The 288,358-nt window shown below is 40.7% G+C and overlaps 5 protein-coding genes and 2 long non-coding RNA genes across 20 annotated transcripts; 3 read left to right on the forward strand and 4 right to left on the reverse strand.

The window, feature by feature from the left end:
* The first annotated feature begins 14,812 nt into the window (after window positions 1-14,812).
* SEMA4D (semaphorin 4D) lies at window positions 14,813-114,382 on the forward strand. 7 transcript variants are annotated; one of them, XM_052778873.1, is made up of 20 exons: window positions 15,052-15,164; window positions 70,702-70,765; window positions 77,407-77,802; window positions 80,116-80,261; window positions 81,473-81,535; window positions 84,008-84,106; window positions 85,312-85,405; window positions 86,335-86,448; window positions 87,381-87,532; window positions 89,264-89,439; window positions 89,551-89,707; window positions 90,504-90,726; window positions 91,175-91,290; window positions 95,540-95,712; window positions 95,942-95,985; window positions 97,121-97,447; window positions 99,981-100,187; window positions 111,236-111,445; window positions 112,840-112,937; window positions 113,505-114,382. In XM_052778873.1, the coding sequence occupies exons 3-20, from the start codon at window positions 77,709-77,711 to the stop codon at window positions 113,532-113,534; spliced, it is 2,523 nt and encodes an 840-aa protein (XP_052634833.1). In that variant the 5' UTR covers window positions 15,052-15,164; window positions 70,702-70,765; window positions 77,407-77,708; the 3' UTR covers window positions 113,535-114,382. The 7 variants fall into 7 exon arrangements, with proteins under 7 accessions (XP_052634832.1, XP_052634833.1, XP_052634834.1 ...); XM_052778874.1 differs by lacking the exon at window positions 99,981-100,187; XM_052778875.1 differs by lacking the exon at window positions 97,121-97,447.
* On the reverse strand, window positions 100,907-104,709 carry LOC128137728 (uncharacterized). Its single transcript, XR_008233810.1, has 2 exons — window positions 104,661-104,709; window positions 100,907-104,478 (listed from the first exon to the last, which is right to left on the reverse strand). It is a non-coding gene; the product is annotated as an uncharacterized LOC128137728 (long non-coding RNA).
* Window positions 114,383-115,611: 1,229 nt separating the features above from the next.
* On the reverse strand, window positions 115,612-144,957 carry SECISBP2 (SECIS binding protein 2). Its single transcript, XM_052778868.1, is given in 20 exon segments — window positions 115,612-117,132; window positions 117,948-118,149; window positions 118,581-118,735; window positions 119,471-119,691; window positions 121,472-121,601; window positions 122,056-122,194; window positions 123,744-123,913; window positions 126,303-126,323; window positions 126,326-126,457; window positions 126,565-126,697; window positions 127,884-128,006; window positions 130,183-130,284; window positions 133,203-133,361; window positions 133,921-134,069; window positions 137,030-137,117; window positions 138,199-138,422; window positions 138,840-138,969; window positions 140,974-141,235; window positions 143,037-143,182; window positions 144,873-144,957. Coding segments are annotated over 20 exon segments (2,838 nt in total). The 5' UTR covers window positions 144,915-144,957; the 3' UTR covers window positions 115,612-117,022.
* A 2,469-nt stretch (window positions 144,958-147,426) lies between these two features.
* CKS2 (CDC28 protein kinase regulatory subunit 2) lies at window positions 147,427-150,974 on the reverse strand. The gene is made up of 3 exons (XM_052778860.1): window positions 150,823-150,974; window positions 149,119-149,246; window positions 147,427-147,890 (listed from the first exon to the last, which is right to left on the reverse strand). The coding sequence occupies exons 1-3, from the start codon at window positions 150,879-150,881 to the stop codon at window positions 147,838-147,840; spliced, it is 240 nt and encodes a 79-aa protein (XP_052634820.1). The 5' UTR covers window positions 150,882-150,974; the 3' UTR covers window positions 147,427-147,837.
* A 29,725-nt stretch (window positions 150,975-180,699) lies between these two features.
* On the forward strand, window positions 180,700-245,076 carry SHC3 (SHC adaptor protein 3). 2 transcript variants are annotated; one of them, XM_052778224.1, is made up of 14 exons: window positions 180,700-181,049; window positions 181,502-181,696; window positions 182,948-183,112; window positions 203,316-203,386; window positions 215,722-215,785; window positions 218,450-218,569; window positions 221,709-221,762; window positions 226,043-226,094; window positions 230,211-230,337; window positions 231,475-231,628; window positions 232,618-232,714; window positions 233,639-233,833; window positions 236,058-236,353; window positions 238,977-245,076. In XM_052778224.1, exons 3-14 carry the CDS (start codon window positions 182,963-182,965, stop codon window positions 239,103-239,105), a joined length of 1,509 nt encoding a protein of 502 aa, XP_052634184.1. In that variant the 5' UTR covers window positions 180,700-181,049; window positions 181,502-181,696; window positions 182,948-182,962; the 3' UTR covers window positions 239,106-245,076. The 2 variants fall into 2 exon arrangements, with proteins under 2 accessions (XP_052634184.1, XP_052634183.1); XM_052778223.1 differs by lacking the exons at window positions 180,700-181,049; window positions 181,502-181,696 and having other exon boundaries at window positions 182,133-183,112.
* Window positions 207,518-211,057, forward strand: LOC128137362 (uncharacterized). The gene is made up of 2 exons (XR_008233675.1): window positions 207,518-208,199; window positions 210,495-211,057. It is a non-coding gene; the product is annotated as an uncharacterized LOC128137362 (long non-coding RNA).
* A 1,419-nt stretch (window positions 245,077-246,495) lies between the features above and the next one.
* Window positions 246,496-256,694, reverse strand: S1PR3 (sphingosine-1-phosphate receptor 3). 7 transcript variants are annotated; one of them, XM_052778504.1, is made up of 4 exons: window positions 256,562-256,694; window positions 248,450-251,258; window positions 248,329-248,412; window positions 246,496-248,284 (listed from the first exon to the last, which is right to left on the reverse strand). In XM_052778504.1, exon 2 carries the CDS (start codon window positions 251,078-251,080, stop codon window positions 249,935-249,937), a length of 1,146 nt encoding a protein of 381 aa, XP_052634464.1. In that variant the 5' UTR covers window positions 251,081-251,258; window positions 256,562-256,694; the 3' UTR covers window positions 246,496-248,284; window positions 248,329-248,412; window positions 248,450-249,934. The 7 variants fall into 7 exon arrangements, with proteins under 7 accessions (XP_052634464.1, XP_052634465.1, XP_052634463.1 ...); XM_052778505.1 differs by lacking the exon at window positions 248,329-248,412; XM_052778503.1 differs by lacking the exon at window positions 248,329-248,412 and having other exon boundaries at window positions 246,496-248,327.
* Between the last annotated feature and the right edge of the window lie 31,664 nt (window positions 256,695-288,358).

The raw sequence follows: 288,358 nt of genomic DNA on the forward strand, positions 1-288,358 counted from the left end.
GGCTGCTATGTAAAAATAAATTACAGGCAGGCACGGCTCGAATATAGAAACGGCTCCCACCCCCCTCGCCCCGGCTCTGCTGTCGCTCACCCGACCGACACCCCCCCCCCCCCCGCCCCGCCGCACCCCCGCGGGCTCCGGCCGGCGGGGGCGGTTAGGGGCGGCACGGCGGGCCGGGGGCAGCGGGGGAGAGGGCGGCAGGGAAAAGAGAGGAAGGAGCTTTCCCCCACCTGCCCGCGGACTGCGGGCAAGGGGTTATCCCCCTCCTCCACGGCGACGTGCTCTGGGAGTTCGGGCCGCCGTACCGGAAAATTTGGGGTGAATTGGTGCCTGGTTTCAAAGGAAGGAATTTGGTGCAGAATATGCATAACCATTAACCTGAAGTGCCAGGGCGAGCTGCCTTTTCACATGCAAGCAGACAGGTAACACACAGCTCCAGATACATGCCAATGCCCTCCGGGGGGGGGGGGGGGATGTCACTGTTAACAGCCTCTCCTTTCCTACTATTCTTTTTTATAGCTGAAAGTTAAGATCTGATGCTTACACAAGCCACAGCCGCGGACCATTTTTGGCCATCGGTTCCCTCATAGCATTGTTGTCTAGTCTAAAAGCTTCATTAAAATTCGGACTTTCAGTTCTACCTGATTATTCCAGCAGCAAGCAGCGGGAGGTGTAACCAGAGCCGGGCAGGTGATAATCCCCGCCGCTGGCAGGTAACACATTTGTGTTTCCACGCTGCCTTTTTGGAAAGTGGCCAAGACGAGAACCCGAAGCACCGCAATCCAGACAATGGCTAACTGTAACAAAAGATATTTGGGGGGGGGGGGAAGCAGAAGCGCCAACCTTCAGACAATGCAGAAGCTCACAAAAGCAATTCTGAGGGGCCTTCTGGGCAATCCACAAGCTGGAAGTGCCGCAAATCTCCTTTGTCGCTGCAGCTTGATCTCTTGCAGAGATTAAGTTCTTGGAGGGAAAAAGGAAATCTTCCTACCCTTCTACGCAGACTACATATACGTCTGCATGGCAGCCAGACCAACAACAGCACCACGTAGTGCACATCTGTCTTGGAGATGTTTCTTTCTCATTTTGGCTAAAAAGGAAACGTGTTTCACAAATAACAGGGCACTTCACCAGGCTGACAGAGCATCTCTGTGGAAATTCAAAGTTTCTGTGTTGAACCCTTGTTCCAAAAAGAAAACCCCCAAAACCAAAATGTTATACTTTTTAAATGGTAGGAAAAGCTACTTTCTGCCACATCCTTCCTTCATGAAAATGGCAAAGCTAAGAGCAGCATTTTCTGTGTGCTGCAGTGCCTCCTTAACAGTCTAAGCTTCATGTAAAAACCATTTTCCTCCTTTGTAACTGAAACTAGACTCATCAAGCATGTAACAAATCCAAAATACAATTATTTATTAATGAATAATCATATTCATAAGGAACGCAGTTATGGACCTCCTCTGCAAGGGTTAAAGCACTTTTTGGCTGCTTACCATTTACTAGCAATTTGCGTAGTTAACACAGTGGGGACTGAGGAGTCAGGCTGGAGTTGCTCTATGTTTGCAGTGCACATGTGGGATGGAAGCCTGACATTGTATAAAGTAAATGAAGATGGAGTAATGCAGAACGCTTACTTTAAGTAAGAACTTTATCCCTTTTGAGCAAAAAGGATCATGAATGTTTATAAATAAACTAGGAGAGCAAGTATTTTAGACTGGACCACAAAAGACTAGCAATAAACAGAGATTTCTGTAATGTTAATTCTGCTTCAAGCAGTAATCGTACACATATGCATGCTGAGGACAATTAAATTACACCAAAATACTTTGTGCGGGGACAAGTCATTTGTACCATTTTATGGTGCTGCATAAATAGTAAGTAATATCATAACATAACTGCTTTCTGCAAAACCTGATCACACATAATTTCCCCCAATTTATCATTGTGCTGGTTCATACCAACAAGTTCCCAAAGGAGCAGCGTAGTTATTAGCAGGCATTGATTTCTGCGCTCAGTCTGCATCTTCCTACTATAACATTTCACTTGAGAAATTAGAATGTTTCTGAAAGCTGGCAGTGGGGCAACACACCAGCTTCCTGGGAAGGAAACATTATAAGGCATTTACTGCTGTCAGCGCCAATTCCATTTAGAAGGCTGTAGCGCATGGGAAACTTTTCTGCATTACTAATGAATAACAACTTCTGAAAGATGGGAAATTAGTTTGATAAGAAGCCACCCAAGCCCTTGCAGAGCAGGATGAAGGCACCCAGGAATGCATAAACAGGATGGCTGAGTCGGCAAGGTGAAGCAGGAGGGCTGTCAGAGGAACATAGTCTCACAGGAGCAGACTTTGACTTCCCAAGAAGCTCCTCATGGAGCAGCTTTCCTGGGCCCTGAATGCCACAACATCAGCAGGGCACTGATTTCACACCCAGCTTCACCTTCTGGTCTTCTCCGTATGGCCCTGCTCACATCCCTACAGCAGCAGTACGTCTGGCAAGAGCTAGGAAGGTACTAAGAGCTTCAGACCTCCCTAATTAACTCCTTAGTCATCACAGCCCTTGATCTTTCTAGTATGGCCTGTCTTCCTTGTACTAATCCATGAAATCAAGGGAAGTGCTGACAAAAGTATAATTACTTGGGCTGTCATTTTCATTTCATGATATAGAGCACTTGGTGGCAATATTGCCCGAAGGTGTTCCTGTTCCCCTCGCCTGCCCACTGCTTGCTGCTGGTGGGGAGACCACTCCAGCAGCCTTGTTGCAAGCTGCCTGAAAAAACGCCCCAGCTCCAAAAAAATGGAAAACCTGTAAAAAAACAGACACCACACCTAGAAGAGAGCATGGTGCGTGGGAGAAACGGGGAGTGAACAGCTGATTTCAGGGGAGAGACCCAGGAGCAGAGCTGCGTCAAGCTTGGATTGTCACCAAACACTTGGTAGCCTTATACACATGAATGTTCAGGGAGGTTTCTCCTTCAGGAGGAACTCACTGTATTTTGTGTGCCAGGAGACAGCCAGTGTGGCTAGCAATAAAACAGCTAGCAAGTGTGATAATATTTCCATTAGGGAAGATGCGTTTGCATCTGGGTTCAGCAAGGGACCGGGTGCCTATGATTGCTTCATGCCTAAAGAGTTATCAGTGCTCCTTCCTTATTATTCTGCACTCTCAAGTCTGATGGGTATTTTTGTCCATGAGGTCAGAGCCAAACTTATTGTTCATTCTAATACCATTAAAGCATTGGCATTTTGGCTTTGTGAGATACTTTATTTAATGAAAAAGGAAAATAAGGGGGTTTATTTTTACAAGGACTAGCAGGAGGTAAGAGCTGGTATTACCAATCTTTGAGAACAGTTGCTTTCAGGAAAATTATTCTCCAAATGGAGGCTGAGGGCCCTGACAACGATGAACTGAAGTGCGACATGTAATTTCATTACTTTGGGCTAAGCTGCCTAAGCTTATTGGTACCTTCAGCAACAGAGCACATTGGCTTGCAGTATTGCGGTTCTGCAGTGGAGGGATGTGAATGAAATGCTGTGAGGTTGCTACAATTTTCTCAAGTGCCATAAAAAAGTGGCCAGTTGGTCATTAGCTGATCACCCCGCAGTTTAAACAGATGACATGCTACTGAGATCTTGAAAATACGCTGGTTAGCACTTAGGGCAGCACTGCCATTAGACGAGCTCTTGCAGAATTACCATGCATATAGGAAATCTGTTTAATTCCCACATGTGTTTGGTTTTCAGACTTACAGGCTCCATGGCAGGGTAGGGGGAAAACCAACAATCAAACCATCATTCCCTTGAGCTCTGTGCTGCATTATTTTACTGTATGCAATCCTTTTTTTTAATGAGGCTACATACACCAGTACAGCATTTCTTATCCTTTCTGATGCTTTGAAAGTAAGAGAGTAAGATGAATAACGATCTTGCACAGTGGGTATGTATATCTGTCTGTATACATTTATATGCGACTTTCATGTCTGTGAATTGTGCTGGACAGATAATCATGAAAACTTGACAGCCTCTCCTTCAAAGCAGTACTGTGAGAAGCAATTACATGCACTTTGAATACCAGCTAGACAAGCTTCCCACACCATAAAACACAGTATCTGGAGGCAAGAGTCACATCCTGCCATCCTTACTCTGTCTTGAAATAAGATTACCTGTACTGTGCTCCAGGAAAGAATCATGCTGCTTATCATTTGCACTAGCTGCAGGAAACCCTGGCTGAAATTCGCTGACCTCTGTGATACAAACAGTGGGACTGAATGATCAACCATCTTTAATCCTTAAAACCTGTGAACAGAAAGAGGGAAATGAGCAGCTCACTGTGATACGTGCTGGTCTGTTATCTATGGCACAAGCCCTAGTACATAAGGCTCTGCGCTTCCTAAACTGCCTCATAAAATCCTGCATTTATAATGGGTGTCAGGACTGGGTGTAACTAAACCAGCATGGAGAGTGGTTTAACAACATGTATAAACAAGACCAAGCAATGCAAATCACAGTTCCTGCAACTCCTTTTGAGCTGTTCTTAGAACAAGGAGTGATGTGCAATAAAGGGTGAGAAATCATGTTGGTTTTCCCCTTCTCTAGCTTTTGCTTCTCATTAATTAATTCATACTGTGAATTAGTTCTGGTTGGTGGATACATTTAGGTGTTTTGTGAGTCTGAGAGCATGTCCTACCTCCATTCAGATTATGAAACAAGCACAACAAACATGCCTATTGACTGGGTATCTGTATTGCATTTGGTCATTTGAGAAATTTGGCCCCATAAAGGTCAAATGGATGTCTGAGGACAGCAGGAAGGTGGAAGTATAGAGGCCCATACATTACACAAGGGTTGTCAGGGGACAGGAGGTGTGGACAGGCTGATTTGGCTCTCCTGTCAATCTACTACTCCATACATTGGTGACAGCAATGTATTTACTTTTTTTTAAATCAAGGAATATACCTGAGCTCAGTCAGATTCAAAGTATCATTAATCAGCGCTCCAAAACTACCTACTACTGCACTACTTACAGTAAGTCACTCACCAGGACTGACTGCAGAACACAGGAAAAACTTTTTGTGTGATTTGTTAATTTAATTTCCTTGGTCTGAAACATCAAAAAAGAGTGTTAATTATGTGGACAAAAATCCTATTCTGATTTTTCAGGATTTTAATACATGTTTTTAAATTGCTATTTGTCTTTTTCCCTAAGCAGATTTCTAGCTAGCCATTAGAAGATCAATCCCTGCTGAAGTCCCAGCTGCACCTGTTTGTCACAAAGCAGCTGGCAACTGGCCAATAATTGTCAGTAAAGCCCAGAAAAGGACAGAGGAGGAATTGGCAAAATTGAGGAAAAAACTGTGAACCTTTTAAATAATGGCATTGTCCTGTGACATTTCCTTCCATGCGAAACCTTGGTGAAGAAGGCTGTCCTTGCAGGGATTTTCACAAATCCTGCTGAGAAGGGAGGGGTCACCCAGGAGGAAGAGGTTGTCCTCCACATCTGTCATTTTTGCCAGAGATGAAGCAATCTGCCCTGAGACTTTTTTCCCTCAGTATCAGGTCAGGATTTTGCTCAGCTTGCTCTGGTGCAGAGCCAAGCTGGCAGCATGCTGCTGATGTCCTGGGAAAAGGGGAGAGGGGCTGTGATGCCCTGAAACCCTGGGAAAAGGGGAGAGGGGTGACGACACCGGGGGCAGGAGGGGTCTCCTTCGCACCTGCAAGGCTCAGCACAGCAGGGCCAGGTTGTCTTGCACCACCCCCTGATCAAATTCAGTTGATGCTCAGAGAGCTGGGAGTAGATGACGGCATCCTACAGAAATTGTTGGCCAGGCTAATGCATGAAGACCATGAAGAGCACGGTCTTTCCCTTCCGAAGACATCAGCAAATGCCATTACAAAGCCCAGAAAAGGGCCTCGTATAATACCACTACTATTTGCCTTCTCCATTTCATTGAAAACAAAATAATTGGGCAAGACTTAGTAAGGCCACAAGACAGTAATGCCCCCCCCAACCAGGACATGGTACTGATAGGCTTAAAATCCCTTGGAAGAGCAGTTAGTTATGCCGTTTTTTTAATCTGTTAAATAATTAGATTGCATGAAGCTTTAATGATACATGGTACAAGTGCATATTATGCCACCAGTCCATTGCATTGAGGTTGGAGGTAATGTAGCTCCTCATCTTGGTCTACTGTATTACTGTGACTCTTTTCCTGACCTCCTACCAATGGTAGTTTACTGCACAAACAGGCAATCCAAGCCTGCTTTTTGGATTTGTATTTAGTCTTTGGAAGATCTATCACAACATTTGTGAAAGTATCCGTTATTCTTGAAAAAACAGCAGGCAACTTAAACCGTTTGGATTTGGGCTTGGCTTATTTTTTTCTTTGCTTCACACAGAGAATCATGAGCAGCTCTCTTGACACTGTTGGCTTTTTCATCGTTCCATACTATCTAGTAATTTCATACTACCAGACTTCCTTGGCTGTTACACATAAAATGATTTCCACGTGACTAACTTGCAGAGAAACAAATGAGGTTGGGCTCTGGACCAGGTAAGGGAGCACCAGCTGGGCAGCCCAGCTCCGCATGCATCTTGCCTCAAAACAATGAGATTTTGTGCGGAAAGAAGGCAGGAGGATCTGTACGAAGTGTGACAGTGACTGGAAGGGACCGATATGATACTGATCCCTAAAATCCATTCAGACTGTCTTTGACTGAGCTGTTTGTTCAGCTGCAAGGTCATAGGAGAAGTGGGCATGGAAAGCAATAAATACCATTTTCTTATCCTTTGTTGTAGAGTCATGTACTTTTTTCCAATAAAGGAGTGTACACAGTAGACATAGACTGAATACACAATGCAAGCAGACTACCGGTGACTCTAAAAAGCATTGCTTTAAAATGGCTGCCCCTAGGCATATCACACAAAAAATCCCAGAAGGTGGAGACTCCAGGCCTGCCCTAACATTGAAGACAGATATAATAACCAGAAACAACAGGCCTTGAAAGCAACTTCAAAACCCCAGGAAGTCTGGGAGTGAATTTTCTTTATTGCTCCTAATTACAGAATATTCCTTATCTTTCTCTTTATCTCAGTGCAAAAATGTATTTTATATGTGAGAAACATATAAATTACAGGCCCAGCTGAGTCATTATATTTTTCTAACATTCTTCAGTGATCTTTATTTCTCCACCTCTTTTTTTCTTTTTCTTGGCTATTTCTTGGTAAAGATGCTTGCTCCCTACTAGACTTTTCTTTCTCTACCTATTTTCATTCCTAAAGCCGAAACAAACAACAGTGATTATCAGCTGATAATGTCCTTCATGATTCCTTTGTTGACATTTTTCTTAGCCTATTTCTTATCTCTGTTATCCTACAATAATTACAAATTTAAAACATTAATCAAATAAAAAGAAAGAGTAAATATTATGTCACCCCTCCTTCTGGGTTAGTCCTGAGGTGGCTATAGCTAAGAGCACCTGATGATTGAATTTAAAAGTCAGGGTGCCTCAGCAACGATATTTAAGGCAGCAGTTCCACTTTTGTCCAGCAAATAAGTGCAAAGGTGCAGTACAGCTCTCCCATGCTCCTTCCTGCATCCTCCTTCATGCCAGCAACAAGAATGCAGCAGCTCTACAGCACGCTGGGTAATGGGACTGGTCCAATTGGAAACCCACTTTTTCAGCCAAGGAGGTTTTCAGCCAGATCAGTTCCCTGATCTGAGCTGCCATACAACCTCCCAGGTGTTAATGCCGGCACGCAAGAGGTTTCGGGAGAAAGCTGCAGAGGGAAGAGAGAACTAGCTGTTTGGGTAACAGACCACTTTAATGTCATATAAAAGGGGTGGAGAATGTTGAACCAAAATCAGAGCTATCAGATTTTACCTAACAGTTTTGCCAGCCTCAGCACAGGTATATTAGTTTCCATGGTCCAGCTGATGGATGGCAATGTGCTAAGTGACCATACTCTGCATCTCTAATGTAATTTGCCATGTAGTTGTGTCACACTGTCATGAAATCACGAGACATAAATGTCAGTGACCAAGAGACTTTTGTTATCTGCTATCTATCATGTTGTATTACGCAGAAGACTACTACGAATTTTGGACACCTCCTTTCTTGCTCTAGAAAAGTTCCCTTGATTTTAAAGTGTTACCAACTCAAAACCAAAAAATCATTATAGAAATTGTTCCCAGACAAATGGTTAATCAAATTACTTCATTTGTAATTGAGGATTTTTTCTAGTGTTAACTAACAAAAATAAAACGTTTCAAAATAAGAAATCCTTCAGGATAAAAGCTTTTGGCTAAGGATGTCTTGATAATTTTAAGCACAAAATAAATATTTAATCACAATAACTGAAACTGTTTCCTTGTAAATGGTTTTGATGTGAACCAATGGAGAATTTCCTGGATTATATAAAAAAAATCCCAACTTGCTCTACAATAAAACTTTTGCTTCCTCTTCTTCTGTGATTTTTTTTTTTTTGTAACTTCTCTGTATGATCCAGCAGTTCTGCAGAAATATGAATAAAGAACTTCTAAGTGGGGCGATGTTTTAGACGGCTAAAAGATATATTTTGCAGATAGCCAGACCGCTCAGTGCACATTAAATGCAGTAACCCTAAGTCTTTGCATTTGTTGTCTTTCTGGGGAGACAGAAAGTTACAGATGTGAATTTTGGTATTGTGCACTTCTACTCACTTAGATTGTTATGCAAGGCATAGAAAAGCTATAAAATGTTCCCAATTTCTGCATGCCTAAAGTGATCTTTTATATCTTTGTAAGTCTCTTGTCAAAGACTATCCTTGGTCCCTTCCACCCTATCTTTTATTTGCCTTTTTGTTATTCTCTGCAACAGAGAGCTGTGTTCCCAAGGGGGTTTTGTTAGTTACAAATTGCTCATATCAGCTTAGAAAATCCCATCCTTTCCTATACTGTGTGTCCTTTTATTTAATGTATAATAGTGAAGCAATTGGATCCTTTGCTTTTGTTCTCTATACGAAATTAACAGAAACCTAATAGGACCAACCAGTGGAAAGGAAAACCTTACTGTAGGGCAGGAGAGAAATGTCCCTGTAACATCACACTGGGAAATCATGACCTGGTTTAGCTTCAGCAAAGGGGTTGTTATTAGGGCAACTTAGTTCAAGCAGCAAGTTACATCAGGTTTTTGCATTCTTTTGGAGTGAGAAGGTCAAGGGATGCCAGCACAAAAAAACACTGAAAAAAACAGAAGAGGGCACACAAGGAGAGGAGTCTGCTTCACCTTTTATTCATGGTGTATTTCCATTGCTGACTTCTCATTTTGCATGTTCGTGGTTGTCTGAGTGTTGACGGGAATTAATTGGCTTGTGCATTAGTTGAGGCAGATGCCCAGTACAAGAACGGCGGCAAGTACGAGATATATTTTTCAAAGTTTATCTTTTCTTATTAAGGTTCGGACTTGGAGTCTACAGGTTTTAGCTGGGTAATTCAGCTGAAGGTACAGGCATTGGTACAAGTCAAAGAATCTCACCAGCCTTGTGACCCTCTCTGAGTAAACCGGCATGTGTGGAAAGAAATTGGATTAAGATGCTATGCTGAATGATAAAAAGGCAAACTCTTCACTCACTACATAAAGGACACGGGTCTGTGGCTATTAACTCTTACAATCAAGTTTGTCACCAGATAAATTCCTTATAATTCCATTTCTTAATTTGTATTTGTGAAGTGTGATGTGAAATTACTAGTCTACAAACACTAGTCTACAAAAATATGAAAAAGTCATAAGGTATTGTAATAGTGCAGGCAATAAAAATGTAGGGTTCATATAGGAAGACTGCAAGCTTAGTATAAAGTTTACAAATGTCTCGATCCATTACTGTCAAACCCTATATTTGCTTTTCCTGTGTTAACAACAGAATGGCTTTGTTACCTTTCTGGTTTCATACTTGCCCCACATCAGTAGTTCGATATTGACTTGCGTGAAAAACATGTAATCAGAAATAATTCCTGTGATTGGTGATGACTCCATTTAAAAATTTTCATTAACTTTGATCTTTTTGGCAATGTAATTGCATTTTCAAAGGAGATGAAAAACAATATATTGCGTTTTAGTTTCTTCATTATTCTTCATGTACTACATTATTAATGTTGCCTCATTGACCTTGTCCCTTGAGGCAGGCACTGCTGACACCTTTATTATTTTTCTCATTAATAAACATGTTGTGCCTCCTCCGCTAGCCCACGCACTTCTACTATGTAGAGTGGATAAAATGTCTTTTATCATTCGTCATCCAATGACTGTTGATCCTATGTCTTTCCATGTCAGCTTGCTATGAAAAGACCACTTGAGTGGTTAGATTCTTCATTTTGTACCCATGCATGTAACTTTGCTGTTTGAATAAGAATTATAGGCTCCAAGTTTGGACACTAATAAGTGAAAATTATTAACACAAAATATTTGTTTGAGTTGTTGCTATTTTGTCTAGGGGCAAAGCATGTCAGTAATGTAATTTACTAGTGAGTTCTCATTGTAAAATACGAATGCTTACACGGAACCAGAATGAGGGGAATTCCTACCACTTTTGCCATCCTTCCCTAAATTCACCCTGTCCCTCATTCCTTTAGCAAAGTTCTTAGCAGGCTTTGCAGTGAGATTTAATGGAGACTGGACAACAGATAACTCTTTTGTCCATTGGTTGGACACTAACCTACAGTGTAGCTCCAGTAAATCTGTTATTCTGGATTATGAAGTAAAAAGAAAATAAAAGGAAAATATTCTCTGTGGCCTTTATGGGGTTCTTGGCCACTAGAGCCATCAAAAGATGAAAAAGAGACCCTCCTCTCCCATGTCATCCAGCAATGCACTTCTGTGCACTACATAATCTAAATCCAGATGCCTGTGCAGCACCTACTTAGCTCCCTCTCCTTCTGTCTTATACATACAGACACATGGTAAATACAGGGACAGTTCTAAAGTCTTAGAGTGTATCCTCAACATAATTGCCATGTTTATCCATAATGACATAGGAAGTCTTCAGACCAAAAAAAAAACCCCACAGGGTTAGGAGATAACGCCCCTTAACTATTATAATTTAGTTCCATTGCCTCTGTAATTGCAAAAGTGAAGGCAATGCATTTTCTCTGCCTGATGGGGAAGATACAGAACTAAAAGGGCAAGGTTTTATCTGTCTGTAGTTCTGCCGCTGACCTACTGTATAATCTTGCACAAACCACTTTGAGCTGTTGTGTATCATGTTGCTAGCTAGGATAAAGAGTTAATGGTGTTTTCCTACTCTGCAAATAATTTTAGCTCTATGTCAATTTTAGTAGTTTCATAATGTTAATCAACATTAATTTACCGGACAGTGCTTTTAAATGCCTTTTGTGTGCTTATTTTTCTATATTAAGGTTTCCAAAACTGTTTTTATTGTCATGGCTGTAAAATGCATTTAAAATCTGTATTTTTATCATGCTATTTTCTCAAGATTGTTAGTTGAAAAGGGTTTTTTTTTCAGGAATGCTTGTTGTTTTCCTCTAGCACTGATTGAGATGAGTGGCAAATGATCTAAAAAGTCATGCCATCATAGCAATATAGCAACAAAACAGTATAGCTTGAAACTTTGACTTTGGTTAGAATTGTTCACATAGTCACATTCATTCAACACAACTATTTATTCTTTTATCCTCTCATCCATTCATTCTCTCACGTACTCTGCTACTGACCTATTCATTGCATTATATATTGGTCTGCAAACCTCCGGGCACGTTCACTGCCCTTTTCACTGACTTACTAAATACCTACCACCTGTTCACTCACTCACTCTTGGACTGATCTGCCCCCAGCCTCAGACCTGGCTTCCAGGCCAGCTTTGGTGTTCCTCTCATTCCCTACTCTCCTCTGGTATCTTCTACCCTGCAGCTTATTTCTTCCTTAGTTTAATTAAGGAGTTCAGGTTTAAGAGCACAGTCAGTTGTTACAGCTTTAACTTTTTCTTGCTTAATTGCTGCTTTTTTTTTTTCCTGGCACAGATTTGATACAGCTTGCCTAGGCTTTAAATACCCATGTGTATATTCATCCCTCAACATGATTTCTAAACTAGGTATATTATGACTGAAGCAGTCTTTACATATTATTACTTCACAGCATGCATTATGTGTACTTTCAAAGATTATACTTTATTATGCTTATAATGGAGGTTTTTAAAAGTATGTTTCATGCTTATCTTTGGAATACCCATTATGGCGTTGCTGTGGACATGTATTAATAGCTGTTCATTATATGATCTCATTTGCCGCAGCATGTAATATTTGAAAGATGACAATCTTTTTTAGCAAAACAAATTCAGTTATAATTACTGCGAGGACCAGTGTTTTTAGCCCTACACCACTACTTCACATACAATCCACACTAATGTTACATACCTTTGGAAAACCTCCCAAATTTGTGTCCATCACGTCTCGGAGGCCATTTGTTTTTAAATCCTGTGAAAGATCTTACTTATAACGGGAACTGATAGGAATTTTCAGTGGTGCAATTTATGCTACCTGCTACATGTTCCCAACACTTATTGTTAGGGCATTTCCTTTTTTCTCAACAAATATCTGTTGGTGATGACGCATTTTACTTTGAAAGAAGATCCTGAATGTGACTGAGAATCTGGTATTTGACAAGGTCCAAATATCAATTCCTTGTTTTATCTCTGACCTTTCAGTCTGTGATACTCCACAGGTTGTACTGGGAATAGAGATTGAAAACTATGCTGTAAAATGAACAATATAATTCTTAAAGTTTGCAAAATCTAACCTGGGAAGAGACAGCAGAAGTAATGGAACTTTTGGCTTGGTGTTAGCCTTTGTTCCAGTTCCTTTCTGCCACTCGGGGGTTTTGGAAGCTGGTGCAGACCGTAAGCTCCCTGGGGAAACCTGACAAAACCCCTGTGATTTTCCAACTCTATGCTAAGAACTGCCCTAGCCTAGAATTTGTGCAATGCAAAAGAGATTGAAAAAGCACCTTTGTTTCTTCCCTTGGAATATCATTTCACAGCTGTATCCCTCAGGAGATGCTTAAAGTCTTGTCTACGCTAGGAAGGTTTTGCTGGTACATTAATACCAGCAGCCAGTCCCAGAGGAGTTGCAGCTTACTCTTCTGCTGGTATAAACTACAGCAATTATCCAAATAAAATATGATAAGGATTTTTTTATCCTGCTACTGTATTTGCACTAGGGATTCCAGCATGGCTTCAGCATTTGATCCTTTTTCACGCTCCTGGCAGACGCGGGTAAATTGTTGGCAGTGATTCTCCCCCTTCCCTGGAGTCCTGGGCTCCTCCTGCTCCCCGTTGCTGTTGCCTCCCAGACCTGGGTGTGACTACTTGCTTTGCCCTGCCTCCGATCTTATGTTTTGGTGGTGCGTGTGACCCTGTTGGATGTTAATGGTGTGATGGATGCTGGTGGCCCAACGTTAAGCCAGCGAAAGTTAAATCACCACCGTGAAAATGTAATGAGGGGAAGTGGATTCCCCAGTGTTTTCCACACAACAACAAACTGTTCACTGGCTGTGCGCTAATATCCTCCTTCAAACCCTACGGTTTCAAATACCCTGAAATATCAAGGTGGCCAGGTCTTGCCTTTCATGTAAACTTTCTTCTTCTGAGGTTATCATCATGACTCTATGTCTTTAAGAGGCTCTATCTCCTCAATAATTTCATTTTGACAGTATTTCTCAGCTATAGCTAATGGGAATTATAGAGACTAGAAACTGACTGTCGTGTTATTGTAACAATGCATACATATTGTGTAGTGCTGGAATTAGAAGGTCAGCCAGTAAAGCAAATGCCAACATCCGATATTTTGTTCAGCCTTGCTTAAACGATGCCTGTTAACCGACTTGTCGCAATCAAATGACATTGAATATCACCTGTTCCACAGCAATAAAAAGCCCCCATCATCCATGTGTTGGTTCATGTCATTCATCAGAAGAGTCACCACAGGCACGCATGGACATGACGCTAATCAATAACTCATCAGTGACTCAGCAGAAGCATCCTGGCTGAGATCTGTGCCGTCACTGACCTATTTCCTTTTTTGTGCCAAGCTGCTCCTCCTTTAACATTACTAAGCAGTCACCTATGCGGGTCTATGCTTTAAGGTACAGTAATTTCAGTAACGTTTGCTTTCAGTATAAATCATTTGTATTTCCGTGGTGCTGAGAGGCTGCATCCTGGATGCGATTTGCGCTGCGGTCTGCAGCGAGTGGATCCATCCTGCCCGAGACCAGATGGGGCAGGAGCAGGAGCAGGGGAATGGGAATGGGAATGGGACGAGCAGCACTAGGTGCGATGAGGCGAGGCGGCTCTTGCACGGCCCGATTAAATTGCGGGGGCATCGCATCTGCTTTCGGCAGAGATGCCTCAAAACCTTTTCAAGCCACGTAGCCCTAAATCACGAGGGAGGAGCGGATGTGCTGGTAACTTTTTACTAGGGGTGTCCTCGAGTGGGCATCATCAAACTCTTGCCCTCTCCGGCCGGCGCCTCCTGGCATGCTGCCGTCCATGGGGGATGCGCTGGGCTGGGGGGGGGGGGGGGGGGAAGAAATAACAGAATTTATTGAAAAGAGGGCGGCGCAGGCCCCCCCCCGACCCCAGCCGAGCCCCGGCGGTGAGGGGTCAGCCCCCCGCGGGCGAGCGAGGGCCGGGTCCGCCCTCCGGGCGCCGCGCGGCTGCGGCCCCGCTCCGGGCGGGCACCGCGGTCCTGCCCGCCCGCCCCTTGCCGCCATACTGCGGGGCAACCCAAACTTGTTACACAGGGGCACCAACTCCTCCTCCTCCTCCCGCCGCCGCCCTGCCCCCGCCGGCGCGGGGAGGAGGGGGCTGCGCCGGCCCAGCCTACCGCGGGGAAGGCGCCGAGGCGGGCGGGGGCCGGGGCGAGGGGAGCGCCGGCAGACTCCCCGCAGGTAGGAGAGCCCGGCGGGCGGGCTGCGCGCTGCTCGGGGCCGGGGCAGGGAGGGGGGGCGGCGGTGGAGGAGGAGGAGGCGGCGGCGGCGGCGGAGGAGGAGGAGGAGGAGGAGGAGGCGGCGGCGGCGGCGGCGGCGGTGGAGGAGGAGGAGGCGGAGGCAGAGGCAGAAGCGGGGCGGTCGCCGCTGGGGCGAGCGTCTGGCCGTGCCCGCCGTGCCTCCTCCCGCCGAGGTGGGTGCGGGGGCTGCCGGGGCGGCGGGCGGGCTCTCGGGGCGGGGGGGGGGGCAGCAGCAGCGGGGCTCGGGTCTGCGCGGCGGCGAGGGGCCGGGCGAGCGGGCGGTGCCGGCACACCTGCGGAGCGGGGCCTCCCGCCGGCGGGGCCGAGCCCGCCGCCGGCTCTGGGGAGGGGGCGCGGGCGGCGGCGAGGTGGGACGCTGCGCGGGCGCTGGCAGCCCCCGCCGGCGGCGCGGCCGGAGCGGGGCGGAGAGGAGGAGCCTCCCGCAGCAAATGAGCGAGGGCTGGCAGGTTTATAAATGTGCTTTTTCTCCCACCAGCAGCAAGCCCCGCTAACTCCGGCGGCAGCTCCTTCCCTGCCCGCCCGCCTGCTAGCCGCCGCCGACTCCCCCAGGTGCGTCCCGGGGCGGCGGGCCAGTGCCCGGGCCCCCGCTGCCGGGCCCGGCTGCACCTGCCGCGGCGCCGGGGCAGGGCGGGGGCCGGGGGTTCTTCCTGAGGGGGGTGGATACGGATACCAGGCGTTTTCTCCCGGCCGGGAAGCGGCCCGGTCGTCTCCGAGTAGCCAGCGCAGGTTGCCGTTGATGTGCCCGGGCAGCTGAGGGGAGGCTGCTGTCCGCCGCGAACCGCCGTCCCTCGCTGGGCGGGTGGCCGGGCGCTGTACTGGGTGCTTGCCGTTGGGAAGCCGGCTGCGTATGTGCTGAAGAGCTGTTATCCGCTGTTCTATTTTTCAGCCGTCAGGAGAGTTTACATCAGGTCTGCACAGAGATGCAGAGTTTGCAAGGGGTGGGTAAAGTGACATAGGAGTTTCCTGCCTGTTCGTATTTGCCCTCCAGCTAATTATAAGGGGGTGTCTTTACTGCTTCGTGGAGGTGTGGGCTGTTGGCGGTGTTTTCTGTGTCTACGAAGCCACGCAGCATCGGTGTTCAAGGGAGAAGGAGTGAGTGGATGAATGCAGTGTTTGTAACTTCAGTGTTGCGGCTCGTTTCTATTATGTGACTGCCATTAGCAGGGAGGGGAACATGAGCTGGTTCCTGCCCTGGTGTGGGAGGGAACCTGATGCATCCACAGGTTGAAGGGCTTTTTCATGTCTGCTCTCTGGTTTCATGCTGAAACATTTTCCTGCCTTCCTCTTAACCTCCTGTCTTTATTATCACGTACCTCCTGCAAGGAGATGCTTCAGCTGAAAAATGTGAAACATCAACTTTAAGTCTATGCTGCCCAAATATTTCCAGTAGGCTCTGGAAATCAATGCAGTAGTAAAGCTTGGGGGGGTTTTTTGTTTGGTTTTTTGTTTTTTTTTTTTTTTTTAATTAAAATTCCTACAGTAATTAGTGGTAGGCTTTTGACTTCTTTATGACCATCAGGCTCAGAAATAGCTACTGATCTCATACTCTTTTTTGGATACCTATACAGAGGTTTTGTTAGAGAACTGTTTAATGACTTCTTTTATTAGAAGGAGTGCGAGCTTAGGCAGTTATGCAAGTGCATCTAAAGGAAGCTGTGCTGCCTGTGCGGATGGCGTATGCGGAGGCCATGCCGGAGTGGGAGTATCATTTACAAACTGGGTTAGAAAGGGGCATTGTAAGAGAGAGAACCAGTAGCTTGCGTAGTGGGGCGAAACACTGCACATACCATGTTCCTGCTGTGCAGGGACATGTACAAGTACAGCGTGCTGTCTGGGATGAGCAGGCTGTGGATGGGCACTCCTAATTCTTTCAGGTAGCTGAGGTGCAGGCGGCTCTTTTCCACTGAAAGCAAGTGAGTGGCAAGGGAATAGGTTTCTGCAGGTATGTTCAACAAGGAAAAAAAAAAGCTTTGTAAATGTGGAGCTGGATTGACAGATGAAGTCTGAGATTTCTTGGCCTAGAAAGGAGGTAATTCAGCTCCCCCCCGCCCCCCAGCAGTTACTCTGTGTACCCTTTGTGATGGTCAGGGATTGCTACAGAGTCTGCTGACAAAAGCTGCTTGCATACATACCTACCAAAATAGGTCTATATCTGTTTTTGTGTTGGGTTTTTTTTTGTTGTTGTTGTTGTTGTTTGGGTTTTTTTCGAAACAAAAGCTATTGTAGCTGGTGGGGGTGGTGGTAGCTCCTTCCACAGTGAATGAAGCGTTTGATGTAAGTGGATTTCTTTGAAAACTGTAAGACTGATTTCTAGACTTTCCTGGACACTAAGTACAGGTGTGCCTGGAGATTTAGCTTAATGTGCGGTATTGCCTTCTCTTTGCTGGTGTTATGATTCAGTCCCCTCTCCTCCCCCAGTATAAACAGCTATTACATTAAACATTTGATAACCTTTTGTTAACTTGCTCGCATGGATACAGCTGTGCCCTGCCAGAAGTGTGTGGCTTTATACCATTTAGAGGTCCTGCAAGGAGGAGAGGTGGTCTGGATGCTCTGGTGCTTTCCTTGCTGGCCTGCCTCCTGAGCAGCTGAGCTTCAGTGTTACCCACTTCGCCCAGCCTCTTACTGGGGAGGAGCTGGAGACCTCTCGAGAGGATCTGTAATCTGCCCAGGGCCACTTGGCTGGAGTTGGAGACTGCACTGTTCTCACTCTGCTGCAGGCTCGCGTGGTCTCTCCCAGACATCTTAGGAGGTGCATGTTGAGTAAACATTTTGATGTTAAAATATGTTGTCTTACATGTTTTCTTGCAGTGAAGTAAGTGGAGGTCTCTTTCAGTCATGCCAAAATTAATTCTTGATCTGGGCTACTAGCATTAGCTCTAATACTTGCATGTGCCCACCTAGTTTGCAAAAGGTGTTTGGTAAATTGGTAGATGGTTGTGCCTGACTGATTCTAAGGATGACTTTCTGAAGTGGACCTCTTATTTAAATCAGTGGAAATAACAATGACAGAAACGCTCCAAGATTTTATGTTATCTCTGAACTACTCAACGTGTTTTGTTTTAGTTTTTGTTTTCTCCAGGGAAAATGGAATCTCAAGCCACAGTTTTTGCAATAGGGATTTTGTAGATCAGAAGAAAATAAAGTATTTCCCCTGAATGCTCAGGGATGAGGTTATTTATCCCAGTTTTTGCTCTGCAAAGGTAACTTGAAATGAGTAGTGACAGGGGAGGAAAGATGTAATTGCCAAGGTTGACTAACATTTCTTGTAAGCCTTTAGTGTTTCTGAGTGTTGGATCTTGTAAATATTCATGTTACTCAGTGATTTAAATGAGTTGAAAAGTAGTTTCTGAAGGTGCATGACCATGAAAGCGTTATTCATGAATAGACGCTGATCTACTATGCTTCCCACTAAACCGAGGTTTAATTACTTGTAGACATGATTGAGAGAATTTTTCACAATGTTTTACTTTTAGAAAAATGCATGAAACAGTCATGTATTCCAGGTAGCATGTGACAGTAAGGATGGAGACTTAAAGGTGACAACAAAAAGAAGCAAAGCAGGTCATAATTTCCCTGAGTTACCCTTTAAAGGTTCCTTTTTTCACACCCGTATATAAATTACTGTGTTGGAAGTTTAAAATGAGAATTCAGATTTTCATTATTGTGGTAATATTAAACAGTTTTGGGTTGTTCTTTGTTGTGCCTAGTACTCAGCTGGTGTATGCCATGTTTAGTTAGCTGAAGAAAGGTGTGCCCAATTGGGAGGTTGTATAATAAACAAGGAGCTGGGAAGCGCTTTTGGCTGGTTTACTTGATTTTTCTTTCCCTGAAGCTTTCCCCCTTTTCCTGTCTAACTGGTCATTTCTCTGATGATAAAGTAGCATTTTATAAGGTCGTCTTCATCTGGCTTTGCATAGTCCTGTGCTTGAGTGTCTAAGTACATAGGTGGAAGTTTATCAAAAAGAATGAGGAAGGTCCCACTTATTTTACTGGGGGTTTGAGTTTTGGGAAGGTGAAGTGGTTGCAGTGTAGCATACAACTGGAGCATACAGGAGGAGCCTGTGAATGCCAAAAGAATGCTGCTGCAGCTGCCATTTGGAGAGTTAACTCACCTGTGCATTGATGCAGCTGTACAGGTGAGGTGGAAGCTGTTTTAATTGGTTTTCTTCTGATACAAGAGTTTTGTCTTTGTTTCTTGGATCAGTTAATGAAAGGAAAGAAAATGACTTTTTCTGTTCCCACAACTGTTCAGTTACAAGGCAAGAAGTAGCACCTCATATTTCAGGGTAATGTGTGCCATCATCTTGGATGGGGAAGTCACAGGTCTTGCTGTCCAGAACTGGATTGACGAAGTCTTGCATTTAATTGTGTTCTGGCCAAAAAGCTTTTGTAATCTGTCTTTTATCTACCTCTAAAGTTCAGGAATGCAAAGGGCTTCTCAGCTTTCTGGAGGTACTGCTGCAGCCAGCCTTTGCTGTGAGGAAGGTTAGTGCCTGTAGTAAGAAGGGTGTTGTGGTCCACTTCTGCTAACCTAGGGTGTCCAGGGGAGCTGCTGCTCTGTCCCCTCCTGCTCCCTCCCGCACCAAGGTGTGCTGCAGCAAGCTTCTGGGTGCGTGGACATGTTTCTGAAAATGGCAGGAGTAAATAAGAAAAAACTTTTTTTTGGTACTGTTAGTATTTTTTTTTATGATGGGATGGAGGAGAAAAAAAAAAGGGCTTTTTTCAATGAGGAGGCATGCATGTTGTTTGTAGTACTGTGACTCTGAGATTTTTGACGAGTGTTTTTAAAGCACCAAACAGCAGCCTTTACTTCAAGAGTATGTTCTTACAGTGCCTGAGGGGAAGACAGAACAGATGGCAAATTAATAAAAACTTGGGCTATAGATGTGAGCAGATAAGGAATTTTTCTAAGGACTACAAATAAAGTTAACTGAAGCCCATGTATCAAGTTTAGAACAAGTTTGTTGGTAATATAGAAATAATACCCATTTTACTGTCTTTTCCTCCTCTTCCACATATTTCTTTTTCTCTCTGTTCATGTACAGCAGTGAACTCATAATCCACCACGCATTTTCTGCATTGATCCTCTTAAAAAACTAGTATTAGCCTATATATGAGGCAGGCCAAAGAGGATTGAACACTGTGCTGCAAAATTAGTACCTGTTGGCCTCATTGCAAGGACAGGCGGGTTCCTTCTCTCCAAAGAGTGCTTTTGGTGCTGTGGTACAGCGTGGGCTTGAGAGGAGGACGGGTGATGGTGCATTGCGAGGAGCTTGATTTGTGTGTTCCTGTGCGGGGTTGTGCGTGCCGAGCAAACGTCCAGGTGATGGAGCACTGATAGAAAAGTGAGTAGGGAATGTATGGCGTTAGCAGACTGGGAAATTGTGACGTCCTTAGTGCATCTGATTACTCAACAGAGCTGGGAGACGGAAGAGGGTATGCAAAGCAGGGGAAAGTTTATGGAGGCGGGCATTTCTGCAGGGAAAGCAGGCAGGGGAGTAGAAACTTCTGCACACCTTGTTAGTTCTTTGCTGGTATGCAACAGAGAGACCAACTGGTGTCTGGAAGCTAAAGCAGGTCTGACACGACCGCAGTGAGGTGAGACAGAGCGGGGAGGCTGCTGTTCCAGTGTGCTTGAATATGGCCTGCCAGGTCTGGACAGATTTGCATGCGCTGCAAATGGGAGAGCTGGAGGAAAAGAGGGAAAAATGCATGAAACGTGATTATAGTTCTTGCTTTGTTCAAGAGTAGTTTTCAAGGGCAGGCTTTAACCATGTTTCTGCTGAGTTTTTCCTCCTTCCCCCAATATAAAGGAGGTATTCTTCTTGCCCCAGATAATTGGTTTTTATATGTATATGCTCAGTTGTGCTTGATTTTTTTTTTTTTAATAAACAAATGATACTCTATGAACTTTGTCATTGTATATACAAAGAGAGGCATAGAAAAGTGGAGGCTTTTTTTTTTTTTAAAAGAATGTTTTTGTTCTCATTTCCACTGAAACAGATAATGTGTTATGGTTGGTTGTTACTGGAAAAACAATGCAGCATGTAGGGAAGAGACCTAGAAATGTGAAAGTTCTTGGATTTGTATTCGAATTCTCTTTCAGTGTAAATTTGATGCATTCTGGGGACAACGGAACAATATAGACTTTTTTTTTTAAAAACAAGGTGCGCTATGAATTTGTGTCTTAAATCAGGTCACTGAGGTTGTGCTTGGCTTTGCTTAGGTTTGTTGTAGTTAAACTTCCAAGTTTGAAATGCTTCAGAAGGAGCTAGCTGTCTTTTGCATTGTTTAGCATAAAATAGGCTGGTCAGAGTTTGTGTGAGGACACATTAAATTTGGTAAATTTTGAATTGTAAAATGCATTATTGTACCTTCCTGGTTTGCAAGTCACATCTTGTGACAGTAGCAAAGAATAAACAGGCTATGCCTTGTGGTGTTTGGGACTGTCATATGTGCGTGGGTAGCACTGGTTTGTTTGCCAGAGTTATAGTAACTTGTAAGAATGTATATAGATATATTTTAGACATAGCCTTCTCTGTGCTTTTACCTCATCCAGTAATGCTTGAATTTATTCAGAAGACATTTATTAAATCACATTTAAGAAATAAAATCCCAATTGTTAATGCAAGCAGAACGCTTGCCTGTTCAGTGAAACCAGATGTCTGAAGATTCCTCTTGCTCACTCGAGGATATAAGGAAGACAGAGTTTGTGGGAAGAGGCTATACTGTTCATTGGACCAACTGATATATTTGGGAAAGCGATGGGAATATAGACAGGCTTTTGGACATCAGTCTTTTCCCAATCTATTAAAATATTTATCATCCTTCTCTGTAAGCCCTATCTTGGATGTTCTTGCTAGGCTGTGTAATCCTTGCCAGACATTGTAGCGTGGGCCGTGAGATATTTCTTTGTGTAAATTTGTACTTAATTTGAGTATGATAAGAATTGTCTGCAAAGCATTTGAAAACAGAGGAGCATTCTGCACACAGTAGTTAAAATAATCAGGGCCCTGACCTTGCTAGCAGCTTTCTGTGGAGGGAGCGTAGCTGAGGTTGGGGGTATGCATGCAGAGTTTTACCTGTAGGACAGGGGCCCTGCGCAAACACACTGTCCTGACCTCTCAAAAAACCTCAAACAAAATAAATTGCAGTAGTAACAGGGCCGTAATACTTTAGTTGGTCATTTTGTATATAAAAGTCTGCTGGAGCAATGCTGTGCTCAAAGCTTTTTTTTTTTGCTCTTCCACATCTGTTGTTTCTTTTAACAAAAAGCGTGTAAAACGGCCAGAGGCAAGAAATTATGCATTCCTGTTTCCACTCAGCAATTGCATAATTACTAAGGATTTGCTAGAGATGCATTTTTATGCGCACACAGGTCCCCTTCCGTGTTTGGCTGTAGATGTACCCTACCTGAAGGTCCATTTGTCAGAAAATTAGTCATCCATCAGAACTGTAGTTGTAAAGAAAATAACTTTGATAGAACTAATATCCCCCCCGGACCCCACCAAGAACCCAAAACAAAACAAAAAAAACCCCAACCCTGCAAAGCCACTAAGAAGTATCTGTCTTTTGCTAAGGAGTAAGGGTTAATTCCCCCCCCGTTAAAATCTAGTGTTACTTAGATGAGAGAATGGCTGCCTCTTCTTGAAATTATTGGGATTGTTAAAAATCTGCAGTTACATGTTCAGATGCTTGGCCTTATTGAAGTAAGCTTACTATTCAATTGAATCTGACTAGGTTTTTACTCAGTACCAGTGAAATTGATAAACTGCCTTGAAAGGTCATCCTGATTATCTGCTAGGTAAGTGAGACATAGAATGGCCTTTTCATTTCACTTTTGCACAGGAATTAGTTGTGAGGGATTATATGATAAATATGTAAGATGGACCTTTTCATAGACTTAAGAGCTTTCCTCTCTGTGCAATTCTATCTCCCCAAAGAATCTAAAAAAACCCCAAACCAACCGATATGTGTACATTCACAGCATATTAATTGTTTAAAATATTTGACTAGCTATTTTCAGTGAGGGTGGATACTACTGAAATAGTTTTGTCTTCAAATATGCAAATAAGTAATTCTAAGTGTATCTTGAATCTCATATTTTATGTGTCTAAGGGATTTATTATTACAATGGCAGAGGGAGTGTGACATAAATCTCTATTTCATACAAACACATATGGCTGCATGAATTAAATGTGTGTATTTGTATTTGCTTGCAGAATTAAGATGCTGATAAGAAGACATTCTCAAATGGTTGAATTTCCCTGTTTGGAATTGATTTTTTTTTTTTTGAAAAAAAAAAAAAAAAGGATCTGCTTGCATCTGCCCTGAAATGGGCCTCCTATGTGCATAAATTGATTGTGCATCAAATGGTACATGCTGATATTCAGGAATTCCACTGAGGTTTTTAAGAACTTCTTTTTCTTGCTTTAGTACTGACAGCCACCAGGGAAAAAAGTAACCATTATTCAGAGCCTGTCTTCTGTTCTCTAATTTAATTGTTGGCTTTTATGAGAGTTCAGTTCCTGTTGCTGCATGTCTGCCTCTGTTTTTCTTCGTAGCTATCCCTTCATCTTCTGGAATAGGATGCAGATTTATTATATGTCAATTGCTTTGGAAAAAAATTTCTCAACAGATTATGAAACGATGCTTTTGATCAGGTGAAGCATCTGATGGCCTTTGCACTCTCTGGTTTCTGCTTTGTGTTTGCTGAGAAGACTGTACGCATTGAAGATCGATTTGCCGCTGTATGAAGGATGGTGCCGAAATAGGGCTGGGAGCGTGTCTGGGAGAAGGGGCGAGTGCAGCAGAAAATACGTTGAGCAGGAGTGGTTAATGTTTGTCTGTGGAAGGCAAATTGAGACAGCTGTGCTAATTTCTATGCAATAAATGGGCTTTGGGAGTCAAAGGTGTTAATGTGACCCTGTCATTACATGGCGCTCAGTAGTGAAGGGAGCTTTGAGGTTCCCATAGAGGGATCTTGGGCTGCATATTTCCATGGCAACCGCCATCACTTACACTTTTACAACCTTTGATTAAAGATACAAAAAGGAGGGGAAAACCTTTTAAACATTACAAATGTAAAGCTTTAAGTAGATCTTTCATTTTAACAATATCCCTTATTTACATTCCTTGGAGTGTGGAGGTTTCATAAGGAACGCAGCTGTCCTTTCCCCATTTGGTAGACTTTGAGATGACATTTCGAGGCAAATGTGATGTTCTGGAGATAGCTATCTGACTTTGATCATAGCTGCGCTGACATCACTCCACCAATTTACTTTCTGTTTATTTACGTTAGTGTATTTTGTACCAAAATCATACTTGAAGTCTATTACGCAGGGAGATTTGTGTGTCTGATAAAAGAGTTTGTGGAAAAAACCTAATTCTCTGTTGAATAAAACTTATTTTTAAAGGGGAGGAACATGAGACATACCCTAAATGATAGTCTCTTAAGCAGTACAATGGCAAAGCCTTATGCTTGTGGGGAGAGCAAGCTGTTCCTGCAGAAACTGAGGCTCGCTGTTGGCTTGCAAACTGTGTGGAAGGGCATGTTTATGCTTGGTGCATCTTCCCATCTCTCCCTCCTCTACCCCACCTGTGTGTTCTTGAAAGTATTTTACTTCATGTTATGGTGGCCAGGTAGCAGTGCTGTGAAAGGAGTGCTCTCCGTTCAGGTTGGGTATTTTTGTGTCTAATGCTCATGTGCAGCATGTTGCACTTTCTGGGAATTTCTCACTGCTGGAAAGCAATGGTGTTTTGGAAGCAAATTGACTAATTTTCCATTATATTTTTTTGTTGTGGCTTTTTTTTTTTTTTTTTGGCCACCTGCCACTATTTTTGAATCATCGTTGGGGAGATGGAGGAAATAATGAATTTGCTAGTGGATTTCATGGTTATGCTACCAAAAGTTGAGCTGTAATGTCAGGACTAGCACAGTGGGAGCTCTGAAGAGGGATGAAATAAAGCTGTATTTCTTCTGTGCCTTTACTTTGGGCAGCTGAAATCTGGTTTTGGTTTGGACTAATCAGTACTGACTGTAGGTGAGGGCAGAAGTGGCTGGCCATGACTGACTCAGTGAGAGAACATGACAATGTAAAGGGCTGTTTTGCTAGGACTGTATGCTGAATTTCTCCAGCATTTCACCATCACGTCTTTTCTTTCAGAAGGAAGAAATGTATACATACTGCTAAGCCTAATGTCTGGTGATTGGTAGTTTAAATGGACAGGGCTGGTTACGGTTGCCAAAACAGGGAGTTTTACTGCTACAGATGTATTGTTCCATCTGAATTTCTAAGGCTGAGCACACTGTATGGTTATTAGTAGCCTCATGTGCTGCTTCTGCTGGGACTGTGAAGGGCCCTTCATGCTGCTCTTGTACAAACCCTTAACATTCCTTGAGAAAGTTTTTTAGTACTGAAAGACCTGGTTGGTTACTGTGCAAAGTTTGTAACAACTATGCAAATGTGACTGGAAAGTTCATGATACTGGGATATGTATAAGGATGTCCTCCATTATAAAAGAGAAGGGGGGGGGGAAGGAAGAAAACTTGGAGGAAAAATTAAAAGGAATTGTGAAATACTTTTTTTTCATCCAGGCTCACTGTGGATATTGATGCTGTTATTAATCCACACAATTTGGGGTTGGGAATGGTTTTCAGTAGCTGTTGTGATATGAGTAAGTACTTCTGGCTGCCCTGTGAAATAAGAGAAGAAACTGCTGCCTGCTTGGGATCTAAATATGCTTTTGAAAAGCAGCACCATACGGAGGTCAGCCTGATGTCAGGACTGTATGTCAGAGGGACTTCTTGGCATAGTTACATCATTTCCCACCATTTTCATGAATCAGAAAGGTGGGGTTTGGGATTAGTCATTGGGGGTTTTTTTGGTTTTGGGGTTTTTGTTTGTTTGTTTGGGTTTTTTAATAGTCAGAGGATGAGGCATTGTTTGGCAACTTTTGTTTTTAACCAGAGTTGAACAACTGCATTTTAAGGATGAAGCAACTATTGGATCAAGTTGCCTTACCACCTGAATACAGGACATGATGTGAGTGAAGAGGGTAGTCATTTGTCTTCTCATGGAACAATGCTTTCAGTGAAATGCCAAAGTCACAAACCCCCTTTCTAAGGTGGTTTTGTTCTCCTGGTTACTCGCCCGTGAGGTTTTTGTCAGCTCCTGCGATGGGGCAGGAGAGCACTCCCATACCTGTTGTACGGTGCAGAGAGTGGATTGTGTCAGCGCTTGAGGAAAGGAAACCTTATTTATTATTTATTAGCTTGCTTCTGTAGCATTTAAAACTAAGATTTTAACTGCTATTTTAGGGTCCTGAAGACTTGTTTAGGAGCTTTGTGAGGGTTTATGTCCTGTTTCATCACTGAGAGAATAACAAGAAGCAAGCTCCAGATACATAATACTATTTGCGACTTCCTAAAAGGCAGATGGAGATGTGTAGAGGTGCGGAACCGAGTTGTCAAAAATTAAGGATCTCGAAAGTGCATGTTGAATTTGGGAGATGGGCATGTAAAAAGTGGGATGGACCCTGATGATCTGAGCATGTGCCTCCATTTGGAAAGGTGCTGCAGCAGCTCTGAACTTGTGCGTTCAGAGTGATGTCCGGGGAGTTTTGGTGATCAGTTCGTCCAGATCCTGAAGTGTCTGTCTGGATAAAGCTGAGCTGGCATAGGTATGTATGTAGGAGACAATATTGTAGCCTTTGTTGTAGAATTTGCATGTTTTTATGTTGGCTTCTGAAAAATGTTTTAATGGTTTCACTAAAAAGAGCAGTGTGGATTTTTAATGTAGTACTTTCATTACAGCCACTAGCACCGTGAAAATGTTTGTTTAGATGCCCTGTAGGGTTGTGATTGCTGAGGTGGCTTCAAAAGCTCTTCACATGACTTTAGTAGGCTTTTTTGAGACCCTTCCTGTGGTGTTGAAAGTCCTTTGTGATTACATGAGTTCAAGATGTTCAAGCCTTGACTTTTAAGACTTCATACACTTTAAAATTGTGAATGTGGTATTAATACTGAGATGCTATATTTAGCTATCCAGGCAAGATGCTGTATTTAGCTATCCAGGCAATATGCTGTAACTTTTTTTCTTTACACATTGCCACCTGTGAGTGTGCCTTCCCTTCACAGACAGAGGAACCTTTGGTTAGGGTTAAAATTAATCAAATATTGACAGTAAAGCCATAAGCATTTTGTAGGCCATGCCATCTAATAATGGCATACATTAAGATTCTTGTGGGAAGCAAGAAAAAAAAAGTTTTATTGCTGAGGTAGTGACAATAATGATGCCTATCGATTTCAGCATGCAAAGAAGAAAAATACAGAGTTTTGAGCCACTGTGTTCATTTCAGCAAGTCATTTTTTGAAAATGTATTGGTGGAACTATTTGTACTGTTGTGAGCCAGAACGCTGTCAGGTGGGTACTGCCTGTACTGGAACAAGCAACTTTATTGTTTCTTGAATCACCCTGAGTATAGGAATGTGAAGGCCCAAACTGTAGTAAAACTGGATGATTATTTCTTTTCACTCAAAGTGAAAAGCTGTAGCTAAAATTAAATGTAGTTTTAATTCTTGATGTTTCATTTCCTTTACTTCAAAGCAGTTGATAAAACCATAGTTGATACATTGCTTTTAAAGACAAGTATATTCCGTGGGACTTAGAATTCAGGCTTTATTAAGATTAAAATCACTTTAGTCTAAATTTTAATATGAAGCAGCTTAGATATGTACATGGGTAGAGCAAAGCTGGTATTTTAGTTAATTTTTAGTGACTAGTATATGTAGGTTATGTAAATCAGTTTAGATGTGTAGCATTTCTAACACATAGGACAAAGAAGAATTGTACATAAGGTTTGCTTTTTGGCTGCCTAAAATTCCCAATGCTGTCACGTACAACAAATGTACACATAGCCGTCTGTTCTTTTTGCAAATGATGTGCTACAGATAGCCACATTGGCACAGATTTTCCAGACTCATCATGCTGAACCAACAGTGAGATGCGTGCCAAAGGGTTAAGTGTGTAGAATAAGAGACAGGGCAATGCGATATCCAGCACAGCACCAGCGGTGTAATGATCGTCTTTTCGGGGACTCTGTTGTGATTTGTAAAGCTTGTGCAATAATCTTTTGAAACCTTGTATTTATATTCCTACTTTCAGTGCCTGGGTTTGCGGCAGAGGCAGGGAGTGGGAAGGTGAAAGCTGTTCGCTTTTGTAAAATGCACAGCAAAATGCAAAGTTCAGCAGAGGCTCTGACTTGTTAGCCCAGCTGTCAGCCAGTGGGCTACTCATATGAGTAAAATACTCGTGCTTGTTTCGGGATCCGGCTCTGTGGCAGGTGGAAATTGGAGTTCATGGAAACAGCCGAGTGTTTGCTGCAGCAGTTGTGGCATGCTTCTGGACTTTGGCTGTAACCCCCTGCTCAGCTCTTTGGCAGGAGGACAGAGCAATGTGGTCTAGAGCCTGAGGTCAGCTACTCAGGCTTTTACATCTCTGAGGTGCGTGCGGAACAGCCTAGCTCTGAAATTGGTAAAGGGGAAGAAGCTGTGACAGCAGTGAAGACCAGTAATGAAGCTTTCCGCTTCTTGTTGTGGCCATCTGTGGAGTTGAAAACGTGTCTGTGAGCTTTAATCTGTGCTGTGTAATGGCTGTCTTGGTACACAGGGGTCATGTAGGCGTGCGTCAAACAGGAATACATTGATTAATTAAGAAAGCGTTCCAGTGCGAACAGGAAACTGTTAAAAACGTGGGCTTTTCAGCAGCGCTTCTCTCAGCTCTGTCGACTGAAATAATGCAGTTTATTTGCTTCTTGACTTGAATGTTGTAAACACTCGGGAAAACTTGCATGTAGTAAAGATTTCTGTATCTACTTACATTGCTGCTGTGTTTTTCCACTTCTTAAGTTTCTTAATGTGCCTATGATCGTTTTAAGGTTATAAAGCACTTCTTATTTGGGATATCCCAAAGCAAGAATTGCTTTCTCCATTTTCAAAACTCCTTGCTTTACTTTTAATACCTAATTATATTTGTTTTTCAAAGTTTGTGTGAAGAGATTCAAAGGTTTTTGTGTGACTGTGGTGTGGGATGGACCAAAGGCAGTTTAATCTTCTATGGTTGATGAAGACGTGAGCTTTTAAAAATGTTTGGGAAGCAGAGAAGAAAGCAAACTGAGATTTAACTGAATTTTTGAGAGGTTGTGGAGGAGACTATGAAGGCTCCTGAAACATCGATCCCAACAATAAAGCACTGTCTAATATAACCAAATTCAGTAGTTGCCTTTGTGTGGAGAGGAGGGACTTGAGGGTTGGGAAAGGACAGTGTTTGTCACTTTCTCAATTAATGATTTCCATTTCCTGCAAAAATCGGAAAGACTCAAGTGTAATTGATGGTTTTATAGTACTACCAGGGCTGTTGTGTTCTGGAGGCATTCGAGGGCACCAAGCAGAGCTTTGGTGTGTTAAGAGTTTATGGTATATAAACACCTGTGGGAGACACAGTCCCTCCCTCGAGAAGTTTACAGCCTAGTTTGAAACAAGGAGAAAGTGAGCCTCAGGGAAGGGTCGAGAAGCAGAATTTGGAAGAGCTGGTTAAAGGTAACTTGTGTGGTCCTGCTGCATCCAGTCACTGAGCTGTGCCTTTGGCTGTTGTAACTGAAAGTGATTTCCTGTAAGTCTTGCTGCAGATGTGGATCACAAATGCGTGGGGGAGAGAAAGAGGGCAGTAGCTGTTAGTTTATTGAATGAGCTGCAAAACGAAATGGGTGCGGGGCAGGGAATATGAGTGTCAGCCACAGGTCTGAGCTGTGTGGCTCGGTGTCAGACTTCAGGAGTGGGTATCTAGCAAGGGGGCAGAGTTGGGAAGGATGGAAAACTGGATAAAAAGAAACAATCACGGGATTTAAGTGTCCTCACAGAAAAGATGATTTTGGTGGCTCTTTGAGAATGAGGATAGTGAGGATCATGTCTAGATTTTCTTTTTCAAGTAAATGTGTGATGTGGGGAAGAGAAGGTGACTCGTTTTGAAGAAATACACCTGTGCAATTTGTAGATGCTGAGGTTCTGTTCTGGAGTGAAACTACAGCATGTGTTACTGATCTGATGAAAGCTGAACTTTGTATTATTCTGATTCACACATTTCCTTCTTGGTATACGCACTGCAAGTGTGTTAGCAAAGCCCACGAGCATGTTTTTTCTCTCCATCTCTCCAATTTATTGGGAAATAGGTATCTAGTTTTATTTTCGAAGGTATTTCCACAGAGAGGTAAATTTGTCCCATTTTGTAAACCTAGGGAAATTTACTGGTATCCTTCTTCTGCCAGGGCACAAAAACTTGCAAATCTACTGCTGCTTATTATCAAGTTCACAATGTGATAAAAATTTAAAGATAACACAATTGATTATTGCTTGTGTATATGTATCTAGGCATAGCAAATGTGTTGAGTTCATTTCTACAAATGGATTTTCCCTGAGGTTTGTATGCAGTCTGTGCTGATTGATCGTCAGTGATAGCAGTATCGATAAGCTAAGTCCTAATAGGCAGCTGGTATAATAGTGTGAAGTGGGTTTTTGGAGGGCAGCCTTATTGGAATATGACTCTCATTAGAGGAGGGCACCACATTTAAAGTCATTTTAGTTATTGATGTAGCAGTAGTGCCTTGTGGAGACAGTGCGATTACTCCAGGGAGAAGGTGGAAATGGCTCACATCACTCAGCTGTCCTCCTGCTGATTAAGGAGTGACACTGTCCAAGATGCCTTTCAGAGGTAGGCAATTATTTTCAGCCGGAGAGATGTTAACCGAGAACTGAAGCCTTAGGGGAGGAAAGGGTGAACAGGGCTGGAGAGGGATGGGGGCACTCACAAAACATGTAGCATTTATTCTGCTGCTTCTGAGTATTGGTCTCTCTTTAGAAAGCTTTCACCATTTGCATGGTGAAGCATTTCTTGCTTGTGGCTGACTGCGCAGAGCTAAGTGTTCCGTTTCATATTCTTATTTTTACACTTGCTTAAATATAAAACAACTTAGTGCTAACTTGCATCCTGCTGTATACTTAGTGAGACCAGCACAGATGCTTTTTATTCTTGCTACTCTTTTCAGATAGTATTGGGGTTTTTGTTTTGTTTTTGTTTTAATATTGATCCAAAATCTAGTTTTAAGCAGCAAAGGGATTTATATCCAGCAGGCTGCTGCCATGCAGTCATTATTTTTGCGGCAGACTCATTAGTTGATAACAAAATTCAGGCCATTGCCAACTGCTCAAGGCAACCTTTTGCTACAGTCTTTGTAAGAGAGCTGTGAGAACAGCCATGCATCTTGGGTTGCAGGTAAGAAATTAATTTTTTAGATATTTTGTAAGGCAGTATAAATTGAAAGCTCATTTAAAGATTGTTTATCAAGTAAATTAGTTGTCATAATAGAGAAAAATTTAGTAGCAGCAGAAAATAATTGTCTTAACTTGTAAAATGCTGTAATCTAGGCTCCAAATGAGAGAGGTTTATATAGTGTTGTCACTGTTGACTGACCGATTTCATTACATCATAACTAACAGTGGAGCTGTTTGAATTACTCAGGAGACTGAGATTTCTTAAACTGACTGTGAGTCATATTGCCTATGTGGAGATTAACTGTAAATGATTTTATGTTTATGTGTACATTGGAAAGGGATCTCTTTCTCTGACTAGTCGTCTTAATTTCTGTAATGGCCTTGGTCCAGCCTCAGAGTACTCAGGTACACACAGGTAGGTGTAGTCCCTGCAAACAGCAATGCCTGAGTGAGTGCCTCAGTGGTGTTGTGAAAAGACCTGTTGGGAAGCTGTCATCTTTTGTTGGTACGTTGTATATAGATACTGTATGTTTTTGATTGCCATACAGCTTAAATATGATGAATGAATTTAAAAACCTTTTTGATGTGTGTATTATTTAAATTGTAGCTGAGCAGGCGGCTGCTTTGTTTACACTTGGAGCGTGCAAAACTGTAGTTTGAATCTTGAGATCTATTTTGAAGACATCGGATTTCGGAGACATCAGACTTTGAAGTGATCTGTGTTAGTGTATACAGAATAATCTGTGTTTATATATGTAACTAGCAGTTGAATGTCAGTATTTTTTTCCCAAAGAACAGCCATATTGAAGTTAGAAGAATAAATGGGGCAGATGATGGGGACAGGGACAGACCTCAGTAGTGGTTGTGCTCTAGAATGTAATACTGGGTTTTCTGGTTATTGCTATTAAATCATGCTGATGCTTTTGTTTTAATAAAAAACTTAGGGTATGTACTGCATAATTAGTATATGCTTTTTCTGGTTTTGCACATTTAAAATTTAACTGTACCTTGATTATTAGCATCACTGAAGCTCACTTGAATAAGCAAACAGAACTCACTCCACACAAATCCAAAATCAGTAGGGTGTTGTTTGCAAATATGTGCAAAACAAAAGGCAAACCAAGAATAAAATCTGCCTTTTAGGAAACATCAGAATAATCTTTTATGCTTCTGAAAGTTCTCTTTTCCTTAATAACAAGAATCTATTAAATACTGAAAGGATGCTGTTATATTTTAATGATATTGATGCTTTGTCTAATAAGCAGAGAAAACAAGGGGATGGGAATCTGTGAGCATTTTGAGAAGCTAAGAATTTAAGTAGAAACTTGCCTTATGTTCAATTAAGAGGGTTTTTTTTTTAATCTGTTGGAATGTTTCATTACCTTGATCAAGGTCTAAGTGAACCTATTAATTCTTAATTATTTTTTTTTGTTGAATTTGGTTAGGAAAGGAAAATCGAAACTGTTGCACTAAGAAAAAGAGTGGAGCGAGAGAAATGAACCTTTGTCACTTTGGGTTGGTTTGTGGTGGCTGGGCATGTACTGCTGTCTGAGGCTTGAATGTCTTGAAATGACTTCTCCCCTCCTATAAAAAAAAATGTGTATATATATTTATATCTGGGGAGATGAGCAGATAGCAGACAAAATAAGAGCTGAGGATGTAGAGTGCAGAATGGGGAAAGCTTTTATAGTGAGAGCATGGCACAAGAGTTGGATACCTCTCTTGAGGAGGTCCACTTCTGTTGAGATGGGATTTTTTCCTGAGAAATGTTGTGACTGAGTAGGCGGTGGCCATGGGTCAGGGTGCAGCGAGCACAGGACGGGTGCAGGCAGGAGAGCAGCGTTTGACCTGGAGGTTGTAGGTCCTTCAGAAAGAGTTTGCCGTGTCAGGCTTTTCTTGGTTTTGGTTTGGCTTTCAGGGCTGCTGGGAGATGCAGTTTGTTTTCATGGGTGCAGGTGGCTTTTCTCTGTGCTCGAAGCAATTTGAGAGGGCGGTCCCATCTGTTGGTGGGAGATGTGCGAATGGCTGAAAACTGACACATGGCGTAATTTTGGGGAATGGCAAGCTGATACTTCTGATCTGGAGTAGCTGTCTTTGGTGCCTCACTCTGCGGTTGGTGGTGGTTACCCCATTTTCTGTCTGGGTATGTAGCTGTGTCTGCTTTTTTTTTTTTTTTTTTTTTTTAAGCTAATCAGATACCATGTGATTGGTGTCTTGTGTAACTCACTCTTTCTAGCACCTGGTTTATTAATGCACTTCAGTACAGAGTATTCTGCCTTTGCTTTTGTACCTGTCCATTACATTGTAATTAGTTTTCCCCTGAGCTTTGCAGGTGCTGGAAGCCAGGGGCAAAGGTACCAGCGCTGCAGAGTGGCTCAGCAGGTCCTCTGCTGACCTGGTGGCAGTGGCTGCTGCTGTGGGAGCCTTGCCAGGGCTCCTGCCTGCTGCCCACTGCCTCTTCTCCCAGCCTGCCTCCGGACTGCCCACCTGGTGAATACAGACACCGTGACTGGGCTGTTACAGAGGCTTCGCAAAGGGGCCCGCTGGGCCGCCCAGGGTGTCAAGGAGTAAGCCGCAATGAGAGGTAGCAAGGAGAAACAAGTGTTCCTCACGTTAAAGTTGTGTCACCTTCCACTGCTTCTATCTTTTTACACAAAGCACATTTTGCTGGAGCATGCATTTATTTATTTAAACCCACAAACCCTTGTATTTGCAAAGTATTTTTCATGATGCAATTTTTATTTATGTACAGAGAATTACTGCTTTTTAGTGGCAGACTTGTGCTGTAAGTGAAAGCTGAAGAAGTGTAGTTGCAGATTTGGAGTGGACAGTGTTCATATTTCCTTTTTTCATTATTCTGTCAAGAGCTAAATGGTTAGAACAATGAAGAGAGGTTTCCGGTTACTATATTTGTGTTAGTTGACTGCATGTTTTTCTTATTAATGAAATGTGGCTAACCAAGTAGTTGGCATCTGCTATGAGAGAAGGTGAATGGGATAGGGAAGTATCAGTTTTATGACTTTGTAGTGCAGTAAAACTTAGCAATTTCAGCAATTCAGAACGATCCTGGCAGTTTCACATTGTTTTACTGCGTGAACAAAGTAGCTATTGTTCTTCTGGTTGTTGCTGTTTGCCTTCATCAGTGTAAAATAAGGTCCACAAAAACTGCTGTGAAACTAAAGATCTCCTTTGAAAGAATTACAAACGTTTGGGATTAGTCTGGCACTGCTTCCGCAGTGTGAACAAGGACCAGATGGGAGTGTGTAGCACAGCGTGCCAGAGCAGGAGCCAGGGGTGCATGCTGGCTTTTGGAGTTAAAATGGCTTGTAAAAACAATGCTGACAAAGTCGCCCCATTGCACTAGCTTCCAGAGATGCAAACAATCAAAGAGGCTTGGGGAGGGCTGCAGTGGCTGAAGTGCCACATCTCGTTCCACCCCTGGGAAAGCCACAGTATAACCAAATACAAAGTGAAGAAGTTTGTTTTTAAAAGTTTTGTGGGACTTTGGGTGATAGCCTCGTGATCGTGAAATTATGTGGACAACACAAATCTGCAGTTTGAATCTTACAACTGGAGGGAAAATTTTCCAAAGGCTTAATAAAGTAAGATGCTTAAATTTGCCTGAAAGACCGAAGTAAAATAAGTGCATAACCTGACTTTCATGCCTGTTACATTTTCTCCTTTTATATTAAATATTGCTTTAAACTTTAAAGGCATTGGTCAATTAAAAAAGTTTGTACCTTTCTAAAATGTTTTTTTAATAAATATAACTAATTATATTATTAATATACATTATAGTGCCTAACATATACTATATACTAATATGTATTATTGTAAGTAATTATAGTAATTACATTATTAATAATGTAAATACAAATTTTCTTGTCTGGAAGTCTAGTGGAGGACAGGATCCTGAAGGGCCCTATTTGCTTGAAGTTCAGATGTTATTCTGAGGACGCATGAGGAACTTGGAGAAGAAGTAACAAGTTATACCTGTTTCTTTGATTTGAGAAGCTACTAGTTACAAGCTCAGGAATCTTACAGCTCTTATTATAGGATCTGCTTTCTTGCTTTGGATTTGTGGGTGGCAGAAGCAGACGAAATATTTCAGGAAGTAGTCAAGAATGGAGAAGGGAGGCTGCTTGAGCTCAGTGCCAACTGATCAGGTTTTGTCCATGTTTCTAGGTGATGGAGATTATTTCCTGAGGGGACCGCCCATGCCTTCAGAGGCTTGAGGCTTGCAGGGCTCCTGTGGAGTATGTTTAACTGCATGTTAAGAGTAGCACTTCCACACCAGGCACTAGATCAGTGGTCCTGCTCTGCTTGAGAATTTGCCGTCTTCTGGAGGGAAAGACTGGCAGGGGAAGAAAGATCCTTACGTTGTGCTGGCACATGCTGTTGGCTTCAGTCTGGTGGATGATTTCCAGAGCGATGGCTTCTGCTAGTGTATTTTCAGTAACCCTTCAGCCCATGTGTCTTCATCAGAGTAGTAGTAGCAGTGAGAGCACAAATGCTTTGCTTGAATGATAATTTGAGCAGAGATGTGTGGTACCAAGAGAGATGAGACAGTTCCTCCAAACCATGTTGCTACCATAGGCAAAACACCACATACTGCTGCTCTCCTTTTGCTCCAGACTGTCCCAGATGGCTTCATCCTTTGTCAAGTTTTAAGAGAAAGTTTTCTGAGGTCTGGCATGCATGCAGAACACACAATGTTTCGAGGCTGAAATTTACCTTCCCATTAATTTGATTTTACAGTCTATCACTTTCCTGGCCTACGATGCGATTTTTCTCCACATGGGATTTCTCATGAAGGCTCTTAATTATCATGTGCAATTTGGGGAGTTCCCTTTGCATTACCTTCAGCTGATGTTCTGTCAGTGTACTTGGGTTGTGATTTATATTGTGTTATAATTGCTGTTTATGAATTACACCTGCACTATGCTAGAGTTTGTCTAGAAATTGAGAAGTAAATGGCATAGCACAATGTAAGCATAACATACAAAATAAATGTGTACTGAAACACTTCCTTTGCATTAGTATGAAATGTCTCTCAGTTAAATATGCAAAAATATGCAGAGAGAACACTTGCAATTATGCCATGGAAGGTTGAAGGAGTTAATATGGAGAACTTGTATTGAAATGATTCATGGCAAATAAGAGCAGACTTAGAGGAGTGTGGCTTTGTGAAGGAGACTTTTTAAAATCTACGTGGGATTTTTCAAAGCTGTTTATACAGCCAAAGAGAAATTTAAGAAGTTTTTTCAAAATAATTTTCAGATAGTCGACTAAGTAGAGCTTTGCTCTGTAATGACTAGATGTTATGTTTCCAAAGCATGTATGTACTGATGCTTGGGTTTAGCTTCCAACTTGATAATGGATTGGGCAGTCATACAGAGAAAAATCTGTGCTGTAATGAGGAAGTTTTTTGGGGTTTTTTTTGTTTGTTTGGTTTTTGGTTTTTTTTTTGGAAAAACAGAGAAATGTATTCAAAACAGCCAGAAGACTGATGGCTGCCTTGATCTTTGTTGTCTTTCTCAGAGGTATATGCATGAAGTCTTTCTGAGTCCTGCATGGGATCGTGAGGTTTTCTCTTTCTAAGGGAAGAGCACTCAGACTTGTGGTCAGTTGAGCGGTGTGCTGCCCTGAAAAGGGGTTACGCTGCAGAGCCATGCATACTACTGCTACAGCTGTGCTGCAGCTTTCCTTGCTTCAGGAGCTTGTAGCTACAGTTGTCTTGTAAAAATACTCAGCAAAAATGTAAAAGTTAGGAAGAATCTTGATAAAGCCAGGCAAACATCTTGGGAAAACAGTTGTCTTGTATCACACCAGAATTACAGCAGCTAGTATCCTGCCTGCCTCTTCAGTGCCTCCTCTTTTGCCTGAGACAAGAGGGTGGTGAGGTGGGGTGGTGAGCTTCAGCTTGTCTGAAGTGAAAAGATAATGTGATGAAAAAAGTAACCCAGTACTTCCCTGAAGAAAAGCAAATTAAAGGTGTTACCTTAGCCCCTTGAGTAACATGGACCTCTGGAATGACTGGGTGAAATTCTGTATGGAGCCCTCGAGTTTGTCCACTACTCTCATTTTCCTCATCCAGAAAATGAATCTCTCCTCATTTTGTTAGTAATGATTGCAAATCCTGCACGTCACCTTATTTCCAATGGTTAATTACTCTCCGCCTTGAGAGTCTGCACATTTTATTGTTGATCTTCAGTTTCTAGCTGCTGAATCTTTTCTCTGAGCTCTATGTTGCTTGCATATTGCTTAGACTGTAATTTAAAGTGGGTTTTTTTCTGAAGCAAATGGTTTACTGTTGAAAGTGTGATCTCTGTGTTCGGAGAGGTGTATAAATGTCTGTTGTTGATAGTGTTAAAATTCCAGAATACAGTGTCTCAAAGCTGGAAGTCTTCAAATACTGTAAAATGAGATTATAGGAAAGAATAAGTGACAGAGCAAAATCAGTAATAAGCCCTGGTTGGTTTTTTTTCTGTTGACTTATTAAATGTTTTAAGTACAATGCTAAGTAGCTCACCGCCTAAAAGCACAGTTCTAGAACAATAAAACTGATTATTTGGTTTTAAGTAAATTATTAATTTTGCTGCTTTTACCTTTCTCTGAGAGAGTTGGTGGGAAGGATGGATGATCGTGTTACTGAGTGGACTAGTTAAATAACCTAGGCTATTTATACTGTAACTAATATTAGTGCCAAATAACTGGGAATTAATTTGTTTTTATTTAGTGTCAGTAGAGAGCTATAGCAGTTGCATGCTATATTAAACATGAAAACAGTGTTTAAATACAGGTGGAGTAGGAATTTCTGAACCAGCAAGTGCAGCAAAACTTGAATTAAACTTCTTGTTCAATTAATTGTGTGTTGGTAAGTGTATACTAACCTGTGAGCTGGAAGCTGTGTGGTGTGCTGGCTCTGCTCCCTGTAAAAATATAAGAAACGTGTGCCTTCAGCAAACTTGGCCCATGTCTGCTTTAAGTCGTACTTTTGCTAGCTAGGGGGAGCAGGGTGTTTTAAAGAAAAAGCAAGCCCCAAGGGGAACAGCAGTTGACCTGTGATGGGCAGCAGAGGCTTGAGGCAGCACGCTGCAGTTGACGGTGCCTGTGGTGGATTTGTGTCCCCAGAGAAGTAAGGTGGGGCAAAAGCTGCTTGGTGCATTGCCTATAGGTATGCTTTGGCGATGAAGTAGACCCAGCAGCCGAAGTCCTAATTCTGGAGCAATAACCTCTTACTCAGTTTTTCTGTAGTATTTATTTTAGTATAGGGAACAGTTGCTCTGCTCCTGATTGTATTTTGTTTTTTTAAATTGATCTTATCTTGAAGCATGTTTCTGAACCTGGGACCAGCCTTGGTTAGTTCTTGAAATGCTTTGCAAAGAAATACGTATAAAATCAATGTAGGAGGAGGAAGCCATTGCTAGCAGTTGTGTGAAACTGTTCATGCAGATGATGCTGACTTGCAATGAAAACATGGACTCCTGTATTTATACCCTTAACTTCATGATGCTGATGTGCTTAAGTGGTGATTCTCAGGAGATGCAGTCTCAAGTGTCCCCCTTCACAGTAGCTTTTTGTGACATATAGTCTGTTTTGCAGTGCAATTTGCCTTGACGTTTACTCATTTACTCGAGTAGGGTTTTCTGTTGAAAAGGGTATTTCAGCTATCTTATCTTAAGGTTTACAAAAGAATTGCCTTTAATTGCTCACACTGAAGTGCTCACCCCTCCCCACTTGCACACACTCTGCCCATGAAACGTGTTAATCCCCTCCCGCCCTCCCCCCATTGAAGAAGCCTGGTACATTTCCTTTTGCATTAGTTAGGCCTTCTGGGAAATACATGCAGAAATAAAAGGCTTTTCTATAGCCCTTTCTCCCTCAGGAATGCATAGAAACCAGCTCCTTGGATCTGGTCCACAAACTTGAAACTTGATTTTAGAAAAAAAATAAATCTATAATCCTGTGCACATGTTACTGAGCGAGTCCTAATTACAAATTGAGATAGAGGTATAGGATCTCGTAAGATCTCATGGTACTTTAAAAAAAAAAATAAAAATCATGTTCCTTATTTGCAATCTCTGAGTTGTGCTGAGGTTTGTTTCCAAAGCAGTTACTTAAAACTCTCTTAGCTTTGTGACTTTTGTTTGTCCCTCATCTTTAGTAGCAGTGTGTACACAGGCGGTCTACATAGGAGAGGCTTATTTTGTTTACCAAGATTACTCAAGTATGGTGGTGGTTTCTCAACTACCGGTAGTACTCAGACAATTTACCCTTAACTCTAGCAAGAATTGTGCCCTTTGCCTTGGGATAACTGTGTGTGCATACTAGTTACACATGCATGAAAACTCATGAGAAGAGGTACTGCAGGTTTTTACAGTGATATTGCTATATTGATAATTAATATCGGTACTGTACCACAGGCAGAAAGGCCAGGCTGAGCCTGGTGTAGCCTCTACCCCTCTGTGCACTGGGACCTGTAGGAATGCCTGCAGCTTGGGGTGGTTGACCATCATGTTATGAATGACCCTGAGCTTTGAGCTACCTGTGTGTCTCAGTGGCTCTGGGGGCACACAGGTGCTGCACCGTGTGAAGAAAGACCTCGTGAGGAGCTAACTTGGGGTTAGCCACGGTGGCATAGTGGTGCTGCCCAGGCAGGGAGGATACACAGTGGTGTGATGGCTTGGGCACACGGCCTGGCCTGTCCATGTCGTTGGGCATATGCTGGTGTCTGTGCACTCCTCCTCCTGCTTAAAACAGATGTCAGAGTGGCTTGAGGCATGTGAAGCATGTATACAAGCCCTTATTGGCAGGACAGCGTGGTTGTTCGCAGTGTGTGCTTGCCTGTGGCTTCATCTTTACCATGGGCAAAACCAGAGCTGCCTTTTTCTCCACCATGATTGTATGTGTTATTTGAATGTAGCTTGAAAATTGCACAGTAAAACTGTTTTTTTGTGAATACATATGCAAATAGCCAGTGTCACTGCTTGCTCGTTAGACTAACTCGAGAGCAGCAGTGGTGGTGTTCTGCATGGTTCAGGTGGTCATCGCATTCGTGGAGGCTTGTGCTTCTCAATGTTGGTGCACCGCTGCTGTTACATGTGCCAGAAAAGCCAGCCTAAACTTCTTTTGCCAATTCCCACTCCTCCTCCTTGCTCCCATGCAGCCTTTTCAGAAGTGGTGGTACAGTTGCTTGGAGGCCTGATGCTGCGCCACATCAGTGCTGCTTGCTGATGGTACAGCCCCACCAGCAACGAAGCAGCTCTGCTGCGGGGGCAGGAGCTGCTTCAGCTGGTTTTGCCAGCAAAGAGGGGTGTCAGTGAAACCACGGTGTGATCCGTGCTGTGGTGAGCTGGAGCATGAAAATGGGCATCTGCAAATTAGGGGTGAATCTGACTTGACTGAAGTGACAGTTTCTTTCAGCTGATAAATATATTTCATAAATACTGGCTTTCTTTCAGTTGTTATCTAGTGTGGAATTTTAGGTCATGTTCCTTGGCAGCCACCAAAGGAGAAAATTATTTTAACTCCACGCCTCTCCCCGAAGCGAGAGATGATAATCTCTGTGATGACAGGTTGTCAGGTTATCTCTTCTATTCCCCCCCCCCAAGTTTTAGGATGGAATTGCAGAGGATGGGGTGTAGGATACCTGTTGTACAATATCCCCCTCTTTTTGATGCCAACATCTTTGCCTCACGGCTCGGTGATCTCTGCTCCTTGGCTTCCATTACAGCTCAGTTTAATAACAGCATCCGGCACCCTAATGTCTTCTGCTGACAGTTTCTTAGAGTGGGCTGTGTATTTCGTGTTCTTTCTGATTTTAATTTCAGGTTAGCAATTAATCTTGTTTGTTCAGGCACTGGTTTTTGCCCTCTTGTTTTCTCTCAGTAGGTGGCATTTTGTTCTGCAGGCTGTCTTGGTTTAAAAACAGGCCTTCATTGCAGAGGAGGGCTCTCCGTAAGGTGACCAAAGGTGGTGTAATCTGCTCTGTAGGCTTTTGGGTACGCTTTCCAACACTGACCTACTTGCTGCGATTAACGGCTTTGCTACCAATGAATTGGGGGATGTTTTCTGTATTTGTGTTATTGTCGGTGCGTGGTGCTTTTTCGCAGCTCACATTCTGCTGCTTAAGTAGTTTCCCCAAGATATAATATGCTGCTTCCAACCTATATTTTTTAATTATGTTGAGCAAGTTGCTGAGTTTAATAGGGAATAGTCATTCAGTAATGAGTTTGCGGCAGTAGGTGGTGGTTTGCTACAAAACTATGTTGCTTTAGCTCACCCTTATATGACAGTTGCCATGAAGTTTGTTGGTCCCGTTGACGCAATGCCGGACTACGTCCTAGGTAAGAAGGCTGAAAGCAGAAGTTTTTGTTTTAATTTGAAAACTGCTAACTTTCTGTGGATTGATATACTTTTCATAGAACCACATAGTATATAAATATAGCATGTGGTTAATCTTATTTGGGAGCATTGTTTCCTTTCGAATGGTGGAAAAAATCTAAGAAAAATGTGTTGGAAATCACAGCTGTTTAATGATGGGGGTCTTAATTTACTCCTTGATTTGAGGTTTTTATTTTTAGGTGTACAGGAACCTTTCTGTATCAAAACTTGCATCATAATTGGTGTGCAGCTTCTTCTCTTCAGTCATCTTCCTGAAGGAAAGAATGCTATAGGCATGATGAGTCTTGAATCTATTTGTTGAAGAGTGCCTGGAGAATAAAATGTTCTTAATCAAGCTGAGTATGTTTATTTAGCACTTTAAACTCCTAATTTGCTGGGTTTGTATTCTTTAGACTGGTTTTAATTCAAATAATGTTTGTCTGTGGAACAGCTTTTGGGAATGCGGAATGTACCTCTTCCTTTTACAAGGGATACAGAGTTGTTTTGCATTCATGGGTTAGAAGAATGTGTAGATCAGCTGGGTTTCTTCAAAGCTAGAACTGGGTAACAGTTAGGGTTTTTTTTTAGTTTAGTTTTGCTTTGTTTTGTTTTGTTTTTTTTTTTAATTCTAATTAGAAAGCATTTGTCAGCCAGGTTCTAGGTGAAAAACTTAGGCAAGGGTTTGAAGGTGTAAAATGTGAACTGGTAAAAGCTGTCTTTGTGTGCCCTAGGGAAAAGAGTGTTAAACCTCAATGTGAAACAAACTGATCAGTTAACGTATTCAGCATGGATAAGATGCCTTTTAAGGGTCCGATAAATGAGTTGTGTGGTTTAACATTGAATAAAGACCTTTTTTAAAATAATAAAAGTGTCTGATAAGTGTCTGATACTGTGCTTCAAATTATTACTGGTAGATGATGGCTGTAGACCTCCTTCCTTCTTCTGCAAGGTATTTTAATGTCTGTTGTGTGGGAACCCTGGCTGTTGCAGCAGTCTTAGCCAGCCAGCAGCTGGTGGCTTGGTGTGGCCAGAGTCCTCTGGGACAGCCAGAGGGTGATCGGGGATGTGAGTTGTGGTGAGGATCTGGGGAGACTTTGATCCAAACTCTCTACCAAACTGAAACACAGCAGGGCATCCATTAAAGAGGGAATAACTCCTGCTGTGATGGCAGGGTCTTCCAGTTTGTATAATCTGAGGATTTTTTTGAAGAGTGTGGATTTAATTTTCTTTCTAAATTAGGTGTGGAGTTATTTACCGTTCTTGTGTTTGACAGGGACTCTTCTTTTTAATCTCTTGATGCTGATTTTTTTTATCCCCCTTTGTAAGTATGAGGAGTCTGACGTAGCAACGTCAGCCCGGTGGCGGTAGGGCCGGCCTCTGTGGCATTTAGGCCCTTCTTGCAGGCATTGAGGGACGGGGAGGAACAGCCACTATCCCTTCCCTGCTTGTGGCTGGTGTGACAGGGGAGCTGTGCCCCTGCGGTGCCGTCTCCCTGAAATGCCGGCCTTTGTGAAGGGCTGCTGGAGCTGAACGGGGCCAGGACGCACCAGCTCTGACTGACGGGCAGGAAGCACGTTGTTTTTCTTCCCCCTTGGTTAACGATTGAGAGAGGTGCAATGCTGCTGTTTATAGTAATTTATGCCTCTCACCACGTTTTTTCACATCACGGTGTTTTCTGTCCTGAGCACCATCTCGATGAGTTTCCTGCCCTGCTGGGCCCCTGTGCGCCTGTCTGCTCCCTCCCAGGTTCCCGCTGCCTGCTGGAGGGAGCAGGCCCTCAGCCTCTGGGAAGAGTGAACTCCATTTTTTGCCCTCCCTGTGGTTTGGGGGGGAACGGTATTGCATGGCGCAGTTTGGCATGTGTGGCAAACGGCTGAAATGATGGTTTGTGGGTGTACGGGTCCAGGCTGGCCTTCCATCCAGTGCAGGGGAAGGAGAGCAAACCGAACCCTCTGGCACAGGGCTTGTTCCCGCTGGCCCGGGCAGGTGAGACTGTGTCCCTCACAGCAGCATCAGTGGCCTGTGTCCCCCTTCTCATGTCGGTGAAGAGCTGTGAATCGCCTCTTTGTGTCTGTAGAAATCAGATTCATCAAAAATGGCATAAAAAAGCAGGTTAATGACTGAGATGCCTTCTTGGAGGATTCATATTTGGTACCAGGTGACGACAAGGCCTGTTGTGAGAGCTGGGCTCTGTCGCGTTTGGGTAACAGTGCTGTCAATAAGGTTTGCTTCTGTGTCATCTGGGAGTATTCTTTGTCCAAACTGACGTGTTTTTCTTGAATGCTAAGTTGTGTTATCTGGGCCATCAGGTTTCTGCGATTTACTGGGCTCACGAGACAAAATTGCATTGGATTTTATTTCTGCTTTTCCCATTTTGGTGTTGCTGAGCTCTTTCTTGAAATCCTTTGGGTTCTGTAGCCTATTTTTTAAGTAGGTGTTTTTACCTGTACTATTGAGGAGCTTTCTAGAGCAGACACAGTAGTCACTACCTTAAATCCCTGTGGCCTCTGCTTTCCTGATGCACTGGAGAACTGAACCGAGATGATGTCAGTTACTTCTTAAATAAGTCAAATTCTAAACAAAAATGCTTCCCCAAACCAGAAAGCCGACTGGTGGAAAACACAACGCCTTTTCTCTTCCCTTGTTGTCTCTGCTCTGTTTTCCTCTCTGTGGTCAACAGAGAGCTCGTGTCTGGGAGGACAGGGGCTGGGTGCAGCGGTGGCTGGGCTGGCTGCGGGACAGGGGGGCAGATGGGGCTGTGTCGGGGGGCACGTTGCAGCACTGGGCAGCGTGGCGTGGGGAGACTCCAGCCCCTCTGGTGTTGTGCCCTGGGCAGCCCTCCCCTCACCTTCCTGCCTGTTCATACCCACCCTGAAATTTTAATTTACTTCTGTCCATGTAATGTTTTGAAGGTCAGTAGAGAAGAAAGTGTTGGGATTCTCACTGCCTGAAGAAGGTAAGTGCAGGTGGTAGTTAATCAGAGTGATTTCTGCCAGGTGATGAAGACAAGAGGTTTGCTGGCTTGTAATGGATGAAAGGGGAAGAAGGAAATGTGTCAGAAGGTGTAATTTCATTTTTAGTTATCCCATTTGCTTCCCTGCCTCTTGGAAACATTTATGTATGTTTTATTTAGCTGATGGGAATAAGAGGATGAAGGGGTTTTTGTCTGTCTTTTAGCAATACAAGAATTGGACTCAGGTTGAAGAGAGGTACATATATTCATGGTGTGGTCAAAGTTGCAGCATGAGAAAAATCTGTTGTAACTGTCTCAGTAACTTGTCCTTACTTAGGCAGAAGGATTTCTGCTTCTTGACTCAGAACCCGTGTGAATTGGTATACTAGACTGAAAAAAAGAATGCATAAGTGCTCTAAAGCTTACTTTTATGCTTCTCCACTCTAGGAGTGCTCCTTCTGTGCTGATCTGATTGAAGTTCCATCACTTAATGAAAGATATTGGTGTATGGAAATAATAGCTAATTAAAAAAAAAAAATCAAAAAACCCCAAGATATGGCCTTACCTATGCCCCTTGTGTTGTAAAACAAGAGTATCTCTGTATTACAGATTCTGGAGAGTAAATGCTTGCTGGACAGGTCTTCCTCTCAGTAACTCTAGAGCTACCTAAATTGACTTGACATCAGAGGACCCCAGTGCTGACAGTCCCCAGAGGCTGCTGGTCTGAGTTACGACTTTTCATTCTGAACCTGGTTCCTTTGGGAAGATGAGGTTTTGGACAGCCATTGGCTGAACATCTCAAAAAACAGATTTAAAAGCCGCTGCCAAGGACACATTTGAAAGTTTGGGGGTTTTTTAGTGTCTTAGCCATTGTGGACTGGCTCTATGTACCTTTTTAATCTGTGGTGCTTGTAATGCATATCAGTTTAGCTAAGCTCACAAAAAAGCTGGGTTTAGTCTCCTTCCTTTGTCTTGTTTGCCTGCGGACAAGTATAGGATATTACCAGAGTCCTGGATGGTTGATAAGTGCTAGAAAATATGCTTATAGCGGGACAAATTCAAGAAGCACTACCTGTATAACTTACCAAAGAAAAGGTAATGGGCATAAATTGATAAATACAAATGGGGGGGGGGGCAGGAGGAGTGGAGGAGGGAGGGCGGGCGAAGGGGAGGTTGGAATTTAGCTCACTCCTCAGGGTGAGGTATGTAGGACCCTGATATTTAGAAGCTGAAGGCAGGCATTTCAGACCAGTAATAAAGCACACTTATGTAACAGAAAATCGGTGACAGATTCTACCTCTGCAAGAGCCTATATGTTGGGGACTGTCTCCTTTTCTAAGAGCAGAGTCCACTTCAGCTGACTCATGGGGGGTTTTAGCAGCCTCTGTCACCTAGGAGGGCAAACCAATTTTCAGTGACAGTGTTTGGCTTTGTAGCTGCATGTTTTTTTCTGTCTGTATTTTCCCTCCTGTAAATGCTTAACCTGTATTAATTGTTCTTTGTGGTTTTGTTTCGTTGCTTACAGGTTTCTCCCCCTCTTAATTCATAGCTGTTGTATTACGTACCTCTGCATTTCAGCTTTATGCATCATTTCATCTGTACCCTAATTTGGAAGCAGAGATACTTGAAAGTAAGAGAAATGCTGGTACTTGGGCAGAATTCCAGCTTACATCTACTCTTCTAATTTCTTTTGGTTTATTTTGAAGATAGCGGTAAGGCATGCCTTCATAAACTTAGGGTCATAAAAAGTAATGAATTTTAAGCCATTATTTAAAGTCTTTGTCTGTCATTTTCATGAGATTATCACTTACAAGCACTTGATATCAGCCAAAGATCCATATTGCTAATTGAAAAACATTTTCTCCCTACGTGAATTCCTAAATCATGTGGGCTCATTACATAACCTGACACTAACAGACTCTGATAGAATAAATCACTACTATTAGAGACCCTTAACTTGTCTTACCCTGTTATTTCTTTTTGTTCAGGGATTTCTTTCTTTGCTCATTTCTGAAGCTTTGGACATTCCTTCATCTGTTTTCCTCTTCTCAGGAAAATTGGGATCAAAGTATTTATTTTGCTCTTTTTAGTTGGTCCTCACATTATGCCAGCTGTGATTGCTGTTTGGAGTTAGTGCAGTTGATAAAACATCACAGTTAGAAACAATGTTGATATGAGTATGAATCAATTTTTGTTTTTAAATGTGTTGCACAAATCCATGGAACACCACCACAAGTTCAAAATCCCCCTTATGTTCCTTTTATACAAGGAACCTTCTCCTTACCTTCTTCTGGTAAGTGTTTTGCAACTTCTTGTTATGTCTATTTTTTATTGAAGAATAACTCTGTTGTATCACAAATGTTTTGGAACAAGTGGATATCTCATTTTTTGAGGCATTGGTCTCATTCAAATGTCAAAATGTCATATTTTATTCATAAGTTTGAAAACTTGCAAAAGAGCACTAAATGTGACAACTTGGGAGGAGTATAAACTGTCCTCCCTTGGGAGGCATTTTGTGCTATCTTTTCTAGCTAATGGTAGTGGCTAAGTGGTATGATGTTGAACTTAAAAAACTGACGGTGCTTATGAAAGGGTGCTGTTCAGTGAAAAATTGTAATAGAGAGCTTTTAAGGTGTTTTTTTTTTTTTTTACTAACTTTTCACCTCTTTTTTCAGTGCAAGTTCTTTTTTGCTGTTGTGTTTGTCGTTGAGAAGCAATGCTACCTGCAGAAGTTCAAGTTCTTGTTGACTGTACAACCGTCACCTTTTGTTCTGCAGTTGAATATGTAAAGAAAAGACTAACAATGGTTTCATTGTGTGATGGCTCCTGAATGCACTGTTGCCTGATGGGCAAAGAAGCATCAGCTTTAATTAATGGACAGTCTGTTAGTATGGTTTGTTTGAACTGTGCTAGCAGGCCCATTGCTCAGTGATACACTAACCTACAGGAATATTTAGTCCTCTGCCTTGGAAATCTTTCAGACTGGTGTATGAATTGCGGCATCAGAAATCCGCTGGTAGAAAAGTTAGACTTGTGCCAGTAGCTGTGAATTATGATTTATCTGCTCTGAAGCTCCACTTTTGAGTGACAGGCTTAGCATCCAGCTTTTCTGACAGGGAAGTAAATGGGTACCATCCACCCTTAAGTAGGGTTTTAATCACAGACCTCCTGTTTCTACTTCTCAAGATGGTAGTACCCACCTAAATTGATTTAGCAGCTATAGTGCTTTCTCTTTGGGACCCCCTCCCTGATGGTGTACATTTATAGTGAGGTAGACATACCTTTTAAAACAAAGTAGCACATATCCATTACTCAGGGGTGCACAGCATGAAAAGCAAAGGTTAATGAAATGCCCCTGTGTGTGAAGGTCTTAGTTGTATGTTAACTTTTTGCTTTGGCAGCTCTAAGCTTTCCTGACTGTAGCTGTGGAAGAAAGCAGTGTTTTCTGTCTGCTGCAGCCCTGCTGGCTATACTATGTGTCTTGGTCAGTCCGTCACTGTTCATTGATCTGGAGAGGGCAGCCATTAATTACTCATTTCACTCCCTGTTTCTCTAGCAGTTTTGTATTTAGGATTTTCTGATGAAAATAACCAGTCTAACTTTGATAGAGTGAGATGGAAGTATTTGATTAAGCATTAGTTCATTTCAAATCAGTTTATTTAAAATTATTTCTTAAAGAACCATGTCTTTCAGATTGATTTTTTTTTTTTTTTTTTTTTTTGTTCTTGCACTCTTTGCTTGCTGCCTGAAGTTGAATCAAGCTGAAGGCTCAGACTTGTGTAACTATAATGCAGATAGTTTGCATGCCTGCTGTACCAATTGCCTTGGTTTGTAAATGATCCTTTATGGTATATTTGCAGTCTTCAACATGTGGCAGGTAAAGTTTAAACATGCAAACAGTTCTTGTTCATACTTTTTTGTGATACCGAAGTAGTGAAACCAACTTGTGGTAGAAATTGTACTTGCTAAACTTGTGGTTCAGGGGTTTATCTGCTCTATCTCACAGCACTCAAATGGCTTTTAACATTCTGAAGTCAGTGAAGTTGGAAGGCAAATAAAAGTAAACAGGCTTCAGCACAGGTGACTTGTCCCGTTCTCTTCCTCCTCAGTGGTCCTTTTTGGGTCCTGCTGCTGTCCATTTTGAAGCACTATGTCCCTGCCACAGGCTGCTAGCTTTCATCAGCATGGAAAATGAAGAGGGCTGTGGGAGAGCTGCTGTTCAGTGATTTTGTAATCCTCTGTGAGCAGCTCAAGTCAAGGCTGGGGGTGGGAATGGACTAAGAGAGGCCAAGCATCCCCTGTGCGCTGCCACAGAGACAGTCTTTGGAGGCAGCTGAAGCCTGCACTGTCTGTCCTTGTTTCAGTCCTTTAAGTGGACTTATCTGCGTTAAGTCCTGCTGTTCTGAACTCCAGATCTTCTGCTTTTTAGTACATCTGTGTTACAGGCTTTGATGTGTTGTTGATACTGTTGTAGATAGAAGCCTTTAGCTGTGTGTGGTGAGTGTTTTTCAATGATGCTCAGGTTGGTGTTTTTGAAGTGGACTCCTACCCATGTGTCACAGAAGCACAGCTTGTGCATTTGCACTCGTGTTTATTCAGTCCTCTGGCATCAACATGGGGCTTTCAGAGCCTGCGTGGTCCAGCCTTTCTGTATGCTTCTCACCTTCACTGGAGCTCTAACACAAGTTTACACAGAGTTCAAGTAAAATAGGTTGGTGTTTGGCAGCGTTTTCTCAGTTGGTTAGCAAGAGCGCCCTAGGAGCTGATTAACTCTGTGTGTGCTGTGAGCCGAAGAGGCGTGCTTCAGGGTTCACATCAAGTCTCTGGTGCAAGTGCCAGAAGGAAAATTATATACAACAGACTCAAAAGATACCCTAATGCAAGTACAAATTAAGGAGACAAGTTGGATCAGTGGAAAGCCCAACTTGTGAGGAACGCATTAAAGATGGTTTGTTCCATGGCAGCAACCGGTCTGGTAGCTTCCAATCTATTTTCTCTGGTTGGCAGAATTTCAGTCAAAACCTTAATGCTTTCCAAAACTGCAGTTCTGCACAGTGAAAGAGAACAAGCATATTTTTCTTGCAAATCTGCAGTTAAATGAGCTCTTACTTGTTTCCCTGCACTAGTATTAAAACTTGTCTGGCTGTGCAGTGAGCAACATTCAGAAACAGATCTGGCTGCAAAGTGGCATGTCACAACCTCCATTTCTCCCCATAAAAGCAAATGGCTTAGTTTTTCAGCTGGATAAGTTTCTTGAACCAACAAAAACTTTATTTTTTATTTATCTCTAAGAACAAGGGAAGAAAACCTGTGCATACCTAGCTTTCCGCATCTCTCGTACTACCATATGAGTTACATATTTTCTGCTGTTCAGGTGTCATTCCAGGCGCTATCAGCCTGGTGGCTGTATAAAGTCTCCTGTGAATTTTTCTGCTGGTGTGCTTGGTCCTGTTCTTCTGGTCCCTTGGGTGATGATATTCTGTCCCTGGTTGTGGAGGTGGAGAGATCGTGTCTGCTGCTCGCAAGTCTCTGCATCTCCATTAATGCTCTGCTAATATTTGTTCAAATTCTCTTCCCTGTCTTGTCTGACACGCTTCAAACGAGTGAGCTTTGGGGCTTTTCCAACTGAGCAAACTTCAAGTAGTTGGTACTTTACAACCTCTTTAATCCTTGATAGATAATGCTACTCAGACACCAGACAACAAGGGGAAGAAAAAATTTGCATATGCAGATGTGATTCTAACACTAGCCTGGAAAGTAAGTTTTTGCTTAAATTGTTTTTATATATCTCAGAAATATATTCTCCAGAACATGTCAGGTCTGAGAAGTACTAAAACAAGTAGCAGTATGGGTTCCTGCCATAATCCTTTTAGCTAGGATCCCTGGTTAAAAAGGAAGTGTGTTTGTGGGAGTACTGTTTCTCTTTTTGAGGTGTTGGTAGGGAAAGGCAGCTGTCTCCCCATGTAGTCTAGGCTGGTACAGTATGCAGCAGGGGATGATGCTGGGAATTTCCCTTGTGTGTTAGAAGAGGAAGAGGAGTTGGATGAAGGTGCTGTTTGAGCAGCAATTTGCTAAGTAGCCACTGACTAACAAGCACAGATTCCTGTGCCACCTTTGATGGGAAGATCTTTTGCTTCCCTTTTGCACAGTGATAAGTGGTTTTGGCTGCCTGTTTTCTGGCCTGAAACCAGGAGTGTTTAGGGACTGTTTCATGGAAATGCAGGGCACAGTGTCACGGATGCATTTGCAGTGCTGGTGTCCAGATGATTTGCAGCAAGGCCCATCCTGCTATCTGTCTGCCAGATGTGCCTTACCACACAGAGGGTGGGGCTGAAGTGGGTCAGTTAGTAAAGCTTTTGCCGTCAGGGCACAATTTCACAGGCCAGTGCAGAGGAGGAGGGGGGTGTGTGTTCATCTGTTTTAAATCAGTGAGTGTAGCAAACACCCTCCTTAGACCATTTCCCTCTGAATTACAGGGTGGTTTTGCATCTTAGAACAGGAGATGCTGCATGTCTTCAACACTCATGGCATCCTGTTCCTGTTGGTGCTTTCTGCTTTGATTTTCATGAACCTCATGTTTCAGTCACCCAACACATGCAGAATGAAGAAATGACACCATTTGCAATGGGAGAACTGGTTTCTCATAGAAGTTGAGTTTGGGGCTTATGAAGTCCTTTGGTAGCTTTGGCCTAGTTTGGGAGCGGTCTCTGTCAGCCATGTATTATTTCAGATGAGTTAGCTGTGCCTGTGACAGTAGCAGCATGCTTGCTTTTGGACAATCCAAGCACTGGAAAAAAAAATTATGTCTTAGTCACTGCAGTACCATTTCTACTTCTGCATTTCCCTGCTATGAAATCCAAAAATTACAGCCTTGTTTTTGTTGCTCTATGAAGGTGAAAAGGCCAGATTTGGAAGGCACACTTTTTTAATAAATACAAGTCAAGGACTGGTTTTTATTACAGAGAAATCTGGGAGAAAAAAATCAAGATGATAATTTTTTTTCTTCATGCTACAAGAGGCTTGGCTCTGTGAAGAAGCAGCTATTTGACAAAATGTTCTGAAGTATGAGTGCAGAACTGGGATTTTGTTACTCCATGCTGCAAGAGCAGAGCAACTGTTCACACTCAAGTTTTGGTGTGGAATTTTGCTGAATTTTTTATAGCAGTTTTACTCTGATTTTTGCCTGTCCTGTGCTAGTGCTGTAACTCTCCTGGGCACCAGATGATTACTGAAATTTTGAATATGCAGTCTTACTATGTTAGATATGACTCCCACTGAGAAACTATACCTCTTGAAAACTGCTATAAAAAAACATTTGGAAGAGGGATTCTTCTCCCTTTCTTGTCCCCTGCCTCCCAGAAAGTCTTGCTGTGGAAACAATGAAACCCAAAACATGAATGTTGTGTACTCAGGCTCTTGCTCTTGGTTGGAGCCTGTAGGCTCTGCTCCCCTACAAATAAAGTTCTGTGTTTTTTATTACGCTGCTTTATAGTTTTTTGCTGGTTTTTTGGTGATGATGTTTTGTTTGTAACTGAACACAATGATTAATTGTGTTTGAAAGTGATACAGAAGCACAAGGCAAAATTGAAGGCTTCATTGTGCTTGGTACCATGATGAATGTATTTTCTGTTCCTAGATGACTTGCAGCACTATTAATTTCAGAGTTGTCTTGGAAGCACAATGAAGCAGGTTATTACCTTTTTGAACTTGCATTGTGAGTAAAGGGTATATTTTTCAGTTGGAAAAGTACACTTAGGCTTATTTACACTGCCAGGTGCAGCAGAACTTAATCCTGTGCTGCAGTGTATCTCCTTGAAAAATCATGTTTTAAGTCTACTGCCAGAGGGGTGCTAACAGACGGGAAATTGGAGAAATGTACCTCTAAGTATGGAGGTGTTAAAAGTCAATATATTGTGTATCTCTATTCTGTGTAAAAGCAGTAACTTCATGTAGGAGACCTACCTGTGCTCAGGGTTCGTTCTTGCCTGGTTGTGCCTCTTCCAGTACTCTTAGCCCCTACATCCCTGAAGGATACGCAGCATCTTGACAGCTGAAACTGGCCACTGCAGGTGTGTGGCAGTTAAGTCGCATGACAGCCCTTTCTTATAGTCTGTATAGCAGTTGTTTTGAATCTGTATCTCCTGGTTGGTGTTTCACAGATGGGTTGGATAGAGTTTTTGGAAACTAAATGAACATAAGCTCTTCATTTCTTGGTTATGCTTATATGAGGCTGTAGCACTGAGGTATTTTAAAATTGTGGATCAGATAGTTGGCTTCCGTGGTTTGACATTTGTTGACTTTACAAAATAACATATTCAAATACTTAAAAACAAGCATTGCAAGATTCAATTTTATATGCGCATTGCAATTTACTATTATATTGCTTTTCTTTAAAATACAAATATTGCCAAAAATGTTGTCAAGAATATGATATCTGCATATGATATATGCAGTTACTGAAGTATTTTAAAGTACATAGGACCAACATGTTTTCAGTAATGCTTCTTTCTGCTTCTTGCTTTGCTTTTTGCAAAGGTTGTAGCCTTGGGATGCTAGCCAGGCTTTGAACTGTAAAAAGGAGCATAAAGAATGCAGGATGTTTTTAGAATACTCAATCACAAGCAGATGGCTGCGTTAAATTCTCTTTAGGAGCAAGGAGAGCAGTTGCTGCTTTTGGAAGAAAATTGGCTAGAGCAACTGCTTTTACATTGCCATTCCAAGTGTGTGGCAGGTAACAAGAATATTCGTACAACAATTTTATGTAGAGCAATTGGTCCATATACCTTCCAACAATAGGTGCAGGAGTGTGGTGCCTCTATTCTGTAAACTGATAGGTACAAATTAGAACAAAAGATTGAATATTTCATCATTAAACTTCCTGTGCATGTTTTAAATTTTGGGCAGGGGAAGCTCTGCTAGTTGCTTTGCTTTTTACTGCTCAGTCCCAAACATTTCATGTAGTTCTGTTCTTTGCCACAAAATCTTCTGTTTGTTTTACTTTTTTGCCTTCTTTACTGGAGAACACTGAGGAAAACTACATTTATAACTAAGTGTAGTTATAAATGACTCGTGAAGGAGAGTGGTACACAAAAGGTAGTTTTCTTCCTGTAGAATACAAAGACTTCTGGCAGAAGCGTATCAAGAGTCTGGTTGCTCAGGGTTTCAGGGTTCTTGTGTGGATCAAAGTTAAGCATGGACAATGTGAGCAAATTTTTGCTTTGCTTGGACCTAAACTGTAATTAGGTACTTCATGCTCAATTTCCTCCCTACCCTTTCGCCCTCAAAGTTAAAACCAAAACTTCTGAGGTTTGGGTCAAGGCAAATACTCTCAAGTTGCGATATCTTTTTTTTGAGGCTGAATAGCCTGCTAAAAGCATAAAAATGTCTATTGGACTTTGAAGATGGGGATGGATTTGAGGAGAAGAATTTGAAGCTGACTTTTCTTCTTGCAGATGAGAAGTCAGAGTTGTTGAAAAATGTTGTACCTGTTAAGCCCTTTCAGAGTCATGTGTTTCCTTTAATTTGTTGTTTTTAAAATTAAATTTGGAGGCAATAGACCTGGGAAGCAGGGAAGACAGTGTCCTGCTGTAATGGTAGATTTTATCGGTATTGATTATTGCATATTCATGCTTTTGCCTGTGAAATGCGTCGTTATTACAAATTAGATATTAGCCTGTCTTAGTAGCAGAGGAGGACTGGTGGGTCTGCTGCTGGTAGGTCTGAACTCCTGTGTTGAGGCTTGTCTGTTGGTATATGGTATATTCTGGGGAAGATTTGGGCTCTAATCAAGCTGCTTGACTGGTTTCAGCTCTATGGTCTGTTAAGATGGTAATCTGTGACGGTGACATTGAGATGCATTTAGTGTTTGAGATCACTGAGAGGGGAATGCCTTCTTCTATCAAAGTGGTTGTGGATCAGTTTGTTTCATCATATTGAACAAATACTTCTGTGTAATAGTTGTGCAAGATTTGTACATGCATATTTAGACATTTGTATAATATAGCAAGTCCATGTTTTTTTTCCCCAAGCTGCTTTTTAAGGGTAAGTTTGTAATGTACAATGTGTTGCAGAAACTGTCTGAACCAGACATCATATTAACCACTATTGCTGCAGGAAAATTTGTGCTTAATTAGAATCAATACATTTCACAATGAGAGGAGAAAATGACCTTGTATTTGGCAGGGTGAGTTATTGGTGTGTTATTGGCCTTGTTCTGAGGTTTTCCCTGTGTTTTTCTCACCCTGAATTCTTCTGTTAAGTTTTGTACGTCTGTGATACTTGCTTTTAAAATACTATCTTTTGTGTGTGTTCTCCAGAACCGTGTGGTACTAAGAGGAGCTGGATAGTACTATTATTTTGATAGAATTATGTGAGCGGATAGACTGTAAATAAAATTATGGCCCTAGTTATCTCATACCTGCCACTATCTGTAAGACAGACTTTCCAGACTTACCCTGGTACACCTTTATCAAACCTGAGGGTCTGTATCAAGGCTGTAAGTGGAACATTTCCCCCCCACCCCATGGTGTATCAGGTATTTTCCAAGATGCTCAGGATTGGCAGCATTTTTCACGTCTCATTTCTCTGCTTCACCTCCTTGTTGCTGATGGGTGCAGTAGTGCTGCATAGGGGCAAGGGGACCCTAATGGGCAGGTCTTTTACAGCCTAGATTTTATCCCATTTTCACCTTTCGTTGAACAAGAACTGAATGTTGCATAACTGTAGTTGTGGTACATCAGTGAGTTTTAGCAATATGTGCTACCAAAAATAGTCTTGTTAAACTCCAGGCCTTGCATGTCCTCTGGACAGGATTTCAGTCATGTATTTGTGTCTGTCTTTCTTTTTTTGATGTTTTGCAAACATCTCACAACAAAGGCTGCTAAGCCATTCGGACATCTGGGCTGAATCACATCTAACCAGCTTATGTGAGGAAATGTTTCTACCCATTCACATAGAGAAATGTTAGCTGCAAAGCCTGGGACGTTCTGTCACAGAGATGAATGGCTTAATGTGGTTATGATTAACTAAATTCACTCAGCTTATTCTGACTCTGGCTTTTTCCTGTGGAGGCAGAAATGATTGCCACTTTGCAGTATAGGTTTCTTTGATTTTTAGACCTGTGGCAATACTCTACTTTTGCACTTCCTCTGTTTAGCTTTTGCCAGTCGTAGAACCTTTATAAGTGGAAGAAAAGGCAAGACTGCAGACCTATCACAGAACAGGTGCTTCTTGTGTCTGGTCAGCCTTGGTTTGGACCAAATAACACACAACATCTGAAAACATCTTTTGTTGTTGATGATGATGATGATGATGTTTTCCTGTGCTGGTGGAGTGAGTCAGTTACCAGCTTCCTTGAAACTGGAGCCGTAATAGTGGCCTGTATGTTAAAAAGATAAAATGTCCACTAAGACCAGAGTATAAGTAATCCTCGGTTGGAGTTACAGTCTGCCTTGTTTCCAGAGCTTTCCTAATGTGCCGCAAAGGAAAATGGACTGGAGCTCTCATATTCGCTCCTGCAGCTCGGAGCTGGTTGTCAGCGCTGGAGGTCGTAGGTAGGAACAGCCTCACACTGCTCTGAGCCGCTGCAGGAAGCAGCCCAGGAGCGGGACAGAAGGAAGGCCAGTCCTTCAAGGATACAGTCTTAACTCATGGCTTCAGGTTATGCTTAATTAAGTAACTGCAATTGCCAGTTCCTTGTCGTGTTTTTGCCCTCCCCAACCTCCTGTGCCACTGCTGCTTCCCTTCAATGAGATCTTAATGATGATGGGACTGTAGGGTGTCCTGGTTAAATGTATTCTTTGCCTTGTTCCCCTGAAGTAGCTTTCCACTGAAATAGCTTTCTGATTTTTTTTTATTATTATTTTATTTTACTTTTTATGCCCACCATACCCTGTGGCCATTGCTGCATGGTGTGTTACTTGCTGAAGCAAGCCGTGCTTATTCTGTTCTTGCATTGCAGTGTTCTCTTCAGTGCTGAATGCAAATCCTGCTAATCAGCAAGGAGTTGTTTACTGTCCAGGTAAAAAAAATTGAGGCAGTTTTACACTAGCTTCCTCAAGTCCTGGTTGACAGGCAGAATCCACTGTGTAGGCTGAGAGTCTGAACTGAGGCCTATGCTCCCTGTCCTGGGTGCTGTTTAAACCCTGGCCTGACTATAGTCTTGTCTGCGAGAGTTGACTGATACTTAGCTTTCGGGCCTGTAGACTTGCCTTATCCTCCCTCTGCTGGTGATCAGCCTTCTGCAGTCTCATGGATATAATTGTCACAGCTGGGCTTTTCTAAAAGTGACGTGTCACCCTTACTAATCCAATAGAGTTTAATCTTTTGGACTACGAGCGATTGATGTTATTGAAATGGGGTTTGGCAATAATACATGTTCTCTAAGCATTTTTATTTTCTTTTTACCGTTTAAATTCAGCAAACCAACAGCAGAAACAACCCCATGCTCTTCTGCGGTACTCTGCAGCTCTGAAGACCTCTTCGTTTGAGAAACAGGATTTGTGTTTTGGTCACATCTTCCAGCTTGCTGCAGCAACACATTGAAGTGTTTGCTTCGTCTGCTTTAATAGATCACTTTAAGATCGTGTAATCTTATTTGTCTCAATTTCACAGCTATTGAGGGCAAGGAGTGGAGGACTGCAGGAGTTTTATTTTATGAGCCTTTCATCTGGGAAATGTCATCCACCTCTAGATTTTGTAGTACCTTTGTCCCGCTCGGGCAGTGAGGTGATTCAAATGATCATGTGTTTATTTCTTGAATGTGTCTTTGCCTGTTCATGACAGCAGGTGTCCCAGAATAGGCCGTGCACTTTGCTGTCTGAGAGACAGTGCATCTTGTTGCTTGTCAGTCTTAAAATTTTTCACCTATCCAGGAGGCAAAATGATGAAATGGGACCCTGCGTAGCAGTGGGAAGAGTTGCCCACCTGGCCCTTGGCTCTTCTGGCAGCATGGGAGGCGGTGTAGGGGCTGGCGTGGGGCCCTTGCTTGCACCTGTGTCTCTCACTTATCAGAAGTGTCTAGAGATGGGTTTATTTAGGGCACAGTGGAAGTCTGAGGATGCCATTTTAGCCACAGCTCCTTGGGAAGCAGATACCCTGCCACTTCAGCCGCTCCTCTTAATGTCTGTTATACTGATGAGTTGAGAAGAAGGTAGATGAAACCTGCTCTTCGAAGTTGGTGACAGAATTTGGTTGTTGCTGCTGGGATACCTTTGCACGCAGTGCAGTGTTAGTCTGCTTGATTTCCATGTGCAAGCTGTTGAAGACCAGATAGGGTGAAACAGTGAGAAGAGGCACTTTTTCAAACCTGCCTGTATTCATATGCATAAGACTGAGACTTAATGTCTCTGTTGATGGTGTTTTCTGATTTTGCTTGTAAGTACTGAAAGTATGATGACACAGCCCCATGGGAGGTGTGGGTCATTGGGTGCAGTTGGAAGAGCCCCGTGGTGGCGAAGGAGTGGCTGCTAGGATGAGACGGCTCCAGGAGACATGGAGGAGGACAGCGAGTGGCTGGGAGATCCTTGCAGAGGAGGATGGTGAGCAGTGGGAGATTCTTGCAGGCTGTGCTGCCAACTTCTCAGCTCCTTAAAGAGCCAGAAAAATAATGTGTATTAAACTTGTTTTCCCCCATGAAAACTTACGAAGTGGCTTAGATGTAGGAGAAAACTATTTGGTGAGTGACATAAGCATTAAGATGTTTAAGCTGAAAGTGGTGCAAACTGTGTGGTGCAGACTTTCACTGAAAGGTGCAAATTGTAATTTTTACAAGTGACACGACAATCCTCGTTACCGTGCTGTGGATCTCAGTAGGCAGTCCGCTCACCTTCTTTCTACTGGAGTTGAAGACTTTTCTAGTCTTCCTGGTACGTAAAATTCTTCGTGTTTGAACTGTTGCTCCTGTGCTCTACCAAGACAAGCCTTTCCTTGAGTTGATCATGACACTTCTTTTGGCTTCTTGAGCCTGGCTTTCACCGGGAGCCTTTGCGCACCACAGGAGCCTTTGTGCACTGCAGGAGCTGGTGGGGCTCTCTGCTGAGCAGCTGTTTTCCCATGCATGGTCACCTTCTCCTGGTTTTGCAGTTACCATGTCCTTCGGAGGTGAAGCAGTTGATCCCAGGCTTTTAAAAGCACTCTTTCTTAGGTGTGGAACTGACAACTGCACTGGCACGTGTCAGGGAAGGTTAAACCTAACACATGTCTGTGAGAGCTGGAAATGTAGCAAAGCATTGGGCAGGAAATACATGCAATTGAGAAGTTCTAGACCTTGGATGGAAAGACCCATCACCCCTGGAGTGGTTTGAGAGACTGTTAGTCAGCAGCTAATCTTGGCCAGGATCTGACCAGATTGTCTTTAGGACATGATTTCTCAGGAGGTGTCCTGTGAAGCCTCACTCATGTCAGACAGGAAGGACTTCTGTAGAAGATCCTGTAAAAAATCCTGTAGTAGGGAGAATGAAGCAACCTGTTTTCATACCCTGAGAAGCTGCAGGCGATAGGAGTTGTTTGGTTCCCTGTGCTTCAGGCGTGGTGTGGTGAACCTAGGTGAACATAAACAAGATGAAGCATCTCACGTACGTTACAGCAGTGATATAAATCTAATTTTTTAGCTTTCCACTAGTATGTCATTGTCTTGCAGAAGGTTAATTTCGAGCAGTACTTTCAAATGTTAACGTTTAAATTCCTCATTTCATGCTAACAAAAAGATAAGTAAGCAAGGGCTTTTTTCCTGCTGAAGAGTGATGTCAGTTCGTATCATCCACGACTACCCGCAGCATGACAGTGTTTTGCTAGAAGTCTTGAGGGAGGGGTCAGCTGTAGTGAAATTGCATAATCATTTGCGGTCGCTTAAACGTTGGATGTGTCTCTTAAATGTTGTATGTGAAGATACAGTCTTTCAAAGCATGTTAGAATTTAAAAAACTTTAACCTATTCAGATATTTTTTTAAGTGCCATGGCTTAAAAGAGCTAACAGTAAAATGCACAGTACCCACCGTGTTAGAAAGATAGAGAAGCTGTCCGAGCATAGATGCTCGGTTACCTATGTTTTTTCTACAGAATGACTGTTAGTTTTGGGCTTTCTCAGAGAGGAATCATGGAAGTTTTGGGGTCAATAAGGAGCAGCTTGTGTTGTGCCTTGAGGTGTGCAGTTGGCTGACCTTCCTAGTGGACTTCTCAGACCATTACATGCAAACCGGAGTGCAGTTTCTTGGATGTCACTGAACAGCGAATCTGTTAAAGACAATAAGCGTTTTTGCCAAGCAGAAATACGTCTGCAGCCTTTAAGAACAAGGAAGCTTAAATGAAGCTTGCTATTTAAAATCTGCTGTAATAAGTGAGGACCATCAGCAAACAGTCTGACAGGAGACAGGTTTCTTAGCAACAGAAATAATGAAAACTGTCATTCGGTCTTTAATTGTGGAAGAGCAGTAGCAAAACAGCTAATAAATGGTTGTTAATCTGGAGTACCGATATTCAGCTTGTAGTCTATGTACTCCTGGGTACCATGGATGATTTCTAAGAGATCTGCAAAAGCTACTTAAGAAAAGCAAGCTGATTGTTAGTAGACTTAAATTCTCAATGCAAGTCTGCACATCCTGTAGGAAACTTGAAGATGAGTGTTTTTCAATTTCTAAGAAAAAATTTTCCAGACTTAAGTCTAAATAATAGTTTGCTGGAAAGAAGACTGTATATGAGATGTTCCTCTGTTAATAAATAAATAACATTACCTAGCTAAGCTCATATTTCAATACTGGGGCATTGTTTTGCTCTGCTGTTACATACTTTTGCAGTAGTTTAAAGCTAATATTCCAATGAGAGAAAACTGGGGGAAGCATCAAGGGAGAGTGAGAAGGAAACTAATGCTTAGTAAGAATCATTGTTTTGTTTACTGTATTAAATCTGCCCTTACTAAAAAAAAAAACCAAAACACGCAAACGCGCACGCGCGCAAACACGCACACGCATGCAAACACGCACACACACAAAACCAACCAACCAACCAAAGGAAAACAGCAAACTTTCAGCAAATGAGCTGTGTAACAGTTGAAATTTAAACTTAGGAAATAACTATATGCACAGAGAACTTTGAATTAAACTTAAAAGTTTAATTGACTTGAATTAATATGGAATGATGATTTTGGTTTTTTTTAATAGAAATGGCCCGTTTATTTTTACAGGCTGTATACGGACTTTGGTTTGTTTCTTGCTCTGTTAAGTATGCTTTGGAAGAGAAGGGTATTTTGCAGTGCAGAATGACACTTGGAGTATAGACAATGACTGTATCTTCTTGAGTCCTGTCTTTGCCTCTTCTTGGTCATGCAGCAGGAAAAGAGGATCTAGCTGTCTCAAGGTTGTTCTCCTTTTTCTTTGTATATCTTTTGGTGATGTGATACCTGTAGCTGCCAACCTCAGAAGGTTATAAAGGGATACAGGGAAGCAGCTAACAGCTTGAGCACCTCTACAGAATGGTTCACAATTAACATTAATTGTCATCGAATTCTCTGACATATCTCTCTAGGCTGGGATTAATTTTTGCACATGGCTGAGCTTCACCTAATTTTTCCACTGTGACATTTGAAATATGAAAGCTGTGAGTGGCCTGGGGTTGGGATCTCTGGTTTGAGGTAAGACGTGGGTGACTGCTGCTGCATGTGGAGGTCAGCTTTGCTGAGGAAGGCTTTGTGTTTCACTGTTGAGCTCTAAACCTTGAAGGAAACATATAAATCTTGTCTTGCCTCTAATGCTTTCATAAAATTTTACAGTTCTTTTCTGTAATACTAAAAATTTAGCACTCAAGGGCTGGAAACTTGCAGTAATTACCTGTCTTACCAAGAAACTTTGAGGCAGAACCTCTATAGTCTGCAGCTCTCACATCTATCTTTCCCCTTCATACTGTCCTTAATGATTGTGCAAACAAGATTCTTGAAAGTTAATCATCAAGAGAAATAACGACTCTCTCTGCTACATTTCATTTGGCATAAGAAAAAGCTCATTTTAGGCTTGGCAGGAGTTAAAATCCCAGTAATGCTCATGAGAATGTTCTGCAAGCAAAGCTTCTGTTAATCCCGTTCCTGACATGCTCACACATAATTTGATGTGAAATCTGAAGCACTTATACTGAAAGATCTGCACCTGTGTTTCTGAACGTAGAGAAAGCAGTAATATGGGCACAAACCAATACCCAGTTACTAGCTAAAGGTCAGAATGACCTTTGGATTGTTAATATCAGTGCAAGGGTTGTATTGAGGCAGGAGCAGATATGATTGATGCTCTACAACCTCATTGAGTGGATGTAGCAACACATGATAAATCACTGCATTTGTGTAAGTTCAGAGTTGTTTTTTCAAACTCCAGAGTTAGTCATAGCTAACTGAGTTGTTGCTAACCAAATTCTGCAGTGAAACGCCTATGTTTGTGCAGAACAAAACTTCTTAAACTTTCTTGTAGTTGCTGGTATGTATAATTTCTTTGTATATCTTAGAAGTGTGCAGACCCCTGGCTGTACACAGTTTAAAAAATAGCAAAGGTTAGTGAGTGACAGTATAATAATCCAATGATGATTAGTAAAATCCGTGCCCGTGCTACTTGTGAAAAGCACTAGTAGCTTTTTTCAAAAGTATGGTTGTGTTACTTTTCAGCATTAAAAATGCCAGGGTTGTAGAGGTTTTAGCATGGAAAAAAAGGCGAACTCTTTTCTGAGCTAGCATAACCTTAAACACAGCAAAACCCCAAACGTTTTAAAATGCTTGCCACTGAAGCTGTTTGCATTAGGTATTTTTGTTATGGTGAAATTATGATTTCTTAAATTTTCATGCTATTTTACTGCATTTCCATGGTGCTTGCCAAGAAAACAAGCTATTGGAGATTACGCCTGTCAAGATCTTGAGTATTTAAAATGACCTTTGCAGTGTGGTGTGAATTCTGGATTTTGACCCTAAACCTAGTATATCCTGATATGCATGGTGTTGGCTGGGACATGCAGTTGTCCCATGGTGCGTGCTCTTTGCCAGTCCTTCAGAGGCAGACGAATATCTTGAAGATGCGAGTAAATGTAAGGGTAACACCCTTGTGGCCAGGGTTTAGCTGATGAGAAGGAACTGTAGTTTGTTACTTACCACTGGCAGAATGAAGTAAATTGTTTTCATAATGATGCTGCAGCAGGAAAAGAGCAGTGTTTACCATTGGGGATGTAGCCCTACCCTGGGGTAGTTCTGACTTTAGTCTTTCAAGATCTCTTCCAGCAAGCAGTCCTGCAGAAAGGTCAGTCACCTTGGTGGGTGCTGTGCAGCATCAGAGGGGAGAACTGCATCATGTCCATCATGGGCCTAATCCTGGACAGCCCTCACTCAGCCCTTCAGGGTTTACTTTTTCAGGCCAGGATCCCTCAACTCTTCCTTGCTTTTTCTTATTTTGGTTCTGAGGTGAGGCTGTGAGGATGCAGAGTGAGTGTAACACTCACTGGGCTTCCCACTCCATTTTTTTTCCCCAAGGAAGGCTCAGACTTCATGTCTCCAAAGGTGTTGCACATACATTGCATCTGACACAAGCTAGCACTGCTACTGAAAGAGGGATTGTGGATGGATTTAAACTACCCTGACCTTTCCCCTCCGCCCAAAGTAGGTTTTAACCCATGGAAGTTGATCAGTTGACTCCCCTAACTGTTTGCACAGAGGCACAAATTTGGGCTGGGTGTGGGCATGGATTGAGACCAGGGGACACAAGTGGCCAGAGGTAGCAGGTAGGCAGGACAACTTAAGTAAGCAGGCTGGACCCTTCATAACTGTAAGGGGGAAGAGCAGTTATCTAGCTTGTTTCCTCCAGCCCTGTTTTGGGGATCCAGGGGTTAATTTTTAAGCCATTCACCCTGGCACACTGCTACATTTCTGATGTGTGTCTTAAAACTAAGATGTTTGCATAATTCCTTATCAGTGTACAGTTGCTGTCTAGGACCTATAAAGCCTAAATGTGCTGTAATTAAAAAAGAGTATGGATAGAAGAGCGGGTTACCACGTACTACAAGTGGAATGCTGCAGGGGAAAGAGGAAGACAGCAGTGACCTGGTGATAGGCCAGGTGTGAGAGCTAAGCATGTCAAACTCTTCTCATGTCAGTACAGTGAAAACTGCATTGCTGCTTGGTGCTGTTGGTGCTGTGGCTGAAAATAAAACTTGATGTTTGTTGTCCGAGGGCCAGATACCAAAGGATGGGAATGAAAGGTAAAAATGTTTCTACATTTGTTTCATTAATATGGGGATGACCTGAGGGGAAATTACCAGTTTTAGTGGGGACTTTTTTGTTGTTAATCTTCAGCCTGTAACAGGTTCTCAGTGGAAATAAATTTAGAAACTCAACTGGTTTTAGTTTGAGAAGGTTCCCTGTGCAACTTCCATCCCACAACTGGTTGATGGGGGAGAAGGAATTGATGTGCTGTGAAACTCAAAATGCCTGTCTCATACGGAAACATGAGTGTTGAAACTTGCTGCAGAAAAAGCAGCTTACAAAAACAGCACCACCTGCATGGAGGCACTGGCTTCAGCTGGGTATTTAGGAAAGAGAATTGACAGCACTTGATGGTGACTCTTCAAGTAGCTGCCGTACAAATACAATATATTTTTTTATTAATCAAGAAAAAACCTGGCATTTCAAAAGAGGGCTTTACTACACCACCTTCAACAAATGTACATGCCTGATGTAGGAAAAATTGCACGCTTTTACTGTTCAGCCAGCATGATGCATGTTAAATGCAAAGCTAGTTGTATGTAGTGGGCAGCAAAAGCAGCTCCATGGACTGACAGGTGAAGCACTGGGAGCAGCAACGCTGCCATCTCCTTGCTGCATCCAAAACTGAAAACTCAAAATTACTATCGCAGGTCCATTTGTCAGTTGGATATTGTAGTTCTTTGTCACAAATTAAACTGGGAATGTGATACAGGAGGATTCAGGAATGTATGAATTTCCTGCAGTATGTTCTGGTTGTTTTGCTGTCCAGTGGGCATGTTTTTAACATGATACGAAGTATCACCCTAACCAGTCTAATGACATTCTCGTTCTGTTATGACTTTGTGCAATTGGACAAGAGAGAGAGGAAGATAATTTTAAAGGGGTGTGTGTGATAAGGGAGTTCTAATGCATGATCAGTAAGATAAAGATATTCAGAAGCAGAACAAATTTTACCTGTGTTCATAAGTCAGAGATGTCCTTACATAATTTGTAAAGCTTGAGGAAATCCCTTTTTATAGCTTTTTGGGGTTTTTTTTGGACATGAACAGTTTTGTTTTGTTTTTACAAAAAAATGGGTAAATCCCACCTGTGAATTTTAATTCTTTTTTAATAGTAAATACTGCTGCAAGGTTCAACTTCTGAATTTCATATAGCCAAATACAGCAAAGTTTTGTTTTTGTTATTTCTCCACTGTTTTGAATAACTTGGTTCAAATCCCCTACTTCAGCAACCTTGCACAGCTCCCTCGGGGAGGCTGTGCTGTGACTTACACAACCAGGGAGCTGACTCTCTGGCTCCTTGAACTGAAGTTGCCTGTTTTCTCAGCGCAGAAGCCTTTACTCAGGACGGTAACCTCTACCAAGGTTTCTCTTTAGTAAGTTGCAAAATGTCTTGCTGTGCAGGTTGGAGAAGTGCTGTTTTTTAATCTTGTGTGCTGAGATGAAAATTACTCTTCCTTTTCCTTGTCCTCCGCCTAATGTTAATTCGTTGGTGGTGGTGGTAAGAAAAGGGCAGTGATTCTGACGTGCTTTTAAAGGTTGTTTAAGAGCTGTCTTTGCATTTTGCTTTCTTGGTGTAGGTGCCCCTGCGCAGTGCATGCTGTTCACAGTGTGTATGGGTATGTACAACTTAATAAGCTGGGTATTTTCAGTGGGCAAACTGGCTGAGGTTGTTTTGGTACTGAAAACCTTTGCTGTGTGGACAAGGTGGCTTTTGTATTTGCGTCCTTTGAGAGTCAAGAAACTTCAGGGTCTGGCACCTGTCAGTAACTGGCATAATTTGTTACACTGTTTTGAAAGCCTGAATATGTTACTGAATAACAGGGTTTTTCTATGCTATCATGATGGTAAAATACTCTGTTCTTTATGCCTTAAAGACTTGCTTCCATGTCTTCTCATTGCCTGCATTTTTTGGAAGAGGCCATGCATCTTCTCAAGGCAAGAGAGAAAGAAAAATGTCCAGACAACATTGAAAAATGCTAAATACAGAACACTGTGAAGTAACACCTGGCTGTTTTGTAATCTCAAGTTCAGATAATTCTCTGGAATATATTTAGACTATCACCTGTAAACAGTGGTAAGTGCAATTCGTTGAAAAGCAACAAAAGGTGTTATGTGAAAGTGACAAAAGGTGATCTAAGCTCTTAAGTTAGTTGGTATAATACAGCATGTTGATTTTAGCTTTAGTTTTTCTGGGTTGCTGTATTGTCATAGTGAATATGGAAACACATGACATTCATTCACTTCTCTTTTTAATATTATGAGGTGTTTCCACATAATCCACATAGTCTTTTGGGGAAGACATATCTGTGAAGCAAAGCTTGTAGTACAGAATTCCTGGTTGTTGGTGTGGTTTTTGGTTTTGGGCTTTTTTTGGTTTTTTGTTTTTTTTTTTAACCTCTTGATTTTCTTGTAGTGTGCTTCATTCATTCTGTTAAAGAACATTAGCCAAAAGTACAGGCAGAATTTAAACTTTGTTTTCTGTTATTTTTCTTTGAATACTTAGAGTAAGATTTGGAGGCTCCTCTGCTGTTTCTCCTTGCCAGGTTTTAGCACCAGCAAATAATTTTCTGGATTACTCCTTTTGCGATAGGAGAAGGAGACCTTGTAGGAAAATAAGGGATGATGCTTGTATGGTGAGAGGAGAGGTAATTGTCTCCTTCATACTGACCTTGTTGAAGTAAAAATGTGTTGAATATGGGGATGCTCCCAGTGACTTCTGCTCTTCAAAGACTGTTGTTTGTTGACCACATAAAATATTCTAATGCTGCCTCTGAAAGAACATTTGCTTCCCTAAGCAAATGCACCCTGTTGAGAGTACATGTAAATTTTACATGTCCCTAAAGTGGTGGTTTAAAAAGTTCAACCTGAAGCCAAAGTACTGGTATTTCCTATTTTCTGTCTACAGTTGTGCATCCTCATTTCCTTTCTCTAGTGCTCTGTGGCTCTTGGTCTTACACAGTTGTAGTGCTGGTGCCCTCTGTCTTTATTGGAATTTGAGTCAGAACCACTATCATGTTTTTGATTAAAATTTTATTAAAATAATCTTTTGTTGATATTTGCATAATATTGTAACTGAGATATGAGGAGTGTCAGGGTGACAGTGGAATTGAAAGCTGAAGATCCCAGTCCAGTTTGGGCTAAATTAAAATGACTGTTTGAGACCAAAGAGGGCTTTTCTGCTTTGTTGCTCCAAAACCTGGTTTAGCACAGGCTCTGCTGCAGGTTAAAGCTGATGCACATGAAGTCAGGCCTGAGGCAAACCTATCTTTCCTTTAACATAATGTTTAGAAAAAGTTGGGGGATGTTGATAGGCCAGTAAATGGTTCTGCGAAATAAAGATGTTTTTATGAGAAGTGAAGCTTCACAGGTGGGAAAGGGGAAAAACATTTGCGGCTTTGCTCTGTAAATCCAGTAGCGTATTTGTTACTTGACTTTCTTCCCCACAGTGTCTTGCACAGGTGATTAGCGGGTATCATCACCAGTCCCACTGAGAGAGGGTGGAAGCTGTGGAAAAAACCACTCAGCATTCACAGGAATGTTTTTAGTGTGCTGTCTGTGGGCAGTGTGTGCAGCCTTAGTTATTCGTAGCTATATGTTGGCTTTACCTGTGGCTTCTGTACGAGCATTTAAAATAGTTTTTCTAAAAAAGCTAACACATAGAGATTGTGGCTGACTTCAGATATGGGTAGCAAATATACCTCTAGTTGCAATCATCAAGGTATTGATCTGGAAATTGTATTTCGGTAAGGTTGGTGCATAGTGCTGTAATACTACGTTCTCTAACTGAAAATTTGCCTTCATGGTCTCCCAAAGACTTCTCTGAGTAATGAAAATTCGCTTATAAGCTAGTATTCTTCTGTGTTTTCTTTCTCCTTCTTCTTATTTAGAAACCCTAGGACCTGGTTACAGCAGGCATATGCTTGAATAGAGGATTAAAAGAAATGTTTCTCATCTGGATGGTAATTGATATGTAGAAGGAAGTAGTACAAGTTATATGGTGGTGGTGGTGGGTTTTTTTGGTTGTTTTTTTTTTAAATACAAGTGGGCTGTGGCAGCCACAAGTACCTTGTAATAGATTTATATGCTTTTGAATTTGACAGATCAGAAGAAAGTCCTCAAATAAATAAATTAAATATATGCAAACACACATATATGAAGGATTGTGGCTCTTTTATGAAAAATTTCCTTAAGGTGACTATCATGTTATTCTACATAATGTATTCCAGGCTGTCTTTTATTTATAATCCGGTAGGTGTTTTCTTTAATCTTTGAGGACTTAGTCACAGTTGTCAAAATAATGAGCTTTTCGTGGTATAATTTTTTGTTGTTCCTGTACCCTCCCCCCCAAGCTTAAGTAATTGTTACCAGAAGAAACAGGGTTTTTTTCCCTTAAGTTTACACTGAAATATGGTTATCCCTCTTAAAACCCGACAGCATATAATGTTTGTTAGGGAGCTCCGGCAGTGCCCACTTTAAAGGATCACCTGGGAGGCTTGGGTCAAACAAGAGGACCTGAAGGGTGCCTGCAAACCTGCAGTGCTTACACTGATGTTAATTTCATACTCAAGTCCTGGTTGGATTAAAGGGTTTAATTATGTCATACCTTTTGGCAAGCTATGAGTTGTTACTCATGTGCGTAGCGTGACTACAGGTGTTGTCCAGACAGGCAGCCAGTAGCGGCATGATCAAAGGAGAAGAATCAGCCACTACTTGCAAACCACCCTTCACCTGAGCCCAGCCGCCCTCACACCCAACCCCATGTCTGTGGGCTTCTCTGCCAGAAACACCGATGGTTAGCGGCCCATTCCCAAGAGACAGACCGAGGAGGGATGCATTGTTCTTGGGAGCTGAGTTCTTGAGCTGAGGTGCCACAACTTCAAAGTCCTTGCAGCTCTTCTGCCTCTCCCCACCTCTGCAGAGATCCAGGGGCTGGCGGAGAACTGGCCTGGGCTCCAGCCACCTGCCTATCTGGCTTTTGGGTCCCCAGTGGCCTCAGACCCTAGCTCAGAAACCTGGAGCCACTTGTGAAGACAGGAAATCTCCACGACAGGCTGTTTCTAGAGCTAGTGAAGTCTGCAGGTCAGCTAATGTGCTGCAATGGTTTCTGTGGGAAGTTGGACCCTACTCTAGCGGTTTATTTAGATGCAAGTCCTTAGTTATAATGAAAGTCCTTGTACAAGCCATAGGCTGCTAGAAGTCCTTTCTCAGCAGAGGCAGAAGAGCATTTTCCCCTTAAGGTACCTACAGCTAAAGTGGATGATTATACCTTTGTTTGCTCTGAAAGCAGTAAGCCATAAGGAAGTACACTGGGATCTGAAAACTCCTGTTAGTGACTGTGGCGATCAATGGCCTCTTGTGGCAAGCAGCAATTTTTGTAAATTTTTAACTCTCCACTTAAATATTGAGTAGCTACAACCATAGAGATGACTGGTGTAAGCTGGTTCATGGAGAGCTTCATAATTGGTTGGATGATTCACAGTTTGCCTGCTCTGTTTTCTCCAGCAGAATGAAAGGTAGATTTTTTTACAGCAAAAATAAGTCAGTTATATCCTGCTAGGGCTTGTGAAAAATACCCAGTGGATAATAGCATAGATGGGCAACGGATTTCCATGGGGTGTCTTGCTGAAAAGGCATTGTGGGGAGAGTCAGAGTAGATTCCCCTATGTATAATGCAGAAGATCCAAAAGATTTTGAAAAGATTTTTTTGTAGGCAAAAGTGGGTGTAATGTACCTGTTTGATACCTGCTACCATACTGGCAGCCACAAAACATGCACTATACGTTGTGCCTTTGAAAAAAAACCTGTATAGGCTCTTGCTTTCTGTGCAGACATGCAATATTGATGTGTTTCTCTTGTCTGTCCTGCTTCTTTTGGGGCCTTCTGTCTTGTGAGCCTTTCATGATAATCTTCTGGATCAAGAATGAAGTCTTCAGATGTGCAGTGGAGATTTTTTTTTTTTAGGTGTACCCTCTTTCCATTTGGATCTGTGGGAACCCTCTTACTGTTGACTTACTGAAATCCAGCTCAGATCCGTGGTGACTTGCATTTAAAAGACACTATCCCTTCAGGTAGCCCACACCCTTCTAAAAGCAGTTGGGTGAACAGTTTGAAGTATATATGCTAAATACAAGCTGATGTAACAGTATTATAAGTCTGCATATTTAGAAGTATGTTACCTAGAATCGTGTTGGGATAAATGCGTCTGCCCCATTGTGATTGGTGTTCTCTTTTGATTACACCAAAATAAATATGAATGCATGAGGTTTCATCGTAAATATCCAGATATTGTTGTTCTAAGCTTGTGCATAATGCAGTCATTCAGTAACGCGGGAGAGTGGTGGAAGTGCTCTATATTAATTTAGTAAAGATAATTTGTGGGGCTGGCTGGTGTCTGACCTTTCTGAGCTTTCTTTGTACGTCCCGTACCAGCATAAGAGGGGTCGCAGACTCTTACCAGAATCAATAACTGCTACTCTAATGCAAATGCTGAATAATTTTGTACTGAGTAGTTGCCGGCTAGCTTGGAATAGAGGGAATTAATTGAGTTTGAAAAGGGCTGGTGTGCATGCTTTTTATCAGGATGGCTTGATAGTTTTTTGTCTTAAGTGGTGCATCAGGATCTTGGCTTGTTGGATGCAAATGTATTGGTTCTGGTTTCTGTCAGAAATGGTCTGCCCTGGTAATCTGGGAAATAAAAGCCAAACTTTTGTGGGAGGATTTATTATAATTCCCATATCAAAACTTGCCCTTTGGGTTTATGTGGTAATGATGTCAAACCCTGTTTCTTATCTCTTTGCAGAAAGGACGTGTTTCTGACAGCTCCCCAGCTCCAGGGGTGTGTGGGAGGCTCCAAGGGGTGGCAGGTACGTACCATGAAACTAGGTGTACCACCACCCCTGCCCCCCCCTCCCCCCTGCAGCAAGGGGTCTGTGGTGGATTCGTGGTGGCTGTATTACAGGTGTCTTTGTTAGTAGAACAAATAAATACGCTGCAGGAACACTAGGGACTTAATTCATATGGAAAAACATAAAATAAGGATTTAATGATAAGCTCAATTTATTACTTTCTTTTGCTTCAAGACAAGAGTACTTCTTAAGAAACATCAGAAAAGGGACTTTTTTCCACTCAGAACATACTGTATGTTTACCTGTGCTGTAGTTACCACTGAAAGGTCCTGTTCAGGATTGCAGCTCTCCTGTGTTACACAGTTTATGTGTGTGAGGGTGTACTGGGCTTGCTTTCAGAGGTGTTTGAATCTTCAAAAGTATTGCAAGGCACCTAGGATAGTTTTTTTTTTTTTTTTAAAAGCATACGTGCCTGTTAATTTAGGCATGGAGGTACTTTCATGAGTGCTGTTAGTTGGCAGTAGGCATCTTGAAGTAACTTTGATGACTGACTCAGTCCTATGAGCCGGAGAAGAAATGAGGAAGAAGCTGAGCAATATTTTTTTATTGTGAGAGTATGTTTAAGAGTTAGGGGAAGATGGACTTGGAATTTCAGGGACTTTATTTATTGCTTATTTGAACAGTTACTACTGCAGCACTGACACTGTCACAGCCCGGGTTCAATATCTGGGAGAACCCAGTGAGGCAGAAAAGGATTGTAAAACTTCTGTCCCCTGGGCAGCTCTTGAATACTGGATTTGGGATAGCTCAACATTCAAGTTAGCAGAAGGTACTGGTACTGCAGCTGTGGTTGAGTCCCACTGATCATCCATGTAGTTTTACATTAATGATTTCTGTTCAGCTTGCTTCTGTTCAGCCAGGCTGAGGACCCACAACAGTGCCTACAACCTCTGAGAGCTCAGAAGTTGACTCGTCCAAGGCCAGAGTTCGCTTTCTTTTTGTTAAAGAAAGACAAAGTAAGCAGAAGCAAACCCATTTACTCTTTCCTTTTGCTCTTTGGAATTGAAGGCTAACATGATATTTCTAACAATCCATCCCCAATAATCTGAAAAATAAGAATATTAATCTTCTATTTGTCATCTTGTAATCTTTGCTTTTGGGGGGGGAGGGGGCGTAATATTTTGTCATCTTGTAATTTTTGCCCCCGAAAAAAGTGCATAGTAGTAAATAGGAATGTGAGTTTAAAAAAAAAAAGGATTTCTTCAAGTATTCCACAGAAGATTATAAATATTCTCTGCTTTAAGCTCAAGCATTAGTTTCCTGAGCACTACTTGATGGCATATTTATCATGCAGAATTAGGAAAATATTGAATTTCGGTCTTCACATAAGGTTTCAGCCTAAAACTGGGAATTTCAATTTCCTCAGAATTTTTATCCTCTTTTAGCACTAGTGCACCTCCTCCAGCAAGCTCTGTGGTGGAGGTAAAGACCACATGAAATTATCCTAAAAAGGTTCATCTAATTTGTAAGCACCTAGCAACTACAAAGTATTTTGGTTACAGTTTGAAATGTAAATAATCCCATGCTCTACATGTATGTTAGTCATAAAGGGCTACTAGTCTGCTAGTTAGTTTCTGCCTCAGCAGAAAATTAGTCCATACATATTGTATAATAAGAACAAGATTGTAAAAATGATGTTTTTCATGAGATGGTCTAAAAATGGCACTGAGCTTGAGGTTTTGAAAGGGTGAGAACTAAAGCAAAGGATATATCTAGCCTGTCCTCACTGGTCTAAAATAAATGAGCTATGTAAATAAAACTCAGCTGTCAGAGGTAAGCTGTACACTTCTTACTGTGTAATTCTGATTACTTAGAATACAAGCATTGCTAACTTCTATTTTTGGAAACAAAACTTTGGGCAAATTGAAAAAAATCAGGTTTAAGCAAAATCTCACAGTTGGAGTTATGTGGGGTTTTTTATGTATGAAGCCTTAAAATCTTTGTTATCAAATAGGCATCAGTAAACACTGAAGCAGGTCTGTATTCTGCTAAAGCTTTCAAAAGCCTTTGAAGAAAGTTATTTTGAGAGAAATTGTAATTTATGCCCTCTGACAGATGAATCCTTTAACCCACCCCTTTTCTGCTGGAGGAAGCAAATTGCTTGTAAATTTGCCTGTCTCCACATATTGCGCTTCATATCCCTCATCATAGTAACTTAGAAGTTTTCCAAATGCTGCTTTTTTTTTTTTTTTTTTTTTAAATCTAAAAATACCGGAGTAGGCTGCCTGGGAAACCTGCCATGGTTTTTTGCTCCTTGTGGCAGGAAAAGGAGGGTGCCTTGCCATCAGTTATTGCTTCCTGTGAGGCCCTCATTTGCTGTGCCTGGACAGCAAGTGGTGTGAAAGTGATTTCATGGAGTGGTAGGGAAGTATATATGTTAGAAGGTCTTCCTTCTAGCCCAAGGGAAGGTGGTTGTTAGTCTGGCAGACTTACCAGGGCTTGCATCACCTGTGGTCATGTAGTTGTGCACTGCTTGTGTTGTGGAGGAGGACGTGGCAATACCACGGATGGGAGCATAAGCACAGAGTGGGTGGGGGATTGCAAGAAAAAATAACCCCCAGGAGAATAAAGTGCAATACAAAATGGGAGGAAAACAATGTGGACACTTGGTGTGCTTGGGGAGTCATGAAGAGAGTGACAGGATTAGGCCAGGAGGGCCAGTGCCTGTTTGGCTTTCTGCAGGGAGAGGCTAGATACTTTGTGATGCTAATGATCATTTCTTGGGAATCACAAGGATCCTAGCCATAATGCTGACTGCTGTGTGTGTTTGTCAGTAAATTCTCATATGGTTTAAACCTTCATAGAGAAGATAGATAGATACATTTAGCAATTTGTGTAATACTGAGCAGAATTCAGAAGTTGCACAATGCAACTAAGTATTTATTAGAAAAAAAATATATTTCAAAGCCAGGGTTGCAAAATTGGGCATTTCCTAACTTTGAAATTCCAGAATTTAGATAGCTTGTGCAAGTATTGTGCGTACAAGATGCACACTTGAATCCAGCTTGACCATGCTGACTGGGGAAGAAGACACTGACCTCTGGGTTTTTGATGTTGCGTTTTATTAGTTATATATATATATATAAAAAAATTTGTACTGTTAAGGGTTGCTGAATTGACATGGTGAAAGACGAAATTTCATGTTCATAAGAACCTTTGTGCTTACTTTGCCTCTGTGTCCTGGAGGATCAGAAGGATGGCAATCTTCTTCCCATTGTTGGTTTTTCAGCTTCTCCCATTGCAGGGCTAGCATTCTGCATTTTTTTAGAAGGTGGACTGGAGCACTGTTTCTTTGATGCCCACTGACACAGGCAATGTGAGAGCCAGATGTTTTTGGACCTTGGTAACGGTCAAGATATGCCATCGCAATGCCCTGCTTTCATAATTTGTGCTAGTATTCCCTATTAGCACTTAGGCAGCTTGAAATTTTTCTTTCTAACAGTTTTGATTTTCTGTCCTTTGAGAGAGCAGAAACTTGTCTCTTCCCGTTTCTCTGCCTGTACACTAAAACTGTGCATGTCAATGGGAATGTTCACAGCTCTGAACTTCCAGCTGTGCTCTGTCAAACTGACAGGAGCTCTGTTGATTGTTTCTTCTTCTATAGTTGCCCTGGTTTTGGTCACCATAAATACAAGCATTATGGAAAACTTGCATATGCAAGTAGTGTATGTATTATTTTGCTCCAGTTCAGCATTATACATGGATTTAAAATAATCATCATCAGACTGCGTAAATTAAAATTACTCATTTAAATGTACCTCACAAAATTTCCAGCAGTTTTAGAGAACAGAAGAGTAGACCTGTGGTCACTTTAATTAGAGTTTAGTTATGTAACCAATCATTTCAAGTTCCTATCTGCTTTACTTCTTAAAGGTTCATATTTTCAAGCAAATTGTCGTTCATTTTTAGGAGTAAAACCTAAAGCATTAGGAGACCTAACTTTTCAGAAGGCAAAGCACTCAAATCTAATGAAAGCCAGTGAACAGCGATGGAACTGAGCTAATTTGGAAAATTAGGCCGTTGTCTGGGCCTTTTTTGTTGTTTTTTTTTCCTTCTACGCCTTGTGTTATATAAAACCAGGTTCATATTAGATTATGGATGACTTCCCAGTGGATGTCAGTGAAGGAGTTATTCCAGATAATTTTGAGCACGGGGCAGGGAGGAGGAATGTAATTAAATTGAAGGCTAAACTAAAGGACAAGGTCCCGAGTGCATTTTCATCTCTATTTAAACTTACAGGAATGAGAACAAAGTGGATCTTGCATGATTGGGCACATAACGTTCACTGTAGTCTGTCTCACTCCCTTTTTTAGCATGCAAAATTTTACCTTCGATCAACAAATAATGTCCCACAAGTCAAACTTACTAATGTGAAAAAGGGCCTGTCTGTATACCTATATATAGGTATAAACCCATACAGTGGGAATGAAATGACAGATTTCTGCTTTGTGCGTCCAGAGAATTGCACACAGCAAACCAGGCACTAACTAACCCAACCAGACCTTTTGTCTGCTTCAGAAGGTAGTGTAATTTGTTTCAGATTTTGTTGTCATTTTGCATTTTCTGAGGTAGGTGAGCTAGGCTAGGAGTGCAACCATGGCTGTAGGGAGATTCAGGATTTTCCCTTACAAGGGCATAGATTTGCTAATCCTGTTTTAAAGTCCAGAAAATTAAGAGGACTTCAGAAGTTTTCTCTGGAGACATTTCTACTGCATGGTATTGTACATAAATAATTGCTTATTGCTGGGACTAGTACTGAATAATGATATTCTGGCTGTCTCTTTTTTAAAAAAATCAAGAGTTAATGGGGAATTGATTATTATGTGGAGTCTTTTCAGTAAAAAAAGGTGGCATGAAAAAAATAAATTAGAACTGTGTAGAAATAATGGCTCGAAGATCTTTACTCAAACTGCTGTTCTCCCCCTTGCATTTCCATTAAAATAACATCTCTAAACTGCCTTGAACTTAATCATTGAACTACTGTTCACTCTCTGTAAAGCTGTTTGCCTCAGAATATATTTGTGTGATACCTTGCAACTCTGAGTGGGCACTTTTTAATGTGTTGGAGAGCAAAACATGGAATTGCTTATACATGATGATAAACAGGAAGGCTGCAAGACAGACAAACAAGCTTAGCAAGCTTAACTGTGAAAATATGATGCCTTAAAAACCAAAATGATTTATATGATCCATTACAAACAGTTGGATCTGATCCAAAGTGCTTACCAAAACTAAAAAGAAAAAAAAAAAACCAAAAAAACCCCCCCAAAATTATTTAACTCACAGTTTCAGGAAGTTGTGGTTTTGTGAGGGTTTTTTCTTAGTAAATAAAAGATTTGTAGGAATAAAAGAGTTTTTAATTTTTTTTTAACCTTGCCTGTGATCATTTAGTAAAGCAGGTGTAAAAGCTTTTGATGTCTTTGTCCATCTTTTATTCAACCACGTTACTTCTGTGTTCATAGCGGATCTGCTGGCTGTACTTCCCAGTGGTTCCTTGCCTTTGCCTGCTTAAACCCAGGGCCTCTCCCTCCCAAAGAGGCTATCAGCATCACACTTGTCATTAGAGATGTTCTGGCTGCAGCTTCGCATTAGTTTTTTGTTTCTGTCCTTCTCAAGAAAGGATTGTGGTGTGTTTCTTTGTAGGGTCACACTAGTGTCTCAGGCTATGGCACGGTGTAAATCTAGCACCTTCTGTGCCCTGCTGCAATGGACAACATACTTTTCTTACACTCCCTTCCCCCTTGACTGTACAGCCCTCAATTTATCCATATGCAGTAATCTAGTCATTGATAAATGCACTTGCTTCTCCTGGTAAATACTTAAATGAGTCTTGACCTAGGAGTGGTTGTAGGAAGATGGGAGCAGTGGAGACTTGTGGAAGATGGTGTAGAAAGCAGTGAATGGTTTTGTTGATTGCTGAGGACAGAGCCCTTTCTGGACCTGAAGAGTAATGGGTGGCTCAGAGACAGAGTGACTTTCATAGGACTATCTATCGTTTTAGTATTTAAGCGTTTTCTCCCTTTATTTTTGTATGCAGTGCTTTCGCTCTTTGTTTCTGTAGCTGTGTTTCTTTCTACCCCAGCACATCTTGAGTGCATTAGTAGCGTGAAAAGACTTTGCTAAAAATGACACTTCTGTTTGTAAGATCCCAAGGATGGGAGGTGCAGCAGGTTTGTGTAACCGATGCTTAAGATTAATGCAGCACTTCTCATGTCCTTTGCTCTCTGAACTTAGTCATAGTGATTTTTGTTATCTTTCTCATTTATCAGAGAGGTGCTATTTTCTTCAACTCACTGTTAAAAGTAAGAAAATATGTAAACTAGAGTCAAAGTTTGTGCATTAAACGTAAGTGACAATTCAAAATATTTATATGTGGCATTCTAGATTGAAATGATTGCTTTCAGTTATTGCCTGTTTGCCATGTAATGTGCCGCTGGTTTTTAAGAATCGTATTTTCACCAATTAATGTGCTCTTTATCCAAATGAAGCTGCGCAGACAGCTGTAGAAGCATTGCAAGATCAGTGCATATGATATGCTATTTTTGGCAGTACTTGGTTTGCTTTCTTTTCTACTTCTTGCTCCCCTCCTCTCTACACAGCATCATTTATTTCTGCAACGAAACAGAAGAATGCGCTCAGTTGCACTTCTCAGCAGCTCTGCAGCCTGTGGAGAGTGTGGGCAGTCCGTGTATGCAGCATCCTGGAAAATGTGCATTCCCTTGAAGAAGTGATCTGCTGAAAAGCACGTACTTGTACAGTTGTTCCAGCCTGCCTTGTTGCACTGCTCTCAAGGTCTGAAATGCCTGGTCTCTAATACTCCCTGGGATTTGCATTTCTTCTGCTGAAGAAAAGCTAACTGCTGCAGTTATCCAAGGAGCCCTGAAGAGCAAGGACACTGAAGATGGCTCTGTGTGCTTTTTATGCAGTTTGGGGTTTGTTACTGAAAGTGACAGTAGCATTTGGCCCAGTACCAAGGATCACTTGGGAACACAGAGGTAAGAAGAGAAACTTAAGTAGTGTAATATGGGACACTGCCACAACCTCATGGTTTCTGTGGGATCTGAAACCCGTTGAGACTGTATATTCTTCCAGCCTACTTGCTGTGAGTTTGGTCAGGTGTTGCTGGCTTTGCTCAGCTTATGAAGTGCTTAAGACCAGGACATTTGAAAGTGACTCAGGCAACTGGGTTAACTGATTTCATATCCTTCAAGCAGTTCTGAAAACATAGCTTTTTAAAATTGGAATTTTGAATTTGGCTTTCTCAGCTGAAGGATCTTGCAGCTGAAGCTTGCTTCAAGAGAAGAACCCAATAGATGTATTTTGTTTTAAACAAATTATTTTTACTTTGAGTCTGAACATATTAGCAAAATGCACCTTTCCAGCTAATAATCTTTTGTATGCTTTTTCAGACTGAGATGTATTTTGACACTAAGCCATCCTGTGCACTAAATAAATCACCAGGTGAAGGAAAGATAAGCATTTGGCCCTTTTCTGACAGCATTATATGGTGTCTATGGTTGAAAAAAATCTTTCCCAGAACACCACTTTCCCTGTATTTGAAGCTGCAGCAAATAATCACAATCTGCCAATATAATTAGCAGAAGTCAGCAAATGCGATGCAAAGAGGAGTAATAGGGAGCAAGGACTAGAGAGTAGTTATTTGCTGCTGTTTGTGAATATATACACCCCCACCCCCACCACACACCCCCACCCCCCCCCCACCCCCACCATGGGGCATGGATGCTTTGGTTTTACAAGGTTTTGTGTTTGGGTCCTCCTTTACTACTAGTTAGTTAGCAACAATTACTTACCGAGTGTGCTGTACCAAACAAAACCAAACAAGTATATGGGCAGTATGAAGAAGCAGCCTTAAATAAGGATGTTAAATACTGAGCAGTCATAGTGTAGGAAAAGACAGATGGAGATTAAGAATGTAGTAACAATAAGCTGATTTGAGATGACTGTAGGAGGTGTTTTTCCTGTTCATTGGTATAGCAATTAGTGAGTTGCTGATGTAGCTTTTCGGAAAGAATGATCTACACAAGGCTTGTAGTTCCTGCTTAGACTCCTTGATGCTCCTATCTTGTATAATAGTTAAAATTTAGCAAGTTGCTGTTTAATGGTATTATGGTAATGCACTGCAGACCCACATCCAAAATACTCATAATAAATGGGATTTCTTTTCATTCCTACTATTTCTCCCTGTCTCTGTCTGCTGAAGATTATTGCATTTAAATCTGGGAAGCCTACTTTGAATAGGAGGGGGAATTTAGTTCAGTGGAGGAATGAACATGTGGAGTTGTATGAACTAGTTCATCCATTTGGGGAAAATTTTCCTGCCAAGTAAAAGATTTTAAAATGACATCCTTGAGAATCTAGTTTAAAATTAATGTTTCCAGAGTATTATAGTTGAAAATGTGCAATTTCTAATGTTAGAACTGGGAGCAATAATACATTGTTTTCTGCCTGTATCTTAAAAAGCCACGCTTAATCAATCTTGTGGTAGTCTTTCACACAAATATGGTCTCCCAAGCGTTCAGTCATTTTTCCATTATGGTTGTACATGCAGAAAAAATATTCTTGTATATTAGTCATTTTGTGTCATCTTTCTCCACGCCATTCTGTTCCAGTCTGCATGCTTCCTCATTCCACTGCTTTACCCCCGTGTCTCCCTCTTTCACTCATGTTCTTCCTTTTCATCTTGATTTTCCCTCATGTTATTTCTTTCTATCATGTGCTTTTCAATCTCTGGTCTCCACTTCAAAATTGGCTTATTGACCCTCTGTAAATGGTTCTTTTTTAGCTTGTCTTCTTTCTGCTATAGTAATATGCTGAAGTGTCATCTTTCAAGGTGCAGGATTTTTTATGAGATTTGTTTGGGGCAGTTGCAAGGGATGTGGTGACTGAACTGATTTTCCATAGCAGGTGGGTATGTGGAAAGGAAAAGATGAGAAAGGACCTGACAGTGGATGTGTAAAAAGGAAGGTTAGAAAAAAGGGAAATAACAGGTGGAAAAAAAGGAAGGAAGATATGAGTTATGGGGATCACTACAAGAGGAGTTATTTAGGCATTTGAAATTGGACAAGAGAGCAGGGACCAGTGATTTTGACGTTAATGATGGGAGCTGCTGTTTCTGCTGAACCAAGCTTCTGAGGGGTCTCTCATCTGTTACGTGGGTTGTCCGAACTAACCTTTGTTGTTTTCAAGATACACAACAGCTGTTAGACAACCTAGAAAAATGACCCATAAACTTGACCCGAAGTGATTGTGTTTCTTCATGTGGTGCTATTTTTCTCTCATTTCAACAGAGGTCCAGCTAATACATTTTCATGAATCAGAAGTGTCAAACTATTCAACCTTCCTGTTAAGTGAAGACAAAGATGTTCTATATGTAGGAGCCAGAGAAGTGATCTTTGCATTAAACGCAGTGAATATTGCTGAAAAACAGCATGAGGTATGCATTTTAATACATGATCCTCCATGTAAAAATCATATTCCAAAGTTGCCTTCATTTCCTGATATCAGTAGCACGGCACTTTAGGTGGTAGGTACCTAAAAGAGAAAATACTTTGTGTGGGCTGCTCCTGTGTTATTTCTGGAAGATACTATAGAGTAAAACATGCCATCAGATGAGAGGAAGAAAGGAGAAGTTGAGTATAAACAAGTAGTTAGAAAATACTCCTTAGGTATTTTCTTCTTGGGGACAGGATGCTGGACTGGAGGGACTTTGGGTATCATCTGTAATGGTGGTTCTTACACATTTTTATTATCAGGAGTGGGCCATCTCCTGTTAATCTGAATGGGAAGGAAAGTTGGAGCTTCCTCAGGAGTGGCAGGCTGGAGACGTGCTTCAAACGAAATGAAGGCCCTGTGCTTTTGGTTTCAGCTTCTGTTTTGTGTCTCTGGGTGCATCTGCACAGCAAGCAGTGGTGCAGACAGGTCTGATCCAGCTTGCTCAGAGAAGTATTATGGATACGCTGACGCTGATTTCTCGAAGTAGATTAGCCCATACAGAAGTCTGCTAACACTGTATTGCTCCCAGTTCTTCCTGGGCTCCTGCTTCTCATCCCATCAGCAGCGCAGGCTGACACTTAGAGATGCAGCATAGAGTCCCACCCAGGATGTTTTGGAAGATGTTTATATGATTTTTAATCTGAGCAAAATGTTCACAGGTGGTGGTGGGCAATTTCACCAGCATACAAAACTTGTTTTATGAGTGCATGTAACTGTCAAAGTTGTACTTCTCTGTATAGTGTAAATTGGTCCAATAAGTTTTCTTTGATTCCCTCCCCCCTGCCCTGAAATGTTTTTCATGCAAGTGTGAATGAAATTGAGAAGTACTTAAAATTGAGAAGTACTTACAGTTGCATTTCCGTAATGCATATGGTAGTGGAACTTAATTAAGCAATTTGAGGGGAAACATCACGATGAACCCAAAAGATAATAGCAGTGGTTTAGCCCTGCTTTAAGGCACGTGCATTTGGAAGTGTCACCTCCCCAGGAAAGAATGGCTTTGAACCTTTGAAAGCTGCTAGCAAAATGGCTTGCATTTACTGCAAGTAGTCTTAGGATTGCCTTTTTTGTATTTTACTGCAAGATTTTCAGACCTTGCATTGAATTAAAGTGCTTTGAATGTGCCTTTTTTTTGCTTGTTTTTTCACTTAGTTACACTGGAAGGTCACAGAAGATAAAAGGACTAAATGTGCAGTCAAGGGCAAATCAGAACAGGTATGTACTTGTATTGAACTTTGAGAAAGATGTTATATGTTTCACTTCAAGAGGAGTGATGTTAAAAGAAGAAAGGCTCCAACTGTTTGAAATTAAAATTCCAAATAATCACATAAATTCTTTAATTAACTTGAGCCCTAGAAACTGCAGCATGCTTAGTTGTCTTTTTTTTTTTTTTTTTTTTAAATTCTTGGTTCATTTCTTGCTGGTGAATATTATTTGAATGTTTGAAAATCTGAACACACCGTGATGTTTGCTTAATGTTACAAGTTTTTCCATTAAAATGATAGATCAGTATTACTTTCACTGAGGTAATTGGTAACAACTGTTGTGTTTTGTTATTGCAATAGTTCCTCCCCAGCATTTGATTTTACAAAATGACTGATAATTTTGTTTGCTTTGCTTTAGGGCATAGGGTTTGTTTACTAGGCCAGCGCTGTTCCACCAGTGTATTTTTCACTAACTACAGACACCCTTATTGTGGTGCTCAGCGGATGTGCCCCTTGCGGCAGCACCTTGCTGGTGTGACTGCTCAGACAGCTCCCCGGCACCTGAGCAGCCTGATCTCCTGCCTGCTCGGCAGTGCAGGCAGCTCAGCCCCCGGGGATCCCTCGGTGTTTCTGGGAACCGCAGACTCCTCATGACTGCCAGCATGCAGGCTGGCTTGCTTATTTTGCCTTTCTGTGGAGACTGTTTACTTGAGGTGGTTGTATGTGGATGTACCTTTCCCCTTGTGTAGTGCCACTTCATTTAGTGATACGATAAAGTGAGGGTTTGCTGGGGAAGACTGATGGTCAGGCTTTCAGCACAGGTTTGAAAGTGGAAGTCTGCAAGCCCTGTGAATACAAAAAGCAGTCCTACTGTATGCTTGTAGGGATTTGACATTGGCCTCCCTGAACCAGCAGTCTGTTTCATTCACGCTATTATAAAACCCCATGTGTGGCATCCAGGGCTGATAGACATCCTGGATTCATGGGGCTCCTCGAGGTGGGAGTGGGCTCTCTCTGCCTTGGCTTGATTTACTGCCTTTCCTTCCACTGACAACCATCAGTATATTATCCTAAGAAGAGGTGTGGTGGGTATTTAAGGGCCATTTCCTCCTTGTCTGCTTTGTCAGGATGCACTCAGAGAGTGTTATTTGTGTTCTCCAGGTTCAGTTTTGGTTACTGGCAATAATATTCACACACAGCCACAATGAATACGAGAGATGTGAATTTCTTGCATGTGCATACAGTTTAGTGGACAGTGTGTCCATCTCCACCAGTCCTCTGCAGAGATTATTGGTGTTAATTAGAAGGGATGTTAGACCCCATAAATAGGTACTTTGCTAGAGCTCCAAACTTCTCTTCCTTTTTTTTTTTTCCTGCCCTCAGTTTAGCAAGTCACACTTAACTGCCAGCCATGCTTTTTTCTCACTCTACTCATAACCTTTTACTAGCCTCATTTATGTTGTAGCTGTGATGTTTTGCATAGTGCAACAGTTTCAGAAGGGTCAAGGTATTAAGCCACTACTGCTATTTCTTACGCTAAAATGGGCAGTCCTCTCCCCCACCCATCACCACTACGCTGTTTAGTGCCAGCAAAAAGCATTTATGCAGCTGTTCAAGGACCTAATCTGGCAGAAAACTGGTTTTGCTCCCACCCCCAGTTTTTGCCATACTGAATTCACCATGCAGTCGCAGAAATATGTGGTTTGGCTCATAAGAAGGAAGAGTAAGTACAGTGCTTATACTTGCTTAAGTGGTTTATGGAACTACAGTACAGTAGTGGTATCTGGCTGTGTACCAGCAAGAATTAAGGGGTGTTGTTGATACTGGGTTTTTTCCTCTACGTGGGTGTTTAGAGTTGTTTTTCTTGGTTATTATTTTGAAACTTTATGGTATCCTTTATTCAAGGCTTTGCTCAAACTCCTTGTTCTATTTCAGAATGAAAGGAATTAAGAGGTTTCCTTGGATGAAAGAGAAATTGATATCAAGGACTGAAAAAAAAAAGACAGATATAAGTGACAAAGCTTTGTAGCTAATTTAATGGTATTAGAGGTTTCTCTCTTAAACTACCTTGACCATCACTTACTGTTTTTGACCTAGGCTTACAAGGGATGATAAAGTCTGAAACTTACTCCATGTTTAACTAGTTGTTCTGATGGATTGGATGTGGCTTTGGAGCTTGTGCTTTCATGAAATAACTTGAGATGCACCCTGCTGAGCGTATGGTACTTGGTTATGCTACCCTGATAGGTATGCTGAGGCAGCTGCGCACTACTGGCTGTAGGAAGCCAGATGCTGCAGGACTAGAGCTCCTGGAAATTGTAGGGAGGTGGTATTCTAGTGGTGACTGTATCACCCAGCCTTACTGGTGTGGCATAAGTAGTGGCAACAGATGAGCTGATAGCGTAACTTTAATTGTTTGTGTATGTTGGAATGTGGAAGCTGTGGTTTATCAGACTGGTCCTTTCCTCATCCTCTATTACAGACAGAGTGTCGTAATTATGTGCGTGTCTTGCAACAGCTGAATGATACTTTCCTCTATGTGTGTGGAACTAATGCGTTTCAGCCAACATGTGATTACCTGGTAAGAATGTACATATGTTTCGACCAAATAACAACTGTAACTTAAAAGCAGCTCATGTAAATGATGAGTTAATCTCCATTCCCAAAGACTGTTGCAATTTCAGTGCAAGTCCTCTATTTATTACGCTGTCCCACAGTAAGGATGGAGTATGGAAATAAACCATACTGTTCCTTTTTGAAAGCGCTTGCTGAATTACTGATTCATCTTGTTTAACTGTGGATTTACTTTTTCTTAGCTTTCATAATTCTTTGTGTATTAGCGTGTATGTGCGTTAGCATAAAAACGATTTCTGAAACTGAAATTGCACTGTTTGCAACTTCCATCCATTACCAAATCTCCCTGAAATTTCTCAGATTCCTGTCTCTGCTTGTCTTGTCTCCTGGCTATGCCACAGCTTCATAGTGCTGAACGCTTCAGAGTGAAGTCTTGGCGCAAAATCAAAACTTGCTGCTGACTCTTGTATTGTTCTCCTTATTGTGGCTCTTAACAGTACTGAAATTGAGAAATCTTGTAATTGTTTCTTCTTTTTTGAGTCCTGTGTCTGCAAGTCTGCTTGCCATCATCTCTGGAACATTGACAGAAGTCATTGCCCTTAACCTCCAATGTCATTACACAGTATAACCGATCACTTCCCCAGTACTGTGGCTACAGTTCTCCATCGTCTTCCTGATCCTTATTCCCTTGGTTTTTAAGGGATTTATAAAGTAGCAGCCAAAGTACTCTGATGCTTTTTAAAATTTAGTTGGATTATGCCCCATCTCATGAATTTAACATAATCTCAAAAATTGATAAATCCAGTTCGGAAAGCTTTCCTTATTTCTAAAACTCCCCATTTTTTGTGCAGGCTAATTCAATAATTGCCAGCTCTTTCCATATATCAGTTAACTTCTCTGCCTTTCCTGCTGTCTGGCTTTTTTGGGTGCTCTTTCTTGAGGTCCGTCTGGATTTAACTTTGTCGTCTGTTCTTTTCTGCTCCCGCCCTCACAAATCATAGGATTACATTTCCTCTCTTGTCTGCTGGACTCTTAAGATTTTCTGAAAATGCATATGCCTTTTATAATCTTACAAAAAAATGCTTCTGATGCTGGAAGTTGATGATGTAGTCCATTATTTATTGTTACTTTTCCAGTTACCTTTGCATGAGTCAAGTGGCTGAAAGAAGTGCTAACAGTTGTTTTTGTGGTTTTCAACTTAATTTTTTTCAGAATTTAATTTCATTTGAACTTGGAGGTAAAAATGAAGATGGTAAGGGCAGATGTCCATTTGATCCTGCACAAAGCTACACATCTGTTATGGTTGGTAAGTTCAGACTTTGCATACCTCATTGTTATGTATAAAAACATTTGATCTTTTCCGCTGTCATTCTCCAGTCTCTCAATATCAAAATAGCAGATTGCATCCATATTTTTACATCTTTACTGTGTATCTAGACAGACATTAAAATACTTACGTTAACATATTTTTTAAAAGGAGAACTTAAAACTCTAGGTTGTTTCGGAAGCAACTTTTAAAATACTATTTTTGTACTATATTTGCAGGTGTTTAACATATTTAATCCAGGTAGTCTAGACGTGCTTTGACTGCCTTTGTAGTATCAATTACTGTAATTTCAGTAAGTTTAACAAGTAGAATTTTGTAGCTGTCCTGAAGACACATCTGTGAGACAGAATAAGGAAGTAAGATATTTATTGCGAGTATATACTGCATGGTTAGACACCACTGAATCTTGATTTGGTGAAACCAGAGTTCATGGCTGTACCCTGGTGTGGCAAATTCATAAAACAGAAGCTCAAAGTAACACGAAACAGGAAATGAGGAAAAAAAAGAACACACTCCCTGCATTGTTGCCTAAATTTGTAAAAGTTGAGTTTGAATACTGGTGGCATAGAGAGTAAAATAATTACTTCCAAAATTTGTGGCATTTCTTAAGTAAATTTGCATGTTTGTACGTAAACTGTAGGTTTATACGTAAGTACTACAAAACCAATGCTGACTTTTGCCAGTTGCTTGTGTTAGAGCGATAAGAAACCCAGCTGTTGAAGTGTTAGCCTTGAGAATGGTCAGCAGAATTGTAAACATAGAAGACATGTCTGGGGCAATTTAGAGGAAATCCTTGTTTATCTTTTCTTGTGGGAAGTTTAAGTTTACATAGTCTCCCAAAATACTTATGTACCCTTTTTGGTATCCAGTGCATAAGACAGTCTAAAATACTTGGTTTTGTGTTAAAGATGAGGAGCTTTATTCTGGGACGTCTTACAATTTCTTGGGAAGTGAACCTATCATTTCACGGCACTCTCATCAGAGCCCTCTGAGAACAGAGTATGCAATACCTTGGCTTAATGGTAAGTGGGCATGAGAACTGGCCCAACCAAATTGTTTTTCCTTCTTCAATGTCACACTTACAGAGTTTAAGTGTCTTACCTGGGGTAAGGAGCAATTGTCTAATATCTCAAAAAGAATGGCTTTTGTTATACTGGCACACACTGACATGTGAGTGTGTGCCCTCACATGTGTCATCAAGAGATTTTATTTTGAAATTTCAGTTATTTTTATCAGCATTAACAATGAAAACAGCTTCAAGACATACAAGCTTCAACTTGACATTGAAGTACTACATTTCATTTTGTATCTACTTGTTCATCCTTGCAATAATGCAGCAAAGTTATGATATAGTAAGGAAGAGAATGGTTTTGGTCTGTAACGAGTTTTCAAATTGAGCTGGTCATGGTTCCTGATGATTTCAGTTCCTGAATTCCAAAATCCACCAAGTTTTGTGAATGCTCAGAGGCTTGTGGCTTTCTGCCCAAAAGGACCAAAATCATGAAGTTAGCAAATTCCAAAAGATGCATTATGTCCAAAAAGTACAGGATACTGAGTTTTGTAATACATGTTGTAACGATACTGTCATTTTTAGTGTTTCAGCTAACAGCTGAAGTAGAGGAGAGGCAGGCAAGGGTGGGTACCTTTCCAGGCCCCTTAGAAAACCACGCTTGAATGTAGACTGAAGAACGTTGAAATAATGGGGTATCAGACCATAGAGATATATCAGGTATCTTAGTGCTTTCACATAGGGTTTATAGTTTTGATTTTTTTCTGTTTTTTTTTTTTTTTAAATGCTGTTCATGTTATGAACAGCACACTGTAGGCAAGTCAGTGACTGGAGAGCAGGTAAATGCAGTGTGAGGTTTGGGTGAAAGAGGACTCCTAGAGGGTCTTTGAGGAAATCAAGTTAGTAGTCTCATGTAATACACAATTCTTCTCTTTGTGTCTGTAGAGCCCAATTTTGTTTTTGCTGATGTGATAAGAGCAGATCAAAACAGCACAGATGGAGAAGATGACAAGATATACTTCTTTTTCACTGAAGTGTCTGTGGAGTATGAATTTGTTGGAAAACTGATGATTCCAAGAATAGCTAGAGTGTGCAAGGTGGGCCGTAGTTCAATTTACTTTTACTAATTCAACTAGAATTTTGTGTGTGTGTGTTAAAAAGCATTTATTATTGTGGACTTATTGCCAGTTAAATGGAAGTGGTCGAACTTAGTGAATCTTAGTGAATCAGCAGTTTCAGTCAATTCTTCAGAACTCAGAAAGCCTAATTGTTGCTTTGGGAACAAATACTTAATTTAGTTTTGCACAACACTGAAATTTCAGTACATCTGAGGGTTCTGCCCACCCCTGGGGGGAAAAAACCAACCATCACAAAACCCAGCAACAGAAAAAGCCTCTCCCCTGGCTTTCCCTTTTTATTTTTTTTAAACAACTTTCAAGTTTTTGAGTACAGCTCCCTGGGAAGAACTGACTTTGGTTGGAGCTGAGTGGATAGGATGTTTGTCAAGTTACTTTCAAGTAGCTGTATACAAACAAAACTGTAGCTGTGTCCACAGCAGAATAGCTCTTGACTGCAGTGTAGCAGATGGGACTTCCATGAAGCTGTTAGAGCGGCCAGAGCCTCAAGGAAAATGGTCACCAGCAGCCTAATTCTGTCACGCTTGCTGTGTTTAAACCTCATAGGCTGGTTCACGTACATAGTCAGGAGTATTGGTTAAAAACCTTGCTGATGAACGAGGCTTTTTCCAGTAGAAAACGCTGATTTAACAAAAACTTTTTGAAGTGGAATGTATCAATTTCCTCAGGATTTTTTTTTTCAACAGGAAATTTCTCTAGCTGTTTCATTTTGATGAGGTTGAAATGTTTTATTTTTACTTTACTGTTTTATATTTAAACATGGAAGTCGAAACATCAATAACAAGTTAGTGCCCTTGAGATTTCCATTAAACAAGCAGCTGGAGGCAGGTTTACATGGGGCTTATTATTATGGCCCTCTGCCCACTGACAGCTTGTGTGTGCTTTAAAAGGGGAGTATTGCAGAAATGAGAGTTTTATTGCTGCTGGCTGTTTGAAATAGGAATCAATGGCAGGTTGCAAATCTATAAGCATTTATACTTAATTGTTTTTATAAATTGTGCAGATTTCTTTAATACTTTGCATAACAGCATTGGATAATGAATGGGAAATACTAATAATGTTCAAATATGCCCTGCTTTTGAAGAGAAGTAACACAGCTACAGCTTGAGTATCAAATATTTTGAAACATTTCTAGTCAATGTATCTTTACTTCTTTAAGCCTTGGTACTGCAAATCCTTAATAAAGGTGGTAACTGTTTGCAGTATCAAGCCATTGCTGCATTTCTTCTAATGAAATATTAATGTCAGGCAAGTTTAAGTGCATATTGGAACATTAGAATTTAAATCACAGTTTAGATGTCACAGAACAAATTCAGTGTTGCTTATTTCTCTGAAGGGACAGTATAACAGTTCCATTTACTTGTTCTAATAAGCGTTTTTTTTCCTAAGGGCACACTGCTCAATTTTTCAAGTGTTGCTGAAGTATGGTTCTTTTATAAGTATCGTATCTCGCCTTACCTCTATGTGTTGATAGAAACCATTCTGCATTTTTTTTTTGTTGAATCAACTGATTTTCCTGTGGCTTCCTTACTTTTCTGTTTGTTAATGTGTTAACATTTATTGATGTTGCTATAGATGAAATGTTAGCAAATAACAGGGCTCAGTAATTTCATGCTGTATAGCATGGTTCTTAAATGCAAAAATGCTGCTAATTCTCCTCACAAACATGTTTTTATTTTTTAATATCAAAAGAGGGACCAAGGAGGATTAAGGACCTTGCAGAAAAAATGGACTTCCTTTCTCAAGGCCAGATTGATTTGTACCATCCCTGATAAGAATTTAATTTTCAATATCATCAATGATGTTTTTATTCTCAAGTCTCCAACTTTGAAGGAACCAGTGATATATGGAGTCTTCACCCCACAGCTGTAAGTGTTGTAGAGCCTTTTCCTAGAGAAGTATTTTTAATCTCGGTTGGTTACCACAAAAAGTAATAATTACTCCTATGATTTTTTTTTTCTTTCATCCTGAACTTTTAGGAATAATGTGGGGCTGTCAGCAGTGTGTGCATACAATCTGTCTACTGTAGAAGAGGTTTTCTCGAAAGGAAAATATATGCAGAGTGCTACAGTAGAACAGTCTCATACAAAGTGGGTACGATACAATGGGGAAATTCCTAATCCTCGACCTGGTGCAGTAAGTTTCTGTAATCTTGGAGCTGATGATTAGTCTTTTTTTTAATGCTCAGGAGCAAAGAAAATAGAAAATATTAGGTAATCTACTAAAGCTTAATTTTAATTCGCCCTGATCTGGATACTTTTTGTTGTAAAGACTTTGTAGAAAAACACTCGATTTATTCTGAACTTTGTATCTGGGAATCAAAGTAGGGTTTTTAAATTTGTAATTGAGTTATTTGCTGGTTTTGTGTTTTCATCATTTTGTCCTAATTTTCTAGTGGTGAAAAAGATAGCAGTATACACTAGGCAACATCAAGTAACTTTTTAATTCAGATGAACTGAACTGTAGCAATTGTTGCATTGTCTCCGCAGGTTCAGCAAGTTTGTCCAATGCAGTGCCTTGCTCTGCAAACTAAAATGTTCTTAGTGCTGGGTGTCTTTCACACTTTTCTAACTTTCTCATGTTCCTTGCAGTCATCTTGTTGCTATTGCTGAATGAGGGGACAGTTAAAAGCAGTTAAGAAGCATGAGACTCCAGAAAGAATATTTTCCTAAAATGCATTTTGGGCCTAAACAAAAATGTAGTCTGAAGCTTGGTGATTAGTACATCACAGAAGCCAAAGTGCTATGAGACCTGAGGACCTTCCTCGGTAGAATGAATATAATGTAAAGGTGTGCTTACTGGCCAAAATAATGCAGAGAAGAAAACGCATATACCTGCTGTTAATTGTCTCTATTTTGTCCAAGTAAATGATGTAATTTAATTGTCTCTTTTTTTTGGTTTGTTTCTTCCTCCTCCCTCACACCCCTGCTAGTGTATAAACAATGAAGCCAGAGCGTCAAACTACATGAGTTCTCTGAATTTACCAGACAAAACATTGCAGTTTGTTAAAGATCATCCTCTAATGGATGACTCAGTGACTCCAATGGGAGACAGACCTCGACTAGTAAAACGAGATGTGAAGTATACCCAGATTGTAGTAGACAGAGTCAGAGCGCTTAATGGCACCATGTATGATGTTATGTTCATCAGTACAGGTGAGTTCTGCAAAACACTTTTTTTGATGATGCACTGATTCTTTAGGCTGAAGTAAGTTCTAAGAGAAACTCTTGAGATTGCCATATTTACAGTGCTTTTACACCAGCTGGTGTTTTCATTAACAAGTAAGGGGCCGTGGTGAGTAAGTGGAGAATCTTGTGTGCTTTGACAAAGCATTGCAGGAAAAGAACTGCAGAACTGCAATGAGTGCAGCAAAAGCATGTGTAAGATAGGACCTAACTGGTCATTCTTTGTCCCTAAATTGCTCAGAGTTTCTTATGATGGCAAATTTAATGGTTGGCATTCGCACAGAGTTGTGTGAAGTCTTCAGCTGAACAGCAAGCAGGTTACTGAGACAACTTACAGCAATAGTGTGATTCCACCCCCCCTCCCCCCACCCTTTTTATTTTAACAATCTTTCTTAAATACATTGTTCTGTTGTTTCAGATCGAGGAGCCCTGCACAAAGCTATCAGCTATGAAAATGGAATGCATATTATTGAAGAAACACAGCTTTTTCCAAACTTTGAGCCAGTCCAAACTCTCTTGCTTTCATCCAAAAAAGTAAGTGCTATAAGCATCACGGCTCATTTTGCTCTTCCACAAAACTTTTTATTACTACCTTGTAACCTGGTTGTGACGGAAGATGACCATCACTGTACGCAGAGCAAAAGGCTGCATCTGTAACTCCTCACTCTGCAGCAATATCACGTATTGCCTGCTGCATTTCAGTGTGTTTGGTAGGTGACAAGTTTCTGAAGGTCTGTAGATACGGGGAAAGTGGTGGGGTGGGGGCACAGGTGTGCAGGTCTTCACTTGCATTCCATATGTAGAGACTGAAAGCCATAACATGTTTCAAGGTGCCAGTTTTCAGATCAGTAGTAACGTAAAATTCTGACCCCTTGTGGCCATTGCTAATGTGTGAGGAAAAATCCTCGGGGCTTTAGCAGAGGAGTGGTACATCTTTCTGAGGAAATAAACCTGAGAGAACAGTCCTGCCTAGCAGAGAGACTCATAATTGTGTAACTAATTGGTTTCTGCTGTCCCAAATCCCACAGGTTCCTGCATGCTAAATGTATCGTGAGAGCCATCACGTTGGTGTGGCTGGGGGTGTGGACCTCTGGTTGAGGTCTTGTCTGCCCAGCAGGGCACCAGCTGCAACTCCAGCTAGGGGACACAAGCCTTGCCGTGGGCTCCAAACCCAGTGGTTGTTCTGTGCTATTATCAGTCATTTGGTTTAATCCTCGAGTAGTTTTGTGACAGTGGGAGGATAATCACTGTGTGTACTTCGTACACAAGTTAGGCTTCTGGCCCTAGTTACCTGCAAATTTGTGAGTATCTATGAAATTATTACCTTAAGCAGTGGCTTGTAGCATCAGACCCCTCAACTGGCAAAATTTTGGGGTTGAATTTTTCTGAAGGAAAGAATAATTCTTTTGAAGTGTCCGATACTAATACTAGCATTTAGTAGCTACCTGGTGATTGATAAATGCTCTGCAGCTAGGGATTTAGGAATACTGCCAAGATATCTTAGAAACATCTTTAATTTTTGTGTGATATTTAATAGAACTTTGCATGCCAACATGATCAGCTCAGTCGAAGAGAACTTTATGCCATAATTCTTTCAAGCTCATCTTGCACACTTATTTGTCATTTCATGCTTGTAATAAAAGTCTTGAGGACAGAGTATACTTTTGATAGGCAAATGAATTCAGTGATTAAAACTTTGGTGCTCATAGATTTCAGTAAATAAGTTTGTATTATTTTTGTATGATGCATCACACTGGCAACTTTATATATGTGTATATATATGTGTGGGTATATATATGTGTGGGTATATATATGTGTGGGTATATATATGTGTGGGTATATATATATCTAAAAAAATAAAAATATGTTTGTTGGTTTCTTCTGCTCTATCTGCAAAGCCTCAAATGTTTTGATTTGACAGGAGGTTTCAGCGTTTGCCCTGTGATAGAAGATAATGATAGATAACTATTCTAATAAATATGCTAATGCCCATTCTTCTAATCGTGGGTAAATTTGGGGATCATTCATACACTGGCTTAATTCTGATTCCCCCATTTTTGGGGAGTGGAAGGGAAGGGTTAGGCGTTACAGCCTGATACCAAAGACACATGATCTTGCAGTTTCAGCACACTCTTGGTAGCCAAGGTTAGTGTAGAAATGATGGCACTGAATTCACTCTGAATCCAGGTGACACATTCTCAGTTCTTCAAGAATATCCTGAAAGGGTGCAGTGTGAGACATGGCATAGGGGCTGTACAGGAAACATGCTGTCTTTTCACAGAGAAACTTCTCTCAAAGGTTAGGATTGAAACAAAACGCTGCTTCCTGCATGGCACTGTGGAGAGTAACATCTTATATCTTCTGCAAGGGAAAATTTCCATCTTGCTAGAGCTTTCGACACATAAAACTAACACCCAAAACCGAAGCAGTGCTGCCCAGTACATTCCCATAAAAGCAGTGGCCCTTTTCAGCAGTGAGGAGTTAGAGGTTGGTCAGGTGTCAGAGTCATGAAAGCTGTATAGTTGTGGTACCACCCAAGCAGCTTCTTGGGATTACTTCTGCTCCCCAGCATGAAAACACAAGTTTCTACCTCCTTGGACATCACAGTAGCAATCACAGTCAGTAGCTACTGAAGTCCTTCATAGAGCTGGTATTGTGATATGTGTAGTGGCATCCCGTAGTAGTGGATTAACCACAAGAGGGTAATAGTTGTTAAGCCTGATGGTGGGCTTCAGATCCCTCTGGAGTCAGAGTCCTTTCTGTACACTTTGTTGCAGTATCCCCCAGGCCCTTCCCATATACTCCACCTTGTTTGGAGGGTGGTGGGCAGAGTCAGATGAGCCCACAGTAGATCCTCATAACTCCTGCTTGACTGAAAGATATGTCAGGATCTTTTAAAATGGTCTGCTGATGAGTCCTCTGAACTCATGGAAATACCAGCTGGGAACCACACTGAGACACTACAACCCATATGCGGTGTTGCGCTGTTGGCTTGGATGTTAGCTAGCAGAGCATTACAGAGGTGAGCAGTGCTCAGTGCATTGGGGGAGCTTTCCAGCAGAGTGGGAAGCTTTTCCTAGAAAGTTGTATGTCTCCAACACTGCAGACTTCCTTCTGTGGGCGCTGCAGCGTAGTCCAACACTAACCTAAGTTAAATTCCAGCATGAAAGACTGCATTTGAATGTATGTTGCTGAAGTTTGTTTCTCTTTCTAAGTCTTATCTTCCAGCAGTGCAAGCAGATTCTTTTTTGATCCAGTTTTGTCTTTCAACTTACAGTATCAAGAGTTTTCTTGAAAGCTGTCTGCCTACTTCATATATGAGATGGATCCAAACTGATTTGTGCTTGGTCTGCAGCTTCCTCTAGAGACTGCTGTTAAGTCAGAATGCATTGTTCTTTAGCTTAATTTTAAGACAGACTTCCCCATGATCATTGCATTAGACTAACCTGTTCCGAGTTCTCATGGCAAAACCTCCTTACAACTTCAGTGAAAGAGTGCCAGGGAGCCCCAAAACCTAAATTTGGCCCCAAGATGTCCTGTTAGTTGTTTTCTTGAGGCTGTTGCTGGTGTCAAGACCAAAAGTCTGCACCACAACCATGAGGTTTTTGAAGAAATCTCTACTAGAAATCTTTCTTGGATGTCTGCCCATCACTTTGTGACTATATTCATCCTGCAGGAGTCAAGAAGGCTCACTGCAGACATGACCCCTGAGTACATTTCTACATACTGAGAGCCGTATGGCTGCAGTACAGGAAAAGCCACTCTGTGCTTGGATCTGGCTCATTTGCCATGACAACTGTGGTAGGGTGCTGATAAATCCACTCGGTATTCTGCTCAGGATGAAGCCAACCCACTGCCAAGGTGGGGTGTGCTGTTCAGCTTTGTACGCACAGCCTCTCAAAAGGACTGGACAGTTGGTCACTGGTGGTTTTGGGTTGCAGCACAGGCCCCTTGAGGCTTTGCATAATTTTATGTAAATTCACGGTGTACCTTTAGCCATTAGTTTCCTTGAGCTTTGAAACAGATGAGTGAAATAAGGCAGCTGCCTGGCTTTCATGAGAAGGATGTTTGGAATTAGTGTGGTCTTTTCCTGCTGTGCTCAGAGTGAGACTTTTTGGGGTTCCCCAGCAACAGTGGGTCAAACAGGCGTTCTGTTTATATCCCCCTTTTCCTAGGTGTCAGGCCAGTGCTGTTTCCTTTGGATACTATCCAGTGTTCCTCCTTGAGTAGCAAGTAGGCAGCTGCATTTGACTCTTACAAGGCTGATGCTGATGTGGCTGCAGGTAGACCCGACTGGTAGAAGAGCTGAAGGCAGTAGGGCTGCTTTGGGTTAACAGGAGCAGGAGCAGGTCCTACATACAGCAAGCCTTGCCTGTTAAGGCTAGTGTGTGCCTACTGCAGCCTTATCATGAGCACAGGCTTGCCTTGCTTCATAGGAGCATTGTTGGTGCATATGTATTTGTGGAAAAACTGTGTGATAAAGCCATGGTTAGACATGGTTACTTTTCCATTCTCATAAACTGTAGCTATTTCAGGTTTTTGTTCTTTTTGTCTTTTTGCACTTCCAGCATTGCTGAATATTTTCAAGATAAGTTTCCTTTCCTTTCTAGAAAAAAAAGCTAATCAAAATGCTTATTCCTCTCATGCTCCAGTTTTTACAAACATGGTTGCGTGTATGCAACTCTTTACTTCTAACATTTAAACTGGTTCATGAATTGGATTGTTCAGCTTTGTGAAAGTGATTGGCTGTGGTTTTTTTGTTGTGCTTTGGTTTTTTTTTTAGGGCAGAAGATACCTCTATGCTGGTTCAAATTCTGGTGTGGTTCAGTCGCCAGTGGCATTCTGTGACAAGTACACCACTTGTGTTGACTGTGTTTTAGCAAGGGATCCTTACTGTGCTTGGAAACCCCTTGAAGCTTCCTGCACTGATATTTTTAAAGAAAGTGAAATTGAAAGGTAATGGTAGTCTTTGATTACTTTACAGTTACAATCTGTGTTGCATCAGTCTTGCCCCTTACGGATAACAGGCTTTTTTTTAAGTGAACGTTTTCAAATACAGACTTTTTCCTATCTATCCGTGTCTGCTTGTGCTATTTTGATAAGATGAATTGTACTTAGTATGAGAGGATGGGTAGGCTGTAGGAAAAGAGATTTGAAGTTGTAATACTTGGACTTACTTTTACAGGAACTGGATTCAGAACATAGGTGGAGATGCATCATCTTGTTCTGGTGAGTTAAGTCTTTGAAGAGCTTTTTCACATGTCTAGGTGGAGTAGTGAAAGAGTTGTGTTTAGTTCAGCTTGGTGTTTGTGATTATCTGGACATTAATTTCTATTTTAATAGGTATGATATTCTGCTTTTGAATATTTGAGCATCTGTACAGCCTGCATGTTGTCTTAAAATGTCTGCGTTTGTATACAATTTCAGTGTGCAGTGCACAAACCCCTGAAAATGAATAGGGGCACCTCAACAGCAACTTGTGAATGAAAGCCATATTTACTATAAATACTTCTAGTGCAGAGGCCTCTGTCTCTGTGATACAGCATTTGACATTCTACTGTGAGCCTTGATAAATGCTTGGTTATTGCTGCTGGATCAGATGAAATGATCCTGAAAAAAGCTGATTTTATGGTGAGAGGGGAGGGGGAGTCAGAACATGACACAGAGCAGCTGAAGTATCCTCCATAGTGCTTTAAGGCAAGTAACCACAGGTCCTTTCTTTATAGTGTGTGCTGCTGCCACTAGATCAAGGAGATCTTGAAGAGTAGTAGTATTAGAGATTTGTACTGCAGTAAACAAAGCTCTTAAGAGTTTGATTTACTCTGTTTCTATTTCTAATCCAAGCAGAGCATGGACCTCCACGAGAGTTCTGCTTGGGTTTTTTTTGTTAATTTATGGTGCTGCATTGTGGGTGTGCCATAAGTGCTGATATTTTTTTAGAAGAGAGTTTGACTAACAGCACTTTGTTCAATTTCTTCTTGCATATTTTGTAGCTGCTGATTTACTTAAAATGCACTAAGTGCATATAAAGTGATACCAAGTTCAGCATCTTGTCTCAAACAATGACTCATCTCAGATGCATGCTCTGTTGTGGATCAACAAGGTCTCATCTTTATCTAGAAGTGGAGGCTGTCTTAGAGTTTGAGGTGTCCTGTCTCTTAGTCTGGCTTGATGTCTCGCACGCAGCTGTAGCTTGGTATTTCACTGAGATTCTTGCATGCTGTCATCTTGATCTTGTGAGGTAATTTGAATGCCGTAATCTCTACGTTTCCGTTAAGGCTATAGCGCAGTCTTGTGAAACTGTACAGATGAGGGCAAACGGGAATCATTCCTGATACTCTGCACATTTATTTTGATGTTCCAGATAAAGTAAGAGAGAATTCCCTACAGCATACATTCAAGCATGGGAGCACAGCAGAACTCAAGTGTTCTCAAAAGTCCAATCTGGCACAGGTAGTTTGGAAGTTCAAAGACGATGTGCTGAGAGTGGAGAGTCCCAAGTACCGTCTGCTGGAAAAGGCACTACTTATCTTCAATTTATCGGAAGGAGACAGCGGTGTTTACCAGTGTTTGTCAGAAGAAAAGGTGAAGAATAAGAAATTTTCTCAAGTGCTGGCTAAGCATGTTTTGGAACTGAAAAAGATCCAGCATACCACGGTGGGCCCTACCACAGCAGCTGCACCAACAGAAGGTAATAGCGATGTGCCAAAAGTGTCAGCTGTATCAACTGAGGGGTCTACTGCTCACACCTTGACCGCTCATATGGTACCAGTAACGACAGCAAGGATAGTAACAAAGCCCATTGGCCCTGTCCTAACAAGTGCAGCCTCCAACACAGAGCTCTTCAATTCAATTCCTGACGCAGTCCCGGAAAAGACGATGTTCCTCAAGTCAAATGATAACTTCCTGTTGATGTTCCTCTTCCTCTTCTTTTTTATTCTTTTCTTGTGCCTGCTCTCCTACAACTGTTACAAAGGGTACTTGCCAGGGCAGTGCTTGAAATTCCGCTCTGTCATGCTGCTTGGTAAGAAGAAGACAAAGTCAGATTTTTCTGATTGTGAGCAAAGTGTGAAGGAGACGCTGGTGGAACAAGGCAGTGTCAGCCACCAGAGTGGGGAGCAGCCAAAGCCGGCGCATGACACCGGCTACGAGACTGAGCCCGACTGTGGGAACGGCCAGCTTCAGCCTGGGGATTCGCAGGCATCCCGAGAGGCCAAGGACAAGCCCTTTGATGTCAAGTGTGAACTCAAGTATGCCGACTCGGACGCAGAGGGGGACTGAAGGACGCAATCGTCCATTTCAGTGGTGGAAATGAGCTGTGGTCCTGCAGCTAGGTATTTGAGCACAGAGAGTGTGGGTGTGACAGCTGAGCCATAGCGGGGATACATGCTTAAGCTGTACAGCAAGCCAATTTGCTTTCAGATCTCGCCAGATTAGAGAAGTGGTGTTCTTGTCTGCAGACCATAGCATCTTGTGTTGTATTGTCTTTTTTTTTTTTTTTCAAATGGCCAGTTTCAGATCACCATTTGTTTGTTCCCAGTTTTTCCCCCACTGAGCGCTTTGCTCTAGTGAACAGTTACTTGCTTGTTCTTCAGCCTTGTTCTTCATAGGATAAAAGTAACCTTCTAATTCAGTTGGCTTTAAAAAAGTACTTCAGTCTACACATTTTAGCTGCCATTAAAAAAAGACCTAGTTTCATTTTAATTCCAAATTGGAAATTAAGTTTAATTTATCAGATTGGTAAATTATAGACTTTTGTCCAGATTGGGACATTTTTTTTCTTTGCTTCTAGTGATTATTTTTAGTTTTATGCTTTGTGTTTTGGCACACTAGGTCTCTTTAGTTGGTTAAAGTTAATTTTTTTAACTGCTTTTTAAGTATCTTAAATTTTAAGGTATAATGGGGATAGCGTTGGCTCAATTTGTGTAAGACTCTCAGGGATAATCTTGTTTAAAGGCTTTTTTCTTTGCTGCTTTCGAGAAATTTAGGTACAACAGTATCAATACAAAACATGGAGTAAGTGGGGGATGGGAGGGAGGAAATAATAGATTTAGGAATGCTTTTTCTTTCCTTTTTTTTTTCTTCCCCCTTAACCAGCAAGCTGGACATAGTCACATTCTATTTTCTATACAAAACTGGATTTTTTTGCTGGTTTTGGGGGTTTTGTTTGTTTGTTTTTTTTAATAAAACAGTGCAGGCAAGCAGCTGTCAGCAGTAACACAGAGAGAGGTTTTTTGCACTGTGGAAGCAAAACAGGAATCGAGAAGAATTAACTACAATAATTCGCCTAGTGACTCGCTGGAATGGACTGTTAGGATACAGCCTGATGAGAAAACATTGCCGATTTTTTTTCTTTTTTTCAGATTCAGAAATAACTCAGCTTTTTTTTGTGACAAATCTTTGCAGCGTCACGCTTTCTGGATGACACCTTCCAATCTCCTATGCAACTGGAGACTGAAACTGGAGCTGCTCAAACAATCGGTCGTTTGAACTGTTTATGTGAATCATGCCTGCAAACGTGAAAGTGTGCATTTGTTCTCAGCCTGGTTCACAGCAGCACTGTTTGTCTGTAAAAGCATTTTGTGCGGTACAGTCCTGAAGATTTGTTCCTCTCACTGCATCTTTCTGTAAATATTGCTAGAAGTAGAATACATTTTAACAGTAAATAGCAGTATGCCTGGGCTGCTTTTCTATGTTGAACTTTCATGTGAACATAATTTAGACCATCTTAGTGTAAACAGTTTATATTTTATAAGATTCAGTTTGGTTTTATTTTTCTATTTTTAATTATGTACATATAACAGAATAAATATTAAAATAAATTGTATTATATCTTGACTTTTGTGAAACTTGACACAATGACACTGCTTTCCATATTGCAAGTACTAAGGTTCCTTGTGGTTTCCGTTAAGGGGAAGAAGTGAAAACTTTTGTAGTTGATTTGAAGCAGACTCTCTTCTCAGCTTTAGTTGAATGGCTTATAACACGGGGGGGGGGGGGGGGGGGGGAGCGGGGAGGGATTGGAAGGTTGGAAAAAGAAACGTGAGTGAAGGAGGAAAGCGCTCTTCTCTAGGCACCTAGGGACACTTCCTCTTACCCTTATAAAGTTCATTTGTCTTTTTGCATTATTTCTTCAGTGTGTGATGTATTTCTTATAACTTTTTTCCTTAGTACCCTCTTTTTTTTTTTTTTTTTTTTCTTTTCTGTCCTCTTCTGTCACACAGCCTCATCTCCTATACCTTTCCCTCCTACTGGTACCTCCTTTTTGTCCTGTGTGGGAAGTGATTCACCTCCTTCACCCACCAGTGCCCAGCCTGATGTTTGGTCTAGCACAGACCCTGTAAAGGTCATGTTGTTGCCACCTTTCCTAAGTGACCAGGCACAGCATGTTAGTATCCGGGGACCCTTTCGCCTCTTCTGCCAAGCCACAGGTAAGTTGGAGGACCCCTGTATAAACCAGCATTTTCTACATGAAAGATTTAGATATGTCACCATGTACTGTGTATGTTTTACTTTTTTGATGTCTAAAAAAGAAAGAAAAAGACCATTTCAGGATGTATTGTCAACATGCTGTTACCAAGAATCTGGCACTGTGAATACTGTGCTGTAAAATGCGGGCTCTGATTTAGCAGCCTACTTTAGTATAGTAATAGTCAGTTGATTTTAATAGGCTCATTTGCATGCTGAAGGAGTTCACTGAATCATGATTGCATATGGATGTTTAACAGGTCAAGTATTTTCACTGTCAGTATGTATGCCGTTTAAAAAGTACACTTCTTTTGGATTTGAATTTAGCGTATTTTTCTGGACTAGGTCAGTTATACCTTTTTAGTCTTAACTTACTTCAAATGGTAAAGTACTTCCAGTAATGACAACATGCATTTTACAAAGAATATATTATCTGAGGTATACAGGAGAAGGACAAAGCTATTTTTTCTATAGAAATTTAACCATTTGTCTTTCAGCTTTTGTTTGGATAGTAGTTGCCTGTTTAAGCTAAGTGAGATCTAATGGATCTAAACAGGTCTTAAAATGTAACCTTATTCCTTAAAAGAAGAAATTATAGATAAAGATTAATTTTTTAAAAATAGCATTGTTTCATATTGTTCTGTCTGTTAGTCAGAGTATGTTAGTGTGACATGGAATCAGATCAAAATGCGTAAATCTTTATTAGAGTAGGTCTTAACAAAGGCGTGGTTTGAATTTCCATGGCTAAAAAGAACCAACAGCAGGATCAGTGTTCTTTCATAGAATAGAATCATAGAGTCATTTAGGTTGGAAAAGACCTTTCAGCAATAATTTGTTCATTGTTGCTATCGGCAATTCAGAAACTTCTTGTTGTCTGTCATGAAAAAAATTGTAGTAATAGCATAAATAGCACAAAGCATTTAAACAGTTTGATAATCGTGCTACAGATCTCAGATTTGTTTTAAAATTACTTTTTTCATCCAGCAATGTCTGTTTTAACATGATACTCATGTGCTGCTTTTATGAAATTGTCAGTAATTGTAATTGCCTTGGCAGTGAACTTAAGAAAGAAGGAGCAGTGTCCTAAAGTCAGTATGCGGAATTCACTCCTGAGGAGGTAGGGATGAATAGTGGAAGAAACCGTAACAGGAATCAGACATCCAAGAGGTGCAGTGATGGTGCAGGCAGGGGTGAGATGAGCCAGCTGTGGAAATGTTTCCAACTTCTCTCAGAAAGCAGTGAAGGACTGGACTTTGCGTTACAGATGTGGATTTTACTCCCTTTGGGAAACAAGACATTTGGCTGATACATCACACGCTTCTCTTACCCAGAATTACAATTTTATTCTGTTGATTTAAAAAACCCCAACCAACAAATGCAAACCAGCACACCAAACTGATCTAGATCTTTTGTATCTTTCTGGGACCTGTACGTGAGAATGTATAAATTTATCCTGGGTGGGGGGTGGCTAAGCAAATGCTTTTACTAGGAAGCTCTCTACTTGGATTTATTCATGTTCCTTCAGTGCCTGTTGATGTTTCTGTATATAAGCATAGCTGCAATGGAACTTTATTTCCCTTAGCTATGAATATAAGGTAAAATATAAGGTATTCACAAGGAGCGGGAGGGTTAATGAGACTGGCAGAAGTAAATGTCATACCTGGTCTGCCTAAAGGATATGGTATCAGCAAATATATGATGCAAATACATAGATTGCCACATCATCCAGTCAAAAACCTGAAGCTTATTCTTAATTAAGTTTCTAATGTTATTTTTATGAGAACTACTGAATCTCTTCCTTTTTTAAATTGTAAATGCCTGTTTCAAGCTCTCTGGAAACTCAGCACAAGTCGGTGAGTTCTCTTGCTCATCTCTTACTCATCCCACATGTTTTAACCTGAAAGCTTGCCTAAGGATAATATTTTACAACCTTGTAACTGGCTGATTTCAACAATGTTAAGTTAAAGTGGATACAGCATAAACAGCCATTTGTCACATACAGGTGTGTTGGTTTTTTTTTTTCTGGAAAATGAGTTTTTTCAAGAATGGAGTACTCCAGCTGTTCCTGAAAAGGAAGGCATACATCTCCTTTCACAAAGTTCCTCCCTGTTTCTCTCTACTCCCCTGAAGAGCCTCACATCTTCACATTTCTCAAAAAAACTGTCTGCTAGATAATGCACTGGCAGACTTCAGGTTTCCTATATGCTTTTTCTAATAGAACTTTTCTCTCCCATTACAGAATTTTTAAACCCTTTAAAGGCATTTGAAGCAGGCTTCAAATAAGTTGAACAAAACACTATACCATCTGGTGCAGGGGAAAGGCAGTGAGTTGATGATGTATACGCCTGCTTTATAGTTTCTCTGGTGTGCTCTGTTGAACTTAAGTATGGTAGAAACAGGCTCTTTCTAACAGTTTTAGTTCTGCTTAAAGATGTTTTACTGACACCTCCTCCCCCAGCTGTAGAGTAGTATATCCTTGACCTTAACTTCACCGACGAATGACATACTAGAATATTCTGAGTGCTGAGCAACAATTTAAATGCATTTATAATCAGAAACAGTGCAAAACATTACACTTTATTTGTATTTCTGGTTTGCAGATTCAGACTCTCAATGTCCATGATGTCAGAAGTCTTACCTGCTCCCTTAGTTTGTCTGAAGCTGGAGTTTTTCCATAATGGTTTCTTAACTTTTTAGTCTCATTAAAATAACCCCTGGAGTGTGAACATAAAAATTCTGCAAACTCTGCAATATACTTTAAAGTAGTTACTATTTCATGGAGATACTGAGATGGGTATCTGATAACACCCATGTACAATGCCTGTTCCCTGTGGACATGCTATTTTAAAGGGAATGCAAGAAAGCTTCCCACATCCATGCGGGAACGCAGGAAAAGATCTGTAACTCGCAAGAATCAGAATCGCAAGTGATTCACTACAGTTTTTGTCTCTTTGGTGAAGCTTGGAGTTGCACTGATAGGCGTGCAGAAGGGTGGGGAAAATGTGACGCACTGCACTTCACACAGCGCTGCTGCAGACTGAGTAAAACTAGACAAAGTGCCTGCAGAGTGAGTCTGAGGCAGACTTTGCCCAGGGCTGTGTCTGGGGGCTGGCTGTACTGGTGTATCCAAGTGCTTGTGCAACATGGGTCGCAGCAGGAGGGCTCCAAAGTCCCTACACCCCAAGGTGTGCCCAACTTCCTCCTGGGAGAAGGTGCTCATCTGTCAGAGATTGACCTATGCACTGAAGTGAGTCAGCTTTCTCTCTGGAAGTGGCTTCATAAGTAATTTCTGTGTGAGGTTTTTTAGATTAATTGCATCACCCGTGGTGCCCTGGGGTGCTCTGGTTGGTTGACCTGGTGCAGTGCATTAAGAGCTCAGTCAGGAGAGGCATGGGCGTATGCAGCACCCAGAGCAGAATGAGCCTGCATAGGAAAAGTACTTTGTGCCAGACAACGAAATGTTTGTCTAGGACTACAAATTACAGCATTTAAATGTGTCTTAAAAGGGAGTTTACTTTGGTTGTTAACTTTATTCTACTTTTACAAGAACACAAATACCAAATAGCAATTTTCCATGGACATACACTTGTGTCTTATCATCAGTTGCAGTTTTCCAGCTTTTTTTTCTTTCTGTGAACTGTTGTATAAAATAATGCCCAGAACATCTCCTCTTCCTGCCTTCATCAGTGTTTCTTAATAATTATGCCTGTGAACAGATACATCATTAGTTTTTGAAACTTGAAAGTGGTTTAACTAGTAGCCTAGAAAGGAGAAGCTCTGCATCTCCCAGGACAATTCAATCCACTGCACAAATATTTTAAAACTTTCTAAAATAATTTTTAAATTTTTACGCAGTATATTTGGAGATTTCAATGGTGATGCTTTGTTGAAGCAATACTCTTGACTTTAATCTGTATGGTTGCTTAGTAATGTGTGGTTGGCTTATCTTTATCCTCATGAAAATGCTAAATTTGTACCTTGTTAAACAGTTCCATATCCCGCTTTATGAATTGGCTTCTCCACAGACCTTTGGAGTTTTATCCCATGCTGTCTGCCTATGACTCAGTTTCAGCCTCTTTGGCTACAGTAATCTGATAGTAGCTGTAAACATTTAATTTTGTAGTTTGTACCACTTCTTTCAGTGATTTCTGCACTGACTGAACATTCATCAGTTAAAGGCATCTTAGTATGATAAAACCATTCCTTCGTGCAGATCTCTGACATGCCACCTGTTTTTTATTATTTGAGATGCATCTAGAAGATAAGTTGAAAAAATAAGATTGTTCCTTTAATACATTAACAGAAAAGGACTTAGAAGACTTAAGATTATAAAATAAAGTAAGTATTGCAGACCATTTTGCATAAAAATCACAGACATTAGAAGTATCCTTCTTGTTATTTTAGATTGCAGTATCTTAGGGCTGCAGTTATCTTACCTGAACGTTGGCACTTCTTTTTTCAGACATCAGGGCTTGCTGTGGCACTAAACACCTTTGTTAAGTTTTGGTGTTACCCTGGCTCTGGTGGCTTTCTCCACAGTAACATTTGTAAGACAACTGAAAATTAATTCCTGTAAGGATTATGGGGTGGATGATGCATTCTTAAATTCTGGCATCAACAGCAGATTTAAAAAAACTTCTGTAGAAATTTCTTTTGCTGTGCAGTTCTATATGTAAAGGTTACGGTCAAGCTAAGAAATTCATGGAAAGGTGTGCAGGAAGAACCCCCCCCCCCCCCCCCAAATATTATTTTCTTGTAAGGACTAGAATAAGATCAATGTAAACATAATTTGAACATAAGGCACATCAAGTTAAAAAAGGGGAGATTAAGGAGGAGAAGTAGAACCAAGAGTGTCTTATTAATTCTTCCTCAAGATTTCCTTCATTTTTTTTCTGCTGAATAGAATGTTACCTTGCACAGTGTCATACACTGAACATTATACATACATTATATATATACATTATAAAAGGAGAAGTTTGCTTCACATCAGAGTCTTTTGAGATCGAAATGTAATTTCTCAATTACTTCTGGCATGTATCTTCTCTCAGGAGAGAGATTCACTTTGGTGTTACTTGCTTCTGTGTACCATTTGCTTACAAGGTTTTACTTGACCTCCCAGCTTAGCTTTTTTCCTTCTGAATTCAACATAGATATTTAAACTGTTTTTCTCCTGGCTAATATGCAACTATGATTCAGTAATGTCTCAGCTTGGAGCAGTACACTGGTACTAACTCCTAAACCCTGGCTGTGATTGAGAAGCTGGATTTCCCAGTGCTGCCTAGTGAGATGTGATGGGTTTGGGCTGGTGTTGGAGTCTCTGGAACATAACTGTGTGATTTTATGCCTTTTCCTCAGAATTTCCTGTTACCCCCACCAGCCCAGTTTGCAAACTGACTACCTGTACACTTTCGTCTTCCACACAAGAGCTACAACCTGTAGACTTGTAATAATTAATCCCTCAGTGTCATGGCTGATAAACTGGGTACTGATTTGGAACATAGTTCTCACCTTTTTTTAACTGTTTCAGCAGAATTTGCATAGCAGAGCTGCTTCAGTGTGACATATGCATTGTTCCCTCAGTGGCGATGAAAATCTCATTTCCATCTCTTCAGTCATCTTCCTGCTAGATCTGTCTGGCAAGCAAAGGAGCAAAAGCCTTAGCTTACGCTCTCTTTAGAGCAGGAGTGATTTCTGGAGAGCACGTTACTCCCTAAAATGTGTTCTCCAATTTTCTTCACTTTATTTTAAAACTTAATGTAGTAGCCTTGTTAGCCAATACGAGGGCCCAAAATAACTAGTCCCTAGTTCTAGCTTGCTAGTGCTTCATTTAATTATTCTTCACAGGCAATTATCTGGGTTCCAACTGCAAAACCTTTTCTGGGACCCACTTGGAGAATATCTAAATAAATGCTGTTCATGCTGGGAAGCGTGGGCAGTTATGAATTGCATCTTCATCTCATAGGCGAGTCAGCCATTTTCCCAGTCTGCTTTTAAATTCCATTCTGAGAAGGCAGATGCCATGTCCTACTTTCATGTGCATGCACTGTGCATTGCCTCTGCTGGTGACTGGCTACTTCTTCCAGCTTTTATGTGGTTTGCATTTCACAGGAAGCACTTCCTGCTTTTAATCTGCCTTAATAAGGCTGCATCAACTTGTGGTGTTGATGTTACACAAATGGACTAGTAATTTAACAAAGGCACCAGGTTTTTGAAGGAGTGTGTCATGTTCTTCAGTATGAATGATTTGGTGTTTGAAGTAGTATTCTTTGTTGGCATTTCAGAGGGGTCTGTTTTCCTTGGCTTAAGTGGTTTTTCTTCCCCATTGCTGTCAAGCCATTTCCAGTTTATTTTCTAGAATGTATTGTGCCTGCTTTAAAAAAAAAAACAACCAAAAGCAACCACCAAAGTGCACAAAACTACAAAAAAACCCCAGTTATCTGAGATACAGGCTACCTACCTTGTGCACTATTTTCAGAAAACTACAAAGATGCTTTCTCAATTTAAAGGTTCTTTCTTTCCCCACTTTTCCAATCTGTTACCCTCCTGATTGCTTAATTTACTATTTTTCTATTATTTTGCGAGCTTGTCAGCAATTATGACTCGGGCTCCTACCACTCAAGAAACTGTGACCAGCCTTAAATCTTAACTTTCATTCATGTACTGGGTAGTGCTGGTGGTTGTTTTCCGCATTAATTACTCACTGACCTTCTCCTGGGCTAACTGATCTCTTTCTGCACCCAGATGATAGTGTCTTTTTAAAACTTAATCCCTGCTCTGGATGAGAGCTTCCTATATGAGCTTGGTTTTCTGAAATCTGGGATGTTTAGTTCAGTAGCATTCAGTACAAGCCAAAGCTGCAAGCTAGAGAGCAAGCATTAAATCCAGATGCTAATTTTTTTTTTTTTTTTTTTAAGATTAACTTTTTTTAAATCTGCTGCATGTGTGAGCTTTGGAAGGGGTTTTGGTGTGTATTGGGGAATACAGGGGATTTTCCCCCCAAACCTAAACTTCCTGTCACTGCAGCTGGCCTCTGGTAGCAGTTCTGTGTCTAGATGATAAGATTTTGTGAGAAAGACTTTTTGTTACCCTGCTAGAATTTCTCTGTGGGATACCTGTCAGTTACCTTCACTGGATTTCAGTTTGCTGTCAACTTTCAGAGATTAGTTTAGCTGGTCAAAGCTTTAAGACATTTAGCCTTGCTGATCTTGTTTTACCCAACTTGCCTCCCTCTGTCTTGAAGTGTTTCTCTGAATAATTTATAGGGAAGCCTTGTTTTAATGTTACCCTTCAAGAACCATGTTAAAAATGAGGAAATGGTGTGCTAAACCAACACCAGTGGGGTAGCACTTCTGAGTGTTTCACTATACGGCTTCATTGGGTGGCTTTTGAAATGTCTACACAGCTCTCCAAGTTGCAGCATTTGGCAAAAGGAGCTAGCCTGGCCAGTACTCCCTCTTGCTCCCCCACCCCAGCCTTACGTCAGTGAGCTCTACTTAATTCCTAATCTCTTGTTTCTAAATTAGTACCTCCAAGCTTTCTTGAAAGCCGTATGTCTATTAGGATTTGATGCATATATGGCAAATGCTTGATTTGGTACAGTTTAGGAGGGCACTCTGAATCTGTAGCTGTATACTTCAATTCTTTAAATCTGGATTTATTTATTTACTGATTTATTTTAACCTAAGATGGAATTTACACCAATAATTCAGTGAATACAGTTAGACTGTGGGTAGAAGTTTTCAAGTAGCTGCAGTGGTTTAGGTTTTTAATGCTATCTATGGCTGCTGAAATTTTTCCTTGTGGAAAATCTTCAGGCAAAATCATCTGGTTATTAAATACATGGTTTGTGCAAACCTGCCTGACTTGATGTAGGTCAGAGAACCCATTTTGCCAGTGGAAACTACCTGGGCAGTACCTGGGCTGTTACTATCCAGGCAGTACCATTTCACTCAAAATGCTGGAAGCAGAGGTGTAGAAAATGAAACCTATATGGAAAAGTAGCAAACGCTTCCACAGACACTGGAAATTATGAAGGGCTTATGCAGAGGAAAGGGGTAGTTCAGACAGTGCAGCAAGGCTTTTTGTTTGATAATTATTAACCTTTCCCCTTCTAAAATCATTAAGGTGGTGAAGTTGATTATTAATAATGTATTTACTGAGATTGAAGCAATGTTTTCAAAGTTAACTGTTTGAAGTATCTTTCACTGTTGCTTAAACATAGCTACTTACATACCTAGACTGATGTGCTGTTTAATTATCTGCTTGAATATTGTTTTAATAAGATGACTTTTTTAAATCTTTCAAGCATTCTTAAAACGGATGGCAAAGTAAGTAGATCAAATGTTTTAGAAATTTGTATTTTAAAGTTTGCACTAGACATGTAATTAACTTGTATTATAGCAACAGTAGCAGATGCAGAGTATATGTTCATATTAATTTCCTTTACCTTCAGAAAGTACTTCTGTATCCATTACATCAGAGTCTGAATTTATCTCACTCTAGAGTTGTAGAAAATTTGCATTTAACCAATGTGATTCAAAGTTTTTGCAGATGAAACAGTTTCACGGTGTCCTTTTTCTATTGCTTAATCCTGATAAGGAAATCAAAGTAGAGAAAGTAATAGCACAGTCCCTGAAAATCAGGAATAAACTGCAATGAAACACGAAGATCAGTAAAAACCCCGATGACTGGTGCTTGAACCTAGATTTTGCTGTTGACTAACTTGTATGAGTGGGGATGAGTGTGTCTCTAGGGATTTCCAGTGCTTCTGACTGCACAGAAAAAAAAGGTAGGGTAAAATTGCCCAGTTGCAACTTCTTAAGGGGCTGACCTGAAACAACACAGCTTGCAAAATTTCCCATATAAGGAAAATAGTTGGATTTTAGTCTTTCGGTAAAATGTCTGTCTAAACTGAGCTTTTGGCAGATTTCAGGAACAATTGTGATCTTTAGCACCAGAAAATTGAGACGGTTCTCTGGTGTGAATAGTAACATCTGAAATAAGTCTAGGGAAGCGTCCTGTACTGAACATGCCACTTCCTCACATGGACCTAAAATGACATTTTTCAGCCTAATGATTTTAGGTAATGGCCCTATTCCCATGGGTCAGGGCTTGAACTACGGCAAATAAGACTTAGGAGCTTGTGGCTTTACTTGAGCACCTGGCTTTTAGCTTTACAATGCTACAGCAGTAACTCTTCTATGCTTGGAAAAGTTCATCCTGAGGTTTGTGCCACAGCATTCCTTCCTCTTGTTGATCTCCACTGTGATCAAGCTGGTCTTAAATTCTCCAAGTCAGCTTGACCGCTGTGAAGACTATCGCTTAATTTTGTTTCTGTATGAATGCTGTCAGATTTATTGTGGCATCTGTTAGAAACTATAATCCAGAGTGTTTTTTTAAGGTAGGTTTCTACTCTTCAAAGCCCTTTTTTTTTTTTTTTTTCACTTAAAGATTTCTATCTTTCTGCTGTGCTTGTGTTTAATTACTATTCCTCCCATTTGTCCAAATTCCAACTTCAGCATTAGTTTACTGAAATAATTTGTCCCTGGTTCCAGACTTCCCATGATTTTAGTGATGTGTAACCCATCTACTGTTAATTGTAGAATAAGTACAATCATCCATAAAACACTGATTTTGTTTTTTTTTTTAATGTGTGCTAGGCTAGCTGTTTTCACTTCAGCATATGCTTGCCCCTTCCACTTTGTCAGAGCTGTTGTCAGTCTTTCTCAAGAGATAGTGCCACTTCTCCCCTGCTTCTTTCCCTCAGAGATAAACACTACCAGGCTTTAACTAGATCATGTTCTCTATCATTCACCCTTACTTATACTACTAATTTATGACTCCATATTTGTAGTATCTTGGTTTATTTCCAAACAAGTTAAGAATTTAACATGATATGCTGAGAAAGTGCACAGATACAAAGACTACCTTGTTTGGTTTTTTGTTTTTCTCTGCCTGCATGACTGTCTAAAATTTAATTAGTTTTCAGGACGCTAACCTAGAATCAAATCTTTTTCTAGAGAAAAATGCCACATTGATTTGCAATCTGAAACGCTCATAGTAAAAGCTGACTTATGTAGTAGATTACATGTTCTCTCAAGACATACCTGCAAAAAGTTTTTCTTTTTATCCCAAGTTTCCCTTTATCTCTTCTCTTGCTAAGGCTAGTCTGGATCCTAGGCCCCAAGGGAGAAATAGGCATGTTTTAAACATCGGTATTACTACAAAGTTCTTAACTTGGCCTAGATGTCTTCCTTTTTAATGAAAAGGCTCTGATACTGCCAAGTACACTTCAGCCAACCTTGCTAAGTTTCTGGGAACAGCTGTTCTGTCCTCTGGGCTACTGTCAATCTCTTGATTTATTCAAATTCTGTCCTTGCAGGTTAAGACAAATAATAGCAATGAGGCTAAAAGATTAGATTGCTCTTTGTTGTTGATCCAAGCTTCTTCCAAGTTCTGTCTTGCCTAATTGCCTACCGTGACTAATGGTTCTGTGCTTTTTCCAATTCTGCTTCTTTCATTATTAGTTCCAGCATCTTTGATGCACTGAGTTCTTGAACTTCTTCCTCTCCTGGCCTTTTTTTCAGATTTTGCAAGGCATGTCTCAGATGGTTTCTGCTTTGTACCAGAAGCTAGCTTGATCAGCAGTAGGTAGCGTGGCCTAGCTCTACAGGAAATCATATCAACAGATAGTGCTGATGTTCCTCATCTCCTCTATCATGTTTGTGGTTTAAGTTCCCCCTTCTGAGAATCCAGACAGAATTCCTTTATACATATGAACTCACAACTTTGGTTTGAACATAAATTACCAGTGCTAGATCCTTTTTATCCCAGATTTTTTGGTACCCAAAATTTCCGCTAAAGAAACCTAAAAACCATTACCATCAATCATTTATGCTTTTGAGCCTAATCATGAGGTCTTAGGCTCTTGGGGTTTTTTTGTTTGTTTGTTTGGTTTTTTTTCAAAGTCTCATCTTGTATTTTCTTACAAAATAAGCTTACATTTTTACAGGTCCAGATGACTCCTATTTTGTCTGGAAGAAGAATGGACAGAAGATGAAGGCATGCATCACTGAGCAATCTCATATGCTGTTTGATGGCAGAGTGCATGTCCTGAGTTGGGTGAAAGATTCAGTATCAGAAAATACAGAATACAAATGTTCATTTATCTCAAAAGTTGGGAACACAACATCAGAAGTGTTTATCACAGTGGAAGATAAAGGTAGGCTGGTTTTGAATGTATGCCATGTTTGGCCTGACCCCGATACAAACAAAGCTTTGTAATTTTCACCCATAAAATGTGCGTATCTGAAGATGGTAACTCTTGCTTACTGTATTAGTATCCACATCAATTGTTTATGAAAAGGTTTTAGAGCCATAAAATTTCCTTCTTCCACCCCCTCCCACAAAGGACTAACCTGCAAATTAGCAGTTATGATCCAGAAATGAAACCAAAACTGCTAAACTAAAGGACACAAATTGGAAGTCGGATGAGTACTAGGAGAGTTAAAAATAGGTACTCTGCCAGAACTCTACAGGGTAATGTAGAAAAATTCTTTAATGCCAAGGAAGTGAGATGGTAAAGAGAAATGCCCACCACCCAGGATTTTTAAAAATCAGATGATTTGTAAAGCACCTGTAGTTGGGTGAGGTCAGTTCACTAACTTCAGCAAGCTGTGCAAGATCTTTGGGTACCCACAACTGACTGCTGCAACTTGAGCATCATTTGCAACTAGCTTTTGAGAACTTATCCAGGTCTGAAGAAGGTCTGAGTAGTCTTTAAAAAGACAGCTGGAGCAATGAAGATTATATAGTATGGATTTTCTTGCCAGGGTGAAGGAAAAATTAATTAGCTGGCTAATAACAAACACAAATTTGTCAAGAACAGCTCAACCCTTCTTTTTTCAGTGACAGAAAAAAGCAGCAGGAGTTGCACAAGTTGTCTTGCCATCACTCCAGTAACTTTGAAGTGTGTCTTGGAAGCAGAATGAAGAGCATCTCAATGAAACTATCATAAATGAAAACAGAGGGGCCTTCACTATGTTCCAAACGCATTATATATACTGTTGCTAGTGTCCCGACAGATAAATAGAAAATACATCGATGTATATCAACACCAGTGTTACATTCTGCAAGTAAAACTGGCAGACAGAATTTTATCAAGATGCAGTAAAATAGCCCTTCTTAAGCTCTCGATGGAAAGAATAACTAACTACGTATCATTACCAAAAAATGGGGAAATTACAAACCAGACATAGTCAGCTGTATCATATCATTCTTTGCCACAGGCTTGGTATGATCTAACTGGAGCATTTGTGTGCTTCTTAAAGAGTTCAAACCCATCTAACTTGTAGGTCATATTTTCTAGACCTTGAATCACAGAACCTGTTTACTCTGGAGGCTATTAAGTTAAGTTTGCTACAGAGGGGAAGAGACATGAGCATCTGAGTAGTACTGCTTCCAAATAACATGAGAGAAGGTAGAGCAAAATGAAGGACAAGGTGGTGGCTTTTGTTCCTTCTAGCCCAATCCTCCACAGGAAGTACTGCAACTGAACAGGTATCAACTTACTTTATCATTACATAGTTATGTAATCATCCCATGTACAATTCTCAGATGGTGCTGGTCAAGATGGATGGGCCAAAGAATTTAATATCTGGAGAAGTGCCATCAGTGAACATGACAAGATGATGCAAAACTGGAGGAAAACATGGGTAAGAATTTATGGAAAAGATATCTCCTACAGTGCTTTCTACATGATGCACTACAGTCCCAATTTTATAAATAGCCTGTGATGCTTCTGCAACTGAATTTATTTATATAACAAAGTGAGTGGTGTTCCTGTACTCATCATCATTCCTGACACTCAGCAGTAAAATCTGCTCGATCCATGACATACATTAGTTATGTCAGCTTGCTCCTTCAGTCCACTAGCCAAGTGCTAATCAGTCAGTAGTTCTCATCCTGCCCAAAACAGTTAAGTCTGTGTATACTGAATATAGTAGATTAGTTTCGCCATGTCTGTAGACTAATTGGATTGCAGAGACTACTGGACTTCATAAATGGTACTGTCCATCAAAGCTGGCCTTCCTTTAAAAGAAGGAGTCCATACTTAGCTTTTAATGTTTTTCTCCAACAGTTAGAACAAAGATTACTTTTGGTAACTTTGGGATACAATACATGCTTGTTGCATGTGGAACAGTTAGTATAGGCAAGCTTTAAACCCTATTTTAATTTTTAAACCAATATTAACACATCGTTCTGAACTTTTTCTTCTTCAGGAGAGCTGCAAGAAGAAAAACAGCCTCTAATGGACAAAGAAACGAACAGGCTAGGAGGAGAAATGTATGTAAGTTAGAGTACCCAGTCCTCTTGTTATCACAGCATTCAAAGAGGTATTTGTGAGTACCAGTGCTGGCATTAACACTGATATTCAGGAGAATCACCTGAAGCTTGAGGTGGAAGAGGATATCCTTACTGCACCAAAGAATAACTAAGTTACATGCTATAAGAGAGGCCACCCATCCCATGCTGGAACTATCTCTCTCATTTTCTGATGCCAGTTATTTCACCATAATGAAGAACAAAAGTGGTCTCAGTAAGACTTGTGCTGCTGAAACAATGTAATATGATGTATGGCTTCTGTTTTGAGTTCATTAAGCAAAGCAGTTAATTTTGGGCTTGAGGATCTTGGCATATGATTTAGAGATTAATAATAAGATGTGAATCATGTTTATTTAAAGGCACTTCAACTCACCCATTTATTTTCTTTTATTGTGTTTACCCTTATACTCTGTTCCCAGAGTTTTGAAAAGCATTCCTTTCTGGTGTCAGCAAGTTCATTTGTTCAAATGTATTTCCTTTGGTAATGAAGTTTCTGTACCATATAAAGAACTTCTGACTAATGCTCAAAATACAGATAGATTACAAAACACCCAAGTTAAAGCAGACTCTTCAGTTTTTGCAAATTATTCTTCTATATTTGAGATAATTGCGGTAGCTTTAAAAAATTCTATGTTGAATGAATTCTAAGACTATTCCTAGTGAACAACTGCAGATTGAAAATGTAAGGACTTGCTTAATCTGCAGTGAAATTGTTTTACTGCATTGCTGTTCAGAGTTTTGACCTGCATCTAATAAAGAAAAGGCTGAGGCATAATTCAAGTTTTCTGTCTTATCTTCTCAATGGTTTTCAACAATCTGGAAGCATGTAAGATTCCACCTAAGAATCACTATATCTTGAGTCCATGGTGACAGCTGCTCCCAGCAATACCAGAAAGCTTCATACTTGTCCCTAAATTATCCCTTAACGGGTAAGATTTAAATTAAATCATTTCCCACATAGAGTAAGGAGAATGCTTTCTTCAAAGACTTTCCTGAGTGACCAGCCCTTTATTTTTTCCAATACCAGACCACCTTGTGGTCACACATGCAGGGAGAGAATTCTTACACACAAAACCATTTTCCCTACTTTCCACATTGGTAATCATAAATTTAATGCTGATGCAGACTTCTGACACCAATGTTCAGAGGGAATTTTTTCCCCATTATGTTTCTCTTATGGCTAAGGGACAACTATAAAAAGACTTTTCTTGAATTGTCCCTCCTCTATTTATTCAATAGATTTGGAGCAGACTTAAGTTTAGTTCTGTAGTGCTGAGTGGGAAGGTAAGGCTTTGTAAGATTGAGGTCAGAGTTTAAGAAAGATGAGCATAGCTGAGCTTTTGCCTTGCCTCTACAGCAAAGTACTGCAAGCAGTAAAAAAAAGATTGCCAGATCTCTTGTTTAGCTCAGCTTTGTGAAAAAACATCTATGTAACAGAATTAGTGAACACAGCTGTGACGCCTTACAGTGAATTCTTCTGCTACATTCTAAGAACAGGAGGTAACTCACTAAGATTTTGAACAACCTATAATGTTTCCAAAGTAATTTTTCATGCTCTTCTACAGTAAAACAAAATAGAAAATATAGTAATAAAATAAAAAGCTGTTAATGTGATCTTCACCAACTGGTCCCCATTCCATGCAGTGACTTGGTTTAGCAGTTGCAGAGTTTTAGATATGTATCAAAGTGGCTCAAGTACAAATAAATCACAGCTTACCTCTGGATAATGTTATCTGCTGGCCAAAACCATCTTTCATCACTGGGATCCTTCACCCTCAATTTCCACTTAAGATCAGAAGAAACTAATACAAAAACATCATCATCATAAGTAGTGACCAACTGTGCATTTCAGCTTAAGGTTGGCTTCCCTCACCAATTTTCTTCCTCAAAACTGACATTTCAATCATCATTAAATGCCCACCAGAAGAGTTTACTTAAGTCACAACCATACTTTATAGAATTAATATATTGTAACAGATTTTATACAATTTACATTCTACAAAATTGTTTGAATTTCAAAATTATTTAATTATTTATCACTTCTAACTTCAGAAGGCAGCTACTTTCCAAAGTATTGCACTACAAATGTTCAATGTGGTGAAGCACTTACAGACATGCTTCAGTGATGCTGGCAGCAGCACATGGCATCTGTATCATCTTCCAGAACAGGTGACAGAGGTTACATGTGCATCCTCCAATTACTGTCTTTATGCTTGCCCTCTTATGTCTGCAACTTGTAAATAATGGTATTTGTACAGGACATTCCCACTAAGGTGCTCCACCACCATTATAAGCACATTTTGTTTTTAAAATTTTATTTGCTGTAAGATACAATTTTTATTTCCTATAAGATACAATTTTTATTTCCTGTAAGATAAAAATTTTGTTTCCTGTAAGATACAAATTTTCCCTACCTTAGATACAAACTGAGATTGATCAAAAATTCTTACACATACATACCAACACAACCCCAAACTGAAGGAATGAGGAGTCTGTTCGCATGGAGAAGGTACAGATAGGATAGCAGGCTGGCATATTTGCTGTCCTTCAATGTCTTCTAACTTCAAAGCAAGACCTATGATAAACTAGGCTCAGTAGCATCAGAAACATCGAAGCAGGACCTATGATAAATTAGTCTCAGTAGCAGCAGAAACATCATCATTATACACTCAATCAACTTTATAATATTTCTAAACAGAGCATTTTCACTGCAGAAATTTCAGACCTTTGTAGTCCATGCTCTCTCCTTTACACCTGCCGTATGATCCCAGAAGAACAAAATATCACACAGAAGAGCTAACTGGGAACTTTGTCATCATGGCCTTCCTTAATTAGTTTCAATCAAGCTGCCTGCCGAAAATTAATTTCTTGTTGACTGGAAGAAAATTACTTTGATGCCAGCCTGCCCACCTGAGGAGGTTTATTTAGAAGAAACAAAACCAAACCCACTAGCAAAAACCAGTTAAAGTTCTTTAAACGAGTTAAAAATAAAAAGCAAACCCCTGCAAGCCCCAATGTTCTGGCTCACAGAATCTCTTCCCAAATAAAATTATCATTCTAGCAAGTTCTAACACTAACTAAGTTAGTGTTAGCAAATTCTAATCACTAACAAATCAATGCTAGTCCATAAAACCACTGAAGTATGCCAACCACTGCAGTATGCCAGGCTCGTTCAAGTGGTTCGGGGCTAAGACAATTTGCTGTTGTCATCTGCTATAGTGTTCAGCCAAATACATAAAATGTAAAAGCATTAGCCAGTGCCTCATGTGCTGCAGTGTGTATTTTGATTAAATGGATTCAGAACAGTTTACTTGGCTGACTTCAGATACTTCTGAAAATTATTTTATTTTGCTACCCTCTTCCTAGGGGTCTAAAAAAAAAAATATTAAAAGCCCCAATAGAATTGGATCTGGATTTACTGATGCTCTTCTGAATTCACTATCACCATGTCAGCAGCTGCACTCTTTTCCAGTTCCAGTGCATACGGGTTATACTCTTCTTCAAGTTTTCTCTTCCAGATTTTAACTAGGGAATGTTAGAATAAAAAGAAAAAACAAACAAACAAAACAACAAACCGGTTACTGTATAGTACTTGAGGAAAAACTTTAAAATGAAAAGTCACACTGATTCTCTACCTCCTCCTCCAAGTAAGTGCTGAGATAAGTAAGCACATGGGCATATTGGCATGTACTCCACGTGACATCGGCTGACGCATGAAAGAATACTTTAGGAGTGATGGGATCCATTGAGGTCCTTGTGTCCAGCCCCCTACTCAAGCAAGGCTAACTCTGAAGGTGGATCAAACTTTAAAAAAACTCAGAAGTTTTCAAAACTTTCAAAGAAGTTTTAAGTTGCCTAGTATCAGTGATAACTGTTGCTGTCTGGTGACTGTACAAGCAGAGCTGGAGGAACGTGTTTCTAGAAGTGGAAGGCCTTTACAAAACATGAACACTTTTGGACAAGAAGATGCATCTTAAACAGGCTTTACTACCAAACTTAAGTCCACCATGGCTATAGAGTATGCACTTCTAGAAAAAAACTTGGAGGATTTTTTAACAAATAGAAATAATAAGGAGCTCTGTTAAACCTCCTTGGACAAAGCAATGAGTACCACCTGCCATCAGTGGATTTCAGAGAGGAATTTTCTCTAAGACTTCCTTAGCAAGAGCTGACCTCAGGTTTTTAAAATTACAGGGTCAGGGGGAAATCACAGAAAAGCAGAATTTCCCTCCTTACTAACCACTAAAGTGTCAGGTGTCATTTGTTTCAGTGAAAATCATAGAATTGAAGAGCACTTTTTGAATGAAAACTGAACCAAAACAAAGCCAGTAAATACTCACTATAATGTGGTACATCCTCATCAGAGTCCTTGGAAGATGTTTTAACAGTTTCTGATAAGCCATTTTTTTCATAATCAGTGGTCAAGATGCTGGGTTGGGTTTCTCTTAGTCCTCCTTCAGCTTCTTCCTCTAAAGCTGCTATCATATCTTTGTAGGCCTTCCTGGCCTCTGTTGTCAGTTGTACCATTCTATGAAAATGGTCCTGTGGAAATATAAAATATTAGGAGAACTTAGAAGATATATTAAGTTGCAACATCTCCACGAAAATCTGTAATGAATATTCCTTATTCAGAACATATATGTTCATATATAAAAGTTGAGCAGCTAAGTATGTATAAAGACATGAAAACTAAACCATTTATAAGCATTTATAAAAACACCAAATTCTCTTGGAAAAAAAATTTGGAAAGAGATTGAGATGGAGAGGATGTCAGGAAGAGATGCCCAAACTACTGTTTTGAACAGTGCTGAGTGGCTGTACTTCTAAAGCCACAATTTTTTGTATAAGTCACTGACCTGAGATAAAGAGTATTAAGTGTGCAAAAACAAAACAAACAAAATCTTAAAAGTTCCCCCCCTTACAGCTAAAAAGTAAAGCTGGACAAAAACATGAAGCTATGTATTTCAGCTTACCTGAGCCCCATCATAGCTAAAAATTCCCACCACGCTCACAGGCACTGCTTTGTTTACACAGCGGCCCAGAGCCTTGCGATTAAGGGCAAAAACAAATGGGATATTCTGTTCACAGGCACAGTCAATAATGTTGTGTAGAGTCTCATCCAAACCACCTGGAGCAGACAACAGAATTACCAAAGAATGATACTATTCAAGCTGATTCTAACTAAAGGACAGTACTGTTAAAAGACAGCAAAAAATACCCTAAGATTAAGATTGCGTTTTGAAATTACAAGAGTTCATAGGAAAAAATACATGGATCTCAGTAATAGCATTAGATCTCCATTTTTAAAGGAGAATTTGACATTTTTTTTTTTCAATTCTTAATTAGCAGTATCGTTAGACTGCTACTATTCCATATTTTATGTGTAGTATAGTCTAATCTAGTATTAAAAAAAAGACTCAGCTGCTAAGAAATTATTTAAAAGTTAATAGAAAGTAATGACAATAATGACAACAAATTTGAAACAAACTATCACTGACAACTTATTGTCAATCTGTGGCCTAAGAGACTGACACAGCAGGACTTCTTGTGGTGGCACAGCTGGCACTAGTAACCTTTGTCTCTTCTCAGCTGTGCCAGGGCAATCTTTTGTGCAGCTGCACTGCAAATTGATAACTAAACAGATGCTCATTTCAGGTAACTTCCCCCACCCCAGATAGTCTTGACTCAGCTCACACTTCAGCTGTACAGCAGTAAACAATCTGAAGAAAGATGGCATCTTTCTATGACTGCATTTCAAAGGCTACTCAAATAAGTTCCTCCAATAATAATACTGCTGCCAGCATACTGAGTCTGCTTTTTTACATTTCTTTTATTAAACCAACATGTTTTTTTTAAAACTTACCCTTTGACTGAATCTTTTCACAGTTAGGAGAGATGATGACACACTTCAGTTTTTTCAGCTTCAGATGTTTCAAAACTTCTCTAAGACCCATAACAAGCCTGCGTTTTATCTTGGCCTTTACTGGGTCTTTCTGATACAAGCGATCTTGGAAACGAACCAGTTCTTTTAAGAGATCTGTCACACAACTGTCAACTTCTTTACTAAGTACCTGGCTGCAATAACTGGAAGAAAGAATCAATTAAATATTAAAACCCCTAAAATTACAAATATGTAACACATAAATATGTAATATGTAAAATAGAAACAGTTTACATTCTACGCTATGTCTTTGTCTTTTTTCTGTTTCCACTCCAAACACACTTGTTATACACATGAGAAGAAAAATTTACTTAAGAATTTTCTCAGTGGCTGAGAGCTTACAGAAAGTTTTGTTAACTTGTGGTATCTGACTCCCCTATCAAACTATACTCAGAATACATACACATGTACAAGAAGCCTATATATATATATATATTTTATACCAATAAATATGTATGTACATGTTTTTCTGTTGAAGCATTTTTCTGAGGGCATTTATTTTGACCTATATAAATCAAAGTACAGCAACCAGAGTATAAAATTCTAAGTTATTTCTACAAATACAAGTCTACTTATAACAAAGATGGAAATCTGGATCAAATTCCTCCTCCCCAGGTTCCTATTTTTTTGTCCATCATCCTATTTCACTTATCAAACCACAGCCTTGTGGTGTTCATAAGGAAAGGATAAAACCAGATCTACTTCATCCTTCTAGTATTCCCTGGGAAAGATCACTGTTCCAAATTATTTTTTCCCCCCATCTTTTACACAAAGAATTGTTCAGTAAAGAAGGGTCTCAAAGAGAAAAACTAAAGATACCTCAACTGCACAGTCAACAGAAAGATGCCAAGTGGCAAATTCACGTAAGATTATGAGAAGAGATTGCAAGATCTATCCTGGATCTTAGGGATACAATTACCTCAAAATTTTATTGAAGTTACAAGAGTTTTTATTTACTATTTCCAGTTGATTTCACCAAGTCTCAAAGACAAGTCTACTAAAACACTGAAAACCTAATCTAAAGACACAAAATATTCGAAGCTTTGCTGAATGCTCTACATCCTATAATAGGTAGGACTGAGTTGCCTGGTAGATACTCAACCCACACTGTTTACTTTCAGTAAAACAGTGTTGCATAGACACAAATTAAGTAATTTTTAATGCAATGAAAAGTTAAATTAGAGCTAACACATGGCATCAGGAAGATAAAGAATGGCTGTATCAATATTAACCATTACTACAACATGAACTGCAAAAAGGCTGGTGGTGCCTTTATGGGAGGAAAACTTAAAGTTAACACACTGCTTACCTAAAGTAACTGTTATAAACTGTCATGACTGGATCTCTGACCTCTTCACATAGAGTAATGACTATTACTTCTTTTATAATGAAACATCTGTACACATCTGTTTAAACAAAACTAAAAGTGTTTGCACATAATAACCCATAAATCTTCCCTTTATTTCTCTCCCTAGCCACAACAGGAAAATGTCATCTGGCTAGTCACATTCTTTACATCTTTCCCCTCTGGTCTGGCAGCAGAAAACCAAAGTACACACTAAAAGTAAGTAAGGTGTACTACTCTTTGTCTTAAATCTTAAGGTGGAACTCCATTTATTTAAAATAAGGTACTTATACTTTAACAGCAGCTCCTTTTCCTTCCTTAGCCTCTAATGAATTTCTGATCATCTTTTTTCCTTCAAGGAACACGCATTTTGAAGTGAGAATTACAACAGTGTACAGACTATTTCTCTGGATATCATGTCTTTATGTGTCAGCTTACAGAAAAACTAAAAAAAAAATTAGAACCTTCAGTCTAAACTCCAATTATTGTTGCACAGAATGCAATTAATGTATCTTGTTTGAAAAATGCTGTATTGGTGGTACTGTGGAAAACCAGATATCAATACAATCAATACTTACTCTCTAAAATTCCTACTATGGATTTTTGGAAGACTAAAGGTTAGCTGCTTTGAAGTCATAGAACTTTCTGTTGAGTCCTTGATCCCTGTGTTCTCCAGAAACCCTTCAGCAACTTGTGCTGCAGGAACAGCTATCATGTAAATAAAGATATTTCAATGAAAAGACAGACCAAAAAGCACTGTGAAGAGACTAACTTGTCTCTGCAAGAGGTACTTGACATTACTTCAGTATTACAACAGTCTGTGGTAGTAGGGGAACAGGTCATACATTTTTTTTTAACTCATTTTTATTATTGTACCTCTTTTTAAATAGATTCACAGAGAGATGTAGGGACTCTTATAACAACATATAATAAATCCAACAGGCATAAAAGTGTGGAACAGTAATCAGAATCCCAATTACTCAACTGCATTGACTACAAGCTTTGGCACACTAAACTCTAGGTAAGCCCAAGCTGAATCTTAGAAAATTCTGAAGTTAGTTTTCATTTGGCAGTATCTGGTACACATTTTCGAAAGTACTAAGTGAGCTCACTCTCAAATCTCCATCTACATATGGTATTATAGCTTTCTCTTCAAAGATACCTGCTTGACTATCCTGTAGAAGCGTTTCATCTTCAGTAATATTTTCTGTGGACTGACAAATATTATCTTCATCTTTTGGTACTGCTGTCTGTTCTAACAGGTGTTGCTGTTTTCGTTGTTCTCTTTCTTTCAGAATAATCTAGAAAATATATAAATAAAACCCAAATCAATTCAATGTCATATAGATAACAAAGCAGTTTCTCTTACCAAGTGTTTACATACAGACCATTCATAAAGAAGTTTGGCACTATCATTCAAAGTTTACAACATCTGGGGTTTTTTTATTTGCACATAAAAGGAAGGAAAGATATTCCCTAAATCTACATAAAAAAGGACTTTTTCCTTGATTATCAGTGTCTGGGTGGAGAAAATAATACTAGGGATCAACTACAAGGGCAGAACTGAAGTTAAAGTGACAAATTGCTTCAATGCAGAGAAGCAGGTGAAAAAGTCTCCCTCTTTACCTTTCTTTTTCAGACTGTCAATTTGTAGGAATTCAGCCAAACACTTAAGTACATATATACATACGTATATGCACAGTTACTCTTCCCCCTTATTCCCCTGTTAAAAATCTTGAGTCAGTCTAATAGATTGCTGTCTCTGAATTTGCTGGTTGAAGAAAAAGAAGAAATTACCATGGATAGCTAAAGCATATAGTACACAGAAGGAAGTAAAGTAGGACATAAGCTGGATCCAAACATGCTACTGTGAAAGCAACAATCAGTTTCCTAAAACTCATCTTCCTTCTCTGCTTTCATAGGTGCTAAGAAACAGTTATTGTATATATGACCACTAGCTTAGCTAATCTACCCAAAATTTGTAATTAATTACACCATAGAAACTAATTGCAAAAGTAAATTTCTCCATTTGCATTTGTCAAAGATGAACAAACAAAAAAAATAAGTTCCCTACCATACTCAGAACACAGGTATTACACAGACAAAGCAATCTTTGTCTTCTCAAACCTATTTTGGAAAATAGGTGGCATGAAGATAGAACAGCCAGAAGACACAGTAATTAGTATCACCCCCCAGAGTTTGTTATATGTTCTACGTTGTTTACATTGTACAGTTCTCAAATTCAATTAAGCAGAACAGAATAACCACTAAACTACCATCACTAGCTCCACAAGAATTCTAGACCAGAAAGTGACCAGCGATGAAGCAGTATCTGAAAATCCTCTATATAGAAGACATGACAGGAAGCAATGTGAATGGGCAAAGAGGGAAGATACAAGAGAAATGGCCAGGTGGATCTAACACTAGTTGCTGCAGAATCAGCTGAAGTTCTGGCTTGGAAGAGCACAGAAACATTAAATACTACCTTTGTTGGATCCATTCTCCCCAGTCCTGCAAATAAGCATATCTTGTCCAAACCAAGTAAGATTTCTTTGGATGTCCCCCTGTACCAATGATGTGTGGACACTTTTGTAGTGGCACTTCTTCAGCTATCAAGTGATTTAAGTGAGAAAATATAGTTTGGGGAAATTTGTATATGCTATTTAGCAAGACTCCCCTCTTCTCCCCCACACCCGCTCCCCTTTTTTAAACCAAGGAAAGCTAAAATTGAATTTACACAAGTGGACGCCGAGATGCAAATCTCCATACCAGAAGGTTTAATACACTCACAGAGTAATACTGAAGTTACATTAGCCTGTATTGTACTATTTAAGGTAAAAATATGAGCACCTTTTTAAGAGGTGTTGGTCTCTTTGCTTTAGGGACTTCTCTCTGTTTCCCTTTCTTTACCAAAGGAGCGCTGGAATCCAAAGGGTTATGAGGCATCTTTCCTTGGTTTAACCGGTGACTTTTTGTGGCTGTAGCAGGTTCTTTAGAAAGCAATGGTATGGCACCACCAACTGAGATAAAAAAAAAGTCTGCATCATACAACTATAACAAATACCTAAATGAGAATCCAATGCAAGTTTAATGACTGGATTGGAGCTAGTATACACATATTAAATTTGTGTTGTGTTGCTATTAAGAATATTTATAGGCAATCCTGTGTCATTAAACAATGTTACTTAATAAAGGTACTCCCAAAAGACTGACATGTCCTCTACTTTTATTATACAACTAGAATCACAAGCTCTGTCCCTGAACTCTCAAAAGCAGAATTTGGCAAAATACTCCACTCCAAGCTACCTTCAACACCATGCCATGCCAGTGTGGTAAACCTTCAGGAATCCCCATGTTTCATGGCAATGGCATTTCCTCCTCCACAGATTCTGTGCTGCGTTAAGATAAATACTGAGCTGCAGTATTACAGATTTTAGATTTAATTGCTGTAAATAGTCTGGAGCATTTACCCCTACCATTTGTTACACCTTAATGATGTTGGATGAAGTTCATTTGCAGATGGGTAATGAGTAATGCAAAGCTACAGGTAAGTTTCTCTTGCTTAACCAGCACAGCTCTCAGGAGATGTCTACTTTACTTGCATTTTTCAGAGGGTTTAGAGCACAGAAGCTTTAAATGACTTGTTAACCGCCAGGTCACTGAACCTGGACCTTCCAAACCATGACCTCACACCCTAAAAACTACTCTCCCTTTTCAACTTGCTATCAGTAGGAATTGCTGTATCCTGTGAGAGCACTTTGTCAAACTTCAGTTACCTGCAATATAAACCAGGTTACATTAGCAAGTCAATGAAGAGGATGACGTAAGTATCAGTGGAACGAGCCTGACACCTTTGTACCTCAGGCAACCTCCCTCCCCTAAAAAACACCTAAAGTTTCTGGCACTTTGTCTTATGCCATCTTCATTTAGTGCTTCCAAACTATTTATATGCTGATCCTCCAACACCACATACAGTATTATTAGCATAAACAGTTTACTTCATAAAACTGCTACACCGCAACTTTTCTTTTTTTGGCTCCGTGTAACAAAGGCAAATTCAGAACACTGCCAAGAACACTGTGCAGTATGTTAGCACAGATGGCTACAAGAATTGAAGCTGGATTTGAAGCAATACATAAGTATGCATCCTGCAGACACATGGTATTTCCTTCACTGTGTACCTCATCTCTTAATTTCAAATTCACAGAGTTCTCATGTTCCTGAACTTGATGGCTTTAACAGTTTGTGTCATTTTGCATGACTGATACATTTCCAAAATGTAATTTAAATGAAAATAATTACTGCTTTACTATGCTGTTCCATCCACACATTATTTACCAAATGAAGTAGTAAGTGGAATAAAATAACTTTGTTTGCAGTCACACTCCTTGCCCTTCTTTTTCAGTGTGCTTCTCTTCTGGTTACAGAGATCAGCACAATGAGACTTCACAAACTAAAGTTACATTTTGGTACACACCAATTTAATGGGTGCACTGAATGTTAAAAAAATTATAAAGCTGAGGTAACATCTGCCTTATACTTCCAGGATACGAACATGACATATCAATTTCTCTTCTGCAGCAGATTCAGACACAGGCAATTTAATATTAGAAAACAGGTATTGTGACCCATACCTTTGTGCTCCACCATCTACTCGCCAATCCATGCACTGTGTAATTTTACAGAAACAAAACTGGTTATTAGCACCTCTGCAGCATTGAGTTTGACTGACTCAAATGAAAAAAAAGAGATCAATGGCAGAATAAGAATCTAAAAAAGCATCTTACAAGTTCTCTCAGTTACTGAAGGAAAATCTCAACAATGCTTGGTATTTTGACCTTTTTATTTAAAAGATCAGCTATCTCATTAAACATTGTGAGATGAATTCTCTCGTGATTAGCTGTCTTTCTGAAATAATTTTTTTAAAAAGTCTTTACTGAAATAAGGAGAGAAATTTTATCATTATTGAATTCTAGCAAACATCATGCTTCCTTTTGCAACATATACTGCATTAACATAGCCAAAACTAAATTTTGACCTACAATGAGAAAGACACTGAGCTATCTGTTTCTGCTTCCTGGTTATGCATCCACAAGGTCTGAAATATTCTCTCCATCACCAAAACCTAGCATTTTGTTAACAGCAATTACTTCACAATTATCAGGCATGACAGAACTCATCCTTTGGCTTGGGCTGATTGACTCTTGTATAACCCCTGTTGTTTGCAAAGGAGCTTTTTCACTCAAGTTACAGCTCTAAGATTTCTAGCATCACAGGAGCTTAAGAAAGCCTTTGTTACTGTGTAGCCCCTTCCTGCAGGTTCAGATCACAACAGTAACACACATATTTAAGACAAAGCAAAAACCTCCACAAACATTAGTATTTTCGTCAAAGCTAAATTTCAATTACCTCTCATATTTATATAAGGTATTTTTTACAAATTATTGTCCTGAGGATTTTTCTTTTCCCAAGTCTTCCTCCAAACAATTTAGATTGCCATGCTTTTAAAATGTTTTTTAAAAGAACCTTCATTTTCTCTTGTATCTTGTGAACTGTGCTCTTGCCTGCATATTCAGAGATCATTACAGATCAGAAATCAAGCCAAATTTAACATCTGAATACTTAAAAACAACTCAAGCTGAAAGAAAGGAAGTTTCATTGTAACCAATACCTGAAAGCACCACAGGTTTAGAAGACTGTTTTGACTTCTCCGTTTGCTGCTTCTGCTCCAAGACTGCCAGCATGCCACCCAAATCCAATTGCACGGGAATTTGACTCTTCTTACCACTGCTCCTGGATGTTTCCTAAACAAGTTCAGTAGCAATCATTAATGCTCTCCATTTCAGAATGTAAAGACTGTTATTTTGTATGGTATGTAATACACTCTCAACATCTTCATCCACGATACTTCTGATTTTTAACTTGATTCAATGAAAGTATTTTGATCTTTAAATACACATCAACTTTAATGTGAAAAATAAAAAAATCAGAAACAGTTCAAGTAACTTTCGAATAGCTACTGGAATAAAGCATAGAAGTATAAAGTCTTTAATAAAGGAGGCGCTTTATGTCAAGCTCCCACTTTGGTCAGGCTGCCACCTATCTTTGAAAAAGAAAAAACGCTTACCAGAATTGAAAGGTTTGTTAAAAGTACAGAAAAACTACTGTGAATATTCCAGGGTATGTGATTGCAATACACATATATCATGTTCAATGCCTTATTAAAAAGAGAGGTCATAATCTTTAAGCACCACCTCCTCATAAGCAGTAATCTTTCTGTCTGCTTTGAAAAGGCAAAAGCGGTGTCACACACTTTGCACATTTAATGATTGAGAATATAAAAAGATTCCAAATGAATAGTCTAGCAAGACTACAAAAGGGCAAACTACTAGGGCAGAACATATTAAGGAAATGACTCACAGATTTTGTACTTTTAGAAGTCTTATCCTGGAGGATCAATTCATTATAGCTCCTGTTACAATAGGGTTAAGGATTGTGACCTCCTTCTGAGCCTAGGATCTCATCTTGCATCACGGGTATGCCAGACCAACACGGAACTACTTACTGACCTCACTGTTGCTCTGTATTTCTCCTCCTTGCCCCAAGCTAAGTGGATCTCCTTGCCTCCTTCTCTTAACCTGGCAGAACCACTTTCAAGACATTCCCAACTCCTTAAGACAATCAGTTTGGACTACATTTATGCCATGATCAAGTAAGACAGATGAAAGAAAAATTCCTGATATCTGAAACTCGCAGACATTAATGAAAAGCTAGTATTTTTCCCTAAACACTGTACCCCAAACTGGGGGTTAGCAATTACTACCACTGAGTGCTTCTGATCAAGAGAATCTTGTCACTTATCTCAAAGTATGAATGACAAAGTATGAATACAATTGCAGATGAGCTTGGACTTACGTCTTATATTTAAATATGCTAATTTCCTTTGTCACTTTGAGTTGTAAACTTCTTTTCAAACATGAATTAATTTACCTGCATTTTCTTTCTTTCTAACACAGAAGATGAAGCTTGCTTCCCTGACAGTCCATCCACCACCTTGGGAGTTCCATCCAGTGTGGGAGACCGACTAACCCAAGGCTCTTCGGGGAGATGGATCTTTGAAATTTAGAGACAAAAAGTGGCAGGGAGGAAGGGGAAATATGAAGACACATGCAAAAGTGTAAAGTGAAAATGATATTAAATTCAAATGGAGCATAGACAGTGGGATTGCGTCCACCCTCAGCAAGTTTGTGAATAACACTAAACTGAGTAGTACAATTTACATGCTTCAGGGAAGGGATGCCATCCCGAGTGACCTTGACAGGCCTGAGGACTGGGCCTATGTGAACTTCATGAAGTCTGACAAGTCCAAGTGCAAGGTCCTGCACCTGGGTCGGGGCAAGCCCCGGGATCAATACAGGCTGGGGGATGAAGGGATTGAGAGCAGCCCTGCGGAGAAGGACTTGGGGCTACTGCTGGATGAAAAACTGGATGTGAGCCATCAATGTGAGCTCGCAGGCCAGAAAGCCAATTCCATCCTGGGCTGCATCAAAGGAAGTGTTGTCGCGGTTGAGACAGACAAAATGACAAAACAACAAAACTTTGTAAAAGCAAGCTAGTGCAAAAGCCTTTACTGCTCTCTTTCTCTGTTCCTTTATACTCTCTTCCCCCTTAGCTTCCCCACGTGTCTCTTTCTTATTGGTTCAAAGTTGTTATGCTGTCTTATCATTGGTTAACATTTGCACAGTCCATCACAACTCAGCTCCTCTGCCAAAAGGACACGTACGCCTTGTCTTGCGGTCGACACTGCCTCAGTGTTTATCTTGTTTATCTTGCAGTTCTTCTTGTTCCTGTTTGTTCTCTCATGGGTAGACTGGAATCTTCTCAAGGTCAAAGCCATCCCGTCCAGGGGCCTCAGTCCAGCTGAGGTCCCCCACAAAGTGTGGCCAGCAGGTCGAGGGAGCCGATTCTGCCCCTCTCCTCCGCTCTGGTGTCCCCCCATCTGGAATCCTGTGTGCAGTTCTGGGGTCCCCAGTACAAGAAAGACATGGACCTGTTAAAGCAGGTCCAGAGGAGGCCCACAAAAATGGTCAGAGGGCTGGAACACCTCTCCTATGGTAAAAGGCAGAGAGTTGGGGTTGTTCAGCCTGGAGAAGAGAAGGCTCTGGGAAGACCTTATTGTGCCCTAAAAGTATGATCATTTATTGGCTGTCATACTTCCTAGTCAGACTCATGATTTCCTTCTTTTTGTTTGGAAGAAAAAAACAGCAAGGCAGCTTCATCTTCAAATATCTGTTACAGAGGAGTATGAGTGGCTTAATGATCACGTCTCTACGACTTACGTAAGCTTTGAGAGGTTATATCCCACTTAAGCCTACAAAGCTAAAAGGTTTCTCTCTTTTGAGGTGCAAGCCTGTATAGCACTTTCTTTATAACAAATCTGGTTTGAGCAGTTACAGTTCCTTTTGCTGCTCATTCCTCCCCGTCAATGCAATTTACTGTCTCAAACAAAGCAAACGGGGGTTTTGGTTTTCTGTGGTTTGGTTTTGTTTTTTTTAAACCACTAATATTCACAGTGAAACAAAACCAAGGACAAAAATTTCTAGCAGCAAAACTAGTTTTGAAGAAACAGAAACCTGGAATTTCACCTTTAGTATTTATGTTATTTGCTTTGCAAAAGTAATCATATTTCCAATGCTTGTGATATGTGTTTGGGATTCATTCCCATATTGAATGAATTTCCAAATTAATCCTTGGGATTAATTTCACTCATGTAAAACAAAAATAGCTTGGATTTATAATTGATGTTGGACTCAAATTCTTACACTTGCATGGCTTGAGAACAAAGTGTTACGCTGTTCAGATGCCCTTGAAATTTGATTATATGAACAAACAGCAAAGGCAGAAATTGACAGTCTTAGTATTATTTTTATGAAATGCAAAATTAAACTCGAACACTACCTGTACGAAAATAAACTACATAAATACAATTCCTCTCAGCTAACTTCAAGCATCCACAACAGAGGTCTCTCTGTCAGAATTAACAGCCCAGAGTTTAGGCAGCAGTTCAGAGACCAAAAAGGTATCTCCTTTGAAATGATATGAATCTACTGAATACAGAAGATAGCTCTTCACTGTCCACAGAGTACCTACAGGGATTGCCATGGGCAGAACCCCACATCATAAGCACCTACATCTAGTCAAAAGAATTCCACCTTTAGTCTCATTTAAAACTTGCAGTCTTTTCCTGCTTATTTTCTTAACATTCACATAATCTCGCAAGATTACTTACTTCAGGTTGCTTTCTGACAGAAGGAGTAAATGATGATTTCTGAGATCCTAGCCTGTTTCTCCTGTCAGAAGCAGCTGCCAGATCAGGAAACTCCTCAGCATCCTAAACAAATAAATCAGAAGATCATTTCATAAGAACTATCAAGACCATATTCTCAAAACTGATTTTCCTACATTCAAATGATTTTCTCCCTGCTTATCAATTATTCATCATAATTTGTTTCACTGTACAAAAATTCAGAACCCATGTGCAGTGCCACCAATTCTAACCAGCACTACAATGGTTAAGTCATCTATGCAGCAGCTAATTCAGGGCTGAAAGAGCTTACAAGAGAAATGCTTCCAACACTAGCTTGTTATTGCTGTCAGCTGATACAAATAATTAGAGGTAAATGGCTCCTAAAGGAGTGTATTTCAGATCATTTAACAGCCTCGCAAACAACTTCCCTCTTCTTCCAGTACAGTCTCCAGCTGTGCAATACTGCCTTAAACATGCAAGTGGTGAAGAACAAAAAGGGCAGGCAAAAGGGTAGTAACTCTTGACTACAGTATGGAAATAAATAGATAAATCACTCAAGTGATTATGTAGGTTTAGACACAAAAGTAAATTTTATTAGCAGAATATACATTATCTGGACTCCAGATTAACTAAGTGCAGACAGGCTGAAGCTTGCTCTACACTGGTCACCTTATATCCGCTATCTCAATCATAATGATCCTGATCCACTAGCGTGGTTTTCATTCAGTTGCTTCTCCTCCCACTTTCCAAGAGGCCTTTTTAGCAGTGATACAATACTACTGAACACACCAACACTTCTTCTGCAGCCCAAAAGACTTCATTTGAACAGCCCAAGCTAGGAAGCTCTAGCATAAGGACAGATGCACCTCATTCAATGAACTATTTTTAAAGAAGCTTGGAAGTATGCCAAAAGACAACTGCAAGAAAGGGAAAAATGTTTCACAAACATACTCTTCCAGCTTAGGGACATCTTGAACCACAGGCAGTACCTTCCATTTAAATAGCCCTCACTAGAATAAATTTTTATTTCAGTCTGTCCAATCACTTCTTGAATTCATATAAATTTCTGGCATTTGCAACATCCTGTAGCAACATGAGTAATTAAAATCTACCACTCAGTGTGGAGTTAAACCTCCTTATATTTGCTCTTAGCTCATCACCTGTAAGAACCAGACGACATCAAACAAAATTAGGATCAAATAATTTCTTTATTTCCTTGTCACTTCTGATTCCCACTTCGCCATCTATTTTACAGACTGAGAAGACCTAGTTTATTCAGTCTTGCCTCCCACAGAAATTGCTTCATACCTTTGATTATTTTTGAAGCCTTTTGTCTACCTTTTTTAGTTCGAGTATGTATATTTTTTTTAAGGAGTGGGGGAAACACAAGAAAACAAAATCCATGCTATATTCAGATCAGACACATGCTGGATTTATGTATGGTCACAATCCACTTTGTTTTCTATTTTCCTAATAATTCCCAGCACTGTTTGCGTGTTTGACCAGTACTACTAGCACTGACCTGGTTATCGATAGCAGCTTCAATTTTTTTCCCCTCAGGGAAAATACCTAACTTGGCGCCTATCACTATGTATGGAAAACCAGGATTGCTTTTCCCCAACTGTATCCATTTATGCTCATTAACAATGTCTATTTATGAGTGACTTTTATAAAACTAGTAAGCAATCCAATACATTGCTCCAGTGAGCTGCTGCACATAGCAGAACCTTCTTAAATCTCCTGGGTGCCCAGAAGTTGTGTGTGTATGAACCTTTCATGCTTTTCTATTTCAAGAGCATCATACAAGCGTCTCACCTATTTTTCAAACTGATGAGCCCACAAGCATTCCCCGTAAATCAGGAGGGTCTGAATGCTCTCCCCCACTGCCACAACAGATCCTGCATCCACATCACAGATTTCGCTGCAATGCCTATGTCCTGTTCTGTGATTCTATGCCATTTTATTCCCATTTTTGTCTTCAGTAGTACCATTACCTTCCTACTATTTTCCATGACTCCTGTCATTCTCTTTCTGTTTAGATGGTAAGTCATTCACCGGTCAGACATTCTATGGCAGCATATAGTAAAAACGGGGATGTTCTCATGAGGTAAAGAACCTGCAGATCTTTAATTCTACCCATAATTCTCTAGCAAAGAGGTCTGCAAACAGTCATTTCTTGTGCTGCTCCAGGACAATGAACCACACAATGAAAAGAATGTGTAGCCACAGTTCCACTCCATGTTTCATGTTAAAATGTACAGAACAGAAGTCAGCCAGGAAGGCTTCTTTATGCTGTCATTTCAGAGACTGAAAATTATGTACACTAGATCAAACATATAAATCAACACATGTACGTAGTGCTGTACAATATTGGGCTTTCAATGAAGCACGGTTAAACCATGGACCATACAACAATTCTCTAATGTGGGAGAGTAAAGCCTTCGTGATACTGATACACAAAAGTATCAAAATACTAATATGCATATTACAGCTATATGAATTTGAAAAAAACCTGGAATTAACAATCAGGAATGTAGGCAGTAACAACTGTGTTACATAGAAATTGCTTCCAGATGTGAGATGGGTAGAATTTTAATACCAGTACCACATTCTTTAAAATTGTGGCACACTATGGTACCCAGTATATTCCCTGTCCCTTGTGCACTTTGCTTTCTGCAACAGTTATTACAGAATATTTTTAATTTAGGAAATTTGACTTTTATTGTTATGTGTTAATATCCAGACTCTCAAATGCATCATTCCAGTTTTGCTCCTAAGTCTCTTCTGCACTCCTCTGTGCTCACTGAATACGTGGTAAGTCAAAAGGCACAACTGTTCCCTACCAGTAACTTCTGACAAACATCTCAACTGAAACGGACCTGAACCAATATTCTCTACAAATGGGATGTGAACTTAAATTTGTACAAAGCTGTGTTAACATCTGGTCTTCCAATACACTCATAACACTTAAAAGAAAAATAACAAAACCCTCTTCACTATACCTCAATCCTTGGTGGTTCCTGTACTTTAGTAGGTTCATTTTGAGGTTTCTCTACATCAGTGTGTGACTTTGGTTTTTTCTTCTTTTTCTTCTTTTTTTTCTTCTTTTCTGACCCTTCTTCAGGCTCAGTTTCACTAGCATCATTTTTTGTTTCTGACTGCTGAAAAAAATCACAAGGCGTGACCATCAGAAATTGATTTATTTCAATACCACCTACCAAAACAAATGCAAGTGACCACACTTAAGCAACTAAAGGGTATCTTAATCAATCCAGGCTAGGACATTAAGTGGACAAGGAAAATGCAAGATCTCTTAGAAATTCAGAGCTACTGCAAAAACTCTTCATTTGAACCACATTGCATGGTTATCAGAATGTATCAGGACTACTGAGATTTCAATAGGAAATATCCACCGAAATAAGGCAAGAGTTCCATGTTTCATGTCTCATTCTGAGGGTCAGGAATTTGAAAAAAGTCCAGCCTAAAAGTTGGAAGTTCGTGTTGCTGGAGTAGCACTGTCTTTTTGACATCTTGTTATACTTTTCCACTACAAGAGAAGAAAAATTCTAATAAGGACAAGGTAACTTTATATTACTTCTTACAAGCTACATTAGAAGTGGACACTGTACAGAGCCTAGGAAAAAAATGGCAATGACTCACATCAAGAGACACAATCACACAGTGACAGGAATTAGTTTAGAGCAGACAATTCTCAAGTACCTTTGCTTCACTATCCTGCTTCCCTTTGTCTCTGGAAAGACCTTCAGATGCTGGTGATGACACAATTTTCTTTGGGGGCTGTGAAAGTACCATAGCCCAAGACACATGTGGCTGAGCAGAGCCATCTGCAGGTGTTTCAGGAAATGCCGCTGGGAAAAAAAGTGATATACAAAGATGTCTCAAAAATATTTCTCAAGTATTCAAAAGAAAAAGGATCTGCAATGAATTAATCAACGACTAGCAAATACAGAGTAGCACCATATTCCTTCAGAGGAAGGACTGAAATAAGACACTCACACAATTAATTTCTCCAGAAAGCTTTCTAGAATTTTAACTACTCTATATATTGTCCAGCACTATATACATGCATTTAGCCCAATTAAATTATAATTGGAAATCTATACTGTGTCATACTAACTACATACAAATAATTCCATGCTAATTTTCTAAGTTACTTTTCTTTAAAATAATGAACTTCTGCTATATTTATACGCAAAATTCCTTAAAAATTTATCTCAGTAATACAGTTTTCACATACAAGGCCACATCAGTATTTTCTACTTCCTAAAAACTTTCCAGTTTTATAGACATATGTACCAGCTGAAAGACTTCCTAATGTGCCTCAGTGTACAGGAATTTCACCCACTACCACTCAGAAGTATCAATGTTTTGAAAGAACTCACAATTAATTTTGTAAGTATTCTTAACGCACAGCAAATACAGAACGAAATCTAAATTTTTCTTTAAGAATGAGAAAAACTTTCATTGAACAACTAAATAGCATTATGGGTTTACATGGCAAGGTTTTGGTAGTGGGGGGAAGCTGCTTTGGTGGCCTCTGTGGGAAGATGGACACTGCCAGCCCCAGCCAGCTCCAAAACAGATCCACTGCCAGACACAGCTGAGCCCATCAGCAATGCTGGTGGCGTCTATGTGATAACATATTTAAGAAAGGGTAAAAAACACTGTGCAGGAGTTGAGAGGGAAGCGTAAGAAAAAATGTCAGAGGAACAACCCTGCAGACACCAAGGTCAGTGAAGGAGGAGAGGGAAGAAGTGCTCTGGGCACAGCAGCAGAGACTCCCCTGCAGCCCCTGGAGAAGACCGTGGGGGAGGAGCAGGCTGTCCACCTGCAGCCCTGCAAAAGAAGGAGCAGCAGAGAGGAGCTGTTATGAACTGACCACAACCCCCATCCCCCTGTGCCACTTGGGGCAGGAAGAGGTAGAAGAGTCGGGAATGAAGGAGTAAAGATGACCCTGGGAAGAAGAGAGGGTGGCAGGAAAGTGTTTTTAGTTTTGTTTTTGTTTCTCACCATCCTACCCTATTTTTAATTGGCAACAAATTAATCTTTGCCAAGTCAAGTCTGCTTTGCCCGTGATGGTCAACTGGTGAGTAATCTCCCTGTCCTTATCTTGACCCACAAGCTTTTAAATCTTGTTTTCTCCCCTATCCTGCTGAGGAGGGAGAGAGAGAAGGCAGCTGGGTAGGAGTCTGCCCACCAGCCAAGATCAACCCACCAAAAACTGCCACTTTATTCTGGGGGATAGGAACCAAGGACAGTGTTTAAGGAGAAAACGTTATCAGATGACTTTAAAGCTTCTGGAATAACTTTATCTTTGGAGGGCCCCTCAACGCACTTCAGCAGGTTAACCTGTCCTTTCTGAATCCTTACTGAAGTTAGTGGGAAGGTAAGGACTGAACTGTCCAGACTGGTGTGCGTCTGTGTATACACAGAAATCCAGTGAGAGGCACTGTCCTGGTTTCAGCTGGGATAGAGTTAATTTTCTTTCTAGTAGCTGGTATAGTGTTAAGTCTTGGATTTAGTATGAGAATAATGTTGATAGCACACTGATGTTTTTAGTTGTTGCTAAGTAGTGTTTATACCAAGCCAAGGATTTTTCAGCTTCTCATGCCCAGACAGCAAGAAGGCTGGAGGGGCACAAGGGGTTGGGAGGGGACACAGCCAGGACAGCCGACCCAAACTGGCCAATGGGGTATTCCATACCATGTGACGTCACGCCCAGTATATAAACTGGGGGGAGCTGGCTGGGGAAGGGTAGATGACTGCTTCGGACCTAACTGGGCGTCGGTCAGCAAGTGGTGAGCAACTGCATTGTGCATCACTTTTTTTGTATATTCCAATTCTTTTACTGTTGTCATTTTATTATTGTTATTATTATCATTATTATTTTCGTCCTTTCTGTCCTATTGAACTGTTCTTATCACAACCCACGAGTTTTACTTTTTTTTCGCCCTGATTTTCTCCCCCATCCCACTGGGTTGAGGGCGAAGTGAGCGAGCGGCTGCATGGTGCTTAGTTGCTGGCTGGGTTTAAACCATGACAGGCACTTAAGACAATTCAATGCATAATGCATGTGAAGCCTCCAAGACAAAGTCCTGCTGAACAGAACCTTTTTTCAGTTCTGGATGTAAGTATTTCAATTAAATTTAAGTACTCACTTGAAACAAGCCACTTGATAGTTTGTGGCAATTTAAAAAAAAAAAAAGAAAAAGAAAAAGAAAAAGAAGTTCTGCATCCCCACAGCCAGACAACAGGTAAACAAAAAAAGGGGATATTTCAGCATCACAGTTCTCCATAACAATCCTTCCTTAACAGACTTGACAGAAATAACATATGCCACAGAGTAATTTTTAGGTACATACTAGACTCGAGACTGCCAGCTATTTAAAACAAATCCGCTTATCAAGATGGATCAAGTCTCTACCTCTCATTTATTCTTGAAAAAAATCTGAAAATGACTCAACAGACTTCCAATTATCAATATGCATTACTTTCTCTCCTCTTAAACAACCTGGGAGGCAACTACAGCAACATTTGCCCTTGAGCATGAATGAAACAGAGAAGGAAGATAATCCCAGTTTTTATCTGCTGATGAAATCTATAAGAAAGAATGAGCTGTAAGTGGTCATCTCATTTGGAAGAAACTGATACAGCTTTATTTGTTTGGTTTTTTCCTTTCGTAATGAGCTTGCTGTTTAATTCCTTTGTTACTTTACACATCAACAGCTCCTCAGAACACCTTAGTTTTCCAAAGTGATGAGATGCAAGCAGTTGAAATACAGGCAAATAATTTGTCTGGAGCACTTACCTCTACCATCAAATGAAGAGGGAATTAAGGTGGCTACTGTTTCATCTAAAGTTTTTGATGAAGCTTTGCTTTCTGCAGAAGTATCTTTCTGTAAAATAGACAGTCAGGTATCACAAAAGTAGGATTAAAATCACTGACCTAAACAAAGCTAAACATAAAAAACCCCATAACTTAAAAAATCCTCAACCCACGCACAGATAAAAATGTAGGGAATTTTGTTGCTTTTTTTAGTGGAACCACCATTTCAACCCTATAGCATTACAAAATATAAGCAGATGCCCCTGCACTGCTGTGCAAGCAAGATGATGCCTTCTTACATTTTAGGAAAGCATGCAAACAATGATTCTAAGAACGAACAAGAAAAGGTTTTAACGTTCCAAGTACGTTAAAAACAAAGTCCATCATCAAACTCAAACTAGCAATGAAAAAGGAAACTCAGATGACAGCAGAAAGGTCTTTTTTTCCATCACAGGCAGTTTTCCACTCAGAGGCAATGGAAATATTATGCTGTTTGGATCCTTCAAAAATATTAATCTTTAATCACTGTTGAAAACTCTGATTCAATATATGTAACATACTGCTGAATGTGTCAGTATTGTACTTATCAACAAATAGGGAACCAAGAAAATCGAGAAGAATAAAGTTAAATGCTTACGCCTTAACAATATTTTTTCCTCCTTCTGGAATTCAGCTTCTCATTTTTATTCTTCAGCACAAAGCAATTAAGTACAATACTCCAAACTTTTTTTTTTTTTTGAATCTGTTAAAACTATTGGATAAGTGACTGCCTACCTATCATTTCCAGGCAAGACAGAAAACAAGAAGCTATTAAGAAACCTCAGGAACATATGCGCTCTGTATAGGCAAGCTAGAAGTCTAGACCTTAGCAGTACCAATCTAAATTCAAACCATACTTAGCTTTCCCCTATCTACTGGCAGCACAGACAAGGAAAGAATAGTGAGAAAGGCTAAAAGAGCAGACATCAACCACTGACACCACCATCTAAAAAAGAACCATAAAACCTCTACCTCCAAAACTCCTTGCTTGCAAGGTACTTAAACAGGTCTTAAACTACCGTACTGAATGAAAAATACTTGCATTCAGAAATGCCTGAACTTTAGACAAGTTTTATTTTTACGAGTTCTGCAACATGAAAGCATCAGCTAACCTCCGTATTCAACAAAAGAGACATCTGTGGTTGACTAAGGCATGCAATGTTACTTTCCGCTGCACATATTGGTCCACTTTTATGCTGTACATTCAATATGTCACTGCTTCCCAAACTCTGTGACTTGTGGAAATCCAGAATGGTAGCTTCAAATGTGGGTACAGGAAGAGACTCTGGTTTTGGAGTTTGAGTTGACTTCTTGTTTGTAGTTTTATTGAACCTGTCTGAATAAAGCATGTGAAGTCTAAATAATTAAACTTGCTTATGATCATTTCTAGGTATGTTTTATAGTACACCTGTTGACATAACTACAGTAATCATCACAAGAACTATTGCTACACATAGCTCATATTAAAAAAACAACCTACCAATTATAACCAATGTGCATACACAACACTGACTCAACATGCAACTGTAAATTCAGATGCTTGCTTAGGAAATTTTTCGTATCAGTTTACAAGAATTTGTTCAATCAGCAAAAAGACCTAAGTCACCACGCCTCGTCAAAAAGTCACACAGGAAAGAAATCCTGTTTCTTAATTATTCTAGATTTAGAAACATGGTCACAAACTGAAGGATATAGCACAGTCAACCATTTTATGTCTATTCGATGTGCTTCTAACCAAATGACACATTTGTACCTGGCTTCACAGAATCTCTGCTGCATGCGGAGGTCTGGAACGAAGTCCTGTTCACAATTCTGACAGAAGAGTCATCTCCATCATGCCTTTTCTTGTCTAATTTTTTCTCACCCTCTTTTGATCTCCTCTGCTGCAAGTATTTGTGACATTTAGTTGATTTTACTTGAACTTTGTAAAGTCATCAAGTTTGCCTTAACTTGAGTTACAGTTAAGTACCTCTGCATCTGGAGCTTGACTATCAAGTTAATACAACATAAGTAGTTAGTATACCATAACCACAAATAACCAATAAAAACAGGACCAGCCAGTTAGAGATTTGTTATTTAATTTTATCTACCTTGTTAACTGTGCCATGTTTAGCACATATTATAGCCCAGGCAAGAGGGATTATATTCCATATGTTTCTAGACAACTGTACTTTTAAGATCTCATTATCAGAGCATTTCCAATAGTTTAAAATTGTTTGGTCTTAAATCATCCAGTCTTATCTTCTAAAACTGAGTTTCTTCTAGAACAGGGCTAAAATCTTAAAAGCATTCCAATATTTTGTCTAAACTACATATTATGGGCAAAACTAGGCAATACAACATCCAAAGCACTTCGAGCAGACAGAAAGTAATTAGAAAAAATACACCTATATGATCCCAATAAAGGAAACACATTCACCTATACTGTCGAGTCCTGAAAGCCTTGTGATTCTTGCAAGAAACAGCTTGGCAGAGCTGGGCTCAGGTATCAGTAGGGCAGGCAAGGAACATGCACTAGGCTTGCGTCTACGCAAAGTATAATGTATTGACCTAGACGAGTGGCTTAACTCCTTCTGATTACAGAACGCTGGACTAAATTCAAAGTACATCTGGCAGCAACATTATTTTCCTGGGTGGGAGGCCAAGGCATTTTCTGACCTCCAAAGCTAAATTATTAAAGCTTTAGGAGATGTGATCAAATTAATGCAAGCTGCAAAGATCAATCATTTCTCTTCAAGCTCACAAAAAAATAAACGATGGGGAACAATGACAAAAAGACTGTCAAACAGTACACAGCTCAGCCCAAGCCCCTACAAAGACCACAGAACTCCTCCCGGAAGCTAAACTATGTTTCTTCATATTACATCACCTGTGCTAACACTAAGCTAATAATCTCCCCAGACAGCTTCAGTGTTTAATTTTTCTCTTAGCAAGAAAACCACTAATTTTAGGTCTCTAGCCTTTGTTATCTTATGTCTAGTAAGGCATGCTTAGGACCTGATCTTACAACTTCCTCTACACAGGCTTGACCACAGTGAAGTTACCAGGTCTCTGCCTAGGGAGTAAGGTCCACCAGAAGGATGTGACTGGAGAACAGATTACTTGAACCTGTTGGAAACAACAACAGCCTTACAAATACAAGGGACACAATGTCTAACCACAGAGGGAAATGAGTTAATAATACATTTGATTTTTTTCCCCCTGATTTTTATATTTTGAGGAGTTTGTCTATTTTTTGTTTGAAAATATTATCCAAGTTTCAGGAAGTTTATTCCCAAACAGGCACACACAAAAAGATGACAGATGTTTACCAAACATCTGTTTTACTTTTGACCGAAAGAGAACATTTCTAACATGAACGTTTCTTCCCTCTCCACACCAATACAAGTTCCTACTCTCTTGTGGATTGTTTTCTACCTGTGGCAGGTCCCAGAAATCCTTCAACAACAGATGTGGTCTCATCACTTATCAGCCACATAGCTGACTACAGCCACCAGGTCTCTCTTAACTCTGGTTCACAGAAGCTGCCATGGGGCTCAAAAAAAAGCCCTTCCCGCCTCCCCCCAAGCCCAAATAGTGAACAAAGGAAAGAATAGTTCACAAATGAATGGTCTTTTTTTTTCCCCCAGATGCTGCTTTCTGAGGAAAAAGAATTGAATTCCCCTCATGTTCCAAAAACGCTGCTTGAAAAACTGTATAAATTTGAACTGTGGAATTCCATGAACTTTTTTGAAATCTGAAGTTGGGCATGCTCTTTAAATGCCATTCATTATCACTACAAGAACAGAGAGTGATTATTTACTTTTAAAAATGAACCAAACATATAAAAAGATTGATTTAAAATAAAAATTTAATTTTAATTTTAAAAAAACCATGTATTTGCTCACCTTTGAAAGATTCTTACTCTCTTGTCTGATTGGATACGTTTGCTCAGCAGATTCACTGACTGTTCCTGAACCATTACAGTGTGTTGAGTTGTTAGAATGATATTGTGAGCCAGCTACAGGATATACATTTGAAATGACATCAGGTGAGTAAGAGCAGCTGGAGTATTCACGGAAGGCAGGATCTCCCAGAACACTATGTGATGGACATTGAGAAAGAGATGAGAAGTCATCCCAGGGCAAATCTTCAGCATATACTTGTTGCCTAGATAAACACATCATTCCCTGGCTGAAGAATTTGTTTAACAAGAAAGCCATATTTCAAAAAAGAACTGTTCCATGTTACTTCAATTAAGTATTTACTCTCTCTCATAGACTGCTTTAAAAATAATTAATTTTGTTTTGGGAAAACATGCAGTTTAGCAAATATTTTAAAACACAGATGTTATCTGTTTCCAAGTTTCAAAGCTAGTCTGCTTTGCAGTTATAGTCCTAATTTCTGTTTAAGGTTATCAAGATTCTTCGTACTTATTTTCTGTAGGCTTTTTCTTGTGAAACAAACAAAAAGCACAGTATAACTACATGATACACATTAAATACTTGACTGCAAAAATACAAACATTAAAGAGTAAAACCTGTCTTAAAATGCTGTAATAACAAAGTAGAAGTACAGCATCTCATGGGGTATAAGACATGTATGAACTACAACACAGAAGTATAAGATAATCATTAACTGACCTGCATTTAACCATCACAGTTTATGAAAACATAACATGTGTGGGGCATGCCTTTTTCCTTCAAATCTATACTCAAGGTTCCCTTCCAACTTCCTCCCACACTTTGTACAGAAACTATATGCCACGATCCAAATTTGATTAGGGAGAAAGGAAATTTCCCAGCTTAAGAAAGTTGCATTTAGTTTTTAAAGCTGTTCACCATGAAGTGGCCAATGTCTGAATCTTGGCTATATAATAAAAAACGGAGAAACTTTCCCATCAGAACAAGAGACTTCAGGTAACACGTTTCTTACTGCCTGTTGCAATTCTGATAGACTGTAGTCAAAAGAACTCTTACAATCATAGTTTACACTCAGAGAAGGAAAGTAACAAATAAGAGTCAAAAAAAATTAGTATGGCTCAGTCCTAACAAGGCAAAACATTCATCAGAATATTGCTGCTGTCTGCCTTTTTTTTTTTTTTTTTTTAATGCTAATGCTGTGTTTTTTCTAATGCATAGATTAGGCCGTACTCACCTCAATGTTAAATTTCTATTACAAATCAAAATGGGTTGAAAATACTGAGATTTCCTGTAGGATAAAATGAAGGCCTACAATGAATGTGTTTGCTAAGGCTCTAACTGAACTTGTTAGGACGCGCCAATAACTTTGCAGTAATTGCAGTCAATCCAATGCTTAGAGTTCTGAGAAGCTGGAAAGCAACTAGAGAACTACGTAACATCACAAGACTCAATTATTTCCTATCCTACTATGTAGGTTTTTTTCTAGCTTGCTCTGGGATTAACAATACTTTTACAAGTCTATCACGAATATCTTTTTTTTCAGGCCTTATTAGAAAAAACCTTTTAGAAACCCGTAGCATTCTTACTAAAACCACCTTTCTGGGGATGCACGGGTTCTGGAGAGGACATCCAGGAAGAGCCCCATACATTATTTAAATGTTTTACAGCACAAGAAACCTTCTTGGAGGATCTTCCTCTTCCTTTTATATGACTATATTTACCCCAGACTTGTCATAACACAACCATTCTTTCACCGGAGGACTGGATTCAGCTCCTTCCAGAGCACAAACAAGCCATTACAGGCAACAAATCCTCCTTAATGCTCTGTAACAATACAGGCGATTGGGAGCAAGAGAAAAAGGTACCAGATATATGCCCAAATAACATAAATGCAAAAACCTAAATCATGAAGACAATGCACAAGCATTTCTAGTTAGAATATTAATGTATCAGAGCTTTGACTTGACAAGAGTATTCAACGTCTGAAACTGGAGGGTTAAAATCCCGCCGCCCCCCCCCCCCCCCAAAATTTCAGAAAATATACATACTTATCCAGAGATGGTTCCTGAACAAATGGGTAGCATGTAGTTAAGTACTTAGGAAAGACACATGCTTCTGAGGGTTCTGACCATGCCACGGTTACCGCCGCATGTTTTGGAACAAATGGTTTGACCTCTGCTGACAACTTGATGCCCTGAGAAACAAAACGGTTTTTGGCTACATGCATTTGGAGATTAATGTTGTAAGTGAAAAATACTCATCCTTGTGCGTTTAACTGTCATCAAAGTGTTAGTTCTAACAAAACATGCAAAACAATAAAGCTCACCAAAAGACAATGGAGGAAAGAGGGAGAAATAAAACCAAGGCATTCTAACAGAAATGCAAATGCTCTGGAAAGTTACTTAATAACCACATTTATCATTAAATACTCACAAAGGTCAGTTACGGAGAGAACAGAGGCTTGCTTAACACAAGGTGCAGTAAACTCTAATATACAAAGTCTTACTTTAGATTGGAACAATATAAGCTAAAACTCATAACATACACTAGCACTACCATAAAATCAGACTCTGGAAGCATGTAACAATAATGGCTTTGTGTATGTCTATATTTTAAGGTAGTCTGTCTGAATGAATAATTATATAGCCTTCTCATTTCTGGCACAACACAAATCTATTAAGATGGATTTTCCATTTGTTCTGAATTACCATCCACTTAAACTGTATATGTATATATGGAAGGACACTGAAATAAGACTTGAAGTATTTACTGCCATTACAGCGTTACACAGCTTCACTCACCCTAATACATGCCACAAGTCATTCCTATAGCTGACTGGTTTTTGGGGTAACTGACACACTACATGAAAACTGGGATTTTTTCACTTGTCGAAGCAAACTTCAATAACTGAGTAACACACAAGGCTTTTGAAAATATTTGAACAGTAATTTCAATGCTTATAAGCATATAAACTGGACTCGCTGCATCCTCTAGTAGCTCTGCAGTCACTTGTACCATAAACATTTGAAGAGCTCCGGCAGCCTAAAGTAAATTACAAATAACTGCAAACTCTTCTGTTTCTGAATTTACCACGCAGATCCAAACTCACAATGAACATCCGCTGTAACAGTGACAAATAAAACGTGAAACAGGCACAGCTGAGAACACTAATATATGAGAAACGCATAAGCTTGGGAGATAATTAAGGCAGAGCATTGTTGAACAACTATTGCGAATACCTCATTCACTAAACACGTATTGTACCACAGGAGGCAACTGTGACTGCAGGCTCATCGCTAACTTTAAAGACCCCCGGGCCTGACCAGGAAGTTAAGTCCCTGTGCAATGCAACGCCACCGTCACCGGTCAGAGTTTGCGCACCCATCTTTAAAGCGACCGGGATGCCCAGCGGTCCTTGCAGCAGACTCTCCACTCTGAGCAGGACGGGGTTTTCACACTTGAGCTCCCTGAAAGCGATGATGGCGCTTCCCCCTCCCGAGTGCTGGGAAGTCACTCGCCGTGCACCAACCCGAGCTGCCCCCGCCCCGGTCTTGCCCCCCCAGAAGGGCTCCGCTCCGCTCCTCTCCGCTGCCCTGAATCAAGGGCTGACTCAAGGCGCGGGGCGCCTCACCCGCCCCGCCGCGCCCCGCCGGAGGGGCCCCACGCAGCCGCCCCTGCGCGGGTAGGCCCCGGCCGTCGGCTGAGAGAAAGGCAGCCGGCCGCGGGCCCCGGGGTGGCTGCGGGCCGAGGCGGGCCGCCCGCCGCTCCCGCGCCGGGCGGGGGAGGCGGCTCCGCACCGCCGTTAGGCAGCAGGCCGGGAGGACTCGGAGGGGGGCCGGGGGGGGGGGGAGCGGGGGACTGCGCGGAGCTGCCGCCGCCCTTACCTCGCCGCCTCGGCCCGAGGGAGGCTGCCCCTCCGCTGACATGGCGCGGGCGGGCCGCCGCCCCCCGCTTCCCTGCCACCTCGGGCTCGGCGCAGCGGCGCACCGCGATGACGTCGCCGCCGAGGGAAGGGGGCGGCCGCGGCGGGTCGGTCCCGCCCTCGCCGCCCAGGCGCGGCTGGGTGGGGAGAAGGGCGGTCGCGACCGGCGCCGTCCCGGCCCGGCGGCTAGGAGCCGGAGAAGGCAGCGAGCCCTGCCACCGCGAGCGGCCCCGGCCCAGCAGCTGAGGGAAGAGGTACAGACAGCGCCGGGGGCTTGGCCCTGCCCGAGGGCCGATGGCCGCTCCCCCGGAGAAGGGCCAGGAGAGCATAAAGGTCGGCACTTGCAGGCGACAGCTCAGCAGAAAGCCTTTTAAGGACCACCAGTGGCAGCGGGGCATCAAAAGACAACACCCAGGACACTGGTGCTGAAGCCCTGAGGAAAAGCACGGCTTCAGCACAGCTCAGCAAGATTCTTGGCGATGGTTCTTCTAATGAAGGCATCTGCTTGACACTCGGAGAGCCCCACACTGTGGGATAGGCATATAAAGTCTTGCACTTCAGCACTGAGAGCCTGTTACAGACCATTTGACCACCACTGAATACAGACATCTCTAGCAACTTTAGAGGAAAGACCACAGGGGTTATTTTCCTCACCAGATGTGGCAGGTTACTTACCTCTGTCCATCATCGTAACGGCCTTAATCACAAGCACGCATTACACTGGGAGAGCCTGTACTTCGTCAGTTAAGCTACACACAGACCTTCCTGTTGTTGTTGGTCTTCAAAGTCCTACACAAGCTCTAATGCTAGCTTGCATTTGAAATGAACAAGACACAACCACTGGTACTATACAGAGTTACCCAAACACCAAATATACTGAAGCACCTTTTTAAAAAAATCTGATCATGTGGCTGCTAGTATAGTGTCCCAAGAGGCCACAGTGACCATTTTGATGCAATCTGTTACTCGTCAGATCAAGTCCATCCAGCAGCTTACCTTTGCTGGCACACAGCTTCCTAAGAAAGGACTGAGCAGATTTTCACTGTTAGCCCTGACCTTCCATATGGTGAGGAAACTGAGTTCACACTGTCCTACAACCAGCAGCTGCTTTTGTTGGATGAAATACACTCAGCTTACTTTGACAACACTTCTGCCTACACAGAGTACAAGCTACCTTCCCAGAAAAAACAGAAAGCAAGAAAGGAAGTGCAGGCTAAAACCCCAGGCCAAAAAGTTCACAGCAGGAAGATAAATTGGTACTAACAAAGTAAATGAAACAAGCATAAAAATATCTCCATGAAATATTAAGTACTGCTTAATACCTTAAGACAGGTTTATACGAAGTCATCACTGAATACCCTCCTGTCCTGGTTTCAGCTGGGATAGAGTTAACTGTCTTCCTAGTAGCTGGTACAGTGCTATGTTTTGAGTTCAGTATGCGAAGAATGTTGATAACACTGATGTTTTCAGTTGTTGCTCAGTAGTGTTTAGACTAATGTCAAGGATTTTTCAGCTTCTCATGCCCAGCCAGTGAGAAAGCTGGAGGGGCACAAGAAGTTGGCACAAAACACAGCCAGGGCACCTGACCCAAACTGGCCAACGGTGTATTCCATACCATGTGACGTCCCATCCAGTATAGGAACGGGGAAGTGGGGGGCAGGGATTCGCCGCTCGGGGACTGGCTGGCTGTCGGTCAGCGGGTGGTGAGCGGTTGCACTGCGCATCATTTGTGCATTCCAGTCCTTTCATTATTGCTGTTGTCATTTTACTGGTGTTGTCATTGTCATTATTGGTTTCTTCTTTTCTGTTCTATTGGACCGTTCTTGTCTCAGCCCACGGGTTTTGCTTCTTTTCCCGATTTTCTCCCCCATCCCACTGGGTGGGGGGGAGTGAGTGGGCAGCTGCATGGTGTTTGGTTGCTGGCTGGGGTTAAACCACAACACCTGCATTGGAAGGGACCCACAGGGATCAGGTCCCAACTTCTGACTGCACATAGGGCAACCTCAAAATTAAACCATATCTTTAAGAGTGTTGTCCAAACACTTCTTTAACACCAACAGGCTTGGGACCATGACCACATCCCCACAGAGCTTGTTCCAGTGCTTGACCACCCCCTCAGTGAGTAACTTTTTCCTAACACCCAATCTGAACTTCCCCTGATGCAGCATTAAGACATTCCATTGCATCCCATCACCAGACAGGGCACCCCATGAGAAGTAGGATGACAAGTAGCCATTGCAGAATAATTAATCCCATTATAACCTACAACAACTACAGAGTCCCATAATTTGAGCATGGCAGAAGCTACTCTGAGTATTGCCTAACACTGCCAGCTTCCTTTCCCATGTTGCCTGCAGCTCCCAATTCAAATCAGGGTTAGGAACTTCAGCCTGTAGGGCAAAACAACTCTTGCAGAGAAACAAAAGAGGTTCCCCAAGTTAAAAGTACCTACTTCAGAAAAAGATTAGCATGTTAGACATGTTTTGCCTGGCAAATTAGAACTCTGGACACTTAGGTTTTATAAAGCATCAAAACCAGTTTATTTCTTTATGCCTACTACTGAACAAGTGAGGCACTGGATTTGAACATGCTACACTTCAGCAGAACAGCTGAGTGCAAAATTTACTGAACACAGGTAACAAGTGATCCTCTAGTCAGAACATGCCACACAGTTTAATTAAAGTAGTAACTTAAAAGCCAGAGGCACTTATAGTAACAGTAAAGAATATACTCATCACTCTTAGAACAAGATAGCAGCCTACTTGGAATTGCATTTGACTGAGCGTTGTTGCTGTGAATAATACAGCTCATGCACAGGTATGGATGCATGTTTTGTACATTTTAAAGTATTCACTGAATACTACCAACTTATATACACTCATATACATAGTTCCAGAAGAGTTAAGAGAAGATTTATAGACAATGGTTCATTTCTGCTCATCCTTTGGAAGAGGTCTTCTGAAGAGAAGAATATGCGGTTCTGCGGAAATAAAATTGAACACACTGTCAATCTGTCCCCTAAGTCTTCATTACAGGCATTTCTTCCATTTAAGTCTTGAACAATAGTTGAAGCTTGCTGTCAAATAATAAACAGATTAATATGGCCCCATATGTAGTATTAACAGACCAACTTTGCAGTAACCTTACAACAGTCAAACAGGTGCTTTTGAAAGTTTTTTTGAAAGATACTGGTTGGCAGTATCATAAACTTAAGACACTTGCAGGAAGGAAGTACTGGAAAAAACACAGAGTATTTTTAGTTAGTACTGGTACTAAGTCTGTCTCATGTTAGGCTATTTGATGAGCTTTGTTACTGTAACTTAGGCTAACAAACTGCTGATGCTGTGCTTGTTAGGTACATAGTGTCAAGCATCAACAAAAGCCACTTCAGTTAATGCAGCCAGCTTACATTATTATTGATCTGACTTAATTGTAAACTCCTCCAAAAAAGCCTGAAGTATCACAGGTGCCCAAGTAAGGGAAACACTGGAAGGTTACACCAACTCCTTTACCTGGTTCTTCAGAAACTTGGAACTCCACGCTGCTGCAATTCATCTATCACCAGTTACTACTGACAAGCCTGACAAAAAAGTCATCTTGAATGGCTGTTTTCAGTACATCCTAGTTGGCAGAGTTTTAGGACTTCACACCCCATTAATTGAAAGACTGGTTTTAAGTGCTGCTTTTAGTAGGCTGTATAACTACAGTTCAAACTATACTGTAGACTTTTCAGAGCATTAATACAGGACCTTGTCTACATGAGCATCTATTAAGTATTTGTACAAAAAGTAGATGTGTCAGCTTTATGATTTAAAGATATGCTGCTACACAAATTTTGGTTCAGTCACTGGGATACTAACATTATTCAAGAGCTCACAAGAAGCCTATTTCTAGAGGCAGAGGTAGGGAACAGTTTCCCATCTGGCATGTTTTGTCTACTTACTGATAGAACACACACACCAAGGGCAAGGCTTGCATTTTGCAGTTCTGGGAGCAGGATGTGAACATTTAAAATAACAGCTGTAATGTTGTCTTTGCTGACAAATGGCTAAAACAGCAAGGAGAAAAAGAGGAGTCTAAACATTCAGTAGTGAATTCCAGCTGGATTCCACAGCAGGAGTAATTACACACTACACACTTCAGTTGAGCACCAGACAGTTGACATTTTAGACTCTTCTGTTCATCTAATTCTGTTCAGATGTGCTTACCTGGCTCATGGATCATATAGTGAACCCAGCCAAGACTTTGCTGAACACCAAGTCGTCTCCACTCCTCTTCAGACATTAGATGGGATTTTGGCACTTGTTTTGAAAGTTCTCTTGGCAGCATCACGTGCCTGTAGAAGTTTAATTATTAAACACATACTGCATACACCAATGCCTGTGTACACCAGAAAACTTGCACAGACCTACATTGAAAGACAGTAAGCAAGTTCAGTTATGAATACCAGCATTCCCTATAAAGAAGCCTAGGGTGCTGACTGATAGACACCACTAATTGGATTATGAAGCAACTGTCCCAGAACCCAGTTTTAAAACCACCTTGTCTACTAAACATTACATCTGTAATGCAACTGTATATTGAAACAGTCAACCTACTTCCTAGAGGATATTAATTCCCCTGCATGCTCTAATCATGCTACTTCTGTAGAAGTATGTGTTGCTAGCAATTGGCCATCATATCAGCTATTTGAAAAATAAGGACTTCGGGCTTTTAGAATGATTGATAAAGTCACTCTCTGTATTTTGCGTTTGGTAACCAACAATATATTTTCCAGAGACGAGAGTGCTGATTTGGAAAGATGGAACACTAACACCGCTTAAGAGCCTGATCTGTCAGCTGAGGAGAAACATACAGCCTGCTCTCCACATTTGCACCTTCCTTTACCACTTAATAGAAAGCAACGCATTCAATCTTGTTTTCGAGATTGTAAGAGTCAGCTGGTAAGAGGGACCCTCAGATCTCTACACAGAGGAAGAAAAATCCCGGTTTGTAGTAGGTGCTTCCAAGTAAGGCTAGAGGACTGAACTTCAACAGTATCCGTTGCAATCCAGAACCGACTGGTGCTACAACACAGCTTTGAAAACTAGCGGATAGAGCACCGTCTCGAAAGCTTTACAAAATACATCTGTTAGTACTCTTTTGACCTGACCTTATGAACCGCCTTCAGAGCTGACGCGTTAATCAAAATGCACGCTTCGCCCACATTCACAGCTTGGATTGAGGCAGTACAAGGCCTTACTCTCGGCTGCCTAGAGCATTCCGAAGGCAAGGGGTTCGAGTTCCCCGTGTCAGCTCCTGAGGGCATCTAAGCGAGGGCGGCGGCAGGGCCCGAGGCGGCCCAGACGGCCCCAGCCCTCCTCGCTCGGGGAGGGCCGCCGCCGCCGCGCCCCGCGCCGACAGCACTAGCGCCACCGCCGGGGCGGATGGGGCCGCCCGTCCCCCGCACCCCCCCGGCTCTCGTCAGCAGGGGCCGAGCGCTCTCCGCCACCAGCCCTGCCCAAACCCAGCTCCTCCGCAGCCGCTCCGCTTCGCCCCCGCCTCCACTGCTTCCTTCACAGCGCCCGCTGGCTGGGGCTTGCGTTGCCGGCTCACCGAACGGCCGCCCGGGAAGGGCCAGCCGAGAGCAGCATCTCCATCACCGCCCCCCCCCAGCTGGTGGAAAGGTGGACAGCTACGCAGAAACCCACCACGAAGCGGCACGGCACGGCGCGGCCCCTCCCCGCGGGATGGGAGCCCCTCTGGCCCCAGGGAGGCCAGGGCCACGCTCACCGCCGCCACCGGCGGCGCTTACTCCCCGAGGGCGTCGCACAAGCCCCGGGAGAGGCGCCTGCTCAAGCCGCCCCCCTCCGAAAGGGCCGGCAGGAGCCCGTTTCCTAATGCCTCTGGCCGGCCCTCCCGCAGCCTCGTACCGGTACTCGTACTGCTCGTCAAAGTACTTGTCGGAATAGTAGATTTGCTTCTGGGCCATGGCGAGAGGCAGCGAAGGCGGCGGCAGGAGCAACGAACGGAGCAGACCAGCTCTCCTCACGGGCAACCGCGCAGACTAACCGCCCGCTCCGTTTGAATCTAACAGCTCAACTCTAATTGGCGCTGCCGGGCCAGCCAATAGCGTGCCGCGCCGCCACGCCCGTCGCGCCGGCGCGCGACGCGAACGCTCGTCCTCCCACCAATCGCGGGGAGCGTTACGTAAGGGGGCGACGGTTGGGAGAGCGGCGGGGCGGGGCTAGGGCGCGCTGCGCTGGGGCGCGGTGATTGGCCAGCCGCGGCCGGGGGCGGGCGGTTCCAGTAGTTTCTAGGTAGTACGGAGTGTTGGGAGAGGGGGGTGGGGGGAGATAAGGCGTTTGTGGCCGTTGGTGACCGGTACCCTGCCTGTGTCGTCATCTGCTTGGCGCGGCCCTTGCGGCGCTAAGCGGCTGCGGTCCCGGGTGTTCGGGGGAATCGCTGATGGCAGGCAGTGGGAGGGAGCCTCCTCCGGCTTCCTGATAAAGCTTCGGGTTTCAGTTAAACGTGTGCTGTGCCCGGGTGCCGCTCTCGTACCCCGTACTCTGCCGCCGGGGAGGGTTTGTGGACTCGTGGTGCGCTGGGCCGCGGTTACTTCCCAGCTGCTCCCCGCGCTTGAAAGGCTGTAGCATGTGTCACACCTAGCGTGCTACTTGCTCTGAGTGCTGGCAGAAAATAAACGTGGGGTGCAGGCAGGTTCAGAGCCGTGTGGGGTCTGTGGGCAGGATTTCAGCTTACAAACATCCTCACCCAGCAACACAGCACAGTAAATAACTTTAACAGTAAAGCCTAAGTAGCAGCTTGCCAGGACTTGACAAGAGGCAGTGCAGTTCCGAGGCTATGAATGTTTTTTTTGGCATCAGGCTTTTTCAGTACGTAAATGCTGAATTCTGTGCTTTCCTGAACTCCAGTGGTAGTTCTTGGGTGTAGTTGCCCTGTGATATGACATAAGCTTAGTGGGAATGTTGCCAGAAAGGGCGATCTCAATCTCACTGTTGCTTTCATCTTCACATTCTGTGCCCCCTGCCTACAGTGTGCTGCTGTCTCTCCTTGTTTGGCCTCTGCAGGAAGAGAAGACTAATTTAATTTTCTACTTTCACAATGCTACCAGAAACGCAGGTATTGCCTGTGATGATGTAATACATCTGTCTGAAAACTGTTCTGATGGGGGAAAAAACCCGAAGTTATGTGAGGCAGGAGTGCTGACACACACGCGTGGGTAAGGATCATTGGTTTTAGCAGCATTGTTTTTACTGGTACTGCAGCCTGATGTCTTAAATGCTAAAGTTTAAACCGTCTCATGCCTTATAGCTGTTAAAGGGAGTGCTTATCATAATCTAGCAGTACTATTTTTTTCTTAGCTGGTCTGCATCTTAGGGCATGTTGACACAGGTCATTCACAGGCAAAACAAAGCTCAGTATTTTTGTACTGGTGTAGTTAAATATGTGAAATTCCTCTCATTAACAAAGATCCTCAGCAGGGATATCAATTCCAGTATAATCATACAAGTACAAGCCGCCTGCAAGTTTTCTAAGGCATTGGTTGGATTATTCAAAACAGACTATGTTTTTGTTAGCTTAGTTCTGGGCAGCACAACTATTATTTTTGAATACTTAAGGCAGAGAGTAAACAATAATTTCTGTTAGGAATGGTGTTGTGTAATAATGGAAGGAAAGCTCAAACCACCACGACAAAAGGGTTCGGCTGGACGGAAGACGTTTCATCTGTGTGCCTTCTTTGTAACCTTTCAGCTTATCTCATGCATATTGAACATAAGAGAAAATTGACCTGTATGGAAGTCTATGTGTACGCCTCCTTTGAGTTCACTCAGAAGTGAAAGCCTGGAGTCCTTTTAAATCAACTTTTCCTGCTATTGCAAATACTCACAGCAAATCATAGTTTTGAAAAGGATTAAAAGGATTCTTAGGCAGATATGCATCCAATTCCCTTTGAGATCCCTCAAATTATTTTGAAAATCCTTGTTACTCAGTATTGAACAACTGTATTTGTCAGGCAACTGGTAGAGCTAACAAAACTGACATACTGGTTTTAGTAATCTAGGGTTGAGCGATCTTATTTAGTACCAAAGTGCCATTTCAGCTTCTTCTTTCATAATTTCTTTTCCCTGGCAAGACTTAAAAAAATTGGTGAATGATAAATAAAGCAACAGTACCAGGAATTTGTTAAGTTCCGCTATTAATTTGGTATCTTTTTCCTAAAACGAAAAACTTAATGTTAGGGATATCGTTTGTAAAATTACTGAAGTAAAGTAATAAGCTTGCTAAATGGTTAGCTTGTTAAATGGTTAAGCTTGATAATCATTTCCAGGCACATGAATGACAAGAAAAGCATGAGGAGTAGTCACTATGGATTCACCAAGGGGAAGTCATGCTTGACCGACTTGTTAAACTTCTATGATGAAAAGGCCTGGCAGAGCCAGGGAGAGAGCAGTGGTTATTGTCTACCTAGACTTCAGTAAGGCTTTTGACACCGTCTCCCTTAACATCTTCAGAGAGAAGCTGTTGATGTATGGGCTGGATGGGCAGACAGTGAGATGAATGGCCGGACCCAGAGGATGGGGATGAGCGGGGCAAAGTCTATTTGGAGGCCAGTAACTAGTGGTGTATCCCAGGGGTTAATACTGGGTCTGATTCTGTTCAAAATCTTCATTAATGATCTGCACAATGGGGCAGAGCGTACCCTCAGCAAGTTTGCAGATGACATGAAAGTGGGAGGAGTGGCTGAGGTACCAGAGGGCTGTGCTGCCAGGTCTATGGGCTGCAGAAACGGGCCGAGGGGAACCTCATGAAGTTGAACAAGGGGAAGTGCAAAGTCCCGCACCTGGGGAGGAACAACCATAGGCACCGGTGCATGGTGGGAACCCCCCAGCTGGAGATCAGCTTTGTAGAAAAGGCCCTGGGAGTCCTGGTGGATACCAAGTTGAACATGAATCAGCAGTGTGCCCTTGCAGCATACATAGAAGGCTAGTGGTATCCTGGGATGTATTAGGAAGAGTGTTGCCAGCAGGTTGAGGGAGGTGATACTTCCCCTCCGTTCAGCACAGGCGGGGCCACTGCTGGAGTACTGTACCCAGTTCTGGGCTCCCCAGTACAAGAGAGAGATGGACATACAGGAGAGAGTTCAATGAAGGGCCACAAAGGTGATGAACGGACTGGAGCATCTCTCCTAGGAGGAAAGGCTGACAGAGCTGGGACTGTTCAGCCTGGAGAAGAGAAGGCTCAGAGGGGACCTTATCCATGTATATAAAAACCTGAAGGCAGGGTGCAAAGAAGACAGAGCCAGGCTCTTTCCAGTGGTGTCCAGTGACAGGACCAGAGGCAATGCCCACAAACGGAAACATGGGAGGTTCCTCCTGAATATTGGGAAACACTTTTTTACTGTGAGGGTGACGGGGCACTGGCAGAGGTTTGCCCAGAGCGCTGCTGGAGTCTCCATCCTTGGAGATCTTCCAAGCCATCTCGACATGGTCCTGGGCAAGGGGCTTGAGCAGGGATGTCAGACCAGATGACCTCCACAGGTGCCTCCCAACCTCATCCACGCTGTGTGATACTGTGTGAAACAGGGCTCTTCAGCATTTCCTTCAAAATATTGTTACACACAGTGTTAATGTGGCAGTCACACTGCAAAGAAGGGAATAAAGTGTTCTGCATCCATTGTGGAGAGAACAAAAATGCTTAAACTTTGTCAAGGCAGCTTTGAGGTAGGCTTTAGGCAACATTTCCTAGCAGTACATAATTTAATTATCTAAGGACTAGAATAAGAACATTTTAAAGAAAATTTTAGAAAAAAAATACATACTGCATGAATGTTTTAGGTCCAACTGGTCCTGTCTCTGATCAGTGATTTATTTGAAGCTTGCTTTCTGTGGTTGTATCAGTTATGCTTTCCCATTGTAACTTTTGCCAGTATTGAGCTGTAGAACAAAAGTAATTTTTTTTCTCCAGCACTCTAGAATGACCTTTTAATTTGAATTGTAATACATTTTCATTTTCAAAGAAGTTAGTTTCTGGAATTAGGATTATTAGGTGGTGGATCTAGATCCTGACTCCGAAGCTTCTGAACCAGGTCAGAAGTGAATGAAACCACAAATACCTACTTTTATTAAAGAGAAAAGGTGTTGACTAGCTCTTACTATACACTTGTGCCTCAGCATGTTGAAGGCATATATTGAAGCATATATCAAAGAAGTTTGCCCTAGTACAGACTGAAAAAAGTTCTGCATAGTCTCAGGGGCATAGGTCTGTTAGGAAAAACACATGAGCTGCTCAGCTGAAAAGCATGCTCCTGCTCAAAGCCCTGTCCAAATAGCTCTTGCTGCTGAAACACAAGATAAAACTTTAAAATGGCAAAAGCATGAAGAGAATATTCTTGAGCTTCTCTCTCTGTCTTCTGTAGCTGTTATGCAGGCGTGTATAATTTTGAACAGCAGTAATCTGCATTCTGTATGAGAACAGCATGACTGTAGTCAGCATAGAGCCTCTTCAGGACTAAAGATGAACATGTTTTTGGGGATGATTTCATATAGCTAGACAGGAGCAGATTTAAATCCTCTGTGTAACCTGTTGCGTGTGACCAAGGCCATCCACAGAGTTATGTGGGCTATGATAAATAAAAATCTGTTATAAATGAGGGCCCACGTGCACCTTACTATTGCATATACAGAATTCAGGATGTAAGTTACAGTGGATAAAAATGTTTTCCATGCTTTTTGACAGAAGGGGAAGATGCAAAGTTTCCCATCTGTGGTGTGCATAGCAGTTTCTGATTATAATTCTCTACAGCTTTTTCTGTTCATTTCTATGAGACATTTGAAAAATTTAAGTTACACGTACCTTTACTGAGGTTCTGTTTTCAAACATGTCCTTATAAAACACTAATGTCGGATACTTGAATGTATTTTCCTGAATAGAACAGCAAGATCACAGTCAAGGAACCTTTTGTACTGTCTTCATGAGTCATAATCATATACACAGTTAATAATTTGTGAATAATTTGAAGTGTGAATCACATTCATAACATATATTGATGAACTTTTATATTTTTAATGTTTCCTATGGGAGCAAGGCTTAAACAATTGTACTCTCTGTCAGTTTTGATCATCAGTTAGCTTTTGAACCTATTGGCTCATTTGGTCAAACTTAACAGAAGTGTTGATAAACAAATTATTGCAGGTTTCATGATAACAGGTTGCCAGATAGAGCGGAAGCAGTCTGATGGGGGACGACATTATAGTTAAGCTCATACCTTACTAGATACTAAAGAATCTACATGAGAAAAAAGACTTTATATAAATGCCTCTGGTAAATATCCTTCAGCCTTTGGTGCTCATGGCTTCTGAGACAGTAAAGCCAATCATTCACAAACCATGAGTCAGTAGAAAATCAGTCACACTTAGTTCTGATATCCAGTAAACTAACTTTTTAGTTGACTGTGATTCTATTTTCTGGCTTTCTATGGTATTTGTGTAGTATTTTACAACCCCAGTGATCCTCAAGGCACTGATCTTACAGACTTAATCAGGCTACTTATATGTGTAATATGAACAATATTTGTCTTTGCAGACTTGATCTTCAAAATTAGTTCACCTCAGTTTAGATACTTAAATTTGGATTTATTGCCTTACTCAACTTGAAAAACATTTTCATAAGCATGGACTTGTTTGTGTGCTAATTAACCTCCCCTCAGTTAATGAAGAAAATGGGTTATTTTTGTTTTGTGTTTCAGTGCACACAAAAATGTGAACCAGGTCTTGGAGAGACTAAAGAATGATGCTATGTTTTGATGGTTTAGCTGTCTGTAAATAAGCTAGTGTAATAAATAAAATAGTGAAAATAAACTAGCCGAATTACTGAGGATTTCCATCTGAAAGAGGATAAACTGACTTGAGAAATAGAGCCAATTATGATGCATGCTCTTTCCAGTACCTGTGCTGGTTCAAGAACTGCATTTTGAAGGCGTTCTTGAATAAATTACTCCCAAGTCATAGAAGAGCCCAGCTTGCAGGGTAGGGGTAGACATACAGAATGTCTGCAATCCGTTCAGATCCTTGCAGAGCTTGGAGGCTAGTGTTGATCTGTGTTGTTTCATTGAGGTTTAATTCTCTCTAACTCTCTTACTATGGATTTTCCTGTGAAAGGAGTGATCAGAACCTTGTCTAAAGACTACAGCTCAGATCTGAAAAGGAGCCACAATGAAGTATTCCCATGTTAAACAAAATCAAAAACGCTGAATTTAGCAGATGATTTCCATAGCAACTATTGCTCATAGAACAAATTCAGGATGATACCATATAATGACTAGAGAATCAAGCACAAGAAGATGCTGTCAAATGAGGCACAGTCCTGCTCAGTTTTTTCCTGTAGGCTGCGCACCGTGGCAGTATCTCAGAGACCAATGGCAAAAAATCTGCAGTGGAATCTCAGTTCTTCAGTTACTGGATATTTTTGACACAGTGGTTAAATAGTTTGAGTAAAGGTTTTATTTAAACTTAAAAATGTCAGTGCTAGACCTGTGAAAAGGTCCTTTTAGCCAAATGTATCTTTGCAGCTTTCTATAATGGATGTCTTCCATAACAGAAGAGCGCAAGAGTCAGAGAATTGTGTGATGATACATTCCCGGATTACTCTAGACTCTAGGGATTACTGATGAGGGATTTCTTTGCAAATAACAGGCCCAGGTGGATTTTTGTTTCATGAATTTTCCAGTCATCTTTGGGCCAAAGATCCTGTCTCCACAGTATCATGTTCCAAGGAGTTCCGTGGCTGAACAAGTTCCTTTATGACAACAAGCATCTTTTGCTTATGTTAAATCTGCCGCATCTTGGGTTTTGTATTGGAAGAGCCTGTGAATGATATATTCATTGTCCCGGATGTTTGTAGTTCCCAGAGGTAGAATTTATGTACTACAGGATTATAGGCTAGGATTTTGAATCTGACCCCAATGCATAGACTTTTTTTCTCCTCTCCCCTTAGGTACATATTCCTCATTGATTTCTGTGAAGTTACTCAAATGTTTAAAATTAATCACTTGTAAATTTTGTACATACACAGGAGGGAAAGCAAATGTATGTGAGCTGAAAATACATCTGTTTGCAAGTATTATAAAGCCTTTTAAGGTTGCTACAAAATGTTGCTAAAGTAGTAGAAGATGACTGAATTCAAATGAAATTGAATGGAATCTGAATAAACCATACATATACAAATAGTTTTTCTTATGGTTATTGTAACAATGTAAGGTTTAAAAGAGCCACTGGAGGGCTCACTGATTTCATGTTAAATGACAAGCTGGTCTTTGAAAGCCAGTACTTGCATTTTTTTGGCTAAGACAGTATTAATTGGTGCGCTAACCATTTGAAGAAGACTGGATGATAACAGAATTTTTGCAGATAATGGGCAGAGAGCACTTATATTTTCCTCTCAAAGAATAACACTCTTGTGATTAATACCTGTGTCACGGTGTGGGAATATTTACAAAGGTTTGGAAGGTAGGAGAATCTAAATGTCATAGAATAAATATAAAGAACCAGAGCTCCTGCCCCCTTACCATAAAAATCTAAAAAGTCATCCTGTTAGGCAGCAGGATTTCCCCATTTTGAGGAGGCACCCACACATCTGACAAATTTTCCCCTCCCTCCTCTGTTCTGCTGGTGACACTGAAGCCTTAGCGATGAGTCAGGCCCAGGGCTGTGGCCTTTTTGAACTACTTGGTAGAGCTGGGATCAAATGCAACACATTTAATTGATGTCAGTTTCTCCTGATATTTTGAATCAAGTCTTTCTTTCATTGCAGTTAAACAGAACTTAGTTCTCAAAAACTTTGGGAACAATGAATTCTGCTTATATATTCTAATCTTTTTACATTTTCCTCAGCCTGAATTGTTCCTTTGTCCTTCAGTTTTTTAATAATCTTTCTTGGATATGTAGATTATCATCCTAGCCCTGATATAATAAATGCAGCTAAACGGTTTAAATTCAGTATTACCATCTTGCTTGAGTTCACAGCACTATTTACCACTCTTTTGTGGGATAAACATGTGCTGAACAAAATACATTGCTCCTGGAGTGATTTTGCCAGTCATATGTGAGGTAAGCATTCTTTCTGCTCCTGTGAGTATGTTTTGTCCCAGAACTTCACTAAGTCTGTTACCTTACTTCATGGAAACTCATCTGATTTGTTGTTCTCCGGTGGTCATTTTCAGTTCTGCTTATTTCCAGATACTTCCCTTGCACTGAATAGCTATTTGAATTCTTTCCCATTATTTTGAATCCTGCATTTTGCAAGCTAATTGTTTTTTTTAATCCCTGCTTATATGTCCCAAGTTTTAGTGTTCCTAGTGACTCCTTTCTTTATTTTAGGTACTAGAACAGTCATCTGTTGCAAGGGGTACACAGAACTTTGAATTTGTCTTGGTGGGTAAACCTTTTTTATCATTCACAATTAAGTACACATACTTTTAGTTTCTTAGTGCTTTACCCACATCTTCCTAACAATCAGCTTTTTAGTCATTCATCTAAAGAAAAATATCTGCCAGTTAAACCCTCCCATTATACATTACCATGCAGTATCTATACAGAAAATATTTTAACAGTTATAACATAGATGGGAAGAAGATTCTACCTGGAAATAAATTTTGTCACAGTCTTTCCTTCCTACTGCTCAGACTAAAAACGTTCATCAAACTCACCTCTGCATTGCATTTGCCCCACTCTTGCTGTTCATGGGGCCATGTTGCAAATCTGATATAAAAAAGAACTTCTTCAGATGACTTCACTTCTAAAACTGGTGCATGTTGGAAATATGCTCAGTTTGAAACCTTGTCCTTTTTTTTCCAGCTGTATCCCTTTACCTAATGAAGGGGATTGTCTCTGCCCCAAACTGTTCCAGTTCGAAGAGCATAGGAGAACATGCCTTTTTTCAGTTATCCTGAGAATATCCTTGGCTGAAGTCAAGGCCATACTTGAATCTTACATCATTACATACACATCTATACAGAATTACCTTTTAAAAAAAATAAAAGTTCAGTAAATTCATAGAAGAGAAACACAGGCAAACTGATTCAGCTGGCTTTACAGCTATTAAAACTTCATGCCTTTTCTTGTTTTTAGCAGCACATCAGCAGTGTTGTCATGGATACTGAGCCAGGTCGTGTTTTGCCAGCTTACAGATGTGCTAAAAATGGGATTTTCCCTTCCCACCTGTTAACCATTCTTACGGACTTGATTGAGGGTCTCCTGAAGTCAGTGAAAAGTCTTTGGTCATCTCAGCATATTTTGGACTAGGATGTAAGTGAACAGTAGAATGCCAGCAAACGTTCTGTCTCGTAATAGTTGTCAGATATTTTTTACGTCTTATTCAACTTTTGAAAATTAGATACATGTTATGAGCTTTTTCTCATGCTGGAACACACCGAACTTGAAGCTTCTGCTGGCTTAGTCTGGTAGTGCAGCTCCTGCATCTTGCTGTTCCTCCCATGGTAACCTATCATCGCTGCAAGGGAGGCATGCAGGCTCAAACTGTTAGGTCTCAGGGCTACCTTTTGGGGAAAATAATTTTTTTAAACTTTTGGGGCATAATGTTTGCATCAGAGGTTCAAAATACGGACTGACAGCAAATTGGGAAATCGTTCTCTCACATTGTTGTATCTTGGGATACTTTCAGCCATGCCAGGGCTGACCCCAGCCTGCACAGCAGCTGCTTGCAGCTGGCTCCGGCCCGGCCTGCGGCCCCTGCCGTGTCACAGGCATGCCTGTGCCTGGGCAGGGACCCTGGACCTGCTGGCCGTGCTGTCACACTGGGCTCCCCGTGCCACTTCCCTTAGGGAACTGTTGGTCCTTGCTTTTCCCGGACACAACAATTTTTCAGCTGTGTCTTAAAACATAATACATCCTTTTTTTTTGTCTTTTACCGGAGATTCAAACCCTGCCAATACTGTGTGCCAGCTTACAGAGGGAGCTAGTGGGATTTCAGTTTCCCCTTTCCCCCAACCCCTTTTTCCAACTCACCCTCCCCTCTCTGATGCTGGAATCACCTGCCTTTGCAGCGCAGCACCGCCACTCCTGACTCACTGGTCCTGCTCATCCTACCTGCCGTCCAGCACAGAGCTGGAGTCTGCGTGACTCTCCCCATCCTCAGCCTCAGGCCAGAGGCTGTATGATGGGTGCGCTGTATCTCAAAATACTGCTGGTAGCTGAGACTTTATGAATTGTCTCTTAATTTTTTTTTTGTGTGAAATTCCCTAAACCTACTGCTGGCCATGCTGATTTTAATCTTAGATGAAACAGTAAAGGCTATGGAAAACACTAGCTTGATTCTTTGTGAAGACAGAAAAATATTGTTAATTTGTCTGTTTACATGCGTTCTGGAATGAGGTGTTTGGTAACAAACGTTTGGCAGGGGGAGGACCAGGTATGTGTAAGCTTGATTCACATTTTTAACTGAATCTCCACTGTGGCTCTGTACATACATCTATGCCCATAGGACGTGCCTGCCAGAATGCATCCTGGGCTCTCCATCCCTGTACTGCACAGACCAAGGACTGGCCAAAATGTGCCACAACTTTATTTCCTGTGGAAACTGTGGTGGATTGTGGACGTGGCTTGCAGCCACATTTTTACTGAACTGTAATCTGCGAGACACAGTTGCCATACTCATCCAAACCTGGCCAGAGCTTCCCCTTTCAGCCTCCTCAGCTTAGATAACTTGCCTTACAAATATGTATATTAAGACCATTGCTAGGTCTTTGGTATATGTAGCTTTCCAATGGAGTACAACTTTAGTCTCAAATCCTACAACTCTCTGTGGAAAGAACTGGGATAAATAATGTCACTGCAACTGCAGTATGGTAAGGATATAAATCTGGAACTGTAGTGTTTAAAAAAGACATAAAATGCATGAAACTTTGAGAATGTACTTGGGTTTTAGACTTGCAAATCTATTTTGGGACGGTACCTGAAACAAAACTGGGAGTAAGAAGGGTGTGTTTCAGGATACCAGGTAAACTAATTGTTGCCTGAGATTGAGTCACAGTTGTTTTGGTTCAGTGTTACAAAAACTGCTTACAAAAATTACTATGCTTTGGGTAGACTGTGTTATACTTGGATTTTGGGTCTTGACAGATAGAAAACATTTAATTTGATTTTGGAAGAAATGGATTTCAAAGACCTTGTGTTGTCAGGTCTACCATTTTTTACGTGTGCATAATGGCAAAACAAATCTGAAATGAGTCCCCATCCTTTGGAGGAATTCAGATGACACTGGTCCGTTATTACTATTATGTATTATTATCATATATGGGGTGGGTTTGCAACAGAAGGAAGATTAAATAGTAAAGGGTAAACTCAGACTCATCATCCAGCCTGAAAGCAGGAGATGGAGTTCTTGCTCCATGGGCTCCAGCTGGCAGAAATACGCAAGCACAGTATAAATCCAGATGTGTGTTTTTTCTTGTGACATGAAAGGCTGCATATGGGATAAATACTCTGGCTTGATCATGCTCTGTTTTCTCCTGCTTGATACCAGCTACTAATCTGCTGCTGCAAGGAAACTCTCACTGAAGATAGGGCTAGTTTGGTTTTTTGGGCACAAGAGCAGTCTAAACTTAGTATAGCTGGTCATCTAGGTCTCTGGTGATAGACATGGGATTTCATAAAGACAAAATTAGTATGTGGTCTGAATTGTCCTGTAAAAGAATCTTGTACTGACTTGGAGAGGAAGCCTAGGCAGATTAACCCATTGTCCCTCATTAATCCTTATGCATATCACTTGTCTTTTAATGACATTGATCATTGACATCAGTAGTTGGGTGCTGAGCAGTGAAGCGTAGACTTCAGAATTGCCGGTTCACACTTGAGAGCACTTGAAGTGTATTTTAAGCAGCAAAATGTGTTGCATGTGTGAAATACCATATTGCCTCTCATTAGGGACAGACACTTTTTCCACTGTCTGTGTATTATAATTTTTTAATGTGAAATATATATAAATAACAAATCTATGAAATCTCCTAAAATAGAATCTCTGGAATGTTTGTCCGACATTATTGTGCATTTTTGTATGTCTTAGTTATGCCTGAGGAGTCTGAAAACTTTCTTCATTTTGTCTTGTAGCATAGCAAGCGTTACCATGGTACCTGGTAACATTTTTCCAATCAGCAGATGGAGCCACAAGGGGAAAAAAAGATTTGAGTGAAAAATTTTGGAATGGAATAATGCTAAAATAAATCCGTTATAAAAATGCTCCATATGATTGATGATATTACAGCAAACAGTCCTGTAATGTATCATCTGTTAGTTAAACATGTGCTCTCATTTATCTGATCTGCACATAACCAAAGTCAATTACTGTAAATTAGTGACAACTAGTGGCGGCCTTTACTTAACTTGACGCTGTATCCCCTTATTTAAGCCCTCACCCTAATATTTGAAAGAGTAGAAGAAGTTAACCTTCAGGATGTTTAATATTATACTTTCTCAAAAGGTAAAATTAGAATAGAGCCATTGGACTGAATGGGGGAATCAGGAATGTGGTGACTTAAGATTTTCATAGAGTTGGTTTGTCAATGCAGTCAGCTGCTTTCTGGAGATGGGGTGGGGTGCAAGAGGGAGAAGATCTTCCCAAAGGATATTAAGTGGTAGCGAGGCTCCTCACCAATCCATTGAAGACTGATAGAGACACTTAAAAAAATCCATAGTTTACCCAAATTTTCCAAAGCACATATTCCTCATGACTGCCAAAATACATCACTTTGCCCTGTTTCAGAGTGCTTTACTGAGTGTGGGTTTCGTGATGTTTCCAGGAGATGAGCTAGAAAGTGAGGCTTTAAATATGTTTAAATATATTGCTTTTTTTAATATAGTCAATCATATGATTGAGCTTTCATAACTGAAACACGCTTGTTGAAGATGTAGTGCTTTATCAGTATGGAATGCTTTGTATGCTCCAGTTTCAACTTGTCACAGGATAAGGATGTGTTTTGCTCCAACTGTTGTTCAAGATGAAATTTTTTTTAGATGAGAGTATATAAATTGCAATATGGATTGTGCAATCCAGTAACCAAGTGCTGAACTTACTCTACTCTGGCACTTCAAAGAACAAGAGGAGAAGACAACAAGAGGAGACAATAAGAGGATCAAATTATTTTTGTCCTTTTGTTTGCTTCACTTTTATGGTGACCAAAATAAGGACATGAGGGAAGAGTCTGAAGCTCAGTCTAAAATCAGCAGTTCTTCAACATGTATTTTGGCTCTGTCAGAATTTTTCCTGCTGCATGAAGCAGATTAAAAAGAAGAAGCTGGGTATTTTGCAACACTATAAATGTAACTGTATAAGTGTACCTCAGATTTTAGCTTGGAAAAATGATAGCTTGAACCTTACTTTCCTTGGTGATTTGTTTTACATTAAGGTGCTGTTGCACTGGCTATTAATACTGTATCTCTTCTGTGAATGAGCAGACAATTTCAGTATTCAGGGTGACATCTTTGGAAGCATTAAATGCATATACAAGCACTTTAAAATGGCAGAATGTAATTAGAGCCATGAGTTTGACAGTAATTCCTACAAAATTACAATATTTTTCACTGTGCAGAAGGCAAAACTAAATGAAATGGATGTTGTTAGCATCTGGTAAGCATGATCGCAGTTTTTTTGAGATGGTTGGATGTCATATTTATGGCACTCTGAGTGAGATCTATAGCTGTAACTGATTGTGCCTTACCATTCAATTGTTGCATCTCAAATCTGCCCCATTTATAACTGGGCATTATGGAGGATGCTTCTTTTTGCAGCTCCAAAGCATGAGGGGGGAGGATGTTAAGTTCCCTTTAGTCATTCAACCAGGAGTGCTCCAGTGCAGTATACATACAACCACATGCTCAAAACCTATTATTTGGGAAGGCAACTGTCTAGTATTTTCCCAGTGCAAATAATTGCAAGGGACAGAATAGGTTCCTTGAATTCAGTTCTCCTCCTCCATTTAAGATTAGGAAAAATGCCAGTTTAGTTCTGTTCCTGCAGATAGTCTGGTCACCTTCTCCCTCCTGTTATACCCTGTATTGAGTATTGACTGCTGGCTTTGCTGCGTGCATGACAGATTAGCACACATGTTCCCTGGTGTTGAAAGAAGATTCATGATGAGGTGGTATAGGTGTGGGTTGTTTGTATAAATTCCGTGCATTCTTCTAGTTCTCCATGAATTTCAATCAGTGGTGCACTAAAGAGTATGTATGCATCATAAGGGTGAATAAGAATATCTTCATTTCTCAGTCTATAGGCCAAAATATGTATTTACTCACTTATTACTTTCCATACATCACAGGTATCCTTTCAGGATGGTTTAGCTCTATGTGAAGCCCTCTGCTCTATGGGATTTTCTCGGACTGCAAAATTTCTGTTTTCAGGCAGTGTCATCTATAGTGGTGTTACGGTCCATGACACATGTCACTGAAATATGAATAGTGAAGATGGTGATAATTAGAAGGAAAATAATGGTAGCAGGGTCCTAGTTTGGTTTTAAATTACTCTAGATCTAGATTCTGATTTGCTGAGTTTAAAACAAGCTTTCTGAAGCAAACGAGAGATTCCTGTAATCTTGTACTATTTGCACATTTTTGCTAATTAACGTGCTTCACTGGACTTAACTGGCTCCTCAAAAATATTATAAATGAGAGAACTGTGTATTTGCTTCCTTCTGACCTTTGTCTTAGATATTCTACAAAGAAAATCCTATCCTAGTGAATAGTGAGCAGTAAAAGATTTAATGGGAGAACTGAAATATCATTCCATTTTATACTTGCATGAAGTATATTTTTTATTCATTAATTTATTCATTTATATATTACTTCACCTCCAAAAGGTTTGTTATTTTCTCACAATGCAAGTATGAAAATATAGTACCTCTTCTGAAATGTTTATAATGTAGTTTCTGTATACATCTGCAATAAATTCCAATAAATGTTGTGGGGCCCTGCACAGGTAAAAAGGTCTCCTGAAAGACTTACTGTGGAGTTGCCTCTCAGATTCTCATAGGATGTAATAAAGAAGGAAAAGTTGCATGACTTCTTTTTTCCAAATAAAGGCTAGTATATAGCATATATGACAAATTCTTTGATATACAAAGTAAATACCTGGTGTCTCTTATGTATGATGTTCCTAGAATGCAGAAACTGGTAATAAGGAAGGCTCTGTAGGTAGATTTTCTGAGCAGCTGTGATGGCATGTAGCCCTGAAGCTGTAGGAATATGGTTTTTGTCCCAGGAGATAAGCTTTTTTTTCTGAAACAAATTTTTTAATATGTATGGTAACTTAGCAATCAGAAGATAATTATATGCAAAGATGTTTAAAATTCAGCTAGGTTTGGTTTGTTGGGGTTTTTTTTTCCACATTTGCTTGATTCTATTTTTACTGTTGCACTCCATGGTTTTGCCTTTATTTAGTCAACTATATTTGGCTCGGAAAATGTATCATTACATTATATACACTGACTAGATAGCTTCCTGTATTCACGTTTTTAAATTGTAGATGGTTGAAATGGAAAAGGCAATAAATGCCCTTATTTGTCCTATTACCATTTTCCAAGACTTGCTGTATTGTCCTGTAAAATTGTTTAACTGTAACTGTCAACAAGTTCTTTGTCATAGGTTTTGCTTTTTGGAGTAAAATTGATAAATGATGATACCTTCCCAGGCTTCCTCTTACTAAATAGCATGTGGGACGGAGCAGAGGTTTCGACTGTGAGAAAACTATTCAAAGTATTTGAGAGTTATGGGTATTTTTAAAAGACATTACGTGGACAAGCTGCTCGCCCACCTGTAGTTACCAAAAAAACCAAATCTGTTGTGCTAGTCTCCTAGAGAATAGATTATTACTTATTTGTCACCTGGGGAAACAGGAGGAGAAAGAAGGAAGAATTAGTTCTTTAAAAAGATACTAAATATGGAAGGACTGATGGTTAAAAGGCCACTGAGTTGCTTTTCACAGAAATGGCTAATGAGAAGATTGAATTAGGGAAGAGACGTATACAGCTCATTTAATGATTAGGTGGAATTTGTTTGTTCTGAATGCTGTTCAAACATTTGAACTGCTAATATGCAGATAGCTTCAGTCTGAATTACTGAGCAGGCATTCACTAAATGTAATTCAGCTGTGGTAAAATCGAATCAGCCTTCTACCACTGACTATCTCTTTCCATAGCTTGTAGAGAGAGTTTAGGATGGCTAGGTTTCTAACTTAAGCCCCTCCACTAAGTGCCTAAAAGTAGGTGTGTTGAAAATGGACTTAAGGGATGTGCCACTCAATGACAAAACTAGCTTTGAACCTGGAAACTCCCACCTGCAATCTGTGTATGAACTTGTGAGAAACATGTGCTATATATGGGTGGGATAAAAACAGTTGTGCTGTTTATGGTCACGTTGCATTTCTGCTGTGATGCAATAATTATACTTGAGATGGCTTTCTGTGGCTGTTTTAAACACACTGAATTCTCATGGACATATGTGAACTTTCCAGGCAAACATTCATAGATCTCATTCATTACCTTTATTTGTTGCTCTGAAAAGACCTGTTTGTGTTGGTCAACATCTTACTATCTATTAGGAATTAATTTTTCACAAATGCCACAAATGGCAATCATGAATTATAAAAGCTATCTGATCTTAGCCAGCTTTTAAAAATTGAAAATCTTTATCTTCCTTTTTTTCATCTATGCCACTAACATTGAGAGAATATCCTCTTTTCCTTAAAATATGTAGTCAAAAATCTGGCTTCCAGCAGTGTCAGCAGTGCCCTTTTCCCAAGTCAGTAACCTCTTTTGGGCTAAGCCCTGAAATAAACCTATCAATCATGGATATGACTAGGATTTTATGACCTGGCCATAATAAATGGAAAATTACTCTTGTGTTACTTTTCCATTCCAGTTAATAATTTTGCAATTTTGAAACAGTAGGGAGAGGTTAATATTATATTCTTTATTAACATTAGGAAAACTATTTTCTCCTGAGTAATGTCACACAGTTGTTAATATCATACAAATGTGACCTTACCTAGAAGCTTGGTAATCTTGGATCCCAACATTAATAATGCTTAATTATATGATATGATTTATCACTATGTTGATTAATTTCCTTCAAAATGTAAGGCAAATGTTTTACAACACTGGTAACCATTAGTACTACATCATTGGGACTTAGGACAATTTTATGTTCTTTTGATTAATTGTATCTCATGTTGTCCTATTATAGCAATATATTTTTGTAGTAGGGATTCAGTGAAGAGGGTGACCAATGAAAAGCACAAAGGACAAACTTTGCCATTTTCAATCTGCTGTTTCAAATTCTCTGCAGCACTCTACTTAGCTTTAATGCAGGTGGAGGAGGAATGACCTGTTATTCAAACTTCCATGCTGATTCTTAATTCTGTATCCGATAGCAGTGCTTTTGAAAAGACCATTCTCATCTGTGAGAGCTTTTTCACACTCTCCAAGTATGGCAGTAGGATATTTACTTTGTTGTGGTTAATGAATTTTTCCAATAAATTGTTTAATGCTTTGTTGCAGTTTGCAAGCAGGGACTATTCCTTTTTAAGCAACAAATATTAACTAGGAATATACTGCTTTTTTCTTTCGGCAAACAGGCTTTGAGAATATTTTGAAGTCTATGTTAAGAAACCTAGCTGCCCTGTCCAGGGCAAAACCCCCTGCTTTTCTTAAAGGACTTTGGTATTTTTAAGTTTACCAATTCTTTCTAAATTAAACTTGTCCTATTACGACCATTAATATGTTTCCAGATTTCTGCAGAGTCTCTTGCTAAATTATTCTTCAGATATGTTTCTGGTCTGATTTTTTTCTTCTTCTTCCTTCTGCTTTCATCTTCTTCCTCTTGGCTGCCTGTATATGATTTTTCTCTTTTCCTACTCTTAATCTGTAAGTGAGGACCTTCATTCTTTTTCTCATGTGTATCCATTTTTTCTGCAGATATAGCATTTCATTACCCTTCCAAGAAAGGTTATTTAAATAACAAGGTTTGTAGTTTTTAAATCTCCTTTGACTCTTTTTCAGTTTCTTTTTTGGTTTGTAATAAGAAACTAATTAATTTCCCTCATTCATGTATGCTTTAAAACTGTGGACAGTGTTTTTGGATGACTTCTGTCTTCCATGTCAAAATAAAATGAGTTTTTATTCTGATAACATTTCAGACACCCAAATTTGTCATTAGGGAATTCTTCAGCTTTCAAGTCTTTCTATAGGATCATTATTTTTCATGATAAATGAGAGTTAAAATCATCAGTTGTGCCTATGCTTGGATATAAGATATGAAGCTGTAACATCTGCTACTAAGAATGATGTAACTGATCTGGTATTTAAAAATGCCAGAGTGAGTAGGTAGCTGTGGGAGATGACATGAACACTTTTAGCAGGTGCCTTGCTTTCCAGTAACCATGGACCTTAATATGGGATTATAGATACCTGACTTTTTAGCATTTATTGGTTGATGTTTTCACTAGAATCTTGTTTGAATTTCACCTTTTGTATGTGGTATACAAATATTCAAGCAAGTAAACAATTACACTTAACAGAGTAGTTAACAGGCATATGAGGTATCAATCCAAAGATAGAATTCGCAGTGAGTAAACATGGGACAGAAATAGGAATGTGAAGGCGAAGGAATCTATTTCAGAGCAGGGAGTTGTTCTTGTGCTTTAAAAACCTTTAGGAACACACAACAGGTTTTTTTGAGCTTCACAGCTAAGATTGCTTTGCTGTAGATTTTACACTTTTCAGTGTTCACTTTATTGAAATCTTTTGTTTTAAAAGTTTTGTACCACAGATACTACAATGCATTGCATTTGTTTTGCTTTGCCAATTAATGAATACTTATGTTTGTTGTTTGTTACGGCTTTGTTTTTTTCATCTGGAAGTGATCATTAACAACACGTGGGAGATCTAAACTGAAGAGAAAGTGAAAAAGTAATTTCACTTTAAGGCTAACATTTGCTATTTTTATTGCACCCAAAGAAAAAAATGCTACAAGATACAGTATTTTGGTGTCATTCCAGCATCAGTCATAAAAGCTATAGCATTAACCAAAGGCTGCATATACACCTACAGTGTAGCATTTTGCTCTTGTGTGCTGATACCATTAGAGTCCTCTCCTCGTTGCCTCAAATGCAATTCAGTTCAGCACTGGATGCTGCAGTCTTCTATTGTGGTGCAGGTCACGTAGCAGTGAATGAACAAGATTCCATGAATAATGTGCTTTTTATTCAGCGATTGGATAAAAACGAATGCCCTCAACACCTACGTACATCCAATCTCTGCCACTTCCTGTGTGCTTATTCTTCCTGAAGCTTTAATTATTTATCCTTGGAGAGAATTTGACAGTTATAAGTAGTCACGACTCAGCAGGTTAACCCTACAAACACCACAACCAATCTCTGTATCAAGTACATTCTAATGTCTCATGGAATCAAATGTTGATTTTGAAGTGATATAACTCCCAATTAACAGAAAAAAATTTGGCATCCCTAAATGCTACATATTTTTAAATCTAACATTGTCTTTGATGAAATTAAAATTGGTCTAGTATTCTTGCTAATTTCAAGAGGTAGTCTTTAAAGACTGAAGAGTGTGATATGCTCGAAATACTGACATTGGCATTCTGCAATGAAAATCAATTTTCAGGAGAGAATGGTCAAGTAATGGGGAAAGCAACATTAGTTAACAAGCCCAAATATGTGCATAGTTGCCCATCATACAGTATTGCACAGTGATGAGAAAAAAATTGAATTACATAAGATGTCTGCTGATTTTGCTACTTGGTCTTTATAAAATGTGTTCAGATTATAGCAAAATTTTACGCATAATAGGAGTCAGTATATCAATATACATTAAGAGAAAAAGAGCCTTAGAAATAAACTGCTTCTTTATATTGGTTATTTAGAGAGAAAGGGAGGGAGAGCGTGTGTGTGTGTATGTGTATATTTGTATATAAATATATATACACTTTGTCTACTTGATCTGAGTGCAAGATCATCAAAGAAACAGTGAAATTATTTTTCATGTGAACATTCTGTTTGCTAAAAATACTTGTTACGTGGCTGCATTTTAGAAGCCAGTGCTAGACAGGCCAGTATTAGACTACATTGCCGCAGCTTGTTTTTGCTAAGTATGTTGTTTCCTCTGCCCTCCACTCTCCGTGGTAATAGTGCCCTGCACACACTCAGAATTTTTTTCATTCTTCTTTTAGGGAGGGCTTCCACACTTTTATATCAAAATTAGAAGTAACAGCAGAATATTGTTTCCCCTGAGGCCCATAATCGGGATCCAGAAAAGCACAGATAAATTTGTGTATGTTTTTACTTGTAGATTGTACCCTTGCTCTCTTGAATAATGTTACTGTATTACCTGACCGGACTGCATGAATCATAGCAGATGGGGGAAAATCTGTCTGTGTCATTAGGCTGCATAATGTAGGAGTATGCCCAGCACTGGTAGTTACTAATGGATTGATTTGAGCCTTAAGAGTTATCTAGAAAATCTACACCTGATACAGACCTTATTTATCTCCCCATGCTAAGAACAGACTCGAAAGTGTAATGTGAGGTGATTTTGGTTTGTGCTTTTGCTTACAAACAGTAAACAACTGGGTGACTGATTATAGTAGCAATTTACCCAGAGTTGTGACAGCCTCTCCAAATTTTTAAAAAACACTAGCTATTTTCCTTGAAAGTAACACAGTGGTCCAGTGGAGAATTAATTCACAGAAGACATGTTCGCTGTGTTATGTGAAAGATGAGAGCAGATATTAACAGCAGCTCCTTTTTACCTTTTTTCCTAGGAATTACTAGCTGTAAATATTGGGGTTAAGCTTATTTCAAGCCTGTTGGTAAACTGCAAATTGCACAGTGTTTTATTTAGTGCTATTGAAATGAATGTGCAACTGAACAGCTGGACCAGTGGTTGAGATTTGCCAAAATACTGCGAAATTCCGAGTTTTGTATTATAATTAGTGATAGTAATCATGATCATGGTGAGATGGATCTTTGATGGATGAACTGAACTGGTTCTAATTGCTTTAGTATGTTGAACTTGGCAAACTCAGATTTTAAATTTCTAAATGTTATCATGAGAGATATTAACTGAGATAACAATAATAAAAACAAGTGCACCAAAGTACAGTGATGTGCTGAGGTACTGTCAAGTGATTCTTTTAAGCATTTACGACAGGTTTATCCCAGTCTGCACGAAGATACAGGTGAAAGGTGGGCTGGCATATTTTGTGAAATAGATTGAGGGCATATGAACAGTCTCAGGATTTCAGAGAAAGGAGAATGTTGTCTGAAGCTCCAAACTTACATTAGAAAATCACTTACTCCTAAATGTAAACACTGCTCTATGGCATAATACAAAGTCTTTTTGCTCTAATACAATGACAGCAAAACAACTCCTGCTAACCATGTGGATTATATTGCTGATGTCTTTGACATTATTTGTGAAGTTTTGCAATACTGGTAATATCTCTGATGATATGTAATATTGGTGACATTTTATAGACTGCTTTCTTTCAAAAGCACGAAAAGCTGAAGCAGCAATTGAAATAGGGTTGCTGGTTGGTGCAGTATGCTTCTGAACAGATGAGAGGCAGGCAGGACATTGCTGCCCTCTTCAAAAGGATTAAACTGTGGTCTTACTTTCTGATGGCCCACACTCACTGCTTGCTGCCATAACATGGCCTTGCAGGGACTTCGATACAAGGTTTTCATTCTCGTTATTCCCTCTTTTAGGTGTGACTTTTGTAGGGTGGTGATTAGCCCGTAGATGCTAATGCTCTAGAGAGAGTTGATGTGCTCTGTAGAAAGGAAAAGCTCCTTCCAGCTTCTTTTGCATCTTGGACAGCAGAGGGCATGTGTTAGTTTTGCGTGACTGAAAGTTTATGGCGTAGAGTGGCTGTCTGTGTACACCATGAAAATGTCTGCGTGCTGGAAAGAGTTACAGAGATGTAGTATAGAGCAGTTAAGTATAATTTATGCTTTTTTGTGCATATCGGAAGTTCTTTCTAGCAGCATATTCTTTTGCTTTTTCTTAAAAAAGTTTTGTTTTGGCCAAAAATGTTAACATTAAAATGGAATTGGCAAGGTAAGAAAGAGTGTTAGTCCAGGAACGTAACCATCTACCCACACATCACTATACTGAAAACTTCTAATATCTTCCTTTTCTCTCATTTGACTGTCATCATGGTGGTCTGTGAACATTCATGTTGGTATTTGAGTCACTGCACAGGAGACAGACGTGTATATTTATTCTGATACAAAATTTTGTGCAGTAGACTTATTTTGGCACTAACTGTTGAGTTTTTAGTTTAATTGTACTTAAGGATTTTGTAGCCACATGGCAATCCTAATGCTTGTATCTAAACAACAGATTTCTGCCAGTTTAGATATGCTGGTCAGGCATATGTTGGTCAGGTGCTGTGCAAAAGCAGACTCTTAGTATTTACACAGTGTTATGTGCAAGATCATGTTTTTATTGGTATAGTTTCTTGCACTTGGGTAGACTAGCGGCTTTAGTAGGACAAAGCACCACTGTGGCATTGTTTTAGTAGTCCTAGAGAGATAAAGTGTTGCTAGTAATATCAAAATAAAATACTAGTTTAAGGGTAATTGCAGTCCATGGTGGTCAGTAGCAACTGTTAGAGAAGAGGCTTAACAGGTTGCTTCAGTGGCACATTATAATTTCCTAACAGTATAGATTCTTACTCTTTCCTATCCCAGTCAAAGTGAATAATGACAGCAGACAATCAACATTTATACAATGCTAACATGTTGACTGTAATGATAGTGTTCAGTTAGTCTCGCAGATATGCTGTCACTTAAACTTGTTGAACTACCTGGAGATAACAGCACTACTGTTGCCAGCAGGTAGTAAGGCTGATTGTTTTCAGTGCAACGTAGTAGGATTTTTCCTTCTTCTTTACTTATTGCCATAACAGGCCTTCTCAGGCCATGTGGTGGCTTCAACGTGCCCTTTCCTTTTCTCCCTTCTGGAACTGGGAGCTGGGGTCAGTGTCTCTGCCAGGGGCATTTCTCCTCCACCTCTTCGTCCTGGCACCAGGGCTTCACTGAAGCCCAGTTCTCGGCAAGTACTGTGCAGCTCTGGAGTCAGGCTACCGATGCACGTGTTTCTCAACAGACCCTCATAGTTGACCATTTTCTCCCATTCTGGGATAGCTCTTCTGACCTGCAAACCCATCAAATAGCTGTGCTTGGCCAGTGGGCTTCAGTTTCTGCTCGTCTGTTCAAGCTCTGGCCAAGTTATTGGCTCCAGCCTCTCTGCTGTACATCCTTGCTACATGTCTTTGTTGTTACCGAAATCTGGTCCTAGCTCATGTGCCCTAAGTCCTTTGGAGAACTGCTGACCCTCAGAACACCAGTAGCTTCCATCCTTTCTCAACCTTAATTATACTAAAGCTTTTCAGGGGCTTGTCCTGCTTGAGCAAACGAAACAGATTTTCTGAGGGTACCTAGAGAAAGTCACTATATACTTTTGTTATAGCAAAGAAATACACAAGTTGCTGTGGATGACAGTAGAGCATTACACACATCTTTGTCTCCATTCCTCTGCCACTCTAAACATTTTTTAATCTTGGAGTCCTTTTTAGAGTGACAGATGCTTGCCTCCCTTCTGGTCTGCTTCAGTGCATGGAGCTTAAGACAGTCATCTCATCTGCAGCTGTTTTACTTCCTGGCTTTCCTTACATTACTAGCAATGGAATTCAGTCCAGTTAAGCAATTATTTAAACAGCTATTTAAATCCTGCCACCCACCCCTGCTTCATTATGGGGTCTTTCACAGGTTGGCCACCCTGTTTGCTATACTTGTTGTTGTATGTAGGTAGTCCTACTCAAATGTAAGGAAGGCAAGGAACCTAAGAAAAGAGAGAAAAGAATACCTCCTCAATACATGCATGCACATGTGCATGCTGCGCACATGCACATATACACGTGTCTGCGGATGCCTCTTCTGCGTGACTGTACCCATAAAGAAGTTAACCATCACTTCAGGTCCGACAACAAGCAGCATTAGCGTAAACAGGTACAGTGACTCACACCAGCAATTTGCACAAATAATGCAGAAGTACCCCACATCCTGAATTCACCGGGATGAGTGCTGCTGCAAAGAACCCTCCACCAGCGCTGTTATCCACTGCTGCAGAATTGCCAGAATTCTTTCAGTACAAGCGATGATCGGTAATGGCTTTGCTATAAATACAGCACGGCGTGTAACTCTTTGTTTGCCAAGAAAATCCATATGGTTTGGTGGTACGAGTTAGTGGGTTGTGTTTCAGGGTGTAGTTGATGCAAGTGGGTATTAGGCATTTGTCCTGGCCTATGCAATTAATAAATTTCCTCTCCTTCCTTACAGTCCATGACCGCTTATTCCTACCCTTGCTCTGCCTTCAGTTCAATTTGTTTAGTGAATCAGAGTCTAGAACTGATCTGGTTGAAAAAAACAACCATTTTATGGCAACACAGTAAAGGTAATGGAGTCAGTGATGGGAGGAGGAGAGCAGGCTGAACCACTTTGCTACTGCCACCAAATCTCTACACATACTGCCAGAATTTTGGTCTGATGTGCAACGTAAGACAAAGATGGCCATTTATACTCTCTTGTTGTTTCTCGGTTCTTATCATTTTGATTATATCCTTTTAATTAGGGGAGGGGGAACATATGGATTTGGGAAAGTTCGATATTTTTAATGGACTGCTGTCTGCTCAGACAAGGTACAACTAGCCCTGCCTGATGCCAAAAGCTACAAAAGAGAGCATTGTGCATTCCTCCACATCGTCCTTTCCATTTCTGCTCTTCTTGCCAGTATTTAGCTATCCTAATAAAGAGTAAGTACTAGATTATAAATCTTCTCATGGTGGTAAAACACATATTTGTATGTATACTGTATATGTAATAAATTATTTTTTCATGTATTTAAAAAGGAAAAAATAAATCAATTTACATTTTCATAAAAGTAAACATACTTTTTGAATGGCAACCAATGAAATATCATTTATTTTAATAACCTACACCTCACATGTATTTTTCTACATTTTAATCAGTTTACCTAAGAAATCTTGTACAAAAATTCAGAAACAATTAAAATTCCCAGACTTGCATTTGGATTGGGAAACCTGTGATAAAATTCCAGTCCTACTGAAATCAATAAGAAACACGTGAAGTCAGAACTTCATACACAGTTTTTTTTAAAGCAACCTTGCAAACCATTCCTAGGAAAATAAGATATAAACAGAATAAAAAGGAAGTACACAAAAAACCCTACCAAAAACCACCAGAACAAAAATAGACACCTTATTACAAAGTAGAAAAGAGAACAACTGAATTATTAAATCCATCTCCTGAATAAGAACCAAAAAGACACTGGGTTAACAATTAAGTAAACTACTGGCTCCCCATCAAAGGAAGACAGCAAAAAGAGTTCTTGCATAATTTGTCAGTGAACTAGGTTGCTATTTACTTTCCCCTCTGAATCTCCAATTTTTCTGACTGTTTAAAATAGAAACATTTGGAGACACTTGGACGTTAATGCATATATGCCCAAAAGAACTGTCATTTCCATCAGTATGAGTGCATCACACCAGAGAGATGGTTATGGGCCTCTTATTACATTACTCACAATACATTACATTTTTCAACCATGTTTGTCGACACAGAAGAAAACATGACTGGGAGGTATTTCTTTGGGAAGCAGAGTTCCTGTCTAGGGTGATGCTCCAGCTGGAGGGTGGCTCCTGGTGCAGAGGGCTGGCAGTAGCTTGGGACAGGGAGAAAGAGGAAGAGTGCCTACAAAGGGCTGTGGTGGGTGCAGGCAGCCACACAGACATGGCTGAGCTTTAGGCTGGACTTGGAAAATACAGCCCTATTACACAGCTGCTACTTCTCTTTCTCAGCTCGGGGGCTGGCTTAGAGAAAGGAAGAATTTACTGTAAAAATTTGGGTTTTCGTAAGAGCGAGTCCCATGTTACAAAGTTGATTTAGTGCTGGTTTGCAGATTTTAAAGCACTCCCCTGTCTGATCCTGCCTTGCAAAAGCTTAGCGTTGTGTTCAGATTTGGGTATTATCTCAGATCCATCTTTACTCTGAACTTTTATAGTACGTTGACTTTTAACAATAGGCCCCCAGGAACCACTAATGGAGCAGAAGGAGTTACAAGTTTCATTTTCTTCCAAATATTTCATGTCATATTTCACAGGGTAAAAGTGTCTTAAGACGAAATTGTTTCAGTATTTTCAACTAACAGAAAAAACATCCTTCTTATTTAGGGTCAGCTTCTGGCTCAAAACCTAAGCATCCACACAGAAATTTGTAAGCGTATTTCAGACCTTAATTTTACATTCCACTGATGTAAATTAAGTTGGAAGTTGATCATTAATGATTAATGATCACTGATTCTGAATGGTAATACTTCCAACAATGTGGTTTTCCAGAGAAATAACTTGCAAAGCCGCAGATAATGCTCCCAATTACTGGCACAGCCCACCCTTAGCAATAAGGTTGCCACGGAAACAGCAAAACTCTGATTGGGTGAGAGAGAAGGGGCGAGAATGAAAGGGAGATGGGGGCAATTTACAGCAGTTTGGTTTTTTTTTTTAATAAATCAACTAGAATTTGTTAAAATAGTTTGGTTTTTTTTTTTTTCTAGGGAAGAACCATAGCCTTTGCCTGCAGGCTTTGGGGTTTTTTTGTTGTTGTTGGTTGGGGTTTTTTTTGCACAGGACAGTAAGCTGAGGTCTGACTCAAACACCCAGTGTGGAAAAAAATCTAAGTGATGTGAGCCCAGTCTATATTTTTTTCCTGCAAAATGTTTTGAAGGAGAAGTATATAGTCATGGCTCTTTTTAATGACACTGATGGAAACTTCAATGCCTTTCAATATTTCTATCAGCTATGTGATGAGTCTCCCTTGAAATCACAGGAGCACGTAACTGAGCTCTGTGGGCAGGTATATCAGAGACAGAGAGGAAGACAGAATATGATGTATTTAAGTATGTACAAATAGAAGAGATAAAGTTATTTAGAAATTTTTTTTATTAAAATAGCTACATACCTTAAGAAGGTTAGATCATAATGCTTTTTAGCTTGTCTTGATGTTATCTTGCTTGTCTGTAACTACATCATCGGAAGTTGTCTCACATAAATAAAGCTGGATTAGGCTGATTAATACATGGATAAGAGATTTCTGGTATATATCTAGCTCTTGCAAAGAAAGCTGGTATTTTCCGTTCTCAATTAACTAATCAAGAGAATAAATGTCCCACAGGATATTAGAAACCTTTGTACTACTGAAACGCTATCTTTTTACGTGAGGAATTGACCGTTTATGATATTAAAGATTCTGCAAGATGTTTTACTAAAGCAGAGCATTAACACTTGTGTCTATCGTATTACAATGTGAGGAATAGCATCCTATTTGCTGATGGCTTAATGCTGCATTATAGTGAAGTTAATTGTTTACGGCTTGTAAAAAGGAATGTCAACTACAATGGCCCTATGGCTACTTTTTGTGTACTGCAATTAAAACTCATAGCAACATCTATATTTAAGTTTGTCTGACATATTCACTGTTTCTTATAACTTAGCTAACCCAAATTCAGTTTGGAATTTTTTTTTCCAAAGTCATTGTCTTTCTCATGCTCATTTTTTTAAAATTCAGTTTAGTCCACAAGCAATTTTACTGCCACTGGGCAGAAGCTGTTGAAATGCAAATAGTCTTTCAGCAGAATTTTAACAGTTTCTAGCAGTTGTTTGAATAGAGTACATATTTAACCACAGTATGTTACTGGAGCTAGATATTTTTGCCAATTCTGATTATATGATTAATATTTCTCTAAATATGGGTCACTGAAAGTCACCTTTTTTGCATTTGGGAGAGTTTCTTACTACAGGTCATGGAACTTAGCATTTGTGCTGCCTGTGCTTCCTCTTTATGGTGATCAAACCATATTACCTAGTCTAGCTTGTGTATTGACAACATCTCCTACTTTTGCATCTGCAGCAATTTAAATCCCTTTAAACCTCATCCAACAATGGAAACCAAAATGTAGTTTCTCCCCTTTCCTCCCTTTAATTCTGCCCCCCAGTTTCTTTTTTTTTCCCCCTACCCTTTGCTGTTAATAAAACTTACTTGCTTCTGAAATATGGACTTCAGAGGTAGTTAAAATACAGCAGGAAAAAAGGTGGCAGCTAAGGATGAGCCCCTGAGAGCTACTTGGAGGGAGAAAGGGAGGAACAGTTACATGAGACACAGACTGCATCAGGGTGAGAGGAGGATCCATGAGAAAACAGAATTGAAAAAACCACAGAGAAAAAAAATCCAAAAAAGAGGGAATGGTCAGAGATGCCAAAATTACCAGTAGTCCATAAGAAATGCTATACTTCGTCAGAGGCAGTGTACTCCTCCTCACTGTGTATATGTTGCTAGGCTTATGTATTATTTTGCATTTATCAACATTGAATTTCCACCTGCCATTTCATTACTGAGTCAACAACGAACTCCTTGTTCCATGGCCATTTATTACTCATGGTGGCAGTGTCTGGCTCATATCCCTGCAAAAGGAAAAGAAAAAGGCTCATTTTCAACTTGGATCCACTTTACTAGCTGACCTAGCATAGGTACAGATAGGGAGATTGGAAAGAAACGGCAGTTTGAATGTCTCGCTGTCAGTAGTGCTATCATGATAGTTGTAACAAGCTTGTTTAAGGCTAGCATGGTATAGTCAGTGTGCAAGCTACAGGAATGTTGTTGGAAATGCCTAGAATTAACTAGATCCTAATTGTAGTTGCAGTTTATGCCCATTACATGGTCTCCTAATTTCACTCATTATTTCCTGGAGTTGGATTTGAACCTGCTGCCTGTAGGGCAAAATTATCTACCTTTTCTAGTCTCAAGAACTATAGAAGGCAAGGTTTTAAAATGTTCAGTTCTCTCAATTTAGGGCCAGATTTGTAAAGGAGACCAGGTCCCAACCAGACACTGAAATGAGCACCAGATTTCAAGCACTGGGTAATTCAGTGACTATTATTCCTCTGCAACATCTAATGTCAGGTTTCCAGGAGAGCTCAACATCCATCGGATGTCTTGGTAGCATTTCTGTGTCCAGTAAAGCAGTGTCAGAAATTAGTCCTTTTGCTGGTGCTCTGGGAAGCTTTTATCCCCTAGCTTTCCCTCTGCCTCTCTTTCAGTGGACTGATGATCATACTGTTTTTAAATATGTACTCTAATAGGGTAAGTAAGTATATGTGTTTTTTTCCAGCAGGTTTTTTAGTTTGGTTTTTTTTTTTTGTTTTTTTTTTTTTCTTTTGCATCAGGGGTGTCTGAAGGCAGAACTGTAAAACTTGTGAATCTGCTGGTGCACACAGAGAGCAATCGAACATCAAACAAAACGTGCACATTCACGTTCGCATCCTGGATGTAAATGAAACGGCTGAATGAACACGTCGGGGAGAAACCCAGAGCCGACCCCCCCGTCTTCCTCACCTGCCCCCCCTGCGGACAGCCCGTGCATTTCTCCGGCAGCAGCCCCTCGCCCTCGGGGGGCTTTGCGACCCACTCGCGCCTGCTCAGGCACCGGCTGCATTTTCCGGTGCTGCTGCAGAAAAGGTGCCGCCTGTGCGCGGAATGGGATCTTCCACTATTGAGCGAGGCTTTGCTGAATGAGTCATCAGAGCCGGCTGGTATTGGCTGGGCTGGTGAGCACCCAAGGGATTGCCTGGCAGAGGCTGCGAGGCCTCGCTTCATTCACAGAAATGTGGGGATGCTAGCCAGCCCTTTCATTCACAGGCACAGAAATCTCATTCACATTTTGCAGTTTCGCTAGCCGCTCCTAATGAAGAGAGCCATTTGGGAGCAATAGGGTTTTCTGGGCAGTAGAGACACGTAAAAATAGGCTATGGTGTGTATATTTGCTGTTGCTATGCTAGGAGGACGAAGAGAGGAATGAATGCTGTGTGGATGCTGTAGCAGGTTCGCAGTGTGGTGGCGAAAGGCTATTCTGCAGATCACTAGAAACCTGCTTTTACACTGACTAGGACATTGCCATTGCTCATCACTGCTGGGATAAGAGGTGCTGACTTAATTTAATGTGTCATGAATATACTAATTAAATACCTGTGTTGGAGGTGGCTGTATTTGCACTTTGTGTACTGCAGCTTTTAGTCATGGGAGAGGGAAGGAATTCCACAGGATTTTTCCTTTAAATTGTGCTGCAGTTAGTCATTTGTTTAAAAAATAACGTTGCATTATGCAACTTCTGTGGTCTGAATTTGTTTATAATGCAGTGTATTGTCCTACATCCAAAAGATATTTTTCAGAGAAGATCAATTTACAGAAAAGAGCCATATGGCTTGTGATGGGCATTGTGTATCACAATGCTGTACACATTTTGTATTTTTCAAAAAAATGTAGGAGAAATGAAATATCTGTTTTCTGCATGTTTTGCTACTTCTCAGATAAAGTGTTTGTGGCTGACATTTGTGCTTAATAAGACCTGGTGCATTTTTTTATTTTTCACTGCAGGATGTCAGTTTGCTGCTACCTGGATGTTAGAATATTCTGCTAGGCTTTTTTCAGTTTTTCAGAATTAAACCAAATATTGCAGTGAATTGAAGACCCTCTTCATGTTTTTCTTCGGAGTGAGTATCAGTGGTGAAAGAAAAAACATCTGTTAAGCCTGTTGTTGGACATCAGAAAAATACTTTTCTTCACACATAGGTACTTACGTAATTCCTTCATTAAAATAGAAGGTTGTTGTGGAGTAACAGGGGAGAAGTATTTCTTTCTCTGTCAAAAATTGGATGTAACACTTTCTGTGAGAGACAGCATTGACACAAAGGCACTTGTAAAGTCTGTTAGGCTGCTTTTGTGGAAGAAAATGTGTATATTCTTTAGTTCTGTCATCTGTTCTGAAAACCTTCAAGGTGTCTGTGTTTTGGGGGGGGGGTATATATGTGTAAATGTTATCCAGATATTTGCTATCTAATTGTGACTTCTTTAGAGATTCAGAAATATGTGAGGTGGAAGAACATTTAAACAGAAGAATAAAGTGTAGTGTTTCGTAAAGGCTGTTAATTCAGTTTTAAAGGTAATTGCCTTTGGTACCAAAAGGGTGGTGGTGGTGGGGAAGAATTAAAGGTTGGAAGGAAATATCTGTTTGAGAAGATAGGAAAAGGAAATTTGAGAATTGATTGGTGCTAGTGTGCTGTAAGTGGGTGGATGGGTTTTTTTCGTCTTTTTTTTTTTTTTTTTTTTGCTACAGGAAGTGATTTGCAGTGTTCACTGAGCCTTTTGTTGAAAAGGGTCCTTCTCATTTGTGTGAGTCATGCTTTTGCTGTGAGCGAGTTGGCAGCTCTAAGCAGGACTGGGATCTCTGTCACAGAAAACTGTTACTTCACCCAACCTTAACGGGGAACCATAAGAAATTTCTTAAAAATATATCTTTTTTTGTTCTTCCTTATACTCTTTTCTTTTTTACCCCAAAATCCTGTTATCCATCCGTGTTGTTATGAATCGCCTGCTATGTTAGCACAGGCATCTCCTGCGTTGGCATCAGATTTGCCAGAACATATGCAGGAAACCAGATAGAAGGGCATGCTTCAACGTACCAAGTATAACCGCTTCAGGAATGATTCAGTGACATCAGTTGATGATCTTATTCACAATTTGTCCATGAACAGCAAGGTCTCAGCAGTTGCCACGACTTCAACAACACCTTCATACCTGGTCTCGCCAGAAGTTCTCCGCAAGGACCAAGAAGATGGACCCACCACCCTGTGCACCCTCATCCATAAAGTGTCCCACTTGAAACTCTCTAACACGGGCAGCCTTTTGGGTATCAAAAACCTCTCCTCTGCAGTAAAGGAGCTTGCTGTGTCCAAGTTGCAGGGAAGCTCAGGTGCTTCTAGCTCAGCAGCAGGGGCTTCAGACAACACATGTAACCTTGTCTCTGCCACTTCGTGTTCTCAGCAGGACGCCAGCAAGATGAGCATGGGGAGAAAAACACGCTCAGAGGAAACGCACCCGGGAGGTGAAGAGTGGAATCAAAGTAGCAGCTTTGTCAGTAAACCCTCTCGAGGATGGCTGCACTCGAGTGAGAAGATCCTGGGACCTGGTGTGACGTACATTGTGAAGGTTGGTCTGATTTCTTCCATTCTCTGTTTTTATCAATGAAAAATTCTCTGCTGGTTTTGATGACAGGCTAGACAGGCTGAAAGGATCTCTATTTGTATATTCCTTTTTTTGTGTATAATGCATGGTATGTAAATGCAGGAAGGCAGGGTTGGGAAGCTGTGTTAATTTGTCAAATTAGAGCAAACCTGCAAATAGGTTCTTTGTCAGATAATGTTCTACAGCTGTGTAAAAATACTGTTCCTAAGCTAAAAGCTGGTTTTCTTACTTTCGGGGTTGGGGTTTTTTTCCTTCTTCTGAAATTCGTTTTTCAGTGTTATCTAGCATACTGTATATATATCATGGATACATAGGCTTTCAATATGTCTGGTGCAATATACAGGAGGAAAGAAAGACTCCTTGACATGTGAAGAACTGTTAATCTTGCATGATACTTCAGTTTGAAAATACCTCTAAGGACATGTGTTTTTTTAAAGTGAAATTATATTTGAAATCTTAGAGCAGTAAGGCACAGAGTGCAATTCTTACCACGTTCCACAAATAGAAATACTGTTGTGGGTAGAGCAGGAAAATGCAGCTTGTTTTACATAATGAGAATTCAGCCACCTTAAATGTTACTGCTCTTTTCAGTTTGTTGATACAGCATGTCAAGAGCAGAGAATCCTAAGATTACAGGGTAATATTTCCATATGCTTTTAAAGTATTTTGAAACAACCTATTAAATTAGAGCCTTTGAGAGAAGGGTATGTGCAATTTTTTTTGTGGTCAGGTAAGATTCTGGTTACACCTTCCAGCACGGTGTGCAGAAAGTATAAAAATAACATTATTGTCTAGAATTTGTTCTTAAGTCACCATGTTTTATTTGCCAAGTGGCTTTTGTATCTCAAGTGTTAAACTGTTTTGTGGCAGACTATTAATAGAGGTCTATTTTTAATCTCATCTTATTTTGGGTATAAAAGTCACAGTGTGACTCTATATCAGGATGCTTTAAAACTGAGTGACAGCATTGTTGCTTAACTCTCACCAGTTTTTCTCAAGTCTCATTATCAAAAGCAGAGTGCATATTTAACAGTTGGAGCACTAGGAAGCAGTTCTTGTTTCTTTCTGTTAGTGGTGATGGTAGATTTTGCAAGTGATGGTAGACTGAGTAAAAGTTGGCCAATTCAGAGCATTATTGAAATTGTACTGTCTTTTTTACTACTCTGAAATTCACTGGATCTACAAAAGTCAGTGCTACCTTTCAGAACACAAACTGCTGCTCTGTTACTGTTCGAGAAGTGTCTTGGTAAAAATAACCCACTGATGCTAGATATAGTGGTGTTGAGACGCTGTTGTTCTTTTGCACAGAAATATTCTGGTTAACAGAAGGTCATTTACCATTTTCCCATTAGCTCAGGGAACTCAACTATTTTATTTTTTATTTTGCTTAGGATGTTGTAAGTAGACAGATGACTATGAGAATTCACTGCTGCTGTTTGTTTTACCTGAAGTGATCATTATGAAGCAGAACAAACACAGTATTCATTTTCTTAATTTTTCAGAGGTTGACCTTCTGTATACTAGAGGAAGGCGATATCCTTGAATTGAAAAGAGAATTAAAATTAAATGGAAGTGGACTTACATTTGAAGTTAGTAATTAACCCATATCTGACACTGATAGTAGAACAAATACTTTAATTAGCACAGCTGGTGTCAAATACATGAAAGTATATTTATATAAATTATGTGTGTCAGAATTTTCAAAATAAATCATTAGCACCATACAACTTACATTTTAGGTGTTTGTTAATGTCATTAAAATGTATGGAATCTAGATTATTGTTTCTGTTAAAAAAATAGGGTGATATCTTTAACTTTATGCTCTCTGGCGTATAGAGTCACAGAACAGTGCTCTAACTGTAAAAACAAAGGTTAAAAATAAATATCAAAATTGGTGGTTAATGGATGAAAACAAACTGGTCCTGGTTAGTTCATAATTCGCCTGTTCATTGAATATCTCAGAATTTTCCTCAGCAACTGCAGCATTCATATAGATAAGAATAGAAGTGCAGTTCCCACATCATTAAACATTGTTAGTTCCCAGGGCTTTTATACATTCAGACCATCAAATCAATACATAGATAATGTACACTGAAGGGAAACATTCCTTGGATACCTCATGGCTGTATTGACTATCTGGGGGACTCGTACCATGTTTAATTAGTACCATATGCCTTGCAGAAAATTCCACATGCCATTAGTTAAATGAGACAAAAATTAGATTTGTTATTAACCAGCAAAGCTTTTATCATTTTGTGTGTAAATGTGCACTCGGTTACTATTTTCTCATTAATCCACATTCAAAACATGAAATTATCTATGGGACAGGGTAAATTGTAACCACTGGCCAGTTTGATAACTCACATTGGAATCTTCTGAAGTAAGAGACACAAAGTTCCTATATGCAATGTATGACAAACCTGTAACTTTACTGCTGTCCCCACGTTTTCACGTATTACCTGTTTTTTAAATTGGCAGCGTAACTCTAATGCTTAAAAATGGGTGTAGGATTATGGTAAACAGGAATTGTGTTCTGATCTTCATGGTCTGCTGTGATGGAATTATTTTCAGCCATAAAAATACTGACATTTTCTGTATTTTTTTTCTCCCTGTGGATTTCACATTGCATTTTTATCTATTATTTTAACAGGAAAATTTTCACAAAAACAAAAAAATATTTTTGTAACAAATTGGACAAGGACCATAGCCGTATTAGGGACATTAAGTGGTGAGGTACTAATGTTTTACTGAACACCGCTGCTGAACATTTTAACAAATTATGGATTAATGAAAAAAAATGAAATAGTTTGCTGTGATGGAAGTCATTGAAGAGCTCAGTCTTTTCCCCACAGAGGGACTGATTACTATAGGGAGTGATTATAAGTGTTCATGTTGTCAGAAAAACAAATACATGTAATAAAAAAGTGTAAAACTGTGTAATGGAACAGTAGTTAAATGTTTCAGTGAAATCTGTTTCCAATGATAAATGTCTACTGATGTGTTTTAGTTGGGTAATGGCATAGACGTTTGGGGGTTTGTTACATTTAATTAAGAGCACAATCAACAGTCAAGAGGCAAATGTATGTCTGTCTAGGTAACTCGTGGTTGGGTTTTGTAACAAGTGTTGAGCTTAAAATGCTGTTTCTCAGAAGTTAAAAACTAAATAAACTGAAAATACTATAGCATAATTTTATATCCCTATGTACAGTATATCCGGAAGAGCTAATGAGCTGTAAAACCACAACAGTGGTATAGAACAGACCTGGGCAAATCTAGTGTTAAGAAACAGGTATAAAGATAGTATCTGAGAGGTAGGAAGGAAAAATAACTTCATCTAAAAGAAGCACCGCAAGCCAGGCAAATAATATTTCAGTGAACAGCACATTATATAATTTGCTATAATATTAATAATTTAAAGAGTATAATCCTAACTACAATTATTTCTTTAACATTTTAACACTTCTATGTCTTGGGAGGGGGTAACAGCGATTTACATCTGATGAGGAAAATAGACATCTTCCGTGAAGCTGTTCAAACATATCACCAAGTAAAGGCTTCAGTGCTGCAAACACTTCTGCATGACACTGTTTATGGGAACATTCTCATTGAAATAATTGAGGCTACTCCTGTATGCTGGAAGTTAAGTATGTGCTTAAGGATGAACTGAATTGCAGTGTTGCGTGCTCTTATTGCATCCTTTTATTCTGTACTATAGTATTCCCTTCAGTGTATATGCAGGGCAGCTGTGATTTTAGCAGATCTCTGCAAGTAGACACAGAATTTACAAAATTACTTTTCTCTTTAGTGGCTAAGCCAGACTGTGAAGCACAGCCTTCAATGGAGCTAACATGGTGGAAACTGCAACATATGCGGCCTTCCCCTAGAAGACTTCAGGGCTCTTTGGAAAAACGTTTCTCTTTTTTCCTTTCTGTGCTAAATAGAATTGATTTGTTGCTAGTTTCACGTAGGAGCAAGATGCCAATGCTTTGTGGCTTTGTGGTGGTACTGTTTGCCTAGCTGTCTGAAAGGTAGCCAGTGTAGCCTGTAAGAAAAAAAGAAGAGGCTTTCTTGCTTCCTTCTTACCCCTTTAAACAGACATAAAGTCAAATTTACAATCTACTTGTTTAAAAAAAAAAAAGAATAGTAACGTTACAGCAAGACTTGTTAGTTTCTTTTTTCGGTCGATGTTAAATTTCTCTTCCTTCATTATAGAAGAATTTGTGCAAGGTTTGTTTGTTTGTTTGTTTGTTTTCCTTTTAAAATCAGATTTAAATTCTGCTTCTGTCAGTCAAGCTGCAGTAGTGTTAATGGTTAATCAGTCATAGTTTGACATGGCCTGAGTAAAACCACACTCGGTAGGATTTTGTGCATGTGATTCTAATAATAAGGAACACAGTCTCCAAGTGTCCTGCTGTAATGAGGTTTGCATGTTTAAGAAGCGGGTTGTGTGTTTCGGCCATATGGTGATAATAGGACTGAATATTGATCCGTTAGTTCAGTCTCTGCTATCCTCAACCCAAGTACCCAAACAGTGTTAGACAGAGCTCAAAGACTCATGAAACTGGCTTATCACTGTGGATTTTAAAGTTGCATGCATGCACGTTAGGGGAGAGAGAAGGAAGTGACAAAGACAGCATTGGTTAATCCCTCCTAGTATGCCATGTTCCTTTGCAGTCAGTTAGTATTCTTCACATTTTCTTTCACTGTTGTTTGGGCTATGAAAAAAAGATATTGATGCCTGTTGCTCTGTTGAAAACCTATTTTTTGAGCTCCATGGATCTGAAACACTGTGGGTCTGTTTTACAGCCCACTGATATGAAAAGAGCATTTCTCACAGAAATTAAATCAAATCCTATAGGAAGAAATCATACAGTAGAGTCTTTAATTATAATATTATTCTAATTACATAACTCAAGTACTATTACTGTACATTTGCACACCTTTCATAGAAAGCAAGGCATGTAATAATTTCAGTGCTGAAGGATTCAACTCTCAGCATGAATGTCTGTTCTGCAGTACATTTGGAGTGTTTGCAAAATGCCTTGGAAGCTTTGGCATAAATTCCACACCTAGGGTTATTTAATGAGTGACACAATTTGGGCACTATTAATGTTGATTTAAATAGTTTAAGTCAGAACCGTTTTCATTTAAAGCAAAAATTATACAATCCTGCTAGTTATTTACAGCTTTAAAATCCACTGATGAATTTAGCTGGCCGGTTTAGGAGGTAAAACTGCATTCAGCCAGAATTCCTTCTCTGTTTTTCCTTGGAAATTGATTTATTGGTTTCTTTACTTGTCTTCAAATAATGATTACAGTAAGAATACCACGTGCCCAAAGTAAATATCTGCTGCTACAAACATAAAGAAAACACACACATGAACCGAGATCTTCAGGGAAAACCAATGCCTTTCTTGGCTGCTGGAGACAAGGCACTCCTTTGTCCCAGTGACAGGGCACTCCTTTGTCCCCTAGCCACATAACCCATTGAGGAACCTTGTCTCCACTAACACACCAGCTATACTTGTGCTGCAGCCTGGCTTCATTTTATGGTAGAAAGTTGAAGTGAATGCACAAAGTATCAATATTAAATTTTCACATTGTTTGCAATGGGAAAAAAATGGATCTGCCCCGGGACCGTGCCGGAGACAGCCAGCCTTCCCAGCTACTGACACGCTTTCAGTGTGATTACTCCCCTAGGCAATGAAACCAATTCCATACTCATAGGGCAAGAGGGGATCAGTATTGCTTCTCTGCAGTTCTACATAGTCATGCAATATTCATATTTCATTTGATTCTATACATTTATGATAAAATGCGATGCAGCTCTACCTTTGGCTGCTCCAGGCAGGTCTGAGGCAGAGACTGTCCATTTAAGTTGTGATGGAAATAATGATGGGACTCAGTGCAACCACATTTCCAGTCATCACTTGTTTTCAGAGGGGGATTTGACGCAATTCAGTAAGGGTAAGCTAGAATGTTTGTTTAATAAGTGATAGATATTCCGCTAGATTTTTCAAATAAGTTTTCAAAGGGCCAGGAAAGTTTTCAGTCTCAAAATGTTGACTCAGACAGTCCAAGTCACAGCTAGAAGTTTAAAGACTGAAAAAAGCCCTTTGAAATTAGACAGGAATGGCAAGCAAAAAGATAAAAGGTAAAAATAAACAGGGTATAGGGAGACGCAAAGAAAATGATGTGAGGTAAACAGAAAAAGCTGTCTAGGCCTTTTTTCCACAGCACCATCACATTATATTTGTTGATACTGAAATTTTTGTCTTTTTTTGTTATCTCAGAACAAATCCTGAAATTTGAGACTTAAGTTGACCAAATAACTGAAATAGTAAGGACAAGACAGAGAGAGATATTTCATCTTAAGATGTTGTCTTAACTTGCTCAGGACCATTTCCATCTTTCTGGATATGTTGTTGTTCTAACGTGCCTTTATTCCCATTTTTGGCTCTTACTAGCACAGGAATTATACAAGGGAGTCCATGTCTCATTGGACACCAGCATCCTGACTGACATTTGACACTGCATACCTCCGATGAAGTAATTATCAGAAACAGTATTTTTTTTTCTTATAGACAAGCTGCTTTAATTAACCACAGGACATTTTAAAAGTACCCTGAACTTCCCAAGAAATTAGAATGTTTCAGAAATACCACCTTTGCCACCAAATGTAGGGGCCATGTTTTGTCACCACATGTTGAGTGCAGATGCTACAGTGTCATTCTTTTTTACTTACTTTTTTCTAAATGCTGAGCAGGAATGAAGGGAGAAGGCCAGGCGAATAAATTGTGCAGAGTCTCCTTCTGAAAGCAAAGCATTAAGTGTGAAGCTGCGCTGCAAACACCACAATAAACTGTTAAAAACGTATCAGCCAAGTGTTTGGAATCTACCCAAAGTCTTTTCTTGGGTCGCAGACAGAAACTATGAAGGAAGTCCCCAGTATGGTCCTCCTGTTCCTAGATGACTGTTATCCTTAACAACACTCAGGCATGATAAAAACCTTCAGAATTAATGAGCTTTACAAAGGCCTGGTATGAAATCAAGCTGCACTGGCAGATGCATTGAACCTGTTTCTCTTACAGCACTTCAGCAGCATTAAGAAGGCAATGAAGTCTGGCTCACTCTACTCTAGGACTAATAATAATATTAATAAAACCTAGTTCCTATGCAACACTCGTTGTTAATAGATCCTCATGCTCTACAAAGTGATGTTTGTTTACAACCTTTAATACAAAGTACTATTTAACGCAAAGTATCAATCTTTTGGTTTTGCTGAAGAGGAGATAAAGATGTAGAGGATTTAAGTCATTTGCTTGAGGGTGTCCAGGAAATGATTTACAGAGGTGAGACTTACACAACACCTAAGTGCAGTGCTCTTCCACCAGACCCAGCTGCTCTGTAAAGTTGCTAGAGTGAAGGTCTGCTGCTGTAAAAGGTCTCTAGCTGGCTAGGCAGAATAAGCAAATCAGAAAATATCTTTTCAGTTTGCAAACTGAGTGCCTTTATGACAGAAATTAGAGTAGAAATTTTGGAGGGACAGAAAGACAGCCTTTCCCAGGTCAGCAGATGCTACCTTTGAATCATGGTCTTCTGTGATGCACTTGTAATAGTTGTCAAAGGTCACCGAGCACACAGTGCGTGCAACAGCGGACAGGGAAAATAGAAGATTCACTATGAAATGCATACCTAAAAATGTTTTGTAAAAAAACAATAAATTGTTTATAAGCTCAAAGTTCATATGATGTATGAATGTTTTGCAGGATCAGAGTTTTGGAGAATACCCTGGATACAGTGAGATACAAGATAGGTTTTGTTCATGTTAGAAACTTAGTCTGGTATATGTTGTGAGGCTGAAGTAAGCAATATTTATGAATGCATTTTTTTAGATCAGCGTTATGAATTGCAATTCAGGTTGCTCAATGATAGGCAGAAAGAGTAGTAAGTTACGTGAGAGACGTCTGAAGAAGTACAACCGATGCGCAGCCTGTAGAGTTAGGTGCAACAGACTTTTCAAGTTGAAACAAGATTGAGAGTACTTAAAATACTCTTATTTATGTAGTGTAGATTACCTGTATTTGAGACTGTTCTGTAACCATTCGTTACAGCAATAGTTACACTGGATAAATAGCCTGTACATGAAGCAGGCCAAGTCTGGAAGAGAAAACTTAAAATGGTGATTGTTGAATATGTATCTTTCTGTCATTTTGAACCTTTTGTAAATCAATTTTATAGTAATAAAATAAGCAGAAAGCACTAACTAAATAGAAACATTATATGAACCCACTCTTGCAATATATTGATTTCTGCCAAGGAGCTGGAAGAACAGGGCTGCTCAGAGTGGGGGCACAAGCTGGGAGCTGTGGGTGCCCATCCTGCTTTTGGGCAGTGGTGGTGGGGAGGGGTCCCAAGCCCACCAGAGCTGCTCTGCTGGGATTCTTCATGGCCTTTACGCTGCAAGAAGATGTTTGAGAGATTTTTTTCATGCTTGAAATCCATCCTGGGACATCTCTCACCTTATTCCTCTGTGCTGCACATTGGAGGTCATCTTTTGGGCACTCTTACTGTGAACATAACTGACTATAGCTTAAGCATAAGAAGGTTAGAGGTTGATAAAGATTAAGGAAAAGGATGTGTTTTAATTGCTGGATTCTTGTGATGAAGACCAGAGGTACATGTAGCATTCATATAAAAAAGGACTCCTTCTCCCTCCCTGTGTGTTTCAGATCTTCAGTGTTAAGAGCGACGGGCCCTTCCTAAATCACACCTCCAAATGTACAATTTCGCAAGTGTAGCCATATAGCATTTCAGATACTTAGCATAGGTCTGTATTCGGCATAGTGGAAAAGCACCTGTTAGATCTTCCATCTTCTGGGTCTGTGCTTTAATAATACTCCTCATCAAGCAGTTCTACTTAATGACTGAGGTAGTATAAGTTCTTTAATAACTAGTTATATTTACAGTGTCCATATTTACAGTTTCAAATGTCTAATTATAATTTTCAGCTATTGAAGCATAATGTTTTGGCTGCAGAAGCTTTTGCATGTTTGTGTTAAAGGAATTCTGATGCAGAACATAAGCTGCTAGAACTAATCTGCATGGTGCTTTAAAGGGGAATATATCTTAGTGAATATTCAAGGTAGCAGGCAAAACAGTCTGGAAAGTGTTCAATGAATTAAAGTACGCAACTGTGAAAATGAAACAATCTGTGATACTGCAGTGCATAAGTGGTTCACACCGATTAATATCACAGTGCAATAATTGCATTCACCTGGTATTATATATTTTTAAAATTAAACCTCATAACTATAGAACTACAGATTTTTCCAATTGTAGCCTTTTTTAAAGAAAACTTTTGGCACATACAAAAAATTGAGGCATAATGTGGAATGTGTTTACATTTAAAATAATAGTATAAATCATTGACCAATGTGTGCACTTCCGATTCTAGCATTTCTGAGTTTTTGCATGCAAAACCATACATCTGTAAAGTAAGAACGTAAGAAATATTGTACATGCAAAACTACTGATATGGGATTTTTGTGGAATCTTGGGAAAGCCCAGTCCATTTAGCATCTGTACTGTGTGAATATTTTTTGAGCACGATGTTGGCAATCTTATTTCATCCACATATGAGTGAGAAATAAGAAAAGGTATTTTCTTTGAAGATGTGTTGTTTTCAGCCCCATTTGGGATGGAGATTAGAAAATTGCCAGAAGCAAAATTTGCTTCCAAGTGGTATCTTTCCCCTTACTAGCAAGAAATGAGACCTTAGAGTTGACTTAAGAAATTGCTTTTCGAGATAAGATAAAATATATTCTTCTTCCCCTAGCTGAATCCTTCGCCTTTTTTTTTTTAGCGGTTCTGAATCTTTACCATATGATTTAATTGTGAGATGCTGCTAGAATGCTTTCACAGGGGACAAATGTAAAACCACTATTAATATCTAGTGAGAATTGTAGATGTATCCCAAATAGAATGGATTCTTCTTTTCTCATGGAGGCTTATGGTATAGACTTTTAAATTGTTTTCTTACTGGTAAGATGCCCCATATTCTTATGTTGTGTGGAGATTTCTACAGCTATTCCTGTCTGCAACTCTGATACAGGAAAAATAGAAAAAATCCAGTTTATTCCAGTAAAATCAAGTGAAAATGCATTCTGTCAACAGAGGGAAACTATACTCTGAAATATGGTGAAAATATTGCATGTTGTCACACAGCTTTTCTACAGATACCTTCTCTCCCCAGCAACTGATGATATTTAGTCATGTAAGGTCTTCATCATCCTTCACAGATGTGTTAACAGACATGGAAAGTATTGCTTAGTATTGCTCTACCTTCTGTCCTGATATGGGTGGCACATAAGTATATTTTCTTTTGCAAATACTGTGCTCTCTCTGTGCCTCATCATCAGCAAGATTTGGAGGTTCATATTTTCTCCAAGGTCTCTTTGGTTATATGCATCCCTAGCTACTGAAGAAGAACTTTACAGGTTTTCTGATCTCTGTGGGAGAAAAAGGAGTAACTTATTTTCAGCTTTTTCAGCGTATTGGCAAATCTTGCTATCTTTTTATGTATAATCATATTTGCCAGTTTGTTAATAGAAATACACAGCTGCCTGCCGAAACTTTAAAATAGTTATAAATATTTATATACTGTGTTTCAAAAATAATAAAAAATTATCTTTTTTTAGACTTAAGGATTCTTGATAAGCATTCTTAATAACAGTGGCACTGTATGTTTGTGCATGCTTGAAGTAAATATATAGGATTTCAAGGCCAGTGTATATACAAAAATACATACATGCATATACATAATATATCTAAAATAAAAGTAGGTATATATAAATGAAAATTATTTTTTGTCATGTTAAGGTGGATTGATTCTTTTTTATCATTTAAGCAGCTCAGTGCAAGGAAGGCATGTGAAATAGAACAATATAGTTGCCTGCCTTTGTTTAGATGCTGATTTTTCTACTGGTAGTGGGTTAGACTTAGGATGAATTTATTTAGATGAAAAAGTTTCACAGCCTTTCAGTATTAATTAATCAATGCTAGGCACTTTGGTTTATAGCTGATCCCAGAATCCCTTTGGAAGTTAGTCTCATTTTACTTATGACTGAAAGCCTTTATGAAAATCTTCAGGAAATTCACTGTAAAAGGATTTACACGATGAAAGCTAGACGTCTAGCAAATATGCAGTGACTCACAGTCATGCAGTGAAAATTTTAAAACGTGACCTTTCTTTTTATTATTTTGTACTCTGGATGCTGAATAAACACTGTTTCTGTTTGGTGCAGTGAATCAAAATATATCAAGGCACAGATACACAGAGAAAGTCTTACTTCCCTGCAGTCTCTTATGAAAATGTTTTATAACTCTACTATGATAATTAGATCAAGAGCTTATGCAGGTTACCTCTTTTACCAAAATAGTTTAATAGCGTAATTTTAGCAGCATTCCTGTTACTGAAAATCCAAGCATTCAGTTAAAAAAATAAAATAGGGAAGCAATACATTGTAAACATCATAAGTTGCCAAAATAGCATTGAATTATACTAAAAATAATGTGTCAATTAGCGAATCAAAGTATATAAATCATAGAAGTAATTTCTGGGAGGTGCTGATCTCATGCACAAAATACATATGTTTGCCTCCTAAATCCCTTTATTATTACAGTTGTGCACACCTGAGCCTTGTGTTCAAATAGGATAAAGCAGTTAGTTGAAAGAATAAGCTAATGTTCACCAGTTAAGAGTTGTTAAAGTCTGCATATATAGGAACATTTGAAATATTTTTATACTACAGAAACCAGTTATTGTACAAGAGGACATAGGAAAGAGCTAGGTGTTGGCCAAAATTGGAGGTATTCTTGGGAGAACTGTGTTCTCCTCTCACCCGTTATTGAAGAAGCAAACCACCTATTTCCAAGAGAAGTGCAATTGACAGTCATATCCATCATCATTTGTACTAGTTCAGAAGCTTTGTTGGTTTACTTGTCTCACAGAACAATTTGTGATAATAAATTTACAGCTGAAGGGTCAAGGCTTATTTATAGTTGAACCTTGAAGAAGACTTGGATTTAGATTTTCCGTTCCATTTCTATTCAATCAATCCTTACTTAGAGTTTTCTGTCTGGATTAGAACATGCATTCTTTAATGAGAAAAAAACCTTTGGGGGAAATATTGATTCACTGTAAAGCTGTATACATGATTACTTACTGGTGTAAAAATTACCAACTGCAGAAGTATAAAAGCACAGAAGAGTGCCTGTCTGTTTTTCACGGCAGCATATGTTTATGACACATTTTTGGTGTTACATTCTGACAATGTCTAAATATAGGGCCGTTTCCTCATTCAGAACAAGGCTGCCAGTGTTTCTTTCATGCAGGATTGCTGCTCCCTCGAGCAGGTGTGCCGTTGTGCAGATGCCGGGGAAGCATGGGACAGAGGTACAGAGCGGCTCCCTCAGCATATGTGGGTAGACCACAGTCATCACGTACCCTTGGAGATCTGTGTCTTCCAGTAGTCCTGAAGATGTGTCTTGCCCCAAGGGGAGGGAAGGGCAGGAGACTATGGCATGGCTGGGAGTATAACACTCATGTTAGGTGAGATCTCAATATCGTGTTACTTGATAGTGAAGCAGAGCATTTAAAGGCAAATATTTATATCCCAAACTACCAGAGAAACTGAAATCTCTAGCAGCTGACTTAAAGCTCTGTGACTACTGCTCATACAAATCTATTTCTCTCTGAATATCCAGTCTTGCTTCTGCCCACAGCTTTTTCTAATATTGTAACTCACCCTACATTAGAAATGTCACAGAACTAATCTTCCATTCCATCCTTCTGCTTAAAATATCCAGGTACACTGACATAAATCTGCACGGTTGCGTGCATGCAGGACCTTCTTCCCACTGCGCTGTCTGCTCAGTTGATGGTAGGCAGCATTTGCCAAAGGCTGCCTTTTCTGCCCCTTGATGAGTGCTTTGCGTTATCAGCAACACCTGCAGTGAAAGGGTGTCCTGCAGACTTCTGTGGCGTCAGAGTTTGGGTGGGTTGTTTGCCACACCGATGGCAGGACAACATACAGCGGTTCTCCACCTACCAGGAAAAGGTTGCCTGAGGTTGGCAAACACCCTCTTGGCACTGGGCAGCTGTTAAGGTTAAAAAAACCCAACCAAACAAAAAAAAGTTTATTGCACATTAGAGTGCAGGTCTTCAGAAAATGCTGACTTTTTGGTGAGACAGAAAATTACCTCCCTATAGTGCTACTTTTTGTTCTAGTTTGGCTTCAGAAGTCATTCCTGCTCTCCGGTGAGCTAGCTGGACCATTGAGTCCAGAAAGATTTACTGAGCTCCCACCAAGATCTGTGTCCCAGACAGGTAGCTGAGCCACATTCTTAGGTCAGTGACTAGCATCATATGTATAAAGTCCCTTTACATATACTCTTTTTCAGTATTTAAATATTTATTCATATTCAAAAGATTTCAAGTGTAAACTCAGCCTTAGGAGCTTCCCACAGTCTTAGGTCCTCATAACTGCTCATGACATCAGCTCATATCCTACCTCGTCTGCTGTACTGATGGAATATCCATGACAGCTTCAGTCTTTGCTATGTAGAGATGTCTTCAGAGTACCCCTTCTTCTAAAGTGATCTTTTTATTCAATGTGAATTCAAAACATAGGCTGCCTCCATATTTATCCTGACTAAATGAACTGTTTACCTGTTTTGAAAAGGTTTGAAAGTCTTTCTGATAATGGGTGAGAGGATTTATGCTTTTCAAGCTGCTGTATATGCACAGCATATTTTCTGTCAGTACTACTGGAAACAAAATTTTATACAAACTTACATGAGTGCTGTAAATACCTGTCAGTATGAACTGTTGTTAAAGACTAAGCATTATTTAGCAAATGATTGCAGTTAAAGGTAACTGTGCTTAAGATGATAGCCCCTGAAGAAGCTTGCTGAGTTTGTGGGTAACATGCAATGCATCCCCACTGTTATTTAGCACACTCTCCTTCTTTCCTTTCCTTCTTTCCTTTTCATTTTGCTCTGCTAATGGGAGAATCTAGGTGAAAAAGAACTCAGGAAGGTCTGTTTTCTATGTCTGGGCCATTTGTTGTCATCAGGATGAGGAGCCACTCTTTCATATTAGGAGGACTCCCACAACTACCTGGATGCAGAGCCGTGCCTCCAGACCCTCTCTGCCTTTCACACAAATCTGATGAGCTAGCTTGGTACAGGGGTGTACACACTACGTCAGATTCCTTGGTGTGGAGGCTTTATGTCCTCCTTGTATAGGCTGCATGAGTAAGGATGGATTTATCTGCAAAAATGCCAAGCAGTTACATTTCTTCCTGAAGATGTGGAAGGAAAGGTCCTCCTGCCACATGCCAATATCTTTACAGCCTTCTGTGGAAGTGCTTTACCATAGGGTGAGGGATTTTGCTATGGGTAACTTAAAGTATAATTACGTATTTCAAATCCTAGGTATAACTCTGTACCCAGTTTATCTTAAAAAATAGCAAGGACTGTATTGCTACTGTATTTCTTCAGACAGCTTTTTGTCAATGACTTCTTTCTGCCTCTATTAGTGGATGGATAATATGACTGGCAGACTGGCAGCTGCCAGTCAGAGGGTTATTTTGTGGATTGGCAAGGATTTTGTATTGCCAGATGTGCCTGAAGTATTTCAGAAAAATGTATTTTTTTCTCTTAACATAAGAGTTTAGTGTTTTCGTGAATTTATAATGCTTCTTAGGTTCCACTGTCTTCACAAAATTAATAAATATACTGCTACAGGATACTATGTAGTTTAATCAAATACATATAACTATGCTATGACCTCCTTATGAAGTAAAGAAGCAAATGTATGTTGTGATAAGCTATCTTATCTTTTTGTGATCTTTTCCTGCTGATTAGCTGAGTTAAGTAATTTGTGGTGCATGTCTCAGTCAAATTAGTAAGGTATTCAAGGTAATAAATAAATGTTCGGTTAAAGCAGAATTTAAAAAATTAGGAAATATTGTGGCACTTATTATTTTTCTTTTACTTAGTTTATTTTATTAAAGGGAACACCTTCTGATTACAGTTCCTTGTTAATTATCAATTCTACAGTCTCTGGCTATGACTTGGGTTGCTTTTGTGCTTTTTTCTTCTCCTTTTCATGCATCAATATGGATATTAAAAATCCTGACTGCGTCCACAGTTACTTGTGGACAAACTTACTATCTTGAAGTCAAGTCCTGGGCTGTTACTATTTTTGTATGATGCCCTGCTTGGTAGGGTGTATCTGGACTTGAATCTTAATATGATTTATAGTAGATGGCAAACTTGAAAATAATTTGTAAGTATTGTGGAACATTATGGAACATTCAGTGCTCATTTCAGAAGCCTCTTTGGCTGTTAATGATGATATCTGAAGTTAGAAGGAACTGTCATTTTGATGCATAAATAAATGCATGTTGCAACAGAAGCAATATAATCTGAATTTGAAATAAACGCTCTTATTTTTAAATAAGGGAGTCCTCAACTGGAATTAAGTAGCATTAGTCAGTTCATACTAACTACTCATTTACTTTAAGGGTATACTCTAATTCTGGACTAGCTCTTTGGCTAACAAGAATAAAATGCAAAACAACAACAAGCCCACAAAAGCAAACAAAGAAATACCCCCCCCCCCCAAAAAAAAAAGGAATAATGAAAATGTAGGCATATGACTTGAGATACACATGAGGAACAGATGCAGCAAGTAAAAAGATGCTCACTTTTGCACTTGCCAAGTAAAAGCACAGCCTAAGCCTGTGGGTGAGAAACTTGCAGTGAATTGACCAGTTTATTACAGGGTATCTTATAATATGCTTCAGAGATTTCTATTTTCAAAAATTAGATCTACATACACCACCCAGAACCCCGTGAATCTGAATCTATTTTTTGAGCCTCCTAGGCTATTATCAGCAGCTATGTAACGTTAGTGCAGATTTCAGATACATCGATATTTGAAGGCACTGGCTAATTTTTGGCTAACAACGCAAGTGCATGTCTGTTTGCTGATGTAACCATGTTATCTCTTGCATAACTTGCACGAGGCTATGTGTGTTGCAGGTACAATCTGCAATGTTGTGAACTACTCAGATTTGATGATGGTCATCCAGTTACACAGATTAAAACCAGTCCAGCTTAATGCACTAAGAATACCCATGCAGTTTTGGTGAGCTAATGATACTCCAGTAGTTCAGACTCGGAGATTAGGAGTCCTTATTTTGTTTGAGAGTAGGTGATGGGCAGATATTCTTGCTACCCGTGTTCAGGGCAGACACTCATCTGCTATTAGACATGCATATGCCACTCAAGCGTTCAAGCATTCAAGCATTTGTCACTCCAAGGTTGGACTGCTGCAATGCTGTATGGGGCTACATCTTGCTACATTTTTATAAAAACATTTGTTGCCATTGTTACTACTAGCTTCTGAGTCAAACAATAGAAGATTTCTTCCAGTAACTTGGTGTTTTGAAGAGCTTGTTAGGAAACACTGAACAAGGTTGTTCATGTTCATGGAGCAAAAAGGCACATCTGACAGTGACTACCCTCATTTGCCTTTTCTCTTCACTCCAAGCACATGAATGCACTCAGCGCTCATGTGTTGAGCTGTTTCTGACAAAGGTTGGGAGAACTCAATACCCTTTCTTGCACAGGGTACAGTAAAAATCTTTAGTTGTTAAACAAGAATTTTCTGACTGAGTCATAGAGAAGACAGAGGTACTTTAGGGAATATGGAAAAATCTTCACCTATGGGATGAACCAGGAACTTGGGATATATATGGCCACCTCTTACATATACCTGGAAGAATTGTAACTAAAAAGGATGTTGGAACCTCATGCAATGACAGAGGTGTGGTCCCAGGAGTATGTGGCACTCTGCTTTTAGATTTATACCAGCTTCCTGCAAGGTGCTGTTTAGCATGCAAAGTGCTAGTTATGAATCTAAAACTTCTGAATGGGAAGGTATTCATTCATATGAAAAACTTTTTCCTTGGGGCATAGTACCATTCAATGAAGGTACACAAGCTGGAAACTCATTCAAATATCAGAAAGTAGACAGAAGGCAGAACGTTACCTGAGAGAGCTTGGAACTGGTAGTCCCAAATCTTCCTACTTCAAGGTGGGCTGCACCTCCGTATATTTGTTTCCTGAGCAATGAGAGGGAGGATGGTAGTGGGAGCTCATAAGTATCACAGTGCACAGTAGATGACTGGTTAGAATATACATTAAGTGCTGGGTGAAGAGGAGCTTTTTTAGAAGTAGAATGTTTTATAACTATATTTTAAATGTTTCATAGAATGCCTAAAGCAAAAGATAGCATTTCTTTTTAATCAGGATATTTACTTGTTGAAATAAATGAATAATTTATTTACTTGCTATCTTGGTTGTATGTCTCCTTTCTGTGGATCCTTGTCAGGATGTACTTCAAATGGATATTTTTAGAGAGCAATGTTGGTCTTGGGGAATAATTGAAGCATAGAAGTAGGTGAGTTATATGTCCCTGTAGTTGGCCTTTGGACCTTTTGAATGTCAGTTTTTATAGTAATTTCGTTACTTGCAAACATGCCGTGGTGATTAAGTGTTCACATCTTTTATCCCAGAAAATCAGTTGCCATCTTTGCCTTGATCAGTCAGGAATACTGCAAACCTTACTATGTTGTGTTCAACTGTCTCTGTGCTATACATAAAACAAGTACAGGGTAATTTTTCCATCTGACCTTCCTTCAGTCTGGTTTTGTCTCTACTTTTGTTGATGCAGATCAGGTAGTATGACTCAAGGGAGTCTAAATGCACGCCTTCTAAGTATGTTTATGGGTATTTGTCTAATTATTTGTGTGTTTATTTTGACAGTGACTTGTGTGCACATGTGTTTGTGTATTTATTTGCACGCCTGCATGTACTTGTCAAACTACCTTCCAGAGTTTGCTTCTAAAATGTTGGACCTGGTTCTCAAACTTGTACAACTACTTTGCTTTAAAAGACTTGTGGCAAGTGTAGATAGATAGGGGAAAGAACAAGTGCAATCCAAGAGTGTTTTAGTATTGAGTGGTCTAAATGAAAAGGTTGATGAAATAATGAAAACCAAGTATTCCAGTAACAAAAAATCACAGGGGTACCTTTGAACAGTTATACCATTTACAGCTTATTTAATTATAAAAATATCTCATATGAAATAAATATTTGGGAAAATTTATCTATAAAAGCATCCTACAACTAAAACAAAATGACACAAAAAGAGTACAGCAAAACATCTTTCATTGCTGTATATTGGCACAAGTTAACTGACTTCAGCTGATTATCTCAACTGATGTTTAATGAACTTCATCCCCAAGCAAATCAAATCACCCTCTGAGATACTTAAAAATAGAGTTAAATGGCTCAAATTCCTGCATCAGAGCATGAAAATCTTGTTCTAGATGCTTTAAGTACTCAGGCAGAAGTATATGTAAAATAGGAATCTACTTCTGATAAGATATGAGGGTTATCTAATTTTGCAGTGATAGAGGAGTGATGATAATCTAAACAGTTTGAGAGTATGACCCTTAGCTTGAAAGCTTCATATGCCAGAATCTCTATAGAGAAGACATTTTCCTTGAGGATTTTACAAGCTTTTCAAATATATAAGATTGCAGGAGATTTCTAAAAAATTCTAGGAAATCAACCCTTCCCAGAAACTGTGGGCTATTATAATCCAAGTTTCAGCAATGTAATGAATAGGAGTCACCTGATATTCTAGTTTATTTTGTTCAGTGTTGTAATGACTTCAAAACATTTGATAGCAATAAATTAAAAAATAATGGACATGTGAAAACAAACTAGATACTCCCTCGGCTTGTAAACAGTTTGTGACATGCACGTTTCTATAGAAAAAGCATTGCTGAAACTCTAGATAGTACAGTTACTGGTGTAGTAATTCTCTAATTAAAAGACCATTTTTTCAGTATAAATAAAATTCCCAAACAGACACAAAATGGTGGCCTCACTTGATTTTTTGCACCGGTTTCATACCCAAATAGATTGCATTATGTATCTATATCTGAGAATAGATATAAAAACTGATATAAGACTGATATAAAAGCTGATATAAACCCACAATACTAGAATAGCATTATCGGGCTCATTATGTAAAGACTCATCCCTGTTTCCCCTGACTTTCAAAAGTCAGGTATGTGGTTGAATACTTAACCTACATGCAAGATACTGCCATGGGATATGCCAGTCATGAGTCAGTTTGTACAAAGCCACTATCCAATTATCTGACAAGAGCTGTAGCTGCATGTAGGCTTTAGCACCTGTAAATTATGCCCACTTTTGGAAGCAAGTCTAGAAGATTCACCTGAGTTTTTCTCAATCCTGTGATAGATACTGTTATATTTTAACGTATTTTCTAATGGTACTCCCTCTTTTTCATAGAGATGCAGGGCAGAAATCTGGGTCAATAAGTCTGGTCTTTTCCTAGTTATTAGCTAACCTTCATGTCATTCCTCTCTTGAATGACCCTGTTGAAGCCATCTCCCAGCATGGGTTATTAGTATATTTTGTTAGCATTTTCCTATATCTTTATACTAGTGTCATTAATGAAAATACTAAATCCCATCTATCCCTGAGCTGGTTATTAAGGAATCCTCTTTGGATTGCTGGTGCTCTTTTCATCTCGCCCTGCTATAATTTACCTTTTTTGTTCTAATGAGGCTTAGTTCTCTCCCTCTTAAATAAGATTTTCATGCTGACCAGTGCTAGATGAATTTGCTTTACCACACTTCCTTTTTCATTAATATTATTTTTTACTTTGATTAGCTTTATATCTAAAATGGAACAATTAAGATAGAGGAAAATTAAAAAGCACATCAACACATTATGAACTAGGTATATTACAGTGATTAGATTAAATGTAAAAAGATATGTTGAACCAAACTTGAGACTTAAATGAAATAAAATGTTTATGGAATAAATCTGTGACATACAAGAACATAATCATAAAAACCTACCTGACACATAGGATAAATCAAATGTAAAAATAAGAATTGTACAATGCCTTTTAATGATTAGCTGCATTTTCTCCCAGAACTCAAGAATAATTATAATATCTTTTCCAACTGTTTCTTTTTCCTTACAGTACTTGGGGTGCATAGAAGTCTTACGCTCAATGAGATCTCTTGACTTCAGTACTAGAACACAGATTGCAAGGTAAGACTTTGTGAAAGTGTGTTTTTTAAAGTAACTTCTGAATTGTGTCCCCACAGTGGAAAGGCCAAGAAGATGGCAAAACACGTAGTAAATAATTTTGGGGTACCATATGTCCACTTTTTAATTTTGCTTTTAAGGTAAATCTCTCAGCTGGTATTAATATAGCTCCAACAGGGCTTAAGGAATATTTTCTTCAGGGTCTTTCGATGTGCCAGGAATTGCTTTAGAAAATTTTTGCCCGTTTGTTATGCCAAATAAGGCACTTACCTTGGTACCAATTTCATGACATTTAAGCCACTGAGAATTACGATATGCTTAAAATCTACAATGCATTTGTCAAAATTAGTCTATGGAACTTGTTTGGGAGCAGCATTTTTATAGGTTTTTGTAGTAATTTCTTATGAAAAGATGTCAGATTTCAAACTGGCTGTACAAAGGATATAAATGAAAATATATCACTACAATGGTACCAGAGACAAATGAAAGAATGTTGTCTTTTCCATACTGTATGTAAGAAGCTTGTATTAGGTTCTTATTACAATTCTTTTAAACCTGTCACAGTATTTTTGCAAGAGCTACGTAAGTACAACACTGTCCTAAGAAGTGTCTGTGAATAGTTTTTTTTCTAGGAGAGTATTTTCTGAGAACTATAGGAAATAGTGTTTTGTAGGCATTTTCACTTCAAAAGCTGAGCTCATTGATTTCAGAGGACTGTAGCACTGACATCTTCTAGCAACTGGAGACCATGTTTTCAAATTCTGGCATTGAAATAATGAAGTAATCTTTTCCAAAGAAACACACATAAAGTGGTATGACTGGATACAGAGCTTGCATTTCACCTCTTTGAGGTGTCTTACAGTTGCTGATGGTCTATCATAAACCATTTGTCATACCATAGAGAGCTAAGTATTTATTTTATTAAATGAGAAAAATTACTTATTTTTACACTTGGATGCCAATCGTATGGTCTATATGCATTGACTTTGAGTTACACTTGCATATAGCAGCTTTGAATTGGAGCCCGTAAGTCCTCACAAAATGTTAATCATTAATTTGTCAAGATACTGCGTTGATGAGGGGTGTAAAAGCACAAGGACATGTAAATAACAGAATTCAGGTTTTTAGGCAATGTGGACTATGGAGACGTCTGAGAATTTTACTACTGTACTTTTTTAAACTCGTGTACATTTCTGTGGTATTTGCAGCAGTGACCTTTTAAAATGATTTCATGTCTAAGAAGGCTTGTAGTTCTAATGCAGGTGGCACATTTGTGTTTACCACTTGGAAGTTAAATGATACTGGCTTATGAAACAGTTGTGATAAGTTATTGTTTTTGTATCCTAGACCTGAAGGTGAACTGAATTTGGCTTTATTTTTCTGCATGGTCTCTTTCACTACATGTCTTCATTGGAACAGTGTTACACTTTTCTTATTACCTAGCTTAAAGGCACAATTCTGCCATTAATACTTAGACATGTTTGCTGATCTAAAGCAATATGGTCTGCACAAACAAAGTATCTTATAGTTCTTTCAATACAAAAGTGAATCTTGGCTTTTACTTTGAAACAGACTTGGGATTATATTTTTTTTCTGTTGAAGTTATAGCATATTTGACTACATGGTGGGCATTTTCTTGGCTCATCTTCCTCTGACCACATCTAGAGCACATGGTATTTTTTCAAGCAGGAAGCTGTATCTTCCTGTTTTGCTTATTATTTTGCATTTGCAATTTTCTGTTTATCATAAAACAATGAAGACTCATAATTCTGATCATGAAGTTCCTGATCTAAAACTTTTTTGAAAGTAGGAGTTTTTAGGTGATTTTTGAATCAGGATCTAGCATCTTAATCTGCATTTCATTAGCTCATCTGGCTCTAGAAATCCTCATGTCTTAAGTTTTAAGTACCCACATGTTTTGACATGTAGCATTTCACATACAAGCCTATTCTTTATTAAGAAAATATTATTAAGGAATTATTAAAATTCACATTTGCTGAATAACTTGCTCGTGTGCATTAAGAAACATAACATAGGCCTTAAGGTATGCACTGAATTAATAAGGCTGATGTTCTGATATTACAGGCACCAATTCCCTTTTAAGAAGACACCCAGTACCAAATGGTCTGTGCAGCCCTTTGATTACAAATAAAGTAAAAGCACCTGAAAGTTACATTTATGTCTACTATGTCATACATTTATATTTAGGTATGTCCATTGCTGATTTCTCTGCAGCCTGCCACCAGTAAGAAAAATGTCCATGTAATGTCATGGCTGGTGATGGAGTGTGACTGAGACTTGGGTCTGTAGATCTAGTAATGTTAACTGTGCCTGCTCCAGCTGAGGAACCTAGAACCACAGCTGCAGTAAAAGCTTCTCTGTGCGTGGGGCTGTGTAAACTTCTCTGTGCTGTTTCCCACAACTGGAGAAACACATGTCAAGGCAGCTCTGATCCCTTTCTGACCCATAACTTTATAAATTGATCCTACTGCATGCTTCACACCTGTTTAATCTGTTATTTTTTCCAAGACCTTGCAAAACCAGTCATAGGAGAAAGTGATCTGTCTTGGGCCAATATGACTTCTGGTATTATGTGATATTTACTAAGTATGATTAAAAAACAGAAAAGATGAGCCAAGTTACCTGATTTAGTGTGGAAGTCTGGATGCATCTCTTCTTAATAAACACACATCGTGCTTGACACATACAAAGCACTTACTCCCTTTCTAGCACTGCATCACATACCTGTCCCTGCATGCTTTCTTACCTTTGCTTTTTCTCCACATTGCAGAGCTCAAACATAGGAAGTCAGCCATTAGGAATCCTACATTTGCCTTATTTCTCTCTTCCAGTTATTGCATATGTCATTTTACCTTTCTGCTAGCCTTGAGAAGGAACAAAACCCCAAAGTAAGATGAGCAGCACCAATTCCTAGAAGAAAAATCTTCTGTGGCTCAGTCATGGGAGGGAGAAATGTGTAGTCTCTGGCTCTGCTGCAAACTTTGGGCGTTATTTTGGAGAAACCATTAGCCCCAGTCACAGACAACTGTGATTAAATGGATTAGTGCTTGTAAAGGGCACTTAAATTGTTGGGTGAACATTTAGAAATTACTTAAAAATTGGGCTAAGATTTCCAGTTATCTAGTGAATTAGACACCCATTTTAAATAAGTAAATGGGAAAAGTTGTCCAGATATTTTGCATGGCTTTGAAAATCACAGCTGTTATAATTAATACATTAGGAAAGCATATACATCATTGTGTATGTATGGACCAGTCTGACAAATGAAGAACTGTGACTTCAACTCCAGGAACTGGATAGAAGCCCCAGTGTAAACAGTTTGGCCAGTGGTCTTTCCTTCCTTGTCAGTCATGTGAAAAATCAGCCTGTGCCATCTAACACTGTTGTACCTGGCCTATAACTTGTTTTTGGTTTGCTTTTTCACTTTTTGTAAATTAAAATGCTAAAACTTGCAGCAATACATTTATCTTCATGTGAAAGCAGTGAGCAAGCACTTTCACTTGTCATACTCATCAGATCTTAACAATCTTGGTGGTGCCTGACAAAAGGTGTTGTTCACCTAATTTTGGATCTGATTTGAGGAAAAATGAACAGCTATGTACAATTTATAACAGATTTTCCCCTTTATCATTACACATTTGAAGTCTGAAGATTCTTTCACTACAGGAGAAGTAGGAGAACTAGAGTAGTATTAATCAGCTGTACTGTATTTATTCTTTTCTGTAATGAATGTAATGTCATGTGAATTCTTGAGCAAATAAATGGATGTGCAAGCCAAGGGTCAGCAGTTATGCATAATGATAAGTAAAAGCCAGATGAATCCACATGTTGCATCATTAATTATCCAGTGATAATTCTTGTAACACTTGTGAAGTCAAGATCACTTTCTTGGGCAGCAAGACGAAGAGAAGCATTTCATTTTCAACGTAGTGGAGGAACAGGAGGACTAGCAGGCGAGACTACTGAGCTAACTGCAGGTGACAAGTGGTCCTAAGTTCTTCTGAAACCTACCATCATCGTCACAGAAAGGGGCCACTCTTAAACTTGTGTGGCCAGGCCCTTTGTGCCCTCAGGCTGTTTATTAAAAAAAATTAAATAAATCAGGTAAAATTATTTTGCAACACGTGCAGTGTTTGCAGTTCGTATAGTATGTTTGTGTGCTTATTGTTAAATCTGTTATAGTGTAGTGAGTCTTCACTACTGTGTTGTATGCATGAGTATAGTTATGCACTGGTTTGAATTAGAATAATGTTGCATGCACTGTTTGTCCTACAGCAGTGTCTGGACTAAAAGGCTGCATGTTCCTTGGTATTTAATTGAATGCAATCAGTTTACTGCACGCAGCTTCAGAAAGTCACACCTCCCCATGCTGAGTAAAACATTATCCTGCATGCTGTGTTAATAGCAAGTAGATCAGAGGACTGAAATACTTTGTATCAGCAGTGGACCTGAATCCAGACTCTGATCCCAATTCTCTCCATGAACTCTGTTGGGCTGAACAATTTGAAAGAGATTCCTCTCCAGATTTGGGGCCTGAACTTTATTAATCTTGAAAACGAAATACATTTACGTCAATATCCCAAGCTTCTGGAGAGGAGATGATGGAAATCCAGATTTTAGAGCTGGGTTTGAGTCCAGTGCTAAACAGTGTGAATGAAGTTCAGTTGATGTAGTGTTTCGTTCAACCACATCTGTATTCTTTGCAGAAATTCACTGTCAGCAAGCATCACTGAAAAAAGGACGGAAGACATTGAAAAGGAAGAATGTTTCCCCTGTGATTTTTGAAGGCGGATAGGTAATGTGTTATCTGCAGTGAATTCTGTATTCAGTCTCCTCCTTAATGTGCTTTCTTGCTTGGGAGGTGAGTGTGATTCACCCCTGCTTTCTGCTGTATAGACTCTGGATGTGGGGTAGTGCTTAGGGGATGGCAGAACACGCATACTCACACCACCATCTGGATACACAGCTGTATGCAGGAAGGGGTGTGAACAAGAATCCTCTTTCCTTGTGCACAGTTACTTCAGGGCCGAAGCTCTGGGAAGCATGAGGTGCTGACTACTGCTCAGTTCAGCAGGAAGCAGGATTCTCGAAAGTGAGTGGGGACATCCTTATAATTCATACAGCACACCTCTAAGTGGGGCAATGAAAGCTATAGTGCCTGATACTGTCAGAGAATAATTTACATTTGCTAGTTTAGCTATCATTAGCACTGAAATGGGTTAGAATAAATAGGGTTTTGTATGCTTAACATTGAAATCTTTCACTTCAATGTAGTATTAGTGGGGAAGATGTTAGCTAGTATTTGGATTAATTCAACTAATATATGGTAATGCAAAGCCTGAGTGCAAGTAGTTAATTGAGCTTCCCCATTCCATTTGCCTTTGTGAGAAAGCAAAGAGCCTCTCAGGGGGAGGGGAAGGTGGAGAGTTGAAAGCCAAATGGTCAGGGAAGCAGTTACGGGTATAGCTGTACCCTGCGTTTTCAGAAAACTGGTGACTCCACGTGGTTCTGCAGAAGCAGAAAGACCAAGGCAGAGTGGTCTTAACATGTTTTAAATGCAAATCGCAATGCAAAGTTAGCAACTGCCTAGCACCTTGGAAACAGAGATGCTCTCAAGTTCTTCTGCTAATAGCACCTAGCCGCTTGATCACACAGAGAAAATAAGGAATTTGAGTGTCTTTCTTACGTCCAGTCACACCAGACAGTTCATCACCACTGGACGGTCCTTTTTGGCAAATACAGCTTGTATATTTTTAAAATGTCATATATCTTAAGGTGTTATTCAAAAGGGCAGTGTTAGAACTTTAATCCTCTAATAAAAAAGAGGTTTTGTAAGATACCTATCTCCAAAGTCCTTTTTTGGGCATGAAGCCAATTAGGGGTTACAGAAAAATATTCGTTAGACTGAATTTTTTCATTTTACTTTTGTAAGGTTTCCTATGCCTTCCTTTGAAATACCTGCTATGGGCTACTCTTTGAGAGAGAAGATGCTGTAGTAAATGACCTGAAGCTGGACCGAGTTTGAAGGTTACTATGATCCTGATTTAGCAACAGAAGACAGTTTTCATTTCTCTGACTCCAACTCCCTGACCACTACTAGGATAAACAGCTAGAGACCAGGCTGAGTGGAAAATACCCTGAAGGTCACAAAAGAAGTTAAAGGATTGAGCTACCTGACAGATCTAAACCTTCAAGTACATTTTTCTTTAGTTTTTTGGTATCATTGACCTTGTTCTTGACAGATGGAGGGTTGTGCAGAAGGAAGGCTTTTGTAGGTTGCATTCAACGCCAAGGTTTTGTATACCCCCATTTTATGTTCATAAAAGCTGCAACCAGTATCTTAAGAGGTTTCCTCTTTGAAAGGTACCCCAAATTTTGGACCAAGATTGTCAGAGTCAAAGTTATGGTTAACTGCAGATATATATGGCTGTGTTCTCAGCAGTGGAGGAGCGGCTGTATGCCTCTGTGGCATTGCCTGTTGGGGCATACGTTTGCCACAGCTATAAGGAAAAAATGTGTATGTTTGCTCCAGTTTTGCCAAGCACAAATGTGACTGACTGTGCATGCAGGGTGAAGAGATGCATCTAAATAAGATGTGGTACTGGATAATCACTCTACTTTTCTAAAAATAAGACCATTGTTCAGGACTACTGTATTAGAAGTCATCATCAAGATCAGGTAGATTTCTCTGTTACTGATGAATGAAACAGAGTTTCTGAAACTTACTTGCATGTTATAAAAGAAGGTACAGATTGTACTGAAATTGCAAATATTCCTTAAAGTTAGATGATCTATAAATACTGAGAACAGAGCTGTCATTGAGCATAGCAATGGATGTAAAGTTTCTTTGGCAGTAAAAGCAAGACTCCTCTCAAGTGCATTGACTTCTGTTAGCAGATTGATGTAGGTCTCACACTGAAGTTGTAGGAGCATAAGAATAATAACCATTGGATAGATTGCATACTACATACCTAATAGCATGTGGTACTCTATGTCTAACAGTTGTCAAAGCCAACTCTTACACTGTATAAAGTTTATTCAATAAACCAAAAATGAAGTTGGCCAGCTTCCTTTCATTTTCTGCTTGTAGATTTTCTACATGTGAAAAAACTCCGTTTCAAGAAACAAAAGGAGGAGCGGAGGGGAAGAAAAGGAGGAATCATCATCTCCTTGCTCCACGAGTGACAACAGCTTGCGTGCCACGTCTGCTGATGTCGCCTTATTCCACAAACCTTTTCTTCCAGGCTTTCTGTCACTTGTGTGGTCAGGACAGGCTTCACTTCGGTCAGGCTGGTGTGACAAATGGCATCGCTGGGTCTCTGCGCCCCTTCCTGGGGGGGCTCCCCTGCAGGGGTACTCCCTGCACGGTACTCTGAACTCGTGGCAGTAGGTGCATCCACACCATGCAGTTGTTTCCCCTTCCTGTCCATACTCTATGTTCTGTTTTCCTCAGCTACTTCTCCAGCCTTACATCTTCCAGACATGGTCAATTTACCAGTTGACGTTTAAAATTCCATAAACAGTAATATACTGGCTTAGTCTTCAGAGCCAGCGAATATCCCCTGTGCTACTTCAGACAGCACACACACATTTTGACTGTGTTGCAAATGAACAAATAATATTTCAGTTATTAAATGTATTTCTAAAAATGTATTTTTGGTCTCTTTTTTATTTTTATATTCAGTGTAGACTTTGTTTCTCCTCAGCAAATACTGGTACAACACTTGGTAATGATTTATAAATTATTAAAAAAAAATGGCAGGACTATAATACTGTTAAGAAATAACTGGGAGCCTTCTGTACAATTCTTCTAGACAGTCATGCTTTCATTTAAAAAATCCATCTTTTGGTGTCTGTTTTTTTAACCTGTGCTTTGGACGTGGCAAAGATAAACTTGGGAACTGTAGGATACTAGAAGACATTAACAAGAGAATATTGGTAGGTTTTAAGTCTTCTCATACAAAACATTTCAGGCTAAAAACTAGTCACAGTTTCTCATCTCAATATTTGAGATGGCTATACTTTTTCCAAATATGTTGAGAAAATCTGTGCAATTTGTATGTGCTGTCATTTTCCTGAAATGTGAGTTCCAGAATTTTGTTTTTTAATCAATTAAATCATATTAATTAAAACCAGCAACAACAAAACCTAGCATCACAGCCAAAAAAATCTTTGAAACCACAAGAAGGGAGGGTATTTTCATGTGATGGTGTTTCATAGAGGAACAGATTTGAGCTTCTGACTTTATATAACAGTCAGAGTAAAATATGACTAAACCTATGAAAAGTATCAGGGCATTAGCCTTTTTAATGGAACAAAATTGCAATGTAAAATGTCTTTTTTTCTATCTCAGAGAGGTGTCAAGTCACTTTAAAGCAGAATAGGTCAGCCTCAGAAAATGCATGTTGGTAATTTTTCACTGGATAGATTTGCGTGCTGAAATTATATTCAAGATACACAACATGTTTTGTGCCAAGAAAATGACTCCACAGTATGACCATCTGCAAAGCAGAAAATACTCTTGGACAGATTTGGAACTCAGCATGTGATCCTTACCGCAGACAGTGCAGTAGCTAATTTTACAAGAGATCAAGATAACTCTACACTGATATTTATCTGAGCCTAGCTAATCAAACAGCATGTGGCTTAGAAAGGTGTAATATGTGTCTGTGTCGAATAACTTTCTTATTGGAAAAGAAGCAAATGTAGTCACATCTAACTTTTCCAAACTCTGTGCAATTGTTTAGCCATGCAGATATGTCCAGAACTTCTGCTTTTGCCTTCCTTAGACAAGCATTTGCACGCACAAGTCAGGAAATGGCACTCTCAACCTAGCAGCAGTATCAATTTCTGGGCTTGATTTGTGTCTCAGGTGTTGTGCTGCAGAGGAATTTGCAAATTTGATTGGCTGCAAAAAAAAGCTTACATCTGCCCTGTGTGCCTGGCAATTCAAGCTAGAAAGAAGTCTTTAGGATGTCTTTGCCACATCACCAGGCTATTTGTGTAAAGACCCCTCCAAAAATGATCTAGAATATTCGGAACAGAGAGATCCGGGAACCTTCCCCCAGAAAAAGTGCATGTCAGTGTGGTGGCAGATATTCAACCATCCTTTTTCTTCATCAGATACTTCTTTAAGACTCCCTAACTCCCAGGTGGGAAAAGAACTGTGCCTTTTGTTGCAGGTACAAAAAGAGTTGCTGCCAGGTCACTCTGACCTTGCCTAGGCAGAATTGCTCTATGAATATCTTTTCTGAAGTTCGCAACATTTTCACCAAAAGCATTGGTAACTTAAACCCTGCAGTTGCTTGAGTACATTTAGTATTCACAGAGTTTCAAAAACCAAAGTTAAAAGAATTGTCAAGTTTAAGTTCAGATGTCCTGCCTCATCTGACATGTATGTCAACAAGCCGTCACCTTTCTCAGGTCCTTCCCCCCACTTCCAGTCTTTCTGCAGACTTTGGCAACACTGAGTTCAGTAACACTTGAGATATTTTGCTAGAAGGAAGACAGGTAGTTGGAAAGTCTATAGCACTTTGTTACTGAGTAAGAGGATGTATATCCTAGCTTTTCAGCTGCTTGGTTCTTTCCCCGCTCTGCCGAAGCAGGGTGTACAAACAGCAACGCAGGCAGCCTTGCCAGCTCTCAGCCCTGGGCTTCAGCCTTTTCAGTGGGTGCATTTCCTCTCCTACACTCAAGTGGCAGTTTTGATCAACAAGGTCCTTGAGTTAGGTAGGTCTATTAAGTAACATGCTTTATGTCTGATTGTCAGGAGCTGGCAGGCAGAAGAGGTAGTAGCAAAACCACTACAAATTCCAGCCCTGCACCAGAAAAATAACAAGCTTATTAATGTTTTTTTGCCAGGTGCGGTGGGCTAAAAATTCCCTTTTCTTCCTACCTGCTCCATGTTGCTGCTAGAGAGAGAAGATGGTGGAGGCAAACAGGAAGAGAAAGGAGTTAGAGGTGAATTTATCCCTCACAGTTCGTATCTCTGAAACACAAATCCCTTTTGTGAGAGGCAAAACCTATGAGGGGTCTCAACCCGCTAATCAGACCACTGAAAGAGACAAAGAGGATGAAGTGCTGATGACACTTCTGTGTCAGCACCTTGCAGCCAAAATGCCCGGAAAGCTCAGACACACCTGGTGAAGCAAGAGGCATGGGTTGGCAAGGCAGCAGTGGGCTGGGGACTGCCACAGGCCTGGACTTCCCACCCCATTGCCTCCAAGGGATTTGGTTCAGTACAAGACAGAGATGGGAAACCACAGGTTTGAGCCCAGTAGCAAGGCTGAGGGGATGGCCCTGTATAACATCATGTCTGTTTGCATTTCCTAAGTCAAAGAAAAGCATTTTTGGTGAAGAAGAAGAATATTACTTTTTCCTGATTACATTTTCAGGAGTAACCTATGTCGCAGTATCGTGATGATCACTTTGCGTGATGCTTGCTGTGCTGTATTTCTAAGGTGCATCAGGGCTGCTCTTTTAAACCAACCGATTTTTACTTGCTCTGTAAGAAAAGCTAGTAGCTACTTTTAACTATAATACTTGTTTGTAGTCAAAGCAGCATTGTGGTAAATGTGGGAACTAAATGCAAGTGCTGAACTGTGAAATGGAGTGCGGTTGTGGCTGTGATGGTCTGAGGGCATATGCAAGGCAGGGTTTGTAGCGAGAGGTGATTTTATTAAATGAGCAGATGTAGTTGGGGAACAAAAAAAGAAAAAGACAAGCTGTGGAACAAACAAGCTCTCACTTTGACCTGAAGAAAGGATTGTGTGCCTGAAAGCTTTTTTGACTATCTCTTGCTGTAAATCTCACGCTTTTTCAGAATGACATGACTTTAAACCTGCTGCAAGGGCTGTTCCACCCCCACAACCACCCACCCTCAAAAAATAATAAATTAATATGATTCTTTCAGGTGATTCAAACTTTGGATTGGGCCTTAGGTAAAAGCACCCAAGACATAACTATATAGTTATTACTGATTGCAACGGGATAAATCTGTGACATTTACTGAGCCATTGTATGTTGAATGCTGATACGTATATGACATTTCTCTCCTGACTCACTTGTTGATCCTGTGAATTCACCTAATGCGCAGTTGAAATATCATTCTGCACATGGCATAAAATTAAAACAATTTATGTTTTTATCAAGGTGATGTTTTTAGGTTTTGATTATTTTGACTGTTCTTTAGCTTGTGGTTCATTGTCTCCCATTCTGTATATTTTTTTTCATAAAATACATGTTATTTGCATGTTTTTAGGTCTAAATGTAATGTGCTGTTAGTCTCAATCCGTGTTTAAAGTAGTTAAACCAGGTTAGGAGCCGTCATTACTGGTATCTGTGCAATGGTTCTGTGTTACAGTATCAACAGGACAGGTCTGTTACAGCTGTGTAGCTAATGGTCACAGGAGGGTCTCTGTGTGCATGGGGGCAAATTCTAAACACTGACCAGACTGACTATTCAGATAATAAGTTGTTAAATACTGAAAGGATCTATAAAATTTGTTTGTAGCAGTATGATTTCAAGAGTTTTTGTAGTATACGGTTACTGTCCTATGAGAGAGAATGAATTCAAATTAATTTTCAACATGCATTTCTTTCATTCAACTTAAGTGCGATGGGAAGAATGAAAGCAATATTAGAAAACTGAAGCAAAATGTTAATGGCATTAATTTTGCTTACAATATATGACACAGGGCCACAAATAGATTATTCAGATCATATTGAACAAATATAAATTAAAATTTTTTACGTCACAGATATTGTATACAACGTGCATATTACCAGGAATATTTTAGGGTTCTGGTATTACCTAAAGCCAGGTGGTTTTGCTCTGACTGGAAAAGTGCATAGTATAGTAGTGAGAAAAGATGATAGTTACTACCCTTTACATTAAAAGAAACATTTAAAAAAAGGTATAAAGCAATGTTGATTAAAGACATCTCTTATGATCAGATTCCTCATGGCTTAATAAGGTACAAAAATGAGACTTGGAAGAAGGTATTAAGAAATATATTTTAATTTACAGTAAGAAAAGGTCTTTTTAATAGTGTGAGAAAACATTTTTATCCTTTGTAGTTCTCAAGATACTCTTCCTTACGCTAACATTGACTATTTACTATCTTCTGCTTCACACTGAAATAATCTAAGTTTGAATGGCACCTGTTTTAGCCTTGAGAAGAGAGCTAACTGACCCGCTAACTATCCTTACTTGTGAACAGAAATATGGTATGAAGCTGTTCTCTCCTAGTGCATTTTGAGTATAATGACGAAACCCACACATACATTTGCCATAAAGCTTTTTTCTGTCTCTTCAGGGAAGCTATCAGTCGTGTTTGTGAAGCCATGCCTGGTGCCAAAGGAGCCTTCAAGAAACGAAAGGTATTTTTCTTTTCTTGTAGTGCAGTTGACAGTATTTTCTTAGTTCAACACAGATGAGACCAGGCACAGCAGGCAGGTGACTTTAAAGCAGCTTTGAGAATTGCAGATCATTAATCATTTAAAGTATTGGTTGTTTTCACCCGCTGTATGTTGCTTCTTGCCCTTTTGGTCAGGATCTGCTTTTACAGGCATCTAGAAGTGTGAGTACATCTAGGAAAAAGATTGTGGCTTGCCTTTATATTCCTACTGTAGAAACCCCCTCTTCCTTTTCTTTCTCTTGTAGATTGCAGGCAGAAGGCTTAAAACAAACAAAAAGGGATGCCTTTTCATAAAATGCATGAGTACATTGTGGAAAGAGGTGCTGGAAGCTATTGCAGAAGCCAAAAATATATGTAGTTTTGAAAGTGATTAGATCTGTTCTTGGAGCATAGCTCTACTGGTGACATTTAATGAGTTTGGAAATGCCTGATTTCTGGAAATGGAGAGAACATATCAGGTGATCCTCTGTTTCCTATGCTCTTTTCATAATCACCTGTGACCGATGCTCAGTGGCCAGCACTGATGGTGGGTCCAGTGGGTGTTGGCCTGACAGGGCTATTACCATGCTTTTATTCTTATTTTTGTGGTAGGAGTTAGGATCTGCAGGCAAGGAGTGGAGGAAGCCTTGGCTCGGCTCCTGTACTCATGGCTCTCAACAGTCTTGCACTGCCTGCTCTTCCAGGGGCCTGCTAGCAAAGCTGGGGTTTAATGCTAACTCTAGGGGAAGGAGCACAGAAAGCAGTTCATTCTAGCCCTTGTATGTGTTGTTGGGTGCAGGAGGAGAAGGGCAGGTGAAGGAAAAAGTCTGCCTGCTTCCCCAGCTGCTCCACCATCTAGGCAGGATCCCAGCAGAAAGGGATGGGATGAAATGCCACTTGTCTGCAACGGAGAATCTTCCCCTGATAAAAAAAGGCATGTGTGACAACTTATGTCACAGAGTAATTGGAAATTGTCACAGAAATTAAGGTTGTGGTTTCCCCACCACTACCACCAAAATTATCTCATTGGCATTTCTAGGTTCTCTGGCTTTTGTTTTTAAACTTGAAAGTAAAGTGGAAAATATCTTCTTCCTTGGAAAGCAAAATGATGCAAAGTATCATTGGAAAAGGAGGTTAAACAGAGTCCCAGGTGCCTAGTGAAACACCTTGCTGTACTACTGGGTTTAGAAGCAATGTTGCTTATCAACTATTGAAAAGAAATAGTGTTTTTAAAACAAGTGTACTGGCTAAGAACAAAATTTGCCCAGCAACAGAATTTCAGATAAATGATAAAGACAGGTATCTTTTGCCAGCCTGTACTTTCACCATGTTTTTGCCACTAGTAGCTTATGAATTTGGTTAAGGTGACATGTACTTCTTAAGGGCAAGTTTTCATGCTTTACCCATGCTGTGGGCAGGTGATCATTAGGCATGAGCTGGGAATCACGAAGGTTTAAGGAAAGAAGAGAAGCAAGCAAGAATATTCAAAAGGGCTTGTTTTAAATAGAAATTAATAAAGTACTAGCTCTGTAACATGACAAAGTTAAAATATTGCAGCCCAAATGTTACATACGAGCAGTATGTAGGTAGCGTGTTTTTAATCAATTAAACAGAAGGAAAAGAAATTAAAACTGAATATATGTAAGCTTTAAGGAGTTAAGAAGCACAAGTGTCTCCATCCTGCTAGGGACAATACTTTCCAAGCTTCCAGGCAGCTTAGGACAAATGCAAATACAGTGGCAGAAGAACACTGCCTCCAGTCACAGCTTTGCTTTTATATCCTAATGACCAGCATAAATATTCACCAGTGCAAGTACAGCAAGTGGAAGGAGTTGGTCTGTTATGGCTGGGCAGCCTGATTTTCTACAGGCTGTGGTTACCTGAATCAGGCTGCTGCCATGCAGCTGTGTGGTTCCCTGTAGCTGTCAAAGGTGAGAAGTTTGTAAATTTTGCTTTGGCAGCATAACTTGCATTGCTACAAAAGGCCTACAAAAGTTATCAATATTATTACATCCCCTTTATTACATTGCAACACTTTGTACTTATTCTCTGAGTTAGGAGTAATCTTTAGCTGCATGTTGTACCCCAGCATATAGAGGTTTTACCCTATGTTGGGGCTTTTACATACTGCTGAGAAGTTTACAAGCATAATGACACTGTGTATCCCCTTTTGTGAGCATCCCATGAGTATCACTGGAGTCCCGCTTTCCATGTGGGAAGGGGGTAGAGCGGTCAGTAGATGCAGAGCAAACAACAGATTTCTCTTCATGAGTTGAAGCTGTTTTTACAGAATAGGAACATGCCATTTTAAGATACTGACCTAAGGCATTCATCTTAGTCTGCTCACTTGGTCCCTTGGTGAAGATGAGACTTTGCCATCTCACAAACTCCCTATTTTGTTAGGTCAAAAGTGGATGAATACCTGCCTAGCTGCTGCTATTATTATGATTATTATCATTATTATCAGTAGTAGTAGTAGTATAAATGAAAAATTATCTCCAGAGGAAAACAGCTGTTGAAATGAAATGATCTTTGAAAAGTCAGCAACTTTTTAGAAACCTTTAAGATAACAGCTAATCCTGCATACAATGAAGGTCATCCCAATTAAACAGAGAACAAAAATGTGCTTTTTCCCCCCATCTCACAGCCACCAAGCAAAGTTCTTTCTAGCATCTTGGGAAAGAGCAATCTTCAGTTTGCAGGAATGAGCATAATGCTGAATATCTCCACCACCAGCTTAAACCTAATGACTCCTGATACAAAACAGGTGAGTGTAACTGCCATATTAATTTGTGAGGCTTTTGATGAACAGCCTACTGCACAATTATTTGTTGTCTGCCAAAATACTGAGTTGCTCAAAGTTACTATTCCTCAGTAATGACTACAAAATGAAGGAAAACAGGATATAAAGCGTAGTAGGAGTCATTGTTTATTCCTGTATTCAACACAGCTTTGATGAATTATTTTCTTCTTGCCATGTTTCAGGTAGCTTGGTTTTGCTCTTACAAGACCTACGACATGAAGTGGCATTTTCTGGTTGTGGGAGTTCTTGTTGGGTACAACTACAAACTTTCAGAGTGTTAAGGGATGCATTTGGAGTAAGTAACTGCAGGACTGAATGTGCATCCCGAATTTGAATTTTGTTGTCATTCTTACTATTTCGAGCCTTAAAGGGCAATCTATTCCTGAGGCACTGCTAAAAATACAGCCTCAGGGATTTTGCAGTGCAATGAAGTGCCAGTCTTATGGAGACACAAGGCAGCCTTTTTCAAGCAGCCCATTTTTTCTTCTTCATTGTGCTGAAGGTACAGACAGACTTCGGGGAATCACTGCAGTGGATTGTGAGTGATGTATGAGATGAGAAAAATCCTTGCTCAGGGTATATATAAAGAGAAAGCAGACAGACATGCATAGTTATTGCTGTGCTCTTTGCTGTGAGGCACATACTGTGTTAGGGCATGCAACTTTCTGCCCAGATACAGCTAGAGAGAAAAAAAAAAAATCCCTGCTTTCCTTAGGAGCCTCAGGATTAAAGAATAAGAAAGAATACATACATTGTATATTCAAAAGCTTGCTGTTTATTATTATGTTTTCATTGATTTATCTTCATTCTTGTGCTTATTTAGAAAATATCATAATCTTCTGCAGTGAGCACTGAGACTGTGGGAGCAGCATTATGGCTGGTTGCAGCAGTTTGGAGCCTTATATGGAATATACACAGCAGTGTTTTTCATAAGGACAGTTGCCCCAAGTCAGAAGCAGAGGAACTTGATGATAATTAGATCTACTATGAAAGTGCCAAACCCTGAAAGTCGCCTTGTCTTCAGCTGACGTCATGGTAGAAATGGAGTTAAACTGATTTATCCCAGGGAAGAATCCTCCCCAGATATTTTGCCTTTTCTCTGAGTCGACAAAACTGTTTATCTTCCTCTCACATCATTCTTTTTGAGATAGACTTGGTTTGGGTGCTGCAGGCCTCAGAAATGTCTGGTTTCTCAGAGATCCCCAGTCTGGCTATGGTCTCCATTGTTCCTTGTTTGTGCTAAGCATTTGATTTGAAAGGAAGCATGGCCCAACAGTTTTGCCCTTTGAGGCCCCACCCAGGAAGATGGCTGTGAACTTCTGTAATAGCCTCTTCTTCTCAGAGGAGCTGGAAGGAAAGAAAAGACAAGACAGTGTTGTTGGCCCTTGGGGCAGCAAGAAAGCAATTGCACGGATCCCTGCACAACAGTTTTGTGAATATGTTAAGCAGGCATGGGTGGAAGATAATTTTCTTTTGTTTTGTTTTGTTTATTTGTTTAAAATGCAGATTTGGATAGACTGAAATATGTCTAAACTATGTGCCAACATTAGTGAATTGTTTCATTTTAAGCAATGCAAGGCATTGGTAATTTGCTATGCCTTGTTTCAGTATTTGGGGGGGAATACCCCTACCTCAAACTAAACTAAAATGTTTAGCGGTGGAATTAAAAAAAAAAAAGTGTCTGACTTGAACTGATGGTTTCAAGCACTTTTCAGTTTTCTTAACATTTGGAAAAATAAGTTTTGAGGCAATCTGAAATATTTTTTGGTTTTTATGATGCTGAACTAAAAGAGTGGGTTATTTGCACAATTTGAGATAGTGACAATATTAAATGTGTAACAAATCTTCACTAGTTCATCGCTGTTGTTAGGATCACTTCTTCTTTATGGGAAAAAGAGAAGGAAATCCTCCCTGATGAGTAAGGGAATAATGGTTCACCACTGAACATTTAAAAATTCACCACATCTTCCGAGGCTGCTGTGGGACAAGCAGGAGTATTGAAAATGAAGCAGTCTTTACATGAAAGAAGCACTACAAGTAGTTGTCAACTCTCTCTGACTTAGTGAAGCAGCAAGATCCAGGGAAACTCATGTTGGGCTTTTTTCTTTCTAAGGGAGATAGGAAAGTTCAGGTCTTTAAGATGCAGGATGGGGAAAACAGCCCAGAGAATATCTTTTTAGCCTCATTTTTTTCCAAAATGGTTTTCTGAAATATCTGGTACCCTCTCCAAAGTGAGCAATTAAGATCCAAATGACTATTATCACTTGCTCTGAGGCACTAAATAAGGGGCCTGTCCTGTACCAGACAAATTCCTTGGCACGGTTTCTGTGACTCAAATGATCAAGTGAAATTTTCTTTCAAATGACCTTTTCTTTCTCGGTTGTAACACGATTTCATTATTAAAAGATTTCATAAGTTAAATCTCAGAATAGCAAAGGAGCAGAGCTGTTCTCCTTCTGTTAGAGGTTCATGACAATTTGTCTCTTCCCAGAGAAATATCATATTAGTTCAAATTGTACATAAGCAAATTGAATTTCAAACACCCTGGAGTATGCCTGAGATTTTGCCCACAATGCCACATTGCAGCTAGACTCAAAATTCTGTTTGCATATTGCAAACATGTTGGTGTTTGAAACATAAAATGACACAGTAGGTATTGAAAGCAATATTAGGATCCTTAGCTGGTGTGCGGATTGGCAGGATTTCATTGATTCCACCAGAGTGGCATCAGCAGAAAAGTATTTTGATGAATAGGACCCTTTGCTCCGTTCATCACTATCTGTAATAAAGAAAGTGAGCTTTAGCAGATTAAAATTTCTCCAAAGATACTGTATGACAGATCTATATGATTTACTGGAGTTCTGAGCACATATAGCAAATTTGCTGTGTCCTGCTAGGTTTTAAAGAACACAAGAATAGATACATTCATCCTTAAGTTTGTTTATATTATCATGCTACTCTTTGCACTTCTTGTAGGTGAAATGCAGAGGTCATTTTGATCTTGGTTTTGGATTTTCACCCCTATACAAACCAAAAAAGAAATCAAAAGGGTAAACTGTAAGAAAACCTACTGACTCACACTTATTCTTTCTGATCCATACAGATCATAGCGAATCACCATATGCAGTCTATTTCCTTTGCATCTGGAGGTGATCCGGTAAGCATTTCTTTAAAGCTTTCCCCCACATAGATATTGCTTTATGAGGACTGTGTGACAAAATTTATTGCACAGCTTACTGAAAGAAAAATATAAGCGCAATAGCTCCTGTTTCTTGTTTCATAAATTCTTCTTGATTGTTGCCATCAAACTCTTCTTGAGGGAAACGACTGACAAGCAGTCATAAATCCTCCTCTTTGAATGACTGAAACAAAAAGTATCAAAGGGCTGTGAGCATTCATATAATAACTGATAAGCAGGGCTCTGTTTTTCAGAGTAATGTAGTACAGTCATATGGGTATCGTGTGAATTGTTGTCCTGATTGTTTTTTATTTTGTACTTTTTACAGTAATAGACTATGTTGCAGTTATATTTATAGCAATGCATGCATTTATTTTTTTTCTTTTTGTCTTTAAGTCTGCATTGAGAAGACTGTGCTAAATACTGCCTTCAGATATATTCGCTACACTCAATGCAGCCTGAAGACTGGCTTTCAGGAAAAGCCCAGATCTTTCCTTCTTGTTTTGTAAAGCTTTCAGATACACCTACACATTTGGTTCATTTAGATCAAAGGGCAGAGTCCTGCTTGTGCTTTTCCCTGTTTTTATCAGCAGTCCATCCAAAGGCATATTAAATGTGCTTAAAAAGTATTTGTCACCCAGGAAGCAATGGGAGGATTGTAAAACAGGGACATTGCTCACCTCTTACCTTAGAGGTTTGAAAGCTTTTAAGCCTAGATTAATTGAATGAGTCTGCCTTTTCCTCCATCATACGATTAGCTGTCATTTATCAGTCGTGTACTACAGGTAAGGCAATTTCTAGCCTGCTTTGTGAGTTAGTTCTCCCAGTTCAACTCTGTTAGGCTGAAGATCCTTGGCACTTTCTCTGTTCATTTCACTATCCTCAGAAAACATAAAGGCAAACTTCAGTCTTAGTATAGCTGTGCTGAGCTCAGTTCAGTTCCAGAAGGGAAAAGGACACTGTATCATAATAATTTGGGGAACAAAAAATGGATCAACAGCAGCTTTGAAGTAGAACAGATTGCAATGGATGCTGTAAATGAACAATTCCTGAAGTGGGCAGAAGAGTGATTAGCACAGTTCCCTGCCTCCGTAAGAAGATTCTTCGCTCTCCATCTGCCATCCCAAATGCTAAGTCCTGGAAACACCATTGCACACTGCCCACTGATAGAGTGATTTACCAGGAAAGAGGAGAGGAGCAGCAGTAGAGAATGGATTTGGAGTAAACAAGCTCTTCCAAATGTTTTAGAGAGATAAAAATCATGCTACTGAGTCAGTGAGCTACCAGAGAAATAAAATTGTATGGTGTAAGGGAGCCTGCAAGAGACAGTGAAATTGTAAAGTTGCATTCCCAATAAGACTGCTGCATGATGATCTCATTCTGGGGATGGAGAGGGTAGGTATGAGTATCTAATGATGTTCTACAGGCTTGTCTCAGTGGGTTAGTATCTGACACAATTTTAAATCAAAAGCTTGTTCATAAAGCAGGTGGTTCCTTTGTCCTGCATGCACAGGGAAGAAGACAAGATGCAAGGATATGATTTAAGGCACAACTCTATTAACCCATCTGAGAGTCATCCAGGCATAACTTTCATCAGCCCTTAATGATTTCGACTGGTGGAGGACTGCTACCACCAAACCATAGCCCCCAAACACAGCTGGGCACCAGCTGATTTTTTTTAAATCACATGAGATTTAAAATGGAGGGAGAAAGGCCATACTGAACTAGGAATCCAGATCTATGCCCACATTTCTTCAGGAAATACTTCCCTTATTTTGAATTTTGAAATTGGTTTATTTAGAAGTGAGACTGCCCCCCCCCTTCTCACCGCATCCACTTTTCTGCTCTGGATATCTGCCACACATCAGCGCCAGCAATTAGCTTTGCAAATTTCCTCCCACTCCCTAAGTGTTAATTACCTTCATCATTCAAAATATATCCACTGGAGAAGTGTTCCACAGTCTTGGAGAACAGCTTGAATACCATATATATTTTTGCAATATTCCCCTTTGCCATGAGTCAGACAGTTTCTGGCTGTGTCAGTACATGGAAGCTTAAAAATCTCTCCACCAAATCCTTTTACCCACCATTTCAGAATAATTTTTAGTTCACTTCCAAGCCTGTGTTCTGGATCTGCTTTAGCTCTCTTCAGCCCCTCCTTATGATACACTAAACAATTTTCATCCATAGTCATTTCGGGTGGCTGTTTCCAGGCTGCTAGACAAGACATCTGTTTTTGAAGATGCCTGCTGACATTTCAGAGAGGCAGATCTCATAGGGTCTAATAAGGCAGGTCTCTCAGAGGTTCCTGAAGGCAGTAGTTTTTCAGTTTCAGCCCTGCCTCCAAATTGTAGCACCACAATGTGATTTCTTTGAGGTGAAAATTATAGCTTATTCATACTTGTCTTCAGTTCTTGAATATCAGGGACCACTTTGCTGCATCAGCCCAGCCCTGTATAGCCTTTTGATGGGAGTCTTCTAATTTAGTGGAATGTGAAATGTGCCCACCTTAGGTCCTTAATGGTTTGTCATAGCTTGAATCTGAGAGCTTTAAATGAAATAAAGAGTTGGTGGTGCCAGTCTCTCACACCCACGCTAGCTATGAGACAGATACTTACTCAGGCATAAATGTATCCATTACCTATGTCTGTACTAGTAAATAAAATTATCTGTGGCCTGTTTTCTGGCCCTGAAACTAAATAGCACAGTGCAATTTGCATCCACACATTCATTCTCTTCCCTCCCACTGGTCTCTTGGAATTGATGCCCAGCATGTGCTGGGCACTCTCAGAGTTTCAGAGCATGGCGTGAGAAACCAGCACAGCCAGACAAGGGAGAGTAGCAACAATTAAACAGTATGGACAACTGTGGGACAACTCTCAGGCCTTTACCTTGGCTCTGTTTTATTTGCTACTATAGACATACCCACTTTTCTTGTCCCCTTACTTGTTGATATGCATCATTACTTCCACTCAAGTCATTGCCCAGACACTATGTCACTGGGCGCTTAAGAAATTACTGGACAAAATGCTAGCGCTATTCTTCTCTGCTCTGCTTTTTTTACAGACCAGCCTCAGCTGTGTCTGAGTGCCTTCCAATAGTGCATTAAGTGATATGGCTACACATCTGTCGCCAGAACCATGAATGTGCTTCATCGTTTCCCTTGCCCTCTCCTTAGGAGGGAAATTGCATAGACATGCAGCACAGTGATTTGTTTTGGGTAGGTCATGGTGGTGTGTGCTTACACTAGAGAAAGCTAAGCTAAAGAAATCTGTTCTTTAACTGAAGATTGATGTTTGTTATGACATTGGATCTTGACGTAATTGTCAGTGGTCTTGGATCAGTCACCTGAAAAGGCTTTGGGTAGATCTATGCAGCCATCCGTAGTGTATCCTATATATACTTCAGTTAGGTTTAGCTGTACCTGACTAGCCAGTCATGTCAGGAAATATCAGATCTAACCAGATGTGACTTCCTGATCGCATCAAGGATATACGGCATTTTCCGGATGTGCCAGCAGGCCTCACGTTTCCTGGAAGCACTGGCCTTTCTGTTTCATCTGCACAGTGATAAACATCTGAACTGATTGTGCAGAGGAGCGTGAGGGTGGCAGGAGAGCATGCAAAAAATCCAGAAAGAAGATGTCAGCCTGCTCTTGCCAGAAAATCCACTTGGCATTTGGCAACGGGGATGGCTGGGAGCAGCCCATGGGCTGGGGGAGAGTGTCCTGGGATGCTGCTTGTCACAGCCAAGCAGTGGCTGAGCACCTCTGTGCTGTATGGCATTGTAGTCAGTAAAGTAAACACACCTGCTTGTCACACATGAATAAATGCTATTGCTCAGTATTTCTGGGGAGCAGGGCTGTTACTCCCACTCTTTCTGCCACAGAACCAGTTGATTATTCATGTTCTGAACCAAAATCTCTGGGTAGTTTGAAGATGAGGACTTGTAATTCTGCTCTCTTCTAAATGAGGCCTGATCCAAATCCTACTAAATTTGTTTAACTGATTTTCAAAGCCCTTGGAAGAGATTTTTAAGTTTTGCTGGAATAGATCACACTCTGGAGAAAGCAAAGGGGTGGGATCAGTACCAAAATCTACAAATATTTCTATGGGGTTTAACTAGTATACAACTGTAGAGCAAAACATGTCATTTGAAGGTCTACCCACAGGAATGTGCACACTCTGGACTGTGATCTTTTGCTATGATCAGTGCAAAGATTTTTTGTGTTCACTGTAGATATCTTAATTTTTTGACAGGATACAGCTGACTATGTTGCATATGTAGCTAAGGATCCTGTTAATCGGAGAGGTAAGTGAGAAATATCTATTTGGAATCTTTTTTCCTTTGAGAAACATGATTGTTCATGGTATAATTCAGTTGATCCCCCCCCCCGAAAAAATATATGCAGCCCAATAAAAAGATTGCCTTTGATAAAGTCATGGAAAGATTGTGTAGCAAGAAGGAACAGCCATGCACAACTTGGTTCTCAAACTTGGAACAGGTCTTGCCTGTAGTTCATCTCCAAATATCACTTTGATTCTCTTAATCTCTTAAATCAAATGCTCGCCTTACTTGGCTGTGTGAGCTTCTAGGCAACAGCTAACTCTCACCTACACCCAATCACTATACAAGAACTAAGCAGTCCTCTGCGTAAGTCCTCCGATGAGCTGGCTGAATCTGTTAGGTCTTCTCAGTACATGCCTAATTCTTCCTGGCAGAAGCAGATTCTTTACCAAATAGTGAGCTTTTTCGAGCCAGCTTGCTGGAGGCTGTAATCCTCTTTCTCAGTGAAGTTTTATTCAAGGTTGTATTGCTTTGTGAGTGACCAGTCAGGAACAGGGAAACTCTTGTTGCTTGTCTTCAAAGACTAAGATCCAGTTCAGATTTTTGAAAATAAATCATAAAAAGTGTAAATTACAATCTGAAATAAGAGGTACAGAAAACATTCCTGCTTGTAATGCAGAAAGCATCACTAGGTCTTAATGCTAGACACAAAGTATTGTATAATGTACCTGAGAATCTATTTATTATTCATAGATTCATAGAGGAAAAAGGACTAGCTCCAAAAAAAGACTCAAGCAGTTCTAACAGGATTTCTGCAGAATTCAGACACTTTAACTCCAAAGTGCCAACTCTGCAAACCCTGAGCTGCCACCTTACTATGGCCACAACTAATTCTGTATTTTGTCATCTTTAATGGTTTTAGATACCTCAGCAATCTGCTGTGTCCATGTGCAGAGATCTCCAGACTCGAGAGCGTTACCTTATAAACAATACCCGCACTAAACATACTAATATGCTGAATATTAGTGAAACACCTAGAAAGCTTATGGGGAGTGGGAGATAGGGAGATAGTCCAGTTCTTTGCCATGCTAGTTATGTTCCAAAATCATGTGTCCCCCATTAGAAAGGCTCTGGCATCAGACTGTAGCCTGTATGGTGCAGAGCTGCTGTCCGCCCTACCTGCTTCAGCAGTACCTTTCTGCTAAACCAGAGACTGATTTAGTTGTTCTGAGAGATCTCAGTGGCAATGTAGTGGACCAGCATCGCAGAACAGTCTTTTGCACTGTAGGGTTTGGAGGAGACCTGAGCTCTGTTTCCTGTTCCTGTGTGAGTGAATTTTACATAAAAACTGTTTCATGGACTATGTTCCTTATATTTAAATTGAATGTATTTAGCCTTAGCTTCCTGTTGCTGTTCTTGTTGAGTTAGTCTATCCTACATCCAGGAGTCATCTAAGCAGCTGGTACTGTCTTCTTGTGGTGTATTTAGTTCAAGCATTTTCTTTAGGAAGAGTTTGACAAAGTGAACTCTGTAGGTGTTCAGCTGCAGTGCACGTCCTCCATCCTTCAGGTAATTTCTGTTCTTCCTTCTTTCATATTTCTGCATTGCTTTAAAAAAGGTAGATGATGCCTGTTATTGTTTGGAGTAATCTAGTATTAATGTCAGCAATCTCTAACAGAGGCTGCACCTTCCTTGTCATTAGCCGGTTTCTCATAAGCCCTTTTTGCTGCAGTGAAGCACTATTATCTCACATGAAATTCTTTCACGCTGTGATCTTTAAGCCTTCTGTGTTACAGCTTTCCATGGGAGCTTTCCCCAGTTGTGTGTGTACATCAGTGGTTTGCAGATCAGTGACTTCGTAAGTGACCAGTATTAAAACACTTTTTTTTTTAAAGGTCTAGTTTACCAAGGGATCTGGATTGCTGTCTTTCACCATCACTGGCCATTCTGTCAGTCTTTGTGTTATCTGCAAGTTACTTTAGAATTGAGTTTGAATTTACTTCTGTATCTAGTAAAAATGTTACTCTTGCTGTTACTGACACTAGCACCGATGCTGTAGTATAGCTTTCACTTGCGTATTAGACTCATTTCTTCTCAAGGATGGAAAAGCTCTTTTCATGCTTTATATTCTGGATCTAGCAAGCTACAGGCTGCCTGTCTTCTGCTGTAGCATTCACAAGAAATCATCTCTGTGTGAGCCAAACCTTCTCATCCTTTTACAAGAAGCACATCTCCTACCTGCTGAAAGTCCATTCACGTATCCAAGGAAACAGGTTACTCATTATGTCACCTCCTGAAACTACCTAATGACTCATACTTCATTTCAGCTCCAGACAGGTTTAGCAGTGAGCAATATAGCCTCTTTAAATCCCCATTCTAGTTATAGAGTGCAAAAATTATAGCTTTGTTTGGCCTAACTGCTTTTGGTGCATGTTCATGGAGATAAGTCTGCACCTTATCTAGGGGCTGATTGTTCACTGCCACCAGCAATGGTGCAGAAGGGGTAAACAGCAAAGATCCTGCTGCTAGCCAGGGGTGTCTGCCTCTGTCTTTGAACACATGAAGGTCCTGTTTTTGGCTGCCAAATCCACTTTCAACATGCAGCTAAGGACATTTCCTCTGAATCAGGCATTGCCTCAGCATGCTGGTCGGCACAGCAAATGCTCTAAGGTGAGAAGGGAGCATCACTGGATCTGTTTAGCAGGGCAGCACTGTGACCGGTGCCATCTCGTGCTGCGCGAGGTGCTGCTCCTGCTGACAGAGAGACAGCTTGGTGCCCTGATCATTCCATACCTGCATAACTGCAGGTTTCTTGCTCTTTATTCTGGCCTCTTCAGAAGTCTGTCCAGCAGATCAGCCTCTGAGAAGTCATTGCTAAACCTTCTTAGTCTCCCTATATTGCTTTAACTAAAATTATGTCAGACAAATGTAATGACCAACCCTTATTTGTAGGACACTGGCATCCAAAACACTTGATTCCACTGAGCTGGACACTGGCCATATACTAAAATGCAGTTTTTCAGCTGAAGAATTTATATTCAGGTTAATAAAGCAGTCAGGGGTGATAGAAATTAGTAACTTCGAACAAGGTCCCACTGTACTGCAGCAGGACTTGGAGAAGAACCAGGGTTTCAAATTCAATCCAGGCACTAGCCAGTAGGCCATGTGCTTGCCCAGCACTGAGTATGGAAAATGAACTTGTCTGGGCCTTTCTGGATATCACTGAGGTGTTGTTCATTCAGATCTTTAGCTTTCAGCTCTTAACACCTATCTATGTTCCTGCAGCGTTAGGTGAAATCTGCATGAGTTTGCCTGTTTATGTTGTCACATAAGATGATACCTCTGAGCCACTCTCTTATTTAAAACCAGGACAGATTTGGCTGCTTAGACAGCTGATAAAGGTTTCTCGGTCTCCCATAGGAAGAGAGCTTGTATTGCCAGTCTGTCTCCTTACTGCCTCTGTCACAGTGGGTTCAGAAAGATGGCACATGGGGGAATGCTGGAGTTAACCAGGGTCCTGGCTATGTGCTCCCCAGTGATCCCGCAGTTTGCTGGAAGTGTCTCCATACAGATAAGCAGGAAAAGGTACCAGCCTCTGTATTACTGGAATCAGGTCAGGGCCTGGGATCTAGGAAGTAGCCTAGTTACTGTTCCTCCCTCAGCCTGTGATTTGGGAAATTCTGGAAACTCGAAGTGAACAGCTTGCAAACTTGGGATGATTAGACATAAAACTGAAGTGGTAATAAAACTGAGGAAAGCAAAGAAAGCTTTTTTGTTGCTACCATCTACTAATATTTTTTTAATTTCAATTTAAAGCTTATAATTCTCATATAATCTATTGCATTCTGGTAATAACAAGTGAAATTTTATGAAATTTCCTGTCTTTATGGACTTGTTAAAATTGTGGAACTGATTTGTGGTCTTGCCTATTGCAGTTACACACCAGAGAAATTTTATTTAGCCTTTAAAAAGACCCCATTGCCTGAAATTCACTGTGCCAGAATTGGGTTTTATTGAACCATGCACACCATGAATAGGGCAACTATGCCTGACATGTAGGTGTTTTGTCATAGGTCAGTGCATCCCACCATAACATAAACAAGGATTTGCATGTGCATGTGTCAAATCTTTTTCATTTAGCTTGTCATGTACTGGAATGCCGTGATGGCCTGGCCCAGGATGTCATCAGCACCATAGGGCAAGCGTTCGAGCTTCGATTTAAGCAATACTTGCGATGCCCCTCTAAGATACCTACTTTCCATGATAGGTGAGTACAATTGCAGAATACTGCTAAAGGATCTTTGTTAGCTTTGTATTTATGTAATAAAATGTGCTGTGGACAAAGATGCTGGAGATGGACAGGATTTAAATACTTTAAAAAGATTTCTGCTGAATTAGCAAAGCAGCGTTTGCCTAATGAATATGAAAGAAGCACAGTCATTTTAAAAGAATGTGCTAAACATGGATTTCACAGTGAATTTATTGAAATGATCATGTGTTTTCTGTTGTAGTTAGTAGGCAGACTTGTATGGCTGAGAATGGATGTTATTTGTGGCATTTCCTCATTGTTACTGTCATAGCAGCTCTGTCAATTTAGATGAAGTAAGCTAGAGTTGCTGGGCTTCCAAAATGACTAGTGATGTTTCACTATTTCTGATATTAGCCAGGGTGAAGTTTTTAGGAATGTGATGTACACAGGCTTTGACTGCATTGTTCTCTGGAGGACACAAAATCTGTCTGCTTGTATATGTTTAAAAGGCTAGGATATAGCATTCTGTTTTCTTTGTTGAGCTGTGTTTTTAACATGGATTGCTATATGCTTGCTAACATTAGTATAAATCCCAGTGAGCTGGTACCCCGTGTAATCTCTTATATCAGAGTAAAATGAGTGTATAGTGAATACAAAATGCTACTATCCTAATCTGTAAGCATTCTGTACTCACTTCAGACTAGTGGAAATGACTGTTAAATGTAGACTGAAAGCACAGATCCAGTCTCTTGACTTTGTGAAGTTCTTCCAGATTTATATCGGTGATAGAGCAGCCGTAATTAAAGACAAAGTTTTGGAGCTCAGTCAATCAATCAAGTAATAATATTAGAAATGCTACTGTAAGGTTAAATAAAATTGTTTGTTAATGCAGTTTATAATGGTCTTTAAAGCTAAGTTAAAACATCCTTTACTCAGCATAAAGAATTTCATCCACTGCAAAGCAGGTTTACATTAGTTTGTCTAAACAGAGAAGCTCTGCTGCATGATCCATCATTGCTTGCTGACTTATAATGGTAGCTGAATTGTCAAAATAATATGCAATAGTGATCCCCTGACAGGCAGTCTTAACATGCTGGAAGTATCTGTAAGTGCTTTGCAAGCGAGGGGAAAAATAAAGCACTCGCTTTCTTATAGGACGCAGAGTTTTGATGAGCCATGGATGGAGGAAGATAACGAGGCAACAGAACATCCCTATTACAACAACATCCCAAATAAAATGCCCCCCCCTGGCGGCTTCATGGATGCCAGGCTCAAAGCAAGACTTCCCACTGCTGCAGATACAGCTCAGGTCAGTGCAATTGCATCCCTGCCCTCCTGCTGATGGATCCAAAATTTTTACAAAATGTGTATTTTAAGATGGATACATCGGGACCATTTATAGCTCACAGCTCTTCGTGTGTGGCCAGTTTCCTTTTGAAAGGGCATTGAAGATCTAGGGGGCAACAAATTAGGCAGGTTCAGAACATACAGAAGGAGGTGAGTTCCTCATGGTGTTAAAAGATTACACAGGTTCAAGGAAGAGAAATCCACTGAGGTTTACTATGTTTGTAGAAACCATGTCTGTCTCAGGGAGTATCAAATAGTGCACACTAACTGGGAAAGATTTGGTGCAGAATAATTTAAACAGTCTAGTGCAGTCATTGCTAACAGTTCATTATGTTAATAACTCAGCAGCGATCTGTATTCAGCCAAGTTCCTAGGCAGGTTCGCCACCTCACGTTGAACTGAGGTCAGCTTGGATATTTCTACCAGCGTTGCTGTCAACTGTTTGACTCCAGTATCAACGTAGCTACCTAAGAGGAGTTTTCAGATCCAGCACAACTCTGCTTAAATCCAGAGGGGCCTTGTCTGTAGACAACATCCTCCCTTCGGTACCTGAGTGCGTCTCCTGGTACCAATGTGAGTCTTTCAGCTCATGCTTTGGAGGATGCTGGGGGTGTCTTCTTGTCCCAGGTGTGTTTATGTGGAACGGTTTTCCCAGGCATGCTTTGTCAGGCTTGCTATGTGAAGACAAATGTACTACAGGAGATGATGCATCATTTGGGGTTGCGGGCGTTAATGAAAGCAGGAAGCAGGGAAGTTTACATGAAGGTCACCGGTAATATCTTACTCCTACACAAATGCATTTGTGAGACATATATTCTGACACCATGATGAATCGGAAAGGAAGAGTGGGAGTACACAGAATACAGCCAAGGAAATTGTCAGAACCACTCATAATGTATCTGAGCATTTTAAAGGTAATTGAAAATTTCTCTGCACATGTGTCCATTCTAGTCTGCAGCAGGAGTGGGAGGAGAGCAAACCTATTACCAGAGTCGTCACTTAGGAGACAAATTCAGTGAAGACTGGCATCATTGGCCTGTTAAGCAAGGTGAGTTTTGCTAGTTTTAGCTGTAATACTGCAGGAGGTCTTGGGCGGGCAAAGCACATGAAAGTCTGATACCTCAAAGTCTTAAGGCAATGAACTCCACTTTGTTGCTAGATTCCCTTTGTCTGAATTTTAGTGTTGATATCTGTGGAAAGCATTTGGTAATTACCTCTGAATAAATTATTAAATGCACACCTTCACAAAATCTTATCTTTTGCAGAACAGTTCAGAAATAGAATTGCCTCAAACCTTCAGCTCTCTAGCTTGCCATGTCTTAAAATTCCATGGTATTTAAAGACAGGCTGCATGGTCTGTTCTGAAAAATCTGACCCACTAGGTTATGCAAGATGGAGTTTCTAAAGGAAGAGTCTAAAGTCAGAAGTTTTTTTTAAAATATGGAGCAATGCATTTGTTTGCACATGATCTCTGCTCCACGAATAACAAATAATGCATAATGTTCTTTTTGTTGTTGTCTATTAATTTTAAGCAAATGACATAAAAATATGTGTGAAATTTCACCCATCCACCTTTACGTGACAGCTTTATTGTGTTTCTGGGGACACTTTCTTTTCAAATGCTAGAATATGTTATCTCTTGTTAATCTGCACAGATTTGAGGATTTTATTCCATTTCCTCCTCCCATGACTCCCCAACTGAATGTTATTTTTTGAAACTGGCAGTCTTTATTTACAAAAGTTTCCTTTCTTCCTGAATAATAACACTCTTGCCCCAGCCCTCATTGGAACACAGTTCTGAATCCATTCTTAAAAAAAATTTTCCACTAGGTCCTGCATTTATTGACTTTACATCTCCCATTCCAGGGAATTTTAAACCTGTGGTGATGGGGTGTCATGTTATTTGGTCATTATAACAACACTGTTCTGTCAAATACAAAAAAAGAAGAAAAAAAAGTCTTGAATTTTCTAGGATCTCTGGATATTTGTAGTATGCCGGAAGGGAACTCACAAGTAACCCCAACAACAGAGATGCCGACATATGTAAACACCCAGCATATAAACATAGAAGCTCTATTGGCACTTCAGGCAGATGCTGAAAGTACCTTCAGTGGAACAGCAGATGATACCAAAGAGAGCAGCCCAGGAAAGGATCTGTTTGACATGAGTGAGTTCCCTTCCTATTCACTCCCTTTCTAACAAGCGACCCAATATGTTTATGTATATGCATTAGTTCTGTATAAAAATAATTTTAAAATTCTCAAAATTTTAGTATTCCTGGTGGAATTATGGTGAATTTTAGAATTCATGGTGGTTTCATACTGGACTGAGTTAAAATAAGGGTGGCCGAAGATTTGAATCTAGTTTGTATTATATCTGAGTTAAGGTGAATTGCAGTCTATGTTATCCTTAGCATCACAGGCAACTAGGTCAGAAGGAAAATAAATGAGGAGGCTTGTCATGCAGGCAAGTGAAGGAGTGAATGGCTGGAGAATTAGCTCCAACCTGTCCTGTGAATATGTTACTAGGAATTCAATGCATACTACAAAAACTGTGCAACAAGGAAGCTGGGAGGGAAATCAAAAGGCTGAGTTATCCTTTGCTCTGGATAGGCCTACTGTCCTGTCTAGCTATCTGTTCCAACTTTGAAGTCAGCTTTTCTAAAATCAGAATCATGGCCATAGCTGTAAAACAATTGTTGTAATTTGATGTTGGTGCTACCAATACAAGTTTTGAGCCTTGAAGAGATACTTAACAGGAAATATGGGGAAAGCAGTTTGATGCACAGAAAGTTTTCTTAGTTTTTCTACTCTTCCTACCTCCAATCAATTGCTGACACATGATTTATTTAATTCAGTTCACATAATTAAAAGGCAGTGAGACAAAGCAGTTGGTGCCTATATGTTATTTGTAAAAATAACATATCTACATTTCTGTTATCTCAGTATACATAAAACTGTCTTCCTGGCATGTTTTGCTGAGATATGGCTCTATTTCCACAGCTTAGGGAGACTTTGTATTGAAAGAAAGGGGGAGGGAAGAAAATTGAGAGAGTATCTATCTGTGAGTATAGATTTGAAATGAGAAAAGTCTGCTGTCTGAAATCAGGGATGTTAACCTTGATTTTTAACATGCCATGCCTTTAAAACATGCACATGTTTAATTCTATTTTATACGCATTCTTTTCCTAAAAACAGATTTCTCATCTTCCAGCCTTCATTAAACTTTATTAACCATTCAATCATTGCGGAAAAGTAGTATTAGAAAACATGTCAACTAGCCCTAAGTTAGTGGTTTGTTGAGCTAAACGTGTTGGGCTTAGTGCAGACTGCAATGTAGTGAATGCGTATATAAGCTGGTTTTAAGAATTAGCTGAGGTATCAATAAGCTGTGATGGCACAGTATTTACCCTATTTCTCTGAGCTAAATTAATCCTCTGTTGCCCCATGCAAACATGGCTGTGTACTCCTCACATCTGAGCAGTCTATTTAGAGCTGGTGTATTGCTTCACAGTACTGCTCTGCAGATGTCCTTTTGTAAGTCTAGTGGGCACAGAACAGTATCTCTTTTTAATATGCACTAGTTGGCCAGATGAAGGTCTTGCAAAGGAAAATAGCTTCCGATAGGTCAGTACAGCATTTAATGAAGCATGCACTGACCTATTTACTATTTCTGTAAGACTGTTGGGATCTGTAATGACACATCTTTCTATTCCACTCTACAGAAAGTAACACTGAGTTCAGGATTTAGCTGAGGTTTAAAAGATTCTTCCCCGAGGCTGATTTCAGCTTGGTAAATCACGTTAAAGGTGTTAGCCTGTGCCTGTGTTGCAAAGTCCTCTTCCTAGGTGGAGGCTAGTGGTAGGCTGAGTGGTAAGGGCAACTGATCCCTTCTAGACATACCCTTGGGCTGGGGACTCAGTAATGGATAATTTTAAAATGAATATATTGTTTGAAGAGAGACCAGATATGAGTATAATGACATTGGGTACCCATATTATGCAATTTATTTGAAATTAAACTGTCTGACGTGCCTGGCAAGACAAAAGGAGACCTCTGCCCAGTACCAGGGCATATAAATGCAACTGTTGACAATAGCCATTACTGAAATAAAATCAGTCCCTTTCAAAAGCTCCTGCCAAGGTTTGCTCCGATTTTTGTCAGCATCTTTCTCTGCATAACATACATTTTTAACATATTACACTCCTCAGTCTTAATATAATCCATAAATCAGTAGGCCTAGCAGTATATCTTCACTCAGTTTTATCATAAAGACAAAGGGAAGTGGCTATAACACAGAATAAATCCAGTTAAAAATGACTGAAATATCACCATTTTGTAATATGATTTACCTCTGAGTGATCTTGCCCTTCTTTCTATTTCCATAACCAGAACCATTTGAAGATGCCCTCAAGAACCAAACGTCTGAGGCTGCACTGAGAAAATCCACCTCCACGGGATGCACCAGTCCTCTTTTATCCAGAGCAGCTGACCGGACTGTAGCTGAACAGCTGAGTACAGAGCCGTGGTATCAAGGAGAAATGAGCAGGAAAGAAGCAGAACAGCTGTTAAAGAAATGTGGAGACTTCCTCGTGAGGAAGAGTACCACGAATCCCGGCTCCTATGTGCTGACAGGCATGCACAACGGCCAAGCCAAGCATCTTCTTTTGGTGGACCCAGAAGGAACTGTAAGTGCTGACTCCTCAGTAATACAGGAGGTTTCTGACTCTACATATTTTCTCTAAATGTGTTTAACCTTGTTTACAGCTTATTCACAACTGATTGTAAGTACAGCCCCATATCTCTAATATGCCATCACATCTCTAATTCTCTCCCTGATGCCTAGCAGAAGGCCCACTGCATGATTTCTGTACATTGCAGGGAGCCTTCGGGACCTGATTCCCTCCCAGCAAGGTCAAGGTTTGGCCACAGCAGTACAGTCTTAGTCAAAAGTGCAGCTAAGCCACCTCTTTAGCCTTCCTGCTGAGAAGCTGCTGGTGGATGTGCAAATTTGGTCAGCCTGCATGCCAGCAATTTCCACATGATATCTGTCAGCCAGGGTACGGACCAGGCCCTCTGTGTTTTCCTGCATGTAAGCCCAGGAGATAACTGAGGTAAACCTGCTCCATCTCTTTGCTGCCCAGGGACTCCCTTAGCCAACAAAGGGACACTCCCAGCAGCAGGATGGAGAGGGCAAGGGAGCTCTAGTTTTCTGCAGCTGTCCTCTTGTGCTTCTGGGGAGGCTTAGTCTCGTCTGAGAGAATGAAAGGATTGCCACATGTTTTATTCTTGGCTCCTGGTAACTGAGAGTGGGCAACTCCTTCTCCTCTGTAAAAGACAACTTTAGGTGACAAGCCCCAAAGTAAATTGAGAAATGCCTGTAAAGTTTTCCTGTTGGCATCTGTTTCAGCTGAGGAACCTGTGGCAGAATTATGCCAGTCCTGCAGAGGTTGTAACACTACGGTGAGAAATGCCTGTGGTACTTGTTGTAATCACATTTGCCACATGAGGCCAGTCAAAGAATGGTTTTGCACTTTTTAGGTGCCGACTGCCTTATCCTGGGCTTGACCAGGACACCAGCCTGGGGAACTGGCTCCATCCCCTGGGGACGCAGCCTCCTTCGCTAAACTTTTGCCAGCAGTTTTGTGACTCCTGCAGCAGGGCCCCCTAATTCTCCCTTCAGTGTAAACCCACAAATTGCTGTTACAGGCTACTGCAAGAAAAACAATGCTGTGTGACGTGGCAAGTGCTATGTCCCACTGGGAACTCTGCTGCTTTGCTGACTGGCATAGAGTACTTGGGCCCTGTGAGGACTCCTGGGACATTTTCCTCCTGCAAAGGATGGAGCCCCCCCCCCCCCCATCTTTTCTGCACTGCCTCTAAGTGCAGCACAAATTTGCTGACCTCCTTGTGTAGAGACCTGCTTGTTCTCTGCACCTATCCCCTCCCTCAGCTTACTTGTGATGTGCCATCATGGCCCATATGGCTCTGAAACTCCTTGCTCAGGAGGCACAGCTTGAGAACAACAGCTTTTCTGCGGCTGTATTTAAGTTAGCTGTGCTGTCTATAAATGATTTGTGGGACTCTGACACAGCTCCAGAGCAGCCCTATTTGCTACTTGTCAGAGCAGAGAATTGTCAATAAAATGCCAATGCGTGGCCAGCCGAAGCAGCGCGCCAGCGGCTTGCATTTCTTCCACGTGGCCTTGGCGTGATTATTTGTAAAAAATGATGCTCACAAAGCCTGCCTGAAAATTCATTTCACACACAAATTTCCCAGTGACACGTTACTGCTCTTAAGAGTGTGTTTTCAGAGCAGAGTTAACTGTCCAATTCCTTCTGCTCTCATCCAGCTGACAAAAAAAAAGATCTCTAGTTCAGGCAAGGGATGCTTAAAATGGAGGACTGCAGGATTTTTGCTGGATTTAGAAATAGGGCTTGAACTCTGGTGATGACAGAGCATATTGCTTAGGGTGAGAAAATCTCGCAGAGTTGAATGGACTGAAAATGTGTTAATCTAAATATAGATAAGGAAAGTTACCGCTGTTTTAAAGATATCTTTTCATTTTGAAAATACAGCTTTGAATAATTACAGAAAGTGATGTTTCAAAACAGTATGTTTCAGAAATCAGGAGAGCATGCTGGATTTCTTCAGTGATACAGCTACATGTGGAGTGAGCAGATAGCATCATTCACCATCAAAGTTGTTTGTTTCTTTTTTTACCCTGTGACATCCTGTGCTAAGTTTCTAGCAGTTTTGCCAGAAATTAATGATGAAGACTGAAATATTTCAAACGAGGTGCCCACCACAGCATAAGCTGACTTTGGAAAGTTTTAACAAAAGTTGTTCTCGCTTTCTGAGAAAAGTTCAAGGAAAATAGATGACACTTCAGAGCAGTGCTCACAGGCTTTTTCTTGAGGCCGTGTAGAGCCATCCCAATACAAAGCTTTACACTAGCATGACATTCGCTGAAGAGGACCTCTGCTCTGCCAAGAAGACAATTTGATCTAAAAATCTGGCTTATAGTGAAACAAAATGTTGTACAGGAAGTTTTCAATCAGACCTATTCAGAAAGTAATAGTAGTAGACTGGCCCATAGGCAAATTACCTGTTTTGGTAGAATAGAGGGAGTAAAAGACAAAACAGAAGCAAAACTCCAGAAATGCCTAATTTCCACTGATTTCCATGGGGAAGGATCAGTCTCTAAAACATGATTAATTGTGTTATTTTATTCTTAGAGAATTTTAGTGCGAAGTTAAGGGAAAAAGTATTTTTCTCTTTAATCTATCTTCTTGCATCCTTTTTTTGAAGGTTCGTACAAAAGATCGTGTCTTTGACAGCATAAGTCATCTCATCAATCATCATCTCGAGAATAATTTGCCAATAGTTTCTTCTGGAAGTGAACTCTGCCTGCAGCAGCCTGCTGAGAGGAAACACTGACTCCGGATAACCGTTTTAGTTTTTGTAATTTGCAAGCTATAACTGGTAGAGATTGCAGATCTGAAAAAACAAGTACATTATAAAAAAATGCATATTCACATATATTTCACCAATATGTTTTCTTTAGGTTTAAGAAGCCCCATTTCACATGGTACACTTGAAAATTCTCAATGCTTTATGTAGACATGAAGTCACAGCAGAAGGCTTTCTTAAAAAGTAATTTCAATAAAATTGTTCAGATTCTCTAATGTGAATATTGATAGTGTATATATACACATTATATATAAATACAGTATATATTTATATTTTTCAAGTCAGTTTGTTGACAGTATAGAACTATCTTCTGTGCCATGTGTTTTTACCAGAAGAAAAATGCCAATTGTGATTGTCCAGATAAAAATAGAATTCAGCAGTCTCAATTTCTTGAGAAAATGAATATTGGGAATCTTATTTCTGATTTTACCTAAGAAGCACAACTATGGGGATTACAGGTGGATTACAGGTTAACTATGGAAGGAGTCTGAATTCAGCTATTAGTATTCCAACTCGGAAATTCAGCATAAAATGGTTTTTAAGAGTGTTACTCAGTGTCACTGATATCAAAAACATTTTATCTTTCTGATGTCAAGTTTGAATTCTTATATGATGCTACTCAAAACATCTGTATCTTGCTTTAACAATGATTTGGTGTGATCTCTCTGTGTACAAGGTGTGTGCATTTGATTTTTCTAATGATAATATAATAATATTCTGTAACTTTAATTTATTAATTTGAGTGCTAAGGTTGTTTATAAGTAGTTCTCTGCTTATGGTGAAGATCTAGGTGACCTTGACTACCAGTCTCCAATGAGATGTTACATAACGGTTAGGCAAGTTCAAATAACTTGTGTTTAATAGGTTTAATGCAAGATGTACGTGGTTGTTCAATGACATATCTGAAAAATCTTTTCTTCTGATAAACAGTGAAAACTATCATGACTCTGTTGTCAGTTCTGCAAATGATGCCATTTGCATTTACCTACCAAAGCATAACTTCACTTCGGCCTTCAGCAAGTGATAGGTATGGCAAACATACTGCTTTTCTCTAAATATCAGGTTGAAAAATACACATACACGAAAGATGCCTTTCTGGCAGAAATGTCCTTGGCTTTTGGTACTGGGAAATGTTTTAATGAAGGTTTGTACTATTCAAATGCAAGCACTATATGAAGTTGTTTTCCTATTTTATGAGGCTTATCAAGAGCCAGATTCAATAGACACAGTTTCTGTAAAGGCAAAGTTTGTGCCAGAATCAGGATTTAGCCTTCAGCATTCCAAGGTCTTCTCTAGCACCAAATCAAACCTACAGACTTGATTCATAAAGGCCAAGACTCAGCAGGATAAGTCTAGGTTAAGCACCTCCCTACACTGAAATAGTCAATACTTAAATCTACTTAAAATTAGATTTGGTTTTAAGAAGTTGCTAAGCTTAAAAATTTGTCAAACTACAACCAGACTGACTGAAGTATTCCCATAGAATACATTCAGGTAGGATCATGATATGAAAATTCTGAAATAATTTTCTTGTACCTTCTGCTTTGAAATATGGTGAAATTGCAACTTGGGAAGTTTGGTTTTGGTTGATCCCAAGAATGAAAATGATTGAGGCACCTAAGACTAATCATACGATCTGTGCAATAAAACCACACTTGATTCTGTAATCAAGACATTCAGAAGCCAAACTAAGACATTAGTGAACCAAATGCTTGTGATTAATTTTATTGCAGATAGATAGTTATTAGTTGATATTTCTAGGTCTGGGTGGGAGCTGAGAGCAAAGGAAAGAAATTAAATGCTGCATTGCAACCCTAATTAGTATGGCACTGAGGTTAGCGGAATTCTTAAAATTTGGGTTGTCCTTTTACCAGGTTGGAAATTGCAAGGGAATGTGAGGAGATCTTATACCCCAAAGCAGTATCCATCAAAATGACTTTATTTAAGAGCATCCATGTCTCCATATTCCAGTTCGAAGTATCTCAATTGCCACCTTTTTTGTCATATGTAACACTTGTCATTCCATGCTCCCTATAGCCATGTCTTGGAAAGTTTTAAGTGTGCTATCACTAACTCTAAGAGAAGGCCTCTTTCGTACTTTGAATGTTGTATATCATTTCAGTAAGAGCCAGGTGCCTAACTCCCTTAGATCTGTCAAAAATCCCACCTGCTGCCTATGTCTGTTTTAGATTAAATACCTGCTAAATACCCTGTCAGTGTATGCCTGGAAAAATGTGACAACGTACGGGTGTATGAATGAAGGCACTAAACATACACTGAAATAAGCATCTAAAATTTTTTACCATTGTCCTAGCTGTAACTTTAATAACTTAGCAGTGGCTTAGCTGCATGTTTTGGAAGTTAAAGCAGGTGGCAAGGAGACACAAAATGAAACAGCTTGACAGAAATACTAAATTCTGCAGACTACATTTCACAAACTCTGCCTCCAGAAAAATGTGGTTATTTTAAGATGCTCTGTCAGCACAGCCAATTTGGCCAGCTCAGCACACCCATTGATGATGCAGAGGTTACACATAGCTTGATCAGATGCAGTTTGGTCCTAGGTAGTGGTAGCACCTTTGGGCTGTGGCAGTGCCCTGCTGCCGCAATGGGCCAGCGGATCCTGTCTGGCCAGGTGTGATGATCCAGAGGCTTTTCTAAGTCACTGGGAACCAAATGATCTCAAAGCTGTCCAGGAAGGAAGGGCAAGTGGGCCAATCAGTGCTCCTTTTGTGGATCCTGCCATTGCTTTTTGTCACTGTCACTCTGGTAGATTTGGCTTTCCCCTATATAAAAATGGTATAAAAACTGTATAGCCATTTGGATAGCAGTTCCAGACCTGTTGCTGTCAGAGTCAAAGACCATTTTACACTGAGCTCAACAAGAGCTAATTGAACCTGCTAGAGAGGCAGGGCTCATTTCTGTGAGGAGCCAACACTGCCAGCAATTTAAGACATGTAGAAGTTATGAGATAGATAGGCTCAAATGCTGTGCAATTGGCTGAAAACCAGACAGCCGACAAATAATAATTTGAGCCTTTTAATGATTGCCGTTGGTTTTGAGTCCCCTCACCTTTTCTTTTTATTCTCTTTTATGCAATCCCAAGGGCTAGACACTTGCTGGTGATAATTCAGTACCATGACTTCAAGAACTGGGATTTTACTGAAAGAACAAATTTGCTAGACTCAATAGAAAGCACTGAGATTAGACATATTATGGTTTCCTTTGATATTTTCCCAGGGGATAGCTGAGAAGTCAGAACTGGAGCTGTAAATATCCTGCAAGGCTGTCTACGTTGCGTTTGAGTCCTGTCAGATTATCAGTTTTGATTCCAGTTGTGTTGCAACTATGTGAACTATGAGCAATGAAAATGCATTTGATTCCTTTAAACAAAGAACTTTCAGAAGTGAACCAAATGTTCCTGATTCATTTCATTGCAGATCTAGAGTAATTATTAGGATAATAAAATTACCTATAAAAAGCAGTGATAGACTGGACATTGAGGTACAGTCATGTTCCCAAACTTTCAGTTATTTCAGGTGCCTCAGAAGCAATGAAACCTCAAAGGTAGAAAATGTGATTTGAAAACTGAATTACCTTCTGACTTCAGTGGCAGTTTGCTCAGAGTGAGGACTCCCACATTCCCTTCCCTAGTGCAAGAAGAGGTTGTTCAAACTGGGCACGCCTGGGTGGAGACCATAGGAGGAGATGCAATTTCCATGGCTTGCTGCCTGCCTCCCTGCCCAGGGCTTTGCACACACAGTGAGGACAGAAGGTTATACAGCAGCTTCCCTCCACTTCACATCCTACAGGGTTCACAATGGGAGATACCACTGGCTCTGCCAGAAACCTCTTTGACACACATGGTCAGTAAACGCTTGAACAAAAGACATAGTCCTGCGACCGGGATTCGCCTGCAAAATGTGCACTGTCACCAGAAGAAAATGTTTACTAACAGTCTGGCAAATGTCACCTGCCAGCACTAAATTTTCCATATCCTGGATTCATTCTTTTTCTCCTCTGTGGAATAATATGCTCCCATTTCTTATCATCATGGTCCCCAGGCATCATGTTGTGCAGTAAGATGAGGAGAATTTAAAAAAATTTATACCACAGTGTGATTGCTTCTGGCACATCAAGTGCCAGATGCCAGCTACAATGTATTCATAATAGAATTGATGCATATTTAGATATTTGTAAGTAGCAAATGCTCCATTTGAAAACTAGCAGAGTTTTGCAGCCTCCAGGAAATTTGCAGCTCTAAAGGGGAAATTTGGAACTTGTGAATGTTCTGACAAAAGGTTACAAATCCTGCTTCCAGGCCTTTGTTCTTAGCATCCAATGTCTGAAGTAAGTGGTAGAACCAAGAATTTATATTAAGTAAACCATATTTGCATAAACAAAGTCTAAGCTGAAGACTTCCCTTTTTATGTCTCAGACATTTAAAAAATATGTCTGCATAAAATCCAAATTCAGATTTACCTTAGTGTACTGTCAAAAATATGTTGATTTGCTAGGTCTTTTTGCCTGAACCTAGGGTTGCACTCTCCACAAATCTATGCTTTCTCAAAGCTGTCAGGATATGGGCAAAGTCCCACTAAAAGCTCTGTGCTCAGCTGTACTTACTCTACTCGCTGGCACACAGTGTCTGCGGACCTTGCTCACAGCTGCATTGGATGCAGTTGGAATGAGGGCAGGCCCGTGGAAAAGATAACATGGACGTACAATTGGCCTGCAGTTCACCAGAGGCTTGGACAGGGTGTGAAAAGCTGTCTTGGGAGAGAAAACCCCAGGGATAAGAAATGTGAAGCCTGGAAACATGAGCCAATAGGCTTATAAGCCACTGATGAAAATAGAGAGCTATTGCCAAATTATAAACATGTTAATTGGTTGATAGAGTTAAAGCGGAACCTCTGGGGAGGGGAACTGCAAAATACTTAGGCAATGCCTAGTGCTCATCTCTTTTTGAGACTTTTATGTTCATATGCCCTGATCTGTTCCTCTGCATACTCCAACATAGGCATCTTGTATGGCTTCCATTGAGAAAAAACAGGGCTTTTTTTTGTCTCAGTAAAGGGGGTAAGATTTCAGAGCTATACATTTCTAGCAAAAGCACCATCTAAAGAGTGTTTAAACCTTGTTTGACAACAGAACAAGCCATGGCAACCAAAGGAAGAAGGAAGCTAAAGCTGGGTGACTTGTTCAGCTACGCCACTTTGTGGAAGACAGCACAGATGACTCAGAAAAGGAAGGTAGCCTCAGATTTTGAGATTAAGATGCAGATTTACATTTTATGTAGCTATAGTGAAGGTCAAATAACATACAGGTCAAATGACAGCCTTTTCCAGCAGTCCTCCTTTTTCTTCCATGAGGCAAACCCCACCAAACACACCCAGGCATATATTCATTCAAAATCAGTGAAATTTTTTATTAAGTGAAGAATGTAAAGATTATAATTGGTATATATTTGTGTCTTTTGTGGCTGGATTGGTGTGATAACTGCTTCTCAGTGAAGTCCTGCAGAGTTAAACCTTAATCCAGGTTTCTTCTTTTGAGGTAATTGTTTTTCTTTGCACTGTGTGGGCAGCAACAACATAACAAAAAAGTGCATATTTTGCTGTAAAAGGGAGTTTGACTGTACATCTGTTACTTATTAATATTTATCACTTTTAGAAACATTTTTAACTGAGAATTGCAGGAAAAATAATGTATGTGGAAATATTGTGATCATTTATTTTCCCAACCACTTTCGTGAATCTCAAGTTTTTGCCTGTCCGCTGATTGTGGTATTCTGGTTATAGAGGCAAATTTTGTCTCTGAGGAAGTCCTTGAGCAACAGAATTTGGAATATGTGTGTCATGCAACTGTTTTCTGACTATTCAGTTTGTATATGATTAACCAAAGTAATAAAATAATGAGCACTACTATTGGATTGAAATGCATGTAAAGTGGGCTTGAGTCTGTCCTCCTATGCCCAGGTTCCCCAATGGCCTACTTTTTTTTTTTTTTTTTTATTTACCTGGAGGGATGCCCGTTTTGTAGCAGAAGAAATGAAATTCTTCAAGGTTTACCTGGATATTGAATATTAGTTAGTCAATGAACTACTCATCTCAGTAGAAATAGGGTGAAAAATGTCAGAGGACTGAATGGCACATGAGGAGTTTGACCTCAGTTACACTAACTTTACATCAGAGGAGCTCCATTTACTTTGACAGAGGCAACACCGATGTCCACGGGTTGATTTTTGACAAATACCATTTTCATGATGCAAGTAATTGCTCGTACGGGCCCTCTTTCTGGGCCAGATGATGCCCTCTCCTGAAAAGGTAGCTTTCCTGCTCGGCACGCTGAATAGGTGAGGGTAGCCCACTCCATGGTCTTTCTGTGGAGAGTGACTGCAAGGACAAGGCCCATGCAAGAGCAGCTATTCACTGTACTGTGGAGAAGAGAAAGGCTCCATGCCAGAAGGAAGCTTAGCTGGGCTGATATTCCCCAAACCCTCTTCCTCCACCGCCTGAGCGTCTCCTTGCAAAGGCCCTTCCCTCTTGTCCACTTCATGAAAAGTTGAGCCCGGGAATGCCCTGGGCAGTTACGTTGCTCCTGGGGAGAAGAATTGCAGCCCTGAAGGCAGCATGGGCACCGGGATGCCTCCACACGGTGCCTCCAGCCCACTTCAGCTGCCAGGAGGCTTCAGGGCTGCAGCAAGCCTCACAGCTCAGTGGTGGCCAAGCAGAAACCCATGATCACTGCTGCCGTGCCTGCCCCCCCCCCCCCCCCCCCGAGTTTTGCCATGAGAAGGGAGTGTTGGCAGGCCTGGGATGGCCACGGGGTCCACAGCTCCCAGCAAAGCCAAGGGGCCGAGCTGCGCCCTTGGTTGGTAGATTAAATGGCACCACCCGGGGCAGACGCCAGCCCACCTCCGCTCAGCAGGGGCAGAGCGGCCGCTCTCAGGACCCCAGCTTTTTGGCACCCAGCACTTCACGCACCGGCGTGTTTTCCATTTTCTTGCTAGAGCAGGTGGAAACGACAAACCTTGTAGGCAGCGTGACACCCTAACTACAGTCACTCCTCATAAAATGTGCCTTTGCAAGGGAGCAGCCGTGCGCGGTGCTGCTGGAGCAGACAGCCCTCCAAGCAGGCAAGCCAAGGGACCGAGTCTGCCCCCAGGAAAGCATGGGCAAAGCCTGTCCCCGACTCCGGGGACGGTAGAGGCAGAGCCTACTGCCTTTGGCTGCACAGCGTTCGTTCCCACAGGTACTGCTTTCAGGCATGACACCCAAAGTTTAAATGCGTGTCTTCCATAGAAGACCAAAACCTTTTTTACAATTCTTTGAAAAAATGACTGCTACACAACAACTTTGGTTCAAAGGTTTGAGATTTAATTAGAAGTTTTCAAAATGTTTATGGTACCTAATCAGTTGAAAATACTCTGTAAGACTGTTGGCAATAAAAGACTTTTGGAAAGCATCCTGTGAAAGCTTTTTTTTCCTCCTTAGGTCATTTGATTTGCCTTTCTTCTGTAATCCAGAACCAAAATAAATATTCCAATTAATGAAATAACATGAATGAAATGTTAGTCTCCTTTGTAGCTTTTGCTCCATGTAAAACCAATTGGGAAAGGGAGACCTGATTCAGTTTCTTGTATGCTCAAATCAGCCTAGATGATAAAAAGCTTGGATTCTGGGATGTATTTTAAGGAACTTTCAGTATCTTAGGGTGAAAGAAGCTATTCTCCATCTTTTTCCAGCTTCAAGGATAGGACATCTTCCTGGTTGTTTATGGCCTACTGCTGTTAAGCCCTTCACTTGCCCTACTTGAAAATTTTGCTCTGAAATCTTCCAGAATCTGTGCTTTACCTAATACGTCCCAGTGGGATGTACACACTGAAGACTGTATCCACAATAGTTTTTCTTCTCTTCAGTCATAAGTACTTTGCAAATTATATTATCAGTTATATGTGAACCCATGAATCTTGGGAGCCTGCTTCAAGTACAGCAGGGTAGTGAACTAACAAAATATCCCCACAGCTCCAAAACAAAGAGAAGGAAATCAGAGTAGAGTGAAAGGTTTTTGTAGTGACATGCAATCACATGGCCTCCAACAGTGGAGTTGCTTGCATTACTTGTACCTTGCATCAACTCTGACAGTAGCTAAGGCTAGAATCCAGATGTTAAAACTCACTTTTATGTGCATATTCTTGGACTTTGGCTATTAAAAATACTCATTTTTTTCACCTAAACAGAGAGAATCACGTAACATCCTTGACATGAGAGCTGGTGTGGGGTCAGCCACAATGTTTTCTCAAACCATTGTGTTGCGAAGGCCTTTTTGCTCTACAGTAGCAAGGAATGCTGCCACGTGCCACCACTTCATGAACTAACATTTAGAAGCACACAAATATTTTAGCTGGCAGTTTTCAAAGACACAACTTCAGGGGAGAACTTCCACACTGAAAATACAGCCAGGTAGCACTGTAAGATCTAAAAACCTAAGCAAGCCATGGCAATGCAATGTCACCAGTTCTATTTCTCACAAAGCTACAGAGCTGCTGACCCAGCCTGTATCTGCAGTTCATATAGTTATATCATGCTTAGCTTAATTTAGCTTTTTCTTTTTCTCTAAGTGCACTGCTTTTCAACATTTTTGGTAGAAATTACTTCACACTAACTACACTCTTTCACAGTTATTTCATTCAAATACAGCTTTTCTTTGTTCTTACACTTTTCTAACACCATAAAACATTTACAAGCAGACCGTTAACTTGTAAAAGATAATCACAACGCAAATCTCGACATTTTAAAGGCTTCTGCTACACACATTACACAACTTACTTATACACTGTACACACTTGGGAAGAGTCTAATGCTGCTGCTTTAAATGATTAAGACCAGAGTAAAGCTAAGGATGAGCTCTTTCAGGCTGCGTATTAAAAAAGCCTCAACTACTACTAATTGTGCATAAGGCAAGGTGTGATTTGAGACATTAAACACAAATTTTTGAAAGAGCCCAATAAAGTTTAATGCTTACATTCTTACTAAAAGGCAATAAGAACTAGTATCAAAATTTCCCATCAGCCTCCACTGAAGCCTCCAGCCATGAAGTACTATTGATGGAAGTACCACGGGCCACTTCCATGCGGACTGGAACTATTGATGGAAGTACCACGGGCCACTTCCATGCAGACTGCAACTATTGATGGAAGTACCACGGGCCACTTCCATCCGGACTGAACTACTGATGGAAGTACCACGGGCCACTTCCGTGCAGACTGCAACTATTGATGGAAGTACCACTTCCATGCAGACTGCAACTATTGATGGAAGTACCATGAGCCACTTCCATGCACACTTGAAATCAGATGTTTATGAAGTCTTAACTGCTCTAGGTCTCAGGGAAGCCCTTTGATGCTGAACACCATCCTGTACTGAGGCTGGTAAGGCAGTAATGAACCGTAAAGTTGTTTTCATACAGGTTTCTCTGGAACAGCCTCTCAAAAAAGTAAGTCTGGGGCTCCAGGTCTTCCAAACTAAACAGGCTTTCATTCCAGATCCAAAGCAGGGTCAGGAATAAATGGAGATATGCCCTTCAGCATGATCCTGTTGTACCGCATCTTCCCTCTCGTATCTGCAAAAGTGCCTGGAGACGGTAGGAGCGTAGGGTCCCGTTGCCAGAAAATGGGATCTTGTCTCACTGGGTGAACTTCTTCCCAGGGAGAATTTCTAACACAATCCCATGCTGTGGTAGTGCCTAGAGAGAAAAGAAGGAACTCCACAGGGACCCGTTGTGGTTCATTGCTTTCTGAAATGATATATCTCTGTTTCAGAACTGAAGAATCTCAGCTTAAAAGTAGTGCATTCACAATGTACACAGGTTTACGTAAGTTTCACGTACATTTTTAAATACATTGGAAATAGTAAGTAAAAATATATGCATTGAAACAGTACACACACTTGATACACATGTATTGTTGGGTCACATTTTAACTACTTTAAACAGTGAACACATATAGCCTCTCTCAATGAGTTATTTTACTACTCCTTGTTTAAAATAAGTTGTGAAATGCCACAATGACAACTGTCATGTTGTCTTTCACTACACATGAGAAGTTTGAATAACAGCAGAAAAAATAAAAATACTGCATTGATATGACATGTTAAAGTTCCTGTCAGTTAAAAGCTACTACTTCATATATTTTCAAATATCCCCATTGAAACACATCTATTTGTATAATTTGTCACCTTACACTGTACACTGCAATACAATGTTTAGCATATTGTAAACTTTTACCAAACAACATCTTTGTAATAAGGAATTGTACAAATATACAGCTATTTATACGGCATACATATAAGGCCATTAACATAACAGCAAGATACATATAGAGAACTATAATCACCAACATAAGTAATGAGCTTTTCTCCCTGTTGGCAATAATTGGGCTCATTTTCTGTTCATCAGCAGTATTTAGTGAATGCTTAAGTTTCTAACAGGTTTTATTGATGTCTTGCTAGATCAGGCAGTGCCAAATGAAGCCTCATCATGCAATGCCATCGTGGTGCACAATGTCATTAGATGTGCATGGACTCTGTCCTGGCTGTTGGGTAGCATGAAAGGTTTTTTCTGAATCAGGTGCGTTATTGAATGAACACTCAAAGAAAATGATTGTTGATAAATAAGTCCTCAAAGTTAAATAAGTGGTTAGTGTTTTGCCCTGTGACTTAAGTGCATGAATACTTAAACCACACTTGTAGTTTAAATCTAAAAGCCACAGAAAGGTACTTGTATTGAGGAGTCCTTTACTTACAGAATTTTCCGTTGTGAAATGGAGATTCATTTTTCTCAGCAATGTACGAGGCAACATTCATCGGTGGGAAATCTTCCTTTGGCTTCTGGGTATTGCTGCTGCTGGATTTACTTCGACTGTGATCTGGTGTGGCCTGAATAGGCAAAGATCTGGCCACCCTGGATTTCATCAGGCAGCCACAAACAAGGCGAAAGAAAGCCCTACGCATTTCCTTACTGGCCAGAGTGTAGATGATGGGGTTCATTGCAGAATTGATGACTGCCAGAGCAATAAACCAGTTGGCTTTGTACAAGATAGAGCACTCCTTGACTCTGCAGGCCACATCAATGAGGAACAAGATGAACAGAGGAGACCAACAGGCAATGAAGACACTAACAACGATCACGACGGTCCTAAGGAGTGCCATGGACCGCTCCGAGTTATTGTGATTAGTGACATTACGACTGCTGGACTTTACCAGGATGTAGATACGGGCATAGAGGATGACAATGGCAACCAAAATGGCTATGAAGATACTAACACAGAACACAACATACTTCTTGGAGTACAGAGGCAAAATTGTTGAGCAATCTGGTAAGTTGTTTATACAGTTCCAGCCAAGGATGGGTAAGGCACCCAAGGAAATTGAAATAAGCCAGCATGTACCAATGAGAAGGAACACTCTGTACTTTTTATTCGCATCGTAAGGCCTCATTTTAATCATGGTCAGATGCCGCTCAATAGCTATTGCTAGTAAGCTGAAAGTAGAGGCTCCCAGGGCAACAAACATGCTGCCTTCTCTAATGAACCAGATTGTGGAGGACAAGCTCAGAGTTTTCTTCCCAGACATAAGAATGTTTACTTTGTAAACAATCCCAGCTAAAAGATCACAGAGAGCTAGATTGCCAATAAAAAAGTACATGCGGTTGTGAAATTTATTGTTTTTCCATATGGCAATCAACACCATCAAGTTTTCCAGGACTATGAAACTACATATGATCAGAAATGCAATAGTGGGCAGATCTATGTTATCAGTTGCCTTCTCCCTTAAAATAAGCTTTCCTGTGTAATTATAATGCAGTACGATCAGGGAGTCCATCTCTTCATTTCCTTGAGGGCTGACAAGAGCATCAGGTGGCATGGTAATTGCTGCCATCATTTGTTCACCGATTCTGGACTTTTCTTCTTTACTATCACGAGAGTCTAGTTCCAATAATTTTCCACAAGAGGGAGATCAAGCCACGTTTCTCCAAGCACTCCTCTGGGCAGGTGGTGTGTATCCCCAGCTCCAGCAAGCCTCGCATATTAATTTGGGACAGTAGCTTGCAAACCAGGCTCTGAAAATAAAATCAACAAATGCAACATAAATCTCACTGTCTTCTCATGTCACCCATGGCCCACGTGGGTGCTCAAGCTGCAACATAAACCCAGGAGCTGAGGGCGACGCTGACTACAATGGGGCACCAAGGTCTAGCATGGCTGCATGCTTATCGAGGTAGCTGTGGGTAAGCTGTCGGTCATGCTCTGCACACATGCATCTCTGCTGGAGAAATACAAGGGCAATGTGGAGAACTGCTCATAGGTGTTTCCCCCTACAAAATTTCCATACTGAAAAAAATGCAGAGGAGCAGTGAGAGGACTAGAAAACAGTCCCAGCAAGCCCCAGTGTACACAGCAACCAGCTCACTCCTCAAAAAGATCTACGTGTATGTGGTGCTACTGAACCACCACCCAGCCATCGCTGCCTGAGTAGCAGCAGGGCAAACTCACTGCTTTCAAAGCTTGTCCCTGTTTCCCCTGCAGACCTAAGGTAGCAAAGACCTTGAGAAAGTTGGTGTCAAGTCTTGATGCCAATGCCTAAAATAACTTCCCACCCTTAATGGTACAAAATTATGCTATTTACAATTAAGGAGATGCCCTGAAAGTCAGTCATCATAAAATCAATCCTACTTCCCATTTGAATTAGTTGGATTTCTGCTACCTTTTTTAAAATAAAACAGCAAGTCACATCTTTGTAAGTATTGCTTTTCTTTATGGTTCACTTTACTTTTTTTTCCTTTCCATATGTATACAAGACATACATTTAATGTTGCTGGGTTTTTTTTAAATAAAAAATAGTTATACCGACTTTAATTGTCCTTCTCAATATACTTCTGTTTTTCTTTAAGTTATGACTTAGATTAACTGCAACATTTTCCCATGGACTTTGATAGGTTGCATTTGCGCAGCAGATCCTCCTAGCCATCTTTTTTCCATTGCCATATATAAATATTGGAAGAGATCTGCACAGCTTTGTAAAAACATCAGAATATGTCAGAAGCACTTACTGTTTTACCAGAAATATTACAGTGTAGTTGCTGCATACTCCAATGAGAATCATTGCTCATGACCCAAACGTATGTACTGAGGATGAACAGATAGCTAATTTTTCAGCTTGGTAACCCAACCAGGATGGGGACGAGGAGAGAACTGATTCCATCCGAACCAAGTGTGTAAAGATTTAATCTTCTTCTGGGAAAGGTAAGAAAATAAAAAGTTGTACTGGATGAGAGGACACTTTCCACTCGCCCCAAATTAAATAGCTTAGTTTAAGGAACTCTTTAAGTGCTAGAGCTCCTGACCTTACCATTTATTTACTCAAGGGTCATGAGCATTTCCCAAGCACATGAAAGACACTTTCAAAGGATGGGTATCGAGGGAAGGGGGGATGGAACTAGATGATCTTTAAGGTCCCTTCCAACCCAAACCATTCTATGATTCTATGATTCTATATACAGGTTTCTTAAGGTCACAAAAACATGTGAGCCACTGCTGTTCCAGCACTCGGTTTTGGGCTCTTGAAAAGTGGGAGATGCATTTTCAAGTGCCTTCTGGAAGAGGGGAGGAGCAAACTGCATCCCGGATGAATGTAAAGGGATTTAAAGGATGACCCACACCCTATTCCCCCCCCCGCACCTTTTCCTGGGTTCCCTCCTTCAGAAAAGAAGTAATCTGACAAAAGCCTACAGTGAATTGACTTGACTTGAATTCTTTAGTACATTTGAGATGTTTTAAAATGATTTTCTGAGAAAATAATTTACTGTTTACCTATTACTATTACTATTATTATTATTATTATTATTATTATTTCCCCGTTCTAGTTCTTAGGTCCAAACTGCTTTGGTGAAGAGACCCACTGGGAGAGACATATTATCCAAGAAACACAGTTACTGCTTGGTGTCCTTGGTCTTTCTTACACTGAAGATGACAGCAACCACCTCATTCATTTCCCAGGAGTGGAACTGGGCCCTTGAGTTGTTGACCTCTTTTCTGAAGCATGGTAACAGTTAAGGTCTTCAACAGAACAACTTCACCACAGCTAAGGTTCAATCTAATTGTAATTCAGTTGCCATCTGCACACTGTTATCACATAAACTATCACAGTCTTTCATTGTATTGGCTTACAACAAAATGCCACTGTGTCCATATGAATTGCAAGTGCTTTCCACTGTAAAATAAACAATTACATTTGACTAGAAAAGTACTTGTTAACGATGGCTCAACTAGCAATACTCACCAGACTGGCCAATGGCTGCCTGAGAGAATCATATTCATATCATTTAAGAGCACCACATGCAACAAAAAAAAATGTTTCTGTAAGTCTTTTCCAAGCAGAGTTATCATACTGGTCTATCGAAGGACAGATACATTTCTTTCTGTGAAGAAAATTATATGCCAGACTCAGGACTTTATCAGCCACAACTCAGCACCTGTAAACTATCATGACTGTACTAAAGGTAATGGTGCTATTCCAGTTCCCCTGGCTGAAGGCATGGACAATGTACTCAATCAGCAGAAATCACACAGGGTCTCTTCCATTGTTTATAATTACTTCTTCCCTTAAAAATTATTACAGCAAACTTAGTATCACAAAAGTAAATCTTTGCCTCTGACAGGCTAGTGGCAAGGCAATGGAGGCTGTAACATTATTGCTTGTCAGGACTCTCAGGGAATGAATATCATTCACAAGCTACTTCAAAGTTAATATAAATAATAATAATGTAATAAATTAAAATGTATTCTATTCTGGCAGCAACATTTCCAGGTAATATCTTTCAGCCATACTACTTCTTTGTTTTCCTCCTGCTTTGTAGTCAGTAACTCAGAAAGCACATTCATTTTTTAACAGTTAGAAAAATTAAAGTTGGTGATATATTATAACAAGACAGCAGCAGCCAGGTCCAGGATATCTGTGTCAATGCTTCCTGACAGCTCTACAACTTACTCCTCAAAACACCTTTGTCCCAGTCACATACAGAGGACTAGCCACTAGCTGCAAAGTATGGACCTCAGCTCGAAACATTAAAAAAAAGACCTGAAGAGCCTGTCTGTGGCATGTTGTGTATTGAGCATTGCCTTGGTTACGTACCTCAATATGCCAAGCTCTTGATACCACTGGAAATCAGTTTTATTCCCTCTAAAGCAAACTGGAAGATCCCTATCACTGCACCACCAGGTACCACTAGAAAGATAAACTTATTGGCAGTGCAGGGGCAATTTGGCTATACTTCCTCATGGATGTGATGGCCAAAACAACGTTTGCTAAATTACTCTAATAAAGGCTGCGATACAATGTCAAGAACCACAGTCATGTGGAAGACAGTTCAGTTGCCTCCTTCAGCTATTTGGCTGACCTTTGTCCTCCCTGCTGCAAGGATGGAGGGAGCAGTTGGGGTCAGCAGCAAGCACCATGACTTACCCCTCCTGGGCAACCTCCCTGCCCACTGCCGTGCTTTGGGGTTTCCACAGTGGTTAGTGTGGTCTCCTGCTGAGGTCAAGGATCTAGTAGGGTTGAGCACCCTTCCAGGTTGGAGCAGGGGTTCTCTACCATGGCTTACATCCCTAGGGTCTACCAGGGTCTGTATGGTCCCTGTGCCACAAGTGCCATGGAAAGGGCAATGCTGTGCGGTAGGCCGCAACCCCTTGACCTGCCCTATGGCAAGGCACACATCCACTGCCCTCTCCAGCCCCACCACGCAGTGGTACAGGCAGAGACTTGGGGCCATACCTCCAACCAGCTCCTCACAGATAACACCCTGGCTAAGGCAGCTGGAGTCAACCTGCAATTTTCCTGTGGGAATGTGTAATTCCCAGTGCCAGGAGGCAACGAGGAACTTGTGATAATGGGGATGCCAAAGCTCTTCAGCAACCATCCCCAGTACATCTCCGCTCTCTGTTCCCAGCAGGTGCTCTGGTAAGAGTCCCACAGGGAGCTGAGGGCTTTTACCATCCCATGTGTCACTGGGTACTTTACAGCTGGAAAATCAAGAAATTTATATTTTCAAAACAGTGAGCCAAACTGCTCTCAATTTTCATGATACTCTGAAACCAAAGCAACAAGTGAGAATAAAGCACAAGTGAGAACAGGACTTAACTTTCCGCTATGTACTTTTGCCTACACAAGAACATACAATGCTATGCGTTCAGTGCACTTACTGTAATTCAGCTGGAATCATATTTCCTTGCCTTCCAGATATCCACAAACAGACTTGACCAAAGAGACCAGACGTCCCCTCACCAGCACCACACACTTTGCAGTTCTCCCTTCTCTTCCACACACAACCATACTCTTTGGCCACCAATGACAATTTTAAAAATGGCAAAGGGAAAGACAAGAATGCGTATCTGAAGCCAAACTTTTGTGTATTTTATTTATTTGTAAAGACTCTCCTGATGAAAAGTAAATGTGTAATTTATCAGGCATGCCCTGGTAGTGTTAAATTTAAGAGCAGAAAAGGCTTTTGAGAACAGCAGCACATTTCAATACACATTTCCACTCTGAAATAAAGCTGTGCTAGATGCAACTGAAGTTTAGACAACAAACATCTGCTGCAGAACAATGTCTTGGACAACTCAAACTTTCAAAGGATTTTTTTTTTTTTAAGTGAATGCGCTGGCAGCTTGCAGCCTCAGAAAAGCCTTTAATAAATGGTTATTTTTCTTGGCTTCTTGGATTTTAGACATCAGTTTGTGTTTTGTAATTCCGAGTAGCCCACATGCGTCTCTCACGCAGGAGCTCCCAGCTGCTTTAATTCCTGCACGTTAAAGGAAGGCACATCTACTTCTTCCCCCTCACCGGCTCCCAGCGCTCCCGACCTATATTCCCCGCGCTCCAAACTCCAGTACTCCCTTCGCAAATTCGCACTGCTGCAGCGACCTGAACTTTTGGGGGCGTCAAACGTCTCGCCTAAGGTACCTAAGAATAGCCCCGACGTGTCCGCGGCGTGGCCGTCCCGCACGGGAAACATGACTCCACTCACAGTCTCGGGCTTTTTCCTCAACCCGCCGCCACCTCTCCGCGCCTGCCGCTGCGCCTCTACGTGGCATCCCGAAGGCACCGCCTGCACGGTGGCTCTCCCGCTCCCACGACACCGGCACGGCAGGCGGAACGGCGCCGCTCCCCCCGCCCGGCCGCCCGGGGACACCTCGCCCGTCGCTCGCCGAAGGGCGGAGGGCGCGGCCGCGCCGACGGCCCCGACGGGCGGGCTGCGGGGCGGGCAGGCACCGGCAAGGCGCAGCCCGCCGCCCAGGAAGCGGGGAGAGGGGGCAAGGGGGCAGGCGGGCTTACGGGCAGGGCTGTCCCGGAGGCAAGGCGAAGTACCTGCTGCGTCCCCGCCGCGTCCTCCCGGCGCTCCGCGGCCGCCGCATCCGACCTCGCCGGCTGCACGGCGCCGCTCGGCCCCCGGGGCTGCGCTGGGCCGCGCCGGGCCGGGCGGCGCTGGGATCGCCCCGGCCCTGCCCCGCCGCCGCCGCCGCTCCCCGCGGCTCTGCGCTCCCCGCCGCCGCTGCCCAGAGCCGCCCCGCCCGGGCACCCCCGCCCGACCTCCCCTCGGGGCTCTTCTCTGCCCCCACCCCCGCCCCACGGCCGTCCCCCCGGCTCCTGCCTCCGGCACGCTGCTCCGACGCCGCCGTCGTCTCCGGACGGGCTTCGCTCCCTACTCCGGCGGTCCTTGCCGGCCCCCCGGCCCGCCCCGCTTCAGCCCGCCCCTTCGCCCCTCGCCACCCACCCACTCGAGCCCCGCGCCGGAGGGAGCAGCCCTGCGGGGCTGGCTCGCTGCCGTTAGGGCAGGGCCGCCGGTGAAGCCCCAGGCGCGATGGGCAGCCGGGGTGCAATGTGAGACGGCTGAGCCCGCTGCCGAGTATTTGTAACGTCCACGAAGCGCGAGGGGGAGGGAGGAAATTCTGGGTCGTCCTCACTCGGCTCGGGCTATTAGCCGTGCTTGAGCGAGGTCTACCGCTCCTGCATCTGCCCCTCTATAGTACTGTGTCTAATAATGGGATCTTCGGGGAGCTTGACACGGGTGACACAGGGTGAAGCATTCAGAAACTCCGAGTGAAAATACGGCTGGTTTGACCCAGAGCTGCCAATTACAGCATGCTCTTAGTAAGGTACCTCTTGACAGAGTTATTGACTGAGTAATAGCAGCAACTCAAGGATAGCGATAGGCACGCAGATTGCCTCGGTAATGGAAGCAGCACTTTGGAAAAGAATTTGAAGCCCGGATCCTACAACCATCTAATTTAAACATACTTGTAAGATGCCTGTGGGTACAGCAAAACTTTCTGTCAGAAAGGGATATGGTGAGCTGGCAAACAGGAACACTGCAACAGCCTTGCTAAGTGCAGGCAGGCGTGTTGGGTTGCCTAGTTGTCTCGCTCCAATCAGTGTTTTTCTTGGGAGCCTCCTGTCCGGAGCCGAGCATTGTCACGCTGGGACTCATGCCACGGGCTCAGCTGTTGGGTCGCCTGCACTGCTACTCCATAGGGAAGAAAAGTCCTGGAATAACACAGAACTAGGCTTTTTATAGCCAGAAGTTTCAGCTGATGTAGCAGAACAAGCTGTGTGTTTCTGTGACTGCTTTTTATCTGCTGAAGATGAGTAATAAAACTCTTCTGGTTTAGGACCTTTATAGGAAATAAGGACTATGTAGGGCAAAACGCTGGTATAATTGCTTCAAAGCTGATGGACCCAATGGATATGGCCCTGCCTAGCTATGGATAGGGCTATTCTGCAACATGTGGTGGTCCTGGCCTTATCTCCTGTCCTCCCCTGACACGTGCCGTGTGAAAGCTGCTCTCTTCTGTGGAAGGGAAAAGGAGTGGAAAACTCAGTCCATGCCACATAAAAGCACAGACCACTTTTTGGTAAGGGGGAGCCCGGCCCTGTGAGTCGGTGCTCTCCCATTGCACAGAAAAGCCTTGTCCGACAGTTTCCCTGCAGACCACCCTGGGAAGCTCTGTAGTCCTCCTGACAGCTGCTCGCCACATGCCATCAAGGCCCAGTTCTTACAGAGCAGATGTTTCAGTAAGCAGACCCTGGCCTGGCTTCGTGGCCTGCTGCCTTTCCTTGTTCTTTTCCCTATTTCCTTGTATTTCCTTTACTACCTTTTGTCTACTTGGAGAGGGGAGCCAGAAGAAATAGTCATTCTGATCAGACTGTCATAGGTGAGGGGACAAGATACTGCCACCAGAGAAATTTTTTGGCAATGGTGCCGGGAGGTGGCAAACTGTGCCCTGCTGCCTGTGATGGTTTTGATGTGCCTTCCTCAGCTGGACTTGCCACCACCCTGTAGGAGCAGCCCACAGCAAGGCCCCACTACAGTACAGAGAAATTACTCTCCTCTGCAGAGGAGTATGTATGGGGAGTGGTGTATTGATGGTGCAGGCCAGATGTTATCTCTGACTGAGGCCTCTGATGGTGGTATCTGGCATGGTGGTGTCTGAAAGCCTTTCTGCTGCAAAGCACCGTGAGCAATGCAGTCCCACCAGTGAGTGCAGGGATCTCACGCCCCAAGTCACCTTGCCTTCATGGGAAACAGACCTTGGCCACAGTTGGGCTGGAAGGGAATCTGGCTTGTCGGTGGGCAGTGGCTTCTTGCAGCTGCCTCTCAGTCCCTGTGGTTGCAGTGGCTGCTGATGCTGTCGGAGGTGGCAGGACACTGCGGTGCAAGCTGGAGAAGCCACCCAGGAGCAAAGTGTGGTGGAGAGTCCTTGCACAGAGGCTGCTGGGAATTTGACTGGGGTAGCACCTCAGGCCAAAGCAGCTGCCTGTAAAGACCTTTGGGGAGCTCAGCCTGTTCGGCAATAGCTGATACAACCCACCGGTTCATTTCCAAACATCATGCAACACCCTGTGAGACACACATACCGTACCCAGGTTTCCACGAAGCTCTCGACCTTGTTGTAGTACTCTTGAAAGAAATTACATTTTTGTGGGGTAAAAAGATTAATAATCAAGTAAGAGATAGAAAGTAAAGGCCAAGAACAATGATCAATTTTCATAGCAACAGGATGTTAACAACTCAATTTCCCAGAGTTGAGGAGTGAATTCTGCCCTGGAAATTCCTGAGTGAGCGGGCAAACAGGATGAATAATGGGAGAGCAGCATTTGCTGATGTTATTTGGGGTACTTGACAGCACAACTAAAACTGAGAACAAGATGTTGCCAAGACCTGGAGGTCCTGAGTGACCTGCTGATAAAATGTTGTGCTCATTTCTCTGCATAGGAAAAACAACTCTAATGGTACATGCACAAATTTATGTGGAGTGTTACCAGTCAGAAGAGAGGTCTTTGTGTATAGTTCTTCAAAAACATCTTACATTCATTAACTGTCAAAGGGAAACTGAATGCTAGGATAGATTAAGAAAGGGATGAAGAACAAAATGGCAAGCATAGTTAAGCCTTTCTGTGAGCTCTGCACCTTGAGTACAGCGTGTGCCTTGGGCTGCTTTATCTCCTCATGAATGCAGTAAAACACAAAAAGTCAAAAAAGGCAACAGAATGGTTATAAAAGTTGTCCCTGCAGGGAACACACAAGTTGGCTAGGTCTAATCAATGGTCTGAGGAAAGGGTTAAACACAACAAACCAAGATGGAATAGTTTAAAACAAAAGGACACAAATTTCTGGCAATGAAACGTTCAATTGTGGAACACATTGCTACAGGAGAGAAAGGGAGAAAGTGGTTAAACAAACCTGATGGAGTAAAGGCCTGTCAATGGCTGTTAAATACAGTGAGAAGGCAGGGCAGGGCACAAGTGCTGGAGGACCCAAGCAGGGGCTGTAGGTGCCCTGCATGCTTCCAGCTCCAAAGTCAGCACGGGCCAAATCCTGTCTGGCCTCTTTTCTCCTGTGTTGCAAGAAGGCGCGGTCTTGACCAAGAGGACCAAGCTGGGCACATGACTGTTGCCCACTTGCACAGGTATTGAAAAAAGGACAGGTTTCTGTAGGGGATTTACACAGGATATGGCAGAGGAGGAGTTGGCAGAGTGACTCAGAAAGAGGTGGCTCCGCCAACGCAACAGGCTCAGAGCATGTCCTTGTGAAGTTGTATGAGTGGTCCTGGGCATCACAGCATGCTGCGACAGACCATGGCTTTGATTTTCTGTCGTGGATATTACATGGAGAATAACTGGTTAAAAAAAAGTTTTTTGCTTCCATGTGTGGCATTTGGTCCAATGAATGCAGTGAAAGATGGATGCCATTGATATAAATAGGTTTTCAGCACATGCTTAAAAGTTAAAAAAGTCATTAAAGTTATTTCTATGTAGAGATAGATAAAATATATAAATATACAATAAAAGCTGAAGTTACCCTCAGATGAAGGATATTGTGGTTTCTGTACAGACAAAACAGATCATGTTTTAAGATTAATATTCTCCTTCTCATGTAGCAGTTACAATTAAGTCCTTGAGGAATTTCCTCTTTCTGTTAACTGTTTAGGGTGTGATAAAATTTTGGAAATTTCTGTCTATCAAGATTAAAAAATCATTCGTGCAATGTTTTATTAATGCATTAGTTATAATTTCTTCATATTGACATTCGTCCAATGCTTTACAAGTCTGTCATTGATTTACTTTCCTGGAGTTCCTGAAAGAATGCTCCATCATTTGGAAAATTGGTCATTTATTTTTGACTGTATTGGTATGTAAACAAAAGAGCAGCAAGGCAATTTTAAAATTACAATTCAAAACAGTATGATATTTATCTGACTGTGTTATAAGAAATTTTAGCTCTCATTTTCTACTGCTGCTAAGCTATCTTTTTTATATTAACAAGATGTATTATGCATTCTTATGTCTAGGTGTTGAAGTGCTGCGACATATTTCTTTTTGTAAGACCATTTCTTTGCTTATTTCTCTGCCTCCAACTCAGTTTTAAGCCAATATGGAATGCAATATTGTTTAATTTAGAAATGATTAAAAGATAAAAAGAAGATTTAATTACTATTTTGATTTAATGTAAAATAAAATAAAAACAACAAAAAAAGAGAACATTTATTTGGAATGCTGTTGAACCATAATCTGCAATGATCAAAATACATTTGGTTACTACATCAAAGAAGTCATTTGTCAATCACTGTTAAGTATAAACAGAGAAGATTTTGGAAACTTCAAAAATTATTACTTTTTTGACATCTTCACGCACTTGTTTGTGACGGCTATGTATTTACTGGATTCTTTTGACTTTGTCTATTTGTTTTAAAGATAAGTGTTCTCCTTTCTTTAGCAGCAGTAAAGCTGACACACTAACTCTGTAAATCCACTACAGGAATGACTGAGGCCAAGATCTTGCAAATCCTGCTACCTCAACAATTCTAACATTTTATCAATGTTGTTTGAATCACAGCATCTCATAATGTATTTGAATTAATATGTTTAAATTTGGTATCTTTGGAAAATTATATTCTGATTCAAAGCACCTTAAAATTGCTTTAATACACCATTTTGGAGTTTGTCTTAGAAATGATCAGTAAACACAGCAACCAAACACATACACTTCTTACATTCACACCTACTTTCTGCTCCCTCAGGTCATTATTTGGGATGACAAAAATGGAAAGAATTTGACTTTTTACAAGCTGAATACGAGCTTGTATGGAGGCTGTAGTTTGGACATCCTTTTTTCTTCATCTTCTTTCCAATAACTGTACTGGCATTTCTGAGAGGTACAGTCTTGTACATATCATGTATAAATACAATATATGCCCATAGGACATATTTCAGCTGCATGCTGTATATTAACTACTGGGATCACGTGCTTAGCTAAGCTGAACTCTGTCTGCTTCTACAAGTGACACCTTCCTTGAGGGATAACGGGGCAGATGCTCAGAGCACAGCCAGATATTTATTGTTAGCATTACATTAAGACAGACTCAGCTCAACGTACAATGCTGTGCAGATTGCACACGTTAAAAGTAAGACAGTTGTTATCACAGCACTTCCAGCCAGACATGATGTAAAAACGTGAAATGCAGAGAAAGGAGAAGGGGAAATGAGTTCAGTGAAACAGCTCCTTGGGTTTCCCCATCTGCATCCTGCGGCTCAACACTCCAGATGTGACGACTGTATGCCTACATCACTGTCTGGAGGCTTGTACCCTCCGTTCTTTTCTGCACATTAGTCCCACCCTTCCCCAGTAGCTGTGGTCCCCTCCTGTGCACTGAGCCTCAGGACACCAAGGGGGAGACCCTCGGGGTGACCTGGGCAGCTTGCATGAATGCCACCACTGCAGTGTCATGCATCACCCATGGGTCCTGCCAAGCTCCTGCTCACTGGGCTGCCTCCGCGGGACCCTGGCCTGGCCACAGATGTTTCTACCCCACCGAAAAGGTGGGCAGAGCATGGCTGAGGCACGGTGACCACCACCGTGGCCATGCACTCCATCCCTGGGGCAGTGCTACGCCTCTCTAATGCAGCGTTGTGTGGTGGGAATGTAAACGTGCCCTTTGGAGCAGACTGCCCGATTTTGTCTGTCTTTCAGTGGGTGTGTATGGTTACAGAGGGACATATTTTTTTCTGTGGAAACCAATAGAGACAGCTGAAAGAATGGAAAAACTCAGCTCTCAGCAGAGGTGGCAAAAAGTGGGGATTATTTTGTTTGAAGAGAAATATAACTAAAACTGTAGGTGATCTGATTGAACTCCTTCTAAACTAGCCAAGGACTATTGTATAATTAAAAATCAAAATGTATTTGAGTTTCTTGAATGGATTGTATAGTAAAGAACCAGATTTTAATTAATAGGGAATGTAAGCAAGCAGAGGCTAAGCAGATGTTATCCAATGAAGATGGAGATACATATATGGATAATTTCATTGCAGGCAAGGGTCTTGTTTCAAGTAGCATTCACATTTGCAAATGAAAATGGCACATCCACAGAACACAGATTAACACATTCAAACTTTTTGAATAACTTCAGTATTCAGAAAAGCAGAGTAACAAAGGATCATTTTGAAGCAGCGGGAGATGGGTTTTGCTTATTATTTTTGCGAGAATTTTAGCCAGTGGAAAAGAAGTTCTTTCCATCTGAGATCTGATCAAGAACTGAGCCAAAGCAGCAAACTTGAATCTCCGGCTTTCAGATTGAAAGCTTTCAAAAATGCTAACAAAGTGCCTGCCAAGACCCTGATACTGGTGGTAAATGACTTCAGAGTAAATGGGGCAGTTTTAATTTCAGAGACAATTGGATCCCACCATGATTCAGTGCATTTGAAGCACAGTTCAGGAACGTTTCTTTCCACTGAAGCAAAATGCATAGCTAGTTCCCTGACTGCCATCTGCCATCAGGTACCGTGGCAGGCTTTGTTCACTGAAGCATTGCTGCTTTGCATCAAGGAAGGATGCAACTGTTTAGAAAAAAAATGAATTCAGCAATGGTTGGGTTCTTGGGACGTCTTGCTGAAAATGGACCTCTTTTGGGACAGCAAAGAAGCACACAGCAAGAAGGTGAAGTCTTCCCCTGAGTTCATACTGATACGATGATAATATTTTTGCAGTGCTGGAAAAACGGGCTTTGTTTCACTGTGATGCTTGATGTGCAGCATGTAACTGTCATAATACTGGGGGCACGGACTTTCTAGCCCTGTTGAATTAAGCTGAAGCTATTGCTGCCCACAGTTGTCTTATCAACCATTTTACTGGAAGTGGTTACCTCCTCCATAAAGACGGTCTACCGCTTGTTCTGTTGCTTTAAAGCATCAGTGACCATGTGGTACCCTGAGCTGCAGAGTGCATGGGTTAGGGTGGGTTTAGCACCAACCTTGCTGCCTCCAAACTTTGCAAGGGGCTGCAAGAGCTGTTCAAGCAGGTATGGTCAAGCTGTGTTGATAACATCTTTAATGTCTGTTAGACTGGAGAAGGGCTGCCCTGCTGGGGGCCAGCCCACATGGCCGGGCCCTCACCCACAGGTCTGAGTAGGGGGCAGAGCGCGGGCTGGTCACGGGGGCCGTGGCCACCCTGGGCATGGCCAGTGGACAGCAGGACATGGGGCTGGAGATGAGCTCCTGCAACAATTAGCGCCCCTGGCTCCCTGGCATTGAATCACCTCTACTGAGCCCATTGAGGCACTGTGAGTCAGAGCTCTGTGGTATGCCATGCTTTAAAACAAGGTGGTTGTGTCCTGCATCGAGTTTATTCAGTTAACAAGTGGCATTCCCACTAATTCAATTCCCTCTGATTGTCTCCAAATTCTCTCAGAGCTTATTCTGGAAAATGCAAGCCGAGTTGTGTTTTGAGGCTCACCAGCAGCACGCAGGGACTGTATGGCTAGTTACATCTTGGCTACCACCAGCTGTGACAAGTCACTGCTGATGAAGCATGTCAGGAGCTAGGAAGGAAACTTGTAGCAGGACATCTGGAACTCAGCTGTGGAAACCTAACACCTATTCCCTTAACAGCAGAAATAAATAAACACCTTGGCTAGACCTAAGCTGTCCAGGTAACAGCGGACTGCAAAGAAAGAGGCTGTTACAGTTCTCCATGTCTGCAGAGCACTGTAGCATAGTGGGCAGCCTGGATTAAGGCTACCTACACCCCACCTAAGACCTGTTTGGGAAGATCAGAACCTCCTGGGAAACACACGTTCCCTCATAAGCCGGTTTGCCTGTTCCACAGTGGCCATGGGACATGGGCACAGGGAGAATGCAGTTCAAACAGAGGCCGCTCTTTGTATTAGTAGCATGCTAGGCTAAAACTCATACCTAGGCTTACATCTAAACAGGTCAGTCTAGGCACTGAAATGCTGGCTGTTTCTGCCATGAGTAATTTATGTGCTTAGAATGATTAGAAGGAAGTAAAAGAGAATTGGAAGAGGGGAGGAGAAGAAATATTTTAAAAGCAGTAATGGACCTAGTTTTCAAAGCCATTGAGAAATTCTGACTCTTACCACGGCTAATAGGGGTTGAGAGTGCTCAGAAATGTTAAAAATCAGGCTTATGTATTGACTTTATAATAATGACTCAACATTATGATTTAGAAAAGTATAAAACAAGCACTGTTCAGAAAAGAACTCTTGACCTCTCACAGCAGCCCCTTAATGAGCTCATGTCCTGCTCCCTTTGACATCTGTTTCCCTTTATACAGGAGATGAATTCCTCCCATACCACATAGTATTCTTAAGAACTGTTATTACTCGCTGAAACAAGAAGTTCCCCAGAAGCACTATGCCCCTTCTGTGAATCAGACTTTAAGAGCTTCTTAGGAGCTAATGGATGGTGTGTTTGTTGCTGTTTCATGGAACATGACAGTTGAAGTGTCACAGTAAGGGTCTGTGTAAATAGTGCCCAGATTACTGCAGGACAGAGTGAGGATCACTTATCCCAGATAGTGTCACTGGATGGAACGGGACTGCTGGTGGAAGAAGACCTGAAGGAGAGTGAGGCTGCCCAATGCCTTTACACATACCCATATGATGCCCTACCTGCACACAAAGTAGTGGTAAGTTGTTTTAAAGTTTTGAATATGTTTTTTACTGTTCCTCTTGGGTCTGTCTGTGTGTTGTGAGGCAGTGCTGTGTGGTGACACCCACACTGGCTTGGTCAGATACTGGCAGCCTTATTGCTACTCTGGCATGGGACACTCCTAGGTGACTAGCTCTGCTATGCAATGCATATTTAGTGACATCCTACCACCTTTTCTGTTCTGTCTGTCACATTCTCAGGGTCATAACTCAGGCTCATGGACTTACTGCATGCTATACATTTAAGTTTTGGGGTTTTTTTTGTTGGGTTGTTTTTGTTTTTTTTTTTTTTTTTACCTGAAGCCATTTTCTGGGGCTGCTGTATCAGTTGACCCACACTAGCAATCACCACATACCGTAAGAGTTTTCCACCCTTTTTGCCAGGAGAACCTTAGTAAATTTACTGGCTGGGCTCTGTTAGCAGACATCTCTGTCATTAACCTGCCGGCCACCTCATTTTCTTTCATGTATCACCTACCAATTAATGCGAATAGGGTGAAATATTAACTTTTTTTTTTAGCCAACAGAAATATCCCCATTGATATTGATGGTTCTTGTATTATTCCTATTTCGTAAGGCTCGTCTTTATCCACACCTTCTCCTTTCTGTTCTCTCTTACACTTCAGCTTTTTGTATGCCTTACCTTTCTCAGAAACCCAGGTTCTCCAGCTACTGAATCTTTTCCTATTCAATTTCCTATATTAATTATTCCTATATTCCCACATATTCCTGTAACTCTACTTTCTTCTTGTAGACTTGAAACCTCTGACATGGATCTTCTTTTGCCAATATTAAAACTCTCCACACTTTCTGCCTACTCCTTTCATTTCTCTTAGCTGTTCACTGCTACTCTTTTAAAAGTCCTCTAAGAATCACTGGGACAGCAATATTCAAAGCATCAGTGTTACCAAAAGTTAACATCTTGTCAGTTTTAGTGCTACAGCTCATAAACTGCCAGGTGTCTGCTGGAGCAGGAACAACTTGCCTAAGTGTGGTGGTGTCTATCAAACCTTGTCTTCTGGGTCTCTGGCAGCGCTGAAGGTAAATGGATGGAGAACTAGATGTAGCTCATGGGTCAGCTGATGTGTGAGGTGGTGGATACGTATCACCTGAGGAGAAACATTGCTCATAATAATTTCTCCCACCTCCAGAGGAAAGTAGGAATGTACGTCTCCAGGCCATGTTATTTTCTGGGATGCTTTTGGTATAGTGTTATTTATGCCCCACCCGTTGGCAAGCCTGGGAATAAAAGGCATAATCAAAGCCTTATTTAGCTTAAATACAGAGCTCTGTGGTTCTGGAACAGCAAATCCTTCATTTGCATCTCTGCTGATGGTCATGTAGAGTATGTGGACACAGAATTGTTACCAGTGGCATCCTTCCAGTCTTTACTGGGAAACTGTGCAAGCACCGGGGAGGGTTGTGAAAAGGAGAGGTAAACACCCTCACTGGCACCAGGGCCATCACTGCTATTACACTGTAAGTTGCTGTAATACATTAGTGTAAGAGATACAAGTATATGTCTCAGCATCCATGACTTTCTGCTCCATGAAATTTCCAATCTCCACCTAGTTTAGGCACCCCCTCCACCCACCCCACTGGCACAGGAAAGGGAATGAGCCCGAGGGCAGAAGACCCCTTGCACATTTACACCTCAGCCCCAAGCAGCTGAAAGCCTCAGGAGCTCAGGCTAGCCATCAGGGAAGTCCAGAAAGCAGAATCCATAGCTCAGCATGAGATTCAGTTTAAAATGTCATATTTCTCTGTCTTTTCTTTGATGCTCTTTCAGCTTTCCGTGGAGTTGTGTAAAGGCTTGTGAATCTTGCTGATGCTGGCATTTCCTCCAAAGGGAAGTCTCCTAAAGAAAATCACCAAAGTTATATATAGGATAACATTTTACATGATGTGATAAAGATGTAATAAGCTGTTTACATCTGATTCTGAGAGCTGTTTGATGTTTGTGGTATTTATTTTTTGGGAAGTCCAGAAATACTTTTACAAGCATCTGTCTTTGTTCCATTTCATTGACAAAAATTGGTTGCTGCATTGATTTTTTTTACTACTATATCACTTTTCTGTGTATCTTTATATTTTAGTATTCATTTTCAATGACCAATGGATAAGCTGCCATTGCAAAAATATGGAAGGATTTGGTGTTACAGTACTCCCAAGAGCTGTGGGACCTGGATGAGCACAAGGTAGTAGTCAAAAACCAGTGTGTCTAGGAGTGGATGTCTACACATGAAGATGGCATTGAGCTTGTCCACATATAAGAAATGTTGTGCTGCTAATAGCATATCAGGACATCTGTGTTGTGGTATTTTGTCAAACAGTGACATAGTCTTTCAGGCTACAAAGGTTACCGGTACCAGACACAAAGAGAAAGAGCAGTAAAGTCAGTAATTGTATTCTGTTCTCATTTAAGGCACCTCGACACTATTAATTCTGATGGAAACTGTACGTGCACAGCAGCCATGTAGCTAACCTTTGTATACAGATATAGCTGTGTCTAAACCAATCAACCTTTCTCTGTCAATGCTAGTTTATATCCATTCCTTTTCTTATAGGTCATTGTCTTGTGCTGCCTCCAGACACAGTTGTCCTTGTTCTGGAAGACAAAGGAATAACACATGATAGTGGCTATAATGGAAAATAATTTACAGCATTCCTTTTTATTTGCAGACTTCAGAGATTTGTTTAAGGCATGAGTCCTGTCAGTTTTGCACATTTAAATCAATGTGCAATTTTCGCTTAATTTCCTCACTCACTTTCTAGAAACAGAAAATGAAGTGTTCTTATTCTCAGCTATTAGTGTGATTCCGGTCCAGAAATGATGGGCCATGCATTCCTGCTCTGGAGTGATTTAAAGCTGGTCAAAACTTCTGCCTGAAGACACTAAAACTGATAGACATTTTCCTGTCTACTGAGGTCCACACTCTCTGGCTTCAGCACCTAACTCTTGAAGCCTACTTATGCATAAAAAAGGAAATCTTGTCAGTGGCATCACCCTGCATATCCTGTGAATCATAAGTTTTGAAGGGCAGGACAAGATATAGGAAAGACTGAAATAAATGTCTGATGCTCTTTGTGACACCTTCCTTCAACACATAACAGATTTCCAAGGACTCTCTGGGCAAGGAGAAATACATTGAAAGAGTATTTCCTCCTAAGAAATCTCATCCATAATGTATGCATACAAAAGTTTATAGGTGAGCTTTGGAAACAATACCTGTGTTATTTTGACTGCTGTTTGGTGATTTCAAAATCAGCTTTTTGGCCATATTTTTACAAGTGTTGGTTTTGTAGTCTCAGTGAAAATAGCCACATTATTGAATTTCTGTGTGTGCATCTTATACCTTTTGCATTCTTCTCTTAGTTTCCATTCCCTGTGGTTAGTCAGTGGGTTATCTTCAGAAGAGTCTGAAAGCACCAACTGTTGTGTCACTACGAAGTTTGTGTGTTACTTAAAAGCAGTTTCTTAAGATCTCCATAAACAGAAATTTTTTGTGTGAACAATTTTTAAATCTTTTTATTAAAGTTCCAGACGGGGCTTCAGCTGGATCTCTGCATAAACTTGTTCATTTGAAAAGATTTATGTGTTTTTTTCCCAGCCATTTAAAGAGAAGAAAGGAAAAAGTATACTGCTTGTTTTGGAGCTGAACCTGATGGACCTTGTACCTCTTTCTCTCCAAAGAAGTTCAGCATATTCCTGCAGTTCTCAAGCGATGTGCATATGATAAAAAGGTGGACTATAATAACAGATACCAGAAGTGTATGAGGTGAGGCAGCTACCTAACATGGTGAGCTCTGAAGAGCCTCATGATTTTATTTTGGAGGATTTCTGTGATATGTATTTGCTGTCCTGCACTAACTAATGGTCATACTGACAGTGGTTGATGTTTTTACAGGCTTTTTTGGTGAATTTTCTGTCGATACTTGGTTCTTGTCCTATTAGTTAATGTTCTCAAATGTATGGCCAACTTAAAATAGTGTGTCTTAAAATAGTTTGTTTGATATGAATTCTTGCTGTTACAAGAGCGGAGAATCAGGCATGATTGCCTAGCACAGAAGGAGATGAAATGACACAGTGTCTTAAAAGTTGCTGTTGAATGTGTCGTAATTCCAGGTATAACCATGTGGCGGCTGGTTAGAGATAACAGAGTCGAGTGTTCCCCACGAATGCTGTTCTGTGGGTCATGTGAGGCTGCAAAGATAAAGCTTCTGCCTATACTTCTTGTACAAACCTCTGTTCCTTCTCTCCCTGTTCCCCAGGAGAGCTGGAGAAATGCACCTTGCTAATTTTATTTCATCAGATACTGTAGTCTCAGCAATATCCTCTGCAAATGTCTTGTAGCAGTGAAGAGGTCCCCGCTCAGAGAACGAGGATTGGAGTATCTGGGTAGATTAGATCTGTTTCAGAGAGGGGGAAGGCATGTGTGCTGACCCACTGAGCTGTGTATTTATAGCTCTCATGAATAATCACAGGATGCAGGGGGAAACATATCTCAAGAGATCACCCACAAAAAGAGTGAATTAATAACAGAAGTGCCATAAATATACAGGGGGTGGATGACTGGTGAAAGTGGCTGCTTTAATGGTTGAACTGTGGCAGAACTGCAGGAGGGAGATGTGTGTGTGAATGCATGTGTGGCAAAGCAACAGGACTTTTCACGAGCACATTGCCTCTCTCTTAGAGCCAAACCCAGAATGATTTATTGGTAGGAAAGTTCTCTTGAAAGGTGTTGGGTTTTTTTTCCCCTTTTCTATAGAATACACTGTTAACTCCTGTGTTCTGCTCTTCCTTGAGTTTTGTGTTGCTGATCTTTTCCACTCTCTGTGGAGTATCTTCTTCATCACAGTCATTCATTAGTTCTTCATGTCTTTCACTAAGAAAGCAGTGCAAAAGCAAATGGATCCTTTCAGGATCCTTCAGGACCAGTGTGCTATGAGTGACATGGAAGAGGAACTTGAAACCAAAGGGAAAATTCTCCCAGATCTTTCCTGGAGTGGCTGCACTTTCTGAAGAAATGCTTCTGTGCTCAGCTGAAAAGAAATGGCATCTGGGGCAGGATGAAGCCAATGACCTGGCACAGTGAGCAGGAGCAGGTCAGTTTCTGGATGTCAAAGGCCACTTTATTAGTGATGTGCAGAGCTGCTCCCAGCACTGCCCTAATGGACACTTTCGCAGGAGCCCTACTTTCTGTGAAGGAAAGTGCAATCATCATCTGGAAATTTACCACCTCTGTTTGTGATTATTTAGTTACTAACTGGTTTGGTGTGAGTAGTCCATACTGTGTTTCTGTGGGACAATGTGTAAGCATTGCTCTCGTCCTGTATAACAGGACTAGCCTTTCATCCCAGGGCCTTGACGGTTTTTCACGGTGGGAATTACTGAGTAATATTGGGACTATTGATAAAAAGCATATGGCTATTCTTTGCTGAGAAACATCTGTTTATGTACAGAAAAGGTTATTACCCCTTGTCGTGGTTTCAGCCCAGCCGGTAACAAAGGACCACGCAGCCGCTCGCTCACTCCTCCCGCCCCCCTACGGTGGGATGGGGAGGAGACGGAGGAGAGAAAAGAAAAAAACACTGGAACCTCGAGGGCTGAGATAAGGGCAGTTTACTGGGACAACACAAAAAAAGGTTACAACAACAACAACGGTATTAATGAAAGAACATACAAAACGAGTGATGCACAGTGCAACTGCTCACCACCCGGAACCCGACGCTCCGCCACCGAAAGTCGAGAGCCCTCCCCCCGGCCCGCTCCCCATTTATATACTGAGCATGATGTCACATGGTATGGAATAGCTCCTTGGCTAGTTCAGGTCGGCTGCCCCGGCTATGCCCTCCCCCACCTCCCAGGTTCCTGTAAAAATTAACTCTATCCCAGCTGAACCCAGGACACCCGTCCCTATTTTAAAGTCCGTTTGATTGCCATGGAAGATGTCCTAATGTTTATGTAGGACATCCTAAAAGGTCTGTGATGCCAGGAACTTTAAAAGGCCTGAACTGCTTTTTGTGGTTGCAAGTGGAAGCTTTGTGCTCGGAAACACCTATGGCATTGAGATTCTTCCATTCATTCTGGGGCAGCGGACTTACATTTTATTTCTGCAGCTTATGAATCTTTTTGCTGGGCACTTGGGTGGGCAAAAGGAGCTGGTAATTCCCACCTGAGTAGCTGCAGAAAAAAATGCGCTTTTGGAAGATGGACAGATGTTCCTGCTAGGGTTCTGTGCTATTCAGAAGTATCTGCCTGCTATGAGTGCTGCTTGCTGCAGTTTGCAAAACTTTTTCAAAAGCAGGGGAAACTGTGTGGCAGGAAGAGGTGGGCTGGCTGCTGAGCAATTCCGTCAATCACATTGAACATCAGTCACTGGAAAATGCTGTAACAGCTCCTGCAAACAGAGTCCTTGATGCTTTGTGCCCTTCCTTGTATAAAGAGGACACCTGGGAACAAGGTATATGCTTCTCTGACAGGCTTTGGTGGTGATTACTGCAAATATCATGTCCTGTGTAAGAACATAACTTCTTTCTTGGTGGGGATGTCAGTACATTGCCTGTGGGTTTTTTACATAAAGCATGTTCACAGTTTATGCAATTCAAAGTGGGAGACAAAGAATTGCTCAAGATGCAAAACTACAGTTGTAAAGATAGCTTCAAAGATTTTAAAATAAACAATGAAGACTACGTCAAACTAAATGTTATTAATAATAAAGGAGAAAAAATGTTTTGCTTGGATAATAATGGCATGAAGAATATAACCCAATGACAGGGAAAATTTTGTTGGAAAAGTGGTATAGCAGGCAAATGGGATGTGGTTTTGTACAGCAAAGAGCAGCAGAAGTGAAAGTGAATCCTGTGCTGCATAGACACGCTGAGCAGATGAGTCTGCTGTATGGTTTCTGGGACACTTTGGGTGCAAGTTCTCTTTTTTCATGTCTGTGTACGGTATCCAGCACTGGATCAAAGCCAAAGTCTCAACAACTGTCAGCCTTGAATATAATCTTGACACTGTTTTCTGGATTTCACTTTCCTTCCAATCCTTTCCATTTTAGGACTTTGCATCTTGGCTTGTGGCACGTTAGTCAGAGAAGAGAAGGTGAGATGGGCACGGTAGCAGCCTTCACTGTGATTTATAATTTGTTGTATTTGGAGGTGGAAAGAGGAGAGCAATTTCCTACAATTTCTGACACTGCTGTCATTTTGAGCAATGAGGAGGGGAATGGCTTAAAAAGAGTAGTTTGAGAAGGAGGGCCAACATGACAGTCTTGCAGACCCTCCTCGGAGGCACGTGGTGGCTGGGCTCCCCCTGGCTCAGGAAGGCAAAGAGTGGCCAAGCCAGGGCTGCCATGGTGGCATCACTTTGGGTACCCAAACTCACTGACATTTTGGCGTGCAAGGGACAGAGCAGGTCTTGGTGCCTGCTGGTGCTCAAGTGGTGAGCGGGTGTTTGGATAAGAGGGTAAGAGGGGCGGTGGGAGGAAGGCAGGGGGGACAACCAGTGAGCCAGGAAAGGGATGAAGCAGACATCTCCATGGTAGGACCAGGCAGATATCCACACCATTTTACCACGTACCTCCACGTAAATCTAGTTCTGAAGTGGTTTAATAACATGCATTAAAACACCAGCTGATTTGAAATAGAAAAAAATACTTGTATATTGATACATTTTTATGCAGAACACCTCAGACTGACCAGGCAACAGAGTAGAAGTAAGCCTTAACTCTAAAGTTTGTTTAATTACTGCTTGTCTACAGTGGATCAGGGGTGGTTCCTGTTTAATTGTTAATCTGAGGGCAAAATAAGCTGACAATATTTTACAAACTGTTTTATTCACTCAAAGTATTTTGTAAATTGTGTTGAACAGTTGAAAGGTGCCAAGGTGTTTCTATTTGTGGAATATTTTATTTTATCTTTGTGATTTCCTATATGACCATTGGATTCCTATTGTCTCTAAAATAAAAGCACAGGCATTTCCACTGAGCCTTTTTAGTTTTATTAAAAAAAATAAGCTATGTATTAGCATGCAAGTTGGCTGAGGTGGTATGACAGAATTTTTCATTACAATGTGATGCAAAAAATTGATTTACCTTAGCTCTTGTCGCGCAGCTTTTGAACAAACAACATCAAGCCGCCACAATCAGGGGTAAACATCTAATGTGTCTTTGACAATTACAAGAAATGCTGTAAAAATAACTGGGATTAAGTGTAGCACAATTGCTTGCCTGGCGCAGTACCTGTGCAGGGAGAGCTGCACGCTGCCGTGGGAGAGGGAAGATTTTTGCTTCTTGGGTCCATTGCATCGTGCAGGGATTGTGGAGGGAAAGTGCTAAAGGGTAATGCCGAGGTTTTTGGGGTGGAATAACATAGCGGCAGCATAGCCAGGGCACTTTGCCTGGCCACCCTGGGAGCGGATAGCCAGGGCTGGCCCCAAAGGGGCTGCCAGCCCAGCCCTCTGTGCCTCCTTACGCGGGGAGAGCCAGAGGCATCTTCAGACACAGTCCAACAGGTATCAAATCTGACAGCATAACCCTGTGTAAAGGGTGTGATAGGTAAAAAGCAATCAGCCAAGCAAATCTGTGTTAAGGCTTGCTTTCAAGGTCTCTCCTTTTTACTAATCTCTCTTTAATTCTGCATACAGCTAGCACACACCAAAGGCAGCAGGGACGCCTGCGTGGACATGCAATGATACTGCTTTGCTCATCACTGTGATCCTTGGCACAGGAAGAAATCTCGTCTGAAGAAGAATAAATATTCATTTTTTGTTATTAGGGCTTGTCTGATTGTCATTTTTGAACAGCTTAAAGCATAAAAAGAGGTAACAATCAGCAGCCATGGGGCTGCAAGGGGAAGCTACAACGGATTTACTAAAGTTTCTCTGACATATGAGTTTTCATGTTGTGAAATACCTTTGTTATTTTTTCGAGAAATACATTTTGCTCTTGCAATGAGTGTGCAGAGTGTGATTACTCTGGACTCGGGCATTAAAAAAGCAATGTGAAGTGTCAACCGATAATAGATTTCAGGCAGAATGCAATTACAACCAAGTCTCTTGATTCCTGGGAATGCGCTTGAAATAAATAGTTAAGGAATTTGATTTCAGAACGAACCACAGATGTTACAGGCTCACCCTTTGTGCTAGAGCCAGCTCTGGACACAGGCAGGTTGGAGTAACTCTCAAAATGTCTTCAAGTGACAGACGATTGTGGAAGGAGTAGGGAAAAGGCGTAGAAATCCCTGATGTTACATAAATACTGGCCAGAGTGTGCTTCATGGCTAGCAGGCAAATATTTAACAGGAAACCCCAATGGCTCCTTCCATGGTGTCCTGGCAAGAAGAATTTTCTTTCATATTTTTGTAAGCTGATCTGGCCCACACATAGGTCAAGCCCCCAGGAGGCTTCCTTCCTTCTCTTTCGGGATTTCCATGAGGAAAAATTGCAATTAATGTGATCTAAAGCAGCTACACGTGCGACTGCAGCCTCCCAGCCCTGAGAGCATGGTGGGGATGTGGTGCCTGGGCACTGTTAGCTCTGGGACATGTTGCAGTAGCGCGAGTCCATGCAGTTCCCAAACCACTCTTATCTCATGTAAAGCAGCCAGACCCCAGTACCAGGATGCCTGCGTTGTATATACGTGCTACGCTGGCCAAGGGCTACATGAATCTGTTAGTGTAGCACTGAGCTTCAGCTAACCAACGCTACACAGAAGTCCCCACTGGCAGCTTTTTTCCCAAAATTTTTTTTTTCTTTTTTTTTCTCTTTTCAAGATTAAGATCTGTGTTTTGATGAAGTGCTGTGTGGACTTCCGAATTCATGGCAGCCTGAAGAGATGCCCACGAGCACAAGGATGCTGGGGTTGGAGTCAGAGTCAAGGCGGCCTATGGCAGCAACGCCCTCTGAAATTAACCCTCCTGCTACCTCTTCTCCTATCATCCTTCACACAGCATGCCAACACTGGACTTGCTCTCTAAGTAAGTTACATCAATTACTTCAGCATAAAATATTGAGTAAAATCCGTGTCCAACACACTGTTCCTCTCTTCTGTGCATGACTGGTTTCTCCACTGGCCTTTGGGATTCAGAAATGTGAAACTGTCTGCAGTTGGCATTGTGTTTGCTGCTCCTGAAAGGAAAATGGTCAAACAAAATGTTTCAAATAGAATCTGCGTCCTTCACAGCATCACAGAGTAAATGCGTATGTAATACACTTTCTGTTTTTGATGCACTGCCCTTGAATTTCTATGCCAAACCTTGTGGAATACATAGATGCTCCAAAGCTTTCACATGCTATTTTGTTTTACAGTACATAATATATTATAAACTGATAAATAGATGGAGAGCAATATGGCAGATGGAAGAAATTATAACCATCTTTCAATTTTGTGTCTACGTTGAAAACTGGGGAAGTTGGAAAGAAAGGACAGTATTTTCAAAGTGCTTAAGTAAGACGGGAGCTCGTGTCTTGGAATTCACCAAATATCCAAATGGTAATCGAAAGTGTCTGTTTCTCTTAATTCGGTATACAGTGACGCTAGGGCAAATATGCTCCTAACTAATATATCTGTTAAGTGCCTGAAGCTAGGTGGGATGACTCTGGGCTTTAGGACATACTTATATATAGGAGACTGATGCAAATACTGGCTCTAACATTAGTCTAAGTTGGAATATCTACATTGGATGGATACTAACTTGTTATGAAAAACTGCATCTGATTTGTTAAGCTAATCAGGCTTATTGAGCAGCAGCACTGATGTGGTTACATTGCTTCCAGTTTCAGGTCTGTCTGAGCTTAAGCATTTCTGTTATGCAATATAAATGAAGCACTCGCTCCTACATGGTGGTGCTGCTTTTGAGACTTTGAAAGGTTAAAGACATATTGCTCTTGCAAAAAAAAAAAAAAAAAAAAAAAAGACACAAGAATGAAATGAATAGCATGGGATATCTATTATCCTCCTACTTATTTTGTAGAAATTACAAGAGGGTTGTATTTTATGAAACTCTAGTGGATAGGTAATAAAATAGCAGTTGTCTTGTTGCATAACAACTGCCCATGATCACTTGACATGAAAGTAATATATCCCTTGATGGAGCAGAGTTATCTAGCTCATGCTAGCAATATCTTGCAAAACCAAAAAGTTTTGGAAGCTTTCTGCCGTATCTAGTCTAGCTCCTACTTCTACCTGCAGTATTTTGGCTAACTAGTTGGTGCACAGCATCCAGACATTTCCAATTCTTGAGCAATCTTGTGTTAGTTTCTTTACATGCTTATGGGGAATAACACAGATGGATGCATCCTAATGATCAGATTTTGACTGCTGATTTTAGAAAGAATCAGATCTGGTACTTCTGGCCATGATTGCATGGAAATGCCCAACAGGTTGGGCCAGAATGCCTGACTGGAGCACCAAGACTCATCTTTCATCACGCTCCAGTCTGCTAAGAGCAAAACTGAAGTAAAGGCTTTGGTTACTTACAATACACCTACAGTCATTTGGGCAAGATTCATTGACCTCATGCCATTTGCAAACATACATCAGGGCTGTGAAGGTTCACCTGGTATAAAAAGAGGTCCTAGGTTTTTAGTCTTGTAGAGAAATAAATACAGATCTGTAAACTATGTCTGCATCCTTCTGCAGACTCTTAGTGGCTACCAAGCATATAAGTATAAAGCCAATACTTCTCTACATGTAATTCTTAGCCCTGTTGTGGCAGGAAAGCTACTGATATCTCACTGCTGAATTTGTCCCCCACCACATAGGCACTTAGTTGAGGTGGTTGGTTTGGGAGGGCAGCCATTTAGTTAGAGACACAGACATACTTACATGTGCACATACACACACATGCCCCAAAAGCTGGTCAACAAGCCTCCTTGTAGGGCTTCTCTATGCCAACCATAGTGGGACAATCTCAGGTGATGATGCACCTATCTTAGGTACCTCAGTTAGCTGTCCAAAAATTAGCTGGGTTATAATGCCTCTTCTTTGTTCCTTTGGTCTAAAAAATGTGAAATGTGTTTCTCTAAGGTATTGAAAACCCTAACATAAATTATACAAATTGGAGAGTATAATTTAGGTGCTGGGCAATGGCTTCCTCTCGCACCCCTCACTGATGACCACATCATCTGGCAGTAGAGCAGAAGATTTTTAAAAATAGGCTGGCTGCAGACCAAATAGGGTTGGAGGCACACAACTACCCTCCTGAGATTTACAAACATCCAGTGGCCTGTACCTCTGTCCTCTTGGCATATGGCCTCATTCAGTATTCAAAGACAAATGATGTTAAAATGGTGTCAAGCTGGAGAGTATATACACACGTAATTTCAGGTAAAGTATATTATGGGAATGTTGTAGTTTTCAAACAATAATGGTTTGTATAGACAGGAAGTTTTCAGCTGAGACTAAGTTTAATAGAAGTCCAAACAACCTTAATCCTTTCTTGTAGGTATGCTTAATAGCATTCATGCAATAATGCTTAATCACTGATTTTAATGGCTTTTCCTTTTTTTTACATGCAGAGTGAGGCACACTGGAAGAGAGAAAAGACTGATGGGTTGCTCCAAAATCTTTTGAAATAAATATAGGGCATATCTCTCAGTCATTAGCAACTAGTTTTTTCCTTGAGTGATTAAACATCTCCTGAACAACTGTGGCTACATAAACCACTGCTCTGAAACTGGTCCCTCCGGAGTGATCTTCCTTCATTGATGGACTATTTTTTCTAGAGAGGAGAACAGAATGGATGGATGCCAGGATTATTTACAAGCAGTCTAATCTCCCTAACAACTCTCCCAAACCATTCATCTGGTTCAGAATATGAAGGATACTCAATTATTCAATGAAAAGGTTAAGCCTGTGGTAAATATGCATTGTCATTAATGAAATGTACTTCCCCTGGGTATTTTTTTAAAAGGATGCAGACTGACAGATGTTTACCACATCCTTTCTGGAGATGTTTTCTGAGGTTTTAGTTTGCAACACTGCTTATGCTTATTTTCAAAATGCAGTTCTTTGGCTTCATTGCTTTACTGAAGTTGTAACTGGGTGACAGTGAAGTAAGTCAGCCATGAAAATGTGTGTGCATCCAAACGAAGACAACACTTCCCGTAACATTTGTGTAAGTGTGAGTACCCTGTTGCATGAGAAGGGTCAGGGGACAGCCCATGTAACTCTGCTGGCTCCAGGCTTGCATCCACCCTTATATCCATCTGCCTCTTTGTTTTTATTATCACAGTTTTTCTGCTAGGTATTTTGCACATAGCCATCAATATACATTACAGTACATACATAGGAGCTTGTAACTGTACTGCTGTTGACATATTTGGCTCTGGTTCTTGGATGGGAGCTGTTTTTTGTCTTTAGTAATGGCTGCAGTTTTGTTCTGTTAATACAAACTTTTTGCTGAAACAGTGGGACTCTAAATTGATAAATGGCTTGGCTAAAGATAGCCTCTACCTTTAACCAAAACTATTTCCAGCAGTGTCTTGCCTTAAGTGTCAATATTTTTGATGAATAAATGCAAACACATCATACTACGTCAGTGGGGAGGCCACACACAGGTTTCACTGCAGGACTGAGCTTCACACACAGCACCCATGGTGTTGGGGTCTCCGCTGAGGAAAAGTACAATGTCCCAGTGCCCATGTAGCCTAGAGCAGGGGACATGCAGAAACTAGCTCAGAGTGTCAGAGCACTGCTGTGAGCTCTCAGCCAGAGCTAACAGCGATTTGCAAATCTTGCTCCTTTTGCTAGGCGCGTGGAGCGTACGGGGGCCTGTGGGAGCAGTGACATTTCAAGTGTTTGCATCTTGAGGCCACACATCCATGGACTTGTCTCCAGGCTGCGGGGCTGGATTGAGCAGCTCCTGCTTGCTGCACCCTCCTTGCTGGTCCTTGCCTGCTCCCTCCCTCCACAGCATGGTCCAGCAGCCAAGCCAGTGCACATGGTTTGGGTGGCTGGGGAGTTAACCCCGCTGTGGAAATCATTTAGGTAAAAAAGAAGGTGGCAAAAAAAGGAGTTATTTTTAATGCAATCACTTTCGTGAGACAGTGCCCTTAGAGCTGAATTGGGTTGGATCAGATTCCCCATGAATGAGAAGGCTATCATTTGGGCAGGAGATGGCTTTGGCCAGCTGTGCCTGAGGTATTTGAATAAACCTCATAGATAGAGAGAGGTGTGGGGTGTTCAGCTAGAATCAAAAGGTTAAAATTAACACCTTGGCTGAATTATGTTTGTAAGAATTATTCAGTGGTAGGAAGGACGGATTTAAAGAGGAATGCAACATCAGGGAAGTTTGCGTAACAGTTAAACATTCCCTGTATCCTATTTGTCTCTTTAAAGGCACGGAGAAAAAAAGTCTGCACAAAAAAAGCACTAAATTCAGGTAAATACCTTGAGAGGCAGAAGGTTGAAATCTCCTGGAGCTGATCTGAAGTATAGATAGATATAGTTATATTTTTATTTCTTTTTACTGACCTTTAAAGCTTTTGTAATTGTTGTCTGTATTTTGATTGTGTAGGTATATTTATTATTTTTTACTGTGTCTGAGATTTGTGTTAATGCTGGTTTCTAACTGATTAAATACTATTATTGATTAATCCCCATGTTTTAAAACTGGATTCCAGGCCACCTGCCTGCTTCCCAGTGCTCCTATATGTTTTCTAAGCATAAAAGGAAGCACAGCATTCCTCCACTGAGCTGCACGGGAGTTGCCAATGCAGAGATCCGTGTGCTACAAGTGTCTTTGGGTGACTAGTGTCAGCCAGGAGCTCTCTGACCTACAGCAGGACACTGGAAAGAGTGGCCAAAGCCCAAGGGCTCCCACAGCTCTGCAAATTAGACCCTACTCTCCCTATGTACCCTCCTGAGCTCTCATGGGCTGAGAGCAAATCTGCAATATTGTGTCTGATTGCCAGTGTACACAGTGGCAAGCAGGGTCTGGAGTTAGTGCGAATGGGTGTAAGACCCTTTAGTCTCCCCAGAAATCCACCACAAGGAAGAAAAGAAAAATAAGGGAGAAGTTTGTAATTAATTCAAGCTAATCTCCAGTCTGTGGGTTTGGAAAGTTGGGTGGTTTAAGGAGACTTTTTAGAGTGCCTTCAGTTAAGTAACACCTCATCTGCCGCCTTAACATTTGCAAATATTTGCTCTGAGGGGCCGATCACCAAGGTCTTTGGTTTCATCTGTTGCACACTAACAAACTGAAATGCTTTTAATGCTCATTAAATTCCCATACAAACAGAAACAGTTCAATTAGACAATGATGTCAAAATGTTGATGATTTTTCTTATTTCCTGTGGAATCTTTCAGTGGGAAAATGTCTTTCTCACAGCGTTTAAAGGATATTAACTGCCTTTGTTGTGGAGGGAAGAACTTATTATGTGTGGTTGGTTTTTTATTCTCCTATTGTATTCTTATCATTACTTAATGTTTATGTTGCAGTAATGCCGAAAGACTCCAAGCAAACTAGAGATGCCATTGTGCTAGGAAAAAAAAGGGGGCAGCCTTTGGCCTGAAAGGCTGGTGAACTACTTTTTGTTTGCTTTTTACCATCTTACAGAAAAATAGGTGTTTGAGAGCTCAGCTTCAGTGTTGCTCACAAATGCAAGAAGTCTGGACAGCTTGTAGGCAAAGGCCTGCCGGTTATAACAAACTACCTTATGTGTTCCTCCTCAGCTGCGGGATAGTCCAGAAAGGCCTAAAATACATGTATATACTAGAATTTTCTATAGATCTACAGCTAAAGTAAATACCCAGATATTGTAATAAGCATGTAATGAGCACATACCTAGGAGGAGAGATAAACTGAGAGAGGTATTTAAATGCATGTTATTGGCATTTTTTTCCAGTGAAAACTATGCAACATGAAATTGGACTCCATTTTACAATAAAGCTGAAGTCAAAGGAATTACACTGTTGCAAAAGAGCAGGATGTGGTTCACAGGCAAAAGGAGAAATCTATGGAAATACAGAGAGTACTACATAAGAGGAACAAAGTTGGATAGGTTATGTGTCTGAAATTTACCATGCTTTTACTACTGTCTTTTTAATGGGTGACATGCCATGCCATCTAAATTGTCTTGTTTCTTGGGGGAGCATACAGATGGACATTTACACAAAACCAGTGCTGCTGCAGGAGAGGTTAAAACAGCCTCACAACTGCAGCAATGGAAAGCACCATTGTAATGCATCAAATTAAATATGAAAGGAAATTGTTCTCTGAGCAGACCCTGACCAAAGCAAGAAGTTGCTAGCTTCCTTTTGCTCACAGCACATTGGAAAGCAGCAGAACTCCCTTAAATAGATATCGTATGCTGGCAGTGGAAGACTTACTTAAATCAGGAAGAAAAAGATAAGAGGGGAAAAAAAAAAGCAAAACAGCTAATGTGTTATCTGCTGTGGGGAAAGTTTCTTGAAGTACCGGAGTGCTTCATCACCACATATCATAAAGTATACAAATGGAGAACAACATGCTAACCAAGCAGTGCTCAGCTGGAAACTCTGTCTGGTCACAGTTCATGGACACTAGCTACATCTTCACAGGTATAATAACCCTGTGTCACAGCTCGACTGCCAGGTTTCCAAGGGCCAAGATCAAATCTGAGGGATCACTGATGAAAGACTATTTCAAGATCTCACCCGGATGTTTAGGAAAATTAAACTACTTGCTGCTTAGTTAATTAATTTTCCCCATTTACAAAGAAGAATCAATTGCCTTGCCAAAGAGTATTTTACTAGAAATTACGAGGCCGAAGCAGTGGGAAGATAAGGGAGCGAATACAGCAACACTGGATTATTCTTCACCTAAAGCACAGTGGTAGCTGTTCCTAGTCCTCTTCTCTCCATTTCTTGCTGAGGCATTGGCCTGGCTGCATCCAGAGAAGCAGTCCCTGCATCCTGCACGGTGCTGGTGGCCAGGACACAAGGCCCTGACCCATGCACTGCCCCATGCACCACTCCACATGCCGATCGTCTCCCTGCTCAGCTGCCGCACTCAGGTGCTTCAGCAGCATCTTTTTTTGTCCAACTATTTCAGCTCTTCCACAAAACTCCCCATAGCACTGACTCTCTTTTCGGTCCTCTGAATACTCCTAAATGGATTTTCTTTTTGTTTGTTGGTTTTTTTTTTTTTTCTTTTAGGTTTTAGCCTGTTTTAGAGGCAAGGAGCTCTTCCCCAGAGAGGGGAACCATTAATGTGGGGCACACCTGTGCATCTGCTCGTTGCCCAGGTTTCTGACCATGGCTGCTGTAAACTTCCCACTGCTCCATGATGCGCCTCCCTGCTTTTTCTTTGCTAGAAGTGCCTCCCAACCTCCCAACCTCAGCTCAGTAGCTTTTGTAAAATAAACAAACTTTGGGTCTGGCTGTTGATCCTTTCAGCCGTGTCTCTCTCTCTTTGCCAGATGTGGACAGAGAGGTTCTCTCCTCCAGGGCAAGCTGGTGGGAAGTGGAGGAAGGGGTGAGAGAATGAGCTCTCTTCTCTTTTAGCCCCACATAAGCTTTTTTTCTGAAGATTTACAGAATCTGTAATGTTTAAAAAGTTTGAAAAATAATTAAACATTTCTTCTTCCTTTGAATATTCAACTTGTGAATATCACATTGATTCAGAATGGAAAGTCATGTGAGCTGGGATTCGCAGGCAAAGATATGGAGACCTCAGACAAAGCATCTGTGCATGAACCGGAGTAGCAGAAACTTCCATTCAGTCGCTTTGCCTCAGATTAAATCTATACAAAACAAACTTTACAAACATGCATGCAACCACAGCATTGCTACCAGCTTGGCTACAAATGTCTTCTATTCATGGGAGTATTAGCAGAGGAAGTTTCCCTGGGATCAACAGCTGAGGTAGCTGGGACTGCAAAGTAAGTACAGGCAAAGCATAGGTGGTAGAGGGGGAAATACAGCAATATGTCCCAGCTTTTAAAAGAAAACAGAAAATAAGGACCACCGGGTTTGCTGCTCCTCACAGGGCCTGGGAGAGTTGGACTTTGTTTAAATATAAAAACATGGGAAATTTAGAAAGGGACTGGTTTGGCTGGAGTGGATAAACCCAAAGCCCCATTACACTGAACCACAAATGGCCGGGATGCCAGTTATTTTATGGCTGCCCCAGGCAAATCAGCTGCTGTATCCCATTTCACTGTAGTGGTGCCACAATAGTTCAAAGGTTGTCCAAGTTCTCGTTTTCAGATTTCATCAGTGGAACAGCAGCTTAGGAAATATATGGATATTTATTTAAGTCTCAGCTTTCTCAGCCATGGCTTAGCTATAGTACTGACAAAAACCGAGCAGTTGGAGCCATGAGTTAAAAGCATGTGGTTTATTTATATCACTTAAACTATCAGGAGACTTGGGCCAGGGAGGTTAAAAAGTCCAGGCTGGTGTTTCCTAAAAAGCCAGGAACACAGAAACAACCAGCCCTATTTTAAGATAAAGGGGTAAAGGCTGTCTGGAGGAGAAAGGTTGTTTTCAAGTTGTTAATGTATTAGGAGCTGCTGTGCTGCAGGGAGGTAACTGTAATGTAGTGACTTCTCCATGGATATTTACCTTGACACCAAGTCAGGGAGGTTGTTCTTGTCATAGTCTCCATTAAGGATGAGTTTGGGGGCATTTCAATGTTATCAATCTTTGCAATTGTACTGAAGTTCCCACTGTTAATGGTGATTTTTTTGGCCAAAGTCTTAGCCCTGTCAGTCAGGTTATTACTGGGTCTTTCCAGATCTAGCTTTTAAAAAAAATGCAGTTTTAACCCGTATGGTTACTTGGTATGCAGTCAAAGTGCATGTGAAGTATTAAAGAATGGCAGAAAAATAAAAGCAGTGCAACATTCATTATGTTTTTCAAAAACCACAAATTTTAAAGCTAATCTCTGGGTTATTCTGGGCATGACTTATGATTTCTGTATGTCTGGGGTTAGCTATAGCACATCCTGATTTACCGCTTTCTCTGAATCTGGGTATCTGTACTAGGCTACATCTAGGCCAGCTGGCTAACATCATGGTGGGAACAGCACTCATGACTATATCATTTTGTGGGCATGTGCTGTGCTCCTCACTGTGCTCCCTGGGCTGTATAAGCTCTGCATTTTGCATGGGTGTCCAAAGCAGCTCACGGGCTAAAATAAAAATAAGAAATAAGGATATTTCCCACTAATGCACCCTCTTGCAGTGAGCATCTGGGATAGAGTGGATGTGTGCATCCCTGGTTGTATCTGTGCAACTCAGAAGCCACTTGTTAAAAATCTCCATGGTGGCAGGGAGACCCTCATTTCCTCACCTGATAGTATTCCTGCCTGGTCTGTTCTGACTCAGGGTCAGCAGCTTCCCCAGGACAAAAGCTGAGCCTGTCTGTTTGGTGGCTCCCTTCTCGCCTCCACGCTAGCTCAAGTGGCAGGTAAGCTTGGCCCACCTCTGGGCAGCTGGCATTTCTGTAAAAATGCAGTCCCTCCTCCTGGGAGAGCTGCACCAGGAGGGTGGCTGGAGACAGGAACCAGGCACTAATTCCAACCTGCCTACATATTGTTGTGGTGCTAGCCTGCTCTCCTCTTATTTAGAGTGTAAAGCACTTTGGTTTTCCCTGGGTAAAAAGTCACTGCTTAAACACTAGTAACGGTCACTTGGAAGATGTTTCTGCCAAAAAAAATTTCCTCCATAAACACTAACATCTGCTGGTCCCAGGAGTCAGGTCCATCCTTAGAGCAGATACTGCCCGCAGTCCCCATAGGAGAGGGGTGAGCTTCCTGCAGCACTGGGGTGCGAGGAGCACGCCACGCTGCACCCTGCTGCCCTGGGGACAGGGTCTTGCATTGAAATGCCTGATGTTTGATCACCCAATATGAAGCGAGCCAAAAATAAAGCTTCATGCTGTGTCCCACGCTTCATGCAGCAGCCTGCCTTGCTGCTGCTCGTACTGGCTGTGAGCACGTGCTGCGGGCACGGCCTGGGGCTGTGTATCAATGTAATAAGCAGGACAGCTAGTTGACCTTGTGTCCTTTGGGTGACACCAGAATGGTGTTTAGAAGCTGCAGCAGCGCAAAATGTCTGATAATTTTGGGGACTGTAGAAGAAAATGGTGTAGGACTGCAAAATTTTTTTTTCCAGCAGGAACCGAGCTATAGTATAGAAGCGTCAATAAAGTATTGAAAGGATAGGTTAATAATTAATTAAACCAAAAAGTTTCTGTTGATGATTAAGTACCTTAACAGAGAGTCACATGCTTGGGGGGGGTCCTTGGAGGGGTGATCCTAAAGTAAGAGTGTAATTTCACAAGACAGGCAGTGGAGAGAGGCAGAGACCTCTGCAGACCTCTACTATGTGTGGAGACCAAGAGGAGATATGAAGAGCTGATAACCCCTTGGGATGTAGTCTGGGTAAGGAGAGAGTGGGTCCTCTGGTACCTACAGCAGCACGCCCTGGGTATGTCCAAAAAAAAAGTTGGTAGCGGAGCCCCAACCTCTTCAGCACACACTATTTTCTGCTTTGAGCAGGTTATTGGCTGAATCAGTCTAACATAACCACCAACAAGATGTGTTTCAGCTACCGCCTACAAGGCAATTGGCATGGTCTTTTGCAGAAAATGAGAAATCATAGGGCTAGCATAATGGACCTTACCTTCCATGGGATTTGAGAAAAGGTGCTGCGGAATTTCCCAGTGAAAGAATCTAATCTGAGGTGACTATCGTCAGTGTCACCGCTGGTGCTGCTTGAACTGCTTACAAAACTGAACTCCAAATTACATGTTTGTAATGGAAATAGTCTCTGCCCTGATACACTTATGAATTATGGCAGTAGTCTGGTGGTAGCGGGGTAGAGCAAGGCAGTGCTGTGGCAGACACAACCACCCTCTGTCCTCTGCCGGTGGCTGCCTTGAGGTATGACAGCTGCTGCAACCTCAGTTTTGTGGATCCTACAGCACTCAGTTGTCACTGGGGACAGTTTCAGCCAAAAAGGTCACAAGAAAACATCTCCACAAGGTTGGCTGGAAATTCAGCTTCAGCAAGTCTTCTTGTGTTTGACTCTGAGTTCAAGACAACTGCTCACTTGCCAGTCTTTAGGACTTCCTATCAGCACTGCTCTCTGCTCCCTTCTCCTGCAGACCTAATTTGGTTTTGCTATTAATTCTCCCATATAAAGGCCTTCTGAAAGTTCAATACACCCTCTCTTCTACAGCAAGCAAGGGACAATACCTGCAGTTAAGGGAAGTTTTTTTCATAGAGCTAACACAGAGGCAGAAAATCCATATAACTTCTGGTCTACTAGCCTTGTGCACTTTAGGAAGTTTCTTCACAGTCTTCCAATATGTTTTATTTTATGCTCTCAGATACCCTGTAACCTCATCTGCCTCCTATGTTTGTGTTAGCAAACACTCAGGGGTTCTTCAGGCTCCAGCACTATCAGGATACCTCAAGATTTATAGAGAAATTAATGGCCTTGATGAAATACATGATGAAATACTGAGTTTTACCGAAACACACTAAAACCTTTACTCATAAGAAAATGACCAAGTATTATATAACTGACCAAATGCAGTTGATCCGATGCCATTTTTCTGTCCTTCATAAAGAGTTATTCTCCATCCTTTCAGACCCTTAGTACAGCTCATGACCTGTTTTTTTCTCTGGTTTATTGTTCCTTATGATTCCTGCCAAGGAATGTTTTTGCTTTGGAGGGACATAACTGTGTATTGGTAAGCCCAGTTCTCCCAAGAAGATGTGTAGAAGAGAACAGCCACCTGGCATCAGTGGAAACATTAACAACAAGAGTAAGTAAGATATATCTTGGGACTTGTGAGGGCTGGAGGCCAGCTGTGGACAGAGGGACTCTGTGAACTTGAACATCAACTCATGTTCTTTTTTTTTCTTGTTTTTAAGGGAATGTGGGCTAAGGTTTGGAAATACAAGAGAATATGTGCTTTGATCTGAAGTAGAAGGGTCTCAAGAATGACAGAATAGGTTGAATTTATTTGGAATCGCCAGGTTTCTATGTATTGCATTTCAGAGAGCTGTAGGAGAGAAAAAAATATGTAATTTCAACCAAAATAAATCATGAATAGTAAGTTGTTCACAAATTCAGATGGTCTGGGCAGAAGAAATTTGGCAAAGCATTTTGAGGAAGGGAGAAAGATAGACATGAGAAAGGCACAAATTTTCAAGGATAGAGAAAAATTTTTCAGAACTTCTGGAAAAACACCAGTTTGGCACTAAATAAAGGCTTGACAAAGGACATTGGGGTCAGATTTCTCTTAAGGAGGCAGGAAGCCATCAGCTGGAAAGCTGTTCCTGGATGTTGGGTCCCCTGTGTGCCCTGGAAAGCATGGATTTGTTTATTCTTGTAAATGGGGGTGTGTGTATGTGTCCAAAAATCCCATGTCCTTTCAACAATTTTTCTTTCTAACTCAAGTAGGTTCCAAACCTACTAAAGCTAAGCTAGTCAGGGAAGGCAAAAAAAGTAACATTAATGTTTCACAGTAATTGTACTGCAGCTAAGAGGGGGAAAAACAGAGTATTGAATGTGTGACAGTAGGGAGGGAAAGCATGTGTAGGGAACTGACGTCTTGGACACCTCCTCTTCCCCTGTCCACACCATGCATGTCTGCATGCAGATGGCATGTGCCAGTCTGGGACACAGATCCTGCCTCCAGACATGGCCTGAGCCAGGGGC

Source organism: Harpia harpyja, chromosome Z, assembly GCF_026419915.1.
Source record: "Harpia harpyja isolate bHarHar1 chromosome Z, bHarHar1 primary haplotype, whole genome shotgun sequence".
NCBI lineage: Eukaryota > Metazoa > Chordata > Aves > Accipitriformes > Accipitridae > Harpia > Harpia harpyja.

What these genes read in the sequence shown, in the direction of transcription:
- SHC3 (XM_052778223.1), top strand. Translation starts at nt 182,573, where the DNA reads ATGCTTCAACGTACCAAGTATAACCGCTTCAGGAATGATTCAGTGACA. An exon ending in AAAGGATCTGTTTGACATGA is followed by an intron (nt 233,834 to 236,057) that starts GTGAGTTCCCTT and finishes TTCCATAACCAG; the next exon opens with AACCATTTGAAGATGCCCTC. An exon ending in TGGTGGACCCAGAAGGAACT is followed by an intron (nt 236,354 to 238,976) that starts GTAAGTGCTGAC and finishes CTTTTTTTGAAG; the next exon opens with GTTCGTACAAAAGATCGTGT.
- S1PR3 (XM_052778505.1), bottom strand. Translation starts at nt 251,080, where the DNA reads ATGATGGCAGCAATTACCATGCCACCTGATGCTCTTGTCAGCCCTCAA.
- CKS2 (XM_052778860.1), bottom strand. Translation starts at nt 150,881, where the DNA reads ATGGCCCAGAAGCAAATCTACTATTCCGACAAGTACTTTGACGAGCAG. An exon ending in GACGAGCAGTACGAGTACCG is followed by an intron (nt 149,247 to 150,822) that starts GTACGAGGCTGC and finishes AAACTTCTACAG; the next exon opens with GCACGTGATGCTGCCAAGAG. An exon ending in CTATATGATCCATGAGCCAG is followed by an intron (nt 147,891 to 149,118) that starts GTAAGCACATCT and finishes TTATTTCCGCAG; the next exon opens with AACCGCATATTCTTCTCTTC.
- SEMA4D (XM_052778872.1), top strand. Translation starts at nt 77,709, where the DNA reads ATGGCTCTGTGTGCTTTTTATGCAGTTTGGGGTTTGTTACTGAAAGTG. An exon ending in TCAAGGGCAAATCAGAACAG is followed by an intron (nt 81,536 to 84,007) that starts GTATGTACTTGT and finishes CCTCTATTACAG; the next exon opens with ACAGAGTGTCGTAATTATGT. An exon ending in GGAGTCTTCACCCCACAGCT is followed by an intron (nt 89,440 to 89,550) that starts GTAAGTGTTGTA and finishes CTGAACTTTTAG; the next exon opens with GAATAATGTGGGGCTGTCAG.